Source organism: Seriola dumerili, unplaced genomic scaffold, assembly GCF_002260705.1.
Source record: "Seriola dumerili isolate Sdu_G_001 unplaced genomic scaffold, Sdu_1.0 BDQW01000187.1, whole genome shotgun sequence".
NCBI classification, from domain to species: Eukaryota; Metazoa; Chordata; class Actinopteri; order Carangiformes; family Carangidae; genus Seriola; species Seriola dumerili.
Genome location: NW_019174442.1, coordinates 488,691 through 744,023, shown reverse-complemented (window position 1 = coordinate 744,023; position 255,333 = coordinate 488,691). Strand labels below are relative to the sequence as shown.

Here is a 255,333-nt window from a genome sequence, read left to right as displayed (position 1 = left end):
TCTGCAGCTCCACCATTCATACTGATATGGCTACGGGACTTGCACTGTGATACATTTTTCGTAGTTTTGGTCACACCCACCTCACCAGTCCTTCCTTCTCGGCTGCACCAGGGGAAACCTCATCATGAATGGACTTCTCCGTTTGACATCACTGTTCAACAAGGGCAGACAGACAGACAGAGACACACACACACACACATTATAATGTACACAATGTAAGCAGTCAATTAGCAAGGACAGTAGTTGAAGGTACAAACACACCTGTCACTGAACTTTGTGAACAATGAGTATCGTGCAGAAGTTCACTCATCATGTGCTGCCTCTAGGATAAAATACACACAAACTGAAACACTGAGAATGAGAACCTGGAGGACATTTAAAAAAAAAAAATACAAAGTCTGTTTTTAAAGGTAAATATTACCAAATGAGAACTTAACCAGCTGGTGTTTTCACCATGATGGTCCTCACATGATCATTTTTTTCCCCCGTTTAAGAGTCCAAGTAGTGTAAATTAAATTATTTTAATATATCAAAAGGGTCAGGATCACAGACAACAATGAAAATGTCAATGATAACAATAAAGCCCGAGACTTCACATTGTAGTTTTTTTAAATTTCCAACATATTGTGTCCAAAAAAAAGGATAATGTAGAGGCCTGTACTACTACCCAGGAGGCTTCAAGGTTCAACTCATTCATTCTAATTTTAACTTGAGCTGAGACTAAATTTAAATGAGCCTGTGGGGTTATACATAGGCCAAGCGCTAAATGCTAAGCCAGATTCTATGTCTGCATGCTAAAATGCTCATGGTGACAATGCTAACATGCTGATGTTTAGCAGGTGCCATGTTTATAGGCTACTGTATGTTCACCCTCTTAGTGTAGCATAGCATGCTAACATTTTCTAATTGGAGCTTGGATTAATAAAAATGTTGACATGCTTGTGGCGCTAGGACTCGTCCTCAGGAGCCCATGAATGTTTGTAACTAACTTCACAACATGACTTCATCAAATAGTTGGAGTAAAGTGGTTGCCCAAGCAACTGACCTAGCCTTAGATTAAAGAACTATTTAAATAATACCATAAAAAAAACAGAATTAAAAATAAGGCTGCGTTCAACAAGTCAATGCACATCGACTGCACACAGAGGATGTCAGTCATCCTTCTTTCTTTCTCCCATGCTTCATATATTATTAATGCAGGACAATATGCAGATATATGAAAAGCTGCCATGCATAAAAAAGACAGGGAAATTCAGCCCATTTTCATGAACACACATACACACAAAGGAAGTAAAAGCAGAAGTTGCGGCAAAAGTGGGGGAGATTTCCCTGCAGCTTGTTTCATTTAGCTCTTGATGCCTTGCTCAAGGAGACATGGGCTATCAATAGAGGGGAAAGGGTGTCCTTTTCATGTCTCTGCATATGCTTGGAAGTGCCAGCCTCTGACAGTAAATCGTCCTCACTCAAGTGTCAGTGGGATGGATATTACGACTTCCTTGTACAGAAACTAAGTTCTGTATTTATTAACCAAATGGCCCGAGACGAACCCTGCCCAGATTCTGTGTAAATGCTAAGTGAGATATTTCCTGTCAGGATTTACATAATTTCTCTCTAAGTGCAAATTGTGTGGAAACAGTATCTGATCTAACCGCTGCTTGTGGGGTTGACCTGGTGCAGAGAAGTGGACGTTAGAGGAGAGGGAAGTACAGATGTGGTGTCACATCGGGAACTCCTCCTATGACAGATGTTTCAATAAGTTTGTCCAAAAAAAAAACGCCCCAAGTGTTGAAAGCAGGACTAAGTGTGTAAGGGTGTCATGTCAGCTCATATTACCTAAATCACAATTAACAGGATAAGAAAGCAGAAAGAAATATATTTATTTCCCGCTTAATCTTTCTAATTTTGTTGTAGTGTATTACTTCTTCAGGTTGGTACTGGTTGAACATATGTAACCAGTGATGAAGGATCACAGTACATTCAAAAGGTAATTTCTTTACCAGAAAATTCATTTGTCCACAGCTTTGTACGACTGACTTGTTTTCATTCTTCTGTGGTTTTCCGTCACGTTGTGGCCACATTTCAAATTCAAACTGTAGTATCAGTTACTCATACAGAAATTTAACCAGTTGACTGAATGAGTGGAACTGTGTGGGACTTGTATGAAGGAGAGGACATCTGTAAAATGTTGAGCCTCTGTGGTCTCAGCTCTTATGATGTGCTGAAAATTTCAAAGGATACAAAGAAAAATAACTTCAGCTTCAAAATGACCAGAAAGAGACAAAAACAACCACAGTCAACTACAAAGAGATGGAAAAACGCCACAGAGACGCAGAAAATGACTATGAAGAGGCACAAAATGACCACAGAGACAAAAAATGACTACAAAGAGACGAAAAACAACTACAAAGAGACACAAAATTGCCATAGAGACACAAAACAACCACAAAGAGATGAAAAACGACCAAAGACACACCAAACGACTCTCAACAAGTTGTGTCATTTGTAGTTGTTTTGTTGTCCTTTCAGTCTGGGGGTCCTATATGGGAGGGGAAGCTGGGCCCATATTCTCATAATCTGTCAGTTTTGATGACTTGGTGGTCAAACAAGTCCAGCTGCCCTCGATCCAACTTCTCTTGGATGTTGGTGTTCAACAGTCAGGCTTTGGTTTTATAAGGAATCAAAGTGTTATTTGGTTAATTGCTTAATGAAGGGGTTAAAACAAAATTGCACGTCAGTACTTTGCACGTCAGTCTGTACAGTCAAGACGTGAGGAAAAAGCCACGGGGTCGGACGGTATGTTTACTGCGACACACTTAGATTGTCTTAATGTGGAAGCAAACACAACAGGACATTTTCTTGGAGGCAGCGCTCTTTTTCCCCCACAGGCTCAATACAGACAGACCATCACTACAAACACTGGACTCAGTCAAGGCTGTCTGTTTCACAACACATGCCTCTGAGCTGTCTGGAGAAAAAACACCCACATTATTACGCAATCTTACATTGTGTTGGTTGTTTAAATCTGATCCACAGAGACTTACAATAAATCCAGCTGCAGAAATGTTACACATCGCAGTATAATTGATTCAGTATTGTGATTATCTATTGGACGGAGGCCTTACGGATTGGAATATTCAGGGACAGACCCCCCCCCCCGGGAGCTGATGAAGGGACAAACTGCCTAACCTTGACAGCTGCTACGACGAGATAGCTTTTTAGCTTTTGGCAAGAGTGGAGGTTCCCTTTAACATGCTACGTATTTTCACTTTATGCCTTTTGTTTTGTTTGTTTTTTGAGCGTCACGGTCACAACAGGGTTTAGGCAGAAATATAATGTTTTTGTTATGATTCCAGCAAAAAACAAAAAAAAACAAAAGAGTGGACACGCTAACATGTTGTCATGTCATTGTAGCATTTACCTCAAGGCACAGCTGAAGCTGACAGGAAATTTGAGACTGGTTTTTAAAGAGTCCTGCGATGAGACTTGTCCCGAGAGGAACTACAGAATCAGTTGTTTTAGCAAATGCCCCAAAACGACATGAACTCCAGTCGGGATGAAATGATTACTCAGGGAGTTTTATTGATAAAATCTTTCTCAATCTGCATTTTTGCTGAACTTGTGTTCTTGACCCAAGAAGTAATTCAAGCCCACATTTAGCCACAAGTACAGTCCTAATACCCATGAGCTATAATGCATCACCATTTCATGGAGTCCTGTCCGTGTTTGGGTCTAGACAACAAAAGCTTTGTGGTTTTGGTTAAATATAGATAAATGTGTCTGAAATCACTGAAGTTGGGATAGGTCAAGTCAGCATTTTGCTGACTTGAAGACACATTTGACAAGGCCTCATCTCCTTCTGCCTTTGTGGGAAAGCATCAGCATCATCTTCAGTGAGTCACGTCAGTATCAAACGTGTTATCTGCTGGTATTTTTAATTTAGAAAGCAACCACAAAGAAATGAAGACCAGATAAAGTCAGTTTCAGTTAAGTTTCACTTTCATTCTCTTATACTTTGCCCCTCTTTGACTTATTTTTAAATTTACATCCACAGTTTCAACCAGGTTTCTAAACAAGCGAATGCTACTCCGTGTTTGAGAGGGGAAAGTGAGAGATAAGCCTGGACACATGTTTCATGAACAAGCATGTGAATCCACAGATAACCTGCATCTTGTAATGAGCCGCAGTTACTAAATTACTTTCAGAGATCAGAACATGGTTTCAGACTAAGCATCTGTTTGTCGGCACAAAGCATTACTGAGCCGGAAAAATCTGCAATTCATCTTTTCTTCATTCTCTTTTTTTTTTTTTGCTATTCCCATCATTGAGCCATTTAACTTAAGACCCACTGTATCCCTGGAGCATCAGAACAGCAGGGATACAAGTAGCTCATACAAGTTCAGAAAAGAAGAGCAGTCCTTTAAAAGGCAGTCGGTGGAGACTTCAGGACTATTAAAACCTTTGATCATCTTAAAGACACCCACAGGCTGTCCCAGTTCCTGTTGGCCCTGGACTCTCAGTTCATGTGACATTTGCCTGGAATGTTTGTTGAGACACGTTGACTGAGACGGCACGTGTTTCCGAGAAACCACACACACACACACACACACACATCGCCATCATCAGCTAAACACACAGCCAGATGCTGAACGACCTGGTTGTCCTACAGATTACACTGTGATACTGGATATCAAACATGAAACATGATACTGCCTGGGTGGCATGTTGGCATAGTGAGGAGGGAGGTCATTGAAGGTGGCTGGGGTCCTGATAATAGGATTTAATCTACTCCCACGTTTAATGAAGACAGTGTACAAGTAAACCTTGCCTGTATTAATTTATTTGACATGAATGCTTCGTTTAGATTTGGAGATATAATTATTGAGTTTGTAGATATAAGTATTGTGTGTATTATTATTCATTAGTATTTACATGTCCTATATTCTGGAGCATTAAAGCTGCATTTAATAATTTCAAAGCAGCAGGACAAGCTGAAAAAACATTGACAACAATGGCAATTATCATATGTTAAGGTGAATTTGTGAGTAAAGCACAAAGCAACATTATTTATCATTTATTATTCATCACTCTCCTGAGGGAAGTATCTGACACTCTCAACAGCTGCATGGCCAGAAACGAGGCAGATGAGAGCGGAGTTTGTGGGACATTAAAAAAAAAACAAAACAAAAGGATGCTAAAACGCTCCAAAGAGCTGAAGAGTGATAATTCTCTGTGGATTCATTTCTGCAAATGACACCCTTACACATTACATGTTGTCATTTGATCCATTGTTTAATATAAACATATTGATGAGTGCAGCTTTAAATGTTTGAATGGAATTGCAGTATTTCAGTAGCAAAACGAGACTCCCATTGAAGATGAATGGCTCCCGTGTCTTGCAGAAGCAGCAGGACTTATAGAGAGGATGTGATTCATTTTTGAAAGAACTGAACCTCCTTCCTCTACAATAGCAGATTTGACTCAGAAGTCTGTCAGTCACCTCAGCACTAAAGCTGTAATGATGTGATGTTAAAATACTACACGTGACATCTTTAAAATTTTGTCAGAATGTTCTCGTGTACTTACAATGCTGAAACCATTAGTCAATTAATCAAGTGGTTGACTGGCAGTAAATTAAAATGCCTATCATTCAATGGCTCCAGCTTCTGAAATGTGAGGATTTGCTGATGTTCGCAATTTTATATCATTGCAAAGTGATTACTTTTTGATTTTGAGCTGTCAGTCGGACAAAACAAGCAAACTGAAGGAGTCTGCTGGGACCTTGGGAACTTCCTTGGTGCATTTTTATAACATTACCCAGAATTGAGGGCAGAAAGGAAAAATTTTGATCAGATTTACCAATAAGGAAAATGTAAAGTATTTCTTTGCAACATTATATAGTCACAAAGTTTGGAAAATAACATCCTTACGTATTACTTCTTAAGAGTTTAACATGGCACCATAACAAACAACCCCTGAGCTATCATCAGATTTAGATTTAAGTGTTGCTAAATCCTGTTTGGTATGTGGCATCACCTTTTTACTCCCGAGCTCCACCCACTTCAAACCAGTAAGAAAAGCACAAATGCAGAATGTTCTCACATGAAACATTCAAAACTGTTAAAACTTTGACAGAAAATAATCCTGACCCTCTGGAATCACGTTACTCATAGCAAGAGGCTGATTGAGAGAACAGACGCCAGGTGCTTCAAATTCTTAAGTCACCATTTTTATTTTTGACGCGTACAATGTGGGTGCACAACGTCCCTGGAGAGACAGGGATGCACACGCCAGTTGTCTCATACAAATTGATTAAATAGAGTGAGTCGTACAGTTATGAGAAACATCTGTGTTTAGGTGGACACAAAAACCACGTCAAGTATCCACCCAACCAACTCTGTGTGTGATGATTAAGACCAGGAAATATGTCAGAAAGACATAGCAGAAATATCCACACAGGTCTAAAAGCGTCTTTTCATCTATGAGGAGCATGTGAGTCATGTCTGGATGCTATATTTGGGCCTTTTCAAGGTTATAATGCTGAAAACTGTTTAGAGGTTTGTTTTAATACTTTTTTCAGCAGATGCAAGATGCTGTTTAAATGTGGGTGGACCAGGCGATTCAGAGCTTAACAGATGCTTCAAATCCTGCGTTTTGTCCGCCCAAACCAGGGGAATTAGCCGCGGTATGAGGAAGAGTAGACTTAAAACAGATAGAATGGACACTTGTTGGTCCTTTATTATATCTTCCTTTGGTGCTAATGAGTGATCACCATTGACAAAAACCATTTTCTGGAAATGCATCGCCCTTTGCAGGCAGTAAATGATTGTGAGGAGCTGAAGTGTTTACTCTACTCATGTGTCAGGTGAATGAACCCTTAGAGAAAAAAGATTTCATCTCTCTGCATACAAAAAGCCTAACTAAATACAAACATGTTTTTCCATGTGAAGAGTTAGAGCAGAGTGCGAGGAGCTGCTCTGTGTGTTGCAGCTCTGTGCAGAGGGTGTGGGCCACTTGTTTGTTCGGATGTTTTCCATTTTCTCTGGAATGTTCTCAGAGCTGTTGGTTAAAAATGATCTGAACACACACATGCACATCCTCCCACACACTAACTTCGTAACATGAGGGTTTTTATAATTAGTTGGGCATCAGACTCCAAGACTTTTCAACAGCTTAAAAGGTTGAGACAGAGGCTTTCAAAGTCTGCCACTGGGATTCACAGACAGTGAGACAGTCTTTCTGAGCCTCAGTGACGTTAAAATAAATACAGATAGTGCAACATGAAAGGAAGACACTCCTTTTATTATTCTTTGTTTTACTTCTATTTGGTAGACGAGCTCCAAGTTCTGGAACTACAGTTCCCATAATTTAGGAAAGGTTAAGTATAATGTTGCCGTGGAGTCAGTCAGTTAGCATACATTCAGGTCACAGAGGTAATTAATGGTTTCTCTAAAAGATAATTAACCTACGATGTTTGAAAAACCCAGAGGGTCGTTTAGAAACTCACTGAGGTTTGTGAAAATATCCTCAGAACAGCAAAGACTCTTCTAACCATTGGGATGAAAAGATATTTCACCAGCTGAATTATGATAAAAGACTTTTAATCTGTTTCCCAAGTTTGGATCTTATGACCCATCCAGATGGCTGACAGGCTGTCGGTCATCTGCTAGTAAATGTGGCACAAACTGGGGTTAGGTTACAACCTGAGCCCTGTTGTTTTTTCTTGTATTTGTTTACACTTTGGCAAACTGGCACCATTAAAAGTGTGTTGAATTAGCTAAATGCAGTTAATCTACTGATATACAAAAACAATAACTCAGGTGAATTGTGGAGTTCTTATGGTGCCTTTTTTATTATGTGATAACTTTGCAAAGTGAATCCAAAAACATGCAGTGTCACTGCCGCAAGCGGCCAAAGTAGATTGACAAGTTGAGTTTGGTTAAAGCTCAAAATCTAAAATATTCCACCATTTTACTTACTTACGTTTTCTTCTCTACAGATACTTGCTGAGTCATACCAGCCAATATAAGAACAAGGCCAAACTATATCACAATTTGTTGTGTGTTGACCAACATTTTGTGTTTTATTTAATCAATGACCTCATTGGTTGGTTCTTTATTTTGTTATTTCAAAATAGATCTTTTTCAACTCCACCACGGACCCCACCCCCCACCCCACGCCACCCCACCCCACTAACACACACAAACACAGAGACACACTTCACAGTTTGAAAACCTTTGAGCCAAGGTCTAGAAATCTTGTGGGGCAGATAGGCATCAACTCAGCAACGGGCAATTAGATTTTGGTAAGATCTGGGATTTCCAGCAACAGATAGTTTTGGGCATTTATACTATCGTCATGCACTAGTAGGAAAGTCCCACAGTCCTGGGTTTTCAAAGTTGTTGGCTTAACACGACCTACATGTGTAACTGTATGAGAAAATCCAACGGCATCACTAAACTGTCAATGTTCTCAAGAAAACCCCCCGACACAGTGGACAAGGTCTGACTTCATTAGTATTGTCTATTTATGTGATCACTGGCTGTGTGTTGGTGTTAACCACTACTGACTTTGTTTCTCTGACTTTAAATTTTAGTTTGACCACTAAGAGTACCGTTTGTTTATGTTCTCTTACAATGTTCTACGCGGCCCGTAGGTAGTATTTTTGAGTGGGCTACCTTTACTATTACTGTGTGTGACCTGTTTTTGTGTTTGATCTGCATCTTTTTGTGGACATTTTGTGTCTTTTAGCTGAGCTCTATGACTTTCAAGCAAGAAATGTAAACCATTACACAATTTACAGAGGCTCTGGCTCCAACCTCAGGCCCCTGGTTCTGTCAGGCACAGGTGCAGGGGCGTGAGAGGTCAGAGGTCAGGATTTGCCTTGATGCCATCACTTTTGGCAAATTGGTCAAAGATTAGCACTCTTGTTCAAATACTGGCAAAAATATCTGTTCTGATATCGTTATAACCAGTATGTCATAAAAACCTGGCAGATAGAAACAAAATATGGGCTGTCGAAATTTGACGCCATTAACCTATAATATTTCAATTCTGTTTTCAGCTCAGTCCTTGGTTTCCGTGGCAACATCAAGTCCATTTTATTATTTCATTTGGCAAAATATAGTTAAAACTAATTTGTTTATCGTCTTCATTGAATATTTTGATTTTAATTTTCTCCCATGGATTTCATTCTTTATTATACAGAGTCTGTTCTTTGTTATAACACTTTATAACCCTAAATAAGATTAAACATCTTGATCAGAGGCCACAGGAGATGGTCACTGCTCCAGAGTTGTTATACAGAATCACAGAACAAATTAAAGGCATCATTTGGTTTATTTAACTTGTCAAGTGTAAGACACAAAAACAGTCAATGTTTTCTAAGTGCAAAAGTTGAATTTATTCAGTCTTATCTGCGCTGGACATTACTTTATTACAAAAACACCACTGGAAGATTATGGGATTCCTTTCATGTGGGGAACCGCCCAAAGTAAACCCACAGCCCGTTTTGATGTTCGACTCAATTCAAAAGATCTACATGCTGGCACCACCACAGTGAGATCTGTGTTAAACAATTAAAGACACAATGGACAATGAGCCAATGAGAGAATACAGCAGAACAAAAAATAGAGTTCAGTTCTCTTAGTGGTTTAATGAGCAGCAAGACCTCAGCTGGTCTTTGTCAAACGTAAAAATAACACCCAGGAAAAACGCAGGCCTAGATTGTCACATTTTGTCCCACTTGCCGAACACACACCTGAAGGACTCACAGGTAGAAATCCGCTATCTGTCCTACCTGTGCTCGCAGTGGGTACGTAAGGCTATGAGCTGCTTCTCTGAGACGTTACCATCCAGCTGAGTAGCTCTGAGCATCAGGGTCAAGATACTTGCAGAGGGAAGCCCGGCAGTGTCTGTGGTCTGGATGCAGAGTCCAGCAGGACCGGTACCAGCCTCAGAAGGTCTCTGAGAGGGATGCCGAAGTGTCTGCTACGTGACAACAAATCCCCGAGTGAGCTGCAGCCTGTAGAGAGAGAGAGAGAGAGAGCACAGAGCTTCAGACGAGTTCAACATCAGTCACAAAAGTGATTTTATCCTGTGGTTTGCAGTTGTTGTTAGGGTTTGGGTAAGAGACTCAAATATAATTTGATGAAGATAAATCCAGTGGTGGAAGAAACACTCAAATGCTTTAATTAAAATAAAATGCTGATATGCATTAGATTTTACAAGCTCATAATGTGTTTTTATATAACCTCTTAATCTGAAAAGAAATGTGTGACTATAGCTGTCAGATAAATGTAGTTCTGTAAAAACTACAATATTTCCCTCTGAAATGTGAAGAAAAAGTATAAAGTAGAACAGACTTCAGTAGTTGAGTAAATGTCCAGAGGTACTTTCCACCAGTGTCTATAGCAGTGTGTTTTTGAAGCTGCATGATGGAGTTAAACTCCAGTGTACTGAGCATTTACATGCAAATATACTGTGAGTGTATTCAGGTCCAGTTCAGTGTGAACATGTGTTTGTCTTACCCTCCAGCTGAGTGTGTGTGTTCCTGAGGCAGGGGATCGAGCGGTACACCAGGAAGCAGGCCAGCGTGATGGACTGGGTGTCCTTAGGGAGGGCCTCGCCCCTCATGTAGGACCTCAAAACTGAGCCGGTGTCTAGAGGAGAAGACACACACAAAAGCTTACAGGTGTGTTTATTTACAGTAGGGTGTTTTGTGTTACAGGTTACCTTCAGCTGTCATAAAAATAAATGTTTTACTTTGAAAAGGCAACAAATCCAAATCAAATGTTCTGTATCCAAGACAAATTTAAAACATTCAAGACACAGAAATTGTTTCTGATTTAACATAATAAGAACTAGAGAGCAAGAAACAAAAGGAAAAATTTGAAAGAAATATGCTTTGTTATTTATTTTATGTTTCATTTCAGCTCAGTGTGACAGTTTCTACTGCGTTTGCTGTCGCTTACAGTGGCGTTTCTCTCCTCTCCTCAGCTGTCTGTTTCACCATGTTTGTCTTAGCCCCTCCCCCCACACACACACACACACACACACACGGCAGAGATGCTAAGCGCAATAAAAACTTTCCAACAAGTGTTATAAATCCCTCTAAAACCAAATACAGACATTCTGCGACCACAAACAACTGAAAGTCAAGCCAAAATATCAGCATTTATTTTAACACACAATCTGGCTGCAGCGGTGAGGATGCTAGCGGCTTTGGGAAGCTAGTCCTGGTCAGAGCACGGGCATCTCACCTGCTGTTTCAGTTACAAAGCTGCATTTTTTTTGAATGAAACTTGCCCAAACAGGGAACAGAACAAACTGCCTTATATGGCAGTTGTAGGGCTGTTGATTATCCCAACGCTGAAATCTCATGAACAGGTGACACTCATCAGGCTGAAACAAGCTATAATGAACAAGTTTGTCTAGTTAAGAGTTAGTGACACTTAATCCGACTTGAGCTTGAAAATCAGTGAGAACTGACTTCTGACAAAGTCAAGGGGCACGGAGAGCAGAGGAGTAGAAACAAGAATCATAAAAACATAACAAGGATACAGATGTAGACACATATTTCAATCATGGGTGAGCTCCACAGAACAGTAACATTCCTGATGCTTGAGGTCAAGTTAGTTTGGTTTTTCTTTGAAACGTCTGCCAGAGCCGAGAGGCTTCATGAAACATGAAAGTGAGGGATCATTTCAACTGTTTACATGATCACAGTCTCGTCCAACTACTTCACCTGTTTCCCACGCCTCTCAGTGTGCCTTTAATACTGTAAATATGTGCGTGTGCGTGTGCATGTACAAATGATGGAATGTGTGTTTGTTTGAGTGTATACACAGCCTGTTTAACTTCTAAACTATGACATTAGTGTGCTACACCCAGTGCAGGGAAACAAGCTGAAACACATCCAGCCTGTGAAATACTCGAGCGGTGACACTGCTGCTCAACGGAGCCAACACTGGAATCCAAGCACAGTGTCAAAGAATGTTAAGCCACTTCTACGTGACACTTTTTGCGTTGCCATTTTGGACGGGTCTCTATTTTAAAACAGATGATGTAAAACAATAAACAAAATAAACAGCATCTCCTTGCCGCCGTAGCCCCAATATCAAAAACATATATTTATCAATACGTCATGCACACTGATGTCTTATAACTGGCTGGATTTAGTCGTATCATGTTTTGTTCAAACTAGGCCGGCAAATAATAATCTTTCAATCATTTACTTGGTCTATAGAATATGGGAAAGTAATAAAAAAAAATGTCTATTGCAATTCCAAAAGCACAATATGTGAATTAATTGAATTTTTGTCGCCTCTCTACTTTCAAGGTTCTCAAGTTGAAATCTCCTTACTTAACTTTTATCAACATCTATGCTTGAAAATGTTCACATCGCAACTGTTGATGGAGTGTCTGATATTTTTACTGGAAAACTGACACAAACTACTGTTAGATTATCATTAAAGTAATTTCAGCACCATCCATCCATCCATCCTCTCCTCACCTTTGAGCCAGCTGTCCAGTGCTACATCCACCATGTTCTTCATGACGGGCAGAAACTCTGAGGTGAGCAGGGTGTCATGGCGATTAGCGGCACCCCGCAGCACCCTGTTGTCCCACAACTCCACCACCAGGCGCAGCTGCCACAGGGGGAAGGTCTGCAGCAGGTCACCCCGACGGAGAGCACCAACCACCTGAGAGACACACACGAAGACATGGGTTCATACCAGATATTTCAAACCCCCATGAACAGATTTCTATTACATCTGATTGTCAAATGGACCATTGACAAAGAAAAGCACGTTAAGATTTTGGTGGTGATTCAGACCTGGGATTCCTGCCAACGGAACATTATTTTTTGTTTTCTTTCCTTTCTTTAATAATTAGCTTATTACCTTCATTTTTGTGGTTTGTTGTGTTGTTCAGTGTGTTAGTCATGTAATATCTGTATTTCACAAGAAAAAGTTAAGTGTAAGCAGGTCTGCAAAACGTTAAAGTTAAGCAGAGAAACATCATGTTCACAGATCTGGTATAGCACCAAGTAATACTAAAGCTAAAGCTAACCTAAAGCTAGGGCTGCAACAAGTTATTTTCATTTAAAATCGATTAATCCTTTCGTAAATAAGATGTCAGAAGACGTTTTAAAAAAAAAAAAAAAAAAAAAAAAAAAAAAAAAAGGCCTTTATAATTTCCCACAGCCCAATGTGACATTTTCAAATGTTTTGTCTAGATTTTCAGTTCACCATCATGTGTAACAAAGAAAGAATCAAATCCTCACATTTGTGAAGCTGGAACCAGCAAATATTTTCTGTGTGTGTGTGTGTGTGTGTGTGTGTGTGTGTGTGTGTCACCTGCTCGATAGCGATATATGTGGGCAGCATCTCTGGACACTCTTGCGTCACACATTCATACAGCATGGATGAGAACAACACCAGAGTATCCTCCCTCTGAAAAAAACACAACAGAGTGTGTGAGTAAGTGTGAGTGTGGATTAACTGAATAAAAACACAAACATAAATTCTTTGTAAAATAACAGAATTCCCTACAACATGTAGATATATCCGTGACACCAGAAACTCAAATGCTCTCCTTCTTAATCCAAGCTTATTTAGGTTTATTAAGCAGCTACAGCATTTCATTATTTTAGTTAATTTATTCAACAATTATTATTATTATTATAACAATTATTATTTTTCTCTCCGTGTCTTGGTGGGTTACAGTTTTTTTAAGTTCTTGATTATGATCAGTTTTCCAGATTCATGTCTGGTTGTATTTTGCATAAATATGCAGTACTGATGATGGTGAAATCTGGAAACAGTTTGCACTTCTCCGTTTGAGCTCAAATCATAGTGTTAGTCAGAGGCAGACCTTTTGATAAATTTGCATTCAAACACCCCGATTAATTTTTCTCCCCATTTGTGCGTGAGAGATCCTATTTGATGTTGTTTTTTTGCATTTAAGCACAAACACTCCCTGTGTTTCCTACACACAGAATTAATGACTTTCAAATGACTTGAAGGTCGTGCACATGAACCTGAAGCAATGGAACAGGGTCAAAAAAAAAAAAAAAAAAAAAAAAAAAAAAAGGAAATCGTCAAACCTCTACACTGTGGAGAGCCTCGTTTATTACTCCTCACAAAATCGGACTTACTGTAAGTGATTTATTTTTCCTCATAATGCGAAGCACTAATCTGGACACAGCCAGAGCTAAGGCGTAGTGACATATTTAGAAGCTGTAAAAACTAAATTTAATATTTTCAATGCCACCTATTCTTTTTCACAAGCCTTTAAGGACTAGGAGAAATACGAAGTCGGATAGGATGCAGCCAGTACATTCAGGTCTACACATGGAGCTATTTCACGCCAAATTAACAAAACCAGACAGCAAAAAATCTTGCAATTACCTGCCAGGAATAACAATGTCCTAATTGTAAATACAAAGAATGTTTTTACATTTAATAAACAAGGAGAGGGAGGAGAAGCAGGAAAGGCAGAGCTGGTGTGATAATAACAGATAAACAGCAAAGAAATCTCGTCCTGTTGTCGTTAAATTCGATTACAGAAGGTTACGCTGCACAATGACTTAATTTCCTTCCATTTCACTGTGCGAGCTGAAACCAGCGACCCAACCAATTAACCTGAAGCTGTGATGAAGCAGCCTCTTCACTCACAAAATAGGAGTCAAGTGATTAACAAGCAGAAGCAGCACTGGTCATGGCAATCTATACAATCTCACTCTTAAAATTACCCAGTGTATGACACGTGCTTTACATATAAGTTGCTTCTGTTTAAAGCTGAGGGAATCTGCCACGTCGCAGCACAACAACCTCAAGTGCCTGCTTTTTTTCCTCCCATGAAATCTTGTTTGCAAATCTGGTTTTGGCATAGACTGTATACATGATGGTCTCTTGTTGAGTCTACCACTTTGGTGTGGACATTAAATTTTGCACAGACATTCTGGGTTGCTGACTGATGAGTCCTGATGACTGTGGTGACCGCTTGACTTTTCATTAAGCCAAAGTAATGACATTCCCATCAGCCTCAGCTGTACTTTGTGTTTAGTGTTAATTATCAAATGTTGGCAAAACGATAAACTAAGATGTCGAACATGATAAACATGACAACTCCCTTCGTTAGCATCCTGACGTTAACATTTAGCTCAAGTACAGCCTCACAGAGACTTTACCACAGGTGGACTCCAGTCGAGGTGTCAAAATAACTTAAAGATGATCAAGAGAAATGGGTCAAAGAGTCTGAATACATATATCTGTGATATTTCACTTTTTCCAATTCTGTTTGTGCTTTGTCATTATGGGCTATTGACTGTAGATTGATGACTTTTTTTGTTTTATTATTTTAGCAAACAGCTGCAAAATAAAATAATGTGAAAAAAATTGAAATGTGCTGTAAGTGTTTACAAAGTGCTGATTTACACATCACTAACTTGAAAAAGGTTTCACCACACACACACACTAGTTTTTACTTATGAGAATAACATGAATATAATAGTTAGTTGCAGCCGTGCTAAAAACAAAACCTTTTACCAGTGACGTGACAATATTTAGCTAAATGCACCAAACTGACCAAACTATAGCTGTTAGCACCTGTTTACATCAAAAAATGGAATATGGAATGTGATCAATATACCTTATTAATTATTTTAACTGGGTAGATTTAAATTACATTTCATCAAAATAACATAGTGTGCCTCAAATAACACTGGTTAGGTTAGTGTAGTAGGAAATTTTCATCATTCCTCATTCAACTGTAGGAACAACACTATTAACTCACACATATTTCTCTCTGTACACATATAAAAATAAAAGAAAGTAATACCCTCTGTTTACATAGTTGCTTTTGATTAGAACACACCAGACATTTCCTAACAACTGATTCACACAGTACTAAAGTGTTCACTCACTAAGACCTTACTTAAAATTGATTATGTAAATCATTAGTTTGAAACAAGCTAACACTTACTAAGAACTAACAAAGTATTACAGTAGTACACAACAACTTGGGGATAGATTGACCTGGTGCAAGCCAATCTTGGCGTGTTTGAACCAAGCATATTATATGTTGTTTACATTATCTTAAAAATAAACACTTACAGTTAATATTTTTTAGGATAGGATGGTGAAAGTAACAGTATAATACATTTCTTTAGTCTCTCAGGATGTTAAAAATGGCTGCAAGGATGTGGAATCAAGGAGCCCACATCTATTTCTATGTGTTAAAAACTCACGTATTTCATTCCTTCCGATGTTTTGCAGAAGAACTCGGCAAAGGAGACCAAGACGGGCTCAGAGGTGAACGTAGAGATGGCCTCAGGCTGCGAAAAACACATGAGGAAACTGTAAAATTATTTTGATTAACCAACATGTAAAGGAAGTATAGAGAAACAGGGAAGGATAAAAAGGATAGTCGAGGCAGAGTAAGAGGAAAGTAAGAAGAAAAGAGGGTCAGAGGGGTGAATGGGACAGAAGGGCAGAAGGAGAAGTGATCAAGAGAAGGAAGAAAGGAGGGAATGATGAATGCACAAGAAGAAAAAGATGAAGGGGAAGGACAGTAATGTGTGTTTTGTGGACCTGGAGGTGTATTGACAGCACACACTAAGGCCATCAGGAAACCAGTAATAGTCTGTCAACCACACAGCTGCCTGCTGAACCTGTAGTGACAACCTGCCACGACTGGACACAGCCAGCCACAGGGGAGGAGGTCAATTCAATTCCACTCTTTTCTATTTATAGTCTGTTGTTGGTGCAGAGTCATCTCTTAAAACGCATTGGTCTGTTTTCAAAGTCAATTATCAAAAGGAAAAGTACTCTATAAGTGATAAAAAAACATTGTGATTTTGGGTCTATTTTGTCAGTATATCAAGATATTTCCAGCAGCTGCAATGGAGTTTGACAGCAGGAAATGTTCCAGTGATTCAAGTGATCCACAGTAAATGTGAAGTTCTGGGCAATTAACAATCAAAGTGTGAAATCCATGGAAGAAAAAGCACAGACACAAACTTCTAGATGCAAAAAAGACCCACCGGAGGGCTCAACCACACACATATACTGTAGATGGTCATAAATCATATATCCCACCACTAACTTACTGCCTGTTTTCTGCGGTTGATAGAAGTCACTTTGGCAGATGTGGGAAATCACTAACAGAGGTACTTGAAGCAGGTTTTGGGAAGCTGGGTTTACCGCAGGGACTTCATCTTAACTGAATGACTGAACATTATAAATCTATAAAACCATCTTGCATCTGTGGGGCGACAGAATCTGATTAGCTACTGAGAGCTAAGGCAAACTTTCCTCAGGCTTCTTAAAAGATGTGTGCAGACTAAACACTAAGCACATGTTAGAGCCAGCTTGTTTAGATGCTAACTCAAAGGAAAAATGTCAACAGATGCAAATAGCAGAGTTTTGATGTGGTGGAAATTGTTGTGATCTCTGTCTGTGTGGCTTGACCAAAGTATTTGCACTTATCCTGTGCAGCATGACATCATGAATATACAGAGACAAGAGTGAAAACAAGATGGTAAATTTGAGCATAAAACTGCTGTTCTCCACACAGGAGACAACCTGTAAGGTAAGGTCCAGCTGGGCAGTAATAAGTGGGCTAGTTCCGCAGCTTTGCTTTTTTGTATTATAAACAAGTATTATAGAAGAAGGTAAACAGTGAATTACAGTAATCCGAGGAAATACAAATGCAACAATGAGTCGATTAATTGATTAATAGATTAGAACCAGACACTGTCCTATCCAGACCTGGACCTATAACTTATAAATTGAGTGTTTATATTTTAAGTGGCGCAGCTTTTCTAGCCTTTACGGCACTGGTTTAGTGGCCCAGGAAACAATTACTGCAACTCGAGTGACTCTCGCCTTGCAGGTTGTAGTGGCATATAGAGTCTCCTGTGTGGTGTGTGACAACTTTTTTTTTCCCCTCTTACTTTCCTCCTTTTTACCACCGTCTCAGTTTGTTCTTTAAGTATCATTACTTCACCACAGAAACTCTCAGTAGTGTGGGTGGATACTTCGGCTGTTTGTAGTAAATAAACACAGCCTGCAAATAAAAAAAAAAAAGGAGGAAGTGAATGGCCAAGCTCTCCAGATCGATCCCTCAGCTCTATAGAAACTAAATGGAACTCAAGTGACGAATGTTGGTTGTACTGGGTATGTGTGACATCTCCATGTGTTTACCTTGAAGGCTCGCACTCCGGAGTTGCGGTGGTTGACGGAGGAGGCCAGCAGGCTCTTCCAGCCCTGGGGGTCATCTTTGTAGGGCAGCTGGCCGGCCCGTAGTTTTACATACAACACCCCATCTCTTGACAGGATGGACCTGAGGGAGATAGAGAGAGAAATTGTCCTTTAAATCAGTTGATCAAATCGATGCATGAATCAATGCATGAGATCAGATTCCACTAATCCATCTGTCACTTTCACACACTTGTTTAGTGGTTTCATTTGATTGATTACCTTTGAACCTTCGGCTTCAGTTTCAAAGAGATGCAAAGACGCTCTCCATACTTACTTCAGATGCTGCGTTTCTTTGCTGAGGTCTATGGACAGTTCCCAGTAGCGTGGCCCCTTCACCTTTACCTGCAACAAATAAATAAACACAAATCAAAAAATAAAAAAGGATGAGGACGACTTCACTGCAAATAGTTTGGGTGGCATGAGGAATTATGCACATCACACATCGTTAGTAGAGAGGGTGCTACTCATTCCACACTGGACGATCTAGTTTCCATTGGGCTACAAAGTGTTTTCAGGCTTTACCCGTTTGAGATGGTGCAGCTCAGGAAGCATGGTGGGAGCCATCAGTTCTACTGTCGTCTCATCGTACCACTTGGTCTCCTGAAACAAGAGGAAAATATGTCATCAAAACATACACAACAACAAAGGCTCATACATACGCAGTTCCACACTCTCGCAGATAGTTAAATCTAACAATGGAGGCCTTAAAATTGATCAGCAAGAATTCAACACACAGCCTATGTAAAAGGGGCTAATAAACTTGCATCCTGGAATTAATCAGGAGAAGTCTAGAGGAATGAATTCTGCACAGGATGCAGGCGATAGTGAGATAATTAGTAGTGTTCAGATATGAGCTGTAAAAGAACAAATCCCTTTCAGTAAGAGAATATATTACTACAGAGAGGCTCCTGAGTCATCTCAACTGAGTAGGAGAGGCTGTAGACTTATTTGTATTCAGGTAAAGGAAGTTAATATTTGACAGAGAGTACATGGCTGTGCAGTGCATAGGAGCAGGAGTCATCTTCAAGTGTACACATAGCTGCTTATTGTTCATGTAGCATTAAAACAGGTTTTTGTAGTGATACACAACAGTCAATAATTGAACCTCAAAATATAATATAGAATAATATATAAATTTAGATAAATATATATATAAATATGCACGAATGTTTGAATTCCTCTCACAGAGTCACATAATGAGTAACTGACAGTCAGTGTCAATCTGAGTTTTCTGCTGTGAATTAAATTAAAGTGAGGAATGCCATCGGAGGTGGTCCTCACTGTGGATAACAACCTCCATCTTTAACCTTCAACCATCCTTCACCTGCAGAAATACTGAAATATCGAGACTCCCCCGAAGCCAAAGCACCCAAAGCAGTCACAAATAAATTTTGACATTTCATTACAATCTGCGCAGCATACAGCACCATCTGTCCTTAGACCCTCAAATGGCAAAAGAAAATCTCCCCCACAAATTGTCTTTAGTGGGGAAAAACAGAAGAAACCCCAGGGAGGGCAACAGAGGAGGGATCCCTCTTCCAGGGCAGACAGACACACACTAGATGTCATGTGTCAATAGATGTTAAACAACTTCATATTCATACTATGAGTTCCTCACATTCAGAATTGGAACCTGTCATTGGCTGGTGCAGTTTAAGCGCCCTTCATTTTCACAGGAAACTGAGCTGCTGCTCATCCACTTCACATATTTTCCAGATGATCTGGGATTTAAATTCACAAATTTTCAATCACAAGTTCTCTTGCTTCAATAAAACTCAACCACAAACAATACGACAACCAATGTAACTGGGACTCAGAGCTGCAGAAAAACTGGAGAACAAAGTGAGATCTCTATAAGCGCCACATCTAAACCAAGCAGTAACAAAAACTCAGAGGGAGATTGAGAAATTACTGCTCATATAATTCAGGAGCTATTTACTGCATCTGTAAAGACACAGCTATGGTATTGCAACAAAGACTGTTGAATGTACATGTCTGAAAAACTGGGGCACTCCAAATAGACTCAGAGAAAATAATAGCTGAGTAAATATGGGACAGCGGAAAAACATCTACAGTTATTTTCATCTAAGCATCTAATTTTCTGGTTAAAAATTATAATGGAAGGTTATTGTTTTTTGTTTTTAAGACGATAAACCTTTCAGTTTATGCCTATTTCCTGCTTCACATGGAAATGGACGTGACAGAGCACATGATCCATATGACATAACTGTAGCTAAAATGAATGGACACACTGTAGTCTTGTGCACAGTCATGCGACACCGGATGTCTGTACCACAGTGGCTTCTCTCCAGGACTGGCTGATCAAAGACAAACCAGAACCAGTGGCTGGTTTCACATTTTGTTTTTTTGGATTTGGAAAGCTACAGTTGTGCAGAGTAATCCCAAAAAGGTTTCTCTGATTTACACCAATTTTGAATATTTGGCCGAGATCTGGCCTGTCAGGTGGTAGTCATTTCCTGCATTGCCTTCTGCAAAGTCAACATTTCCTTGGCACGTGTTTTGCATTATGTACCTCTGCTGAAATTGTGCAAAGTTGATATAATCTAGACCCGTCAAAACCTCAATCTGACCTACAATTATGCTGGTAAAAGCATTTTATATAGCCTTAGTGAACTGAAGCTAGGCAGCTTCCTGTCCTGCAAGATGGAAGAGTCCACTTATTTCTAGGGGTGTATTGAGAAGCTACTATCTGCATCTGTTTATGTCACGAAAATATCTGTACTTGTATCTTTAATTGGATCTATAGCCTGTTTAATTTTCTGCATTTAATTGTTTTCCACTGCGATTTATGCTTCTTATACATTCATGTAGCTGGAAACAAAACCAACAATATTTCAATCATGTACATGTATTAATCAGATAATAAAATATGATTTGCATACAGAGTCAGAATATGCGTTTCTTTAAACACTGTAGGTTGTGTATATAATTGGAGAGGCTCCAGTTAATGTTTGTGGTTTTAAAAAAGAGTTTATGAAAAAAAAAAAGTGAAAGCTATTGACAAGCTGGAAAAGCTTGCATGCACTTTTAACATGTTCCATGACAGTTTCCAGGAGGGACGGGGTGAATATTACAGCAAAAATTCATGTGTTTTTAAGATCTTTTCAGGATGCACTTTTATGCATATAAAATATATATATATTTGTTTACAATCCTACTCACAACCTAGAGAAGTCATATTTCACCATCATTAATAAAGAGCATTCCAAGTTCAATAAATGCACACAAGCATTTTATTGTACCAGAAACACTAAGTGAAGCCAATTACGTCCTTCAGAATCTAAAATAAATTATTTGAAATACATATATATATATATAGAGCTCCCTCTGACTGGAACCACTGGAAATGTTTGACAGGTTTTAATTTATGCAGTTTTATTCCTGTTGATTTGATCTTATTCATTTTATAGTTTTTACTTCCTCTGTGCTCATGTTCTTTTGGTCTTGTTTGGTTTCGTTTCCTTTTGTAAAGCACTTCGTAGCATGGTTGAGAAAAGTACTATAGAAATAAAGTTCATTATTATTAGTATTACTGTATCAAACATCAAATAATTACTAATCAAAACAGTTTCAAACTAAACTGAAATATACTTGGTCTAATGTAAACATTTAGATTTTCATCTCTTTCTAGGGAATATAACAGTGTGGCCTTATTTAATAATTGCATTAATAATTATTTAATATTTGTTTTCTATCATATTTATGTTGTTATTTTTCTTCTCTCTTTTAGAACTGTTAATGTCTAGATTTTGTCCCATGTATATTTGTGTGTATTTACAGACCCCAGGACAGCCAGCACTTCAGTGCATTAATTAGATGCCACTAATGTAGTTGTTTTTACAGTGGTAGGAAGTTACATTGGTTTGTTACAATTTCTATGTTTGGAACTAATTAAAAAAAAGAAAAAAAAGAAAAAAAAGAAAGTTCATTCATGAACCATGTTCATCTGATAGGAAACAGAGAACTGGCCTTGACTGAGGGGCGTGAGCAGGTTGCAGAAAGTACACGTCAAATGTTGTAGTGGAGGAAGCGGCCCAGCTGACAGCAGTACCACTGACAAAAAGAAGAATGTGGTGGTTTGGTGGGCAGGAGTTTTTTTTTTTTTTTTTTCCTGAAATGAACTGACACTAGCACATTCATGTTCATGTTAGTTAGAGAGAGAGAGAGAAAGAGAGAGAGAGAGAGAGAGAGAGAGAGAGAGAGAGAGAGAGAGCGTTTCAAGAGGAAGTGTAGAGATGGACGATTTTACAAGTGTGACAGAGAGCGAGCGAGAGAGAGAGAGGGAGGAACTTCACAGTTATGGAACAGAACATTCTTTACAAATTGCATTTACGGACATAAAGCTAATGCTAATGCTACGTTTCAGTCTATAATATTAAAGATTTTGAGCTTGTGATTTTGGATGTTGTCTGACCTCCATGATCAGTCATGGTGAAGCAATGACACATTCTGTGGGTGGGAAAAACCACTAAACAATATTCAATGATTATTGTCCTGGCTGCTTTACATCTGACTTCTTTGACTCCAGTGGGAGCGCTTCCTTCATTCACAGGTTTGTGGCTACCTGTGTCAGCCAGGTCAACCTTGATGACCTCACCTTGTAGGTGACCTCTAAGAGGGCGTAGCAGGGCTTCAGTGAGTCCACGTCCACGGGGACCAGCAGGCGTGGCTCAGCAGCCAGCACGGCCAGGTGCCGCAGGGCCTGCAGGTGGTAGCTGCAGCAACAAGGGCAACATCAACAAAAAAGGCTTCTGATTTACTTCTCCTGTATGATGGAAGCTCCTCTTTTACCAAACATGATGAATTTATAAATAAGTGTACTTATAATGTCAATTTCATTTATTGATTTAACTTCAAATTATGTTTTTGTTAAGGGTCATCTACAACTACAAATAGGTGAGGTGTGTCACCTCGCATTAAAGAAGCCATGATCCACACTAAGGTCTTCTCACCATAGAAGTTTCTATGGAGCAGTAGGGAGTTTTAATGTCCCATGATGTTGTGAACGTGGTTTAAAAAGTTTCTACACTGACCTAAATTCAGTCTAAATTTTTCAGAAATGAGATTTCAAAAATGTGTCCTGATGCAGTGTTTTGTGTCTAAGACCATGTACAGCATCTACCTCTGTGTGTGTGTGTGTGTGTGTGTGTGTGTATTTATGAGCAACAATCAATTATTAATTGCAAATTAATTAGTGTGTGTCAGTCTCACCGGTTGTCAGTACTGTGAGCAGGGAAGTGTGGGTACAGGGCACACAGCAGCGCAGCGATGGCTGAATTGGAGGTGCTCAGGGTGTACCTAACATGAGACATTAAACAAAATCATGATCATTCTTTCTTCTCTCTCTTTTTTGATCTCTTTCACACACACTTAAACTTACCCAACTTTCCACAAGCAACAGTAGTTTTGCATTAAAATTGTTGTAACAGTTCAAATCAAAAAAATACCGACCAACTGACACATAACACAGTGACGGCTGAGTAAAGAGTGAGTGGGACAGGAGAATAAAAATAACAAAATGACAGTGTTCACGATGACAATAAATGCTTTCTCATCCCGCACTTACAACACAACACAAGCTGCGGTCAATATTGCAATACTGCTCGAAATTAAACACTTTTTTATAAACCCTCTGTTCTCTGTTAACGAAACCAGGTGTGTGCTGTAATCTAGTGAACGTCATCACAGGCCACAACAGAGCCTATTAAACATAATAGTTGGCAGTTAAGTGCGCACTTTGACTAATGGAGTCATTATAATAAAGTTGGGTCAGGCAATAAAGGCTGCTCGCACATGGACGGGTACTTGTGAGAGCACTTATTAACGGTCAACTGAGGTAAATTATGTTGCTCTTCACTGAAATGACTGCTTGGGTCATGTTTAGCATGTTTAAAAACCTCAACTTCACTGAACATGACATTCTTTTACCACAAGTTTACAATTAAAAAAGACCTCAAATAGAGACTCGCAGTCAGTAAAGATGATGAAAAACAGGCGATCCTTGGGGGCAAATCTTGGCCAAATTCACTGGAATCGCGCGATGAATTCCAACGACTGACAAATGGAGATGGTTAACTGACAACTTTGATGTTGGGAAGAGTGAAATATTAATCAAATAGCAAATACTGCTGCCATCACTACATTGGTACTTTATTGTTATCCAATAACTAGCGAAATGTTGAGATTGAATACACCAGTTGTTTCAAAATTGTTTAAGGATGAGGGAGAGAATCGGTATCAAAGAGAGGGTTACAAGGGTGACTAAAACTAAGTAAAACTAAGTAAATTGACAGAAAATTAATGTGATAATCAATTGATTTTCATTTATCAAGCAAACATATTGAAGCTTTCTTAGTACCAGCTTCTTAAATTCTAAGAATTTGTTGCTTTTCGTTGCCTTGTGTCGTATGAAACCGACTCTGAATCTTTGAAATTCGGACCATCAGCATGACAAAACAGACGTTACCTTGCGCTCTTGGTGAAATGTGCAACTTTACAACTGAAGTTCAAACTGACAAACGGTAACACCAGTGACAGAAACTTCCTGCTCTGAGGGTTCGGTGCACTGCTGCTACAAAAACAGGACGATGGAGTCCTGAGTCACCTTCCTTTTATGCTAGACTTGAGATTAGCAACTTCTGATGAATCAACTTCCAGTGTGTGCAGCAAAAGAAAATAAAATAAATAAAAACATCTGTTTTATTCTTTTCAGTCCTTGAGCGGAAAATCTGTCCTCTACATTTGACCCACACTAACTATTTTACGAGCAGGGAGCCGTATCCAGCTCTGAAGCCAGTGTCTTGGTCAAGGACAGTGGCAGGAATAATTCATAATACCTGCACCACGTATTCCTAACTTGATTTGGGAGGAAACCAGAGCACTCACAGGAAACCCATGCAAACACGAGAAGAACATGTAAACCTGAACAATGAAAAGTGTCTGCCAGCTATAGCAGCCATTAGTCCGAATGCTATGTGTGACTTTAGGTGGAAGAACTTAAGTTTCACTTCAGTTTCCTGCTAAAAAAAAACTGAATAAATGGGAAGAGAAACTAACTAAGCAAACAGAAAGAGAGGCAGGACGGAAGGGTTAGATGAGGGAATGTCGCCATGCGACAGAGATTATCAGTAAAGAGGAAAAACAAAGGTGAGAAAATTTATGAGAAAAATACACAACAGCAATACAGCGATGAGGAAATGTGTGGAAAGCAATGTGCGATACGCATAGTCATGTAAATAGAAGAATGTGTTAGAGCGACTGAATGACCAACGAGCAGAGGGAGCCACTGAGGGAAATAAAACAATGGCATGGCATAACTGTGCTCTCCAGCGTCACCTTTACCCTCTGCAGACCCGCGTTTAACACACTCACAGTAACACACCACAATGCATGACATTCAAAACTGAGGCCCTGCAGTTGCGTGGGCTTACAGCTGGCAGGCTGAAAATAAAACTCAACCCAAATAAAATCAAAAGGTTCATCTGATTGTGGCTGTAGGTGGAGAAACATTTGCAACATGTAATGAGAGAGCGCGAGCAGTTGTTTCCCTTGCAAATATACAGGCCAAGGTCAGTGGTTGGAGGAACCTGGTTTGGGTGTGTTCGTGCGAGTGCGTGTGTATGTGTGTGTAAATGTCATTCATTATGCTCAACGCAGCACTCAAAACAGACTTGTGTGTTATTTGTGTGGCTAACCCATGCACTGTGTGTGCGTATGTAGTGTACCTGGTCCTTCCCAGAAAGAGAAGTCCCAAATCTGGTGGGTGTGTTCTGGTATGTGTGTGTTTTTGATTTGTTGTCACACAGCAATTCAGGTGCCACATGACAGGCTACACCTAGAATATAATGAACTTCAGTGTCCTCATTCAGTCATTAGCGTCGATCCAAAGTATATGTGTGTGACAACATTAAAATATTTGATCAATTCCAGTGATGTTTGCATGTAATTTGGTGACTGAAACCAGGGAGTCAGATTCACAGAGACAGTTTGATGCTCAGTGCTTTGCTCAAAGGCTCCTCAGAGATCATTTGTGATAGGTTTTAAAACAATGATCACTTTCTAACTTTCTAACTTCTCTTCCTGTCCATGTTCTGCATTTGATCTTACATACACACAAAATGCTAAGGGTGGAAAACTGTCCTGCAACAGTCAACAATCCTCCAGCAGTTGGGTGCAGTTGACAAAACATACTGTATTGCTTAAATGAGTAGTTACACTCAGTGTTTCACCCCGTTTCCGCCTACAGCACAATTTAGAAAAGTGCTGGTTCAGCCTGGTGAAGGAGCGAGGAAGGCTTGTAATGATGGGGGTGTGTCTTTGAATCAAACATCTGTCGATCTGACGCAGTGCTGGACATGAATCATTGTGGACTTTAAGAGATCCAGGAAGACCACACATCCCCCTCGGCACATAAACGGTGAGGAGTTTGAGAATGTCAACGACATCAAATTCCTGGGAATCCATACAACAAAACATCTCATGGTCCAGACTCCCTTCAGCACCTGGTGAAGAAAGTTCAACTGAGGCTTTTCCTCCTCAGAAAACTCAAAAAACAGGCCAAACCTTACTCTCAGCTCCTGGTACACTTTTACAGAGGCACCATTGAGAGTATCCTCTGCCACTGTGCCACAGTGTGGTATGTCAGCTGCACTGCCGAGAACCTGAGGGTCCAGGTGGTAAAAATGGTACAGAGGATCATGGGATCTGTGGACACAGTGAATGCTAGCCGTCTACACAAGACGGACTGTAACTTCAGTCGAGTCTCACCCACCCAGGTCACAGTCTGTTTGTCCCCTTGCCATCAGGGAAGAGATATAGAGCCATCAAAGCCCGATCTAACAAACTGAACAACAGCTTCTTCCCTAGAGCTTTAGCCTCCATCATATTTATTTATTATACACAAATAGAAAACACTACTTCTATGCTTTATTCTGCAATACCTTTATGCTACACTGTTTGCACTCTCACTGTCATATACATAGAGGTTGCTACCTCTTTGTAATTATCTTGTCTATCTTGTCTATCTTATCTACTGCTGGTCTCTGACAGTAACCAAACATCATTTCTTTGTATACAAATAAAGTCTGTTATGGTTTATGGATTAATATAGATAATTATGAAGTATGCATACAAACATGTTGGGGAATCAGCAATTTTGTAACTAAATGTATAACAGTTCACTGATCACTGATTAATTAAAAGCATGTCAAATGTCAACATGTGCGTGGGTATAGCTCACCTGCCCCCTCCCAGGAAGAGCAGGCCCAGTGCCATGTGATGAGCCATGTGGAAGCCGTAGTTCATCTCGCCGCCAGTTCGCTTGTGGAAGAAGCGACAGAGCTGCAGCACCTTCAGGTTCCCGGTGCCGGACATCACCATGGACATAGCCAGCAGGATCATCGACAGACCGGTCTGCAGATTGTAATAACCTGTCTGCTGGGGGAGCCAGCACACATGTTGACAGACATGAAAGAACGAGAGAACAAAGGGGAAATATTAGAAATCATTATCGTCAAATGAATTTCTCAAAGTAGAAGTTCGTGAAAACATCACAGCACTTTCCATAACTGTGACAAAGTCCAAATTTAAACATATAAAAACACTTACAACAGCAGCTGTACCAGTGAAGGACATGATCTTCATGAATGTCCTGGCAAACTCGTAGAGGCAGTCAAAGGCATCGGAGTTGGCAGAGCCAGCGAAGCGTAAGCCCAGTGCCATACAGGCCCCGGCTGTAATGTAGTCTTGAGCTTGGCTGAGAGACACATATATCATGACATGATCAGTCATGGTGGAGGGACAACCACAGAGGGCAGTGATATAAATTTAATTCCCTGAGGAGCTACAATATTCAAAGTTTAAAGTAAAGAAATTTAAATGCCAGTTTTTGTCTTAAATACTCACGCCATTGTCTCCATGTTGATGTCCTCTGAAGGGTCAAAAGTCCCCCTCATGATCTGAAAACAAAATAAATGTAGAAAACAAAGTAAGTGGTCACGTTTCAGCAGCAACAGTCTTATTGATGCTTCACTTACATGCTGTATTGAAAACAGTTGTATCATTTACTGTAAAAGACACAGTCACCTAGAATAAAATTATTTTTACCAGTGTTGGTAATGAAGTTCTCTTTTGGATTACGGATCAATTTTACAAAAGGTTTGGTTACTAGCATTTCATTTTGATAGATTTTTTAAGCAACAGCTTTTACATTTCTCCAATAATATTACGTAACTCTTAAAGAGACTCCCATGTTTACAGAGGAGACAAATATGCCCGGCATGTCGTTACTTCATCAGCGGAACCATTTCCTGGCAACAAACCAAAGAAGCTCAACAATCTTTACAGAAGACTAACTGGAGCAGTATGAGGATCACTGCCTCTCTCCTCTGTGATGGCTGTAAATGAAGAGGAAAGTTGTTTCTCCATAAGATCTGTGTTTTTTTATTATCATAGCTTGTGTGTCAGTTCCTAAGTAAACCATACGGAGGTGTTTTTCACACCACACTATCGCCAGAGCAGTGTCAAACAAACATTCTTCAGGGGATTTTCTGCTTACAAAGTAGCTCTTGTCTTGTTTATCCAGGGTGGCCTGTTTCTTCTTTGTGTGCATCAGGGAACAGCTACTAGACCGTGAGTGCAAAGCTTCCCTGAAGTGAGTATAGCTGGTGTAACCATTATGTTACAACAACCATCACAGACAAAGTAACAAAATCAGTGCATCTTCTGACACAAATCAGCCACTGCAATCGACTAAATGACCCAACCAAAAGGTAAACCTGCCTCCCTCCACAGATATGGACCAAACCTCACAGCTGGGAAGTCTTTCCAAATCATTATTGACTTGTTACCAGGTCTGCTACATCATAGCTCCAAATATGTCCGCTCAGTAATGCTGTGTATGTGCATATGTGTGCAATTTCTCACCTGGGGTATGTTACTCTTGACCCACTCGGTATTAGGGAGGATTTCATCCCACATGATAATACACCGAGCAAGAGTCTGTGAGGGCAGAGAGGCAAGAAGAAAAAGGAGGGGGGGGGGCACATTAAGAGGAAGGTGAAAAAAATTATCTGTCACACACACACACACACACACACAGCTAGCGCCCCACTAACCCTCAGCAGCAGAAACTCTGGCTTGATGAAATCCAGCAAGAACCAAGTGTCTGGAGGTTTCAGCCAATCAGCAATCGACCTAGGGGACAGAATCGCAAAAAGAGACAAGGAGGTGTTAATACCCTCTTTCAACGCCCGCTGAACCAATAGACAGCCGGCATCAGATGAGCCCTGAAAAAGACGGGAACTTCTTGACCAATAGTAGAAAGCCACGAGATGGAGAAGTCTTACTCTTCTGTAGAATAATGTGACAACTGGAGTCACTGAGGGATGAGATTTTTCACTAGGCAGGTTACGATGCTCTGCTCGATGATATAGAAAGCACCACACTTATTTATATAAATTCATATAAACTAGACACAAGGGTTAACACAGTAATGGTGGAAAATTCTATGGTTGTTGTAAACTTTCTTATTCATAAATGTTGTGTTCTGTATTTGCATAATGTACTGTACATTCTAACATCATTTTTTAATTGTTTTGTCTAAAAATAAAACATCCATCACATCAAGGGTTAGCAATTATGTTCGACTGTGGGCCAGTTTTCTATTCTTTGTGTTGCCTTACAAGCTTGTTAACCACATTAAATGAACAGTAGCTTGTTTCATTTGTGGTGAAATGAAAGTAGTTTTATTTTTATCAGCACACCATGTCTATTAGACTGTGATCTATTTGTGTGCGAGTGGCAAATCATCAATCATCATTAAATATTATGAGGTTTCATTTATTTGGATTAACACAAGCCTTGTATTTTCATTTGTTGCCTCCAGTAGAGTTGTGAAAAATAAGGCAAATTTTTTTTTATGCAAACTATAAAAAAGGGAAAATATTCAGCTTTTGTTGTGGAGACAGATTCAGCCCAAGGGCAACAATTTACCTGCTACTGTAATAGACTGTTTAAACCTTTTACTGTGGGGTGGTGGGAACAATAATCAGTACATGTGAACATTATGACATATATACATGGCAAATGAAAGAGAAAAGTGTCAAATACCAACACATGGAAAGAATAAGGAGCCATTAATATTATCTATAAAATTAGTTCTTTGTTCAGTTCTATGCTTGAAAAGATGGGTGGACTGATCAGCTGTTCGTCTCGTCTCACCTGTTGTTGGTCTTGAGGTAAATCATGGCGAGGGCCAGCGTGGCCCCTGGACACGTCACATCCACATTGATTGTATCACCTTCCTGGAACGACCATTGATAATGTTTGAAGAAAACTTAAGCTGTTGGTTAAATTAAATGCTATAACAACAGTGTTATGACTCATTTACTTAGCCGTGGAGGAGCTCGGAAGATTCATAAATAATTATTAAGCTGTGAAATGCAACTGCAGTTATATAGGTGTAGAGTTTTCAGTATTATATGAGTACAATGAAATAACGCTGTTGAACATTTGAGAAAAAAAATAGAAAAAGAAAAGGATTTGTCAATCTACCTTGATTTGGTAGCTGGGGGACTTGTGTCTCTCCCGGTTGGCCCCGGCCTGAGCTCTGCGGTGGCCCCCAACCATGTACTGATACAACTGCTCAGGAACATTCAGATCTGTCATCCCAATCAGGTTACTGCCATGCTGCAAGAACAGAGAGGAAGAACAGAGGGGAAGGAGAGAGGATGGTGATGAAGAAAATGGGAGGAAGAATGGAGATATGAGGCAGGATGGGAAGAGAGAAAATGATGAGACAAAAGTGGGAAGAGATAGGAGAAGAATCAAAGGTGAGTTAATTCACAACATATTTACATGCAGCCTCTCTTACAGGAGGTAGCACGTGACTTTACAGTCAAGAAAAATCCAACTTAAAGACTTCCGTTACTGTTAAAAAACAACTACAGGTCTTTCTAGTGGAAGGATATTGTGGATCACTCTTCTTATTGAGGAAACCTGACCGAATCCTTTTCTGCCATTTAAAGTCATTGTCGTTGACCTGTTTTGGGCTTAATTTTTGGCTTCTGTTCTTAAATATCAATATCAAACATCGGGTTTTGTGAGAAAGCAAAGGTTTATCGATAAACAAATATACAGGAAGAAATCCAGAGGACAGTGGCGCTACCACAGCAAAAAAACGAAGTATTTAAAGTTCAAGTTCATGTCACACCCTGTGACCAACAATTTCCATGAAAACAATCTGATTCATTCTGATATGAGCCCCACCCACCTGCAACTTTCAGCAGGTTAAAACAACAGCAACACAACAACATTTGTTTGACAAGCAGAGTGTTTTTATGTGTGGTGACTTACCCCCAGACAGACCATGCCCAGGGCTAGTCCAGCAGCTAGTGAATAGGACTCTCTGTCTGTACAGTACTCCATCTCCGGACCGGGGGGTCGACCTAAGAGACACACACAGACAATCACAATTTTAGCAACTATCCGTGACGACAAACGCACTCAAAGCGAGATCAAAGGTCGAGAGGGGAGCACCATGGTACAGAGGCTCAACCACTTCCACCTGAATGCAAATAAAGGATATATTTTAGAGTTTGACTGTTTATAGTACAAAGACAGTGCAGAAAATACAAGGTAAAGGAAAGTTTTTGTCAACTTTTACCAATGTTTCAAACTGCAATCGACAATTATTTTCATTATCTATTAATCTGACCATTATTTTCCCCGATCAATCGATTAGTTGGTCTATAAAATATCAGAAAAAAGTGAAAAATGCTATATTTGCCACAGTCCAATGAGATGCATTAAAATTTTATTCAACCAACCAGAAACGACAGATATTCATTTTACTCATATCTGAGAAACAGGAAAAACAATCTTGAGAAGGTGGGAGCAGTTTGGTATTTTTGCTTGAAAAGTGACTGAAATGACTGAATATGAAAACAGATTCTTGCAAATTGACTAATCAGTGCAGCTCTATGTGTGCTGATGCGGCATTGTGTCAACTAAAAATCATGTGTGGATCTTTAATTGAAAGTTTGAGTTTACTTATATAAACTATAAAACTTATAGTCAATCCGGGTCTTGTTTGAAAAAGTGTCATCCTTCTGTCTTTCATGCACACACACACACACACACACACCTACACACAGACACACACACCTACCTATCTCAGACAACAGGACTTCAGCATTGTGTCTGTGTCCCGTTCCCTGGTACACCAGCCCGATGCCAATTACAGCAGCAACCTGCAGAACAGACCGAGAGAATCAAATGCTTTTTTTTCTCCCCCCTTTTGTTTTTTTTTTCTGTAAACACACGTGCATTCTTGTAGATATTTGTGACAGTTTACAGTTGTCTATATCAAGAAAGCTAAAATTAGCAAAAGTGAGTCCAAAAGTCCAAAGTGCTTTACTGAGAGAAATAAAAAAATGCAATCCACAAATTAAAACAAGATACAAGAGTAGCAAATATTAAAATTTAATTAAATATTGACAGTATACACACTCACTCATACCTGAACATTGTGTGGTACGTCCAGCTCAGTGGAGGTGGGTGGGAGCAGGGCAGGGATGTGTATACTAAGCAGGCGGGTAATTGACATGTCCATGGTGCCCAGTTTGGCTGAAGACACACCCAGTAGGAGCCCAATACTGGTCATCTCATGGCCCTGACAGAGTGGAGGGGACAGAGAAAAGACAAAGAGAGACAGCCGAACAGTCGTCAGCAATAAATACGAATGACAATAATAACTTCCTGTCAAAATACACACACAATACAGTCAGTGGAAATTTTGACAGCTGAGATCTGAGGGATTTCTTTCTTCACAACAGCGTTTTCCTCAAAGAGTGGTCATTTTTTAATAAAATGTAGACATCAATTTAAATCAGACCATGCAGCACAATGTGTGTCCCTGTGGACTAGATACCTGCTGCAGCAGAACAAATGACTTCCAATGTAATCAGCTCTAACTGTAACTCTGGTGTCTGAGGAGACCAATCAGCTTCCACACCGGCTCCCCATGACCGACAGCCTTCATTAGACCCCTGTGGATCACCTGTGTGTATGTGTGTGTGTTTAGTAACTACAAAGGCAGACCATGTTCTACTTACGTGTTACAACACAAACACTCTGGAATAGGTCATAAATAATTTGACATTTTGAGTGTGAAGTGAAACACGGGACATTTTTGCTCATTTTGAAGAGGATAGTCAGAGATCAATCACTATGTTTAAGACCGTAACTGATTGTCAGGTTAATCAGTTAAAGATGCCAATGAACCAACGGCATCATCAAACACTCAGCAAATGAGTTAATGCCTCCATCAGGAAACTTTAAAACCCATAGTTTTCATCAACGCAAACCTGACAATTTATTATAGAACACTGAAAAAAAAAAATCAAGGAAAATATCAAATAACAAAATTTTGAATTTGAAGAAATCACCTCCCAGTGTGACTAGTTTCATTTCTCTAGTGGCTTAGCTGACAATAGATTTTAAAAGACATAAATAATTTTTTTTTTTTTTGTTTCCAAGACTGAGTGAACAGCACCACTCAGATGAAAAAAAGAATTACACTGGCTGAGTTTGTCTTTGTAAAAGGCTGCAGCAACAAAACGAACACACTGGGATGCTTAAAAGACAAGGGAAGCACACACACATACACACATATGTATATGCAAACACACATCCTCTCTAAAACCACAACCATACAGAATTCTGATGAACTGATCCAAAGTATGTCAGTGTAATTTCTCTTTTACAGCGAGAATAGAAACCAACAGAAAACCACCAGCTACAAACAGGCTTCACTGTCAACCACGTTCATCACGTTCATTCAGACTGGAGGCTGTCAGTTACACACAACTGTCTATCAAGTTCTACTGTGCAACTACATAATGTTTGATGCAGTATTATTTGGACTATAAATCAGTGTGTGTTACACTGAGCTGTTAATATCTCTCTCCGAACGGTACTTGTGTATTAACTGTAATCAATGAATGAGCGATTGAAGATTTTAATTGCACATGGTTATTTCACATAGAAGTAATGGCTCTTCATTTCAACTAAAATATAATAATAACGAAACAAAAAATATGTATCATTGGTGAAATTTATACTGTAAAATGTGAGATGAGCTAGTTAAGGGCTTTGATGTATCACTCCACACACCGGAACATTAAGTCCTTATCTATAGCACTGTGCAAAAGGACATTTTGACCAATTTCAGCATCAGATACATACAATAACTTTTATGGTCATTAGTAAATAAAGCCATCTTGTGCCTTACAAAAACAATTTTTTTTAAGCTGGAACGAAAGAAGAAAGGAAAACAAATTTAAGATCAAATGAGTATTTTGGACCCAAAGTTTAAACCTTTTTTTCCTGCAGCTTATCGAAGGGATCTGGGTTTAGACAGTCAAATCTTAATTCAGCCACTTTGAACTTTAAAATCTATATGAGAACACTCTCACATCTCATTTATAGAGAAATGACTGGTATAGAAAGCTCACCCGTCTTTATGAACTGCTGCTCGTACCTTGAATCAAAATGGGAACTGAAAATGAATCAATCTCGAACCCACTGTGGACACTCTATGTGGATTTGGTGCAAGGGTTCCTCATTATCTTCAACCACATCTTTACACTGACTTTTTAATTGAGCAGAAATAAGGTTTGGCTTGCAGCATCCTGTTGTTTTTCTCACCTGAAAGTGGGAAGGACTCATCTCGTTTCAAAGTTCTCAGAGGGCAGAGTTTCGTTTTGACTGGCTGCCTGGCTCTGATGCGAGTTTACATCTCTCATTTACAGTCATCTAGAGAAAAAATGTGTGTTTGTAGGGGTGTGTGTGCTTGAGTGTGTGTGCATGTTAATGAGAATAGATGGGAGGTACCTTTGCGTAAACTGTATTTAAGTTCATTTTTGTTTTACCTACAGTGGGTCTGTTTATACCACAGTAAGAAACAGTAATTTAGAGCACCGCCTACAGTAAACTGAGCATTAAGGTAGCTGACACAGGTCTGCCACCCGGGGTTATAAATAAAATGTGTGTATTTGCTTTTTTTGTGCTGTGAAACTCAAGGTGTGAAACCTTGAAACGCTTTTCTGTACAGGTGTGTGTACCTTGGTGAGGTAGTCATGTATGTTGAGCGTGGCCAGCTTGGTGAGGTGTCCATTGAGGCCCAAGGCCATAAGGAAGCCTGCATACTCATTAGCCAGCTCAGGGCTCTTTGGCTTGTTGTAGGCAATCCAGGCTGAGTCCACCTTAACAAACAAAGAGAGAGTTTATTTGTACAAGAATAAGCAAGGTGTGTTTATGAAGTTTACAATCCAAGCTCAAACAACTGCCACCAGAGTTTCTATGAGTTTGTCTGAGTATTTATGAGTATTATTTAAAGTTTTAAGAGATCATGAATGTCCTGAATATATTTCATGTTAATTATTTTTTCTTGTATACAAGTAGAAATTTCAGCTTCGTGGAGACATTGGAGGACATGTTACAGCTTCAACAAAAGCAAAAAAGTCCAACAGGGCAGACTGAGGAAGTGAGTAATCAGAACTAAACTAAACACAAGGCCTGATGATGAGGTCACACACAGGAAGACTGACCTGTGAAGCTGGGGCTATTTTCAGTCCAGCAGCTACTCCATTATGGAAGCTCGGCCAGCCAGTCATATTAGGAGGAACATCAATATTTCCACTGTTCAGATCAACCATAGTGTTCCTAGGAGGGGCGCGGCCTGGAGTAGAACAAGAGAAATAAAGAGTAAAATCTAGAAATAAAGAAGTACACAAACTCTGAACATAAATAATACTTTTTTTCTGTTAAAAGAAACCAAAGTTCTCAGAATATATACATATATACATATACGCAGCCTTCGTATCAGACATTATAACATCACATTCAAAAAATGTTTCATGGGAAATGCCTTTGTTTCAAACAGTAAGGTTTTATCTCTCATGTATCCAAGGTCCTTTTTTGTTTTCTTTTGTTGTGTTACATGTGATTGTTGTAAATTAATGATGTGTGACCTCATGCAACTATATGACACTTATCTTGCATTGCCATTTTGGACAGGTCTCTATTGTAAAAGTCCTGGTTGAACAAATAAAATACAACTTAGGGGGAATATATAAACTTCATTGCACTGCGTGAACTACAAAACTCACTGTGCTTGTATTCTTATTAGGTTATCACCTCCCTAATATAACTTGAGCTACCCTGGGAATTCATCAAAATGTTCTCAGTCTTCCTGTCTGGAAAAACAGTCAGCCAATGCATAGACACAGGTGAGCATGTTCCCATTTCAACATTATCACATTACCCGTCAGGTTGAGTTTGGGGACAGGTAAAGGTTCAGTCGGTACAGGGTGATAGGAGAAGAGAGTGAAGAGACCTCGGCCAACTGGTAGAGCCATGGTCCTTTGACACAACTGCAGGAGTCTGGGGGATTTAAAAAAAAAAAAAGAGTGCAGGGGATTAAAACTAAGGAAAAATTACAGACTCTGAGTCAGAAAGAAATATGTAATTTATATAAATCCTGGATTACAGCAGCCAGAGACAAAGGGAGGTCAGAGCATGAGACAAACAAAGGAAAACAGTGAAAATAGAAAAGTCAGCAGAAGAACATTGTTGAGAAACACAGAGCGATTTGAAACAGTACAAAAGAAAAAAAAAAAATCTCAAAAGAATGAGAAGAAAGGCACCAGTGGACAGAAAAACACATTCTGTTTATATCCCATGAAACCGCAGTGTTGCTGTCCATGTGCATCTCTGTTCTGAGACCAGAGACAGTCAGGACACACATACATTACACTCACTTGTTCTCCTTCTCCTCTATGTACTCGTGGTCTGAAACCTCCGGTAGCTGGACAACACTGACTCGGACGGGTCTGGAACTCTGCAGGAGCCTTCTGACCTCCTGGACCCTCAGATCCTGACTCCAGATCAGCCCTGTGACCTGGAGAGGAGAGAGGGCATGAAAACCATAAATTCAAACAGCTTCAATTAATGGCTGCGTCTCAAGTTATAAATGGAGGCATGGTTTACCTGAAAGAGCCTTTAAAAAAAAAACAATCAGACTGTATTTATAACAGGCAACATCCTGGTATTAACAGCTAGACTTCTCTAGATCAGTGATTTCCAACCAGAGGTACTTGTACACCAGCGGGTACTGCAGTTGCCATGGTGTAGCTAATATGCTAATATGAAAAAGAACAGAAATAAACACCTGAACTGTAGTTTTGTGTGTAGTATTAACAGTTAGCTAAACTAAGTAACGGCGGATGAAATGGACAACTGAAACATTATATTGTTAGCTAAAAGTAACGGATAAATAGTTGACATATAAGACATAAGTAAATAAGTATAAGTCCTGAAAGCCACTTCTCTGGATAACTAACAAAGGTAAGAGAACATGATCTATTGAGTGGAGACAGACTAATATGGCAAAAGAAGAGGTTTACTGAGTCTGTTACCTCTTGAATTATGTCCGACATCCCGTCTTCCTCCTCATCTGCTTCTGTGGTCGCTTGAGGCTCCAAGGACAGACCTGAACTGACAGACTAGAGAGACACACACACAAACACATATTGATACACATATTTACATACACACAACAATAGCTCTACACCTTTAGACAAAACTGTGGACAGTTTTCAGTGACTCATATTTCATCTCAACAACCTCTCTGATTTTAAGATTTACTCCAAAGATGAATGTGTATTCATTTGAGGGGAAACAATGGGAGGATAAATCTACAATGAATTTGGCACTTTTTTGAATCTTGCGAGGACTGGGCTGAGCTGCAAGCCCTCTGCAAATTGCACAAATCCCTGCAATATATCTTACATTGCGTTCACAAATGTTATAATTGCAAACACCTGGGGGATAAAGGTTTGGACAGAAATCCTTCACCAGGGCGGAGCAATACAAGGTCAGTTGCAATAAAATATCATGATATCGTCCATGATAAGATTTATAGTTTTATAGACAGCTGAGATGAAACAGTGTCTCCTAATCTAACTCTTAATGAAAAGTAAAAAAAAGGCTCTGGTTTTTAATTTATTTCACACTCACAGCTTTGCTCTTGGCCAGGGTCATCTTGTGGGCTTGTTTGGTCAAATCCTGTCTCCCAATCAGCATACAGACCTCCTCAGACCAATCAGAACACGGCTGCTCCCGGCAGCGGTAGATGGCCTCCCGGATGGGCAAAGCCACGCCAAACGGGACTGACTCCAGGTCCTTCAGGGTGAAACCTAAACCAATGAAATGAGAGTGATGAGTATTTGCACAAGATGCTGTGGCTTAATTTACAGGCTGCCTCATCTGAGCTTACCAACAAACTCACCATAACAGGTAACAAAGCTTCTTATTTCAAGAAATTTTAGTTTTGTTCAATGAGGCACTTAAGCCTTTAAAACCACTGTTTTTGTTTTGTATGGAAATGCTTTACACTACTCTTAAATCATTGTTGTATACTTTAAATCCTGTAAAGAGGATGAGGCTTCAGCAAACCTTCTATTGTATAGAAAAGACCTGCTTGTCTTACCTTCTGAGGTGAGCCAGACCACCAGCTGCTCAGCCAGACTCTCACTGGAAAACTTGACCTTCACACTGCTCTGTCTAAAATATATACACATTAACATTAGTAAGATAAATTATTCCTGATTTAATGTAATATAAGGCAAAAAAAAGGAATATATATGGAATAATCAGAAGTAAATGTAGAACTTTAACACCTTTTTATAAATAACTTCTCAATTCTATTTCAACGTGCTCAAGCATACTGCCTCAAAACTTATTTTTCTGCAATTTGATTTTTGAGTTATTAAAAGGTTGCATGCTCCTTTTTTCGTTTTTCTTTTCTTTTCTTTTTTTAATTACCAAGCATAAAAAAAAATTTCAAGGCTGTGATTTATAGCCATTTTACTATGAATTTCAAAACTCTTATTGTACGTAACTACGTTTAGCTGAATTACCTTCTGTAGTGCGGTTCGCTGTCACAGGACCTCTGGCCTGGGAGAGATGAGGATGAGAGAGAGAAAAGGGAGTGACAGAGGGCAACAGCAGACCAAAGAGGTCAACAGGTTCAATAATAAGCTCTCTTAATGCTCATCTTATTGAACTCTCGACTGTATTCCAGCATTTTCAAAGCTACCCACTGATTGGTCGTTACAATTTGTCACCAAACAGAATGGGTGGTAAAATCTAGAGGTTAAATGAAGGTGACATTTTGTTCCTGATGAGTGGAGGACTGTGTTTATGTGGGATGACATCTGTTGTTGTTTGGTTTTGTTCCAAAGTACCAACATAGAGCTAGAAAAAAAAAATAAATAAATTGCTCTGGATGCTCTAAGACCACCCACAAAGTTAAAATCCAATTCTGAGTCAGTGGGGGAAAAGGCTGATCCAAGACCTGCAGCGACTGCTGTCACCTCAGAGATTTTTGTCCAAGCAAAAACAAATAGCAGAAATCAGGTGACACACAAACCTGCGTCACACGTCTTTCTTTCTGTGTTACTGGTCCCTGAAGCAGAGAACTATGCGACTGGCAGGTAATAAGAGCTTGTCAATAAATGTTCACACACACACACACACACACACACACAAAGGGTTCAGTCAGAAACACACACACACACACAGTCCCAGGATACAAAGAGGAGTAAAATGATCTTTGAAGCTGGTCACAAAACACACATGCACAAACAGACCTGCAGAGAGCTTGACCAGGTACTTTGACACGTCTGTTGACGTAGCATTTTCATCTCCAGCGATGTACAGAGCGTAACTCTGAGAAACAAGAGGAACACACAAACAAACACAAAGAGGAAAGATAAGAAGAAGGAATCATTTGTAAAGAGTCAAAACCTCGAATTCTTAACATGAAGGTTTTTGGAACTCAAATATCCGGTGAATGAAAAAAACCTTTAAGATTATACGTCACCACAGTTTCAGCTCTTGTGTGAACTGCGATGATCTAATGTGATCAATACTCTTGTATAATGCAGGTTGAACACTAAATAAGCAGGGTCTCTTCTGTTTTTTTCTGTCTATACTTTGGAGATGATGAAATCAAGACACATTGGTGCAATGAAAAAGTGGAATCTGAAGAATGGGACTGAAGATACTGGCTGCAAGGAAGAAAATGTTTAAGGGTATGTGTCTGTATAGTGTTTTTTTTCCAGAGCAAGAGCTTCTTTCTTTCAACTGTTCCCAAAGCAGTGAGATCACATGTAGCTGCATGTGGCCACCTGGAGAAAGGTGCTGCACAAAGGATCTATTTTTCTGAGCACTCCGCCTTTTTTGTGCGGCCGTGCTCCGGGTGCTTCTAGTTGAAAATCTCAGAATTTATAGAGAAAGGCGCTAGTGTTGTCAGTGTAGCTCCCTTTCAGGCAACCAATCAGATGGGGCGGGAAATGGAGAAGAAGCTCGTTCTGGAAAAGCTGTATGACATGTGAGACTGAAACTATCACAACAAAGACAGAGGAGCCCATGTGTGGGAGCAGATCGGCCGGACAGCGAGTGTTGTGCTTTTATCACTGTACCATTAACAATGTCAAACAAATAGTAATAAAAAGCAAAGTGGCAATGCTAGTCTATCATACATACATCATAGATGTGGTGGTGATAAGTTGTGAAGATATTGTTGTCATAGAAACAAAACCCACATGCAGCGCTGGGATGAAGCATTCCCAAGTGCCCTTCCCAACACTCCTCAGCCAGAGAAAAACACTATATGGACACACGCACTAACTCAGGCATTTAGAATTAAAGCAAGGCGAACCACAGGGTTAGCTCATAAGCCATTTCTACTATAATAGCATTACTCTTCTACTGCAGACCCTGGCAAATATTACATCCATCACACTATAAACCTGCAAAGTGTATGAGGGTCAAAACAAAGTCTAGATCCAAGAGTAACCAAAAGCATGCACAAACAGCACACGTTCACACAGAAGAGAGTAAAAAGGCTGTAGAGGCCCCGTCTGTTTGTTTCAGGCTGTCCAGTACTCCGCCTTCAAGAACAGTGTTGTTGATATGAAGGCAGCATTATCCAACTGCAAGCTGCAGTGTCTGCAGGGTCAGACCTGCTGGCCAGTGCAACCTGCGCCACCTATAGGCAAAACGATTTACAGCAACAGCAACTGCAAATACAGATACTGATGCCGTCCCTCCACACGGACTAATGCCTGTCTCTGGTGCTGACTATTTTAAGTGTAATTTTAGGTGCTGTTGTAATCATTTACATACCTGATTTATGGTAGAAGAAGCTGCTTTTAAATTAGTCTAATCCAACATACAGTTTCACAAAAACAGAGACCAACTTATTTTAAGCCTAAAAAGCGTAAAATGTTAGTCGCCTTTCCCCTAGTTAGCCTTGGTTTCCATGGTAACATCCTGTAGAGTTGCAATTTGGGAAGCAGATTAAAAAAATTTTATCATGCCATTGACCAAAACATCACTGGTCAATTGACAATAAATTCACATTCACCTCTGTGCCTGGAGTATTTGTCACTACACATACACAAACTGGGGCCAAGTCGTCACCTCCGTCATCATATTTGAGGAGACAGTAGGAGGTGAGAAATAAGAATTGTTTTCAAGTGTCCTTCCTTCATTTATAAACAAAAGGTTGAGTCCATCAGCCCCGCACACACACATGAATGTGCACTACTCTAACCACACCATGACGTACTTGCTCTTTATGTTCAGAAAAAGAATCACAGACATGCTGCACAAACAGATTATCTGACCATGTCTCAATCAAAGCTGAACTCTTTACCCTCACTATCTATCTCATACAAACACACACACACACACACACACACACACACATACACACAGCAGAAAGCCTGGGAGCAGGTGGAAAATTGACTTTACAAAGACCAACACAAACTCTTAAACGTTAAGAGGCAGACATCAGCACGACCCCCTAAATACTGCATCAATTCTGACAAATCAAATCTGCTCTTACAAAAATCATCATCGCTACTGTGAAATTTTTAATTTAACCTTTCAATTACAGCTGAAATTCCCCACTCTTTGTGTCTTGTAAAATTATTAAAATACATTGATTGATTGACGTGCCGGTTTAAAGATGTTTGTGTGTTATGGGTGAAGTGGAAAGTAAGTCCTGTTTTCTTTTGTTTTGTACAAATTACCATGATTTAAAAACAGCTAATTTTCCATGAAATTGCTTGATAAAACCCTGATATATTCTGGTGTAATCTGGTGTGATCAAATCTGTGTTTAAATTTACGTGAGATTTTGTCTCAAAAACCTGGAAAAGAAGGCAAGATGGACAATGTCATTAAGATTTACTATATAGATGATTTCAGTCTGCCTCTACTGTTTACAAGTAGATGAAGCATAAATACCAGCAACAAATGACAGAATATAACCCAGTTTTAGGAACTTCAGTATCATAATTTTGATAATTTTCCCCTTGAATATCAAGATAATCTGTTCCAGTTTGTGCGTTTGCACATTTGAAGGGTTTGGTTGGTCAAGATTAAGTGACAGAAACAACAATAGCAAATTCACAAGAGTGACTTTAGTTCAAGTGCTTAATCTTAGAAAACAAAGAGGTGCTTTGGTCGTACCAGAACCAGCAGCCTGGTCCTCTGACAGATGCCGGGCAGGTAAGGGATGGGCGGGACCTCTTCTCCTCTCAGACAGCTACTGAGCCAGCTGAACACACAGGGAGGCTCTGCCCTCAGGAAGGAGGGACGCTGCATCTGTCCAATCAGAGCTGACGATGGACACGTGAGGATGAGGGAGAAAAAGATGAGAGGGTGAGGGGATGGAGAAGGACAAAAGGAGAGGAGAGCGATGACAGAGTGTGTAAGGAACACAGAAGTTGGGGTGGAAGTGAAAACAAAGAAAGATGGAGGAAGGAAAACGATACGGATTTTGAAGAAAGAGAGTGAGGGAGGAAAGAAGGAAGCAAAGGAGGAAGGAGATGACAGAGGGAGACAGTAAATTATATAAATAAATAAAGTTGAAACTGTTGATTCAGCTTAAAGGATGAGGCTGGTGATATTCTGTATTTTTGACAGGTGTAGATAAGAAAGTGGTTACAGGTGGAACTTCACCAGTACTGACTGATTACGTTTTAGGTGCCTGTCCTGTTGCGTCCACTTGTCCACAACTTGTGTATATTCACTGTTTAAGAGTTGTAGTGCAAGAAATCCTGGACGTACAAAGGAACCCTAGAGCCGGCCTTTATCAGCAGCAGACCATCCAGCCTTATCTGTGCCACTACAACATGTCTTGTCTGTTTCCTGACTTGATGCAATTATTAAACTATTAAACAGGTCTTACCCTGGTCTATGAGGCAGCTCTCAGTGAAGCCACTAATTAATGAAGGGTAGTCTCTCCAGTACAGATCCACGTATTCATCCAGCTGGAGGTCTCTGCAAATAAAAACAAAACAATATATATTATTATTCCTCTACAGCAATGACTCCATGTACATGAACACATCACATTCTGAAACCTGGAGGACCTTGAATCAAATCTAAAAATGGCTCTACATTCTCAAAGAGCATCTATGGCATTTAACTTGGTTTTGAGCAGCAATTACACACATACCCAGAGTAATTAACAGCTGTGAGTCATTAGCACTCTGCTTATGTCAGATAATCAATAGCTTTTAATCCTGGTACCAAGCCCCGACTTCCACACAATCTTCAGATGTGTGTGTATGTATGTGAAATAGTTCATGTGTGTACAGTTATTCAACTGTGTAAAACTGATGCAGGACCTCACATGTATTCCTGTAAAACTAATTGTCAACCTAAATCTTGTATCCCTACTGCATTCAGCCTCCTCAATTCCCTTTTATACTTTTGTATGATCCAGTTACGTTGTGTTTCTTTATATACACATATACACATATTTATGGTTATTTGTTTATTTATTTATGTATTTCTTACCAATTCAACATATTGTTTTAAAGCTTGTAGCTTTTGATTGTTTTGTGATTAACAGAATTTTTCTGGCCTTTTACTATTGCATATCTATTGATCTGAGTGGCAAGCTGCTGCATACAAGTGCAATGACAGGGACAAATAGTTTTATTGCAACTGAATTGAATGTAAAAAAAAAAAAAAAAAAAAGTCATAATATTCAGTTTTCTTGTAACTATTTCTATAACCTTCCCTGTACAAGGAATTTTATGACAGGAAATATACTTTTGTTACAAGCAAAGCAATGGGACACTATATGTGGAGGCTGCATTTTGTGGTGGTCACATCACTGTATATTTGCATGAGAACCTGATATTCTCTGTGTATAGTTTTATATTACTGCTTTGAAATCTGTTACATGAGATTTATTTTTCAAAAACTGTAATAATAGGATGTCTGGCAAGAATTAAAACCAGTTTCTTTCAAAAATATTTTGAGATAAAAAAGGTTTAAAAAATGTAATCACTCCCAAACAATATCTAATAATACATTCAGGATCACCATAAAGTCTGATAAAGCAGACAGAGTGTAATAAATTGCACCATACTTCACAACAGCCCACATACTAACCAACACAGGCCAATTACTCTGTAGAGCGCTTCACTCTCCCACTCCACCTATTCTGTTAATGTCATTGCCACCAATCACAGCGGTCACTTGACAACCTGTTCAAGTTTATTTCTAAATACACACCACTAAAGAGCCTTGATTACAAACAAGCTTTCCACTGAAAACAATGAACCATCTGTTCACCTTTTCTTCTCATGGTAAGAGTTCAACGTAGTTGGTGGTTGGGAAAAGTAGACCAGGTTTTCTTTGTTGTGATAAATGTCACAGGTCTCTTCTCTGTTTTGTAACCTTTATGTATTAAAGCAACAGTTCTTGCTTTTTTTTGCCATTTCATATTCATTCAGTGTTATGTGAGCATCCCTTTAATCCCATTATCAATTTGTACAGCACAGTACAAACACTGCACTTGCCATAAGCTATTTACTTTCCTCCAAGCAGCTAAAACACACACACAAACACACAGAGCAGCGGTTACCTGGCCAGCTGCTGCAGCAGGCAGACCAGTGACGAGGCTCTTGCTCTCTGCAGCTCGTCCAGCTGCAGCTCCTGATAGAGCAGATGGAGAACGTAGAAAAGTGCAGGAATGTGGGGGAAAAGAGGAGCTGAGCTGTCCAACTTCAGAGATGAACTGGCGGGAGACGACACCTATGACAAAGGAAGAAAAGATGATGAAGGGAATACAAGGCAAAGATCAGTGTACAGAAGTAGTGATGGGAGATACTGTCTCTGTATGATGTAGCGGTAAATTTGTAAATTACTTTTTCTATATCGATTATTTAGACCTGTGATTTCCAACCTTTTTGTATGATGTACCCCCACAGCTCTGTCAGATGAGCTCCAGTACCCCATTATCATTGTATTGATTTTAAACTGGATCATATTTTCCTCCGCTGATGTAAAATGTAGGTTCAGTCTTGTTTACAGCAGTTTTGGTTGTTTTACTGATCACTATTGATTTCCACTCCACACCGTCACTTACTAACTAGTTCCCACACACTGCAACTTGCAGAAGGTGATGTTCTACTGACACAGATTGGTGGATAAATATACTAAAGATTAGCCTCACAGCAATTTGTAACCGTATTTGATGCATTACATTTTTTTGTATTTTATAAACACAAACGCGTGGATATATACACTCAGTTTTGTTACCTACCTACCTAAAATGAATGCAGTCTGATACAACAGTGTAGCAATAAAACCTACTTTCAAGAAGGTTATAATGTTCTAATTTTGTTCAAATTGTTTAACAGAGGGGTTGATTCAACTAGGATACATTTAGTCTTTTGACTTTCATTCATATAAAAGGGGTTGGACAAAATAACAGAAACACCTGTCAGCATGACAAACCACCAGGAGGCAAGATAATTACTCTATGCAACAACATGAGGAGGGGGAGGAGATAAGGAGGAGGAAGGGTGGATGAAAACATGCATCAAGAAAGATGCAGCTGAAACTACACAACATCAAGTCTTACCAAACAAATTGCATCATATCCATCATGAGCTAACCAAACTTTGCAGAACAAACAAATCAAATCAAACCAAACAACATGCACCAAACAGCTCCGCCCAGACTGAGATACATACAGAAGACAGGCCCTCAGTTTCTGTGGTGAGAGTATTGTTGGAGCCACTGGAGTCCAATGGACCGCAGGCAGGTTGGAAATTCATCTGACGGTGGTAATGAGACCCCAACAAGTAGTCCCAGTCCTACAGAGAGAGGAGTTAAAAGCCAGCATGAAGGTGAGTTAGCTCTCTCACCAGTTTCAGAACATGCAGACATTTCAAAGAATCTTATACACTGTATGTATTGTAGCGTAAGTTCAAGGGTGAACCATGTGGAACACAGAGCTCAGAGGTCATGGGCTGACAGAGTCAACAGTGTGCTTTTAACTGACTCATGCAGACGCATACACAGAGAGCACAGCCTGAGCCTCCAGCCGATTGTCTGTGTTCTCATCAGAGAAAAACATGACATGTCAAATGTCAAACAGAGATACCACCTCGCGGATGTATGCCTCCGCCAACAAGCACAGATGCAGGAAATAAGTTCACAATCTCTCCCCCCCTTAATTACAGCGCTGAATAATAGCCAGAAGTGTTTTTGCGGAACATAATGATGTCACAGTGAAGTTGACCTTTGACCATTTGGATATAAAATGTCATCACTTCATAATTTTTTCCCTCTCAGACATTTGCGTTTAATTGTGCCATAATCAAACACAAACACGCCAAATAAGGTGTTTTGTGAGGTCACCGTGACCTTTGACCACCAAGTTCTAAGCAGGTCATCCTTGATGGTGAAGTCCAAGCAAATGTTTTTGCCAAATCTGAAGATATTCCCTCAAGGCATCACTGAGATATCGCATTCATGAGAATAGGACATACAGACGGACAGATAACCTGAAAGCATAATGCCTCCGGCCCCGACTGTCGCTGTCATGGAGACATGAAAAGAGCGAATATGTGTGTGTGTTTAGGACTTTAAGAAAGACTACAGGTTATTTTCTCTGTTATGTCACTGCTATTTCAGAAACACCCTTAAAGTCTTATTATAGTACTTTATTATTATTCATTTATTTTCTCACCCACAGGAAATTACAGAGAGCAAAATGATTTCTCTAACTGACTTTCCATGCCACATGAAAATGGCTGCTAGATTTGTCTCTGTTTATTTAAATTTTTTTATTCAATAGCTTTGTTAAATGTTTCAGGCTCTCTTCTAACGTCAGGGAACTCCTTTAGCCACAAAATGTGTTAATATTTCTTCAAAACCTAGAAACTTTCTGACGAGCTGAAAAATGTGTTACAGTAGTTGAGATATTGACAAATGAAGGAATGAAGAAAAGCTTTACTTTTCAAGGTGGTGCACAGTCCAGTCTTTCCCACAAAGGTGTAATATCCTTTAGAGATTTCAAATCTACAAGTAAACATCAAAGTAGTGCTAATTGTGCCACAAACATCACAACAGATCATACTTCAGTCACACACCTCATCAGAGCCTCCATCAGAGGGACGAGCCTTCTTGGCTGCAATCACTGGAGAGAGAGGCACTTCAAAATGCAGCTGCGGAAAGGGGGGGGGGGCACAGAGGGCAAGGTCACGACACGTGAATTAGTGATCAAAGCTAAAACAAGGTTTTACAGGTTTCGAACACAAAAGACTTCTACAGATGACTTACGTTTCTTGTCCAAGTCAGGCGCTCAGTGTTGTAACCCATCAGTGTCATGAAACAGGTGACAAACAGGTTCCACTCTGCATGGGCACTGGGACCCCCAGGGGCGTTGTAGATGTTATACCACTTCACCAAAACCTGCATGATAACATGAACAGTTTTCAAAATAGAATTTTTTACTTGACTTGAAAATTAAATGCAAAAAGAGTTTCTCAATTACCACAAACATTATATGTATTATAACAGCAAATATATCAATTTAGATGTATGTCATTTTAAATAAAACAAGAACATAATAATTCAGGCCTGGTATAATGGTTACTTTACATAGCAGACTGAACATCTGGCTGCACTGTACCACTGGTTCTCTTAGTCTCTCTGCACACCGTAACATGTTCAATATGTGCAGGTCACTTAGAAAACAACTATGCCTGCATGGTATTACTGACATATGATAGAGAATGGCCAAGCCAGCATCAGTTTGTCCGCAGGTGTCTAAAGAAGTATTCATTCAGCCTGATGTGGTGTCTTTTTGCACTGTTTCCAGAATTAACCATCAATTCCACAAACCTTCATGGCAGCTTCCTTGGGCAGAATTAAACGAATGGCCTGAAGGCATTTCCTCACTGAAATGAATTCAAGGAGAACAGGAATAGAAAAGGTGACAATGGAGAAATACAAGAAATTTAAAAAGGCAGTGGGAAAGGACGTAGATATTGGGGGGAAAAAAACAAGTGTTAATGGTTTTGTTGAAGTCCCAAGTTCTTATTCCTATTACTTTAAAAAGGAACATTATGGGATTCTGATGGACCAGGGCTTTGTAAGAGAAGAGGATGAACAGCACTTGAAAAATAAAACTTAATTCAGTTTAAACAGCCTCTTCTACTTAAGATCGGAAAACAAAAGAGGAAATTGAAAAAGAACCACCACTATGACAGTAATTAGTGTTACTGTTTCTCCTAACAACTCTGACCAATCAGATTCCTAATCAACGTCACCAGGCTATCTTAATTGGACATCCAGAGAGGGAAAGGTCAGGGAAGAGGAGGATAAATGCCATTTCATTAGAGTGAGAAAGCCTCGTCTGTAGGATCGATTACTAAATAATGGGGAGCAATGCATGGCAAAGACACAAAGGCAGGTACACACAAAGCAGACAGTCGCATTCACACAGGAAGGCTTTAAAAAGATAAATAATTTTTTGTTTTTAAAAAAGGTGAGCTTTAACAAAAGCTGGATGTGATTAAGAAACTTAATTCATTCATTCAAAGTTCATAGTCAGAGCAGATGTTGATATTTGAACTGATCCAGGGACCCATTAGAGGGTAAACAACCCAAAAGAAAAGATGTAGCAGGTGACCTCTTTAATTGGTTAGAAAGTAAAATTTGGCAGTGTCATGTATATTAATTATTAAGTACTTGGTCATTAACTAGTTTTTGCATTTAAGTCCCAGCAGCTGCAGTAGCATAATTTTAAAGTTTTCCATTTAACCAGCTGGATGAACTTTTCTACCACCAACAAACAATCAAAAGCAGGTATCTGTTACATGACAGAATGTCTGGCATGGAAAAACTAAACTTTACAGAATTATAGTCTGGGTCAAAAGAAGCTTCACTGGCAGATACCGTAACAAGAATGATGATGTGGTACACCGCATGCAGAGGTTCCCATGCATTACCCACATTATAATATTTCCCATGTGAGTAGCTCCTTACATTCCACTCTTATTCTCCCAGTAGTTAATTATTTACATGTCTTAAAGGGTTAATTTTAAACCTATTAAAAGGCAACACATTGAAACTTCTCTGATGTAGTGGTTTAATCATTATCAGTGGTGTGTGTGTGTGTGTGTGTGTGCGTGTGTGTCTGCCTTGTAATGGCATCCTCAATACATCAAGATTATACGTCACTGCGTAACAACATAGGGCAGCTCTCAAACCTAATTTCCAGGACTTAACTGCTCTGACTCAGCCCTGTGTGTGTGTGTGTGTGTGTGTGTGTGTGTGTGTGTGTGTGTGTGTGTGTGGTCTCATTTAAAAAAAGTACACATTTTAACAACAGAAAGCATTACTGACCAACAGCAGTGACGCAATGTCGCAATATGAATGGTCTCTGTATATTTCTGGATCCATCTTACAGGTGTGTGCGTGTGTCTGCGTGTTATGTTCGTGTACTTGTATGGCTACAGTACAAACGTTTGTGTGTGTGTGTGTGTGTGTGTGTGTGTGTGTGTGTGTGTGTGTGTGTGCGTGTTTCTCACCCAGCTCTGAGGTAGCAATCTCTGGGATAGAGATCCTCAGCATTGTGCCACTATTTAGTTCCTAGACAGAGAAAGAGATTGTACATAAATTTAATTTATACAGTTCAGTTCAGTTTCATATCAGTGCAATATAACTGGATCAACGACAATAAGCAGAGCTGAGTGCTGAGAGTCTCTTTGACAATACATTATCTACGGTAAATCCTATACTATAAATCTAGAATCAGCCGACAGGAGCAGACATTTTGATTTGTCATAGGATGAAAAGCACATGTGTTACTAATGACATTAACCCTGGCCTTGTTCTACTGACAAAAAGTAATAAAAAAAAAATCTAGCATATCTGGAAAAAGGCAGTTGGCATACTCAACATGAAATTTGCATGAAATGGGGTTTTACACTATAGACTTGACACAAAAATGTTCCACATCTAAAACCTGAATTATCACAATTTATAACGTACTGCAGCTAAAAGAATCGCATCCGAATTTCTGAGCACTGAAGTCTGGTATACACCTGCAAACATTTACAGGTTTTGCAACATGTCACCTCACAATAAACATCCTAGAGAAATTTCTGAATAACATTTTTAACTGAAGGAGCAGCTCTCGTTTTTTTAAGATTCCAAATAATTATTATTTAAATTATTTTAGAATAGTTGATTTATAGAGGAAGACCCGAACACGACATCTTGTTACTTTAATGTCATATTTCCTCCAGTTCGGTCGGCCCCGTTCTCGTCATCATTTCATTGCACAGCTGAACCGATTAGAGAACCACTGATGAGTAAATAAACCTTTGATCTGACAACACACAGAGTAGCCTGCGCTTTGACAAATCCAGTGAGCGATATTAACAACCAGTGTCCAGACTGACTCATCCATTTCTAGTATGATTTTCCTTTTAATTTCTGCAGTGTGTATCAGAACAGCAGCTCCCTAAAATCACACTACATCTTGTCCATAAGGACAAGTGTGGGATCAACCAGCAAACTTTAATGAGTGCTGACACATAACTACTATCAACTGAAAACTTCCAGACTTCACTTCAATCAGCAATTAAAACCACTGCAGATATAAAACAAAGCATAATTCAATGATTGATCAAAATCATAGTTATTATGTTATTCTGGTGGACAGCTTTGAGCGAAATCTGTCAACATTAAGTCCAGTTAAGTCAGAAAGAAATTGGAAGAAAACAAGAAGTTTTCTGATATACAGTAGCACAAACCTTTTGACTAAAGGTCACAAGCCATTTGATTTGTCTTCTTGAAAAAAAACACACACACACACACACACACACACACACACACACACACACACACACACACACACGGACACACCCCTACCAGAGTGACCCTGTTGCAGACGGGGTCCCGCAAGGCATGGATGTAGGGCATGGCTTGTTGGAAGCTGTAATCTTCCAAAAATGACGCTTCATGGTGTTTAATGTTTGGACCCCTCAGCTCACACACCGGTGAAGGCATCACAGCCTGGAGGACAGAGGAGAAGGAGGAGAGATAAAGCAAAGGTATAATGTGTCTGAGAGGTTATTTCCTTCAAGCAGCAGAATGGAATAATTATAAAACAGGAAACCAAATCAGGCCTCCATGTTTACTGTGACAGATTATCTTTCTCTGTGGAAATTGTTTCTCAGACAACAGCAAGAAGGGAAACTGATATTTTCAACAATGAAAAGTGTGTGCAGTGTGCAGATAATATGAGGCATAATGCACAGAGGGAAAGATAACCTGAAAAAATACATTATTACAAAAAATACCAAAATCTAATTATTAAATCTATCTATGTGAACAATATGAACAATATGTTTTCAACACATAGCAGTACCTCATCCAGTCTTGGAAGGTATCTACTACCAGTGTTAGCTGGCGTGCTAATGTTTTCCGCCTGCATGCTGACGTGAGGGAGGTGGTTGGTCAGGCTGAAGGTGGGCGACAGGAGTCCGGGGACAAACACCTTACTGACCTAGAGGAACAGCAAGAAAGCGATCGTATGACTTCAACACCCAGTAATAACACTTTTACAACCAGAAACCTCCATTAATTGTTGTTGTATCAACAGGTTGGAGTCCGTCCTCACCCTGGTGACTCCTGTGTAGAGAACCAGACTGCCACAGGCCTCCAGAACCAGCATGGCATCTATATTCTGAGGACCAAAGTTTAGAAACATGTTGAGGGCTGTTAATGACAGTTATTTTCATTACTGGTTAATCTCCCTATTATTTTCTCAATTAGTTGATTAATCATTTGGTCTATAAAGTGTGGGAAAAATCAAGTCAACATATCTAAATCGCTTGTTTTGTCTGACCACCAGCCCAAAACCCAAAGATTTTCAGCAAGGTTCATTCACATTTTTGGCAAATTGATTTCCAGGACTTTAAGACCAGTTTTCGTGACGTAACATTCTGTGATTTCTCCGTATGAATGAAAAGTACATATAATAAATGAACCTACTTGATCTACATTCAATTAGGGCTGAAGCTGAACGATATGCAAAACAAATCATACTGTGATTATTTTGGCAGATATATTGTGATATGCCATTTCAGTTTGAGTGGCCATTTTCATTTTCACAAAAAAAAAAAAAAAAAAATCTAAATATGATGATGATGATGGGATTTTTTCTGGGTATTTGACATCTGGAGAATATGATTTTTAGGTTGGTGCATCTCGCAGCACCACAACGCTTTTGGTACTAACAATGCGACAAAAAAAAAAAAAAATTGCAGCTCCTGCGATTTGGATATTGCACTTGTCCATATTGCGATTTCGATTAATTGTGCTGCCCTAATTTTAACCTATATTTTCTGTGTTTCACAGCAATTCTCATAGATCTTCATTAATGAATCTAACGATGATGATGTTCAACTCCTCTGAGGCAGAGACTTAGCTCAGCTAAAAATACACACACTGGTTTCTGTAGGTAATGGGAACAACTAAAGACCTAATTATATCTTATGGAAGTCATAAACATCCGCTTGCATTAAAGAGGATACAGTAAGGCCTCCTACATAATGTTCATGACTTCCCACACTACAATTTGACGTTAAATAAATATGCTGATGCTACAGCCCAGACCAGCAATACAGCCAACTATAAAGATATCACAAATACACAGACAGAATGAAAGCAGAGGAGTCTGTTTGTAAACGTTCAGAGCTGCATTGTTTTCTGAATCAGGCCCCACATACTGAATATTTCTATTATCATTTATCACAGTTTGCAGTGGCGGCAGCGTCAAAGAAACAGAAATACCACACTAACAACTATTTGCAGGGATATGAGATGATCATTAGTCTCATATCAACACTTTCATTTGTGTTTTTTTTCAAATGAAGCACCAACTTTTGCCATCAATAAAACCTCAATGACCGTCGCTGTTTATTCTTCTTCTTCTTCTTAATAATTTACTTACTGAATAAAGTAGATGACTGTGTGGTTATTGATTAGGAAACTTAAGTGTTACTATCCTTCAGTTCAATGTACCTGCAGAGGTTCTGCATCTTTAGCATTGATGGATGTGACAGAGGCGAAGATGAGCTGAGATGTGTCGTTGCTCTCAATAAACTTCACACATCTGTAGAGACAATGAAAAAGACGTTAAAATAGTGACCATCGGATTTTGCAATGACGTCTCTATTTGTAATTTAAGTGGTTTGTCCAGTGTTGTACGTATTTTAGCGATCATTGTTTCCATAAGTATTGTTCAGTAGCTGTTCAACCGCTCTGCAGAACCTTAGATTTAAATAACTTTTTCAGACTTCTTTTTATGGGCACCTTGATTCCATAATATTTAGCATGTGCATGCTAGTGTCTATTTCAAAAAGGCATTGTGTAAGAATACACTGTGTATGTTTGGTGACCTGAGCTGTTGATGAGACTCCACCAGGAAACAGAGGTAGCGGTTTTCACAGACGTCAGAGGTCAGGAATACTTTAGACGCTTGGCTGCTCATCTCCCTACAAATGCAAACAAGTGAAGATTCATGTGTAAAAACAAGAGGAAAAAAAAAAAACAATACAATAAAAATATTTCTTTAAAAAACTAAGGATTCGGAAATTATCTTTTGAGCTACAACAAGATCAAGAGCTTCGATGATGATGTGATAGAAATTAGGAGTACATAATTACAAATGTACTAAGATTAAATTAAAAGTGCAAAATTTTAAAGAAAATTATCTTACATAACACAACAGGGGATTTCTGAAAACAACGTAGGCTTACATTACTGAACTTGCCAGAACACAAAGTTGAAATCACATTAAAATAAAAAACTATCAATTATTCACTCTCAATAATTGCCCATCACTCATATAAATGTATCATGGGCCAATACACACTCTGCATCTGTTTTCAGTAAGGTCCAGTCCTGGTTATTACCTGTGACAGCCAGCGGTGACCGTCTCACTCCACAGCTGCTCCATGCAGAGGTCGGGTACGATGGGTTCCATCTCTGGCACCAGCATCGTCTCATTGACCGTGCTGTTAGGGGAGGGTAACAAGCCATGGTGTCCCCTGGAGGACGGGCTGTGGAAAGACGTGTTGAAACGAGCCGCACCTGAAAAGGATGGAGCCGCCATGCCCGGGGAGTGGGCGCGGCTGAGATAGAAGGGATGGCACAAGAGAGAATAGTGTACAGTAGAGTTTTTGACCACTAGTGGTGTTGAGGAGCAATGTTTCAATGAGCAGATATTAAACAGGTGGTAGGTAGGTGCATTTCTAACAACTGCAGGAGGAGATGAAGCAAATGTGTGCAGCTGGCAAAAGACTGAACAAAGTAGATTTACAAAATTACTCTGAATTCTGCATCCTTGCTGATCTTACCAGTTGTGCTAGTAAGGACTTATTTAGCTTTTATATGTAATGTCATTATTCTTCATCAGGCTTGAAAGTTCAGTTAGCAGCTGGATCTGCATCTTCAACTGTCCACTGGTCTCACATACTGCACATGTTCTCTCAATTGTTTCTTTTTTAAAAAATGTGTCTCTTCACTTTGAAATCAAACTCACCTGAGAGCAGCCATGTTGGATATACTAGGGGAATGAACACGGGAGTGTATTCCTGGTGAGGACGTCATGATCCTGCTCTGGTGGCTGTGCAGAGCGCTGTAGTGGAGAGGAGAGCCGGTGCCAACAGGACAGCTAGAAGCAGAAAACCAAGGTCATGGGTCAGACAACAGCCAGGGGGCCACAGAGGGTCAATATTAGCAACAAATCAAACCATAATTGCAGCTCTATGCGTATACACTTTCATTACCTTGTTCCAGTACCAGAAGCGAGCCCGGCTGGCCCACTCCCACCAGGGGAGTCCAGGCGGGAGATATTACGGAGGTGAGAGGTCAGGAAGCCTGAAGCTATCAGACCCAGCGGTGTGCCGACTGGCTCCGCTGGACACCGCAGGACTGTAGAACGCTCCTGATGGAGGTAAGAGTTTAGGGACAGGTAGACTGTGTGTGTGTGTGTGTGTGTGTGTGTGATCACTTACATCATGTGTGACCTTGCGCAGGGCCCAGACAGAGTGTATTCCCTGTACAGTGTCATACGAGACAACTATAGAGGGCTGACAGCAGCTGAAAACTATCTTCATGGTGGAGTCAGACGCATACTGCACACGGGAGCCTTCAAAAAGGCCTGGAAAACACACACACATAGATTACTCATTCGTGGGGAAAGAGACGGAAAGCATTTGTAATTGTGTGCGTGTCAAACCTGAGGGCTTACAGACTACTGGTGCAATCTCGTCTAGAGGATGCAGCATGCTGAACAATGTGGGCAGAGGTTCCCTGTAGGAGAAAAAGAGCTCAGTGCCTCAGTAAACAACCAGATCACAATGGTGTGTGCATACATGAGTGTGTGACTACAAGGCTGTCTTTAATGTAGACACACGTGATCAAATTTTGAGCTTAGATCTGTTTGCCTGCATCTTTGCCATGTGTGTTGGCGTGCAGAGTAAGTGCGTACCTGGGGGGGGCGAGTTGTGCGTCAGCTGCTGTGTTTTTTCGTTCCAACAAAAGTCCAAACTTGGTCGCCCAGACATCTGAGACCTGGAGGAGACGATAGGTTGGACAAGAGAGACACATTTATTACATATTATTGCATAATTATGACGGCAATCATCTTTAATCTTTCAATTTTATTTAATAAATTAACACTAAAAACATCCAGCATATATGTAAATGAGACACAGCTAGAAAATTTGCATGTCAAACAATATGACTATGACTCTTCTGCCTTTTCTAAAATGGATAATCATTTAGGAATTCAGTCCTTCATAAACAGGAAATGTAGCCAACATCAACAGAAGTGGTTGTTGATGCTCCAACTTCACTATTTCGTGGCCCCAGAAAGCAGCAGCATCATGCAAGTTAAAACACGTTTAATATGCAGAAACCCTTTAACATCATGTACATAATCTGCATATATCACCAACATGTTCATTAAAACTGGGTGGCCAGTGGTGAGTTACACCAAAGGAAACCAAAGAGAGGAGAGGAGAAAGGTTAATGATTCCGGGAAGCTGAAACCTAACAGATGCTTTCTGAGTTTCTCTCCTCGTCTTGACTCATATCCTGTGAAATAAAAGGTTACCAGTTTCCCTCACCTGGAAGGGTAGTGGTGAGATGAAATCTTTCCCGGTCACAGTGTGAACATTGACACAGCTACTCTGGAGGATACATACTGTTTGCTCCACTTCTTCCTCTGCAAAACAACATTAAAGACAGTGCATTTTCTTTATGAAACGCAACAGAACTAAAACATAAATCAAAAGATAACTCGAAACAATATTTGCTTTTGAAATCTTTAATAATACTGTACCATCTTTCTTGTTCTGAGGAACAGCAAAGTTACACCATAAGGCCTGTGAACAATAAAAGACTGCTTAAAATGTTTTGCCCGAAAAAGACCGCATGATATGACACAAGAAAACAATTCTTATTATGCTCACTCAGATCCATCTTCAGACACTAGAATGGCATTGGATTTAGCTTGAATCTGAAAACAGGGTTCAGTAACTGACCTGCTGCACTGGGCTGTCGACAGTGAAGGCCTTGTATACATTGGAGGCTTGGGTCCGACTGCCCTGGCTCCAAATGACCACATTTCCTGCTGTGTAGAGCTCCTCTTCGAACTCTACATCCTCCTCCTTGACTCCCATGCAGCCTTTCCTAAGCTGCCAGCATTCCTGCCAATCAAAAACATCCATTGGTCAGCACAACAAGGAGTGAAATCAAAAATACACCAGTGATGCAACAAAGTTTGGTACTAAATGACTCAATTTGTGCAAAGCTGGACAAATATTTTAAGGCAATAACACATCTAATAGAGAACTAAATCAAGTTCAATTTTACTTTTTTGTAATATCTATTTGTTTCTTTATGCACTACAATTGCTTTTATCCTCTTTGGACAGAAGTGCTTGTATAGCTGGAATATTTGTATCATTATGTAAAAGCCATGCAATCTCACCCTCTCTCTCTCCTGCAGACTGACTTCCTGCAGGGACCCCACCAGGCCGGCGGCACCATCTGACGACCAGAGCTCTGAGGCAGGCTGGAGCTCTCTGAGTTGCAGGTTGAAGGCATTTGGATGGTTCCTGCAGTGCTCGCGGCCAAACGGGACAAACGACTGCAAATCCCCTGCGGCGATCATCGTGGCTGTCTCTTCATACACGACTTCCGACATGAGTTACAGATATCAGCATTATTTCTGGGAAGAATAAGGAAAAAAAGTTTGCAAATAAGTGAGTTTTTTTTCCATTCACTGGTCACAACACAATCTGATGAGTTTAATGTATTCTACCAGACATTTCACTGTTGTGCATGTAGATGAGATCATTTAGAGTGCGACAGGAGAGCAAAGAGGAGGACAGAAAAGAGGTAGGACTCTTGAGACATAACTATACCAAGCCGGATCTATCTTAACATATTCAAACTTTACTAGATGGGAATAATATGTGTGGCCCTGAGCCAAGCTACAACAAAAAGAATCAGAGGAGAGTAAAACTGAAACTTTTAAAAGAAGCTCAATTTAAATGTCAGAGAGGAGTGAAGGGGTGATCCCCTTCAAAACAAACAAATGTAGAAGTGAAGAAATTAGTTGCTCAACAGAAAATTAATCAGTTACTATTTTGATGCTCAGTTAATAGTTCTGATTCAAGATTCTCCAATGTGATTAATGGCTGTGAAGGACAGAAAATAATTGGCAGATTAACTGGTAATGAGAATAGCTGCTACTTACAGCCTTATACACATGCATTTAAACTTTAAACATTTTGAGCAGTTGTTGTCTGAATAATTTCTCTACTTCCATAACACTAGGTTAGCCAGCATGAAACAGCCCCACACCAGGCAATAAATTAGCTGCATTCCTCACATTGCATGACATTGTTAGAACCGTCAGAAGCCACGGTACAAAACCACATGTAATTCACTAAACAACAATTTGCAGTATTGATATTATTTCTATCAACTTTTACGTGCTATTGTTGACTCTGCTAGCAACTACATGCTAGCAGATCCTCAACTTTAAGATCAGGCTAAAACAAAGCTCAGCATTTGACAGTGAATATGACGCTGTGGGTAAAATAAATAAAGATGTTGACAGTTGTTATGTGTTTGGCAGGTTAGCATTGGCATGCTAACGCTATATACGCATTGAGTACCGTTGATTTCTCCGGCACGATTAGCACGCAAGCTAACGTTAGCGTCAGCTAGCTTTGAATTTGAGACAATTTGGCCGCTAACCTGATAATAAGGAATAGTCTGGCTCTTGTCGCGGAGTCCTTGTCTTTCCTTTGTAGGTGCCTCCACCGGCGGCAACATATAAACAACTCGGACCAGCAGCCAAACTGCGGATTTGGCTACAGCAGGTTTTCAAAAGAGCGCGGACATCTTTGCTGTCCCGACACCCTTTTTGTTCACGAGTCAGCCAATCAGCGGCGAGGAGCAGGGCAGGACAGAGCTGATTGGCTGCCTTTCATCTAGATGCTCCACAGTCACTCTTTCCTTACTCCCCATATCTCTTCTGCTCCACCTCCCTCATCTTCTCCTGCCAGGGGTGGAGGAAAGAATTTGTTTATTAGATCGGACACTGCGCATGTTCAGAGGAATACATCATCTTAGTCACATTTGTATACTTTAAATGAATGATTTAGTTTTGGCAACAATATTATATTCTGGCTATGGTCTGAGGTCACTGCACCTAAAAATAATATGTTATATTATATAAACTCACCAAACACTTTATTAGGAACACCATATTAATGCTGGGTGGGGCCTCCCCTTGCTTTTAGAACAGCCTCAGTTCTTGGCTTGGATTACGCAGGATGTTGGAAACAAACAACTAAACACATGAAATCATGGGATTTGCCTTTAAATCATATAAATCTATTCGATTACAGTTAATTAAATGTATTAATCTAAACCTCTTGTAACAGTATTTTGAATTCCATAATATTAAGGTAATTTTAAATAAATTATGATGACATGATTATAAGAAGAGGCCTGAATACAAAGACCATATAAATTTCAAACAGTGATGTTTACTTGACTTTCACTTGATAATATGGTTAAATGTGGATGATATTAATAAATGTTGTAGAGAGAATCACTGTCAACCCAATTAAGAATAAATAGGCTGATATTTATATGGGGAAGTGATGAGTAATTACCAGCATCTCTTTGAAGTCACACCAAGATTCAGACTCAGACAACAATTATTTAAGTATTTTACATTCTATTTTTATATTAGATCATTATTTTTAGTTATCACTGTATCTTTATAATGTGATATGTACTAAGTTATTTGAAGAAGCAAGTTAAAAACAATATAATGTTTAGATCAACACTGTGATTAGCAAGTAGAATAAAATGTTATAATAATAATAATGTATATCCTATGCTACAAGGTAAAATCAAATCCATCCAAAATAAAATCAGGTTATCTACTATATAATGGGAGCATCTGATGTAGAATAAAGTTTGACATTGTTGACAGACTGCATACTGTACTGAATCATGTAACTCCTGCATCTAAGAAATCAAATTCAGAAAAAGGTGGTCATGAAAAATTATATCTGAAGGGTAAATCGGGAGTCTGGGTAGTGCAGGTGTTGATGGATATGATGGATGTCGCACAACGACACAGTATGATCTGACCGAGTTAGCTCTCCCTCACAATATCAGTGGAGCTCCCTGGGTGATGTGTGTGTGTCAGAGAGAGAAAGAGAGAGTGAGAATGCTGAAGACAGAAAACACAAATGGGGAAAGTGTGTGTTCACAGGTATGAGTCAAACAGATAAAACAAATTATTGTAATAATTTTTCTGGATTCATTATTCCCTCTCTGACTCACACGTGTTCCTCTATCCTTTGTTTTGTATTGCTGTATCTTAAAATCAATTCAGTGATTGGAGGTGAATTCAAACAGATGTTTAAAAATGATTTTGGGGGAAAAAGCAACTGCCTTTAAAACATTTCTATCAGTTTAAGCTGTGATCTCTACAAATTGTTTTCCTAGCTTCAGATCTACCAAGATGACTGAATGAATTATTTGGGATTAACATGATTTCCATCACAGACCCAGTGGCCTAATGGATAAGGTATCAGCCTCCGGAGCTGGGGATTGTGGGTTCGAGTCCCACCTGGGTCGGTTACAATTCTTAAACTCATTATACAGAACTTTAGAAATATCTCAGATTTAAAAATGTCACACTAAGAATCTATACTGTTGCCATCAGTCTTTCTCAGTACACGTATACAGCACATCCATGAGAAAAACTGGACAAACTCTTAATATATCAGGAAATAAACTTTAGAGTACTCTAACTCAACAACCATACAACCACGACAGACATCATCCTCACTTAGCTGCAGCAGGTTGGGTGTTTGAGGTGAGGTCATCCTGCCATAACAAGTGCTCAGATTTCATTACTGCAGGGCTGCTAAAGCATCCAGAGCAACAACTGTCTGTGGTGACGCACTGCAGCCGACTGGGAAGGGACAGTGATAGAGTCACATTCTGGAGGTAGCGGTCTTACTTAGAGAGAAATGGCTTAAAGAGAACAGCGAAAGAAAAACCTGCACAGAGACGATGCCCGCATGGTGACTTTAATCATTTGCAATGTTTCGGTCCATGTCTGACCTTGCTCAGGCACAAAGTTTACAAATGTATCACCCTGTAACCCTGCACGATCTAGTGTAATTCAATACTTAAACAACACATCCTACCTTTCTGAAGAGACCAACTGCAAGGTCATTTTTAAGTAATTAGTGGTTATGTTATGTTATGTTATGTTTTTTAAAAGGAAATGTTTGATACATATGTATACATAGTACATTGCTGTGATTACACACTACTTTCCCTAGATAGATAGATAGATAGATAGATAGATAGATAGATAGATAGATAGATAGATAGATAGATAGATGCATGAATGGCGATTTCCCAAACATGGAAAGTAATGTAATCTGATTGGTCCCCATGAGCACCAGGCCGGTAAAACATGGATAGGGTTTTGCTAGTTAATGAGACCTAATGATGGAAATGTGAGTGTGTGTATGTATGAGTGTGTGTTGTGCTAATTAAAGTCTCTAGATGGCATTGCTGTACGTAATGTCTACCATGGGGCTCAATCCAGGCCAAATGTATTTATGTATTTAGTTAATTTAGGATGCAATGAAGATCTCTGGTGGTCTAATTGATCTGTACAGGAGGCCATACACCAAAAACAAGGCCTCCATTAAAGGAACCTCCAGGGAGCCAGGCTCCGGCTCTGATGATTTCTGTGGAGTGTGTGTGTGTGTGTGTGTGTGTGTGTGTGTATGTGAGATAAAGAGAAAAAACTGGAAGTAGTATAAAAGATGAGTCTCTGTTTGTGTTGTTACTGTGTTTGTTTGAAATTAAATACCGAACATTGACAGAGCAAGTCTCTTGACCCGTAGAAAACTGAATCTGGTCCAGGATTATGTGCAAGGATTAGTTATCATGAAGACCACAAAGTGACATTCACTTGCCTGCATGACATAGGAGCTGGAAGACTGGTGACGCATGCAGTGACTACCTAACAGGGGCTAGTTTGTGAACTGCTGTAGCTGGTGAACTAACTGTTCCCTGCTTCCAAAGCTTCTCTCTTACTTCCCCTGCAATCTTTCTTTTCCCAATTCCACCATTTCATTCAATAAAAACTTATTGACAAGGGGAAGTAAAGCTAACAAGCTTGCTAACGTCATCAACTAAGCGCTTTAGCGCAGCTCGGTTGTTAATGGGACAATAACTTCACACAGTTTATTAAAACCATTTTTTTTACCATTGATTGATTTTCATAACTGTCTGCAAATAATTATTTTCTTTTGAGTAGCAGTTTTTACTCCAACACAACGGGTTAAACAGAAGTGAACAGCTAACAAGCTATGATGGCTGTTTGCGAAAGACAACCAAAGTTGAACTCTATGTGAAACATCTGCGCTGGTGCTGATTCATTTAACCGATTTAGAGGACCACGATGTAGGATGTAGGATTTAGTGACGTCTGGCAGTGAGGTTGCAGATTGCAACCAGCTCAACGCCCCTCCCCTCACCCCTCCCTCTCCAAGTGTGTAAGAGCATCTATGATGGCCTTCAGCATACGTAAAAACATGAAAAGCCCTGTCTAGAGCCAGTGTTTGGTTCGTCCGTTCTGGGCTACGGAAGAAAGATGGCTGTGCAACATGGGGGGCTACTTGCAAGAAGACCTGCTCCCTATTTAGATAAGTGCTCATTATAAGCTAATGAAAGTAAGAACGATTCATAGTTTATACACTAATGAAAACATAATTATGAATATTATACTCCCTTTCTACTAATAGTTCCCTCTAAATCCTACACACTGGTCTTAAATCCCACTGTGTCTAGGCCTTACCTCCCTGTAAAATCCCCAACTGATGCTTTTCTTGTCTCTTCTGTAAAACATCAACAAGATACAAACTGCTACAAAATTCATTCTTGAGCTTGGAAACAGCAGATGACAAAACAATCTCACCTCAGAATCCATTAGCTGCTCTTGTAAAAACCTGTAACTTGTTAGTTAAGTCAAAAGGAGCTGTAAACAGTTTGAGCTTGATTTCACTTGTTAACAATCTGCTACAAAAAATGTTACACAACCAAAGCAACTAATCCAGGCTATGTATAAGGTGTGGCTACAAGCTTCACCACCCTGGAATAAGTCAGTATAACAGGAGGTTTTCATCTTCTCCCCATTCTGGTGGTATTTATTGAACGCAGCATGATGTTAGTCACTTAGCTTCAAACGGAGCCTGGTTGGCTGTTTCCGACTGTCAGTTTTAGTTACCTACCTTTAAACCTAACAGTTATTACTTGCCCAAACTAAAATTGTGAAAATGGCACGTATGCCCAGGAAATGCTATTACCCAGTTCATCAGCCAGGAATGATGTGCACAACATGATTTGTGTGGAAAACCTGTCATTTGCATTACAACATTAATACTGCTCATTTCCTAAATTTCATCCGTCAGTGCTGACCTATTGTCTCCATTTTCAGCTCTGAATGCAGCCTGTCTCCTGCTGCAGTAAACCAGGTTTAGCCATCAGGGGAGTTTAGCTGTAATTTATCAGACTAATCTCCTCTGGCTGTAGAAGGCAATCCATCACCAAAACCAGCTGGGTCCACACCGAGCCAGGAAAAGAAGAGTCTTCCCTCATGGGAGACGGAAACCTGTTTGACACCGGCACCTATGACGACATTTCAGATGAGTGTGAAGGCCTGTCATTTGTCTGTAGAAGGATGTCTTAATACTGTCACCTCTGCACAAACACCATTAGTATGATGGTCGGGAGTTACTCACGCTGCAACGCACAGTGATGCATATTCTATATTTGTCTCTTAAGCGTGATTACCTCCATCACTCGCTCACAGTCCCTTAACATCTCCAAAGTGTTAGTGGTCAGCATAACTTGAACATGGTTCACAGTACACGCATCAGCATGCAAATTTAACATACAATATGTTTAATATGCATATACAGTAGTAAGCATTCACACATTTTATGTCAGCGTGGGACAGGTGAGGCAGGGAAATGTCGCACTTAAGATGAAAAACGTAATTTATTGCTGTTTTGTGCCGATGAATGTCTCTATCTCTAATGGACAGTGATAATAGTTTTGTCATGTTTTTAAATGATGTATTTACATTTTAAATGGAAGATTTTCCATTTCTTCTCATGAACTAGAGCATGAACATGAATCCCATGCTTGTCTATCACTGTGTATTGTGATGTCCCAACATTTTTCTGTGAATAAAATACTAAAGTTAGTGGAGGCAGCTTTAGGAGTGCTATGTGCTCTCTGGGTGCCATTTAATTGAAAGCATAGTTTTGAGCTGCAGCTTTCTCTGTAATACTATTTTTGTGGTCTTGTGTGCATTCTGGCATGTGACATGTTATCTCAGTCTATCACATCTTAATTTCTATTTATAGGAGATTGATAGCAGCTCTTTCAAAGAGACTCAAAGTGAATAACATTAACTATGTTTATTGTAATTTCAAAATCTGTAATTGTTACAATTTTTTACCACTTGTGCAAAAGGAAAATCCGAGGCCAGTATTTCCTTCTGTAGGAGACAAGCTGCTTCTTAACCAAATAGACGTGCAGCAGTTAAGCTGAGCAGTAATTTTATTATTCAACATAACATTAAACTGCCAGCAAAGTCAATGTTTCAAAGATTTTATCTAACTCTGGCAGGAATAAAAGAAGAAATAAAAATCTAACAAAATGTGAGTATTTCCTCTCTGATGGTAACAGCTGCCAATTTGCTGCTCTCATGGCCAGTTTTCATATCTTGTAGTTAAACTGTCCTTTTAGAAAACAAATGAATGAAACATTTAGAGTTATATGTTCTTCATTTGTGCCCTCTTTGTAAGTTTGCACGACTGTATGTTAGCTCAACTTGAAAGAAATGCCAGATTGGTTTACATTTTCTTTTCAATCATATGTAGATTTGTACGATCATCATCGTTTGTCTTTCACCTCTCTCTGTCTGTCTTTCGGTCACTCTGTTGTCTTATCTCGTCCCTGGTTTCTGCCTTTCATAGTCTCTCTTTCACACCCTTTCTCTCATCATCTTTTTCTATTTTATCCCAGTATCTGTATTCCATCTCTCCACCTGCCACACACGCACTCACATAAGAGGGATAAGAGCGACAGAGAGCGAGGGAGAGAGAGTGCCCAGTGAGTCTCGTCAGGCTGCCAGCAGTAATCTGCCATCACAGTCGTCACTCTGTGCTTTGTTAATTGGATAATGTGGTGCAGAGGAGGCACTCAGCAAGCCAGGGGATTCCCTCATCACGCAGGCTGCTGGGAGAGTCGTGATGCAAAGTGTCTCATTATGAAGACCACAACTCACCATTTGGACCTAAAAGTAGATTCCACTGGTGATTTCTCTAGTGACCTTAAACAAAAATGATAAATCAGAAATAGAAGTAGGTACAACAGTAGTACTAATTGGTGTTGTGGTAGTGGAGGAAGTTTGAATTATTGCAGAAGTAGTACAGGTGGTGGGCCTTCTGGTAGAAGCGGTGAAGAGCTTTGTAGAAAACATCTTACAAGAAGTATCAAGTGGAACTACTAAAAGAGTATTGGTAGTAGTAATAGAAGAACGAATGTTACTGGTCGTATAAGTAGCAGTAGCAGCATTATCAATGGTAGTAAGATTAGTAAAAATACTGACACCTGTAGTAGAGGCAGCATTGCTGACTTGTAAAACTAGCAGCATCATGATTGTAGTAATAGTTATAGCGATTGGGTAATAGTTGTGTTACTGTATCAACCAATGTTAGGAGTGTTTGTGACAGCGACAGAATTATGTTCTTGTAGTATTATTAGTACCTGTAGTAGCAGTAGCTGATAACAGCATTACTGTAATACACAGAAGCAGTAGTATTACAGTTACTAACTGGATGACCAGCGGCGTGTGATTAAATCCCTGCCCCATATTCCAAAATGTATTTTTCTTGAATCATATTACCACAAATGAATTTGATGCAATGTCAAGCCAGGTAGTATTCCACCATAGGAGTATATAGGCTTGTGTTTGATATCTGGGGCCTTAGGCAAAGTGTAGTTACTCTGCCATCTACCATGTGCTGTGTGCACTCTATGTGATGGGCACTCACAGGTGACTTAGTGCGTACACAATGCAGAGAAAGCAGAGGGAATGGGGCATTAGTGGCAGGCTAAGGCTCAGTGTTTGCCCCCTAATCCAGTCATGATTAGCTGGTTATAGAAGTATAACCTTGTTCAGTAACAGTGCGCTGTAAATCATTTACTGGTTGAACTTAAAAGGGTACGTTCCCCTGCTGCCTTAAAATGTAAGTTAACGTAACAGGTTGAATAATTTACTTCAAAGGTTGGAAAATGAAAAAATGAAAACCCAACCGAGTTAAGGGAACTGAACTGTGAAAGTGAGTTCAATAATCTATTGAATCAACTGTTGTTTAATCGCACTGACGAACATCACAAACAGATTTGCTTTCTGTTCATGGTTCATAATGTTTTCATTATCATGAAAATAACCAACCATGACCTTCTGTGTTTTAACATGTGTTAAAGACACACAGCGAGTTTCCATCGTCTTCAAATTACAGAAGAAGAGTCTCTGGGTCTCTGGAGAGTTTTAACTCTGATACAATGCATGAAGTCTGATAATATGTTGATCATGTTTGAAATCGTTTAACATAATTTAATTAGCTGACTGAACTCCCTGCAATAAAGTATATTCACTCATTTCATTCAGAGTTAGAAGCACTCTTAGTTCTGAAGTAATCTGAAAATAAAAACTGGATTTTTTCAACCTGTGAAAAATAATGAAATTAATAAAACTTACATAATTTACATATATTAGGTTCATGAGGACAGATCAGTTGATTCCATTAAATTCTTGTATCATGTCTTACAGCAGAAGTATCACCGGTGACAGTATGTGTAGTAGTAGACGTGGATGCGATATTAGAAGTAACAGTGGGAGAAGTAGCAGTTGTTGCAGTAGAAATTAAGTAGACTCAGTAGTATTAGAGGCGGGATCAGGGGTCGTCAAAATAATAAGAAAGTAATAAGAATAAAGATTATATATTCGTTGTCTTCAATCGTCTGTGTCGTACAGAGGTGAGGCGGCCTGTTATTCGTCTATAGGAACGTTTTTTCTTTCCTGTACATTCCATCAACATCAACATAATAATGCTGATGTTTCCTCCATCAGCTTCCTCTTCCTGCAGGGATCTGTCTCCAATCACTGCTGTCAATTAGACCTGCTCCTTCTCCCATGGACCTCTGTAATCTACTTTCTCTCTGGACTGATCACATTAAGGTTCCAATGGTGCCATCATGGTTGAGAAGAGGGAGGAGGAGGAGGAGGAGGAGGTGGAGGAGGAGGAGGAGGAGGAGGTGGGGGGTCGGGGGGTGGTCATCTGCTGACTGGGAGGAGATATCAACGACCCGCGAAGGCCAGACACTCTGTTGTCATGATGTAGAGGTAAATGAAATTTGTGATCATCCTCAGGTACGCAACCACAAGTGCAAGCAAAAATGAATCATATCTTCCAGAAGATGCTGGCTCACACTTTGTTTTCATGTATCTCATCATAAATCTCACATTACTTTAAGACATTTTACAGAATGGTTTTCATTGCTGCGAGCACAAAATTTAATTCATCTCCTTTTTTTTTTTTTGTGATTTGAGTGACCTGACCCTTTAAAGTTGATCGCCAGTGATAAGCACAGAGTGTGAAATCATATTGTCCCAGTACATTAATATTTCTGTAATACAATACTGAATATTCTGTGTTGCATTTTAAGTCTCTCAGGTAAAGGTCAAACCAGGTTTAAAAATGAATAATGAATGAATCTGAAATAAACAAAACATTAAACTCTTACCATTAATACAGAGCAACATTATCGTTCATGTTTAGTCATGTACTGTCCACCTGATGAATGTTATTCCTTTTGGCTCTGTTTTAGTCTCCTCTGGAGTTAAGGAAGCTGCAGATTTGATGATAATTTTCTGCTGATTCATTATTGCCAACAAATTTTACATTACACATAGTAATTTGATTTATTTTAAATATAGAAATATTGATTAGAGCAGCTTTAATACATAGAATCAATAATATGAGCAGAATAAACAGAACCAAAACCTCTTATTTTGCCCAGCAAAAGCAAATGTGAAACCGTTTGCTTTAAATGTCAGATATAATCCAGAAGTGTCATCTTTCTTTGCAGATATGAAGTTGATGATGACATTTATAAATTTGACTTTATAAATTCTTCATTTAAAGGCCTAATGTGTTTCAGAGTGAACAGGTTTTTTCTTTAGCCCAAAGCTTTATGATGTGTACAACCTGTCACAGCCTCTATCCATAGACCCTTGATTCATCTATGGAAAAAGTTCACAAAAATGCCATTAAAGGTGTAATATTTAACATTTCTGCATTAAAATGTGTAAAAAAATATGTTAACAGAGAAACAAGCTGAGCAAACATTAGCGGCAGCTCAGCTCACAGCCCCTCTGACATGTCTTGTGCCCGTTGGGAAAAGCTGACAGCAATGGTGATGAAGACAACAACTCCCATGATCCCACCGTACGTCAAACTTCCAGATGTCACCAAACTCCCTCTTTTTTCAAGTTTTGATTGAAAGACCGCCAGCTGCAGAGGATTACATACTGTCCGTGTAAGGGGACAAAAAACCTCAAGAGAGCAACAGGGGAGAGGTACACGTCATGATAGTATACCATCAGCAGGATTACAACATGGAGAATTAAGCTGCCACATTAATCAGAGTATAACATATAATATGAAGTAATTACAAGTGATAAGCTAAAAGTGTTTCAATGTTAAAGTTTATGGAGTGACGAATGTAAATCAATCAAGATGTCACGAAACTTCCAGGTGCCACAGAAAGCTGGTACCACAAACAATCCTCTGCACCATGATCACCTGGCACACACACACACACACACACACACACACATCTTTTGTACCACAAGCAATTTTTATTACCACGGTTGCACGTGTCTTTGTGGGTTGGCGTGCATTCAGGTTAAAATACCTACCAGGAAAACAAAAACAAACCCACACACAGACACACAAACACACACACACACACACACACACACACACACACACACACACACACACACACACACACACACACTGAGGAAGAAGACAAAAGATGTTAAGGGAAAACTGAAATCCTGAGTTTGTTGCATCACAGGTGTCAAAGTTATATCACAGTTCCAATATTACATATCAATAAAATATTCTTCATCAGTTTAGAAATATATCAACAAAAGTCATATCACTTGAAACCTCATACAATTAACTATTTAATCTATTACAGCTATTGCTTGTATTTATGTTTACATGTCCATGGCTACTTTAACGTGATTCAAATTCAAATGAATAATTTAAAGACAGTAACTGTTTATCCTTTTAATTAAACATTGCTATAACCTCTTTCATTTTAGTTTTCTCACTGTTTTTCTCTTCATCTCTTTGCTCTGTCACCTCTGCAGTCTCTCCTCTGCTCATGTCATGTCTAAGCCAATCATGTTTTTGTCACCAGTGATACCGGCTAAATTGTTCACACTCATTTAGATGGATGGATGGATGGATGGATGGATGGATGGATGGATGGATGGATGGATGGATGGATGGATGGTATATGGATGGATGGATGGATGGATGGATGGAGCACCGGCCGACGTCACGGCTAATTCATGTGCCATTCCGGCAAAGCAGATCAGACTCATCAGGGACACTGTGGGTGGATTCAGAAACACTTCAGCCCTGCGTGGTGTTAAAAGCCCAGAACAACCTGAAATAGAAAACAGTGGCAGTATCTTGCAAACACCCTCTAAAATGTTATTGTATTTATTTAAAGTGGTAATCTGCAAGATCCTTGTGTTTTTATTCAGTCTTCAGCACCATCTGTGGTGCTCAGCCTTCACTGCTGTGGAGGTAAACAAATGGCAGCAGCAGGATTTTAATAACATTGTCATGGAATTAAGTATTTGTGTCATGGCAGGACAATGCATGAGATAAAAAAAAGGAAATGTTTAAGGCATCAAATTATGCTTGGAAACATCTTTTTCAGTCCGATACCTTGCATAAAACACAGTATATATTCTTTATGACAAGAATCAGGATGATTCAAACTGCGGTCCTATAATACTCAATGACTTTCCAGAAAACCTCTCGTGAAAAAGAGTTGTATTCTATGTCCACTGTGTTTGATAACTCAAGGTCAATCAAAATCAAACCTTAACAAAAACGTAACTTAAGACAGTGGTGATTTTAATATCACAGGCTGGACTGTTTTACTTTAATTCTTTACGATTTGTACTATGTGCCATACAACTGATATTTTGTGTTTCAGATGTATTTCTAACTGATTACTGCACATTTTCACACTCACTGATAAACAGCCTACTGATGTTTTGCTGACAACTTATCTCCTGTCAAGTGTCGACTGGACAGATCTCTAACAGATGTGGGCTGAAAGAAAGACACAGTGGTGTTACATTTTCACTGTTCAATTTACTCTGATGAGGAAATGGAAAGCATTTTGACAGTGAACTCATTAGAAGAAGAGGACCTGACTGTATTGACTTCTCAGAATTAATACATTTCCCAAATGACACATCTGACGTTTTTTAAAAAGTTTATTTTAAAATGATTTTGGTAGTACGGTACGACAGTGTATGATATTGTAAGATATGCTTTGAGCAGAGCACAGTTCTCAGACATTGTACTGTAAATTAAATATTTTACATACCGGGAATTGAATGAAAGGAGAACAACGTAAAACTCAGAGACACTGAAAAGGTGATTCTTAGGGAAAAAGTCAGGTCGAACCTTTCCAGCTCATATTTTATAGATTTACCCACAGTGCAAATGTCAGTATATGTGACTCTGACAGTGTAAACATCAACACAGGTGCCTATATGCCAGTTTTTCTTCCACAATTCACAATCACTGCTATGCTGAGGCTTTTGCTTTATAATCCATTTTACCAGTTCAATGAAAACAAAAGCTTGTTATACAATGGAAATATCAAATATTATGAAAAACATTTTGCACAAACTACGTTAAAGCTGAGTAATTGCAAAGCTTCAAAACCCATTCACTAACTTGTCTGTGTTTCTTTATATCCATCACCGGCCTTGTGAACAGTATTTACTTTAATAAAATAAATAAATAAGGGATAAAATATTTCTTAAGGTTAATTACCTTTACTTCATGGAACAAAAGTAACCTAAGGGTGCCTAAAACCTTGGTACATGTAAGGGGAAACTGGCATGGATATTTATTTCATATATAGATATGAATATTTTCTTTCTAAAATCCCTCTGATGCTGTTTGAAAGGATAAAGCTGCTCTAATATTATGTCATTTTAGTGCTGGTTTGTGCAGATTTGACCTATACCCTCTTCTTCTTCTCTCTTTTTTTCTTTCTTCTTCTTCTATCTTGTATAACAGATCTGCAGAAAACTTTGACATTAACCTCAAGACTCACATCTTCTCACTTTAGATTTCCTGTCCAATTTCTTATTTCTCCCTTCCTGCCTCCCTGAAGCAGCTGACCTGCATTGCGATGGGAGAGGAGGGAAAATGATCAGATGAGTCAACGGCATCAGCTCTGGCATATAAGTTAGTTATTCCTACGATTAATTGGAAGAAAATGAAAAAAAAACTCCACACTAATTTCACCATAGGTCTGTTTGGTTCCGACCGATGACGGAAGCAGAAACCTACTGACGTCTCAGGCCCCTGATTGAATGTCCCCTCCTGCTCCATGAGAAACATCCAGGTGTATAAAACGGGAGCAGAGCTGAAGGCGAGCAGAAAGACACAGCCGTATCAACCGAGTGGACATACAGCGCCGGCTTAAGACCAGGACCTTGGAGAGCGCAGCGGAAAGAACCAAACGCAGACAACTTTCTCTAGAGTACATGTAAGATTTCATATTTATATAGATATTATTTTAGAGTTACTATGAGACAGTGCGTCCTCGGTGGTCTCCGTTTTTTGGTCATTTTAAACTTGTGTTTTTGGTCTTTTTGCGCGCTCCAGCCAGGGTTTGGATAAATCTTTCCAAGTGCGTGTTGTTGAGTTTTACATCGTATAAATTGTTCTTTGTAATTTAAGCAGCGGCTCCACGCAGTGAATTTGGTTTGTGGTTTGTGGCGGCAACAGAATTACAGCGTCTCCGCGATGTGATCTGATGTTTAATCATCACTACTCTCTGCGTAATTACGCATGGGAGTCCGCTAGTTTATTTTTTTTTGCCTCTGTCAAAATCACGATTAATCGCAGTCCTTCATGGCTAAAACTTTATGTTTTGTTCCTTGACACATGACAAATGGTAAGCGAGGAGTCGGAGAACTGAATTGGTTAAAAACTAAAATGATCAGAGGAGATTTTTAGATTTCGTTTCGTCCACTTTTTTGTGAAAAGCATTTATAGCATTTATATACGTTAAATTTGTTTGTGTTGACAGAGCTGCAGTGTCCAGGGGGTGTGATAAAATATTTAGTCGTGGACAGTGCCCGGGGTGTGCGTAATTACGCATTGGATTCCAGTTATTTTCTTTGGTCAAAAATCAATATCAGATGTTTTCACTAAGATCAGTTAAAACGGCTCCTCGTGGATAAACTATTCTTCTTTTGCTGTAAGCTATTAACTACTTGTTAGATCTGACTGTTGCGCATAATTCAAGATAAACTAAACTTACGGGGTAATGAAGAGAGGATAGTGCACGATGTTTTCGTCGGTGGACTGGTTGGAAACGAACTGGTGCGCTCATTTTCTCGTTTCCATCCTCAGGTGTAAAGCGATGTTACAACGGACCGGCCCCCAGCTGCTTCTCTTAATAGCCCTGTGCAGTGTGTTGTACTCCCGGACTCTGAGTCTGCCATACACATCCATGAGGTGAGAGGAAACCTATGTTCTTTCCAACTAAAACACCTTGTGGATGAATTAGAATTAATTTTTAGGCACGTTGTCTTCACTAATGTCAGAGATAATTTCAGATATTGGCACTATGTTGTTGATGCCAAAGTAGATAACATGCATGACTCAGAAAGACTATTGTTTCCAGGTGAACAGAGAAAAACAAGGTGAATCACTTGCACTTGCTTTAATATATCTGTATATATTTAAAATAATTCATAATGAGCCTGTAAACAGAGGAATACATTCTGATCTTGGCTGATATCTGCCTCATATGACATCATCTGTCTTCTCACAGGGCTTATACACGCTGGGATGTAACTCTTGAAGGGTTATGCTTCACACATGTCGGTACATATGAGGAGTGAAACCAGAAATCATTTTGATGGCACATATGCTGACTGTACATTTCTCTTTTGAATCAGTATAATGGCTGCTGTAGTTTTAGAGAGAAATCAAAAGGAAAACCTTCGCACTGGTCGCTTAGTTTAAACCATTATAACCAGTACAGCCTCAGAACTGGAGCTGGTGCTTGTCCATTTTGCATATGTTGATATTTTAATGTGTTTCGACTTTAATGAAACTGTCCTTTAATGCTGTGCAGACCGACGAGACACGCAGACGGTCTGTTCACCAGCGGATACAGCAAACTCCTGGGACAGCTATCAGCGCGGAGGTACCTGGAGTCTCTGATCGGAAAGCGGGTCAGGTAGGTGACCTTCCCGCCCGGAGCGCACCGGAGAGCGGAGAGCTGCAGGCAGGCAGGCAGGCAGGCACTGGGAGGCAGGCCACTGGGAGGCAAGGCAGGCACTGGGAGGCAGGCACTGGGAGGCAGGCAGGCACTGGGAGGCAGGCAGGCAGGCAGGCAGGCAGGCAGGCAGGCAGGCACTGGGAGGCTGAATTTCGCTTTTGAATCGCGAGTGAAAGGAAAACCTAGAGTTGGATTTATTTATTGGCTGATTTGTCATAATCACAATTAAAATCGTGAAATCTGAGACCAAAGGATTTCTAAAAGCTGGTTTCAGGTGTATAAAACTTTAAATTCACTTTTCTGAATGTTGAATCCACAAGGAATTCGCTATAGTAGATTCATTTTTATAAGGCAAAATTCACAATTATTAAAGAATAAAAGTAAATCTGAGAACAAAATGTCTGTAGATTGTCTGTGTCACAGCCACAGTGAACGTGGAGCCTTTTTCTTGTAATGGACAGTTAGGAAAAGCTAGAAAATAAGTGTAAATGTAAATGGATGTAGAAGTCTTAAGTTCTTAAGTTCCAGAAGTATGTCACCCTGTCACCTAGCAAAAACACTGAACAATTTTTAAATGTGTGCTTTAGTTATGAAAGAAAACACTTGTGCACCCGTTACTCTTTCAAGGGTTTTCAGCTGTTAAGTTGAAGTCAGCATGTTTGAGCTTGAAAAACAGCCCAAAAGATGAATGAAGTTCTCAACAAAAGCAAATATCAGAAAGTTTTATTTCCTAACTTTCATCAATGGTATTTGTGTATTCCTTTAGTCGTGTGAATCAAGTGAAACACAAATTGTATGAAAGTTTTTCATATTCCTTGTTAAAACCACATTTTGTAACTTTAAGTTTAAAGATGAGACTTCATCATGTTTGACTGTATCATGTAGAGGAGTGAACTTTTTTCTTTAATGTTTGCTGTTGGACAGAGAGGACCTACTGACATTTACAATGAAAGGGCCCGTGCTGCTTGATGATGCATTTTGTAATCGACTAAACATTTTTAAAGGTTAATTCATGCCATTACTGTGTCATTACATGTTTGTTATACAGCCAGGAGGGACTCACACAAACACACAAAGAAAAGACACCATGAATCACAGATCCTGAGCTGCACTGACTTTGTATTGACCCCCGCTGGCCTCTGAACTGTGGTGATGCTCTGATACATTCATTCTTCTCTTTGTTTCTTTCATGATCTCTCTTGTGTCTAGTGATGAGCTGATGGACGAGCCAGTGAAGCGTCACTCAGACGCCATCTTTACAGACAATTACAGCCGGTTCCGCAAACAGATGGCCGTCAAGAAATACCTGAACTCAGTCTTAACAGGAAAGAGAAGGTAGGAATCAGTCCTGCACCGTCTCCACCTCAGTTTCATTCTCTACCATAATCTGACTGTGGAGGTGAATAAGATCATGACTCACTGAAAATAGCTCCACCTTAGATAAATGTAAAAATGTAAGAAAACAGCTCAGGCATCATTTCACATGGCTGATTATTCCATACCTTTTGCCTCTAACCTGAATGTCTTGAGCTCAATGTTCTCATTTAAAAGAGGTTAAGTCTTTCAATGTAATTCTGTAGAGCTACTGATCTCCGATGAACCAGTATGTACAGTAGCAGCCTTTACTTTGACTTTACCACTCAAATTTGATGGTGGCTGTTTCCTGAGAATCTAATGATCCCCACGGTTGGAAACTAGATTAACAAACAAATTACGAGTTAAAATGATAACAAGAACGTTGTGCACAGCTTTTTAAAAATGGCAGAGTAGATCTACTTTTGGCCTACCTCTACGCTCAAATGGATGAACTGGATGAACAGTTTTAATGGATAAATGACAAACGACAAATGACAAAGCTAAATCAGCTGACTGGTATGCTGGAATCTCACCCCTGGCTTTATAAAGCTCAACCAGTTCAGCTGATCTTAAAACGGTCTCCTTAACCACAAATTGTATTTATTAAGATTATCTCTTTCCAGGCAGATACTAAAGCACAAATTGGCTTGCTTTATCATTTCTGTGATCTTTTCCCTGGTTGTGCCTTTCAAAAATTTGTATAAATATAATGTTATGGAACAAAAAAGTATTCATATGTATTCATATGCACACAGCCTAGAAGATCCTGGAACCAGCGGCCCAGAGGAGTCCAGGGACGAACCCAACACTTTCCAGGAGAGCTATGATGATATCAACGTAGATCACCTCCTAAACAACTTTCAGCTGGTAGGTGCTGACACGCACACTTATGCACAAATGTTTGTACTGTTAGAAGTGTGGTCCTCATTGACATATTGACATACACCATAACCTTAACCTAATAGTAACATTAAGTCTTAAGTCTTCTTCAGAGAATTGAGGACCAGCGGAAATACCCTCACTTTTAAGAAATGTCCTCATTTTTAAGATCTAAAACTCAAATAAATTTTTCCTCACAAAAACAGAAACTCAATTCTAAATGAGTTAATTTGAGAATGGGAATACTGTATTTTACTATCTCAGAACCAGCAGGATTGTCAGTTGTACTAGATCAATAACACCTCTTCTTCTCTGTCCACTTTCTCTCCTGTTTTTTTCTGCAGCCACTTTGAGGAGGGGCCTGTGCTCGAGTGAATACCTCAACTCATCCTCATGAAACCGCCCATTCCAAAAACACCACTACTATACGACAGTATTAATCCAAAGGACAATCAAAGTCAAATGAACCAACAATGATGTGTTCTCCAATATGGTTATCTATCTATCCATCCACACAGTACATGTTTACACTGTATATATACAGTATATATACACAATACTAATCACTAAAGATTCTGGCCCAAAGACTCTGTGGACCGCACTGAGCAACATGCGTGTCCACATGAGGTTTGGTCAATCAGCATTTGAAGATGGCAACTGGTAAAAGTAAATATAAGCAGAAGTAGCACATTTACTTTCTTTCTAAAATCAATGTTGTTCCATTAACTTTCAATGAAAACAAATGAAAAAGTTTTATAAGGAAATCTGTCCCATCAACTTTTAGTTACAAATTTGACCCGTTGAATATAAACAGAACAGCATTTACTTCCAATAGTGCACCATTCCCATTAATTTTCAGTGGATCTAAGGTAACTTTACTAACTAACTATAAACTGTCAATGGAAATATTTCCCCAAAAAATAACCTTCAAAGGAACAAATGTTACATTTTTGTGACTTTTTAATTTTACTTTAAGTTGAACATTTGACCTGTTGAGCTTTAATAGAAAAGCCATTACTGTCAATAGAAAAGACGTCCCATTTATTTTCAGTGGGTATTATCAATTATCAGTATTTCAAAACAATGGAGCACTTTTCCAATTAATCTTACATGAATGCTAGCACCATTAGCTTTCAGTGGAATCACTGCTTTGGGGCCAGTTGTACTACTTAACCTGAACCATGGCCCCATTTACTTTTAATAAGACAACACTTGTATAAATTGGAAAGTTTGTCAGATATTGTTTCAAGAACAAACTTTTAATAGAACCATTTTGCAATCACCTTGGCTTTGCCCAATTAATGAAACTTTCAATGGAGCACTTAAAATTAATCTTCATTAGCGTTCAGTCTAATAACTGCTTTGTAGAAATTTCAGCGCAATATTTGTCAAATTATTTTCAAGGAAACTGTAGTTCTTTTAATTTTTGATGGAAATATTTCCCTGAAATTTATCCCATTAACTTTCAGTTTAACATTTGACCCGTTGAACGTCAATGGAACAACATTTGTTTTTATTCATTAATTTTATTTTCAGTGTATCTAGTGAAGCATTTGTCCAGTTAATTTAAATGGAACATCTGTGATTGCATTCTGATGAATTTTCACCGACCAATAGTTCCATCAACTTCCATTACAGAACTCCAGCACTATTGGCTTTCAGTAGAATCAGTGCTTTATAAAAAAAATTGTATTATCCCATCTACCTTTAGTAGAACAATAGATGCATTTAATTACAATGGAACTATTGATTTATTGCACTATTACACATGGGGCAATAATTTGGGTCAAGTTTCAACAGAACATTTGTTACATTAAATTCAATTTAACCATTGTCCCATTAATTTTCAATGGTGCAATCATGATCTAAGTGCTGACTGAGTTGTATTAGAGAATCCAAATGTGGTCATTTGATAATAAAACCATAATACAAGAGAAAAAGGAAGGGGAACACATTTTGAATGGACACAGATGCATATAATCACTTTATACTATTCAATATGTAGAGCAAAGAAGTTATAACTGTGCATAGACCTGCCTTTAGCGCATATAGTGATGTATACCACTCACCAAATAAAAGATGTTGGTTTATTTTTCAAAGCTGAGTTGTTTTGTCTGGCTGATTGTTTGACAATTTAAGTTTTAAGACATAAGTTTGATCAGTTTGGGTTTTTGATAGATAATACATGCAGAGCTTAAGCTGCTAATGGCTGACCTTTTGTGCTTCTGATGGTTTCTACTGCTAAAATTTGCCCAAAAATTTACAGTATTTGATATTTTCCCTAAAATGTCATTCTTATTTCGGTGAAAAGCAGCACGTAGACCATTATGTGACTGGAAGCCTAATGATTTGAAATTTTGTGGGTGTTCAGTAACTCTTTTAACCACCAATTGCAATGTATGTCATTTTTTTTAATTCACCTATATTTAACTGTTTTAAAACAAAAACTGCTGTCCCAGGGCAGCTGATCAGACCGCCTGTAAAATAAAAAAGCCTTGGATGTGATCGTATAGATGGATGTGACAACATGTTGACATATTTGAGTGCAAAGCAACAAGCGACCTTCTCTTCTTCCCCATGGGTGCTGGCTGACTGACATGAAGTTCAGTGACACTGACATAAAAACACTGGGTACACACTGAGCAAATTTCTTTTACCTTAAAAAGCCTCTTTCTTTCCTTGTTGAACCAGAAACAGATTTAAGTGCCACCTCTTGCTAACTGTCTCAGTACTGGGAGAAGCGTGTTTGAGATTGTTGCTTGAATATTTTATTTGGAAGGGACTATAATACCACACAATACATAACACAAACAGTCACAGTTGACAAAATGTCAATATCTTTTACAAAATGTCCTATTTAATCTTATGATGACAAAAAGTAAACATTCTATTGAAAAATGTTGTAAAGGAAAAGTGTTACCAATGGCCATTTATGGCTCAGATCTCTTTTATGACAGTTTCCTCATTTGTTGAACTGTTGGATGCTATGTAATGCTGTTTTCCAATTCAGAAACATGATGACTAAACGTTTTTTTTTTTTGTGATTAGCTGGTCTCAGCAAAAAAAGTTCAGAATTCTCTTCTACCGCATTTTTTTATTCACTTTCATTCACTTTTCCTCAATTCCTCCAAAATAGTCTATGTGACAGTAGACACATAATCATAGGGGAGAATTCAAAAAACAATGGACAGGAAACCTGGTTGGACATAATGTACATCCTGGGGATTGGAAATAATCTTTGGGTAACATCAGTAGAAGATATGGGTAATAAGTTTAGCCAACTGAAAGTAATACACAGACGACATCAGACACCATAGCAATTATGTAAATGGAAATTAATACCAGTAGACTCCTGCTGGAGATGTGAACAGAAAGGTACCTTCTTTCTACATATACTTTTGATATGTTCAGCACTTAAAAGATGGTGGAACAATATCCAAAAGATCATTTTTGAAGTCCTAAACAAGAAGTTTTAAATAATTGCAAAATTATTCTGGGTTCCACACTGAACTTCAGGTCTTCGACTTAATTTTATAGGTGTGTTTAGTTTTGATAGATCTATTTAGTGAAGTGATCCTTGTCTGTCTTTGTTCAGTGAGCAGCAGGACACAAAAAGAAGGAATGTCTGACACTGGGTGGGCAACACAAAAACTTCAGCACCATGGACAGCGACACTGTCAGTACTTGGGTATTGGCTTTGTACAAAGTTTTGTACTTTCTTTTCTGTTTTAAGATATTTTCTTCTTTTAAATGTCTGCCTCAGCTACCTGCTTAAAAGTCTTTTTATAATAAAGAATTTCTGAAACACATCCAGAGCACAGACCAGTGGTGATAATGTTTCGATCTCGATTCCTCCTCACTCAGCTCAGGCAGGTGTGGAGATACCACAGCTACTGTCAAACATGCTGGCCTTAAAGGGAAGCTAAAATCAACTGGTAGGTGGAGAGGGAGTAGTTTGCACCAAGACTACAATACTCCAAGTGTTTGCTACCAAAAACAAAAATTAACAGGTTAGTTTGCGGCATACTTCTTCAGGTTGTCATTTCCACGGATGAAGTCTGGAGGGAGCTTTCATTTTTCTCCCTCCAGATGTTCAAGTACAGAAAAATGCATGTACTATGGCAGAAATTTGGTTTGGTAATGGTTAGGATAAGGCAACTTATCAAAATTGTTTAAAGTTAAGGTTAGCCCTGATTTAGATTTGAAAGAAACTAGAAATGAAAAAAGGTTATTGTCCCAGATGAAGGGTAAGTCTGGTATCTCCTATTGTTGTTCATTATCAACAAATCCCAGTAAGCAGCTTGGTGCACAGTAATTCACTTGGTGATCCAAAGGGTCTTACAGAGATGAGCTACAATAGTAGTTCAAAAATGTTTTAAAATGATTTAAATCCATAGGCTTCATGAGAATGGATGGACGGAGGGGTGAATGGACAGACTACCCGAAGACATAATGCGTTATATGCCTTAGACTATATGACAACCACAGTAACTAATTTCCCAGAGGTCTCAGACTTTTGGATCCCACTTTATATTGAATTAAAATGTTTTAAGAAAGATCATTTTAAAAAATTGTTTAAAAAACAATTGCAGCCAGTGTAACTGTCTTCTAGATTTAGTTATTGACCAATTTAGCTAATCATGCATATAACAATGACAGGTTCTAAAACAAATCTACAGAGACTATTATAAACTACATTGAGGGGGCGATCGTCTATAGTTTATATATAACTATATTATAGCCTCCAGAATCAATGTACTATTACGCCTTCAATTCCTATTCATCCAGCTTTCACAGTTTTAGATGGTTGTGAGGTTGTTAAAGGCCTGAAAGTAGGAATACTTTTACTCGTGTTGTCATGCTTCACACCATTAGCAGACTTCTCAGTCAACCAGCTGTATTTCCACAGCTTTGCTCAGTAATGGCTCCCACGCTAAGAGGTGACAGGTGATGATAGAAGCTCAAGTGCAAGTTTGTGTCTGCTCTGTTCATCACAGTTTTGGCTATACAACAACTCAGCCGAAGTAAGTGGACTAATCTAATTATCATTGTTTATTTATTATTAACTGTTTTTATTATTATTATTATTATCAACAATAAACGCTAAAGCTAATGGACACATGAATTTCCTCTAAGGGATAAATAAAGTATCTATCTATCTGTCTATCTATCTATCTATCTATCTATCTATTGAAAGGGGTTTCTCATTTTCTCTCTTTAGCTTTGTGGCAGTCCTGCAAACCCGAAGCCATGGGTCTCATCTCAGGATGATTTAACCTTACTGAACCCTACAAGCCTCAATGCAAAGTTTAGGTCATAATCAGTGACATTTCTGTAAATGTCTTTTTGCTGCTCCCTGACCTGAGAGTGTCACTGCAGTGACAAAGTAGTGATTCATCCCATCTGCAGTGCATCAACACTTTTCCATTTGCACCTCAAATGCAAACAAACAAACAACAAAGCTTTAAGCTTAATATGAAGTGTCTTATATTTCTTCAGGTTGTCATTTCCACTGATGAAGTTGAGAAAGAACTTATATTCTTCTCTCTCCAGATGCTGGAGAGAGAGTTGAAGGAAAGTGACTTAGAGTTGAAGGAAACTAAAAATGAACTAGAATTACTGCCTGGGGGTTGTGTGCCTCTGCCAACCAGCAAAGTTGCAGGAAATATGGTCACAGTCTCCCCTTCCAGAGTTACAGTGTTGAATAATGGCTTGAAGTGTAATTTATGGCCAAAAACATGTCCTGTGAGGTCACAGTGACCTTGACCTTTTCCCACCAAATTCGTTGGACTCCTGTCCCGAAAGTAGACATACTCTCAGCAGGGGCATTGGCTGGACTGTTTACTATCAGCGGCTGAGCCCAGATTCTGCTCCATCACAAAAATGTACTTTTTTTTAAAGTTATTTTTTGCCTTTATTCAGATGGGGACAGTGACAGAGGGACATGAAAGTTGGGGAGAGAGCCAGGATGACATGCAGTAACAGGCCATGGGTCGGATTCAAACCCATGGCTGCTGCGGTAAGGACTGAGCCTAAGTGGCAGGCGCTCTACCAGTTAAGCCACCAGGGCACCCCTAAAAAAAAAAAACATACTCCTAAACAGATGTTTTTATGCATGTTTTATTCATGTTTTTCTGCGTTTGAGGGGCCACACATTGCTTAAAAGAATTTGAAAATTAATTAGAATTTAGATTTAGAGTCAATGTTTATTTCCTTGTTTAATCTGATATCTCTCTTGAGTGAGACAACTTGTTTTTTCCTGTAAACCTTCTCTGATTGGTCTTGCCTCTATTTCTTGAAGACAAAATACAACTCTCTGACGTTCAGTTACGTAGTGACTAACCGCTCAAAGAAAAATCTTATGGGCTACAGCCCCTACTGCCCCGAGGCCAAGCAACGCCCACGGTTTTCACCCATGTTGTCATGCTGCACACCATTAGCAGACTTCTCAACCAGCTGTATTTCCACAGCACTGCTGCGTAATGGCTCCCACCCTAAGAGGTGACAAGTGATGAAAGAAGTTCAAGCGCAAATGAACGGTTTGTTTCTTCTCTGTTCATCACAGTTTAATGCCATTAAAAAGCGTTTCTCATTTTCTCTCTGTTATAGCTCTGTAGCTGTCCAGCAAACCCAGAGAGCATCATGAGCGTCATCTCAGGATGATTTAACCTCACTGAACCCTACGTGCTCCAATGCAAACTATGGGTTATAATCAGTGACATTTCTGTAAATGTCTTTTTTGCTGCTTCCTGACCAGTAGTGATTCATCCTACAGATGTAAATAGGCTGCTCATACTGTATATAGTGCTTTTTTAGTCTTATCAACCACTCAACACATGACAAGCCACATTCACCCATTCACTCACACATTCATACATCGCATTTTCTCACACACACCCACACACCAATGTTACATCGGAGGCAACTTGGGGTTCAGTATCTTGCCCAAGAACACTGACCTTCCGATTATTGGACAACCCACTCGACCTCTTGAGCCACAGCTGTCCAAGATGTAGACGTGTTGATGTTGCCACCTGCTAGGAAAGATAAGAATAGCTGTTGTCATTTTAACATTAACCCCACCTGCAGGCAACAAGTGTTACTGCTGCAGCTTTTTCTTTTTTGTATAGCTGCTAATTTGATGATTTTGTTTATTTATTTACCTTGTTAAACATCTGTAAACAAAGCTTAAAGCTAAATATGAAGCTTTGTTATTGTCCATCAGACAACAAGGCCTAATTGTAAATCTTCTGGAGAAATCAGAGGTCAACAGCAGATATGCATGTTTCATAAACACTTTAGTGTAGTTGTAGTTCAAATGTGCAGTATCAAAGACCCTGGTCATCCAATTATTTTCTTTTCTTTTGCCCTCTTTTTCATATTTCTGAAATGAATTATAGATGTGATTTTAACTCCTTATACTACTTCCTGGTTGAGTAATGCTTATTTCCTAGCTTTACTATCCTCAGGCATTTTTGCAACAAAGTCACAAAATTAAACAAACAAACGGAAAACAACATTTCTATACTGTCTCCTTCAAAACATCTCACTCTTTCTGTTGTGACTCAGCTTGTTTATAAGCATCAAAATTGCAGCAAATATTTGACTCATAAATGTCATAAGCAATGATCTGCAGGGCCGTACCCAGATCAGGCAATCTCACAATCAGAAGTAAATGTGTCACTCTGGGTGGATGAAAGACTGAAAGGACTTTGCCGATTCAAAATTAGCTTCCTTTATTGTGATAGAGAGACAGGAAGGTTGGGGAGAGAGAGGGGATAACATGCAGCAAAGGGCCGCGGGTTGGATTCAAACCCACGGCCACTGTGGTTAGGACTAAACCTATGTGGTATGCGCTCCACCTGGTGAGTCACTGGGGCGCCCTGCTCCTATCAATTTCAACCAGATGGCTTGATTTCATGTGTGGCAAAAGACTAAGATTCTACAGCCACGCTAGAGGCTTAGTGAGGCTGTATTTGGGGACAGTGATGCAAGTGTTTGAAAAAGTATTAGGACCCTTCATTTAAGTAAATGTGCTAATACCGCAATGTAAGAACACACCAAAGGTCAAGCACTGAAAACTTTGCGTAAGTAAAAGTATGTAAGTATAATCAGAAAAATTAATTTAAAGTATTAAATTACTCAACAATACTAAACAATCCTATTAATGTTGCACTATTAGGCCTATGTACAAAATCATTAGATTGTCATTAATGGTACATTAATATATTACTGTACCCAGACCTCCAAGTGAAAGCTTCACATTGCTTGTTTTGTCCAAACCTCAAACCCTGTCAGTCATCCTGTGTGTATATTTTGTAACTTATGCTCCAGTGTCTACAGTAAATTTTGTATGTTCACCTTTGTTTAAACACATCCAATAGCCTGCACATTAACAGTGTTTGCTCATGTTGTGCTTGTGATTTTATGCGCGTTCATATGTGCGTGTTTTCGTGTAAGCACATTGAATTGAGTGAGGCGGATTTGTCATCATTAAAAAAAAAAAACTCTGGTCAGTGCGTTTCTGTGTAAGCATTGTGGTACATACAATTCTGTGTGTGTCTGTGTGTCTCCAGGACATGTGTGATTACTGCCTGTTTTGTGGCTTCATTCATTAACTCTCATCACTGCTGATCTTAATGGATCAAACGGAGTAAAAATGGACAGAGAGAGAGGGCTGCAACCTTTTAACACCAAGCACTGTGTGTATGTGTGTGTGTGTGTGTGTGTGTGTGTGTGTGTGTGTGTGTGTGTGTGTGTGTGTGTGTGAAGGCTGAGCTCAGCTGAAGACACATATACATGTACAGGTATGACTCAGAAAGCGCTCACTGAACCTCTTCAGGTGATATTTCCATTTTCTTATATTTCCATGCATCACTAATCAATAATACAAAAATTAGTAAACAAAGCTGTTACAAGTGCAGATTCTGACTATTCTGTCTGCCACAAATTGGGGCTGGGCTGAGCTAAACCCTCAGTGTTTCAAGATCCTAACAACACCTCTGCAATAAAGCTTAAATAAAGCCTTGACATATGTTTTGTACATTTTTTGTTTTTTTTAAATTAAAAGCATGAAGTTACCAGCCAGACTTCATTTTTCCCCTCCTCATTCTCAGTCTGAAGACTCACTTCCTGCTTGCTTCTCATTTCCCTGGCGGCGATCTACTGACAGCTTCATTTCAGGGCTTTTACAGTTCAACTTTGGTGACATACGGCCGATTGACATGTGGAAGTCACTGTGCATCAAGATCATCAACCTGAAAAACACACACACACAGATGCAGCTCACATGGTCCGGATCTTGCCCTGTCATATTACATAACCCACCCGCCACCCCACCCCCACCCCACCCCCCACCCCTCCTCTATCCTTGGGCTGAAATGTGCTATTTATGCGAAAAAGCAGAAAAAGAGTGAACTTCAAAGGATGAGCAGATAAAATGCTAAGAATAGTGACAGAAAAGAGTCCAGGGGACAGGATGATGAGAAGAACACAGACATGGATTTGCCTCGCTTTCAAGAGAAAATACTAAACAATTAAATTAAAACTCCTTTTCTTGCCTTCCATTAACATTATAAGTGAGTGGATATTCTGTGTTTTTGTGACATAATATATTATACAAAATGTTGACCTGCAGCAAGTTGCTCTAAATGCCCTAACAACATAGGAGGCTACAGCTACAATGTTGTGTTTGAGTCCCCATGATGCACCAGTTTATTCACACACACACACACACACACACACACACACACACACACAACACACACAACACACACACACACACACACACACACACACACACACACACACACACACACACACACACACACACACACACACACACACACACAGATGTGGAAGCCAGCTCTAATGACTTTTACAATTAGCAGCAGGTCTGACTGTGTTGGGCTTGTGTCTCGGTGCAGCAGCCGATCAATAAATCTGCCAGATAAATGATCCTGAGTCGCTGAGGGAGCGAAAGGCCACAGCACAGATTAATAGGCAGCGGCCACCACAGCGACATCAGCACCCCTGACGTTTTACAAAATAATCCATTTAGTTCCATCATCATGACATTTTCTTACAAGTGTACAGCTGCTTCTCTCTGTGTTGAAAGAAAGGCCTGGTAGATGCTGGATTTCTGAGGCTGACACCTACATCAACATTTGAGAGGCTAAAAAAAATCTGATAACTATATTGCTGCTGCTAAAGGTCCCTTAAAGACAAATATTAGGTAATACAGTATTTTATTGAGAGCTCTGACAAGCAACATGATATGTCGTGGTACAACTACAAATAGCAATTTGAGTGCTTTCTGAAAAACTAGTAGGGTTTTATCACGTCACAGGACATCCCACTGAAATAACTCTGCGTGCAAGAGCTGACACATGAATGAAAGCTGACTGATGTTTACATGTGTCATCACAACAAAACTCTGAGCAACTCAGCTATAAGAGAGAGAGAGACAAATGGGTCATCCTGCAAATGTCAGAGGTAACCATCTAATGTCAGTGATGCTATTCTCAGCTTCATAAGTGATGATGATTGATTCAGGCAAACTTTTTTTTTTTAAGGGAAAACTGGCAGACTGGCATTTTTATCCTTGGAGGAATTTTCCAAAAGCTGGTGAGTGTTTGTTTTGAAAGTCTGACTCTCAGCAATGAAAAAATGCAAAAGGTATTTTTCTTCTCTCAAATCAAACTGATATTAAACTGACCACAGCTCAGTTTTTGTCAGACCTGTCACAACAGCTCACAAGGCATTATGAAGCATTAGAAGTAAAAGAAAAGAACACTGAGTGCACGACAGCTACTGTACGAAGAAAGATGAAAAACTTTTAAGTTTTAATACCTCATCAGTGACTGACAGCATGCTAAATTTAATGTAATTTTCAGACTTTTGTGCCACAATTTACTGCAAGAAAAGTTTCTCTTCGTCTCTAATAATCTTCCTACGAAACATGAACACTGTTGCAGCTTTTTCTTCCACCTCCCTGAAGTTGGGGGGTTCACAAGGGACAATTTCCTGACAGTAGCAGGAGCAAATCTGTCTTCAATTCATTCTGTGCTGCATGTCTTTCCTGTGTTGGAAGGGTTAGGCTTCACCCCTCTCCTTCCTGCTGAAGAAGTTTTAGATTAATCCTCTCTGACACTAAACATATCAAATGTGCAGTATGAATCCTGCATTTTCCAGCCTCTGTAACCTTTCCTCCTCAGAGTCTGGACTTAATGTGGAAGCACAGGTGAAACGCAGGAACCTTTTTTTAAGAATTCACATTTCTTATTCCTGATCCCCAGAACAGATGGGTGAATATTTGTGAACATGCAGCACTCTCCTCTAAACTTAGTAACCAAAAGGGAGAACCTTAAAATGTGCAATGTCATCCCAGTTTACTCTGTAACAATGAATGGGGCTCTGGTGCTGTGAGGCCATAAAATGTTTGTGTAATTTTTCACACTAAAATTAATGTTTCAAATTTTAGGATTTATATCCAGTTCATAATCTGGATGAGACCCATTGGGGTTGTACACTACCCAGCTACTCTGTCTCCATGAGAACGTGAATACTGTAATACTGTTGTGTAAACGTGTCCTTTAATAAAAGAGCAGTCAAGTAATCCATTTCTATCCTGCATCTAAGGGGAGGGTTGGCATGGGGAGAATAGCAAGAAATTAACAAAAAAATTGCTTCCACTAGGTGGCACACCAACCACTAATCAACATAAAAAGACTAAAGACAGGTGGAGGCAAAATGCATAACGGTGGTCAACAATGCAGCTCAGGCTGAAGTTGTCTCTTTGCTGCAGACTGTGCTTGGTAGGGATCGAAAATAAATTAATTTGAAAATGTACTACTTTGGTTCTAAGGCGGCCGCCTGTCCCTGTGATCTGGAGCAGTGTCCGGCCCACTCCCCTAACAGCTTGCTGGCTGAGCGCATGGTCCACTGGAGACAAGCTAGCCGCCTCCCCCGAGCATTAGCATTAGCTTGCAGCTAACTTGCTGGCATTGTACATTGATGAATGATTAAAACGATTTCAATAGAAGACTGCCAAATAAAATTTTTTTAAAAAAAAGTAATTAAATGCACATTTACAGTGATGTTTTTTTCATATAGTGTATGTTTGCATGAAAATTATTATTTTTGAAGAAACATTTATATATTAACTTTTTAAAAGTATGACAGAGAGTCTAACTTCTCAACATTGACAATGTTATTATTCATGTTTATATTTATCTCTATTTATGTCATCTCTGACTGGATATTTAATATAACGTTGTATATTTTTATGCGACTCACCAAAACAAAAATGACAATAAGTGAATAAATAGGATGTCATAAAAATAAAAACAGGTTGTGAGATACAAAACAAGAGAGCCAAAGTCCCAATGATGCAGAGATGAGGAGCTCCACAGGGAGGGAACAATGCTGCCCTCTAGTGAAATAATTCAGGAAGTGACCAGAGCTGAAATCTAAGAAACATTATAACACATATCGATATTTGCAGTAGTAAATAACATTTACTACTACAACTATAACTTAAGTTTCCTTTTAAGTTGAAATGGTTAGCACCCAACATATTTTATAGGCTCTTTATGTTCGGTGTGCAATAATCCTAAATTGTAAGGTAACTAGTAACTGTAGCTGGCAGATAAATGTAGTGCAGTAATACAATATTTCTCTCTGAAATGGAGTGCAAGTATCATGAAATGAAATTACTTGAGTGATTGGCATTTTATAAACTCGTTCTATATCAACAAGGCAACTTTAAAGTTGTTTTGACCAACCAACAGCCCAAAAGCCAAAATGGCAGGTTCCTTAACCTTAACCTATAATGAGAAAACAAAAAGAGAAGTTGTAACTAGGTCAGCTTTAGAATTGACTGATTCTCAATAGATTATTCAACAAACTAATCACCTAAGAAAATTAGTGAAGATATTCATAATTTCTTATGGTCAAATAAAACTCATATCAAACTCAATTTTCACCATGTCACACGTCAAACCGAAGCTGAGTCTGCACGCAGTTCTGCGATAAATGAACCACAAAAACAGGTTACGTTTTATGAAACATCTATTTACAGTTAACACACATCAGTGAATCTGAACATTTAAAGACCCTTTGAAGATCAACGTTTATACAAAAAAACAAACAAAAAAAAAATTGTATACAAAACCACTTAAAAATGACAATATATAGTTACATTAATTTCATTTTAAAACATAATAAAAATTGTACGATTTAAAGCTTATGAGTCTGACTTCTTTGGCATCAAATATGTTGTCGCTGAGAGACGACAACAGATTTAGCCAGATGACACTTTCTGGTTGATTGTCCAAGTTGTGTTTTTAACAAGTGCTTCAGTCAGTTGAGTTCTACATGTAACACCAAGTCTTATTGCCACAGTGCGCACATAGAAGCCACTTCCAGACTGCTCCGGTAAAATTTTCCCACATTGTCCGAGCTACTGGAAACGCTGCCAGTGCAGAGAAAGATGACCCACCCAGTTAAAACAGTCAGTGATTAAAACCCCCATCACAGGCGCCTGACGTTCCTCTTGCTGCGAGTGCTACCTGGTATGATTGAGGTCGTCTTGGAGGCGGAGTGGGCTCTTGGCAGCACTGTTCGGCAGGGGATGGAGCCGTGGAAGGCCTCTTGGCAGTGGGTGCAGAAGTCGAATTGACAGTTGAGCCGTGTGCATGTAGCCCTCTGAGTCTCGGCTGAATGAGTTGCGGGTGAGCCGCAACGCTTGCAGGAACGCAGAGACTGGTGCTGCTTCAGTCTGTTGGCGGCCTGGACAGAAGAACAAAAACACATGTTTGTTAAAGGTGAAATCTAAAGAACATAATGTACATTAGTACATTTTTCGAAGCTTAAAATCCATTGTATGCTCAAGCATCATTTTCACTGTGTGACAACCCTAATACACTTTGCAATTATGTCAATTAATGGATCAATAGAAAACTAATTAGCAACAATTTTCAAGTTGTCATTTTCAAGTAAAAACTCCTTTAAGTTCGATGGTTTCTGATTCTCAGTGTAAGAATCTGCTACAGTTACTTGTGTTACATTATAGTAAAATTAATATATTTGGGTTTTGGACGTGGTTTGGGTTTTAGAGTTTGTGGATAGACATGTTTCACCATTTCCCAACGTTTTTAGGACCAAATAATTAATGGAGAAAATAACTGACTATAACTAAATTGATAATGAAAACAAATCAGTAGATGCAGGCCTTCATACCCAAACACTCACCTGCATAAATTCATTGAAGCGTGTACATTGGGAATTGGTTGTACTGCTCTTTTGAGAGGGAGCAGTCTGTCTATTGACCCTGCAGCTCCGTGAGGATGAGGAGGAAGAGGATGATTGAGTGCTTGATGAGGCCAGGGTCTGCATGCAGGACAGCACCACCCTGGACACAGCCACATCTCTTGTCAGACCACAATCCCTTTGTCTCAAAGAGCTACTTGATTCCTAAAAAACAAACAAACAAAAACAAATTATAGCATGAAAAACACTGAATAAGTTTCAGCTACACATTTAGTATTTCAAAACTTTTTAACAAAGTATGCCAACACATACACCGACACTTAACACATCGTTTTTTCTCCTATTCGTCACATTCATTTGAAGTAGTTAAGTGGCAAACTTTCATTCTTTCTTAAAAAAAAAAAAAAAAAAAGTTTCCCATATTAGCCAAATCTGGGATATGTAGATATTAAGGAATTCAAGAATTCCTCATCTTGGGATTTTCCACATGGGGAACACAAGTGGAGATAAAACCAAAAGTCAAACCTCAAGTTAAACAGACATAGAAAGGTGTGGTTGAATTGGGTTTAAGGGTTTTTGAAGCTAAAGGCAACATATTGTGTTTATTCAGTGGTGTAGTCCCCAGTATTGTTTCAGAACATGGTGTGTGGTTTCAGCTATGAGCCAAGGCATGTAGAGAACAGAGGCTGTACACTTCCTGTGTGTGTGTAACCCCATCGATGACCAGAGGCACCAAAATGCCCAAATTCTTGTTCAAATTATCTTATTTCTTAGATGCGATTACTGGTGTGGGTTTGTGTGCGTTTCCTCACCCTGAGAGCATCCTCAGCTTGCCGACACCTGTTCAGAGCTGTGGTATCCTCACAGATGATCTTCCTCCACGTCTTGCTCACTTTCTTACAGCTGTGAGTTGAGAAAAGGTGAACATGTGATGAATGTGGACGAGAAAAACATGGTAACTATGAAGAGGAAATAATTCTTGTCAGTTTCTCTAAAGTACTAAATTTCCTTTGAATAGCTCACAGGCCATGCCTTCATCTGAGCGCACATAGACACACAAAAAACTACTTGTTCCCTTAAAAAGATACTTATTAGTTTTACTGTTTACATCAGCTGCTAATTGTGTTTGGTTTTAAGCAGACTGATAAAAACAACTTTCCCCCTTTAACACCCTTGAAACAATCAAAATTGCATGTTGGCCATCACTTATGAATATGAACCCTCTTTCCACACAGTGAAGCATGTGGTAGTTTACCTAATGAGGTCCATGTCTCCCAGCAGAGCCAGGATGTTGGTCAGGATGCTTCTCATGTTCCTGGACAGCAGAGATGTTAACACGTCGACGTACTCCTGACCCATATGGCCTCCGATCACCCGATCCAAAATATAATCCTCTGCCACCTTTGAGACTATGCTCCAGTCATACCTAAGACATAGGAAAACAGCTGTAAGTTAACTGTAAAATGTTCAGTAGACAATTAAGTCTTTTTGTTTAACTGAAACAAAGAATCAAACTTTCAAACCATTTATAGTTTTGATATTGTCAAGATATCCCATAAACGGAAAGATATGGTCATATGATAATATAATCCTACCTTTTATTCTTCTGATAGCTCTTGGCAAGCTCTTCGCACACAGCCCGCTGGAACTTCAGTATAGGCAGGTTGGGGTCATTGTGATGGTCGGAGGGGGTGGATGCCGCTATTCTCCTCGTGGGACGAGGAGTGGAAGCTGCCACCAGAGACATTGGACAGCTAGAGTTTGTCCTCCCCTGACATTTGGAGGGAGAATTATTTGGTGATATTGTCTTTTCTTGATGTGCAGCAGAAGGCAGTAGGGTTGCTTTGAGTTTTCCCTGGATGTGGTCATCCTCCTCATTCCCGTGATCAAAAATCTGACTGTTGTGCAGAGACAGATAGCCACTGTCCTCAAACGCTTCATCCGCAGTCCTGTCAAGTTCTCTGTTGGTGCTGTTTTCCTTGTTGTGGACTTGTCTGGTGTCGTTGTTGAGAGAGAACAACACTGTGGTCACACTGGCAGGTGGACACTGAGGTTTAATGGGAATGGGCTCTTTCACTGGTGAAGCTTTGATGTGAAGCACCTTGGACTGCGCAGCAGCCATATTAGCAGAGCTTTTCTCCATGTTGTTGGCCCTGGCAGCCTCGTAGCTAGGACATTTCATTGTGGCTTTCTTAGAGTGAAACATACACACTGTGCAGTATGTAGATTCCTGGATAAATGAGACACATCAGGAGATTATGTTAAATTTTACATGCTGAATGTGATTGTCAAGATGGCTTCTCTCATGCAAGCTAACTTAGCAACATCCAACATCAAAGTTATCTATTAAGTTGCCAGACACGAATAAAGGAATAACATATGTCTATATCGCTATTAAACTATTAAGATAACAAGTGGATATAGTTAGAAACTCTACCGCCAAACATTTTACAAAACAAATGGTTGATTTTGGCGCGATGTAGATTTGGCGGAAAAGTAGCAAGAGTGACGTGAATATAATCAGACAGGAGACAAACGTTATTAAATGCATGTTGGTGTTTTCTAAACAAAATTCATCTTATGATATAACTTAATGCTTACTAACGGGTAAATGTTCTGTACCAGATAACATCACTTAGTAACCTCCATTTGCGCGAGTACAGTGGGTGTATGTCAAGTAGTTCGTAAGTTACTTTATCAGCTCGTGTGCACCCGCATTACTCAAACTATCAATACTAATTATACTCTGCAATTAAGCACCGTTTCTGTTCGAATAGTTAGCAGACATTTAATTCCCCTAGCTTTTCGATGGACCTAACTAACCTTAACCTAGCATGTAACGTTACTCCGGAAAGCTAATGTTGCTGACAGACAATCATTACACATGTAGCATCTTAACATCAACACTTCGGACGGTGGGAGATATGAAGTGAAGCCTCCTACCTCACGTTTGTATTTATTGTTATCCAAAGAAGATTCTTGCTTCCCTCCTTTTGCCCGCTGAGCTGACCGACGAGTGAGAGCCGCTCCACCTAGGTTAAATGCTTCTCAACTGAAAGTCCGCCAGTCGTTGTTCCTTATTTGAAATCCGTGCGCAAAGGGCGCAAACCAATCACAGCGAAGCGGGTGTCCGTCCATTTAAAATATTAACCAATGGGAGTTGTGATTTTAAGAAGTAATAATGACGTCAGCGCGCAGTCGACGTACACTACTGATTTTTCCGCTTCTCGTTTTTTCCCACCCAAGAGAATGAGAATAGCCGCGCCAATCTGTCACAGTAGTTATAGCCTATGTAAACTAGGTTATATCTACAGTGCTGAAGTATCGGGAGTTACCAAACCTCAGCCGAATTGAATATTAGGCTACATTATTGTAAAAACAAGAATAATGTAGAGGTAATGCACAGGAATCAATCAAAAATGAAAATAATCTTTATATAGATTAATATTGGTAAGGGAGTTCATGGTAAATGTACATAATCGTTTTCATATGTGAAATACCCTTTCACAACCTTTCAATAGCCACTGTATATGTATGATACAGTTTCAAATAATGCGCACTTTTCACTGTTTATTAGATTTATGTTCCTTTATATCGTTGCAAATATTTTAGTCACATCACACTGTTAAGCAGAAACTACAATCCAAATAAGGCCGAATCAGACCTATTAGTCTACCAGTAAGGGGTAATTTTGCAAGGCAAACACAAAACAGACTGGAAGAGAGCTAAAATCTCCATCGTAATTCTGTCAGGAATCCCACTGTTAAACAAAAAAGAAAAAGCTAAAAAGACTGGTCATTCACAGGACAGTTTAGTTCACACCCCTGCCTGGAATGTGTGAAGTGGCTCTTTCATTGAAACCAAGCAGGGAGCAGTTGGGGGATGTAGTTGTCTAGTTAAGTTTAGTTTACATTAGTGTGTTTCACTGTTAACTTTTCACTTTAATCGTATGTTTTTTAGTGTGCATTATAGGCAAAGACACAGGGTGCAGAAATGCTCACACAAGGCAGAACCAAACTTTACTGGGGTGCTGTTGTATGTTGATGTTGAATGTAGAACTTAAGGGTAGATGAGAAAACTATTTAGGCAGGGGGAGAGAGTGAAGCTTGTTGGTGGGTGGCAGATCCTGAGCCCTGACGCTCAACATCTTTGCATACTGAATTACATAATGCTAACTAAATGATGATCCCAGTGTCAACCCTATTTTTAATTCAATGTGCAATTTACAAGTCCACACAGTCATTACCATTACTATTATTACTATTATTATTATTATTATTATTAATATTGTTATCATTCACTAAGTCTTGGTGTACTTTTATTTTCGTTGCAGAGTGGCGTAATCATGGTGGAGTCGTCTTAAACCTGCTGTAAATTTGTCTGCAGAAGAAGAAGTTTTACCAACTGCGCATGCGTGGAACATTCAACATGTCTGCACCCTTCAACAAGGTGGTAAAGGAGCAATATTTTTATAAACAAACCTTGACAGTCACCTGCTAGATTGTCTTTAGACATTTTATGACTGGAAACAGGTTCGTAATACCCGTATCGATGTTTCCGATGAGAGTAAAAACCTAAGGGAGCGATTCAACCGTTTGTTATTTGACTGAAAGATAGACATATTAAGTAGCTAGTAAAGTGTCAGCGAGTCATATGAGGATGTTTGTGCCGCTTTACAGTCAATATTCCTACCAAATCTACTTATAACATGGCTTACAGGAGAGCTGTAACCCTCCTTCCAACAGGAAAGGATGGTATCTTTAGTAAGTTGATACCTCTTTTTCAAAAATCATCAAATGCCATCAGCCAAACTGTTAGATTTCATAATCACTGTGAAAGAACTACAAGGACTCTCCACACCAGTGCACAGTTGCTGGTGACCAAGTTACTGTCAGTGGATGAGCTTTTTGCCAGGCGCTCTATGCAGGAGTATCTAAAGAAGATTGAGACAGACTACAGCGAATGTTTGAGAGTAGTAAACAGCGGTGCGATGGAGGAGCAGCGCAGTGAGGACGAGCTGAGGACCAAGAGGAGCCAGGTGTCCCTGCTGGCTCCTCTCATCCAGAGCATCAGAGAGCTGGACACCAAACTCAAAGAGATCGCTGAGACCGAGATGCTCCTGAAAGGTGAGACTGCTCTGCTGATGTCACATAGGGGCAATAAATAGATTGAATAATGGTCTTTGGTGTCAGTTTTCATCGATCTGTAAAATAATTAACAATTATTATACATAAATATTTTTACAGTATTTCTGCTAGAAAAATGACTGAAATGATTAATAGATTATTGAAATAGTTGCCAATTATTTTTCCACAGATCAATCAGTTGATTAAACAACTCATTGTTTCAGGTCCACATATCACACAACCCTTGTTTACTGTATATTTTTGTTTCTCCTCAAAGATGAAGACCCAGCCCTGCGAGAACTGGCGGAGTTGGAGAGAGAAGGCTGTTTGCAAGATATTCAAGCTCTTAGACAAAAGGTAGAACTGTGACATTTCAGTTTTGCGACAAACTTGTGCCGTATAAATAAACACCAGAACTAATGTTAAACCATCAGCTAACTGAAGATGTTTCTATTTGCTGTTTTGTTTTTGTTCCTTACTGTCAAATCAAACTGCTTCACCAATCAGATCATGGATCTGTTGATCCCTGAGGAGGAGGCTGATCTGAGTGACCTCATCCTAGAGGTCACTGCCGGTGTTGGGGGTCAGGAGGCCATGCTGTTCACTGCTGAGGTCTGGAATTTCTTATGTTCTTGTTAAGACAATGCACTTTTTAAAAAATAATACTTGACCAAGAAAGTAGCAGCACATTTATTTAGAGAAAGAACAATAAATACATTTTATAATAAGATGGGTACAAAAAAAATTTGATACCCATGTAATTGCAACAATTGTCCCTGTCATTTTACATCAGGACAACAGTAGAAACTTTAGAATGGATAAAGACAGGGACATAGAGGCAGGGCTCATAATGATGATATAAAACACCCACAACATTTTCTGTGTATTTACCTGATGACTCGTTCTGTCTCTTCTCCTCTGAAGGTGTTTGACATGTACCAGGGCTTCGCTCAGCATCACGGCTGGTCCTTTGACATCCTGGAGCACATGACCAGTGAGATAGGTCAGTGCACACAAACTCTAGTGAGGTTTTTTTTGGGAAGCGTCAGCCAAAGAGCTTTTGTCTTTCAACTAGTTACTGAAGTAGGACTGATTAATCTGCTAAGTATTTTCGTGTCTAGTATAAAACATCAGAAAAAAATGACAGTTTCCAGAGTCATCAAAGGTCTTATTTTATCCAACAATAGTCCATAACCCATAACCATTTTCAATTTAAAATAATGTTAAGACAAAAAAGCAGCAAATCATCTAATTTGAGAAGCTGAGACCATCAAATATTTTTGTTGAAATATGACATTAACAATTAAGATTATGATGTTATGTGCTGGTTATTTTTCTATCAATTAATAATTGTAGCAGCTCTAGGCTGAAAGTAGGGATGAGATAGGAGGATCATAGTATGTCAACAAAAAAAGGAAAACCCTGCTGTTTTACATTTTTACTGTACAGCCAATATTGCAGTAACTGACTCCAAACACAAGGGGGCGTCTGTGCTACGCCACAGATGTGAAGAGATCACTGAAGTGGAAGATTTCTTGGAGGAAAGTTTAAATGTTTTCATTAAAAATATGTTTTAAAACAAAAAACTAAATTCTAGAAATGAATAAGTGTGAAAACATTCCCCCTTTTTCACAAGAGCATTTGAATTAACTACATCTCATTGCCACCAGCTTGCAGTCGGACTGTACAGAATCACCTGCTATAAACTATTGACTAGCACTATAGTATTGGTACTTATTGCTCACCTTCCACCAGGTGGACTACGTCACGCCTCGGCCAGTATCAGCGGCCCTCAGAGCTACAAGAGAATGAAGTTTGAGGGTGGAGTTCATCGAGTGCAGAGGGTTCCCAAGACTGAAAAACAGAGCCGCATGCACACCAGCACCATGACTGTGGCTATACTGCCCCAACCCACTGAGGTGCAGTTTACATGAGGGATTGATGGATGGATGACACAAACATAGTGAACAACCCAGTTTCCCACAGGAATCATTGCAGATCAAATAGAATAAATATTTTGGAGAGCATCTTGATTTCTTGATATCAAGCATTTCCTGTTGAAATTGGATGTGGGATGGAATTGTTGACTAATGTGATATCACATAGGTGGGAAAAGTTAGTTTGTTGTGATGGGAGGAATGAAGTCAAAGCACTTTTCAGCCATACAAAAATGCAAGTATCGTAGTTTTGGCATTTACAGCTTAATCTGTGTGTATTATTAAAAGCACAGAACATTTATTTTTATTTATTTTAGCATGACTTAATAAATGTTTTCCTCATATGCTTTAATTTAGTGCCCGTTATAGCTGATTCTTCATTTCCCATTTGTTGTTTAACACTGTTTTACCAATGCATGTAGGATGATAAGTAGTTCTGTTCTTCTGCTCATCTGCTGTTAATTTAGACATAAGTACATTTTTAGTATTTGTGTCTTCCTTTCAGATCTCTTTCACAATAAACCCAAAGGACCTGAAGATAGAAACAAAGAGGGCAAGTGGAGCTGGAGGTCAAAGTGTCAACACCACAGACAGTGCAGTCAGAATAGTCCATCTGCCTTCAGGTAAAAACTGCATACACCTTGTGTTGCAATAGATAGGAACATACTTCACAGTTTTGCTTATGAAGCACAACGAGAGTGCACGTCAATGGGATGTCCACATAAGAATCGTACCTTGTGTGTTTGTTAGGTGTGGTTGCAGAGTGCCAGCAGGAACGGTCCCAGCTGAAGAACAAGGAGAAAGCCATGACGGCTCTGAGAGCAAAACTGTACAGCATGAAGCTGGAGGAGGAGACCAGCAAACGCTACAACCAACGTAAAATACAGGTGAGACACACTGAGACCCATATAATGTATCTACAGATGATATGACAAGTGATGCTGTCTCTCTGAAATGTTATAATAACAATAATAGGATGTTGAATTTCATTAGTTACTGTTACAATAAAATTAGATAAAATTTAATTAATCAGCCAAACAAGTAACACAGAAAAAAAGGTCCACGTCTGAATGTTCAAGTAATTTTCTGTCTTCTTTGCTAAAAAGAGCTAATAATGCAAAATAAAGGACAGCAAAATAAAAAGGACACATGCCAGATAAAGGTAGAACATAAACAATGTCAAAAACCGAGTGAGCGAAGGAACGTCATTTTTATGTTTTACCTCCTTTATCTCCTTCTTCTTTCTCCTCCTCCAGATTGGCACCAGAGGCAGATCAGAGAAGATCCGGACGTACAACTTTGCCCAGGACCGTATAACAGACCACCGGATCGGCATGACAGTCCATGACGTCAAGAGCTTCCTGCTGGGAGAGGATCTGCTGGACGACATGAACACCTCGCTGCAGGAGTTCTCCAACCAGGAGACGCTCATGGAACTGCTGGGAGAAGATGACCAGGAGGGTTCATGAGGAAGATGCATTTTGCGGGAAGCTTACAGTATTTCAGCAGAGTGCTGAACACAGGAATATAAGTCACTGCTATTCTGCTTCAAATTCTGCAGTGAAGACTGTAAGGAAAAGGACCATGATGGCGCCTAAGTCTTAATGCTTCTGCCCATTCAAATATGATTTTCATTACTGATGTCTACACGGATGGAGATACAGGACTCCTTTTTTGTGAACCATTCGCACATCCAGGATCGAAGAGTAATGTCAGCGGAAACATATAAGTGCCCAATAAAATTAATTATGTGAGTGACTGTAGTGTTGTATTTGAACATGAGCAGTAAAAATAATGACTGAGAGTAATAAGAGTTTCTAGCCCCCATTGGTTGAATGTAACCAAGTACATTTACCTGAGTATTGTACTTAAATACAATTTTAGGTATGTATAATTTACTTGAGGATCATTTCAGTGTAAAAATAAACATCACAGAGTTCTCTGTTGGTTATACTATGTAATGGAGACTAAATGACCTTTAACATCACTGTGGGATTTCTGATTTGACATTTCATTAATGTCAGTGTATATCTGCGATAAGTTAATGGCAGTATATAAGCCCTGCCAATTTATTGGTGTAGCTGTAGTGGTGACCTTCAAATATGAGGCATTGCTATTAAATTACCCAAAAGATTATAGAACAGTTCAAATTAGCTACACATTAGCCACAACATAAAAATTCTGCATATGTGCTAATGCATTAGTAATAATAATCCAATAATATATAATATGGTAAAACTGACAGGAGCCAGTCCGGTCACTTTTCCTTTTGCTGTGAATATGTCTTTAATTAAGTAGGATTTTGTATACATTCCTCTTTCTACTCTTACATTGTAGTATAGGTACTTTTACTGAAGTAAGATATCTGAGTTCTTCTTTCATCCATGTGGGCTACATTTAATCAGCACCAGTTTCTCTCAGATTTAATTACATACGTTTATTTTGAAGAACTACATCACCCATAATGCTCAGAGCACCAGGTTGATTAATCGAGTGTGGGCTCATCGCACCGCTGCACTCGCCCACTCTCACTAACCAATTTTCTCCCAGCAGTCGCATCCTGCCTGCCAGCTCCAGCGCTACCGTTAGCGAGCAAATAAGGGAGTAGCGAGTCATTTTTACTGAGGAAATTACGTGTTAATATCTCGACATTACGCTATTTTGCTGACTAGTTCTTCTGGGAAAATGAAATTACAGTTTTACCGTGACGACACTCCTCCTAGAAGAGAAAATTCACTGTGTAAAGTCAGCTTTTTCACTTCGACCTCAGTAGCTGAACGGCTTTAGCGAGTCGGTTCGTCTTGACAAGCGAGAGGCTCAGCTGTCCGCCGCCGCCGTTGGTGCTTTCTTAGGCGAAGGGGGGCTGGTTTGGACAAAGCCAGTCAGATGTTGGACGGTGAAAAATATCCTCGGCACTCGAACCTTTTTACACCGGGTTGCGAAGCTGCATTGTCAAGCTGATCATCTGTCGTGAAAGTGCTAGCAATAAGGGGAGGAGTAGGGTCTATTTTTAAGAGGGCGAGAGTTTGGATCTCGCACCGAGGGAAGGAGTAGGGGGTGTGCGGAGGAACAAGACCCGCAGAGAAGAAGGGACCTAGGCCGAAAAAGATCTTGATGCCAGTGATGGCAAACGAGCCGATCATCCTAAATGTCTATGATATGGTAAGTAGAAAAGAATGTATAAAAATGGATGTCTTATTACTTATATGCTGCTTTATCCAAGGACTATGGTCCAGTCGTGTTTGACTTAGCCATATCAACAATTCCCGGACGCGACGCCAAACTCCATTATTAAAAAAAGGTGATTTAATGCCTGGTTACTTATCAGCAGTGTTGCAAGGACTGAAGCTCATTTTCAAATGTTCATGAACCACTCTTCAATTCGGTATAAATTCATAACATCAGACTCGGCTGATTTTAATTCAGTTTCACCTTTAAAGAATTGCTCTTTCTCACTTATTTTCCAGGGAAATACACAATGGAATACGGCAGCGAGACGCTGAATTAACTGCAAAAAGTTTTCATGACATGAAATGCTTGTGGAAAGGTTTTTTCACTATTCAGATGATGTTAAAAAACAGAACTTTGTTAGTGTGTTCAGTGCAACTCACTCCATAACAGCATAGCTATAGAAAGACAGTGCTTTCAAATCTGGAAAAGCGGTGCAATAATAACAACATAACTTGAAATAACTGATAACTGACTCAAAAACACACATATAAAAATTGTTTTGTTCTGTAAATATTGAGTTTCCATATAAGGAGTGGAGGAAAATGGTCCTCATTGGCCCCTAAGCTGCTGTTGCCAAAACAGCATAGTGACAGAAGTGAAACATCTACATGGTGACCAAAGAGTTACCATTTCTTTACCTATTTCCTTCTATATTAATTCATGCATGTCAGTCTGCCTTGCTTTTTGGGATTTCAGTTCACTTGGCTCCAAAACAGGAAAAAAAAATGGGACTTGAAACCAAAGTGCTGGTAAACCACAGGTGGATTTGAAAGTAAAGAGACAATTTCACCCAGTAAACACTTCTGTTGGAGAGGAAATACATCAATGTACATATCTTTGTTGCAGCAGAGGTTGAATTTCAGTCACTATGTTGTCACCATGCAGGGCTGAGTCAGTGTAGATGGGGGGCTGGAAATTGACTGATCTGTTGATGAATCATTGATTGATATGGATTCCCTGAGTTGGACAGATTACACCTAAATTGGGAATTGTCTTGTTTGGGGTTATAAAACAGGCAGGGGCAGTGGTTTTGGGATAATGTGCATGTTGGAAAACCAAAACTTGCTATAAATGTTCACTGGGCTTTTGTTCCTCATTGTACATCTGATTTTTTTTTTTTTTTGTCCCTTTTTTCATCCCCTGGTTCTTGTAAAAGTTCAGAAGAGATACCAGAGAGATATTTTTAATCCTGGATCAATACGACGATCCCAATGTTCTAGACACAATTCATTTTCCTGCTCCTCTTTTATTTCTATTTTTAATCTGATTTATCGCTGCTCTGCTCCCTTTTAGCTGATGGTCAATATATCATCGCACGATGTTGCCTGTATTAACACCGAGGGCTACAGGGTCATTAAACAGTCCTTTGAGAATCTGTACAAATGTGTTTTCTCGTAGAAAGAAGGAGGACTGTATCTTTAGTAGCATAACAAACACCATGTGAAATCAGGATTTGGCTGTGATAAGTACTGTTACTCATATTTACTCCCTAATTACTGTATTTGTCCCATCCTATCTCTCTTCCCTACCTTCCTTTCTTCTATCGCTTGTCATTCCTTCTTCCATTTCCTCCCCCTCTCTCTTTCTTCTCTCCTCCCCCATTCTGTCTTTCACTTCCTCTTGTTTTTCACTTGACTTGCTGTCCACATTAGTTTCTTCTCGGTAAAGACTACCGAAGAGCTTTTATCTTTCTGTCTCACTTCCATTCATGTGAATTGCTGCAGGGTTCCTCTGCACACTTTCACATGCATAGGCTTACAGAAGTTACTCATACATATCTAACACACACACACATACGTAACTGCTTTCAGTTCATTGTTTTTTTTCCTAACTGATACTGCATTTATCTTTACTGAGGTTAAGGTGTTTAGTTTGCATATGTGAAGGAGAGAATGAATGTGCACATTTTACTTATTGAAGGAATTTAGTGGTTTGTTCTTGTGCATGCAGATAACACCCATGCATATTTCTGGTGTTTGTATTTTTGTGTGTGCTACTGTGGGAACAAGATTTTGGCTTGTTTGCAGTGGCGCTCATTGAAAACAAAGAGATGATGGCTGCCGTCCATTCATTCATTCCCCTACTTTAAACGCTTCCGCTGTGTATTGATTAGGCCATTCAGTCATGAGTACTGTAGGAAAAGTTACCGAACGACTTATGAGGTCTTGACTGGCTGATTGGCTGCTTAACTCAACTGTACGGCTGGTGGACTGGCTTCACGCTCACCGACTTTCCGTCTGCTTGTGGATTTCATGACTTAGAGAAAAGAAAAGAAAACTGGGTGATGGAACCAAATCCTTTTCATTTTAACGTTTCATCAATTTAGACATACAGATCAGTTCCAGTGAGTGGTGCATGACTAATTTTCTTAGTGAGTAGTTGAGTCACTTTGTGGCTGACTAACAGTTTGTTGACTGACTCACCATTTGCAGGCTGGCAGGCTGATTGATGCTATCTAACTCTTAGTGTGACAATTTTCTTGCAGAGATTTAGGTGAGAAACTTGACGCCACCCTCGTGTCATGTCTGTACATTAATAAGTATATATCTAAATATGTAGCAATTTCTGTTTTTGTACAGATTAAAATAATGAGATACAACGTTTTAATAACTAAGTTTCATATTTTTGAATGTTGATGAGAACCATGCTAGCTGTTTCCACCTACTTCCAGTCATTATGCTAAGCTAAGCTAATCATCTCCTGGCTATAGCTTCATACTTGGTGCATTAACAGTGGTGTCAATCTTCTCATGTAATTCTAAGCTAAAAAGCGAACAACCATATTTCCCAAAATGTTAAACTATTCCTTTAGAGCTGCAACAACAAGTCAATTAATTAACTGAAAGATAATTAATTGGCAAAGACTTTTATATTGATTTGTCATTTTTTAAACAAAAGACCATTGACCATTGGTCAAACAAAACAAGACATGTCATGAGATTATTGTGTTCAATAATACACCTGCAACTTAAAAGCCTTTTCTGACATAAAGAGACTGCTGTGCTGTTTTACAACTAAAAATTAGGGCTGAGTCAATTAATTTAGTCCATAATGTATCAGGGGATAGCAGAAGTTCTTCTTGTTAATATCTTAAAGTAGCTATTATATAATGAATTTGAAAACTTTCACAATCAGGTTAACACAGCATTAGTGACCTTCAGCTTAGTGTTTAGTGTCTGCCCTGCTGCTTAACTGTTAGCTGTTTTCCTAACATCGTTTTTAGCTGAAGCTGTTTTTCCTGTTAAAAAAGAAAAGCTCTGTAAAGCGACTGTACAATACCTGTCCAACAGCAAACAGCAGACAGATACAGTTAGCGGCCAGCTGTGAACACAGTGGAGCATTTAGCAGCTAAAGAGCCAGATGTTTTTCTCTGGAGTTGAGACCAAAAACAGAGCTAGAGGAGAGTAGTTACTGGGCTTATATTATTTAGGTGGCCAAAAGCATAACACCAAATGAAAGTTTGAGTTTCTCTGTGACTGTTGGGTTTGTAAATAAGTGACAGTTTGCTAACAAGTTTATCCATATCACCTTTTGTCAATATTGACAAATTATGTCATTGTTGTTTCTCAGTGCCCTGAGTGGTCAAAAAAACAGGTATGTAGGTAGATATGGGTTTAAGCTCAGGCAGACATCTTCAGAAGTCTTTTTAACAGTCCAAAATCTGAACGTCTGTTTTATGATGCAGCGCTGTTTAATGGTCTGAACAGAGCCTTATTTAATGGTATACTGACCAGCTGGGTGACTGTTTAGGTGACTGGCTGTCTGTACCTACAAGGAAGCCAGGAAACTGTAAAGATCAGATAATTGCTGAGGTCAGGGCGGTGGCGACACACTGCAGGATCCCCACTCCCATCTCAGATGTTCACACCATCTAACAGTGGCAGCGAGGGCTAACTGAAGGGCGGCCTGGCTGTGGGCCGAGGGGCAGCATGGTGCCAGTTTTGTCAGGGTGTGATTCTACTTTTGAGCAAGACCCTGAACATTTACTCAAAAATACTGATGAAATGACTATTTCCCCTTTCCATTTGAGAATCAATAACCTCACGTGACTTTCAGGAATATCTATGCAGACATGAGTACAGACCCCCCCCCCCCCCCCCTTACAATGCCTATTCTGTCAGGTCCTCCCCGCTGTCCCGCTCCCATCTCTGCTAAGTGGATTTCCTGACCAGCTCTGAGTGCTTTAGTACGCTGCTCTAATGAGACAGCATTATCTGCACACCACCTGTCAGCCGGCCAGCCAGCACCGTGGTGCACCACTGTATCTGTGAGAGTATGTGCTAAGACTTTAGGTTCAACAGCGTGTAGCCCAATAGTCAGCAGAGCAGCTTGTGTTACTCTGTGTTGGTGGGGAGTTTTGTTGTGGAGGCTGCTCTGGGTCCGTTAGGGACATGTAGCATCCATGAGCCCAGTTCTTCTTTCGTACCAAGGTAACGCGTGCCAAGACGAAAGTTAGTTAAGAATGAACAATGAAGCAGTGCTAGCTGTGTAGTGTATTGTAGCGAAATGCTCGGAGCCATTGCGTGTCTAATGTCAAAAATCTTGCACAATACAGAAACACAGAAGTTATCTTAAAAACTCAAACAGTACCATAGGTTTGGGTTTGGCAACAACACAGTATATGCAGGGTGTCTCTCTTAAAAAGTCTGAAAAAGCTGATTTCTGTTCCCTAAAAAGACCCAGAATGTATTAAAGTTCATAGACAAAGGTCTTAATATTATTTCTTCATTGCTGTACATAGTAACACGAGCTCTAAATTGTTTTTGTATGTTGTTGCAAACACTGAGTGAGGCTGTTGTGACAGTGGGCAGTAATTATTATTACTGCATGCCAAAGTAACTTTGGAGCTTATGAACTCACAATGAGCAATTATTTTTTAAATTAGATGTCAACTCTGACAGTTTTTTTTAGGTCCAGGTGACATTAACTGTTTATTTATATTGCTCTGAGTTAGTGTTATATTGCTGAAAGGGACTGGCAAAAATGGGATCTAAATTTCAATGACTTGTTGTAAATAATTTTAAGCTTCCTGGTTTTCTGTCATCGCAATAGTTGATGATTATATTTCTGTCAATTTACAATTCAGTGAATGTTAATGAGCACTAGTTGTGACCTTTAACCTAGTTTGGATCTTATTCTGGGTGTGATGTTTACTTGGAACATGAGAACCCTGGTTATTTATGTCCCTATATACATGATACTATCCAGGCTTCTAAATATCTGTGCGCTTGATTTCTCACGTCTCAGCCACTATGTTCTGTATCAACACATGAATCTTGTGTTTACATGCCACTAGAGCTGCAGCGGTTAGTTGATTAATTGGATGGATTTTATGCTTTTCTTTGTAGCTCATTGAATATTTTTTTACTTCAGCCTGTTCAGATGTTACATTAAGCGACTGCAACAGGAAGCTTTCACTATTTTCTGACATTTAAAAGACAAAACAATTGATTGATTAATCAAGGAAATAATCAGCTGATTAATTGATGGTAAAAATAATGGTTAGATGCAGCCCTACATGCAACAGTATCCTCTCTACCGGAGAACTCCAGGTAGCATGTCTAGGTCTCTGAAAATAAGGATATGACATTCACGTGCACAACGGTTAATGTGATATTTTCAAAAACCTGATCATAACCAGGATAGTCACATGCACTCCTTGCTTCCAAAAATATTTCTCTATAGTTGTGAATTTGATCCAAAACATAACCAGACTTGAAAAGTTGTGCAAAGCTCATCCTCTTCACCTCCTCCGGACTGTGAGAGTGTTACAGGGATGATGCTTACCAGTGCATCTTACACCGTCTTTGCCAAAAATAAACAGGAATTTTGTTTCTGGAACAATGGCTCCCCTGATATAGCCAATATGCCGAAAGCAGTGAAATGCCACTCAGTTCACCAACTTCTATATTATTACCACTCTTTTAGTCCATGACTGTAAATCAGCCGTCAGGACATTTTAACTTCATTAAAACATGAATCAAACTTCTGTAGTGCAGTGTCTGAAATGAACTCTTTGCTTCACAAGCTTCGGACAGACTTTAGAAGAGACTATTCATTGCAGGCACAGGATTTACCAGCTTTTGGCTTGTGGCTGACAGCAGTTTCCTTCCCTCAATTTGAGTTTTTTCAGTTTGGTTTCAGTCAACGTGTTTCCGTTACTGTAGCGATGCACATGCTAAAGACATTTCTCTACATCTCCCTGCTAATCGTTCTGCTTAAAACTGTTGGAGATGATAATCCTTTCCGGAGAAAAATTACAGCACAGAAACGCAGCTTGGAGTGAGATGATTAAATATAAAGACATTTAACTGCACCACCTAGTTTATCTCTTTGTCTTTCCCTCCTTCCACTTGTCTGTCTTTAATTCATTCATAAACACACACAACCTCCGTGCTGTGGAGGAGGCAGGTTTTGACGAGCTTTGAAGTAATGACGGCCAAGATAAGATTCTTATTTCACCACTGGGGGTGGGGGGTGGGGGCAGTACTGTAATGAACTGGCTTTCCTGTGTTATTCCTGTGAACAGACAGGGAAGCAATCAGATTTTTCCTACAGTCACTCACTTAACATAAACTTAAAAAAAGCTGATATAAAACACAGCTGGCTGTTATTCCTGGTGCTAAGTGCTTAAGTACTTGCAAGAAATTATGGTAGTTGCTTTGGGGTTGATGTTGGACATTGTAAAACTATTGAAAAGATTTTTGAAGTCCAAATAAGTGGATGTGAAAGGTGTTTTTCCTTGTCTTAAAAAAAGGCCACTCACCGACTCTTGCAGGAGCATTTTTTAAGCAACATATCAACCTAATGTAGGTCAGGAAACAGACACACTCTGCAGTGTGAGACATTGGGCTGAAATGTTGTGCAAGAAAACCATGTTGGCTCAGCAGTCTTATTTTGTCTCTGATGGTAGAGAATCCTCTACATTTATTTATCTAAAGTACTTGGAAATTACATCCGAATCTGAATTAGTCATCACTCTTTTTAAACCCTGTGTCTGAGTATTTTACAGTACTAAGAACAGAAATGCAATTATCCAGGAAATAAAGTCTGTGTTCATCTTTTTTATCCCTTACCCCACTGAAGAGGATCAGAATTTATTATTTTAACATTTACCTACTTTAATTTCAAACTATATTTAATTGTTTGCCTGACAATGATCAGAAGTGTTCAGTGTAGGGTTATGTTCCTGGTGTAAACCAAGGGTACTACATATAGTATAAACATATAATACAAATAAAAACCTAAAGTAAAATGCATAATGTACAGTATACACCAACGTAAATAACAACTGTACAGTGTATTGAAACAAAAATGGTCACATGAAGTGAGGCGAGTTTGTAAAGTGTGTTTTATGATGCAACATAGTCACACGAGCTCACCCTTCCTTTGAAGTTCTCATGAAACAGCATTGTTACTTCCTTAATGTATTTTCTGTTGAAACAGATCACTGGGGATTGGGAAAAAATGTTTGATAACTTTATTGGTTGGATGTTTCAGTCATACCCACAAGTGCAGCATGAGGTCACCACTGAAGAAGAAATTTCCAGGTTGTTCAAGGCATTTCATGAGACGTTTGCTTTATTTATACAAAAGAAGTTCTGATGTCAGGTGTGGACAGAGGGGGGAAATAGCAGCATGTGAAAATCATTTTTTTAGATTTATGATTGTCTTCCCTTGGCTTTTATTTGTTCATATACAACTTTGAGAGACTCAAAACTTCAAAATCAATAATCCATCACAGCAACCTCCCTTTTGTTGTGATTGTTGGTAAAAAATGTATTCATACAGTCAGCTCCCTTTACTGCTCCTCCTGGATTGCATCACAATTTGCATCTCATGTTTCTGCAGAGGTCAGAGAGGTGACACTTCTCTCCAGCATGACTTACTGTCACTACAACATTAAGTTGGATACCTACCAGTTTAGTATTATCTACAACAAGCAGATAAGAGCTGTAAAGTCACAGCACCCTGAACAATGATACTGAAATGAAAAAAAATGCTGAGGAAATAAACATTTCCTTCCTTAACTCACTCATCATTCCTGGTCTGTGTCAAATGTAATCCAAACAGCTAGAGGCCAGAACAGTGTCCACATTACTTTTATCACCACAGCTTGTGTTTTAACTGTTATGCTGTGCAGAGGGAACACTGCAGTGCAATGCAGATACGTGGTGAACACTGCCGGCTTTGCCGCCACTAGTTGTGTTACATACTGTTTTTGCATAACAGTAGAAAGGAACTAACAGTAGAAAGGAACTATGAGAATAGTTTTTAAAATAGCTTTCTGTTGTTATCAGGCTGCTAAATATGTTTTGCATTGTAAATGTAAATGGTGTTTGAATATCAAGAACAGTCTGAATGTGCATGATAACCACGCCACCTGATCAGCTTTGTATTTAAATGGCCTGATCAAAATCATATTCTGGCGTGCAGAGGCTGAGTGGCATGAAAATGTGATTGACTCGTCACTACTAATACTTCACTGTTGCTGAAAAGATTAGTCAATTAACTGATGAATCGATCAGTTGAGGATTAAATGCCAATAAAATTGATAATCATTCACTCTTTAAAGTCATTTTAGAACCAAAAATATCAAATTATTTTTTATTATTCATTAATCTGCTGATAATTTTATTTATTTATTGCTTTGGTCACTAGAATGTTATAAATTAGTGAAAAATGCCATCACAGTTTCCTAATGCCCAACTTGATGTTGTCAAATGTCTTGTTTTGTGTGACCAACAGCCTGAAACCCAAAGACATTCACTTTACTGTCCCATAAATCAGAGAAAAGCAGCAAATCTTCACAACTGAGAAGCTGAAACTTTGTCATGTTTGATATTTCTGCTTGAAAAATGTGAGAAATTGATTCTGTGTGAAGTGAATTTGAGTCAAAAATCAAACTCCTTCCTGGAGTCAAATCTGAACATAGGAACATGATGCACATACTTCAGTGACATACACTTTCCGGGGATGTTGTTATGTCTGATTTCCATTGCATAAAACATCCATAAATCTACTCAGAATCCGTACAAAAAAAACGATCCTTAAAACTCCTTGTCTGAGAATCAGCACTTTGTTTTCTTCAGTATCATAATGATCCAGTGATGTACAGTATGTCTCTACATCCATGGGTACTTTACAAACAGGAACTGCAAAGAGCTAATTCAGCATACTTTTCCAATTAATGGAATTGATGGACCAATTAATCATTTAAGGTCTACTTGCTGGTTCCAGCTTCCCAAATGTTATAATTTGCTGCTGTCCTCTATTTTATATCATTGTAAATAGTTCATCTTTGGTAACTGGTGGCAATGGTGGACACTAGGTCCACTGCTTTGATCCTGACTTAAATATCTCAACATTTACATTTACTATCTAGCCTCAGGTCAAAAGGTCCAAATTTTTGTTTAATTTGTCCAATACTTTGGGTTATGACTAAATACGTGCAATATTAGATTATCCGCAGCCTCAGAGATACTTTGTTTAGTGCTAATTATCAAATGTTAGCAGGCTAACATTCAAAATGAAGACAAGGTAAACATCGTACCCATTCCCAACATGGAGCATTAAGATTCCTAAATTGAATTATCCGAAGCTGTGTGCAGCTTGTGTATGAATCCACATTATATACTGTTTGAATAAGTGATTTTGGTAACTGAACTGAAGATGTAAGCTAATATATTATAGATATACTTTATTATTTAGAGTCATTATTCAGCATCTTAAAATGTCAAATCAAGCTCTAAACCATGTTCTTCTCCTCCATCCTCTGTTATAGAAGATCTTTTTCACACAAACGAACTCTGCCTAGCAACAGTCTGCCCAATCATCTTGTAGTCACAGGATGTTCGGCAGACACTCTGCTGAAAAGATAGACAGACATGTCAGAGATCAGTGCTGCTGCAGTTATTGATTCTGTGTGCCCTTTCTTGTGTTTGTATGTGGGCTTGTCTTATTGTGTGTGTGTGTGTGTGTGTGTGTGTGTGTAAGAGATCTTGTGTAAACATTTTCAGCCAGCTGCAATCATGGTCGAGTGTCGGGAAGACCGTGGCTGTCACTATAGTGTAGTATACTATCACATAGGCAGTTGAGGTTAATTTGCTTTTGTTGGCTTCTTCTTCTCCTTCTGATGTATCATGTGTGTATTTTTCCATTTTTGTGACTCCGCTCTGCTGAATTATGAAGTTTTTTAGTAAATGACAATGAAAACATCAAAGCGCAACACAACAGCGACTCATTCAGTAATAAAGTTTGCTTGGAACACACGCAGCCAGTTTTGGCACAGCAAGCCATCATGGGATTTAAAGTGTGATCCAAACAGGGATGTTGCCTCTTGAGCGACCATCTGTGATTACACCAATCGCAGTGATCTACTTGTTTGCAAGAGTTACATACAAAATAATTTACATTTTATTTGTGCTGTGAACTGCTTAAGAGTTGGTTTCTATCCTTCTTGATTGTGTATAAAAATGATTGAGCTGTGTTTAAAATTATGTAATCTTCCACTGTTCAGTGTATAGAGAATCGCTCTGTGAAATAATTTGAATCCAGCAACAAATGAGAGCTGAAATGATTTGTTGATTAAACAATAGATATAAAAATAACCTGCAACTCTTTTGATAATGAATTGTTTCAAGCAAAAATAGTGAATCAGTGCCAAATATTCTCTGATTCCAGCTTTTCAAGTGAAAGGATTTCCTGCTTTTCTTTGTTGTATATCTTTGTTAGCTAAATGTTTTTGCGTATTTGGACTTTTGGTCAAACAGAACAAGACATTTGAAGACGTCATGTTCAGCTCTGCAAAGTTCTTATTGGCTTTTTTTGACAATTTTTTTTGAAGCTTCGTTGATCCAAGAAATAATCGGTAGATTCATCAATGAAGACCATAATGGATACTTGCAGCCCAAGTTAATAATAAGAAATGGCAGTTTGTCAACAGAGAGAACTGAGTTTGTTTCACAATGTTAAATCTGTAAGTATATGTAGTTTATACATGTAACACTCTACATTTTGTTCACAGTACAGATGCAGTTATGCAGGAATAAGTTATATATCATCTTATATGTTGACATTCAAAATGTCTCGTCTGTGTTGGTTGAAACAGGCACAGCTGCAGATGCAGATGCAGATCTGAATTTATACAAAGACATTTTTTACTTTTCGGTCTTTGTCTTCTTCTCATTTTGTGTCCGTTTCTGTCTCTTTCTGTCTTCAGTACTGGATCAATGAGTTCACCAGCTCTCTGGGCATCGGGGTGTTTCACTCAGGGATTGAGATCTATGGAAGAGGTAAGATTACACAGACACATGACACCGCACATATCAGGTCAACTGCCCGAGGATGGGGGTTCAGAAAGGATTCAGGATATAATACATACATCACTGTGTTCTCTTCCAAGCATGTCTGGTTGAAACTTAGATATTTGTCAAAGACAAGACTTTTTGTATAAAAACAACATGTACTCAGATGTGTGTTTTCATGTTGTGTGTGTTTAGAGTTTGCCTATGGCGGACACCCGTACCCATTCTCAGGGATCTTTGAGATTACACCAGGTGATGCAACCGAACTCGGCGAGACCTTTAAGTTTAAGTAAGTATGGGATATTAAGTGTTTTTATACACGTGTTTTCTGATGTGGAGGGTTGTTGTTGTTGTTGGGGGCGGAGAAGAAGAGATTTAACCGCTTCTGTGTTGTTCAGGCGTTTCACTGTCGACAGAGGTGTTTTAAGGTTTAGACAGTTTAATGCTGACACAGTCTAAGTCACAGTTTACAAGTGAGTTTGTCAGGTACTTGGCTCAGCAGTCAGTGAACGTGCAAGAGAGTCTGTCATTCAGTCCACCACTGAACTCGTCAGTCCGTGTCCGGACATGCACTTAAGTAACTGCCGTACTGCCTTCTCTGCTGAGGTTGTTTTGTTAGCATCATCAAAACACGAAACCCTGTTTTCCATAATGAGCGCAGAAGATCAGGTCATTTCTGCTGTAGAACACCGATGTCTTAGTTTGTGTTTGCATGAACCAGTTTCTTTATGGTTTTTTTTTTTTTCACATGTGCATGAGAGACTGAACATCTATCTGTCCTCTCTTCTCCAACACACACACACACACACACACACACACACACACACACACTCACACAACCGAAAACATGACTTATAAAATGAAAATAAAATGCAGGAAGCAGCATGTGTTGTGTCACTAATACATTTAATATAAGAAAGAAATAACATTACTGACCTGTTGCAGGTATCATGGACTTACAGTAAAAAGGTTACTACAGTGCATTTAATAGTGTTCTCTGATTACCTGAATGACCTGGTTTGTCATAGTAACTTAATGCAGGTAAACGTACTGAGTAATCTAGTCAGTAACGAACTGATGGATTCACTCTGACAGGTAAATCATCCCGTCTGTAGATTAATTCAACATCAACATTTGATGAAGACTTTGACGCAGTCACCATCAGTTTTTATTAGTGTTAGAGTCAGGAGTTCCCTACTGAACTGAACAGGACCGATCCGTCAAATGATCATTGTCCAACAGTCAGCCAGACAGTCCCGGCCTTTTCTGTGTGTCCAGTCAACCAGTCAGTCAGTGAGCTGGTATCTTCTTGTAATGAGGGCTACTGCTGGTTATTGCTGCTACAGGAAGGAGAGATAAAACAAAAATGCATGAGTGGGGGACACAGAGAGAACAGCATGTGACAAACATTTTTTGGATTTCACACTCGATTTGCTCATGGTTTGTGGCAGCTGAACAGAAACAGTGAGAGAAAACAGAAGAGACTGAGCAGAACAAAGGTGGAATTTTATCTTGTAACTGGGAACAGGAAAAGAGGGAAACATGATGCAGCTCTGTGGTGATTTTAAAGGCTTGTGGCTTATATTAACGGTTATTTTCATTATCGATGAATCTGATGATTATTTTCTCGATATAATTGATCATTTATTTTGTGTTTAAAACATCTGAAAATTGTGTATGTAATTTCCCAGAGACCAAGGGAAGATCTTCAGATGTTGTGTTTTGTTTGTCAACAGTCAAGAACCCAAAGATATTGAGTTTACCATCATGTACAATAAAGAAAAGCATCAGATAATCACATCTGAGAAGCTGGAAACAATAAATATCTGTCTTAGAAAATGACTAAAACAATTCTCCGATTATCAAAAAAGTTGCCAGTTCATTTTGTGAAAAGAACAAAAAAAAAAGGCGTTGAGCAGGAAATAAGTTAATTGAGGTCAACTGCAGAAATGAAGGTGCTTTTAAATGTGACAGTCAGTTCAGGGCCATTTTGTCAGATTTTTACTGCAGATGAATTCAAGTCTGTTGCGGTGGAGAGACAGGAGGTTCCCAGTCAGCTCAATACGTTAGGATGCCCAGAATCATCCGAGGTTGTGTGTGTGTGTGTGTGTGTGTGTGTGTGTCTGTGTCTGTGTGTCTCGCTACCCAGAGCAACTGTGCTGCTGTATTACTTCTGCTCTAGTTGATCTGCCCTGTGGCTTTAGACACACTCTGCCTGACACACACACACACACACACACACACACACACACACAGGCACACTTTCTGTCTCCATGCAGGCCAGTAGACCATAAGTATGGATCATCTGGGACAAATGCCGACATATCATCCAGGGCAGTGTCTCGCTGCCAAATGAATCCAGTTCTCTCACCCAGGCTGAAATCCATCATATTGTTCTGATACCAGTGCAAAACATTGGATCAAGATATTATTTCCTTTAAACCTGAAAGACACTAAGCAGGTAAATCCAGGTGAAAAGCTGCTTATTAAAAAGATCTGGTAATTCCATTTTAACTTATTATATAATAATATATATGATAATATTTATTCAGGATGTTATTACATGACAAGTAATGATATTTTAACCTCAGTTCAGACACTTGTCAGACTCACAGTCACAGATAGGTAAACCGGAGACTCACAGTGCAGCTGGGGAAGGAGTAGAAATTTATAAACGGCTACATTTTCAGCAAAACTTTCAACATTCACATTATTTATTCCAGCACTTCCATACACCCTTTCTCTACCATCCCCCTGTTTTAAATGACCTGTATGACAATGTCTGGACTACTCATCAGTTTTGTTAAGTACGAGAAAATTAGTGAATAATTCTCAAACATCCCACATGAGAACCAATCCGTTTGTAAGAGTCGTTCTTCCATGAGACTCGTTGGTTGTGCAAAAATAGGTTGAAACAAAATGTCCTGAAGTCATTCTTGATGTGTCATCAGTAAGTAATAAAATGAAGTAACACCTGCCTCCACACCCTTTTCCTGCTCGTCTCTGTAGAGAAGCCATAGTCCTGGGCAGCACGGACTTCACAGAGGAGGATGTGGAGCGGATCGTGGAGGAAATGGGGAAGGAGTACAAAGGCAACGCCTACCACCTCATGCACAAGAACTGCAACCACTTCTCCTCAGCACTGTCAGAGGTAGGTGTAGGTCCAGAACATCCCCCCCCCCCGTCATGCTCAGTTAAATTCCATTAAAGTGGAACCGTCACTACATCTTGGTTTAGTCTCTCCTGTCTGAGTGTGACTAGCTCTCTCTGTGTGTGTGTGTGTGTGTGTGTGTGTGAGAGAGTACTTTCAATCGGCTTATCCTGGTGTGACTAATGAGCAGGGAGTCTTACAGTTAGCATCTAGCACTGAGATGGGGATTAGGACACACTGATACAAGCCCAGACATGCAGAGCCAGCTGGAAAACATACACACTTCTAATAGACACACACACACACACACACAGATGTACAGTATATACCACATGTAAGGATACTCTCGAAGGGGAAATGCGCAGTTTAAAATTGTGATATTCACACATACATGGACAAAAACATGCATCACATGAATGCAATACACAGAGGAATATAGAGACACACACAGCACACCAGAGGGAGGCAGCTCTGCCCTCAGGATTTGATTCTCATGTTTACTGTAACCTCATTAGTATGGGAGGTCGACTTAAAGAGAGAAAGAGGCGAAAACGATTGGACACGTAGATGGTTCATTGCAGCTTTGAAAGATCAAGCATCAAGAGCGATGTCACTGCACAGGAAACAAGTCTTAAAAGGTCCCAAAAGTCCAAAAAAAAAAATTATTCTCAGTTTAAATAAACGATTGTAAGAAAGTAAGAACATCTTTGTGGTTTGTAAAAGTAAGTTGCAGTAATCGGACATGAAGTGGGCTTCCAGATTTATTATAAATTTTAATCAAATTCGAGAAAATCAGCAAAAGAAAATCGATCCACTACTGTTATGGTTTTTGTTTTGTGGTATTTAAATAGCATCAAGTTTTGTTTGATGCTGATATTTTTCTATGATGTCATTAGCTATTATGTTTCTTAAGTGCTGCAATCAATATTTTTACATTAAAATTGATCAAAAAACTGGGAGAATTATCACCCGACTCTACATTTCCCCTCAGCTCTACAGAGCGTTTTAACATGCTTGAGCTCATAGCTTTTTTTGGTTTTATAGCCCATAACCTTTTGATTCACTCTCACTGCTCTCAGAACCCCATTGCTCACTACATGATCAACAATAAACTGCAAATGGACAAGGTTAGCGACCCACTGGTGAACATAGTGGAGCAGCTACAGAGATAAATATTTCTCTCAGGAGAACAGAGTTAAAAGGAGAATGAATATTGGACTCATCATTTATCAGATGGAAAGAAACACGAATACAAAACGAAAGCTAATTCAAGTTACAGAGCAGCAGACACGAAGCTAAAGTTGCTCTGTATCTGCTGGATGTGAAGGGGAAAAAAAAGCCACCGCGTTCCAACATGTTCACTGTGTCTGCAAGGCGAGTTTTATTTGCACGTTTCAACAACCTGGCAATTCAAAGTACTTTACATAAAATATCAAAGGCATTAAGACAAGATGTAAAAGAAATACAAGAGAAACATTTCAGTTATTTGGGCAAAATACATTTAATTTTGATGATTTTCTTTTCTTTCTTTTTTCGAGGTGAAAAGAAGTAAATACAACCCCTGCAGAAACATATGTTCAGAAATTAGCCTTTCTTCACATGTTAATGCATTGTTAGTTTTTATTCAAGCTTTTCTCGTCTCGTCTCGTCTCGTCGTATCCCGCTTATCCGGATCCGGATCGCGGGGGCAGCAGCCTCAGCAAAGAGGTCCAGACGGCCCTCTCCCCAGCCACTTCCACCAGTTCCTCCGGGAGAATCCTGAGGCGTTCCAAGGCCAGCCGAGAGATATAATCCCTTTTCTGTTCTTGACTTTTTCACCCTGTCTTGCTGCTGATCACTTTTAGGCTGCCTTACATTCACACAGCTTGTTCAGGATCTCTATGATATTTAGTAGAATCCATTTTTTTCTGGTTAATGTTTTTGCTGAGCCGCTGGCTGACATGCAACCTCAAAGCAGAATATTTCCACCCACATGCTTAACAGTTGACAGTCTCTATTTTTTTAAGTTCATCAAATAGAAAATAACAGTTGCATTAACATTTGAAGAAGCACATTTTTAGCTGTTTGCTGCAGGGGTTGTTTTCACATCTTCTTCAAAATATGTCATCTGAGCAGGGACCCAACCTTTGAATACAAATAGTAACACAAAATAGAACAACATTTAGCCCCATAACATAATAACATTGCCAGTAATGCTTTAGTGTCATATGTGTTGCATCTCATTGCACTGCCCCCAAGTGGCCAAAAAAAAGAATGAATGCGGGTTTAAGGAGGTCTGCATGGAGGAAGGGTTTAAAAAGATCTTTATGCCTCGTTTTTTCTCTTGTGTTATCTTTTTCTCGCCTCCTCTCTTTATCTTCTCTTGCCTCCTAGTACTGGTTATTTTTATCCAGAGTCATATTCGGGTGTCTCCTATAAAAAGCCGGCTGATCTGCCATGAACAGCTCATGTTGGTGATGTGAAAGCTTGTTTTGTGAGTATAAAGGGGTATTTTCAAAAACGCCTCACCGCAGTGTGAATTCTGCAGCTGAAGCTTATTTTTATTTCACCACACACCACACCAGGTGATTTTTTTTAATTTATGGATTAATTAGAGCTCTCTGTGGTGGATTTAGACTTCCTCCTTGTAGTGGAGGCTGTGCTCATCTGTGAGGTCATCTGTGAAGTCATGATACAGAGCATTCACACCGATTTCTTCTTGTCACAGCAAACTCATCTCTGATATAAACATAGGATACAATCTAGTATCATCTGTTGGCTGCATATGACGTGACACGACATGCAAAATCAACTGCTTTGCAAGACATTTTTGTGGTTAAAAGCAATTCCACTGTCGCTTTCTCACACCCATCTTAAAATAACAGCAGCTTTGGTAGTGTGTGATATGAGTACACTTAAGCCCTTTGACTGGGAAACACTGAGTTTCTTGTCTCAGAAAGTCGTAATGGCGCTGACAGAGCTAAGTGATGATAATAAGCCCTCACATTAACAGTGTTAGTCTGTTATGGGAAGGAGGTGAGAGAGAAATGCAATCCAAGCCTCCAGCCCATGTACGAGCAGTTGGTTAGTTACAGTACATGGATAAATTGCTACAATAGAGGCATGTTATGGCATCTCGCTGGGTTGCCATGGTGTTTTGGGATTTTTTTTTGTTTGTTTGTTTTTTTAGGACGCAGAAAGTCAGGAAATATAACAGAATTTCCTTGAAATGTCAGAAGTTTTTCACTTCACAAGAGAATAGCAGGATGTATTTTCAAGTTACGCGTCCATTGTTTCAGATTTTTTTTTCTTCCACAGCAACCTCAGCTAAACTTGGAAAAGACTCTGATTTCCCTCTCAGATTTCTTCTGACGTTAACAAACCAGGGAGAAGTACAGAGTATTTGTAGATCATGGAAGCATTTTGGTTTTAGTGAGCAAAGGAAACAGAAGATTTACATGGAATTCACATTGAAATCAACATTAATTATAAGAATGAACTGTTAGGAGGAAGAAATACTGCCCTTAATCTTGGGGAATTGTTGATGTTTTACTTTGTGTTTTCAGTTAATCTGATGGGGGAAAAAAAAAAAAAATGGCCAATACAAATTTCCAGCGTCCAAAGTGACCTCTTCAAAATGCTTTCCCTCTTTCTCCGTCCTCAGATCCTGTGTGGCAGGGAGATCCCTCGCTGGGTCAACCGCCTGGCCTACTTCAGCTCCTGCGTGCCATTCCTCCAGAGCTGCCTGCCCAAAGAGTGGCTGACCCCGGCTGCCTTACAGTCCAGCGTCAGCCAGGAGCTCCACGGAGGAGGGGAGCTGGAGGAGGCCGAGGACGCCGCCGCCACAGCCTCCCTGGCCTCCATGTCGCCGTGCTCGCCCTCATCCTCCTCCAGCCCCTCCTCCTTGCCTCGTCATTCCCGCCACCAGCCCCGGCGGTAGAAGGTGGAAAGTCTGCTGGGAAACTTATGGCTGGACTTGCGGTCAGGAAACAGAATAGCTGCGGCAGCTGATGAGTCCAGCTACCGCCAAATGTCCTGTCAGACTGTCCTTGAGCAAGGGACTGAACTGCGACCCGCTCTGGTTAAGAATGTCAGCCAAATCCCTGCAGTGATCCGGAGCAGTGGAACGGTTTCTCCTCGCAGGAAGAAGGAGATCTCGCCGCTGACAAAGGCATGTTCCATCAGCGAACATTGCTGACAGAACACAACATCCCATCCAAAATCCAAACTATCTCCCCTCTAGTCTCTTTCATTATTTTACCAGCCAAATCACAACGCAGAATGGAAGCAGAGCCGTTTGTTTTCCTGCCACAGTGTTTCATAATTTAGGAACGTTCACCAGCCGCGTCCAGACTTTAGCAGCAGTTATAATTGTGGATTGTGCTAATCTCCACCTTGTTGTAGTGGAAACCAGAGCGAGGGGATGGTGTGAAAGAAGTGCAGGTTCGGCTCACTGACTGCAAGCTACAAGATTTATTTTTTTTTTAAAAATGTTTTGAGTGTCGTTGGATCTTAGTCTGGAGAAAATGCTTAAAAATGGACGCCACACCCGTGTTTATACGAAGTAAAAAGTTAATACATCATCTTAAAACCTAAATCAGCTCACATATGCATTGTAATTCAGACTGAGATCAAAACGTGGAGTCAGTGCGCAAATATCTTCACGCCTATATGTGATGTGCGTTTAATTACAGTCTTAAGTTATCTGCAGTCTGAATAAACTTCGGATCATTATCATGTTTTTAATCGCCGGTATAATTTGACTGCGGCTGAAAAACGTTTCCACTGCAGTCAGCTGGAGCTAAGATGTTTTGAATATTTGGCTGGTAAACTTTTGAAAGCAGCACACGGATTTTGGACTCGAAACACTTTGCCTCGAAATGCTGTGTGTGCATCAGGACCTCAGCCTTTTGTTCTTCTTTTACAATCTTGTTACTATAATCAGCCTAATTTTCCTCAAACGCCACACAGACACAAATAAACTGATCCCTAACGCACCCCGAATGGGTTCAGTTCCAGGTAATCTTTGCTTCCCAAGTCCCTCGCTTCTTCTTTGTCCCTTTTTGTCAGGTATCTGTAGCAGCTCTTAAAATCCTACCTGTCCATCATGGAATAACCACACCTGATACGATATAACTGAACTGGATGAAGCAGATTTTTAAAAATGTATCAGCCTGTAAAGTAATAATTACAAAATGGCAGCAGCTATTTCTTCACCGATATTATAATCTTGTTATTTTTTAAATTTAAGAATTGGGTTGCAGGGCAGGCAATGACTTAGAGGTCAGTGTAAACTTTTTGTTACCAAGAAGGCTCTGGGTTTAAATCCCAGCGTACAATAGAGTGAATTCTTTCTTAGTAGCAACTGCCAAGGTGCCTTTGAGCAAGGTACTTAACCTACAAGTGTCCCAGCAGCCACCAGTAAGACTGTGGTTGTACTGGACTGCTCCCAGTTCTCAGTGTGTTCATCTTTGTAACCGTGAAGCAAAATGTTTCGTCTTCACCTGAGCAAGTCAAGTAAACGTTGATGGACTCCATGTCGGTTTGTAATCAACACAAACATCTGTGGCGGAAGGGGAACTGAGGAAGAGTGTGTCTTAAATGTTAACCCGCTCTGACTGACCTGTGATCAGCCGTGCACCCCTGACAGTCAGACTCCTCACATCTGTGTCTACTTAGGGATGACGCACGTCGGTGTTTAATCTGGAGCATCGCAAGCACATTTTAAGTTTCATTTCAAAAGATTTATACTTTTATTTTATTTTGGGGGAAAAAGTGATTAAACTTATAATGTACTATCATTTTAATCATCTTGAACAACGGTTGAGCGTAATTTTACAGGAAGATGCTGCTTCTCCAAATGATGAGCACCTCATTTAAAACTCTATATATGCTGTTAGCAACACCACGTATGCTGCATAATGTGTATTGTCCCAAACAACAGCCATGGATGTGTTGAAAACATATTTCTCAGTTGATTTCACTTGTTTTGCTGGAAGTCTGAGGACTGGACTACAAGCAGGAAAACATGTTTGTTTGTTTGTTTGTTTGTTTTTTTAAATCCTTTATTGTATTTCTATGATATATGGACTCTGGCCTTTTTGTCTGTTTTGTTTATGTTTGATAAACTCAGGACTCCAAAAGGCTTTGTAACATAATCCTTTAAACTTTTTTATTCCACATTTTATGTTTGCATTGTTGTTGCTTTTTCTAATGCAGTAGTCACTCCATAGAGCTTTTGAAGAACGCACTGTGGCGGTGCAGTTTTATACTCGTCTCTTTGATAAAGGAAAAAAATGAGCTTTTGTTTACAACCTGGATGTTTATATGTGAGTCTGTGCTGCTCTTTGTTTTCCTGTCTGTGCATGAATGTGTGAGTGTGTGTGCACACTCGTATTATAAATAGTTAGTATCAACAACAAGCTGCCAACTGGGCCACATACATTTCCATATCTCTCACACACACACACACACACACACACACACACACAGATGATCTGCAAAAGGGATCCATCTTCACAAATGCAGCGGATGTTTCCAAGGTATTTTTTCAAAAACACTGCTGCATCTTTAAGAGATGGGATTTCTCTACACGTGTAACTTTTTGTTCTCGATCCTAAATTTCGGATATTTTCAGTGACATTATTTTGGTGCAGTGACAGAAGCAGTGTTAAAGCAGGACCCACTGTAAAACAATGACATTTCTCACAAAACCAGCATCCTTATCTGACTATGGAGTGAAAGGATTCAACTCAACAACTGTGTTATGAACTTAATTTAAATGTTACTTTTTTTGTAAATCTGAGTAAGAAAACATAAAACTTTATTTTTAATGCACTGACACAGACTGACACACACACTTCTACTGCTGTCAGCCTTCTGCCGGCTGGTATTTGTACTGTTACTTGTCTGTGCTTCAACACACAGACGCTGAGGTTTCCCCTTAACCTTCATAGCTTCTGATAGTTTATCCATCGTCTGTTGACAAGTACAGAATATCTCACCAAAACACACCAGCTGATACTGGATTTACCAACATATGTAGCCTTTCATTTCAAAAGGCTGAGGATGAAAAAGTTCCAATCGCAACATTAAACGTCACAAATCACCATCACTGAGGCCAAAGATCGCTACAGCGACACCAATCCTTGCTCTCTCTTTTTCTTAACAGCCATTTAATCATCACAACTTCTTTAATGAATGTCTCGTTTTGGAATGAAACGATCGTTCTTTGAGAAAATGGATATTTGCACCACATGTGTGAGCTATGAATGTAAATTGGGAAACCTCAGTCATTCAAACCCCAGAAGAAAAAAAAACTGACTTCAACTGTTTGAGTGAATTTTCACAGAGACTTCAATGGAGCCAAACAGATTTGTACCGTGTCGGAAAGTTATTAAAGAGGCGTATACAATCTGTGACTTTGATTCTGTGTCATTACTGTTTTAGTTTATCGGTTATTCTAGTTAAAGTCTACTTTAATATGGAAACTAATGAAAATTTGGTTAGAGCTTACTCAAGCCAGTAAAATACAGTTCATCATGTCTGTCTCTGGTGAATCTGAGTCAGCCACTGGGTGGAGACAAACACCCATCAACGACACAGCTACAGACGTGAGGGAAATCTGTGTCATTGTCAGTGACCAGCAGCTTTTTAAATCGACCTGCAGGTCTCAAAGGGGACATTTTGACAAGGTTTTGTGAGTAGTGATCATGATTATCAGCTCATCTGGCTGTAATTTTTGTCAGATCATGAAGCTCATACAGTGAAATGTGAATTGATAGATGTTTGCGTCAAAATCCCCTGCATTGACACATGACTTCTGTGGTGCCTGTCATGTGAGAACCTTAAAAAAGGAAGAAAGTCGAAGCTGATGCAAAATGAGATAAAACAACATGGATATCTGGATCAATTTATTGTACATTCTCTAGTATGCTCTTTACAAAAACAGGCTTCCTGGGAATATGTTTCACTTGTGATGGAGGACTGTAGGAATTATGCAGGTACTGTGCAGGACAATGAATTGTCCATTACATATATGAAAACACATTGGAGGTGAGCAATAAGCACATAAATTCATGTACTGTACTATAAGAAGATAAAAGTTACACGTTTTGTGCTTTTTAAACATCAAGACAGTTAAATTGAACATTCAAAGAAACATATCAATTAATGGAAAAGTGAATAAAATACATTGAATTCATCAAATTAAGTGCTAATTGTGCATTGCTGATACATGACTTTCAGCAGTACTAACCACTGACGTACAAAAGTATACATGGCATCCTGCAGCAGCTGCCACACATTCAAACAACAACTACAAAATAATGAGTTTGATGGGAATTCAGAGGCAGAGCCGTACGCAGAGATCTTCCCTCTCAGACGACTAGTGCTGTCGGGGAACAAACTTGAGTTTTACCGGTTTGATCGGCTGGAACTTCCAGTCAAACTCTAGAGGAATCTAGAGGAAGAAAGGAAAGTAAAATCAGGGACATGACAGCAGAGGAGTATGACCGTATGTGAATAAGTGCGTTGCTCTAATTCTTACCACGGTGTCTTTGCATGTTTCCAGAGTGTAACGCTGCAGGAGACAGACAACGACCATTTTCATGGTGAGGAGAGCGTAGCGCATCCCAATGCAGTTACGAGGACCGAGCCCAAACGGCATGTACACGTACGGGTTCACCTCCTCCCCGCTGTCTTTACTGAACCTGCGCGAGCGCACACACACGCACGCACACACACACACACACACACACACACACACACACACACACACACACACACACACACACACACACCAGATTAACTCAAAGTCTAAGTCACGACTGAGAGAGAGTGCATGTTCATGATACTCTGCAGAATTATTTAATTTTGTGTTTTAAAAAAGGTGCTAGCAACAGGGCTGCAAAATACTGCAATTTTAACTAAAAATATATATATTTTTTTTTTATGTATTGCAATATCTAGCCACCAGTTTAGTGGATCTTCACTGTGAGGCTTGGTGTAGCTGCAGATGTCTAATAAACACTGTTCTGTTATGTTTTGCCTGATCAGTTTGCACATTTGGCTGAAGGGCCGTCTCTCCCGGCTGCTCCTGAAGTTCTCATACTCACTTCAGTACACTCTGGGGTTCAGCTGACTCAGCCTTGCTTGGGCTGTTCTGGCCAGTAGCTTATGGAGGCTAATGGAGGATGGATATTACTGTGTAATTGTCATCACTGATTCAGTCTGCTTACTTATTGTGACACTGCTTTTTAGCATTTACCATTATCCCGTGATGTTGCTTGTGGCCAGTACTGTTTACATCTAGTCAGCTGCTGTTCCCAAGGTCAAGAATGAACTTATGAACTTTTGAGTGGCCAGTTAAAATCACAACTGTTCAACTCCAGCTGTTGAAAATCTATTCAAGAACAACGTGCCAGATTTGAGTAATTGTATTTTCTCGTGGAGGGAGAAAAGGTTCTCTCTCCTGGATTCATTAATGTCAAAAGTAAAAGCTTAGCACATTTACCTCTCTGGTCTGAAAAGCTCAGGTGAGCTCCAATAGCGTGGGTCCTTGTGTAATGTGCACACAGGAACCACAACCAGGGTTTTTTCAGGAATGGTGACGCCCTGGACCTGGACAGTTTTTTTGCAAACCCTTTCAAGCCGAGGTGCAGTGGGGATCAAACGCAGTGACTCATTAATAACCTGGTCCAGGTAATGCAGGTTGAGCAGATCCTTGTATGAAACTGGAGCCTAGAAAAGGTGAAGAAGGTGAAGGAGACATCAAACACAAAAATAAACAGATAAAGTTTGGAACAAAAGGTAACGCCTTAATTTGCGGGTCCCATATTTCCAGCTAACTTCCTAGAAACTTTCTTGGGAGCAGTTTATTAATTACGAGGATATTTTGTATGTTTTCTAATTATAAATGGGCCTGCTCATTATATTCAAGTTTTTGGGCAAAGAAATTAGGAACTTATGTAGTAGGTGAGTAAAAACAGTTAATAAACATCCATCAGAGTTTCCTAGAAAGCTCAACAGAAAAATCTTAATTCTTGGTTAAACAGAAAATTCACCGAGTCATTTTATTTTAAAATGTTCAGTCTGTGGAAATTAGGTAGAAATACGTCTCTTTTATTCATCTGATGAACAGAAAACACAAAACTAAGGAATTTCTAATGCAGCTGAAAACTACTGGTGAACATTCAACCACTATGAAACATCAACATCATTTAAATGAATATTTACAGATTCAAAAGCAGATCTATGACGTATGGCAGCTCAAAGTCATGACGAATCAAAATTAAGATTCTTTTTTTTTGTCTTTTTGGGAAACTCAGATATTTTGGCATCAGCTGATGAACTATTCTTCACCTACCTACTTCACAAATTCAGTCTTTTCTTAAAACCTCCAATATAGCTAATGAGTGGGTGTTTAATAACTTAATATCCATTTGCCTCATAATTATTATAATTAGTACCAAACTGTGTATAAAATATCCTAGTAATTAGCGGCTAAATACCAACTGAGCTTTTAGAAACAATGAGGAAACTTTCCAGGAAATTAAATGAAAAATTAGGGACATGTAAAATAAAGCAATATAATATACGGTGAATGTGTTACTGTACATCTTTCGGGAGGCTGGTGTCAATTTCCTTCTGCAAGGTCTCCAACGCCTCTGGGTTGGTGGCCAGATTGTAAAAGATGTAAGTGAGAGTGACACTGGTGGTCTCATAGCCTCCGAAGATGAAGATGAAGGCCTGGGAGAGGATCTCGTGATCAGTCAAACCTACAACAAAATAAGGTGAACAAATGAAAATATAGAAAACCAATGTTTTAAATCTTATTCAAAGCTCCTGTACTACAGGTGTTATTAGTGGCTGTTTTTGTAGATTATTATTCACTCAACTGAAGAGTAGTTTAGAAGATAGTTTAGACATGAAAATTTCATCTGACAGATTATCATCAAAATGATAAATGGAGCTGTAACTATTTTCATTATCACTTAATCTGACAATTATTTTCTCTATTAATTGATTAGTCGTTTGGTCGACAAAATGTAAGAAAGGTGAAAAATACCCGTCATAATTTAATAAAGCTGAAGGCGACGTCTTGAAATCAGATTTGAAATTTGTCGAAAACAATAAGATCTTCAGTTAACGACATAAAATAGAGAAAAGCGATCTTTGTGCTGTTTGTTGCATTTTTTATTTAGAATTTTTTGGAAATTGTATTTTGATGCTTTGGCTATGTTGTTTTTCTCAAACTGTCAAGCCAATAAAGGACCTTGGAGTTGAATTTAAGCAGCACATTTGAGGAGACAGGAGTATAAGAACATGACTTCAGCTCTAATTACTGGTAGATTGTGGTGTAATTATTTTTAACCATTTGATTTCAGCTACAGGGATGTTTGGGGGAAAAAAACCACTGAAGCTCATCTAGATGTGAGATTGTTGCAGCCTCTCGTACCTCCAGACTTCTAATATAAAACTGACAACACATATGATCAGGGTGGCATTATACAATACAAGGAAAAAACACATGCGTTATAAACATGGAACAACTTTGTGTGGAATACCATCTATCTTCAGTTATCTTGTGGTCTAGTGAAGAAGAATCACTTTATGAAGGTGAAGAACAATTTGAATGTAAACTGAGAACAGAGTGCTGATGAAGTGTTACCTCGACTTATCGCCTTGGTGAAAACGTACCTTTACTCGGCTGTTCACGTTCACTCTTTATGTCTGTCTCTGGTATCTCGCTCTGAATCATCACCTGCAGGAAGTCTGCCCGACTCTACATCAGCACAGAGAACAGTCAGCATCGACAGAAACAACATTTCTACGAAACATATCAATGTGGGTGGTATTAGGTTAATTTGAACAAGAGAGAACATAAGGAGAAAGTTGTGAGGGTTTAAAGGAATAGTTCAACATTTGCTTATTCACTTTCATGCTGAGACTTAAGATGAGAAGATTGATTGCCACAGGAGGTTAGCTTAGCCTAGCATAAAGCCTGCACACAGCTAGCCTGGCTCTGTTCTACAGCTCACTAATTTAAATGTTATAACTTGTTTGTTTAATCCGTGCTAAGTGTCAAAATGGTTTTTACAAGAGGTTTATATGTTCGAATATTTCTTATCTGATGTTATCTTAACGTTAAATACTACAGAGGCACAATTTTAGGGGCAGTCTATGAAGAAAACCCAGACGTCATTTGATACCCACTCACCTAAGACCTCCTATTTCACGTGACAAATTATTTTATGTTTTGATTCTTTGTGTGTGTAGTCTAAGAATCAGCAATCACTTTTTAAACCCACTTGTTAAAGGTAATTTGAAGAAGAATTATTTTAATTTGTTATATTGTGTTATAATACTCCTTTCTTCTCCTAATCCTAATTCTTTAGCTCAATACACAGCAGTTTCAAACTCATTCTAGACTAATTTTTGACTTCATCAACTGGTAGCATTACAAAATAATAAGGAAAGTCTGGGTTCATAGCTTCAGAGGTGCTGGCATAATGGGCAGATTATGGGCAGAGCCAGGCTAGCAGTTTCCCCATGTTTCCAATCTTTATACTAAGATAAGCTATCTAGCTCCTGGCTGTAGCTTCATATTTAACAGACAGACATTAGAGTGGTATCACAATACAGCATATTTCCCAAAAGTATCAAGCTAATTCTCTGCAATGTCTTTTTTTTCCACTTGGTTCAGATTAAATGCTTACAGAGTCCTCTGCACAATGCTGGTCTTTAAATCTTTTGATGATGTTGTAGAAAATTTCCACACTGGCTCTGGGCATCATTTCAATATTCAGGAGTTTTACCAGACGGGCACCAAAGGGAAACAACACTGAAAAGAGACCAAAGGCCTGTTAACTAGAATTTACATACAAATGATACCAAGTTGCTCATTATGATGAAATGATCTCTGAAAGGAGGACATACTTATTAAAAAGAGCGGCCAAAATCTTAAATTGAGAACCTTCTTGAGATGCACAACAAGGGGGTCATCTGGATCGCTGATGGAGTTGGCCTCAACACCGAAAGACGCGCTAGTCACGGTGTCTAAACTGTAAGGCCCCAAAAATCTACGGCAGAAAAAAGGAGAGGTGGTTGTCTTTTAAGATCTAACATGGATTAAGTATTACCATGCGTATTCATTTCGTGACAAACAATATGAGGATATGCTGCAGTATAACAGATTAACAACATACTGTTTGATGTCAATGGGCTCATCCAAATTCTGCTGTCCAAGTTTCTCAACGAGTCGGTCTGCGTAGCGAGCAACGATGGGAAAAACCTTGACAAAAAATAAGAGTTTTGTAATGTTCAGTGGAGAAAGAAGTACTTTTCTTTTCCTCGGGTGAAATTGTCAATAGCACAATGTACAAATACTCCACTACGAGTGAAAGTCAATTCAAAATCATTAGTATCATCAGCAAAATGAACTTAAAGAATCAAAAAATGCTCCTGTGACTTGATTTATTCTCATATATTATAATACATAAATATATAAATGTGCATGCAGCAGGTCGAGGTGGAGCAACTTTTAACTACTTTATATACAGTTTGGTAGTTTAGTCTAGTGGATCCCAACACAGGGTTTGTGCCCGGGGGGGGGGTCATGAGATGATTAATGGTGCAGGAAAGAAGGAAAAACAAATTTCTATTAATTTTTTGGACTCTTCTCAAATCTTTGCTATTATTTGTGAAACATTGGATACTTCTGCCTCTTTGCGCGTCAAATTATTATTTAAATGAAACAGTTTTAGAGGTTTAAAAGTAAATGTTTCAAAAAGGCTGGGACGCCCCGGTTTAATCATGCACAGTGTATTTTAGTGTTTACGCTTATCATATTCTGTTTTAGGTAAAATCTCCATCTGCACTGTAACTAGTTACTTCAGCTGTCATAAATGTAGTGTAGAGTATAAAGTAGCAGGAAATGGAAATAAGTTTCTCAAAATTGAAATTAAATACAGTATTTGAGTTAAGGTAGCTAGTTACTTTCCACTGCTGGCAATGTTGATACTGTGTTGTGTATATTTATTTCTATCACTGCCAACTTCTCTCAGTGTGTCTAAACAGACATGGAAATACATGTAGATACACTGTAGACACATGTAAATACATGTATGTAGACATTTACTGCAGACGGAGGTGAATGTATTTGTTTGGCTGCACTAGGTCACAGGAAGCAGCAAACAGAAGGGGGTCAGTGAGCTTAGATGTGGTACCAACCTGTTTCAGCCGTCCACTGGTGAAGCACGGAGATAAAGTGCTGCGAATTCTTTTCCACTTTTCATCTTTAACTGATGTGATTGCATCTTCCAGAGGTCCTGCCATTGGATTATCCTGTGAACATGAGGACAATAAAGAGGAAACTACACTGACTGTTTAGATTCTTGTACAGAAGATTTATATAGACCATGTTTTCTGCTCTAATAATACAACTTCTAATTCCACCAGTGTTTCTTTCTGTCTTGAAAATGTGACCACACATTCAACTAACACAAGGATATAAGAGTAAATGAAGTAATTAAATATAAATCAGTATAAAATAGATTAAAAAAAATATCCACATCAATACACCTAAAATACAACAAAAACAGACAGAAGTAAAATTTAATTCACAACCTGTCACCGTACTCCCGGCCTGTTCAGGCTCCCCTGAACAAAGCCCCTTATTGATAGCAAATTAGCTAATAAGTTAAATCTGATTGATTGATATTCTCATCCCTGTTTATTAACTATACAACTACAGCCAGCTACCAGTTCGCACAAGACCAGAAACAGTTTGGCTTTCTCCAGCGAAACAAAACTTCAGTACTAACATGTCATGTCTCATGACAAAATCAAAACAAGTTGCAACACACACAGCTCTAAGAAGTGTGTCAAGAGTGTTTCCTATTATTTTTCCACTGGCCTCAGCAGATGTGTGTGGGGCCTGGCGTGATCTTCTGAAGGATATTATTTCAAATCCCGACTGCCTGACTGGAATAAAACATGCTTAGCTCCCTTTTCTTTACTTAAGCTTCAGAAAAACATATTTGGGATATGACCTTTAAAATTATGAAATACTCCTTAGCCTGATAGGGTGAGTAAAACATAACTGATCTAACCACATTACCAAGTCATTTCAGATGTTTCATCATGCCTCAACCTCTGCGTTCCAGAGTTGCATAATTGGAGAAACACCAAACACATTTTTTACTTTATTAAAACATGACTGCAAATGTTTGTGTCACAGGACATAATATCCTGAATTTTAAAATCCTCTATAACATGCACCAAGATGAGTCTCTCACCCTGCGGTTGGTAAACACAGAGTAGCACTCCTTCACCATCACATTTTTGATGATCTCAGGGTCTGCCACCATTAAAATTGGTTGCCGTCCATCAAATAACCTGCACAAAAACACAACAACATATATGTATGAGCTGTTGAGTAAACATGAACATTTTACAAAGCATCCATGTCAGCTCAAAGAGAGAATTAAATGTATATTGATCTAAATTTTAACAAAGGAAAATCTCTATGGTTCAGTGGCAGGATAATAACAGCAGGTTATCTTTTTCTTTTTTTTTCAATCATGTACAATACCCTGATAATGATAATATTCAGTCATAATTTCAAAAGGTGCGTTATGAAATGGCCATTTACTGAGAATAAAGATATATTCCAATGCCAGGAATGTTACCTGGAATGTGGCCATAACTCCAAACAAACAGATACAACTAGTAACTGTGAGCCCGTTTTATGTCTAAATACTTCAAGTATACAGTATGTCATCCAGTGGTGGAAAGTAATTACTACATTTATGCAAGTACTGTGCTTATGTTAACTTTTGAGGTACTTGTATTTTACTTCCATGCTTCCATTTTCTGCTGCATTATACTTGCTCTCCATTTCAGAGGCAAATAATCTACTTTTTAGCGTATGACATTTATTTGATATTAACATTTACTATTTCACATTAAAGTTATGCATTTCTAACTTTTTTTGGCCTCATAAAAAAAACATTGTCCACTTGTCTCCACCAGAAGAGAGATTTCCCTTCTAAATGTATCAAATGGTTTAACTGAGATGACTATTTAAAAAGTAAAACTTTGCATAACAAATTTCTATTGCTTAACTTTGCTTTATCTTCTTTCCTGTCCCATTTTCATGACCCTTCAGATTTATCTGTTGACCCTTGGGGGAGGATGCATTGGAACTTTTTCAACTGCAGAGGCTATCTGTAGGAGTAGGCCTTGAAAGACGAAGCAACAACTCACCCCCAGACATCTCCGTACTTGGCTTGGCACTCACGGTCAAAATTATCAATCCCCTACAAGACATTTCAGATAAATGTTTTAAAAAGTGTTAGAAGGTCAAAGGGCCACAGAGCTTCTAACAGTTACACTCATAATGTGCAGCGATAGGTCAGGCAATGAGCGCCAGGTAGGTTAATGAAGCTTCTGAATTATGTTTCTGTATATAAAGTGCATTTTATTGTCATCATGCTCACATGATAAACATCCTCATCTCTACTTTTCAGTCATCAAATCAATCAACTCCTTACATAGCAGTCTTTAAGATTTGTATTTACCTTTCTAAAGTGAAGAAGTGTTCCAAGAAAAGGCAAAGGCCTTGGTCCAGGTATTCCCAGCTTTTTGAAAAATCCAAAGGGCCAAATGCTGTACCTAAATTATATAAAAAGAAAGAGGCATATCTGTTACAAGAACAGGGATCAATATTTCAACAGTTTAAGGAAGAACTGTCACAGTCAATTAAGACAAAACTGACCAGCTAGCACAACTCTGACAAATTCACAGACTACTCACAGAAATAACAGCGTGACAAAGAGAGCCAGCAAAGTCCAGGTGGTTGGTGACAACAACGCAAAGACAGACATTTCGACTCTTCCGAGGGAGAACTGGAGACAAACTGCGTGAGAAATAAGGAAGTGGGTTGTAATAACAACAAGTGAACTTTAACTACACAGAAGTGGGAGGAGCCCAGAGTCTGGAGCGCCAATGAAGTCAATATGACAAACACAAAAGCGACTTTTTGGGGCTGGATGGGGCTGCAGGTATCGAGGGCTTCTGCTTAAGAGCAATGTTGTTGTTTAGTATAGTGAATCAGAAAACCAAACACTCGGTCTTGATTGATTACTCAGCCAATCACTCATGAACTCCACTGTTTACACCGATTTACGTGCATTAGAAAATAGAAACTACTTCATTCGCCAGATCCCGTCTGTTCCATTTATAGGACACCCCTCCTTTTTATTAATCATATAATTTCAGAATACTTAACTTATTTCTTAATTAGTTTGATTGAGAAAAAAAGGAGAAAAAAGAGCGAATGGATTTGAACGCGTCTGAGCCTTATCCTGCACCGTAGATAACCCGGATGTACAACTGCCGACCTCACCGGTGCTGCTCACATTTCCACAGTTTAGTGTTCTTAAACTGTGCAGTTCTACACGTTTTTTCATCCTGTCGTTGGAAAGTGAAGTTACATTTGTCATAGTAAGACGGCGAGGTAAGGAACAAGTATGTAGTATCATTTTATATGAGTATAAACAGAATAAAACGATGTCCTCTTTGAGCTGCCCTTGATCTGTAACGTTAGGCTAAAGCTAAGTTAGCTTCACACAGCACCATGCATACACACATTTTTATCACTAAGTAATTCTCGGTTATACTTCACGTGAGTGAATGAAAAACGGAGAGTGGACGATATAATGTCGACTGGCTGTTCCGTTCAACTCATTGATCAGTTTGAAGCTGTAGTTCTCGGTGCCGTTGACTTGTGTTCTCTTACCAATACTTGATAATAATAACCTGCGCCCCTTACTATTTTCATGATTAATCAAATCAGTTCAAAGGCTCATATGCAGAAATAAATAAGTTATCAGTGGGATGAAATTCTTTAAAAAATTTCCTGTCTCTCTATCCTGACGCCAGCAATTATTGTATAATAGAAACTTAGAACTTAAAAAGTATAAACAAATGAAATAGAGCTGAGTGGAACAGCAGAGTCGAGTGTTAAATGTCTGTGGGTTCATCACCTCGAGCAACGTCTGTCTCCTCCTTATAGTCGTGTGATTCCTTGTTAATAAAAAATATTGATTATTGCTGGTATACACAGTTTTTACTGTTACACTTTTGACTTTTTGTACAGTAACCCACCTAACCCCGGGGAGATAAAGTTGTTGATGTGATGTCATTGTCATGCACTGCTGTAAAATTGTCACAATCCATGACTCAACACCGTGCCAGAGGTAACCAATCAGTAACTTATTCAATGCCAGATATTCAGTTCAGTTCAGTTTTATTAGTCATACGGAGGGTCAGCAGTGCAATAAAATGTGTTGGACGAGAAAACAGGTCAGCTCAGCAGTAAGAGCACCAGTATGATAAAAAATATTAAATAAAGATGGGATTCATTCTCTATATAGGTTTGTAATTTGTCTAATGCAGCTTATCTGACTTGCTGCAAAAACAATTCCCACAACAGAGCAGAATATGACACACAGATTAACAAATGAGTCAAACTCCTCTCTGGTTGAAGTGAACAAATGAAAATGTTATGTAAGTGTTTACTATATGGCCAAGGCCAAATGATAATTTTTTACAGAGGTAAAACTCTTGATGATATTTATGATTTAATTGTGGTTTCGAATTACATCAGGCTGAATGATTGGCTTTACCTCTTTAATGTACTTTGTTTTTTTCATGACCTGAAGGTTTCTTAAAACCACTCCACTCCAACAATAATAGACTGTGATTCATCACCATTGTTGTTCCTCTTCTGTTTCTTTTGTTTTACACGTTCGTTGCACCTTTATTACGATAATAGTGCAGCCCCAGTTTATTTCTGTGAGATGTTTTAGCTTCTGGTCGCATATTTATCCAGCCTTGACTGCTTAATCCGATCCCTGTGGCCTTAGGGGTTTATGCCACATTCACGTCATATAGTTTAAACCATAATTAGGTGCAGCCGAGTGGGGAAAAACCATTCACGTCTGCCTTTAATTTGTAATTCTGACTGCTGCTGGCAGTTACATCAAATACAATTCAATATGAAAACTAATACAATCTATTCAGCTCATTTTACAGGTGTTTGAATCTGGTGTCACTTGGTAAAAAACTGCTGAAAAGTAGCTAGTTAAGGTCATTTCATCAGGTTTGATTACAATGTTAGCACTTGGGGTAACCACCTTGGAATAATCTGTGAGCATCGGTATAACAGGTGTTTTTCCTGTTTTCCCATTGTGTTACCATGAACAACAAATTCTAAATCTCTTTTTTTCCTTTCATTTCCACACTTTAAAAAGGCAGAAAATGTCCCAAAATATAAAATAGGAACTTTAGCCCGCAAAACTGTGAGGCTTTTACATTTGATAGGGGGGATTCGCCTCTCACACAAGATCAACGACAGAGGTCAGTGACATTAAAATGTTTAAGAAGAATAAAGCGGTATAATTACAATTTGTGGAATATTGTCTGAGTTTATGCTGACAAACCTGCCCAAATTATTTCTTTCGCTCACCTCTTTTTGCCACAGTGTGTGGAAATTACATCTGACCACATTGCTAGTCTGCCTACACCTTTATTAATATGTGGACTGTACACATTTAACCTGAGCAGAGGTCCAGTCAGTCAGTAAACATAAAACAATGAGTAGATGTTCTGGCTCTTTAATAGGGCTTTTTCATGTAATATGTTTGTCACGGTAGGAAAAGCAGGAGTGTAAGGTCGTGGCTTACTGAGTCACTTAATAGAATCATTAATGTTTTTAGTAACACCTCTGCTTTTTCTACTATGACAAGTCAAAAGTTCATCAGTTAAAAATAACTATTATACTGTGCTGTTGTTATAGTGATATAATTTGTTCACAATAGCTGTATTAAAAACCTATTTCTGTTCTCATCTTGTTGCCTCTGTTTTGCATTTTCAGAAAGAATTAGCCACCATGTTCCTCACCCTCACCCTGCTGCGGAAAGGCATCTCTGGGAAGCAGTGGATCGGAAAGTATCGGCGTCCACGAGAGATCACATGGCAGATGAACCGCAATACGCTGAAGCGTCTGGAGCGCGAGGCTGAGAACGAGTACTGGATCAGCCGCCCGTACATGACTCCGGAGCAGGAGTACTGCCACGCTGCAGAACGCAGGGCCCAGAACTGGCTCAAGATCAAGGAGACCAAATTTGCCAATTTTCCCCAACACAAGCACGTGACGGATCACCTGAGTCATCTCAAAATCAGCAAGACGTGGTCGAGTTAATGTGAGCAGTGAACATGCAAAGACTGTCCTAATAACAGGACAATATAACATATTGATGTGTGCTGTTTTGGTATTATCCTAAAGCGGACTCTGTATATTAGCTGAAAAGCTACCATGTAAAGTTGTCACCCAAGTCCATGATAGCCTATTTAAACTTCGTTTTTCCCCATAAACCAAATCTGTAAACTGTCTGTTTGTGGTTTTCTATCACACAAACTGAATCTGCACTGCAACAGGACAGTTTCTCCACATTCAATGCAGCTCCTTCAGATAATCAGCTCTACACCTGACTGAGGGATTTTTTTCCCCCAGCTTATTAACAGAAACACTTTTAAGTTAATAAAATCAGGCTCCACACTGGTTATAAAATCTGTATAACTATATAAACTGCTGAAGTGTATTCCATGAGGCAAAGGTTAGAGGAATTGTATCAATTGTTTTGGGAGGTTGGGGCATATTGATGGAATTTTACAAAGGGTTAATTTCACTGTAAAACACCATAATGCATTCTGCCGTTTTACATTTCGTGTATTAAAAGGCTGAGACTGTCAGTCAGCCTGAACACTGTACAGCTGAAATTAGTGTTTAATCCTTTTTGAGCCTTTGAAGTAAGAAAAACCAGAAGGAATACATTTCCAGGGAAATGGTCTCACTCCCTTCGTGGATTCTGTTTGACCCTGCTGTAATTTAGTAATGTTTTTCAGTATTGAAAAATAGGCTGTGCTGTCATTATAAAACCTGTTAGTCAGTGGCTAGATTACAGAGAATCTGGGGCTCTCTGGTGACTCAGTGATGGGCTTTGTGCAGGAGTTTGACCCTCTATGAAACCTCAGTTTGCAGCTGCAGTCTGGTGACATGCAAGATACTTTACTGATGTTATTGCCATCATATAAGCTTTTATCATCAACAATAATGCAGATCTAAAGGAAGAGCCAGTGGGGAATCATTATCATAGCCTCCTACACCTGCTTTTCATAACCTTTTAAGGGTCCTATGAAGACAATTTATATTACTATAGCAGTGTTTTAATATATTGTCATTCATGAACTGTTCATACTGCAGCCTCCATTTGCAGGTGTCCGCAGGAAGGAACTTGTAACTGTTGACAAATCATAAATATTATAATGGGGGGGGGGGGGTCTAACCAGAGATTATTGAAGGAACTGATGTGGTGTGGTTTCCTCTTCTTTCCATCGTGTGCACTAGGTGGAAAGACAACAGCATGGTTCAGCTATTTCCAACCTTTTCAACTGGTTTGGCATAAAACAAGGATATTCAGTGCTTCTCTGCAGCACACAGAGATCTGCTGGTTTCCATAGCAGCCATCAATGTGATTTACACCTGAGACTACAGGTGAAACCAAACTGAGAGGAGAGACAAGCAGCAGTCCTCTGGGCTCCAGAGAAACCACAGGTGTGAGGAAACCTTTCATGACATTTTTTTTTTTTTTTTTTTTTTATTTTTTTTTTTTTTTTTTTTTTTTAAAATTTTTTTTTTTTTTTTTTTTTTTAACTTAGTCTGTTTTTGTACTGTCTGTTCCATTTTGATGGGGATGTTTTCACCAGAAGCATTATTTGAGCTCAGTGTTAGTATGAGCACTGCAGGGTCCAAAATAATTGAACAGGATTAATGAGCTGGTGGGAAATTTCTGTCTTTGAAAGGGCTGATTCTACTGCAGGAATCAAAGGGAAAAAATCCACATGGCGCAGTATTACTGCTCCTTTGGGACACCCATCTCAAGAACCTGACTGTAAGAGATTAATCCTCAAAAAACGAACTAACCACAAGCCTCCTGGGTCAACTGCAGGAAGCTTTCCCTCCTCTCAGTTTGGTAACATACTTTAACACAGTTCACTGTTTTAGGCATTGTAAGAAAAGTGAGGATGCTTTCAAAAATAACCATTTATCAAACAAGCAAGCTCAGACATCCGAAATGTGAGAAGGGGCCCCAGCTGTTTTCTTTGTCAAGGGTCTTTAATTTAATCTTTGAAGTTCCCTTTGGAAATGTAATGGAGTAGCAGTGGTGGAACAAGTCAAATCTTAATAGCAGTACCACATTGCAGAAATACTCTAATAGAAAAGTAAAGTCAAGCGTTTAAAATTTTACTATATGACTTTTAAAGCAAATGTGCAAAAAATATTAGCACTAAAAAAGAAGTATAAAAGAGATACTTGCAAAAACTTGAATCTGCAAAGCAGGTAAAGTTATCAAATAAAAATATAGTGGCGTAAAAGTATGAAATAGTAGAAAAGGAAATTACTCAAATAAAATACCTCAATTTCTTCTTACCTAAATAAAGTACTTGAGTAACCAACGCACTGAATTGTCAGAGCACACGTCATTCTGTCCAGCAGATGGAGCTCCAGGTCCTGGCAGTGATGACTGTGGAGGAGCAGGGGAGCAGAACCACGGCCCCTCCTGTGCGCTGCGCCCAGGCGTTGTTTTCCTCTGCTGGACGATGAGATGAGGTGCGTAAAGAGGCGCCAACGCACCGCACCGCACCGCACCGGGTTGAGGAGGCAGCTAATGAGCAGACCAGACAGACAGCCCCTGTCCAAGAGATCCACGCAGCGTCTCAGAGCCGCGGAGACCATGAAGACGAACGGCAGACTGAGGAGTAAAGATTCACCTGCAGACTGAGTGAAGAGGCAGGATGGCGGGGGGTCGGAGGGGACTTGTGGCCCCTCAGAATACTTTTTTGGAGAATATTGTGAGACGGTCGAACGGTAAGGAGGAGGGTCCATATGCTATACCGATTTAGGATTTAAACATTATATCAAAACCCAGCCTGTTGTAGAAACTAGGCACGTTATAAACTAGGCACATAATTACTATAACAGCCTGTCTAATCAAACCTGTCAACCAATTAACGAAATTAACAAATGAACGAGGCTAATTGATGATAGAAAGTTTTTTTCCCCCATTGAGCTACGAGCAAGAAAAAAAAAAGCTGCAGTGTTAAAACATCTGGTTTTAGAATCTCACGATTAATGTAAATCACATTAAATGAATTAGTATGTTAATTCTTTTGTGACAAAGCTGTTCTGAATTGGGACTACATGCAGGAGTGTGAAAAAGGCAGCAGCCAGGTTATGACAATCATTAAATGTACTACTGATTACATAACACTACTGGAAGTCTTAATTCAAAAATGATATGAACTAGAAATGTCTAGCCTGGATACTGATTTCTTTATGCGAACGCAATTAAAGTATAAGTATAGTATTAACTCATTTCCATAAACATGTAAACGTGCAGAGCTGTGTCAGAGATCAGTACGATCTCCTGTGAAAGCGCACTAATGCCTCCCATATTGTTCACCACGATTCCCCTCTAAGCTACAGATAGGCTTGAAATTAAATAATTAAACTTTGGTTGCTAAAGTCTTTTAGAGCCTCATATTAACCAACAGAATCTGGATCAATGCTGTAGGCTATTAGAAACCTCAGGCTCTGCCCAATTAAGACTGCTGCATAGGCTACATTTCTTTTTGCATTTTTAATTTTGTGGATAAAAATGTCACTGAAACATTAAGACCTAAAAAACTTAAAAATGGAAATCAAAATATATGAAATAGTACAGTAGGAGAGATTAAGTTCCTCCTCTAAAATATAGATTTGTCAAAAAAAAAAGTCTGGTCTATAACTTCTGTTACTAGCCAATTAGTGCACAGTATGCTGTCAAGATGTGAAAACAATTAACTACATATGAAAGCTGAAACTCATCAAACTCTGATAGAAGTCTTATAGTATTCTTGGACACGGGTGTCAGTAACCCTCTGGCTTTTCTGGAGTATTAGATCCAATAGGAAGTGACAAGACAGACTGGGGAGTTATGACACCAGACAGCTAGCTGTGAAACAGAACCAGCGGGGTTGTGTGCATGCCTGTCACCAGCCACATTTGGGGACACCAGTTAATTGGCTTGAGGCACAATGACTTCTTTTTTGAATGGGGGTTGGTTGAAGTAAGGTTTGGGTGTTTTTTCTATCATTTATGGTCAGTGCCCCCAGAAGTATGCCAAACCAACCTGTGTATGTGTATGTAGGCCTACTTCTAAGGCCTCCCTGTCAGTTGCGCCCCTGTTGCACATATCTACGTTAAAATTTGTTATGACAGAAAGGAACAACTTGTTCAGAAAGGGTGCACGCATCTCTCCAGAACAAGGTTTTCTTTAGATGAACAGTGTGATATTTGGCTCCTTAAGGTGTTGCTATATGTTTTTTAAAAAATCACAAAAAAAATCCACCCTTTAAAAACAGAAGGACAGGCACATGTCTTATCCATGCGTGTTTTTCTTACGACCTTGGGCAGTCCATGGATTAGCAAATAGTAAATCTAGAAACAAAAGAGCCTAGACTATAATCTGCAGGATGCCACTGAGAAACAGTGGAGTGACATGTGAGAGACACAGTGGTGGGTGGGCGTTCATAAACAATGACACACTCCTTTTATGTAACTTCCAGTCATTCATTAAATATACAGCCCTGTGCTACAATTTAATGAGTATTTCAGATTTTCATGTTCATGTCCAGTAGTTCACCACGTAAATATAACTCTTTAAATACAAGGAATAACGTGCAGAAGTCTGCTTTTAAGTAACATACTTTTTCTCATCTGCTTTAAAACCTCAGCAGACATTTTCACTTGTCGTGGCAGGTAAAGCACAGGTGAGACTAATCACATCCTAATTAAGTCTCTTACCAGTGAGGCAGCGTGCACATTAGCAGGGACCTAGAGGTGGAACGTCTGAAAGAAATTAAGCTAGCATGTAAAATATGGATGTTTTCAGGTGAGTTCTTGGCCATATACTTATTTTTTTCAGAGGGTCGCAAAAATTAAGCAAGGTATATCCTAAGAAGCTATACTCTAAAGTTTATTCAACCGTTCAAGTGTTGAGCGGTGAGGAGCAGCGAGGAAATGCAGGAGGCTAAAGCGCAGCTAATCTTGCTAGTGAAGAGACTGCTAGCATGAAAAACATACAGTATATTTTAAAATATATTTTTAAAAGCTTAGTTAAACTCTTCAACCTGCAATACCATTTTTTTGGCTACTTGGGAGCAATAGAAACTGCACAACATTGACTTATTACAGCTTATATTTATATGGCTAACTGGTTAGCAATTCCTTTTAACACGTTCAGCTGATATACAGTATAGCTACATAATTATGTTTGTATGACAGACAGTGATTGAGAGCAGTGAGAGTGAACCAAAATAGTAAAGTTGTACCCTTTTTCCACCGAAATCATCGAGTATACACGGGTTTTTTTAAACACTAAAAGCCGACTCAACCCTTGTCCACTGCCAGTCGAGTTGGCCTTTCAGTTTGCACTGAGGACACACACAGCTGCAAGGAGTGAATGCGGATTGAATCCTTTTCAGCCCCTTTTCCACTGGTCAAAAAACCCGCTAAGACCCTATTAACATCGGGCTTTTGCCGGCAATGGAAAAGGGTTCAATCGGCGTTCACACTCGGGTCAAATGACTGCAGTAGACACGGGTATTTATCGGCTCCGATCGGCATTGATGTAAACACAACACCCAGGTGAACCCGCTGCTTTTCGCTTCTTTTCCTGCTCTGACGTCTTTCAGGGCACAGACACTGTTAGAACACACCTGTCACCTGTCCAGCACGGTGCAGTTAAACCGGAAGCACCGCGGCTACAGTGCACGGGGATGAAAGAGTGAGCTACAACCTAGAAAGTTAACAAAAAAAACAAACAAAACAAAACACAATCACTGATCGAAGTGTTTCATTACAGAGGCTCCGTTACAGACGTGACAGATCCCTTTTACTCACTCACGCTTTCCCCCGGCGACAGTGTGTGCGTTCTCTAATTGCACGTGATGACGTCACTCCTTGCCGTTGTGTTGCCCTCGGTGCAAACTGAGACAAACCCGGTAATTTTGGTGGAAAAAGGGTATTCCATTGCCGGCAAGAGCCCGATGTTAACGGGTCTTAGCGGGTTTTTTGACCAGTGGAAAAGGGGCTTTAGGGGTTTAGACAGCTAAACAACATTTCTCTCAGAAGTTGGTACAGAAAAAAAAGTAACCCGAATATTGGATTTAAATTCATTGGATGGACGGAAACAAGACTGTATGCTAAGCTGCTCCAAGTCTGCAAGCAAGTGAGTAAGCAAGTGTATACTAACATGTTAGCTGCAACAAATAAGGCCATGTTTGTCCTTTTAAATAAAGTTTTGAGGTACTTTTTGTAGTAAACTAGTAAAAACTATTTTTTTCCATTTTCTGCTACTTTTTATACTTTGACTCCACTTTTCAGAGGAAGATATTATCTTTTTACTTGACTACTTTTATGTGGCTGATGTAGTTATTAGTTACATTGCACATAGAGAATTTAGCTTTAAAGAATAGGATGATCTTAACTTCCAGATGTCTTTATTTCTCTTCTAAAGCTCAGAAATGGTTTCATTTGAATAATTGTTTGAGACTGAAAGAAGAAAGTATCCAATATAACACAGATTGAAGAAAAGTCCAAAAATGAATTGAAATTTCTGTAGCAACACTTTGTTCTTTTTCTAATTTAACTTCTGGACCAAACTCTATGTAAAATAGTTAAAAGGGGTCACTTTTTTTCCAGAATTAGTTATTTTACCTTTCTTCTTATTGATGCTTTCGTACTTTCACTTAAGCAGGATCTTTGAATGCAGAACTTTCACTTAGTGGTGGAATATTTTTAACCTGTGCCATCTGTGTTTTTGACCTTTTATTGGCTGAAAATTGCAGATGCACCTATAATTTGCTTAAGTGTACAGTAAGAGCAGCACCTTATGTAAATGTCATATGATTCTGTACAATTAACTTTCATCCTGGGGACCTAAACCAGTGCATAGTATTAACCTTCAGCCTGATGACTTGATGAATCAGACAATAGTAGCTGTACAGATTTCTGTAAATTTATTTTAATATTTTAATCCTGTAGCAACCATTCACGTCAGAGCAACACAGTGAGGATTGCTGATTTCGCAGCAGTGTTATAACCACCTCTGTCTCTCTTTTGGTTGACACGTCCCATTTTTTGTGTCTCACATTCAACAGATGTTTCTCACTGTAATCTGTTAACCTTCTTTTCTTTTCAAAAATTTCAGTTTGGACACTGTCACATAGACAGACAGGTACTATAAAGTTTAGTTTGGCGTGCTGCTTATGTATCTATCTCTTTGTAATGTATCACTAAATGTTCTATACCAAATGCTGTTAATTTACAAAGCACCTAACTCAGTAGACATGTTGAGATTTTTATTAAAATACAGTAGTAAATGAACAAATCCAGGGCTAATAACAATCATAGAGGTTTGGACTTTAATTACAAGATTAACATCCATGTGATCATTGTAAAATAACACGTTGGCATGGAACATCTCATGCATCATATTCTGTCAATGTTCTCATGCTTTAAATTGTCATTTTTATTTTGTGTTTGTGTTCATATGTTGTATTAATTGGTATTTCTGTGTGTTTTGTACTAAGTGTTTTTAACTCCTCCTGCTCTTCCACCCCTGTGTTGTCACATTGCTGTAATGTGTTTGCGTAGAAGGGTGGCTTGCTTTGAGATTTGACATATGGATTTTTTTGTTTGTTTGCTTTATCCCCAATTAACATAATTTCTCCTGTCCAATTTAAAACCATTACATCTGCTAAATTTTGCCTTTTTCCAAAGTTATAGATTTGAGATTGTTTTACTTTATGCATTTTAATTATGTCAAAAATAATCCAGAAAAATAAAATAATCAATAAATGTCAAATGTTAGTATGGTGAAATCATAGTTTTTGATCCCCGCTTTGGAACAAAACCTTGCCTTTTGCTTCCTTTTTTCTGGTTCCAGTTGCCAACTGGCAAAATTCATCCACATTGTTACGCATTAATTTTTTATTTTCTTTTAATATAAAATGTCAAGTCACAACATGCAATTAATGAAGTATTGCATAATTGTCTTTTAAATTATGGTTATGGTATTTGTAAATATTGTGAATTTGATCTATCTATCTTTAACCAACAAACATAATGTGTATAGCCATTTTTAAGCCAGGCAAAATTGTATTTATTTTTCTATGGCAATACTTCACAGTTCAGTCATTTGCATGTTGTATTCATCATTCTTGATTCAAACGCCAGCTGTTTAAAATGAAAAATACCAGCATTATCCTTCAATTTCATGTGAGGACCATTTTGGCTTTAAGTAATGACACTGAGTCACAGTGTGTGAATGTTAAATACAAAATAGCTGAGGTTTAGAAAAAAGATGAAAGCAAAACGGACCATTAAAATGTACGTACAACTCGGTGTTTATTTATTAACATTATAACCAAACATAAGTTTTGCTTTGAGGCCTTGCTAACATTTGAATTTAAGTAAATTATGCCATATGAGAATTAATGTACATGACATTTAAAAAATCGATGACAGCTGGTATTAATATTTGTAGACTGCATTTACCAGTAAGGAATACTTAATAATAAAACACAACCACTGTTTTTTCCCCAAACACCTCTGAAACGGCTAACAAAGCCTGTTACATACTCTGTGTAAGCAGCACACACAAAGCCAATATAAACTTTTCTTTTTAAAAGTAACAACGATTGACTATAATACAAAAACATCAAAAGTCAAGGAAGAAGATATTTAGATGCTTTTTACATAAGCAAAGTGTTTGGGTTACATTTGTGTATACGCACCCTGTGTGGAGTGTGTAATGGGCTGTAGACCATCATGGACACTAATGAAAATCTTTTAAGTGTGTGTTAGCTCTTAAAAGCAGGGTTAGTCAATCTTTAATGATGGGGAAAACATTACAAGGTAAATACACATTTTTCAAACAAGAAACATTTAAAAGAAAACTTAGAATAAAGGGACATAAAATTACATTCCAGGTTTTGTAGCCATAGTGTTGGGATAACAGCCATCATTTTATCCCTGAAAATTTAAAGACCTGCCCAGTACTGGCCCAGTATAACTGCTGAAGCATTTTAATGCTAAATGTTTTCTCTCTTCCCCATAAATTTGTGTTGTCCACAAACAGTGTTATTGAAGGTGACATTTTTCTCTTTCTCTGAACATCAGTGCTTGCTATATTACTATACTATTACTATACTTTTTGTTCTGCATACTTTTGTTTTAACATTTGCCTTGTTGTTGTGGCCTTTCATTCTTTGAATGATTTACTACTCTGAAATTAAAGTTCAGTTGCAGTTCCACCAAATCCTTGACTTTGATTCATATTAGATATATGAGCCCTTAACTTTTCTGAACCCAAACTAAAGTACTTTGATATTGATGTTTTTAACTGTAACTTCTCAAGTTATTTGCCCTTTTCTTTCTTTCCCGTTGACTTTTAAACAGATACCAACTTTGTGCTGGGAAATGCTCAGATAGTGGACTGGCCCATCGTCTACAGCAACGATGGTTTCTGCAAGTTGTCGGGGTATCACAGAGCAGAGGTGATGCAGAAAAGCAGCACCTGCAGGTAGGTGTGTCTTGGTATAGATGTGTTACAATCTTCAAATGCTAAAATATATATTCACATGTGAAATAAGTTTTGTAATTTACACAAGTTTCGTAATTGAGTAGGATCCATAAGGAGAAGACATATCAAACATATTTTTTTTGTTTAATTTCTCCATATTACAAGCTAAATTTGAAGATGTACCAATTAGTTATGATTTTGGCAAAAATCTTGAATTTCTTTTGACAGATAGTTTGTCGTATTAGACAAACAAGATTAACCAGTGACATTGCAAGAAGTTGTTACAGCTACAGCTGTCTTGCTAATCTGGATGAGTTTGGCTGGCAAAGCCAAAAATAATCACAATGCTGCTGCTGATACACTACAGTCAGAGAGGATGCATTTCTTTACATGGTTTGTTTTCATGCTGTAAGTGGCTGCAGTAAACACTTGTGTGGCGCTCTCACTTACATCTTTTGTATCATATAGACATGGACTTTTGCATTGCTTATAAGTACTTTGAAAGGTTTGTATCTAAAAATACAATGAGTTAATTTTAGTTGTGCTAGAGTGGGAGCCATTTTCATATCTATTTGTTTATTTGTATTCACACCTCCTACCACCAAGCAGAGCATCATTGTTTTGAGGTAAGTGATAAAGAGGCTTATAAGGAGGGTAATGTAATCAGGTTCAGGTGCATACAGTTTTTGATTGTTTCCCATGCAGGTGCCATATATTAAGTGAAATGGAAACAGCGGACAACGCTGCGAAGATTTCAAACGTGCGGTTTTTGCAGATTTGATTGTTTTGCACAATTCCTTATTAACTAGCAGGATGAGAGGACTATTTTTAAAGCAAATAGTGTGATTAGCTTAATATCAATGTGTGTACGGAATTTTATCCCAGTCCAATAATTGATAGATTTCACTCATTAACATAAAGTCAAGGGATCACCAAAGTCATCAGGATTCATTCTTCTGTACAAGATTCCATGGCGACCCAGCCAATAGTTGTTGAGATATTCTAGTCTGGACCAAAATGGTTGACCAACCAACTACATGGCTAAAAGGCTGAGCTATGAGGAACCACCAAGCTTTTGTTTTTTAGGTCTTTATTTCAAACCTCAAATACAGTCATTAGCTTTGGGTATTGACCTTAATGATGAAAGTATGGATACAGTTGAGGCCCCTTCACATGGTTGCTGTACTCACGGTCAGTAGTAACGGTATGAAGAGCTCAGTTTTCTGGTTCCCAGGGGGCTCTTCTTTATATTGGACCTTACTGAGAGGAGACCATGCATCTCCCCCTTTCCTTGAGCAGAGGAAGTTCATATCACATCTGCTATGTTGAAGTGAATGAGAATAATGCTGATGCTATTCCCATAGTTAAAAAAAAAAAGTCCAGTACATGTTGTTTTTTTTTTCTTTTCTTTTGCAAAGCCAGAAACCAGATAACTAAGAGACAAAACTGTGATGTAATCAGGTTGTAAAAACTGAAACTGCTTCCATATCACTGACTGTAACAATAAAACTGTGGACATAGTCTCCCCAGGGCACTCTCTCCAAAACTGTTCACATAAAGGAACAAAAATCTGTTCTTCAAATGAGTAGTATCCCTATTTGAGTGAACAATTTTAGGATTTAATTGTGCTAGTAATAAACATGTCAGAAAGCAGTATATTAATAGGATCACATAGAAACAGTTGGTGCTGCCAGATTTGAAACCGTGGGAGATTTCGTCTGTTGTGGGCGCTGGTGTTTGTCACAGCCAGCACTGCGGCTATTACTGATTTAGACCCTCAGGTCCCTAAACATAAGCTTCAGAACATTTGCCAATACAAATATTGAACTGTGTGTGTGTGATGATTTGTTTGAGGTTTATTTTTAGGTTGCTAGATAGTGGATTCTTGTGTTTGTCAGAGGAAGGAAAATACACCTACAATCTTCAAATTGTCTTTGGTATGTTTGTATACAAGTAAAGTTCATATGCAGTCTGTTTTACATGTATAAATAGCACCATAAATCTCAAAATTACTTCCAATAAAATATTAAATAAGAATCAGATTCTGAAGCCAATGTTTCACCAATACCGTTTAACTTCATTGATCTGTTTGCTCTCTGCTGTTGAAAGTGACTGTCATTCAGGGATCTCAGTTACAGTCAAGTCAAGTCATGTATCGTTTTTCTCTGTGCAGTTCGAAGTTGAACTTTCATGAACTCCAACGGCAGCGGCACAGAGCTGTGTGCGTTCACAGGAGCTGCGCCGCCCTTCCTTCTCCTTGCTGCTGCCATTGACCTTTTTATGACTTATTCACGTCATGGCGAAAAAACAACTTTTGCGAACACTGTTGTGCATGTGGTGTCTTGTGATGTTGCAGTGGAGCAGAGGGTGTGCTGAACTTTTTGTAGGCGTAGCCAATTTCTGCTTGATGGAAAAACTTATTTAGCCAGCACCTCATAAATAGATAACAGCGCTGTCCATATGAGTACTCCATATGAACTAAACAAAAAGTGTGATTGTGACACAATGTGTGAGACAGCCATAGCAGAGAGCAAGAAAAGTGAAACATCAAAGCAAATTTCATGCCGGCAGCTTAAAATGATTACGTGACATTTTGTACTTGATGTTCACAATCCAGTCATTTACTACATCCCATATGGAACAAGCTGCGTAACACTGAGTATATTTGATGTATCGCCCACCCCTAATTAGACCTATATAGTCATGTTGGGAGACAATTAAAATAGGTGTTATGTGTAATATTTACAAAAATATACAGTTTGTTCCATCTTTCAGTATCGCATCATGAGATTGTCGATGTTTGTATTGTTTGTTTTTTTTTTTTTTTTTTCACTTAGTTCAACTTTCATTTAGTAAGTGCAGCCCAGGTCAAAGTTTGAAAAAATAAATAAAAATTTTGGCACCTCAGAGTGGCACAAAGGTGTGCACAACCTTTGCAACACACCACATACACTATAATGAAGAGGCGCAGACAAAGGCTGTTTTTCCACTATAATGCAAATATGCCATTGCATTGAAAACAGAGGTAGCAGCGGCAAACCCACGCTGTCTGAAAACACCTTTTGGATTTAGACTGTTGTGTTAGCAGCGTGTTAGCCTCATACAGCTAGCACAGTGGCTAGCTTTAAAGTGAAGATGGAAAAACTAAATTAACAAAGAAGAAAGAATAGCGCTGGAATAAAGAGTATCTACAGATAATCCTCCAACAAGGACACCTGGGAAGCAAATAAAAAAAAAAAAAACTTTATTTTTTCTTCATCACAGATCTGACATGATATAACCAGTGGTTGCTATAGCGACAGAAAATAACTGCTGGTGGCATGACAGTGATACTGGGGGAAAAAAAAGAAAAATAGAAAAACACCTGAAATTCTCCACAATGTCTAATATTGAAACTGAAATAGGAAATGAAAGTTGGTACAGATATTCATGTTCCCCTGAAGATGAATATGTGATCCCACAACTTCATCACCATCATCAGGTCAAAATTGACTGTCAGTTCCTCCCCAAAACCTTTTCATTTGTTAACATGCATTTAAATGCAACCTTTATCTCTTTACATTTGGTGTTTCAGCATTTTATTTTTGCAAGTTTTTTCCTCATTTTCTTTGCTTTGTTTGTGAACCATGTCTTGCAGGACCAGCCACATATGGATTAATTCTGTCAAAACATCTTCATGAGCCTCATAATGAGGCCATAAAACATTCATGGAGTGTGGATGTTTCATGTTTTTGAGGATGACTCACCTCAAAACGTATATAATCATTTCCCCCGAGTGTTTAAGTCTAATAACTAAACCTCTTATGTTGTTATGTAGATGTTCATGGTTCAAAGATGTTATTTCCATCTCAGTTGCTCTTACTTTGTTCTGTCTCTCTTCAATTATGTATATATTTTTTCTACACTGGATCCTGTAAACATACAGTGACAAACCTGTGGGAATTTTCATGCATGACAAGCAAGTCATTTGAGGAATCGTTTTCAAGTATTTTTCTTTGAAGAAAATAAAATTCCTCCTGGCTCAGAGAGAGAGAGAGAAGAAGAAGGGAGAGGACATTCATCAGTAATATTACATCAAGCACTGGTCTGAAAAAGTCTCTGCAGCGTCAGAATGTAGTCTCATTAAATTTAGCCTTCCTTCTGTATTTCATAACAAACTAAGTTATATTTAGATCATGCTGGAACACGCTGCTACTGAGGGTGGCAGTAACAAGCAAAGTGAGATGAATGTCTCTGCAGCGTGGTTAAATGTGCTCATGGTTGCTTGACCCATCTCCAGGTTTAATTTGTTTTTGAGAGGTACTTTGCATTTGGTCAATTAGACACCAGGCTGCATTTATCTTTTTTATGCTTTCAGGGTACATTTCAATGAATTTTAATCTTCTGCTGCTCTATATTTAATGGAGCCTAATTCTGCACTGTACCTCTCTAGAGGTCTCTAAGTAGCAGTCAGTAATTGGTCTCCACAGTTTAGGTGTAACTCTTGATAGATGGCATTATTTTGTTGTCTTTATTTTAGAAAATATACATTAATATTTAAGAGGTTGATGTCCGGTATGATGATATAAAAAGGTGCTGTCAAAGGTGTCAGAGAACAGAACAAAATACCACAATCAAATGAGGCAATACAACTAATTCATTAAAATATTCACGTCTGAGCCTTCCTCAGCACTTTTTGGTGCAAGACTGAAGAAAAGTGTTAAATATTCAAATTGTTATTTCCCTTTTGTGTTTTCCAGCTTCATGTACGGGGAGCTGACAGACAAGGACACAACGGAAAAAGTGCGACTAACATTCGAGAATTATGAGATGAACTCGTTTGAAATACTGATGTATAAGAAAAACAGTAAGTTGCAACCCCATAAGTAAGGAAAATGTGCTGTTCCACTCTCTTGTCATGCAAATGTATTCAGCGCCTCTGCAACATACAGAGCCGAGTTCAAAGGCAGCCCAGAACATTTCTACCTCTGTAGAAATGTGCTAATTGGTTGAGAGCCAGACCAGAGAAACCTTCTCCAGAAAAATGTGATGCTGTGTTTGTTTCCACTCACAGGTGTAACCTTCCCCTTGCTTGCAGGTGCTACAGGAAAACATGGAAAGTTTTGGAAGTCCAAAACATTTCAGTTTCACTTTGCACCATGCAATTAAGATTTCTGTCATATGTACACTCAATGTGATTCTCTCTAAAAATAAGCAGATGTTGCAGCTAAATGTGTTGTTCTTTTTCTATTTCAGGGACGCCTGTTTGGTTTTTTGTGAAGATTGCTCCCATTCGAAATGAACAAGAGAAAGTGGTCCTGTTTCTCTGCACGTTCAGTGACATAACGGCCTTTAAACAGCCCATTGAAGATGATTCTTCCAAAGGTTAGAGTTAACAAATTTAATTTGTTCAATTCACACCCTCTATCAAAAAAAGAAGACTTTCTGAAAGTTAATTCTACTTCAGATTGATTAAAAATAGGAACAATATACTTACATCCAAGCTTGTGCATCAAATGGCTCCATAAAATCAATTTTCATTTTTTTCACATTTAATGGCAGATGTGTGCGATCTAAAACTTTTATACAAAGATTATCAGATGAGAGAGGCAGAGGTAAAGTTAATCTGCCAGTGATCACCATTCAACCTTGTGCATTGTGCATCTGCTTTGGCAAGCACCCACTCAGTCAAATACGCACCCCATCATGATGGTTATAGGCTCACAACACAAACATTGGACTGTAAAACTGTTGAAGACAGCCAAAATAGAACATGAATTAGTGCAAGAGAGCGAGTACAAACAAGCAATAGTGACAAAAAACAGCATGGGGAATTGAGATTGCAGGAGGGCTTTAGCATCAACAGGTAGCATCAAGCCTTGGACCCTCTCTTACAAGAGGCGTGGCCTGCGGGCAACAATAACGAGCATGGATTTGGGCTGCCTGGATAGAGAGGAGCTATAATTAGTCCTATGAAGACAAAAAATGCAGTAGCCCAAATTAGTCAGGTTGAGACTATTTTCTCTATGTTCACCAGCTAGTCTCTAACTTTGCCATTTGGTGCTCAGTGGACAGCCTACAGGTTTTTTTTATTTTTATTTTTCTTTAGGGATTTTTTTGCTGAAATCGGTGAAAGTGAATCAAAACACTGAAGTGGGACAGAAAACAAAAACAATATAAAGCTCCATAGAGCTGAAATAAAACTCCTGCTTTAAATTGCCTAAATAAACCTCAAACAATAGCAGCAGCAGATCAGAAAACCGACATACTATATGAGGACATTTTGAAACAGCTTGGTACCATTTTCTAATAAGGCAATCCAAGTTCTAACTTGACTCTACAGTTCCAAGGGGATTTTACACACCGAAGCCTGTTTTCAGGTCATGCAGATTGATGATGCATATGTGGAAAAAGTTGTGTAAAGCCTTTTGTGTCTTCAGACGGAGCTGCACCAAGTCTGATTGATTGCCTCAAATGAGTCGCTTGTCAGTTGGGTCTGAAGACTAGAAGCTTGAAAATGAAAGTCTGATCTGATCTCTGCTTGAGGCTAGCACCCGAATCTCTGACCAAAGTGTCGAGTTGCATTGTGGGTAAAGCAGACGAAAGGGTTTGACGAGAGAGAAGAAAGCATGCAATAAAAAATGCGATATCGCTTGTTCTCCTGCAAGGGTTTTAATCTTTTGGTATGGTACAGTAGTGCAATGCTAAATCAGTCAAGTGCTCTTTTAATTAAGTGGTTAGTTAACCTTTGGAAAATCTTTATGGATCAGTAATATAATCATATAAGTAAAAGGTCTTCAATTCACCAGAGATATGAATTTAATTCAGCAGGAAGATTAATTAAGAGCTAGATAAAAAGATGACAAAATGTAGTAATGTTTACACTGATTACAGTTGTGATTAATACACAGTTAAATGCACCAAAAGTAGGATGAGCATCCCTAAAGAACCCCAGGATCCATGTTAAATGACAGTTTGACCTGTCACTAGGCCCTGCAGAGGGTGTCAGGCTGTGCTGTCGTTAATCTCCTGGATCCCATAACAGGATCAATTTATAAAGTGGGCCACATTGTGTCCGGGATCATCAAGGTGTTTTTTCAGCATGAGAACATTTTCCAGACAAAATGAGTCAGATATCAAATTATCCAAACACAAGCCTGAGACTTTTTGAAGGTGTTGATGTCCTACATGCCCAGGCAATACTCTTGGTGTGAGTCTGGAAAAACATGCTGTGCCCCCCAAAAATACACAGACCCAGTAAACATCTTGAAAATCGAAATGTTAACGATTGTGCATACTGTATGTTTTTATGATCCTCAGGTTGGGGAAAGTTCGCCCGACTGACTCGAGCTCTAACAAGCAGTAGAGGAGTCTTACAACAACTGCAGCCCACAGTTCACAAAGGAGAGAACGTCCACAAGCACTCGCGTTTAGCTGAGGTACGGAGGATACAACTGATTTTGTTTCACCGATTTTTATTCAGTAAAAGTTCAAATGTGTCACATTGTGGATAAATGATTGTCAATTATGGAAACTGTCACTTTGCTATGGGAAGCCATTTCCCCCAGAGAATGCACTATATAAATGTTATGTGTAGCTAACGTAAAACACAAGTACTCTAGAGAACAAACTTTAGACGTTGAGGAATTGTGAACAGAGGTCAGGTCAGCCTCTAAGACTTAACACAGCACTTTTTATGAGCAGGTGATTTCTAGCCACCGTCAGGACGACATAAATTAAACTCCAAGCTACAGTATTTTTGGCCTCATGCTGCATGTATTTCTTTATGTCTGAGTTTTCTGTGATAAATTGTTCGGCAGGTACTGCAGCTTGGCTCAGATCTCCTGCCTCAGTACAAGCAGGAGACCCCCAAAACCCCTCCTCACATCATCCTGCACTACTGCCTCTTCAAGACCACATGGGACTGGGTCATCCTCATCCTCACCTTCTACACGGCCATCATGGTGCCCTACAACGTCTCCTTTAAGACAAAGCAGAACAACGTGACGTGGCTGGTAGTGGACAGCATCGTGGACGTCATCTTCTTGGTGGACATTGTTTTAAACTTCCACACCACATTCGTTGGACCCGCTGGCGAGGTCATCTCAGACCCCAAGCTGATCCGAATGAACTACCTGAAGACCTGGTTTGTTATCGACCTGCTGTCCTGCCTGCCGTACGACGTCATCAACGCCTTCGAGAACGTAGATGAGGTGAGTCAGGCGGTTCTGTGTGTTTGCCAGCGCATTGCTGGAACGATCAGTTGATCGAAAGTAAATTAATCAGCGGCTATTTTGGTAAATCTATTAATCATTGTGAGTCATCATGCTGAACATGCCAGTTACAGCTTCTCAAATGTAAGTGTTTGTTGTTTCTCTTTGTCTTAGGTGATTGTAAATTTGTTGGTTGCATGAAACAAGCAATTTGAACATGTCAGTTTTAGTTCTGGGAAATCATGTCAGGCATTTTTCTGACATTTTATAGACACAACAATTCATTGAAAAAAAGATTATTTGATGATTAAAAATCATCATATACGTAATCTTTTAAACAAAAATGTCAAACATTGCCTGGTTCATAAAATAAGAGGATAGATGGAGATCTTACATGAAAATAGTCATTAGTCGCAGCCCTAATTACACATTCATGACGTTTTCAAAGGATTTGTCTCGTCATAGATAGGGAATCATTTCTGACACCACTCACCAGTTGTCAGTGAGTGAACAGGCAGAAATATAAAGAATACGTAATGAAGGTATTATTGGTTAATAAGTGATTATCAGATTTATTCGACTCTCAAATATTAGTATTGACCTCGAAAGGCCAGTAATGTTTTGGCAAATAGTGGTTGGTTTTTATCATTATAGTAAGAAATAGTTTTTATCTTATAATAAATTGGAAAAATTGTTCTTGTGCTCTAGAGGTGATTTTTAAGCTGACTGACAGGTTATTAGGTTTCCATGCAGGCACCGACCACATTTACTAACCACTGTAGCCTGCATCAGATCCTGTTCACTGGTTGTTGCTTTGTATAGTGACAGTGAAAACATGAATACGCTGCAGCATAATGTTTGTGTTTGTGAACGTATACATGTTCAGCCATAACGAGGAGTGTTTGCTAGAGTGCTATCGCAGGATCTTGAGATAATTGGCACATTTTAATTGGGGAACGCACGTTACATTATTAAACTGAGGCACCCTTCAGTGCTTTGCTGTGTCTCTGATGCCCTGAAACCATTTACACCTTATGAGAGCTGACAAAAAGCCCAAATCATGGGAAAACATGTGCTGTGATTCAAACTGAGATGGTTATTTTACCAAACAAGCATTTTGACTTTTAACTGTTTCACCATCTACTTACTGTATATATGTGACTAAATGAAGACTGTGTGCTGGAGTTTGAAGGTTCACTGTATCTCTTTGGCCAGTCCTCTATTTTCTTGTACACATGGAAGAAAATGTGTTATTTGTTGTTCAGTTATGACATAGTATTGCTAACCTGCATTTATTTAATTGATGGAAACAAATAAGTTTACAGAATGCTTACATGTTGAATTAGATCCAGTTGATGCTTACTTTATATCTCTAGCTGTATCTGATTGAAAGTGTCTTCACAGTGCAACCACAGCTTCTCAATCTGATCCAAATGTTCCCGTAGATCAGTTTTTTTAGTTCACACACGCACACACACACACGCACACATTGATTAAATGGAGCCTCAGGGTCCTGCACTTGCCGGTTTTCATTATATCAATGCGTCATTCTGTGTGTGCCTGTGTGTGCTTAAATGTGACACGTCTCATGATGTGTGTGTTGTTGTGACGACGTGGCTGCGTAAAATGCTGTGATAGCATTTAACGGTGCAGTCTGTCACACAGCGAGCAGCACAGTGTACGTCGGCTCTCAGGGGCTGTCTGGTAGCACGTACAGTACGAGGTAATATGAAATGCTGTGATAATGCTTTAAAAAGGAGGCTTGTTGGTGGAGAACGAGCACTGAGTTGTATTTGCAGGTCCAGCATTTTGGCCCTTTCTAGTCTTTCAATGTTTCAGCATCCGAAATGCTGACAAGTTCAAGTGGCCGGAGCAGAAACAGTCAGAAGTCAGCAGAAGGGAAAAACAACAACCTTCTGTTATTTGATCTTTTTTAGTAAACCCAAGAATTCATTTTCCAACCAAATATTGCCTGTATAACTTGTGTGTTTTGTTAAAAGCACATGAAAGAGCCTCAGGCTGTAAAGTGCATTGGTGATGAATACATTTCCGTTCTCATTAAACATGCAAATCAGATTTTTCTTAAAAGTGTGAAACATGCATTGTTTTTACGCTCATGTTGACCAGCTTACAGTCTTGTGATACCACCACCCCTTGATTAGTGGAATAGTTTAAAACAAGCAGCAATGTTAATTTAATGTGCAACATTGTGCATGACGCAAACAAAACTGCTCTGTAGTGCAACTAGACATCAAAACTCCACAGGTTACATATAACCAAGAAAGTAATTGGCAGATTAATCAAAAATGAAAGTCATTGTTTGTTAGAGCCCTTGAAATTATCCCACAGTGCGACATGATGTAAACGCGTTAATGCACTTTAATGTGCTTTACAACTCACTGACAAACTAATAAGATGGAACAGACAATTTGAGACTAATGCAAACAAGAAATAAAAATTGTAAAATCAATAAAATAGATTCAAATTGATTTTAAAGTCTGTTAGATAGAAAGAAGACGAAGGTTTTAAGTTGGTGTAAATGTTGTGTAGCTACAATTAGCAATCAATAACTTGACAGCTGAGTATCATCCACAGACAGGAAAACAAGGTAAATATTTCCCATTGTAATGAAAGGTGAGTGAAAGTGATGCTTGCAGCTTTGTAACTTAACAGAGATCAATTAATAAAAAAAAAGAAGAAAAGAATCAACAATAGTGAAAATACTGCTTTGCTACAGCCATACACTTCATAGTACAGCTTCATACTTTTGCTTTATATTTACTGTGAAGTTCAAGTGTACAAGTGCCTGTGATAAGGTTACAGACGCATTGGCTGTAAACTGACATCAAAGCTGTGACCGTCCACTTCCAGCATCATCTTCCAGCGCGTCTCTGCAACAACTCACTGACTCCAATTTGCTCCAAATTGCTTTGAGGCGATCCATGGCAAGGGTAAATGAGAGCTAGTAAACAATTGGCCATGTTATTAAACCGGCAGCAAAACATCTTGCTGCTGCAGCTACAGACCTTAACGACTGACATGAATAACTCTGATGGCTGTTTTCCCGCCAACAGGTTTCCAAATGGGGAAGGAATGATCATTAACGAGGAGCGGCTGTCAGTTATTCTTGGCACTATTAAAAGCGCACCTTGTCACCTTGAGACTGACTGAAACTCGTAGTCACTGTCATTTCAGTTTCTAATGACCGACAACCCAAAACAAACACAAATGAACCACTTCATGTCGCTGTCCAAGTGAAACCTTACAAATTAGAGGAGCTTTATAGTGCACGCTTTGGTCACACTGCACATGCTGCACAAACACAAAGTTGTTCTTCAGTTCAGTTACTTTTTATTTTAAAACCTTTTTATTAAATATTGATTTTCTCATGTGTTTATTCATCGCTTACTACTGATCAAGTATCTTCTCTCTTACTTGTGCTTCGTTTTTGTTTTTTCTTCTTTTTCATCCCTCCGTTCTGTTTGCATGGCCCCCCCCTTCCTCTTCTGCCTGTGTTCATGCATGGGACGTGATGGGAAGAATTGGAACCACCGAGCTGTCACTCAAGTAGGCTTCAGTTTGATCAGAATATGATAATGAACAGTTTTGTGTTTTATTTTACTTGTAGACACACATGCACCCTTGACAAACATGTTATATAAAACCTCCATCAGCCGCACATTTCCTGTGACATTTATTCTCGCACCAGCGTTTCAGACGTAGTGCTCGATGAGAGTACGGCAACAGAAGCATCGGTGCATTAAAGAAATGTCACAGAACGTTAAGATTTGTGCTGCTTGTTTTTTCTTTTTTCCTGCTAAAGCTTTTCATTTCCAGGAGACAGCAACTATCAGATTGTCTACTACATGTGTTCTACTAGCATCATTAAAGCTGCATTAGAGCGGATTCAGTCAGCAGTAACATGTCATTTGTGATTAATTGATTGCAGCAGTGTGACAGTTAAAATTTCTAAATATGAATCCCAGCCTTGAAAATATGTTTTTAATAGAGAGATTCCTGAACACAGTGTGGCAAATATTATCAGTGCCACCTGTTTTCTTTAGACATCTTTGACAGCATCTTATCTTGATTTTCACATTTGGCTAACTATTCCAAATGGGGTGTCAGAAGTTGGAATTTATGCCTTTTCTTTATGATGTTTTAATATTGTAACCCATTTTAGGACACATAGGCTTACGAGTCTTGAATAGTTAGCACAACTCCGGAAAGACTTGAAGACCAGTAAAATGATTACAAAGAGCTTAACAATAAAAACCAACAGAGTAAACAGTAAAAATGCTGCATTAATTAGATTAGATGGAAGAAGAATTTAAAGTACTATAGAGGGTTAAAAGTTCCTTAAAATACATGAATATCTTCCTTCCAAAATCAGAGGTACCTGTAGTAATTAGTAATTTCCTTAACTTAATGTGCACAGAAATGAGAGAAATTAAATAGTGATTGAACCTTGTTGTGAGTGTTTTGTAACTAACTGAATGTTGTGTAATACCTACCAAGACAGGTGTGTAGATACAAAGTCTTAAATAAGAAGGCATTAATCTGACAATATGAAAACAAGTTTGTGGGAATTTACTATATATATTTTTTTTTTTTTTTCCCCAATTGAGCGTAAATGAATAAATTAAGTTATTTCTTTTTAAATATATCAAGTAATTAAGCAACTTTTTTTTCTTTTTTTTTTTTACATAATAATGATCCTTCATTAAATGAAAAATTCAGCAATTTGAGGAATACGTTTATTTGCTGTCTTGTCAAGAGTGAGATAAGAATATCAAAACTACTCTCATGTCTATGCGACTCAAGGATTGATTAACGTAATTTAGAAATTAAGATCTTACTATTATTTCTGTTTGTGTCCGAAATCATGAACTGATTTAGAGCTTTAGACGTGTTGGAAATGCTGGATAGTTGTTTTCCCCTGTTTCCCAGTCATGCTAAGCTAAGCTAATCGCCTGCTGGCTCTTGCTGCATACTGAATGCACAGATGTGAGAGGCATCAATCTCCTCATCTCATTAAAGTGAATAAACGAGGTTGTCTGGTGGCTTATAAGACACATAGCCTAGCACTAATGTGATCGCAATTTTTGATTCAGCCTAGCTTAGCGTAAAGATGGATAACACCCTTCTTAGTGTTAGTGTGTGCCGTTGTGTTAGTTGAAGAGGTAGAGGTGCTGGTAACTGCACTTAGAACTTTGAAGAACTGGGCTAACTGTTTCCCTCTGTTTCCAGTCTTTATGCTAAGCTAAGCTAATACTCTTGGCTCTAGCTTCATATTAAGCAAACAGGCACGAGAGTCTCTAATTCTGAGCAAGAAGCCATATTTCCTAAAATGTCGAACTATCCTTTTTAATACCTCTTTTATATCTATTTACTGGTGAACTTTTCGCACAATTTGTGTTTGAAGAGTTTGCAGCAGAATTCAAAAGCACGATTCCACTGATAATTGAATTGTGTTGGAGCTCAAATCTGTAAAGTGATTTTAGAGAAGCTGAGGAGTCTAGCAGGCAGCTAGATCAGATCAAGTGACAGCAAGCGTTGCAGTTGTACTCGCATTGCAGACCACAGCACATTAGAAAAATCAATAACTCTTCCAGCGCACTCGCACAGAATACCACCAACACCGAAGTGCAAAGCAGACGGATGGGATTGCAACTGTCTGTTTGAATCAGAGTGGGTGTTTCAATATAAATAAGATGACTAGACATTTAGCTGCTGGTTATGTAACCGCTCGAAGTTGTAAAGTTTCATCACATTGTACAGGAATGTTTTTAAAATCAAGTCAGTATAATGTTAACACTTTGAATCTTGTGTTTTTACTCACCTTGTATGCATATTCTGTTTTTACAAGACAGATTCTTACACTTATGTATTGATTCTTTAAAATGCTTTCAAGTATTTGCTTTTCTTTCATGGCTTTCTTTCTGATATATCATTGATTTGAATAGTTGATGTGGAAGTCAGATTCTGAGCAAACACAGGAGTAAATCACTTGATCATACTTCATATTCACACTGGGTTTAAATGCTACTTTTATGCGATAAAAAAGATTATTTTGACTTTTAATTAGCATACCATATACTGAGCTTTGCTGACTGCTTTCAGGTGTTTTACTTTAAATCACAAACTTAAAGCAAAACTTCAGGTATTTTTAACTTTTAAAAAATAAATATTGTTTCTGATGTCTGCCTCTCTTTCCATCTTTCTCCTCTCGTTTTAATTATAGGGGATCAGCAGTCTGTTCAGCTCACTTAAGGTGGTCCGGCTCCTCCGTCTGGGTCGGGTTGCCCGTAAACTGGATCACTACATAGAGTACGGGGCAGCTGTACTGGTCCTGCTGGTGTGTGTTTTTGGTCTGGCTGCCCACTGGCTGGCCTGCATTTGGTATGTTCATGATATTTATTGTTTATTAATTATTACCTTTCACGTACGAACCCTTGTTAAAATGTCGAATATTCTCCCCCTAGTTCCACCACTTTGCCATAGCTGCAATTTGAGTGTATTTTATTATATTCAGAATATGTATCCCTATCAGGATTTCTCATTTTCAGTCATAAAGAGAATAAAAAACAGACAAACGTGACAATTTGATTTGGAGTGACAATACTTGTGAATATAAATTACATAACACATTCTGCTAGACTGCTATGTACTGTGATACATGAATAGCAGAGCCAGGTAATATAATGAGGCTGTTGATTAAGCTAATTAATGCATTAATTAGCAGTTATTTTTTGTCAACATGCTTGTTTTCATGCATTCAAACTGTATGTTTTTCATACCATAAAGTCAGAAAGAGTTATAGTGGTTTCAAGAGAATAGTTTATTCCTCATTAATATGCAGAAATATGGAGCACGGGTCTCCAAAGTCTAATCAGATCAGCTACTCTACAGGGGGCAAGTGTGGTAGAAGCATTAAGTTTCCATCATGTGTTGTGCTTGATTTATTATGTTTATGAGAATGTCGAAAACACGCACATGCAGACACATTGTGTTGCAGATGCCATCATGACAACTTAATGTCCTGCATACAGAAAATATGTTTGACAGATGATGAAGAACACCAATTTTTCCTTTGCAAATAACCACTTATACACATCATAATCACACACTTGTTTTCTTTTTTTTGGTTCAGACTGGGAGTCAGGACCCCTGCAGAGGCTCTAACCAGTATCATAAACACTGTACAGTGGCCCAGGCAGTATAATCAAAGTTGAATGAACGACGCTGGTGTTGCTTCAAAACCACACTTGTGTGCCAGTAAAAATAGCTCCTGCATTGCTTCCCTCAGTATGGTTTCTGTGGTTGCCATGGTCACACGCCGAGTCATGGCGTCCAGATGAGAAAAGTTGAACCATCATCAGCTCAGACAATAACAGCAAATAACCATTTCCGCTCCTGACAGAAGCAGCCTCCCTTTCTCCTTGCCACTGCCAGGGTGTTTACATCAGAAACAATGGAAGTGGATGTCGTATTAAATAATCACCAGGGTAATAATGAGAAAATATAAATTCTGTTATACAGAATTGTTTATTTTTAAGTTCTTATTTTTGCTTTTCTCTTGTGTAGTTTTACCTCCGCGGGCTTCAAAAAATTATTCAAACTAGAAAAATTCTTACAGCTGAGACATAAATCCTGTGAGGGGTCACAAGAAAAGAAGGTTGGACTAATGCATTACACAGCAGATATAAGCATTTCCTTTTCAATGTTCACAGCATCAACACAGACTCAAAAATAGAAGCAGAAGCAACACTTTTTTCTGCATCATGAGATTCACTGGATTTATATTCTGATTGATTTTTTTTTTTTTTTTTCATCTCCAAAGTTTTTCTCCAAGTAGCAAGCTAACTCTGAGGTTTAATGAATAACTCATCGTTTACACAAACAATTTAGAAGAAAAGAAAAAAACAAAACAAAAACAGACTGAGCTTTCCTCTAGTGCTACTGGCAAGAAAGACTCTTCACATATCCTATGAAAACAGTTACCACTGTACCAGAATTTGTTCATGGTTCCTGGAGGATCCTCGAGTTTTTCTTGTCACCATGAGGTTTACATTTGTAGTTTTGAGTGAAATGTCTGAAAAACTATTGGATAAATTCCCATTTTCATCTAATGCCATCCTCAGGACAGTTTTTCATTCTGTCCAGTACTTTGTTTTAAAACCAAATTCTTGCAAAACTAATGATATCCCACTCAGTCGATGTAGCATTTAGCTTGACGTACCGCTGTGCCGAAGTAAAGCATAAAAGTTGCTAACATTATTTAAACTTACAAGAGAAGAGAAGTCTAGTGGTCTAGTAGTGTGAAATGCAATGCCTAATACGCAACTGCTTATTTACACTCCAGGTACAGCATCGGTGATTACGAAGTTATTGATGAAGAAACCAACATTGTGCGCATGGACAGCTGGCTCTACATCCTCGCTGAGACGGTGGGCACACCGTACCGCTTCAACGCCAGCGGCTCAGGGAAGTGGGAGGGCGGGCCGAACAAGGACTCTGTCTATATCACCTCCTTGTACTTCACCATGACCAGCCTGACGAGCATCGGCTTTGGAAACATCGCCCCAACGACAGACGGAGAGAAAATCTTTGCTGTGGCCATGATGATGATTGGATGTGAGTGAAGGCATTTTCCTTCTCTCTAATGTAACAGACACATGAGAAGTTTAACTATGCTCTTTAAAACCGCAGTCCACTGAGGTGAATAAATGAATTATGGATAGAGCCATCGAAGTCCAGAAAATGGAACTTTACAGATGATTACCTGAGCAATATTTAATATTTATGGGATATAAACTAGACTTTTCAATTAAAAGAAACATGTTGAGAAATCAGCTTTAAGCTAAAGCTAGCTGTGACTGAACTCCAGAACTCAATTTACCTTGGTTTTGTAGTTTTCCAAATTTTACATGCTGCTGGTTTATTGTTGTTTTTGTTTTATTGTCAAAAATCACACATTTCTATCACAAAATATTTTTATATGGTAAAATAGAGGTCAGAAGGCCAGTTTTGACCAAATATGTGGTTACTGCGTTCTGGCTTTTTAGGGCAGTGTACAGAACAAACCAGATTGATGCAGCATATAAATGTCTGTGACACTCATACAATGTGAAATCAGGAAAGCTCTAAGTCTCAACTTCTATATTTTATAGCTTTCACTAGTTTCTTTTTCAGTGGCATTGGCACTATTGTCAACTCATCTTAATACAGTGACATACACGGTACAGTAAGCTGTGCATATACCTATACCTCAGTCTGATATGTGGTATGCTGAATTATTCAGATTTTTTTGGAACTCCTGTGGCTTATTGGCAGCTTTTAGGTCTGTAAGTGTATATTTCTGGTACAGTGAAGCATGAGTCATAAATCAGAACAACAGAACAGCCATTTAATACACTAATATCTGAGCACGATTGGTGAAAATGACATGAACAGTATGAACAATGTCCATCTATTTGTCACATATTGTGGTTAACCAACATACAGAACTAGCCAGTTTTGCTGTTGACATAAATAACAATGGCTGACCCTCACTAACAAACGTCAAGTCTAAAAAAGGAGGCAGATTTCCACAGCATGCCCTCCTCTCTACATCTCAATATTAAACATTTATAAGGTATCTTCTGCATCTGTATCTCATAATACAGTGTACAGCGCTTTGCCATTATGCGTGTCTGCACGTGGAGAGCAACACCTCGGAGCAATAACTGACAATGCCAGATCAATTTAGCACAGCGCTCCCCCTGCAATCACTCCTCACCTCTGTTGTACTTTTTTCAGCCACAATCTCAACCCAGAGACGAGAGGATGATTGTCGCCCCCTCTCTCCTCTCTACCTTTTGGCTGTTCAGGTTTATGAATACGCTCTCGGGGGAACTGGCAAAAGTCATATGCAGACTTGGGTCTGTTTTTAAATTTCTCATTGTGAGATACAAATCAGCTTAAAGCGTAAATATCTAAAAACCAGACAGCCTCAAGAGGATTCAGTTGTAGATGCAATCTACTGTAGTCCATGACTGTTCTCTATGAAATATGGATGCCCTGATACTGTTCTATTTTTACCATCAGCACTGGATCGGTGCTGGCAGTAGAAGATCACAGTGTGACGAGGGATTGGGGGGGTGGCATGGGGGGAAGGGGGGCACTATACATATGTCCTGTTTCTATAGCAACGGTTGGCCTGGGGCTTCAGTTTCTGACAACTGTCTGTTAACTACTTCCAAACAAGCCAGCTGTTGGATGCCAAGCAACGCTGCAACGAAGTTGTGCACGTCAGCAACTAAAGAGCAATGTTGGGGACTGAGGCTCCGTTCCACAGGGACCGATTGAGTTTCCTTTGTTGCAGCATTTTCTGCTTATCAGAGGAGTGACGGTTACCATCTGCGCTCAAGCTTGAAGTAGCAACCATCCCTAAACTTCGGCAACTTCAAAAGGAGGCGATTGTCAAATCATCTCAGATGTAATAAGCTCAGACCTTTTTTAAAAATCATTCTCGATCTGTTAACTCGCTGATCTTGATGCCTGCAAATGTGCAGCACTGAGAGCACGCAACAAACAAGAACATATTCTTTGAGCTTAGGTGATAAAGAAAATCATGCGATACTGCAACGCTTGATAACATAGTAGTACAGTGAGTGATGGTGATGAAAGGATGAAAGTTGTGGTTATCTTCGCCCTTGGGGAGTTTTGAGCGCATTTTAATTAGTATTATTCCCTGTGCAGTTTTTCCGCAGTTTGATTCAAGATTGCGCGCCATGAAATAAACAAACACACACAAACGCATGCAGAGGTTACTGTCATCATCTGAGGATAATTGAAATGTGTGGCTGGCATGTTTCCTCTCCATCCCTTCTAGCAGGGCTAATTAGGGCTCCATTGCCAAGAGAACACTACTCACACAGAGCAGACATCTGATGGCTTTGATCCACACACGCGCCAGCTGTTGCACCAGTTCAAACACCCAACCACCTCAGAGATGCGCTTTCTTTTCCTTTTCTTTAATTCTTATATCACAAGACAAGTTAAGACAAAATATCCTTATTTAGTACGGTTATAACTGCATAGGAATGAACATTTATATACACACACACACACACACACACACACACACACACACACACACACACACACACACACACGCACCCAATAAAGAGCTGTAATTACAGTTTTTCCCATTTGGCAAGGATTTTGTTTATTGTATTTGGAGGCAATGATGAGTAGTAACTGTTTATTTCCCATGTGATTGATTTAAAGCACTCACCTTATAAAACAATATTAAGTCTTACGGCACTTGGCCGAATGTCTAATGTAGTAAAGACCACCAGTCTCATAAGGCAACATTTGGAGATTTATTTTGCCCTTGTAAAACCAGCTTGGGACATTTATTTCCTTCAGAACTCAGATTTTGGAAATTATGCTGTCTCTTTAAATCCAGTTTTTATGTCATGTTTTGAAGAGTATTTTTTCTTTGTAATGCCAGATTTTGAAATTTCTCTTTTTTAAACCAACCATGGTAAATTATGTGTTTTTTGTGTTTTATATCCTCAAACCAGGCATTAGAAATATTTATTTCCTTGAAAATCTTGATTTGGAGATTTTCATGTACTTGCAGAGACAGCTTTGGAGATTTTAATGTTTATTTAACATTTACTGCAGCGGACTCACTGGACTCACAAGTATTTAATAAATCTTTCAAAACCCAAATGATGATTTGATAAACAAATACGTGATAAATTTAACACAAATCATCTACCATGGTGGTGTTGAGCCAAACACTGAATCCCTACAACAATTACCATGACCAGAGCATGACAAGTAACTATAAATTGGTTTGTATATATATCGTATCAACCGCAAACAGCAGCAAACCACCTCACTCAGTGTTCACACAATCTTTTTTTGATGCTTCAGATATTTTGACTTTACTAAATTAAGCTTCCTTCTTTCCATCCTCTCCATATTTACCCAGCCCTGCTTTACGCCACCATCTTTGGTAATGTTACAACGATCTTCCAGCAGATGTACGCCAACACAAATCGTTACCATGAGATGCTTAACAGCGTTCGAGACTTCCTCAAGCTCTACCAGGTTCCCAAGGGCTTGAGTGAAAGAGTTATGGACTACATTGCCTCCACCTGGTCCATGTCACGGGGTATAGACACTGAAAAGGTACGTCAGACTGTCATCTTCAGTGGCTCCTCTGTAGCGTGTCACCACAATCCAGATGAGATACACTTAGATGATAAAATACGTTCATCTAAGTCACCTACAAAAACATAACCTCCTGTAAAACCACAATGTGTTGTTTTTACTCTTTGGTATTTGTATGGATTAAACAATCCAGCTATGAAGTGTTAGAGTGCTGGTAGGTGGGGTTTTGTTACCTTTGGCTAGCTGTTTTCAGATATTATACTAAGCTAACCAACTGTACTTTTGTATTTGACAGATGAGAAAATTAATATTAATTAATTAAAATTAATACCACTTTTATTCCTAACAATAGGAATTATAAGCATAATTCCAAAAATGTCCTAATAGTCCCACAATAGACACAGCACTTGTAATTTTTGGCTGGAGCACAAGAGTCGGGCGCGAATTGCACCATTGGTCAGCCAAATACCGCTTGACTGAGTGATGAGGTTACACAATTGGTCGACTGGCTGAGTGTTGGAGTTTCCCCGTCGTTCATTGCCATCTCAGACGCCTTTTAGCAACTTTTTTTCTTTTCAAAAAAGCAAGTAGCAACAAATCTAGCGACTTTTGGACAAACCTTAGCTACTTTCCATTGAAAAGATTCGTCAGTGTTGTATCTAGCCAAAATCACAGCACAGCCGTTGTTGTCTTTGTCAAATTATGGTCAAATTCAACATAATTTGTGTCATATGAATAGAATTATATTGTATATAATAGCAGTCAGTTTTTTTATTGTTTTGTATTGTTTGTTGGTGTTTTTTTTTTTTTGTTTTTTTTTTTGTATTTTTTGTGCTCCCTGAACGTCACCATATACAGAAGTCAAATTTATAATTCATCTGTTGTCAAAAGCAGACAGTGGTATGGCATTTATGGCAATGAACAGTTAACACCAGCCATTCTACTGTTAATGAATTCACATGGTGCTAAAATGATTTGAATGTGTGGAATTTAAGCATTTAAAGCTGGAAGCAGATTTATTGAACTGGTGCCGCTTCGGTTGATTTGAAGCCAGAAAGCATTCATATCACTGCACCTCATTTAAATCCACCTGTTCAAAATCCAAGTTATAGTTATAACCTCTGATAAGGCAAGGATTTCGTCACTAGGAAAACTTGTGCATTCATGGTTTATCTGCAATCAAAAGGTGATATTTACCGTGTCCACTTTATTTAGCTCGCACTGCATCTATATATCGTTTATTTGTCTGGCGTCAGGCCACACTAAAGGGTCTAAAAATGGCACATAATCCCTCTCTGCTTGACATTCATCTTCAAAGAGATTTGTTTTAAAGGCAGAGCCATCCAACGGCCTGGCATCCTGTTGATTAGGTGTACTTGAACAACAGGCTGCCACTCAGTGATACTCAGCAGAGAGGCGGCTGGACACTCACCTGGTTGCAGCTGCCATGTGACCCTCATGTGAAGGTCCACCAAAAAACAATTCATAGTGGACAGATTCAGTCCGTCTGATAGATAAATCAGTGAAATATTATGTCTTAGTGAAATATTTCCCAAAGCTACTGGAAAAGAAAGAAGCTCCAAATCTATATATAATTATTTTTTGGAGACTTTATATGTGTATAATTTTGAAATTAAACAAAATATAACACATGTCTATAAATATATATTTCAGCTGGACTGCATCTTGAGCAGCCGCTGATGATATTGAATAAAAATGAATAAATAAATGAATAATTAAAAGCCTAAATTAAAAACACATTAAAAAGTATTTCAGGTCCTTGTATGTACTGGAAAAAAGACAAATATCAGACATTACCATAATGATATTGAAAAGCTTCAGTGAAGATTGTTTTTTCAAAATTCTATATTTTATTGCAGGCCAAGATATTTTTTAAATCTCTAAATACCCCCTGTACAGTACAGTACCTTCTCAGCACCATAGAACAAGTTAGAACAAGTGAGCAACTTGCTGGAGCATTTAGCAGCTAAAGCTCCAGATATTTCCCTTAGGAGTTGGTAGAAACTATAAACAAAGCTAAAAGAGAGTGAATGTTTGACTTACATTCAGGAGGTGGATAGAAACACGACTCCATATGAATGACAAAAGTTTCTCCATAACTCGTGGATGTGAAAATAAGCTGTTTGCTATCAAGCATATCAGAATTGTTTTGCCTTCTAGATAGACGACATATTCAATGTATTCTATCGACAAACAGGAGCACAGGGCCCGTTACCCTCTGGTCAGGAGCTTTACACCAAATTAATCACATCTGTTTAACCCTCTGCAGACCACCGGATACCTTCCACCTTCATTGAAGAGTGACGATGAATGACTCCACGTGTACCTTAACACATAAAACCATGTTTACATATGTAAACGTTCATTGTTGGCGCTGTCTATAGGAACAATAGAGTCGGCCCCTTGCACATCAATAATCGCCTATATGTACGTCACACATTGTGAAAGATGGCAAGCTGTGGATGTCGTGGTCCAACATGTAGTCATGGCAACAATTTATGACTCAGCGATCACCTAATGTAAGAAAGTGACCATCTTAAAAGACAAAAAAAGGCTGCCCACCGGCTCTTAAGTATAATTCAGTAGAAATCATTCAGCCTCTCTTTGATCCACAGCTCCTCTCTCTACTCTTGTTTCCAGGTGTTGCAGATTTGTCCAAAAGACATGAGAGCAGATATTTGTGTTCATCTCAACCGGAAGGTTTTTAAAGAGCACCCAGCCTTCCGGCTGGCCAGTGATGGGTGTCTCCGAGCTCTGGCCATGGAGTTTCAGACCATCCACTGTGCTCCTGGTGACCTGATCTACCACGCTGGTGAAAGTGTGGACAGCCTCTGTTTCGTGGTGTCAGGATCACTGGAGGTCATTCAGGATGATGAGGTGGTGGCCATTTTAGGTGAGTTGAGTGCTTTGATTCAAAATCCGTATTAACTTACACTCATTCCAGGTATGGTTGTTTTCTTTGAACATGTCAAGAGTTTAAACCTGAATCTCAGAAAGTACAGTATGTGCTTTAATGAGGACTTTAATTTCCTTTTTTTTCCCCCAAATACGTTCGGCCCAAATAAGTTTTCTGCTCTTGTTTAATAAATATCTTAATTTTTTTTTTTTTTTTTTTACATAGTTGTTTTTCTGTGTCCTGAAGCCGAGACCCACATTTATGAAACCTGACAATTACACTAAACTATTCCATAAACAGTCAACCCTAGGAATAAATAAGTTTTTCATGTGAGGGGGAAAAAAAAACATTTATCCATTGACTTACTTCTTCTTACAGCTAATTTTATTTGTGTGAAATCCGTTGCATCTATAGCAATAATTGTGCAGAATTAACAGAACAACAATATGTTTATTATAAACAAACTGAATGAATAAATATGCATGAAATAACAGGAAATTTCTTTTTTGCTTCCATCTCAGCCAAACTATAGCAGGAAAGAAATCAGTGTGAAATTTTTTGATCAAAAAGTTTTTATTTTTGAGGTCAGGAGTGAAGGATTTCACCAAATCATTTTGACATAATTGAAGAATATGACCACTTATGTTTATTTCATGAATGACCCAGTCAAGGCGTCTCATTCTTCCCAACTGTTGAAGGACCTTTCTCCAGATCTGCTCAGCTTTTTCAGAATATAAAGTTATGGATTTCTTAAGCTTTTAAAGAAATGTGACAGACCAAAAGATTTAAGATGCAGATGTGCTGCTATAGTATCTTCTTTTTATATATATTTATTATTGGGATGACAGGAGAGTCAGTCAAACTGGCCTCCAGCACTGTTCTAACAAAATGGTTTTGCATCACAGTAACAAAAATATTTTTGTCGGAGGACTTACCTAAACTCTTCCCTTTCTCTTTCTGTATAGCAGCACTTTACAAACTGTTTCTGACTGCAGTGAAAGCTGAGCTGTTTGGGGATTGTTTTCTGCTGATTCAGGAGCTGAGGATTTGTACAAGAGTCTTCACAGATACACAATCCTCTCAGTAACATTTTGAACACAGTCTGGTCTTTTCAACTTGTGTTCAATCCGATAAAAGAAACAATTCCCATTTCAGAATGGCTCACATATTTTGAACAATGGTCTGTAAAGCTTCCTTCTTCAGTATTAAGTATATCACCTTCATTACACAAAAACCTGATTAATCTTATGATTATGTCAAATAATATGTCAAATGTCCAAAGTGATGTCTTCAGATTGCTTGTTTTGTCCAACCAGCATTTCAACATGACATTTCATTAACTGTCTCATATAGAAAGCAGCAAGTCCTTACATAAGCTGGGACCAGCAAATATTTGGCACTTTCGCTTTACAAATGACTAAAGGGTTAATTGATTATCACTAGTTGCCAGTTAAATTTCTTGTAGCATTTAGCAGTTAAAGCTGCAGATATTTCCTTCAGGAGTAGGTAGAAACCAAAAATATAGGACTTAAATTTGGCAGCTGGATAGGAACACGACTCCAAATGATTTCCTAAAATATTTACTCCCTTGGTGAGTATGAGGCATCACATGGTCAGGGCTGATTCTATGCTCAGATCCATTCGGATATATGGATATATATTAGAGTATGATAGATACCCAAGACCCGTGGCGATAAATGAGACCCTACCCAACCTGACTAGACTAAGTATAATTGTTCTCTCTCTATGAAATACTCTGAACTACTACTCTGTAGAAACCCACACTTGATGAATATCGTGGAAGAGTAAACCAGACCATTTGTTAATATCATGACTTTTCCAATGTTTATGAACCCAGTTACTCCTCTCTAGCACCTCAAGGTGATATTATTTATCAAGAAAAAACAAATCTTTTTGCTTGCTTACGCTGGCCTGGTTAAATCCCAGCAGCATTTCTCTTTTTAAAACCACACACTTATTAATTTGCCAAATGATTGATTTTAGTGAATAATGGATGGCATCCTCAAGCAGGCCCAATGACACCATCTTGGCTGTTTTTCATCAATAACCTGCGAACGGTTCCTCTTTGCAACAATCAGTAATACTGTCAGGCTAATACCATTGACCTGGATGGAGACTATAATGGAGATTGAAGTGAGTTACAAGTTACTTCTATAAATCAAATTCTCATGAGATGAATTACCCTGTAGAACAGAAACAACATATAAAGGACACCTGCAAGCAAGATTAAACACCTTGTCTCATCTAGTAGAAGAACACTGAGCTCAAAAAGGCTCAAAGTGCTCATAAAGGGCCATTATTAAAGCCATTCATTACAATTCACAAGGCCTTTATTAAACATGCCTTATTAGAAATGGATACCAAATTAACACAACACATTAACACATTTCTCTCTGTCTTAACCTTGAAGAGCAAATGTTTTGGAAGTCTTACCTGGTCTAACTTGTCCTCTCCCTGCAGGTAAGGGAGATGTATTTGGGGATGTTTTCTGGAAAGAGGTGACTCTGGCTCAAGCCTGTGCAAACGTCCGAGCTCTGACCTACTGTGACCTCCACGTCATTAAACGCGACGCTCTGCAGAAGGTGCTGGAGTTCTACACGGCATTTTCCAACCACTTCTCTAGAAATCTGCTGCTCACTTACAACCTGCGAAAAAGGGTGAGTGACTCTTCAAATTGCCCCAAGAAAGAACAAGTTCACCCACACGCTTCACTTCCCTTGTTTCCACAACAGCTGCTTGTAGAGCTTGTTAAAAGGTGTTAACTCTGTTCTTCAAATGTAGGCACTGTATATGTAGGTGTGTATGTGTAAGGGGGGAAAAAAAATAAAATATTTAGATATTTGTTTTAACATTTGTTTTGCGCCTACAGCATATATACGATTTTGTGCATTGTCCAGCCCAATAGACAAATAAGACACTACAGTTCAACAGCACCACAAACTGCAGCCTTCAAAATGACCATGAGGCTGAATCAACATCTCTCGAAAGCTAAAACCAAACATTATAATCTTCACGAAGGTGGGATTTATTGCAAAACTGTGGGTTGAGACTACTTTAGTTATAGTTAGGACCACAGTTTCTCATTTAATGCTACACAAACAAGTTTTCCTCACAACAGCAGGGCACGGTGAAGTTTGGCTACCTTGTTGAGGAGTTGTACGTGTTCAGCCTGCCACCTTGAAAACTGAACTGCTGTCAAGAAATGCCAAAATCGACTATATTCTTGTTTTGTAGACACATTTCTGACGGATGTTTGCAGTTGCCGCTAACCTCAGTGACAAATACATCGTGTTTCCTGTGGCCATGTTTTTCCAGATTAATGATTTTAATGTCTAATTTTTAATGTTAAATTGTTTAATTTGAATGTGAAGCTACAGCAGGAAATATTCATTTTTGCATTAGAGGTAACTTACAATAAAACGTTAGGAAAGTGAACGGTAAACAATGAAGTTAATGATGAGATAAAACTACAATCAGTAATGCAGGGTTGCATGTATTCATTGTTTCCTTTGACTCCCTCTGACGGTGCCACTGACAATGAATATGACTATACACAGAGATAATTACTCAGTGTTAATACAATGAATGGCTACTGTTAGAAAATGTACAGCATAATAAGAACAAGAATTTAAACTTTCCCTTCTCTACATTGTTTATCCGCTTCTCAAAATATGTTTAATTGGATTTCAAATCCTTTTGACTTGATACTCTTTCTCTGGCCAGACCATTATTTTTAATAAGAGCTTAAACTTTAAGAGGAAGTTCTGGATCCTGTTTTTAAATTGGTGCGTCATAATTGCTTTGGTGTTTTTGCACTGTGCCTCCCAGAGATCACATGTTGGGCAAGTGCAGACTGCTTTTCACAGTTTTGACAGGTAAAGATTTTTCCTTCTCTGTTTAGCCACAGCAGCTGTCACTGGTCATGTTAGACATATTGCGAAATACACTCAGTCACTTTCTTGCTGAGAGTTAGATTGATACCCACTCTTAGGTCTGTTTGGTCAATATTAAGCTATAGCCAAGAGACAGTTAGCTTAGCTTAGCACAAAGCCTGAAGCAGGGTGAATCAGCTGAACTGACTCTGTCCAGAAGTTAAAAAAACATCCATCCCAAAAATGCAGTACTTGGTAACCAAGTTACCTAACCACCTCTATACTTTGTGACAAAGAAATGTAGCTTATGATGAACTAATAAACTTTTTTTTTTCCTGTGTGTATGTATTTATCTGTTTTGTTTCACTCTTTGTGTAGGATCTTGAATGCAGGACTTTGACTTGCAGCTGAGTACTACTTCCACCACGCCAAACTAATCCTCTAACTACCCAGTTTTTCCTCCTTTTTCATTCCCAGCTGTGGTTGCTGTGAACAGAAACATTAAAGAATTACTTTGCAAAATGTTCATTTGCTAGACTTAATAACACAAATGTAGATTTACAGTATCAGGATTTTTCAAAAGGACAGGTAGTTGACAACACTAGAGCCAGAGCTCAGACATGTCACACTCGTAAACAACATGTACTACGCTTAATACAAAAGCACAGTTCCATTAAACAGTCACCATATATTAAAGCCACTCGCACAATCACTCAGACATGAATGGCTGTGATGAACAACACAGGTGTAGCTACCAATCACTACTTCATTCATAATAAGATCAGCCTGTCCAAGAGAGTGCATGTGAGATTGAATTGCCTGCATATGAAAAGGCAATCTCATCTACTGCTTGAAACTCACAAGTCACCAGGGTCCCATACTTCCTGAATGTGTACAGCAGGGAAATCCAGAGATGGCCTGAATAAAGAGCCAAACGCTGCCTTCAAATGGAGCTCCTGAGGTTTTGTTTTTGTCTTGAGAAATCCAGCACATGATATGTAAGGCATTCAAGTGGTTTAAGATGTGAGAACAGTGTTGCCATGAGATTGAGAAGAAAAATAGGTTGTCTTACCTTTTTATGATGAATGATTTAAGTGTATTGCATTTCAGCATCCAGTCCAGGAACGAGAAAATGATTTAAAAATGTGAACACGATGCCTGAAGACTCGGACATAAGTTTAAGTTAAATTGTGTTTTAGATCATGTCAGATGTTACTTGGTACACTGTTACTAGGGTCACTGTTCTGTTTCTACAATGTTTGAAGTAGTTTACAGTTTGCTGTGAATGAAAGAATGCAGTAAAGTTATGTGCATGGTTCGTATTTTCCTTCCAGTAGATGGACACCTGGTTATGTTTTAAAATCAGGGAGCAAATTGGAAAGATGGAATCATCCATACAGTTCAGGACTGATCAAGACAGGAAGTGATTATTAGAAGAACGGTTATTTCATACTTGACATTATATTTATAAAAACATTATGTAGCCTAAAATGGTAGTAAGTTGCAGGCTACTAGCCCATCGTCAAGGACAAACAATTTATATCAATGAAATAGCCTCACAACACCATCACTGTATAATTTGGAGGATTAATGAAACAATGTTAAACATGATGGTTGCTATTCTCAATACTTACAAGGCATCTTCGAAGTCTAACAATGAAGTAGCCTACAAACAACTTGGATGACTTCCAGTGCCACATGTTTATTTTACACACAGGTTCTAGTGGCAGCTGTTCTCGTAGCACTACAAGAATGAATAATCATAACTTCAAAAGCAGATCATGTTAACCTACATTATCTAAATCAACAACTGTTGTAATGCAAACACTGTGCTCTGGACTCTGGACAAAAGCCTGATGTTCAGACGTTGTCCTGTGTACAGAGAAAACCCATTTACTATAGACTTCTTTATGCTAAGCTAACTAGCTTCTGGCTCCAACTTCATATTTTAAATACGCACCTGAGAGTGGTGTTGATCTTCTCATCAAACTCTCCGAAAGAAATCGAATTACAGATTCCTTAAAATGCAAACATTTACTGACAAGTTAACTTTGAGTACTGGCTCAAAAATGAAGCAGTGATTATAACAATCTCAACTCAGCTTTTTCCAGAGCTTTCAACCATATCATAGTCTTCATTATTGGATGTACTTTGCTCAGTTGTTACAGATATGTATGGAAATGCAAGTTAAGTATCACAAAGTCTTGAAGACAGTGTGAGGCAGCAAAAAGCTCCAGAAAAATCTAATAAGTGGACCTTGAGTTGGAAGTGTTTGTCAAACTATTTCAGAGGTAGTAGAAGAGCGAACAGATCAGTTATTTTGTTAGCATTGGATTTGTTTTTCAAGAGAGAGGACAAAGTTTTAGACACTCTGCTGCACACAAACATCAAAATACAGAAGGAAAACTGCAAATGCTTAAAAACACAGTTGTCTATTAGCAGCTGTGTGGTAAGCTAACAGTGTGTCTTCACCGACTGAAGCCAGAGGCGTGATGTGAACTTTCCCTCTGTGTCGTGGGAATAGCCTCTTTAAGGTGACATTTACAAAGCACACGCATTTTGAAACATCGTCAGTCTTCCTCACACAAACTGTACATCAGACACACCTGTTCTCTAATGGAAGATGATTTTTGATCAAGTTTTGTACTGTTACTTGTCAAACTGATATTTTTGATCATTCAACTCTTACTAATGGTTTTTATGATGGTGCTTTAATCACGAGAACTTTAAATTCTCTTGTAGATCGTCTTCCGAAAGATCAGTGATGTGAAACGTGAGGAAGAGGAGCGACAGAGGCGTAAAAATGAAGCCCCTCTGAACTTGCCACCTGATCACCCAGTTCGAAAACTCTTCCAGCGCTTTCGGCAGCAGAAGGAGGCCCGTATGGCAACCGAGAAACCAGAACTAGATGAACACGATATCGAGAAAGGCCCCGTGTACGTGGACGTCCCAATGGCTAACACAGCCATTACAACTACCAGCATCGTCACAGTAACAGAAAGCCCAGCAACACCCTCATCTTCAACACCTTCATCTTCAACACCCGCCAAATGTGCTCCGTCAGACAAGGCAAAGCTGCAGGTGCCGTCTTCCATTTCTCTGGTAGGATGCCGGCCTGCTGAACCGGTTAAAGTCAAAGGCTGGGGTCGCTTCAAGGAGTCCATGGCCAAAGCTGACAACTGGAACAAAGTGTCTAAAGCCGAGTCCATGGAGACTTTACCTGAACGGACCAAGGTGCACGAATCACAGATATCTCTAAAGAAGACAGACTCTTGTGACAGCGGTATCACCAAAAGTGACCTACGTCTGGACAAAGTGGGTGACTTCCGCACGACACCCCAGGACCGCAGTCCTGTCCAGCCTCCGGAGACCAGGCACGCCTTCTACCCCATCCCAGAGCAAACGCTTCAGGCCTCGCTTCAGGAGCTCAAGCTGGAGCTGAAGGACGACCTCAAGAACCTGAACGTTCGAATGTCCAGCCTGGAGGCGCAACTCACAGAAGCACTCAAAATCCTCCGAGCGAGAAAATCAAGTGCTGGCTCTCCGCAGCATCTTTTTGACATTTCTAGACCTGCTTCGCCGGAAATGGACAAAGAGGACATCTTCTCTTGAAGGATGGAAAAATCATCAGGCAACAGTTAACTGTGAACTCAGCTGGAATCCAGTAATATCCAGATTACTTGGGTTGCTGAGGCTGCACTGGGCGCACCATTTAGATTAGGCAACAGTGCTGCGGTCTTCAAGACGCACCAGCCGTTATCGTAGGGGTGTACCTGTCGGTTAACCCGGGAACGTTGTGTTGAGAAATTTAAGGTCATAGCCCAGATTTTGGTGTCATAACACTGAAAATCCGAAGGTTACATAAAAACTGACAGCTATATGTTTGTACATAAGTTTGATTTATTTTTCCATTGCACTATAATGGGAAAATAGCTAGAGAGGTTTGATTTTATCTCAAGTTCAAAATCTGCTCAGATTTTGAGCTTCAACAGAGGAACGTGGTTGTATCCCTTCGGGAAGGCTCCAGTAGAAACAGCATGATCCACTGGTTTGTTAGTGAATCATTTGTATGAGCTTCTTTGCATGTCACATAAAACAGACATGTGCCTCAAATTGCAGATGGTGCATATTTGATTAATTGAGGCAGCACGTTGAGTCATTTTCATTATTTCACAGTGACGGTGAAAAAGGACAGTCTTTGCAAATGTTGAAACAGTGTCAGTAATTTCCTCCAGCAATTGATGAACTCTCTTATTATATCATCTGCCACAATCATTATGAATTATACAACAGATAACTCTGGCTAAGCAATCTGATTTTCTAAATCATCTTTCAGCAGAGTTTATAATTTCCATAAACCATAGATAGATGTGCTTGAGGAAAAATGAAATGCAATGTTAAATAGTGTGGCAGCAGTAATCAAGTTGTCCATCTTTCCTAATATCTAGTATTTGTTATTCTCATATATAAACACTACAGCCACATACTTGATACATATATGTATGTTGTATGACAGTCATACTCGGCACCAACTGATGCATGGCTGTGCCCCCCTTACTTATTTTAAAACTGACATGAACATAGTAAGGAATGCTTTTTTGCATAATATTTCTGAAATAAAATTTAATGTAAAATAAAACAGGCTGTCATAAAATGACAGAGGCTTGTTTCTGGAAACAAACCTAAATATATGTGGACTGATTAACTGGAATCTGTTTTGGAGATGATTTTTGCTTCTAATGGCCACATTTTTACACCAGTTTGCATGCATGATTTAATGTCTGTCTGTCCTCATGTTCACTTGAGAGAAAAAATTCCCCCATGACCACATGATACAAGCTGACTATTAATAAGGGGCAAAGATCAAAAATGTCTTTTTGGCACACATGTTCACACTAAGTGTTTACAATGCAGGCAGTTTCTTTCAGGACTCTGATTTCTTTATTTGAGGCCAATATTTGGAGGCAATAACAACTTTGTTTTGGTCTCCACAAACTTGCACACGTTCCCTAAATGTTTCTTTCAGCTGGGAGACAACCATCACCATCTGGGTGCTACTGCTTTGGTCTGTAACTAACAATGTTTTCATCATCTATTAATCTGCAGATTATTTTCTTAGGCTATCGAATGTAGTGAAAAAACAGCAACTTCACAGAAGTTCAAACTTCTCAGTGCCCAAGGTGACGTCCTCAAATTGTTTAATTGGTGAGACCACCAGTAGAAAAACCCAAAGAGATTTTATTTACCATCATATATGACGAATAAAAGCTGCGAATCCTCACGTATGGAGCGTCGCACCAGCAAGTGTTGCTGCTGATTAATTTTCTTTCCATCAATTAATCAATTAATTGTTGCTGCTGCTGCTGAAAAAATAATTTACAGAAAATGTGCACAATTTCATGTATTTTCATCTAACTAATGTTAATTACACAAGAATGTATAAAAACAAAATTAAGATGAGATTTTTTTTTTTACCTTTTTTTTAATGCATTACAATACACCAGACCTGTGCAGAATAATCGAATCAAAATAACTCATAAATGTTCAAAAACTAATAGACAATGTTTTTTAATGTATGTCACGTATGTCGTGACATTGACATTTTAATTTAATTAGACATTTTAACTCAGTTTCAGTTTCACCACAAAACACGTACAAAATAAAGAAAATAGATGTTTAAAATTCTTTTAAATGAGGATTGTCTCAGATGTTATGCCTAAAAATTACTAATGAATACCAAAATTATATACTATTTTACCTGCCAAATTACATTGAAAACCACAATAAATCTCTGTAAACGAATGTGATATCATTGTATTGTTAAAGTGGCAACTAAAATTGTTCGTTCATTCATTACACAACCCTAATCCATAGAAAATGCATCAAACTCTTATGTAAAGCAGAACCTTGAGTTCTGTTATCAAGCAATAATAATAATAATACATATTTAGCTGTTACAAAAAGTAACAAAAGTCTAGTAACCATTAAATATGACTCATTTTCAACTGTTTTTGCAGTTTTACAGATTAATGGGTTTATGCTCATTGCTGATAAGGAAGTGCAGAATATATTAATTGCAATCAGTAGTCTGATTTTAACAGTAGTTATACTAGTGTTTCTAAAACAAATAATTTTTAACTGTGCACAGAACTCAGAAGCACCTCTGGTAGAAACAGGAGCTTTGCTGCTTCTTGCTTCAGTCTATCTTTAGTATACAGTATAAGTATTCTTTTTTACATGGCAAAAACCAATAACCACTATTCTTTATTATTTATTATTCATATGGATAATTTATTTCCCCAGCATGTCTTCTTTCTTATCGAGACAAAAGACAAGCTGAGAGAGAAAAGACTTTTTTTTTTTTTTTTTTCTCCAGCACATTCCCTAGCTTACATTTCCATCAAAAATTCAACCTACTAAAAATAAATGGGCATGTCATCACAGAAGTGAGAACTCCTTTGGGTTACAGCCAGTGTTTGACAGTCTTTATGGGTCTGCTAAAATCACGTTGCTCTGACTCCATCACAGAATTCCTAAATCTGCTGCTCACACACACGTGAGGCGTTCAGAAATCAAAGGGAGGGAAGAAAGAGGCCTGACATTAACACAGGGATTTAGTCACCAAAGTGAAAGAGAGGATCTACAAATTATGTAACGGCAGTCTTTAATCTCAGCTACCAAATCAATCTTCAAATGTTTGACAGCTTTAAAGCTGCAAACAAATTTGGTACAAAGTTCTTACATTATTATTACATGATCGCTCTTTTCCAGTTACGACCGACTGACAAGGCACAAAGTCTTAGCTGTGATAAAAGCGCTGTAAAAAATAATATCCCATAAGTGATAATGTTTTACGGTTAATATAACGTTATCCAAAAGACACTGTGGAGATTTAATTTCTGTAACTGTGGTTTTGGGTTTCCACAATTAAACTAATAAAACACTTGCACTCATGACAGGACGATCTGAACCAAATTCCTTCCCAGCACCGAAGGAAACATCCAGTAATATCACTGAGGTAAAACGTTTAATGTTGTATTTGCAGCTGTGCTTGGCATTAGAAGATTGTCAAATACCCACACTGTTTTTTTTTTTTTTTTTTAAATTAAGTATCACAGTATATATTAATGCCTGATGTACAAACAAAAGAAATTAAAAATATTAAATTTAGATTTTATTTATTTATATTTAGACTCTAGATTTGCTGACATAGCCGGAGTCACAACAGTCGCGTAGTTTAAGATTGTTGTAGCTCAAGGCGGCTCATATAGAAGCTATAATTTATGTTTGTTTAACTTAAACTAACCTTATTGTGCACGTTGTAACAACCAAGAATTGGTGTTGAATCCCTAAAATCAAAGCATTGGCATAAAGACTAGAAGCAACAGCTACAGTAGCTTGGCTCTTTTCAAAGTTCAGTGCTTACCAGCTCATCTAAACCTCATCAGTTAATTAATTTACCTATCTATAATCTTTTTTTGCTCCAATTGTACAAAATTAAACATGTACAAACAAGTTCTGGTCTTAAAGGGAGTTATGTGCCAGTAAGATAGCAGGCTAGTCATTTCCCCTGCTCCCAGTCTTTATGCTAAACTTCCAAGGGCAATAAATTTGCCTTACTCAGAAATGTTTTTGATTTCGTCTGCATGCAGACTGCTGTGGATTGTGATCTTTAATCTGTAATATTACAGATCACAGCTCTAGATTAAACTTTACATCACATTATGGTGGAGGTCAAAGGTGTAAATCTTTGAATGTTACACAACAGTTTAACCACAACTGTTTATTTAAACAAGTTAAATACATTTTTAAAGGAGCTATTTGTAAGTTTTGCCATTGCTACATTGCTAACATTAGCATTAATGGCTGTTTACTTAGCAGTCAAGCATTTTGAGTTCAGCATCAAACTTCATTCCTTTCCTCACCAAGAGCTCTCTCCTTGTTTCTATGACGTATTTTCTTCTACTGAAGTTAGCTTGCAAACCAGCTGGCCCCGGCACGCCATGTCACTTTCCAATAGCGGCTCACCCGTAGCCTCCAGTCTGCCCTGAAGATGTAGAGCTGCTCAGAGAGTATCAACCTCTCGTGTCATAAAGACATTAATGGCAGAAGCTCTTGTCAAGTAACAAAAACAGTAACAATCACCACCACCCGCTCCCAGCAAGAAACCACATTCGGCAGCAGAGAAAACTTACAAATAGCCTCTTTAATAATACCAACAACACAACATAATGAAGTGCTGACTGTCATTCTTGTTTTTCATTATTTATGTGATTCAATCATTCTAATCCCAGACAGAAAATATTTATTTTGTTGAACAGATTATTGTTGCATTGACAAAAAGGGTTTTCTTTGACGTTACTTTTGGGGGAATATTTTCATTTTATCCACAAACTGTTTCAATTCACCAATGACACAGATGAATGACCAGTAATATTTGTACTTTCATTTTCAAATTGGTCTTTTGTGTAAGAGGTTCTGTATTATTTCACTTTGCAAATGTACTATTTTTCTTTGTTTCTTTATATTTTACTTTATCCAACAGGAACAGAAGCAGATTATATTCATAATAATCAATAAAAAAAAAAAAAAAGATCAAATCTGTTCCAGCTAAAAATCAGATTTTGTGTCCAATAAGAAAGATGGAGCAGATGGAGGGTATTTTCACTTACGCCTCTTTCAGGAGGCTAAATGTTTTACAAGCACCATAAATATGCGGCACTAAAACGGGACGTAGGTGCACTTTAAAATTCAGAAACAAGATCCTTGAGAGCAGTGTGTAGTTCTGTGCTGTTGCATTTATAAACAGAAGTCATAAAAGTGACATGTGACATATGGAAGAGTGAGAAGGACCTTTACAGTACTGCACTACCATTTCATTTATATTATTACAGTCATCACCTTTGATTGCTACTGAGAAGCATGCAGCACTGTGCCTTCATCATTTTGCCCCATACCTACAGGAAAGCAGTGTTAAATATCCAAATTACTCTCACTTCTTTGATTTGAACACAGAACTATTTTTGTGGTCAGCTCTACAAAGCTGCCTGGTTATAAATCCCTGCACACAAACATATGTGTATATATATATATACATACATATGCACAGATTATATTGCAATGTTTAGATTCTTAAGAGAGAGAAGAGTTTGGACTCTGTGTTTAAGGTTTCATGTAATATGCACATGCCTCCATGTTCACACGTCATGTGATGAGAAATGTAACTATTTCAAGCACAATGGGAACTTTGTTATGAACTGTGACATACTGTGCTATTCATAATAAATATTTTATACATACTGTACCCTGTCTGTTCTCTATAGGCGCCGTGCAGCATCCGTTCTGACCTGTGAGAATTGTCAGTCTTTGCGTGTTAGCTCCTCCGCCGGTGATGAGGGCACTTCGAGAAAGTGTTTGTCAGCAGGTGTTTTCTCCTGCTGATCATCTTACGTCAGATAAACCTCACAGTTTTATGCTCATTTAAGAGGATTCCTCGCTGACCCCCACTCACATTGATCCTCCTTAATGCCACAGATGTGATAATCCCAAGAACAGTAATCAGCTAATGGAAACAGAACCGAAGGCTCCAGATTACACAGTACTTATATTGTTTCCTGACAAAATACCTTGTATTATACGACTATTTATTCACCACTCATCAACATATGAACTACAGACCTGTACAGATAAGATGGATTACTGATTGATAAACTTAATTTATAAACCTAGGGAACAATCGATTGTTGCTGCAGGACATTAAAGAGAGAACTAGAGGCAACATGAGTTTTATATCGATGATGAATTTCAGTGATTACACTCCTGACAAGTTCAAATCCACTCATTCTTAAACTAATCTTCTTGGACACCTCAAGCTGATTTCCTTATTGTGCACTGTGAATATTAAGAGGATCAAATTGTTCTTGCAACATCACACTTTCTAAGCTCAAAAGACACAAAAAAGCACGGATAAGCTTTTTAAAGCAGCTTTATGCTAATTCCCAGAACAGTTTACCTTTTAAAACTGCTGACAAACTAGTGAACCCTTACACAGTAAATTATTCAAGGCAGATGCCAGCACTTTCAAGAATGTATCTCCAATAACTAAACTGAGAGAAACTAAACTGTTACTCATTGGTCAAACTTTTTGAAGTTTAAAGATTTTTTCTCCAATTACATCAATTCATCAAACCGATCATCCCAGTCCTTGTATCAACAGACAGCATCAACCAGATGATCTTAAATAGTGATTATTGTCATGATAGTTTAAGCCGCTGTTTATTTTCTTTATAAAATGTTAAAATACAGCGAATGTCCATCACAATTTTCCAGATTCTTGTTTTGTCCAACAAACCTAAAGATGTTCAGTTTACGACAAAGTACAGAAACTCCTCACATTTCACCAGAGAAGGTTCAACAGTTTTACTTAATGAGTAATTATTTATTCATTTTATGTCAATTGACTAATTGGTTATTCTTTTACTAAAGCTAGTTTTATGTAAAAACCTCAGCCTTCATTGACCATGAACTTTCACATTGAACTCCGACCTCCATAGTGTGGTGATTTTCATGTTGTTGGGATATGATGATGCTTTCCAACAAACGTCTTCTACCTCCAGAAAATTCCAGTGATATTCTATATTTTACTTGTCAACAACAAATCCAATGAAAAGAAAAAAAAAAAAACTGAATCAACAAAACAGCAAATTGAAACTACAAATTCAATACTGTCTATGTATCCAGAGCCTGATGCATCTAATTCCTCTGTGCCATAAAGATCCACTATTAAAAACTGAGCCACATTGTCACACTGGCAAACAGTCTCATTCATTAGTATGAACATGGGCACTGTGGTTTAACTTTTTACACTGTCCTGCTGCTGTAAATACTCACCACTAGAACATTTATGTATTAATTCGCTGCACAAAATAGTCCTCAAGAAAAGCGTTATTTACTCTTACACTGTTTTAGGAAATAACATAAACTATATATTTTTGACCCATTTTTAAAGATTTACATTTTAAGTTTGCAAATGGATTTGAGGCTGAGAGTGTGGGGGAAGTCAGAAATCATTTAGACACAGACCAACACATTGTTGATTTCGGTTTGTTAATGGGATTTGTTGAAGAATAAAGAACAGCATCAGACACCGGACTACTCCAAGAACTCCTTCGAACTTCTCTGCTAAAATAAGTCTTTCTGTAATACTTTCTGAAAAGTTTACAGTGTTTTTTGGAGGAGTTTTACGAGTTGATTTAAGATAGGTTGAAGGAGTTTCTCAATCAGTGGGGGAGCAGTTTAACTGCTTCATCATATCCAAAAACACTGCACAGCTGAATGTCCATATTTTGCTGACATGCATGTAGCAGGCACAGACTGTATATGGTTTCAGCAGGGACACTGAGGCTCATTGCATCACGACCAGCATCTATTATAAAATGGATGGAGAAATGGATTTTTGTAATCATGTAACTAGACATACAAAGTTTTAATCCAAACACGACAACTGGTTCTGAATTTGGTTGACGTTTTGAAGGTACAAGGTGATACATAACAACACATAAAAAAGTAAACCATATTGTTTTTGTTCTTGCTTTCCTCTACATTCCAGTGTAACTTTGTCGACTTGAAAGCTAGTGTGTAGTCGCTCTACAGCTTTTTAGCAATGCATCTACTAATACTAGTGTCATTCTACAGGGAAATAATGACATTGATCAGGTTCCTGCTGCTCTAATCAGTCTTCTGTCTATTGACAACCTCTGAATACGCACCTGTTTTTGTGGCGAGCTAAGGGAGGATAGTAAATGTGAAATTAGCATTTCTCCAGCTTTCTGCACCGCTGAGCAATACCTTATCAGTCATATAACCGTGACAGATTCAAGGTCCATATTTTCCTTTACAGTTTCTTAGAATAACAGTGATTCACTGCAGCTTAATGGGTAGAAAACATGCCAAGGCAGAATATGACTTATATAGCAACTGCCCTTATTTTATAGCATCACTTTCATTCTATTACAGTTAATGTGCACTTAAATTTTCCATGGTGTATATAAAAATCTCTCCTTGGAAAGAATCAACACTGATCCTTTAAGTCTTAGCGTGCAGACAGATTTTGCCCGGTTCCTGCAGGTCGTGGAAAGTGGCTGCTCAGCTGCACTTCAGCCGGGTTAGGACAGGTTCAGTGGCCATGAGCCAGACTCGCCACAGAGACGCGGGGTGGTGGAAACGAGGCAGTGGACTCAGCAGGTTGTTCTGGTTGTCCGGCAGCACAGATTCTCACTCTGTTAATAAAGTCAAGGTGACTCATGGCGGGCGAGAAGTCCTCTCTAGTCCAATCTGTGCAAAGCAGTAGAGGAAGGCCAGCATAGGTGGGGCCGTGGTCGACCAGCCTGAAATGAAAAGAAAACTGATATACTCATCTGTAACAGGGAATATTCAGATTTACAGAAAGGTTCCTATGTTATGTACCGAGACTTGCATTCTTTTAAAAGCTCTAAAGAGACAGAGAGTAATAGTTTGGTCAGTTCTCTCTGCTGTACTGTGTTGTGTTACGGTTATTTTCTTTTTCTATTTATAGCTGCTTCTTAGAGGGTCGAGCCGGCAGGTAAGGACAGCTGTCTGCACCTCCTCCCCAACTGGCGTGGCTCCAGATTATCTCAGTAACCCGCACCTGCACCCACAATGCTCTTCAATGGTCTATTCTTTTCTATTCATGTCAAAATCTAATTCACATACACACATGCTGCTTTATGCACAGCTGTACTGTCAGTTTCCTGTCTGCAGAAGAGAAAGGTGACGTGTGTTAAGGCTTGCAAAGCCATATTTTGATGATAAATATTTTTATGGTATGTTGAAGTGAAGTGAAGTGAAGTTTTGTGCGGTTTGGAAATAAGCATTATTTTATTGTTCGCGTTTGCCTTTAAAAACAGCCTTGATGATGTTTCCAGTCCATGCGAGGTAATTGTTAATCACATAAGACATGTGAATCATTTTCAAGCACACTTTTTGAATATTATGTAAATGAATCATTCAAAGCATTTTACCCTGCGTGCACCATGAGCAAGCCTGCAGTCGTACCAAGACGTCCCAGTGTTTTGTCTTTGCAGGTATGTACATTTCATTAACACCCTCAGTGTGAAACATATTTCCTAAACAGTCATCCAACCGTTGCAGAAGACAAGCAAACACCACTAGCCAAATGTTATTAAGAGGCAAAGCTACTAATTACTAAGCCTTGGTAAAGAGCTGGAGAGTGGAAGATCTTAAAACCTATTTCCTCCAGTTGCCTGTTACTATGGCTCTAATCAAACAGTGCTGTAATTACACCAGTTTCTTTTGCCACTTGATTAGCAGAGTGTGTCTAGTTCAAATGAGGTGAAAAAGGCCACTGGCAGAGAGGCAGCTCAAGACTAAATATAAAGCTGATTAGTGATCAGAAGGACTGCCCCGCTCAGTAAAGTAGAGACTGACAACTTGTAGGTTTAGCTCTGATATTGTTAGACGGGCAGAAACTAGGAACAACTCGTGGGTTTTACAGAATAATACAGCGAGACTGAGCTTTATTTCAGCCTTGCTAGTGGCATCGCTCGAGGAATGGCAGCGTCTTTCTGATGGTCCAGAAATATCTCAATATTGGATGGACTGGCATGAAATCTGCTGAAGGTAGTCACGGTACCCAGAGAATGAATCCTACCAACACTGGTGATCCCCAGACTTTTGATTGTTTGGTCTAAAAAACATCAGAAAATAATGAAAAATGAAGATAAGAATTTCCCAGAGCCCGAGATGATGTCTTCAAGTAACTTTTTCCATTTGAGCAATAACGAAAACCAGAAGATATTTAGTTTACTGTAACTTTACACTAGAGTAAACGGAAAGTCGTCTCACAGGAGAAGCTGCAACAATAAAATATTTGGATTTTGATTAAAAATGGACATAATTCATTGATTATCAAAATACTTAACGATCACTGTCAACTAATTAATTCATTAATCATTTCACTTTCTCAGTGCCGACTAATATAAAGTAGAAGTACTGATTGATGACATAGTTTGGAGACGAGGAGTTTTAAGTGACTTATTCATTTGAACCATAACCATTTCATTTTCATTGCAGCCATTATAATTTAATGGGATGATTAATATTATTGAACTAATATGAAGCACTGTGTCTACTGGTATGTTACATTCTCAGGACCATGACTTCAGAGTGATCAGTGGCCACTTACACTTACATTCTCAATATACATATACAGCTATAGACACACAGTGTGATGAGGAATTTGTTTTTCAGCAGAGGTCAGAGTGCAATTACGCTACTGCTTGCACTTGTAAAAATCCCAGACAGGCTGATTTAGAAGCATTGATTTCATGTTAATGAAGCAAACCGCAACTCCCCCCTCGGTGATTTATTACGCAGACATCACAGACATAAGTAATGGCTTCAGGCATTTCTGGTGGATCCATTATACCTCAATTTAAAGTACAAAAACACAATTACTCAGTGGAAGCGACAACATTATGAAGTTGGGTATTCAAAGGTCTATTTAAAATCATGCATTGCCAAGTTTTATCTTTATTTTTAGAACTTTAATGGTCCGAATGAATCGCCGTAAAAGCAAACTGAGATTCCCTGTTAGTTTCTAGTTCTTACTTTGAATAATTCACAACAGAAATGTTTTTTTTTCAAGCACGCTGTTCTTATTTTTAGGTTTCTGTTAACTTATTTACACCCGGGCTACAGTATTGTGTGTGTGAAAGGGGTCAGGAGTGCTAGAGGAAGCATAGTATTTCGCACCATTTGCTGTGAGCCTGCCAGGCTTCCCACAAATGATCACTGTCACAATAAAGCCTAACTGGTGACTAGAATATGACCTTCGTCAGGCAGCAGATGTTTGATGAACCCACTGTGCTCTACCTGCCCGGCAGAAAACAGCTCACAGACAAAGTTAGCGCCTAGCAGGTGACCACAGTTGAGCATTTAGCAGCTAAAGAGCCGGATAATTCCCTCAGGATTTGGTGAGACAGAGAAAGAGACACAGGGAAAGTGAATTATGTGCCAGAAACACAACTTCAAATAAAAGCTAAAGTTGCCCTGTCTCAGCTCAGTGGTAAATAGGCAACTGTTTGTTAACATGTAACACTAGTACCTAGTACTAGTGACTTTATAAGATGTCAGTGTTGTGTTTACAGCTTGTAAACACAACAGCTTGTTCTGCTGCCTCTAAGTGGCAAAAACTCAATTACTGGTGCTTTAAAAATGAGTAAACCATGCATTCTAATTCAGCATGAATTAACAGTGCTTATTAATAAATTATATGAGTTATATGATGTTGTATCAACACCAGGCTGAGCTCTCAGCGCTGACTCTGCAGCAAAGTGAAGCTCAGACTGCTTATCATGTGTGGACAGGCTTGTGGAGAGCCTGCCATCTTGCTTTAGGTACCAAATGAGGCAAATAAAGACACAGGGAGCAAAACAGGGACTGGCACAACCATGAAGCAGATGTTTCTCTATTTGGGAGAGTTTGCCCAAACAGATGCTGAAAATGCCCCAGTAATGACCGCTGCCTCACTCATCCACTGAAAATACTGCTAAATATACAGACCTACTGAACGGCAGCATTTTTAATCACTGCATTATATTTTATTTATGATTTTATTTTCAGCCTATGTGAGCCGCCCCCTCTGTTGCTTTGGACATACTATGTTTAGCTGGAGGGAGCATCTGTGATGTCCTACAGTTCAGCATAATGTCTAATGCTCCACGCATTTATAAATGCCAGCTGAAAATAAAGCAAAAATAAAAAGCACACACAAATTCCTATTGAGTGAGTGCTGAGGACGGCAATTTACCTTGAATGAAGACACGCTTCCAGAAGATTCTGCCAACATGTATCCCCCCAAGAAACACAAGATTAGAGAGGATGAGCATGGCAGTGGAGAAGGCAGAGAGAAAGGCGATGGAACGCCTTTTCATCGCCGGAGAGAAATTCTGCTCCTGGGAAATCAGTAAATAAATAAGTAAATTGCAGGAGGACCACTAGAGATTTTCATTGTAAATCGGAAAACACAAAGAACACCAAAGCACCTGGCTTTAATGAACTGTGTGACCATAAACTAGGTGGATTACACAGTACGCCATTAGATTTGATTTCTATTTTAAGAACACAAACCTTCTCGCCAAGGCTAGAGGCCAAAAAAGCAAAAGCAGCCTGAATGAATCTATTGTTAATGTATTGGAAACAGACTCTTCACTGTGACAATTAGATGTAGGGATGGGAATCCAGAGCCGGTTCCAGTAAAGAACCTGTTCCAAAATGTCCAAACTATTGGAATTGTTTGTCTTATCTTAGCTTATCAATTCCTGTTATCGATGCCACACAGAAAATTGATCAGGAATCAAAAAAATTGGACCAATAAGCAGAATCCATAATGGCATTGGTATCAATAAAATCTTATTAATTCCCATCCCTAATTAGATGTGACAGAATCCTCGGGGCATTCTCTTATTAAATCAGATTATGTGACCCCATCATGTCGGCACATCTTAACCGAACATCCAGTCAATAGAATAACCAGGGAATTTGATCCATATACAGTTTTGCTTGGATTTCAAACTTACAACAGTGGAGTGAATCAAGGGTGAAGCAAAGAGAGACTTCACTCCGTTTTCCACCAGAACTCCCGCCCAGTTCATCAGGGCCCAGTACTGTAAGTAGTCATGGCCGCCGTGCCACAGACAGACGAATCCGAACGCAAGGCCAGTGGATAACAACTTGTAATGAGGGCCGTGTCGTGAACCTCCCAACGGCACATAGATGTATCTGAAACACGAGCACAGACATAGTAAAAAAAAAAAAGGACTTCAATGCTGTTAGAAATAATAAATAAAGTCTTACACTTGTTTAAAGGAGATTATAACCTGTCCAAGTCAAAGAAAAGCAGTGAAAGAAAATGACAGACAGGCAATATAGTGAATTATTCGTCTTTAGCAGGACAGGGATATATCGCAGCCACTGAATAGTGCAGATGTAAAACAAAAGAGGAGAGAAAATGGCACCACAATGCACCAATGAATTGCAAAGAACACCTGTCACAGAAATGATCATGTCATATTCATTGATTTTTAATCAAGTAAACGTTGCTCTGACGTCCAATGTAAAAAAATAGACAGATTGAGGACCGACAGTTAAATGAAAGTAAATATCAACCACATAACTCACGCATGTGAATTTACAGTGGTTTAAATGAGATTACATCATACGCGGTATAAAGCTGTATATTCAACTAGCCCACTTGATGTGAATAATATCCCTCCAATCAGTAAAGAGTCTGGCACATGTCGTGAAGAGAAATGGTCTCAGATACTGTGAGAACCTCGTCTGTCCCAGAGGGGCCGACAGTCTCAACATGCTACATCAGTCCAACGCACGTAGAAACAAACATCACATTCTATCTGGTGTTGCTGAGCTGGGAACTAATTATCTCAGCCACCCTGTGGCTAATCAATGTTCCTGAAAGATGAGCCAGCATTTTCTGAGCCTTAAATAGAGTGGCCAGCTTGGCCATATTGGAAGATGAAAGTGGGTGCAAAAGCAGATGGAGAGGTACCAGTGTTAGAGCCAGAGCAAACTGAATACCTAAACATGCGGAGTATCTATCCATCTGGTCAAATTATTTAAATGTAAACGGGTTTAAAACAGATGTCAATCAAAATATGATCATTTTGAGATATACATTAATACCTGAATAACGTGTATAACAATGTGTTGTGTAATGCCTGACTACTGCGAGCTGATGGTGGATGGAACAACAACAGCCTTTACAGAGTGACAATAGGAATTAGAAAGTCCGGCAACTTTTATTGTTGTTTCCTGAGCTCTCATACAGATACACAGTTTACATGATCTTTCTTGCTTTAAGTCCAATTGGAGCCAAATTTGAATGATGACCTCTACCCAAGCCAGTCCATGCCCCCACTTACTTACTTAAAACTAGTGTATCCCAGGATTTGGGATCAAACACTCCTTCTCATACACAGCTGCAATAACATCATTAAAAAAAACACTGAGAGCTCTTTTGTTGGCCAGTAACTGTATATGTGTGTGAAACAGAGAACCTGAGACACACGGCGGTGTACAGGAAGGGGAAAGCGTAGTGGAATGGCAAAGAATGAGCCACTTAGCTGCCCAGGGAGACAGGGTGTCAGTGAATCATGTGGAGCACATCATTTAACACCTACGCACTCATCTAGCCCTCTTCAGACAACTTCAACAGAATTTCAGAACTGCATTAAAACCTCTTTAAAAGCACTTTCACAAGAAGGAACGTCGGGGCATTATGTCATGGGTATCATTTTGCATCTGCAGTAGGATAATTGCAAGCGATGCCATTAAGCAGGAGAAAACAATTTCCAATGAACACAGATTAAAATAGAAAGTTGCATTTGCAATTTAAATTCTAGGATCTTGAGCAAATTAATTGGAGCCACTGCCTGCTATGCTGTATTTCATTTTAAACTCATCTTTAACATTTGAAAAGCAGATGCACATGTATAACATCAAACGTGACAAAACAGAAGAAAACAACCAGACAACACAAATATTAATTAGCAAACAATAACCAAGACAAGGGAACATTTTCGCAGAATATCTCTGACAACCGTGCAACTCTAGCGTTGCCTTAATGTAGCAACTTGCATCTACCAAGCGGACCATAAACTCTCAATAGGCTGCATTCAGCCAAGTGTGCATCATTAGCAGACGAGCTAATAGTGTGCGCTGTCCAAACTACAAGTGAGCAAACACATAATGCTCCCATTACATATGCACATATTAAACAAGACGGCATTTCTCCGGGGTGCAGGAACAGTAACACAACAGAGGAACTATTCACCAACAACATGCAACCTCATAATCATGAGAAAGCCTACATGCAAATGCAGCATCCTTGTCCATTGTGATGACACACACTGGCAGGCAGCTGGAGAATGGCACCTTTTTTTCTTTTTTTTTAAGATATTCAACTGACAAGTTCAATACCCCACAGGAAATGAGCTCTTCGCAGTAAGTGTGCAATAAATAACAGATACAGTATGATTAAACACACACTGTTCCAAATATTAGAAATATAAGATAAGATAGATAGGTATCATTTGATTTTTATTAAATGACATTTCACACTTTTAGTGCACATTAACATCTGAATTAGTCTGTCCACCGCTCATGAAGTGCCTCTTACCTGATGAGCCATCGATACAGCCCCTCATCAAAGTGCCTGAGAGTGAACAAAAAAATAAAGAATATTTGAGTCACAAATTTACATAATAATGTAGCACTAACACCTGAGCACTGGGCTTCATATAAACTGAGGCATGTGCAGTCTGTATGATGCATGTGTGTTTGTGTGCTCGCGCTCTGTCATTAAGAAGATTAGAAAAGGCGTTTTTCTTTTTTTATTTGCTCTGTCTGTCTATAAACTGGAGCTGTTTACTCAGTGATGTCGGTGGACAGCTTTATGCATTCCATCAATGTTGTCAACATTGGCCAGCTCAGCACACACAGGCTGGGTTGGAGTGCGTCAGTGTCAGCACATTGATGGCCGAGCTAGGCTACAGGCGATGCATTTTTACAGCAAAACCAAAAACACAGACCTACATCTCAACTTTATGTTATGCTCAGTATGAAGGCAGCATTTTCTCACTGTTATTTACATCGAGGAAGAGAGTGACACTGCTAATTTTACGGTTTTATTGTATATTATGAGGTTTGCATTTAATTGCATGTTTGTTCTGTTTAAACCTTGTTCAGACCCTCAGTTGTCAGTTTATTAGGTACATCGAGCTAAAATTAATGCAGCTTAACACAACACTCCTGCTATAAATCCTCCCTTTATGAAGGTTTTAATGTTCAGTTTGTATTGAAACTGTTTTAGAGAGATGTTAATTCAACTTTATGTTAGTGTTAGTATATTTGCCTCGCTTTACTTTAATTACTTTATTGCCTTATGCCTGCCCTTTGTAAAGCACTTTGTACATTCTGATTTTGATCAGGGCCATATAAATAAACTTTATTATCACTATCATTTTTGAGGCTACAGTTTGTGCTGCTGTGCAACTGTATTGCATTATACAGAGAGGCATTTCTCTTATTTAGCCTCCCCTTATTGATATAAATGAAGTGGACAGAATAATAGAAACACCTGTCAGTATAATGCAACTAGTTCAACGACACCACAACCTGCAGTCTCCAAAATGATCATTCAGTTGAATCAAGGCAGTTTAAACACAAACTGAACATTACAACCCTCATGAATGTAGGATTTATTGCAGGACTGTTGTATTACACTACATTATTGTGGGCTAAGTGCAGCTAATAAACTGGCAACTGAGTGTATGTTACAGCATATTTTGCAGCATATTTGTCCAGAAGTGGTTTGCATCCTGGAGGACCTTTAGCCTTTTTTTTTTTTTTTTTTAAATATGAAGTCTTACTGATTAAGGTGCTTTATCCCTGTGTAACAAACACTGCAACGAGTGTGTTCATTAATATGAGCAATTGTGACCCCTTCAGCATAAACCAGGCATAGTCCTTTCCTTTGCTTTGTAACAAAAGTGTTGAACGGGGTTAATAAATGAACCAGTTATAATGACATTTAATTTCATAATGTCCAATTTTTTGTGGAGGACAGAAATAACTCATTACTGAACTGAACCTGAAAAACAAAGTATCTTTCCTGTTTGGTGTAATTACTGGACTGCATAATATACTCATAAACTGGAAACTGTCAGATCACATTTAAAACTGACACACAGTTGTAACTTGCATTTTAGTTTTTGGTGATTTTTAAAATGCAGATGTGTTTGATTTTGTTTCATGAATTATATTTAGGACAGCTGCTACAAACCTGTTTTTATTTAGAGAGGAAAAAGGGAAAAGATTTGGTCTGCAAATACAGAATCAGTCCTAGTGAACAAACCATTTATCGTCTGAAAGAATGATATAATATTCCTGGTGCTGAGGTGACCTATTGTTCTGATTGCCAGTAATAATAGAAGATGAGACAATTCACTGTGCCCAGTCTGAATCTGATTGCCAAAGCACAGTGTGCACTCACAGCACTTCACATTACATGTACCTTTTCCTCAAGGATAGCAGGGATGCTAGCTTTACCAGTACCTGGAGTGTTGAGGAATTCTGGCCGCGAGACCAGTATAGTACTGTATTTATGTCAGTGGTGTTAACTGGCGTGGGTTCCGGTATATGATCTTACCTCCACATCCCTGTGAAACTGTACATGATGCTGACACAAGAAGGAAGCTTTGGGGGAACTAGTTTATCCACAGTAGCCAACATGGAGGGAAGGCCAAAGAGTACCAGGTACTTCACATAGAAGAACTGGACCAGGGCCAGGGCCAGACCGCCTGTGAAGCAGGGAGAAGGTTTTCCAACAAATATAGGACTCCAAGTGAAAGGGAGCATGTCAAATACAAACAAAATCACACATCAGAAAAACTGGATTATGACTCGTGAGCAATGACTGAGTCAGTAATCAGCATATCTGATGGGAGTTTTAGAACCAACTAAATCCCGTGGGGGTAAAATGTTTTGAAATTCTGCATCTTGAAAACATGTTGAGTGTGTCTGAGTGGCAGGGGAACATTAAATCTGAAATTATTCTGTGAATTAAAGCCAAAAATACATCTAGTGTAAAGACTTACCCAAGGCCCAAGGAGGAAGAATCTCTAAATAGGTCTCATTGGACTGGATGGAGTGCATGTACATTACATGGATCATGTATTCTGCAATGCACCACCACAGTATGATCCGTCCTGATCTGAGCACCAAGTAACTAAAAGCAGAATGGTCCCTGTCACTCTCCTCAGCAGACCTGCGCATCTGCAGGTGGAGAAAGTGAGCATGTTGTTAACGGGTCCTGGATGTATCACCACTACCAAAAGACCAAATAATGAACATGCACAATGAACATGTATATATCAAATCCAAAGATGGGTGTGAAAATGTTCACAAAGTGATGTGGAAGTGATCAGACATCAGACCAAATATAAGGTAGCTTTTTAGAAAATGTGACCTGAGAGATGACCTGCAGCAATCACCCTCCAGAATAAAAACAAAACAAGCTAATTTTCTTTTTTGCCAAAGTCTCTATTTCAGGAGTAACATCCGATGGCTCTTTTACCTGCTCAATGTAGTCTTTGTACGTGATAATGGGTCCATTGTAGAAAAAAGGATGATAGAAGGTGTATGAAAACAACCAGCAGAGCTGCACAAGTCCACCATGTTCAGTTGGGCACCAGCAATGCTCCAGACTGAAGCTGATGAAGCGTAGACCACAGACAGCAACACTGAAGAGCAGCAGATAGTACTCCTCCTCCGTCTTGTACCAGCCTCTCTGTGAAATACAGTGGGAAGGCCAATTATTTTAAGACATTTCTGGGGACTACTTATATAAATAGTGACAGTTTGACACTAAATTTTGATTCACTTTTAAAATCACTCTTTACCAAATGAGAACATTAGCATTTTCCAAAATACTAATAAACAAATGCTTCAGCTAAATTTTCATGAGGTCAACCTTGGGAATGACATTGCTTTCGAAGCTGTGCTTGAACACAGGAATCAGTTGTATGCAATTGCATGTGTGTAGAGGGGGGTGAGCACAGGAGGGGAAGGGGCGGATTTTAAGAGGCATGCAGAGGTCTGTCAGGTCAATGTCACTTTCTAAATTCAAATTTCTAACTTTTGTGACTGGAGCACAGGTGCCTGGCTGTAACCAGGCTTGACGTGTCAGATAATCTACAGTTAAAGGATGTTTTTAGAGGAGATGATAGACTATCATACAAGAGCCAGTTTCCATAACAATCATCGAAGAAATGAATGGAATTAAGTTCCTAATTGTGTTCATCATTGTGCTGTATTAAATAAACTGCAGTTTAGTTAAATTTAGTTATCACTGCAACAAATGTTTGACTCTGAGAATATGAGCACCGTCTGTCAGCATCTGTCCCACTGCTTCTCACATTTTCACATTCTTGAAAGAAGATACTGAGTTTTTCCTATCTTCTAATCCTCAGGAAAAACTGGAAATAATCTGCTTAACACATATGTTTTCAATAAATTCACTGAACTTGTACAGATATAGAATAATGGAGCTGGACCAATTGGCTTAACATCCCTTCAGTATCTTGCACCCCCTTGTGTTCCTTGTAAATATGACATTTAGTGATGATCAAATAGTGATAGCTGATTGAACAGTGATTCTCAAATTTTTATTATTAAAGGACTTGGGGGTTAATTGACTATGTGAGACATGCTGATCTTAAATTGATAAGAATGGTGGCCTTTATCGTGGAGAATTTTAATTTGGTTTGATAACAGTATTATTGCTTTATATACCTGTTTAGCCTCATTTACATTGAATGATTTTATCAACATAGAAATGTAAAAAAGTAGTTACAGAAATTAACATTTTTTTTCTTGATGTAGTAAAAGTGATTGGTTTTTTGTATTATTTTTGTTTTAGAACCAAATTCACATTCACACACACACCAATAGAGATGCTGGCCTCCATTCATCCTAAATCTTATGGAGTTTTGTGACTCAGGAAAAAACACTGAAAAATATATTCAGCAGATTCAAATTTAAATGGAAGAACAACTTTTTTTTATTTTAATTTGAAACTTTTAAATGCAAGATAAAGATGCCCCTCCGAAACCAGGAACAAGAATAAATGAGGTGATAAACCCACCTGGACCTCTTGAAGTGGTTGGATGTGAAGTGTAGAGAGCAGCAGCAGATTTAAAGCCCAGGACAGAGCAGGTTTGCGCAGTTGGGCCACTGAAAAGGACAGTCCCAGATGTACCAGCAGCACACTCACACCTTTAACCCCCAACACGCTGCTGGCTGCTAAGAGGCCATATATGGTGAGTGCTGGCACCCTAAGCTGTTGGAGGAACATGGAACGTGTTGGATTGAAACATCTCCCTGATAATAGCTACAGTCTTAACAAGTACAGCACTGCAGAAGTTGCTTCCTACCTTGGGATAAAAGATGCTGGTCAATCTTGATATGATGCCATGACCAGTCAGGGTCCAAAGTAAAGATGTCTTCGCCCATTCAGTCCAGAAACTCCACTCAAAGTCTGATGGGTCCTGACAAAGACAACTAACTTTAACGGTGTGATTAAGCCCTAGTTTTTTTAAAAACTGAAACTAAATTGAAGCAAGCTTTTTAAAACTTTTTAGTTTCTGTGACACAAAATCTCTCATATTAGGACTGGACTTAACACAAACTTAATTCAGAACTTACCCTTTTAAAACCCTTAAGAAGGCCTTTTTCCAACTGCAATCCTCTTTCTAGTCCCACTTCATGTTCTGAGGTACAAAAAGGAATTAACTTCAGTTTTCTTACAACATTTCACCTCAATTCACTTAACCAATATATTGATATATATCCGTCCATCTACCTTACCTTTGGAGAACCTGTGCAGTTGGTAGAAAGAGTAGAGATGTGAGCCAAAGGACAGCACCCAATACGCAAGGATCTCTGTCCATGGCAGGGGTGCCAACTGGGCCTTTGATCTAGATGTCATCAGGTTAAATCACTGTGCTATAGTGGACCTGAAATAGAGTGATTGAGAAACATACAGTAGTTTGATTCTTTTTCAATTCACATGAACTGCTAAATGGTGCACAGCTGTTGAACTTCAAAATTATCTGCAAAAGAAATGCTAAGATGTGTAAAACTGTACTAATTTATAGACCAAGATCATACTAACCTTTAATGAAATTGAAGAACAATTTATGCTAATTTATCAATTAGTTATTTATTTATGGTATTGTTCGTTTTCTGTTTCAGTATATGTGATCTAATTTGTGATAGTTTAATGATTTTATTATTTCTTTTGCCGTGTGTGACTTGCCTTGTTGTTTATAAACGTATTTTCTCAATGAAGCACAAAAAACATATTTCACAGCCTCAAATTCAGAGAGCTAAATATGTTTTAAGTTGGTCTTTTAAAACATGTTTTGCTTTACTTGAAAAACAACGGAAACTTGTTGAGACTTGTTAATATTATTTTCACTGTACTTACTTAGTACCCAAACGAGAACGTTTTAAACCGTTATCAAATAGAAATCACTGCCGTTGCTAGGTAAGATAGTTTTTTTTGCCAGGTAACACTGCTGGTTCCCAGACGTTGCAGAATATGACGTCGCCCGACCGTCATAACCGCCCCTGCTTTCAGGTTGGAAAAAAAAAAAAGTATTTCCAGGTTGGGCAGTTTTCTTTAATTGGTTAAATTTCTCTTTAATTGGTTGGGTAATAATTGATTCAGACAGGTTGTTATGATTTGTGATAATTTTGAACCATTCAGACGGTTTCCACGTACGAGAGGTTAGTCTAAATTCCAGGGGTTTAAACTGTAACGTGAGTCAACATTAGCTGTTGTGTGAGGTGAAAGGACGATCAACAGTTGCAGCAGCAGTGGTGGCAATTCAGGTAGGCTGCTTTACGAACCCCTAGCGCCCGTTTTCAGCAATTTCTGTGAAACATTGTAGTCTTAGCTCAGTTAAATACGAACACACAAACATAATACACCTATTTTTAGATTAATTGGATTTACACTTTCCGGGGATATCATTATGTTATCGCAAAAGAAACGTTCATAAACCCGTGTAGCATCATAGATAAAAAGGCGCACCCTATAACTCCAGAACTTGGCTGTGAATCATCATGTTTTGAGGTTTTCTTCCGTATCAAAGTAATTCGTTGATAGTTGTCAGTACAGCCAATAGTATGTAGCAATCGCGAACATCTAACGGTGAATTCGGCTGACTTAGTTTCCAAAAATGTAAAGAAATATAGGTTAAAACGAGGCGATTGGGTTGGTTCTACAGTCAAATTGGGTTACTTTTTGTCAGTCGAATATGGCAACACTGCGAGACAAACGGGTAAAGTAAAGACCAAATTCGGTAACGTTACTTGGCATCCTCTTGGCATTTGAGATTATGATGAGACCACTTAAACCAAGTATACGTGTGTGTACACATTTTCGTGCTCATTTGGCCATTTGTTTTATTCCCATTTTGCTGAGTTACATGAAAACGTAAGCTATCCTCGTGGAATGACAGTTAGCTAACGTTAGCTAAGCAAGCTAATCATTGAAACAAGTTTGCAGTGTTACCTAATAATACTGGGCTGGTGTTCATTGCGTCGCTGTAAATTGTAGACTGCACTGTCTGACAGTGCTTAGACCGTAGGAATATACCGCTAGTACACACTCCTGTTTCCCACCTACTGAATTCTCCTTCTTTAACCCTGTTCCATTCTGGCAAATCACTTTTTCTCAGAGCATGACCGCCCCCATCTGTGCCGGAGTGGCTCGTCAGCTTATGCCAGGAAAACCTACTGTATTTGCTGTAGGTTTTAGCCTTATACTGTAGCCTATATAATATAATCTTCATATACAATCAGTGGTTTTTGCCTGAGGTGAAAAGTAATAAGTCATATAGTCAAGTTATAACACTCCTACCTCTCAGCCTAATGTGTATTTTTACTTTTGAGTTTCTTAAGTACATTTTGCTGTTAATGCTTTTGTGCTTTTCTAAAATTATGCATGCATTTTTAAAATATGGTCATGCTATTTTTACTTAAGTAAAAGATCTCAATACTTCCTCCACCACTGGTTTTAGCCTGCATCTTTGATATGATCTGACAAAGGAAAACCAGTAATAACAGTAAGATGAAAATAAGAGATATTTCTCATGGAACTTCATACCCTGATATAATAACTGAAAATATGATTGATGACACAGTAGCAAAGTTGAGTTGACATTGGCCCTGTTGGTCAACACTATAAGATTGCTGGTATTTGTGTGCAAATATAGAAAACCTGGGAAAACAAACAAACACAGGAAATTTAATTGGTAAGGATTTTCACACACACAAAATGATTTCCCCTGACATTTTAATCACTCTACTAGAGGACTGTTACAATTTAAATGGTTAACTGTGGATAAACTGTTGGTTAGTGAATCAACCACTGACTCTATGCATGCATCCTGAATTAGACAAGTTTGTAGCGTTTTCATAGCTCAACAAAAGATCGGAGATTCTTAACAACAAAAAAGGCACTAGGAAATAACAAATATGGTAATAAGTTGACATGAAGACAGTTTGTTCAACAGTAATTGGCATAAATCAATCCTTCATACATGATTCATTCTTTCCTCATTGACAAAATCTGCAACTTCTCACAAAAACAACAACTTTTCTGACAAATTAAAGGAGTGTTTAGACTCCACTTATGAACTTAACAAATGAAATGTTTGATGTTTCATATTCTCGTAACATCTAAACTTTTTTCTTTGCCTTACAACCAAATACAGAGCAAGAACATGACCACATTTCATGTATGATTTCAGTTATCCACACAGAGATTCAAATTCATCAGTACAACAGTTAATTGTAAGCTCATCTATGGTTTCTGTGCATGCTAGTGTGTATGCATGCATTCATGCTTGCGTGTGTGTATGTGCACAGTGAGTGGGTGAGTGATCACAGTATGAATATTTTTTCACAGCTCGTCGGTCTCTCCATCGAAGGGCACAGCATCATTCTCCATATGGATACTGCTGGGCTCACTGCTGCCCACCCAGCCAATAGGAGTGCGGTTGAAGGAAGGCCGGCAGCCGATCTCATGCTGGTATACCACTGCTGGTTCAGGCTCCTCTTTGGTCGGCTCGTTTTCTGGCAGCTGGAATTTCAGGAACTGGCTGGCCTTCTCGAAGCCACCAAAGGGCATGGCAGTCCTAGCAAAGCAAGGTAAGAGGATTATTAAAGCCCCTTTTTGTCACAAAGCTCCTACAAAGTCAGATCCTTAGGGAAGTACCTGTTGAAGGATCTGTATTTGGGCAGATCCTTGTGCTCAGTGGGACCAGGCATTGCTGTTTTCAGAGTGGCAACCAGACCCGCATCACCCTTCATGGCCTTCTCCCATGGCGATATGTATGTCTTCACATGAATAAGCTTCTTAGATGCGTCATCTGTTCCACCTCCTGTAAGTGCAACATGCACCGCGGGAGCATATGATATGATGTTTGTGGAAAAACATTTTGAGAAAAACATTTGTTTAATTTATTTATGTATTTTTTTTGGCTGAGAGTTATACAAGATACCACTTATATAATACCACTCTCATGTCTGTGCACTAAATATGTAGTTTGAGCCGGCAGCTATTTAGCTTAGCTCAGAACATTTACTGGAAACATGGGGAAGCAGTTAGCTTGGCTCTGTCCAAAAGTAAAAAAAAAATCTTCTTTAAAGTCCACAAATTAGTACATTATATCTCTAACACACTGTTACAGGGGTTATGTGCTTGACTATTTCTTGACGGGGTGCATAGCTTCTTGGTGTCTGCAGGTTGCCTGACCACCTCACAGAGACGACAATCTTTATGTCTGTACAATATGTTTAATATTTTGTGTGTTTATTTATTTTATCATCAATCCTTTCTTGTGAATGTGTATTTAAATCCTTTGTGAAGAAAGAGGCACCGTGCCATAAAACAGAATCCCCCTAAAAATGACCAAAAAAGTGATACCAACCTTTTAGTGGAGACCACCCACTGGCTCCTTCATCTTTCCCATGATCACCTCCACCCAGTCCTCCTGCACCTCCTGCTCCTCCTGCTCCTCCTGCACCTGCACCTGCACCTGCACCTGCACCTTTGCTTCCAGGCTTTGGAGGAGGCACAGGGGCTCCTCCTCCAGTGTGTAGCCCTATGAAATTCAGTCCACCCTGCTTGCTAACAAAATGCCCACCAAGGTTTATCATCTGACTGCCCATCTGACCTCCCAGAGAAGGAACAAACTGCTGGAGGTTGTCCTGAAAGAAATGTGATCAAAATAACCAACCATACATCAAACAGTACATTCATTTGTATCTGCTGATTAAATTTGTTTCTTCTTCTTGATGTTATATCTGACATTGCTGAGTACTCTGAGCCCTTTTTGTCTTAACCTGCTTCCAGATAATTAAAAAAACGTAATCTTGCTTGTTTGATTGATCAGTAATAATCTATGACCAAGAGTTTAACCATAATTGGTCCAGGTGACTTGAAATGTAAAAGACCAAAGACATCCATTTACAGATGTCCTAGTGCTATATTTCTTTCAAATGGTTTTAATATGAATGAAAATTAGATTATAAGGTGACAAAAATAAAATGTTTCTTCAAATATTGCCATATTTCTCCAAGTTTCAAGGTTGGTTGAAGGTTCTTTGTGGCATTTTTTGGTGCATTATGCATATTGTACCATTTGAGAATAATTTACTTGAAATTACAGAGAGTGATTGAATTTTGTTTTGTTTTTCTCCATTAACTAGGCTCTCACCATTGACTCACTGCTGAAGATGTCAGGATTATTCTCATAGATGAACTTCTCCACTCTCTTCTGCCTCATCTTGAACATCTTGGAGCCTCGGTTCTTCATCAGGGAAAGCTCCTCCAGCATGATGTCTTTGGGAGTCCTGATCTTTGTTCCCAGGTCGAACTCAGATGCCTCCGGCTCCGACTCATACTCTAGGTAAGGGACACCCAAACAAATGGGCTAAGCATTTGAAAATGTGATAACAAAATTTTACTCAGAGGTGTAGAAAGTTTAACTCTTTCATATTTGATGAACTTTCACAAGGTAAATTGACCAGGGAGATGATCATTCACTGACATGCTTAATCATTTCTGTTGAAAAGATTTGTCTTCATAAACAAAAATGCTTTGTTTGTCCTTGTAGCAGGATTATGATTCTCAGTAGTAACATGCCAATGTGAAAAACTAGGACAAGAATCACAAAAAACTTCAATCAATCAGCAACCAATCTTGTCTGATGATGGGTTGTTATGATATTGACATAACTGTAATCAGAACATTCACTAAAGGATAGGTTTAACCTGCTTGTTTAAACACACCTTCAGTATTCCCTCATTCTCTCTGTCTATGCATTTACTTTCCTCTTTCCTCTGAAACATTTAAAATAATGTTACAAAAGTTTAGCACTTCATAACCATTTTAAACACCATCACATTTAGTGACTGTAAAAGAAACCTGTATAATATCCTGATATTCTGTTGTTTTGTGTTATGTTTTATACTTATTTTTCAATTGTACTGCAGACATAACTGTGTTTATTCTGTAAGATTTGTACCCGCCTACAGTAACTATCACCTATCAGCCAGTCATTTACATAAACTTTGTTTATATGACAGAACTGTACTGAGCAAGGTATCCCAGCCATATTGAAATTTGATTCCACATTCATGTCAGCCTTACCATCCTGAGCGATATGTGATAGGTCAGTTATGATCTTGGAGGGCTTTTTCCGCTTGTTTACGGGGGCAGGTGTTCCCAGAGGCATGTCTGGAAGGCCAGGAGAGAATATTGTGTAAGCAGTAACAATTTTGGATTGCAAACATACAGAGGAAAAAACCCAGGGATAGAAGTAATGAAAGTGAACCTCTTTCTTTCAAGAGACAAAAACAAAGTAATGTAAGAGTTGTTTTTCTTTGTTGTTAAGTGACACATTTTGAATGTCCAGTACAAAATTAGACTAAAGCAAGAAGAGGAATTAAAAGAAAAAAGAAAAAAAGTAAAGCAAATAGTGTTTTCAATGCAGCAACTTGAAGAAGTTGTGCTTGCTGTCTTGAGTTATATAATATAATTCACATAACATTGGCCATTTGAAGGAATATTTATTGATAGTAATATAACTCTAAATCTGCATAGCCTCAGGTTCAGACTAAAATTCAAATACACCAAAAGGATTGTTTTTGTTTTAGTTTCAACCAGCTCCTCAAGATCACTCTTCTCCTTCAACACTTACAGCCATCAACAACCCCTGAAAGTGAATCCACAGGACCTGAATGTAACGGACAGGCAGCACGAGCCCTGCTCATTTTTCAAGTTCAAGGAGGGATGTCAGTGCCCTCAGATTCCCCACATTCTCCAGTGAAACAGATGTCTGCCTCAAAGGAAATGTATAGCTTAATGCATGTTTCTGTTTTGTTTGGGGTTACAAGAGACTGAGTCAACATAAACAGAAGCATGCTGTAGTTTAGGCAGAAATGGATGATCAATGCACCCTGATGCTATTCTACTGCAGTAGAAGTGAAGGTCTCAAGATCATAAAATAGCATTTGGCATTATTCATATCATCTGATCATATTCCCCAATCTGCAGCCTGCATGGGAACATGTTGGCGGGGGAATCTGGGAGTAATACTTTGCTCTGTCTCATCTTTCAAGATATGAATCACTGTTGAAGCATATTCGCATTAATAACCATTTTTTTCTTATAACCTCCCTAGTGTGGGATATGCATCTGGGTCTTACATTATCTCATTTTCTTATGTCACACTGTTTTTTACCTTTCTACATGCATATCAGCACCTTCAGCTCTCAGTAGTTTCTTTAATTCCCAATCAAGTAGCAAAACATCACATCTCATCTACTGGCTGTAACTCAACCCACTGCAGCTATTTTTAAAAGCCATTTCCAGCCAAGACATTTTAGCGACATGTAATGGCGTCATTCGACTATCAAATGGGCTTGAGACAACCCTTAAGGACACAATACACACCTCCAGAAAACAATTCTGAGTGTATGTTTGAACTGCTCTCAAAACATGAATGAGGTCTGAGTAGTTGTAGATGTTAACAAGGAGGGTTTTGGACACTGCTTTAATTCCCTTAAATAATTACAGGCTTAGGGACCACTTGTGCTCAGATTTAACACCCCCATGTCAGGGTTTAGTAACACCATATAAAATCTCTGTAACGCCCACAGAGAGGGATGGTCAGCACATTTACTCATTCCTTTGGTCATTTTAAGACGTACCAAGAAAATCTAAAAGCAGTAAAGTGACTCCCAGAGCCATTTGTTGGGAGAATCAAAAGCATTTTCACCAAAAGCAATAATCTGTTTTTCTGAGTTGTTGAGGTCTTCTTCTGTAATTTTTTCCGCTCCACAACTCAGAGAAATTATGGTTGGGAATATGTTGCACGTCTTTATTCCCGCTTTTTTGTAGGAGCCAGACTTAAAATCCAAACTGTTGGTTGATTAGTAGAACAAAGCACATCGATGGGATGCAGATCCACTCACCGGGTTTTTGTTGTAATCCTGGTAGGAGAAAGAGACCTATAAATACCAAACAGAGAAGAGGAGACCCAGGGTTCAATTCTGGTGATCTCAATCACAAGTTTACAAATCCCTCAGTGCCTCTGACCCTACGTATGGCTGGACCCAGGTCCTGAGAAGTGCAAAAGCCACCCTACACTCAGATGGCAGATCTTCCAGAGGGTTGAGGGTGTGGGTGGCAGCAGTGTTGGTGTCAAGAAGGGAGGAGGAGGTGGTGGTTTAGCTTAGGGGTATGAATAGGGATGGGGGGGGGGAGTCTCTGTTGGCCAGCTGAAAATGCTGATGGTGATATTAAGGGAACAAAATCATTCTCACAGATGGGTCAGAAGCCTATATTTAGTAGCAAAGAACGTGGAGAACAGAACTCAGCTATAAGATAACCTCAGAGGACTCTGGGGTGTGTTTGGGGTACACAGACAGACTGATAGAGAGGGAGAGAAGAGTATATACAAGTGGACAGTGCAAGTTTAAGGTTAAGTATATGTGCGTATATTAGGGCCAAGTTTGTGTTTCAAAGTGAGGGTTAGCTCCTTTACTCCCTACATTACTCTAACGTGACACTAGATTGTCACATTTTCAGTTCCTCTGGATCATCATGTGGATGTCATGATGGACATGTGGAGACAGAGCTGTCAGATACTCTATCTTTGTCTGGCTAAAACAGCTTGTGCAAACACTACTGTAGCATCCAAAGACTAATACCAATTAAAGACAGTACATGTTTTATCATTCTGCTATGCTTTGTAGTTTTCTTCATTTTGGGAGTATTGTAGTATGAATGCATGAAAACAATTTTAATTTTATTTTAAGAAAAAATTACCTTAAAGTGCAATAAAAACATCTGACATCCACAGCCATCATAAAGTGTGCTCACTCCAATTGAGACATTTCACTCAAAACCACAAATATGTAAAAGTGAGGGAATCACCAAAGTCTTTCAAATTCATCACCTCAGAACCCCGGATGTCTGAACAAAATCTCATCATTAAAACCCACAAAGTCCTAGAGTCCTTAATATTCTACGTGGTAGCTATCTTTTCTATAACACTAAATTATTCTGTATATTTTTATAAATGAAAAATAATGATCACAAAAGTATGCATATCACGTCTTTCATTAGGGCTTATTAGTGTTAATATCTCATCTTGTCTTACCATATACTGCTGAAATGTCATGTCTGTGCAGCTTTAGTTGTGTTTTTGAGCGTGTTTTCCTTACCAATTTAAGTGTAGTTGTTTTATTTAAATGCAATACTGAACTTGCTGATCTATAGTATATGTGTGGATCTGTATAACTCATTTAGTTTTGTAGATACAAAAGTGGTACATTTTTTAGCCTGGAATGTGGGCAATTGTCCAACAACAGTGCTTTTGTTTATCATAAGTGGGTCTTTTCTATTTGGCTTAGTTCTGCTTTATTTTAAGCATGCTCTTGTCTAGTCTCCTCTTGGAATACCAGGTCTTGACCCCTTGTCAGTAATTTTAGAGCCATCTCCAAATTGCTATTTAATCCAAAGTCTAGAGAAAGTTTTCTTTCATCTGCTGTATGATCACTTCAATACAGTCAACTGCAATTGATGATTATTATGATTATTTGTAATTTTTTGTTTTTGTTTTTGACACACCTCCACATATCTCTGGGGTAATTAATTCTTTGACAAATAGAGTGCTGACTAAATTTTAGAATATAAAGAGAAAGAGGACATAAGGAATGATGGTACATCAAGAGAAGTGATGATTTAGAACAACTGATGAATTATCTGGTTATATTAGTTTTGTAGAAAAGATTATATGATTTTATATACAAGAACCAGGGAAAATACTGTACATGGTATTTTCAATACATCTTCAAATAGAAACTTTCCAGAAGCTGAGAGGGCAGTTTTATTATTTTTTATTTGATCTTTATTAAGCAGTTAAATTAAGAGCAATATTTTACCAAGAGTAGCAGCTTGGCAAAATGTCATTTTCACTATGAATAGTCTTCTGTTTGGATATTAACAGTCCTATATTTAGGCACCCTGTGAGTGTGGAGGTTTGAGACAAAATGCACGCAGTCAGGGACGAGTCCAACGCAGACTCCACAGCACCCCTCAGTGGCAAATGTTTGTGTTGACAAGAAAAACCTGGCTCCTATAGCTCCGCAAGGTCTAACTCAGTATATCAGTCTATCCCAATTATGTCAAGTTCAACACTTTTCCAGAAAATAATTCTTAATTTCAATGTGGGTGCAGTGAAAATGTAAACTCTTATGCTTATGGTCACTTAGCCACTGATAGATACTGTGGTCTGTCAGTGAACAGGAGAGTCTCTCTATCTACCATGCCACCTCCCTGTGACTCAGTGGATGAGTAGGAATCTATAAAAAGACAATTTGTGATTGTTGAAACTCCTAAACAAGATCCTGAGAATGCATTTTCTCTGTTTTCTCTGCAGCTTAAGTAGACGATTTGGTGGTGATGTGATAGAAATGTGGTTATACTCAAGTTTTCTGCGGTCGAATTGGCCTGGATCTCAACCCATTTTGATACAAAGGTGAGTGAGGAATCTGGCTTCCTTCCCATTCTGCGCAATCTCTTCCTCTCTCTGTCTCTCTGTCTCTCTGTCTCTCTCTCTCTCTCTCTCTCTCTCTCTCTCTCTCTCTATCTATCTATCTATCCGTCTCTCTCTTTCTCTACTTTAAAAAAAATCCCTTTTGACCTAATGGCAAAGCCTGGAATTTCTTGCATTCATTTGCATTACTTGTATATTGATAGTTTGTTGCTCCTTTTACCACTAGAAGTTATCTCAACTTCTTGTAATGCTCTTCCTCCAATCTTCTCCTTATAATTTTATCAATTAATGTCTGAATATTGTGATTGTATCTGTATCTTAACTGCTGAAAATGCCTAACACATGACACTGACAACCCTGATGTATCAAATAGACACAATAGCCTCTTCATTATGAAATGCTCTTTAAATATTCTGTAATTTGTGTCTGGTGCATGTGTGCGTGTGTGCGTGTGTGTGTGTGTTTGTCCTATAAAAACAGGCTATAAAGCATTTTCCTCCTTTGAGGGTAGAGTTAAGCATATTTTTTATTAAAATACATGCAGGTAATGTACATGAAAAGAAAAGAGCAGGTTCACACAAACAACAACAGGTGGCAGTGTAAAGTCAGAGATGTCAGACAACTGGAGAGCAATCTAATTTTATTCCTCTAGAAATGTCTTGTCTCCTAATCAGTATAAACTTCTACTCAGCATTAATAACAAACATTTTCACACTTATTTAACGCATCTACATTCAGAAATATATATTTATCATATTTTACACCTCAACATAACTATATCCACAACCTAGTTTTTATGTAGCCATAATATTGTGAAAACAAGAAAAACCTGTAAGAGAAATTTTATTTTGAAAATGGTAAAAAATAACAAAAGTATCTCCCCAAGAATTCCATAACTGAAAGCAACATATTCATTTCTTTGTTTCTTACCTGTATCCATTAACATACTCAGTCTTTCATTGTATATAGCCATTAAATATGTTTACCTTTTCCTTATTCCATTGTGACACCAGCTAAACATATAAGCTTCTTTCTATCAGCTTCTTTTTTTAGCTTTTCCAGTAAACTTCAGGTGCCACACTTTCTTGGCCATTATCCTTTCATTTCTGTTGGCTGTGGGATCAGCTCAATCTGAAATCTCAGTTTTACTACATCTGATAATGACTCTTTCTGTGAAATGGGCTGTGATCTAAAATGTTCCAAGTGAAATCCCATTCAGTAACCTGGCCTTCCTGTATCCGGCTCATACCCCCCTCCACAGCCACTCATTCCTTGAACCCTTTTACAAATGCTGGTGCCACTTGATTTGTCAACTTCCCCTTGCACCCCTTCAGATTAAATCACAATTAAACAAAACAAAATACACATTCCTTCATCTGTGTTATTTGTTTAATAAAAGTTAAAGAATTTACATATATCTGCAAAGATCACACTGATACTAAGGAGGCTCTGGTGTGCCTAAGGGGCAATTGGAAGCTGTGATATCCAGTGACAAGTGTACATTCAGTGACAGCCCGGGTACTCTTGAATGTGACCCATGCTAAAAAGATTTCTCTCTGGCTATAGTGAGCAGAGATATTTGGCACAACCTCACTAACACTTCGCAAGAGTGAACCATGTCTTCACATGTAGTTCCACAATACAATTTTCAACTGGTCATGCATCATCTTAACCCCTGGAGACTAGGTCATCATAGGCTTCTTCTTGATAATGATACAGAGTGGGTAAAAAACATTTTGTGCACATCATTTAGTAGTACAAGTATCTGAATAACAGAATACATGTTCAGAGATAAAAGGCTTTATCCACCTCCACCTGTCAACATGATTTAATCCTACGGTCAGAACCGCAACTATTCATTTTCAATATCTTCACTTCAAGTTTCAAAGAAAAATTCAGTACAGGCTCTGTTTAGATGGTGTTTCTGCTAAATTAGTAGAAAGAGATCTCCAGTAGCCTTACACAAACCTCCCCCAGGACAGGCATATGGTGGACTATACAGCATACACTATGTGCTAATATATTCCCTATCATAATTATTATTATTTATTATCATTATTATTATTATTATTGTCACTCGGCTTAACATGTGAATAAATGTGTTGGTAGCAAAATAAATGTGATAAGCAGCATTTTGAACAGCAAGTAGACATTTATGTATCTATTACCATTATCCAAGTTCTAACACTTTTTTAAAAACTTGACCGATTTCTAGATTTTAATGTCATACTGAATCATGACATTGCCTTATGTTTACAGCTGAATTTGCAGCTTAAATTACTTCAATGCAGGGCTTAATCAGTTAATTTCTTAGAGAATTGCCCATCACAACTTCCCAAACCTAAGGTGATAAACTCAAAATGCTTGTTTTCTGTTCGGCCAACCACCCAAAGCCCAAAGATTTTCCATTTACAATAATCTTAGAAAAGCAGAAAATTGTCACATTTGAGAGGTTGAAGCCAGTGAATATTTGACTTTTTTGCTGAACAACGATCCAATTAACAAAATTGTTGATTAGTATTTTGTCAATAATCAACTAGTCATGTCTGCACTAAATTAATATTACATGAAGATGTCCAAGGGTGGTAGTGACTGAGTCACTGCTGTTCACATTGCCCCTGGCCTCCAGACACGGGGCTGGATGCCTCCCTTGGTGGCAACAAAACGTGGTTTAGGTGCCTGAACTGCATTGGATTTGACTGGGGGCAAAGATGAAAGGATACTGAGCTCTGGAGCACTCTGGAACTGCTTGGCTGTCTGGAGGCCAGTAGTGTAGGATACTGGAGTGTAAGGGGTAGGGACTGCAGGGGGCACTGGGTTTGGAATAGGGGTGGCAGAGAATTTTGGGAGGCTGGGCAGTCCAGCTGGTTGGGAGGGAGGTGAAACTGGGGTTGGGGCACTGACTACTGCTGGTGTTAGGAGAGGGGCCGGGCAGGGAGTGAAATGGACAGGAGGTGGGGAGGTCATGGAGTGAGTCAAACGTTCTCCAAGGGTTGTGGCTGAGCGAGGTGCAATGACTTTGGGAGCCAAAGTGGGAGCTGACATGGGTGTTGGTGTGGAGAATCGCTTGATCTCATAGACACGGGCTGTTTTGAGGGGGACCTGTTTAGGCGGGGTTAATGAACTTCCCACCATTGTTGCTGAGTAATGACCCTGCTGATGCCTCTGGGCCTGGTAAGAAGGCATGGCTGATAGATTAGTAGCACTTCCCCCATAGTTGAACATGGCAGAGTTGAGCTGGTAGGGCTGCCTTCTCATGAAATCCAGAGCTTTGATGCCCTCTCTTTGGGAGCCTCCACTGCCCCTACTGTCTGGCTTGCTTGCATCTCTCTGAGGCCCTGTAGGGATTGAGGGAGCCAGTAGTGGATTGTACCCAATGGGTGGAGGGGCACGAACATTCGGGGAGTATTTCCACTGAGAGGGAAGGGAAGGATTGAGGGAAGAGTCAAGGGGCTGGGCTGCATTATGCAAAGCCATTTCTTGCTGGTATGGGGTCTCAGATGGGGTGTCCACTACATACATACCCATGCGGCTCTGCCTGCGGGCAAACAGCTGGGCCCCCTTACCCCCTGCTTGAATAATCTGTGGGACTTCGTGGATGACACGAGGCTTGGGTGCCACTGGAGGAGGCACCCTCCCCATGCCAGCCTCACCACTCCTCTCTTCCTCTGCAACATCATAGTTAGCCTCAGCGGGTGGTTGGCCATATTTGTATCGGGTGGACCTGTCATCCAGATTCTGCACCATAGACAGTAGCTCAGGATTGGGGGAGTTCTTTTTGACATCTGGCACATTGAACATAGATTTGACTTTGCCACTACGCCGTCGAGCCTCGAGCAAGATTCCTGTGCGACCTGTTGGACCAGGAACAGGGGTTGGAGCTACAGCTTCTGGCTGGGAGACCACTGACACTTGAGCTACAGGTGCCATGGAAAATTGTGGTTGAGGCGGGTGAGAAACTGGCACTTGAAGTGGAGACACTGGGGCAACTGGGTCAGCTGAACCAGGAATTTGGGATACAGGAGGAACAGGGACTTGAACCATTGGTGCTTGTGGAGATGGTATGGATGACATAGACACTGGGGGCACAGTTGCAAATGGAGCCTGATGAACAGTAGTTATTGATGATGCTGGCTGTATTGTTTCTACAGAGGTAGAGATTGCTGGAGGATGAAAGGTAACTGGAGCTTCTGGTGTCGGAGCCAAGGGGCCTTGAGGTATAGTGGATGGTGGGGAGAGGACTAATGGAGGACCAGGGGGTAAGTGTGATGTTACTGATGTAGCATTAATGGCTTGTTCAGAGGCAGTGGAGAAAGGTGGTGGCAAAACAGCTGCTGAGGCAGGACGCTGGGTCGTTTTTGTGACGGATGGTCGGAACGTTACAGGGGCAGTTGCAGCTCGGATGCTGATGAAGCCAGGAGTGAAAGGACGTGCCGTTCTGTTTAGAACATTACTAGCAGGTAGCTCAGGTAATGGTGTTTCAGCTGATGGTGCAGGACTGGTCAGAATAGTCACTGAAGCAGTGGCTGGTTTGGGTGCCACAGGTGGAGGTGACATCACCATGCTAGCTGTGCTAACTGCAGAGTAGGATAGATCCCCATTAGACACCCCATGGGTACCAACAGCAACTAGACCTGGACCCTGGGAGAGTTCTTGCTGTAGCGTTGTAGGCCCAGGTGGCATAATCTGCTGTGGTTGGAGGTTTGGTTGCATCTGTGGTTGTATTTCTGCATGCATCTGGTACAACTGAGCCTGCTCTTGGACTTGAGACTGTGGATGAGCCTGTGGCTGTGCTGCCTCCACCTTTTTGGCATGCTCAGCAGCTCTCTTTCTTTGCTGCTCAAACAATTGGGCACCCTTGCCTGTAGTGTCACTCAACCCTGGACTTGGAGCGTCCTCTGCCCCATCCCCACGACCTTCACTTCCTGCAGTTGCCCTCTTCTCCAGCATATCCAAGTAGTCACTATCCCAAGTTGGGTCAGGAACTGCTGAGAAGCCATCTTCATCAAACTCTGACTCGCTTCCAGGGAATACCCCATCCTCCTCTTGTGAGTCCCGACACGTGTCCTCATCCACACTACCAAAGCTGGTGAGGGTGTACTTCTTAGAGCGCTGCCGCCTCTTCTTGAACATCAGTACCCCCTTGGAGTGAGGGTTGGGAGCATCAGTCAGCAGGGATGCAATTGTTCGACACTTGCTTTTGGCTTCCTTTACATTCTTGTCTTGCACTGTGTCTCCTCTGTTCAGTTCTGCAGGGTATGAAAGCCATAGCTATTAGGAATAATTGCACAATAGTACAACATAGTCTGAATTTAGAGATTTAACCTTTAAACCAAGAAATAACTCTGACAAAAGCATCTAAACCTGTCCTGACCACCATGCCTTCAACAGACATCTATCTCTTAACTCGCCGCAGGAGTACTTCCGGGAAAATTCCAGGCAAGTCTTCAGCTTCTCACATTAGCTGGGGTGAAGGATAAATTTGCACATTATTAGGCTTATGTACTCTGACATCTAAATTAACTGAAAATATTTGCAAGCTAGTGGAAAGTTGCATATTCTAGGTGACTGGAAGGAGAACATCAAAGGGCGGCCCGAACATATCCTTTAACTTGTTATGGTATTAAGGAGATTATCATAGGCAGCCTAATTCTGTTACCCAAATATGCACTGCCACGTGAAGAGAGTTCTCAATTTGTCTACGACAGGGTTTCTAAGTAGGACTTTAGAATGTTAAACCTGCACTCAGTGATGGCAAGGGGGATTTACAAGAGTAAATTTATTTAAGTTCTTAAAACAGCCTGTTGACTTCAAATAGCCCAGCTCTTTGCTTTTCATGGGCCTATTAAGGATGATTGGCTGGATGACAAGTCGTAGGAAAGAAGGCTTGGTCAGTGTCAGTGCTCTCTATCTGTTGCATAACTGTATCATTGCAATTTTTGACCTCTCTTCAAAGTTTGTGAAACAAGAGGACATAACTGGTTGATATTTCAGCTGCAGTAACTAGAAATTATACATTATGACATATGGTAAACACTGTGAAAGATCAGCTTCCTATTTGTGACGATTTAGATCTTCAACTGCAAGTTCAAGTGACTGTTCCCTGTTATATCTGTGACTTACCATCTTTTAAACACATCTATTTATATTGGTGCCTTTTCCAGAAACATAACAGCACATTTGTCACAGTTGAAAGTCAACCCTTGTCATATTTAATGTTGCAAAACATATCACGCTTTTGTGCTTTCATAAATATTTGATAAAATACCAAGACAAAAACACAATGAGAGAAACAGTCAAAGAGATAGAATAGAGAAGGAAAGAGGGGCAGTGAAAAAGAGAGTATCCCTGCTTTGCTACTTGATACCTAAAAGCAGCTGTGGATGCTTTTCAGTGCTCCCAGACTGATCACTGGGGGTTTCACACACGTAGCTTAGGTTGAAACCCGCTCACACTGGACTTGGTTTGTTTAGATGTGGTGGTTGACTATTGGATTAAGTGACTTAAATGATTAAATGATTAAATTACTTTTACACAGTGGCTTTCTTCATTAAGACTCACATCAAGATTAAGACAGACCTACTCAAACACCATTCATATTGGTACTCTAATAAATGTTGGTATCAGCTCATATTTTTAGCCATCAATGGGCATAAAAAGGTATTGAGATATTTCAAATTATGCCTCATCTTATCTGTACATATTGTAGATATGCATTTTAAATACGTTATTAAATAGGGATGGGTTTATTACAAAATTAAGTTTACTGTTTGCTGATAGTTATCTGTTTGACCTATAGAGTTTGCAAAAGTTCTGTGACTCTTGAACCAACCAATGATATTTATCAGGTGTGTGGAGGACCCGTGCGAAGCACAGGTCCATGAGATTGTATTTCCTCATCTGTACTTACTGGCTTGCTTGGCTTTTTCCATGTAGGTTGTTGTAAGCTCCTCGTCGATGGGTTTATTCACAGGACCCACCATGGGCACAAGCTGGCTGCGGGAGCCCAGCATCAAGGCCTCCTTTGCCCTCTCAGGGGATACCAGTGGCACATTGGCTGGCTCTAGAAAGCCACTGTCCTCCTCTTGCCCCCCATCCCGTGGCCCCTGGTCATCTGCTGAGGAGATGATGGAGGAGGTCTCAGTGGATGTCTGGGAGGACCACATTCCTGGACCAGGAGGCTGATATATCACCTCCCTCCTTGCCACCCCCGGTAGCCCCCCTCCTCCATCTCCGTCTCCCCCACGTGCATCCAACAAAGAGGGGTAAACGTGTGCATCTGGAGCACTGTCATAGCCACTCATCTCTGATGTTTCCCCGCCCTCAGGGGAGGCTCGTCCTGTCGGTTTCCCAGGGTTAGAGTTGCTGGGGCTGCGGCGTTTCTGTCGGCGCTGCCTCTCATAGCCCGCCACGTCTGCATCACTGTCAGTCTCACCGTAGTAAGCCTCGCTACCAGGTGGAGATGTCAAGCCACTGGTTATAGAGGAGCGGCTACGGTGGACCTCACGGACAGGTGCATGGTGGGAATGGGCGGGTGACATGGCACGCAGAGCAGCACGGTACTCTTTGTCTATACGGGGAGATGGGGCACGGGTCACAAGCACCACAGACTGAAAACCAGCAGGCGCCCTGCAAACAAGTTTGAAGAGGGTTTAATGAAGGACTTGGATGTGATATTGGAATCTAATTTCCTAAATCTGGATTCTGACTGTTCTTGTAGTAAGTAGGATCTCAGCACAAGCAGCAGGAAATGTTGTTTCCAATATATTTTGTTTCGTTTTGGAAATATAATATTCAGTAGGCCTTGTATCAAACATATACACATTGTAGATAGTGCATGTTTTGTGTCAGAGTTGAGTCTCTCACTAAATATATATTTTTCCGGGTTGGTTTATCATTAGTAATAGTATGATTTTTTTGTTCTTCTGACCTTTTGACCCGGATGTGCAATATCCCAGAGGAGCTGTCGATGAGGTTCATGGCTTGGGCATGGGATAGCGTTCCACATGGCTGTTCGTTGATGGAGACCAGCTCATCAGCCTCCCGCAGCCCAGCCCTGCATGCTTTACTGCGTTTACGCACCTAAACAAGGAAAGGAAGGCAAAATTTTAAAAGTTCACATGGATGACAAGTTACATAAACGTTGAGTTGTGATTGGCTGTATCAAAAAATATTATCAATATCAAGCTAATCTGTTTAGGTTTTAGGCTTTCTAGTCTTTTGGGAAAGTCCAAGACAACTTTCAAGTCAAGTCTCAAGGCTTTGAAGTCAAGCTCAGGCCAAAGGGACAAAGTGTCTTTCACATCTGAATGCTAACAATTATAGGCAAGGGGATATTTACATTTCCCTGTTACATGATAATAGTGTTTATTATACTACCAGGACCAAAACCCTTGATGATACTGTATTCATATTCTGTATAGTCAATTCTGAATGAAATTGAATGAAATTACATCAAGTCTCTAGTCTACAGCTCTGATATGAAAAGCGAGGATATGGAAGATATTAGATACAAATATTAACACTTTTACAGTCTTTGTCCCCAGCTATTTTATTATTTCCCCTTAGAATTGCATGTTTGGCTTTTTGCAACCACAGGAATAAAAAAAACCTGGCAGAGCTGTGCTTCTGTCTTGTCTTGGTTTGTGATTGTGACTGACAGAGAGCAGATTTTGTCCTGACAGCTTGATCTTGCTGCGGACACATGCCACATATTGCAGCTCAAGTAGGGCACTTGTGCACACTTTAACAGGGAAATGCCAGCCAGCAGCCATCTTCATTTGGTGCTTTGCTATTTGCGCCTGAGGTCAGTCAGGACTGGCGTTATGCCCACCCTGAATTTCCTCAGATTTATGTTAGCCATGTCAACAAGTCCCATAAAAAATTCAAAGCAGATCTTTGAAAAGACAGCAGTGTTGATTGCTCTCTATGAGGGCACTGCTGTGTATTGAATGAGTATTGTATGTTGGATTTCAGAGATAAGGAAGTGTTGCTTTGGTTGGCCTAATTAGCTTTATTTCCAGCTATTCTGGTTTGCCTGTAATGAAATCCCACTTCCCCATTTAGCTAAGCCTTTCAAAGTGGCCTGTGCCTGCTAGTATATCAGTTATTCAATCAGTCAGTCACCTTGTGGTAGCAAGTCATAACAGTTATAATACCCTTACATGCCCGCGCACACACACATACAGCACATGGACTGATACAAAAATACACATAAACTCTTATAAATAAACACACACAAGGCACAAACCCAGCACTGACACACCGGCTCTTTCAGTGAAGCCCTGAACGGGTCCACCTGTTAGGGACAGTACAGTTTGAGACCTGACAAGATTACGCCTTCCTGCTCTCAGGGGTGAAGGAGCGCGCTGTTTTGGATGGTCAGACAGAAACAGCTGTCCAACACCGTGAAGGTGATTCGGTGTCCTGTGGCTCTCTTGTGTACATACCACTACATTCTGCATAAGTCAACTACAAGTAGGATTAACATTTTAAAGAACCAGCATTCATTTGATGCTAAATGCCGTTCTGTGAATATGGCAGTTGTCTCAGATATATAATCTAGAGTTACATGATCCATAGCACACTTTCTGATAAACAAACAAAGCAAAGGTTAAGCTTCTTCAATTACACTGACCAACCAGAGGGACAATCATTATAAACTCCATGTTATGTGAGCATCCCCTACAAAACAAAAGTTTTCAAAGGCTGAATTTTTTGGAACTGTTTTGGGAAAGCTATTTTAAGATATTTAGTGGAAGATTTATTTGAAAATCACTGCAGAATTGGTTGACCAAAGCGAGCTGTTTTCTTCCTCCTGATCATTCATGCACAATTCATGTTGTCCCTGAACAGGAACAATGACGAGTACAACAGAGGTTTAACTATCAGAATTCGCTTTGCATGTGAACCTACAAGAAAGATTTATATCTTCTTCTATAATCAGCAGCATACTGACTAGTGCATGTACAAAAATAGTGTATGAGGTAAATTTTTGAGTGCTGCGCTGAAACGCACACCTTGGCTGACCCTATGACCTGCTGCTTCTCGATCAAAAATAGCCAGCTGGAAAAGTAGTTCCGCCCAGTCAACGATTATTGCAAGTGTCTGTGGGTATATATGTATGTATGTTTGTGTGATGTGTGTAGATGTATGCATGCATAATCTGTATGCAGGTGTTCTAAAACAGGAATAATCATATCCAGAAATAAATTCACTCTGTATAAAAATCTAATAAGAGAGAAAGTTGGCCCAAGTCTCCTTGAACAGAAAAAACAAGGTGGGCAGAGCGAAGTCACAGATGGTGATGGCATAGAACTGATTGGATACAAACAGCAAAGGATCAATATTAACTCTTTTTTAATATTTACTTCTATTTTGGTTTTTTTTTTGGGGGGGGGGGGGTTTCTTTCAAATCATTTCAGCTTTATCTCTCAGGTGCTATTTTTTTCTCCTTGCAAGCCTAATAAATCCTTTTATCCGGTGTATAGGCCCTATTCCACTTTGGCTTACATATTAATTTAGGAGATCAAGATTCAAATCTGGACTGTTTCAGTGGTGCCAAATGTAGACACCTCTTTCTTGTCCATGAAGAATTTGCTCTAGTGGAGTAAAATGAGCTTCAAGCCTCCATATGAGAGTTGTAGGGTTAAATGTTTCCATTAAACAATGAATATTTCTTACAGGGAACTTTATTTAAGAGAGTAGTATGTAATTCTCACAAAGCAATATTATTTTGAGCATTTCACACCAATGTGACTTGGGTCTTGCCTGAACCACAGTGATTTCAACCACTGAACTAAATCCAGACTTTCATCACATTCATTGCTCACCTGTGTGTTTTCTACTATTGCAACTGTGTTTCCAAATAAATCTCAGGTTACCTTCCAGCTTAAACATGACCTAGCATAGCTGCAGTGATTTCTTACTGAAATGATGACATAGTGGAAACATGCTAGTTGAATAGCACAAAATCAGATCATGGTCATGTGTGAATAGTGTGCAGTATCCGTAAGCCCCTCCACAATAAAGACGCAGTCTATAAAGCAATGACCTCAGTTTACCAAAAATCTCTCTCAAATTGCTCAGAGCACTACTGAAGAATAGTGTCTGTAAGTGGCACAAAGTCAAAGTTATTTCTTAAGTTGTTTGTCAGATTTTATGGTCAATGTTACTCTAGTTTCAGCAGCATTCATTAGCAGATATGCAACAGGGTTGCCCCACATTCCCAGCTGAACTTGAAGTTTAAAGTTCACCCAATCAATCATCAGAGTGCTTCTGCATTAAGACCGTTCTCAAACAAGATGATGATTCATATTCAGGTCCCAAACCAACCACCATGGTAGCCAATATTCCATTTCAACTTTCCTTCAACTTTCCATTTCCTTAAATCTCCTCCTAATATATCTCAGCTGATATTTCACTTCTCTTAAGCGAGACTGTTGAATCTAACGCAAAATTCTACTTTCCGCGTTCAGCTCAGCAAATCACAAACTGACTGCTTCTGTCCAACCTGCTGAGTGACCCGTCTTACCTTCGCCACTTGGAGTGGCTTCTGATGTTCCACACCTCCCTGGAGACGAAACCCCCATGGCGCTCCACCGGACAATGTAATTATCACTTCCTCCGCAACCATTGTTCTTCTCTGTCAGTCTTTTTTTTTCTAAGCTTTTCTTCGTATTCTTGATTATTTTCCACTCCTCTTTGGTTTTTATATTTTGTCTGGGGGGCCCTCAGTGCATTGGCCCCATGGTCAGCGGTCAGGGCCCCCTCAGAGAGCTCTGACCTACTCTTTGCCTGCCACACTGTCTGGGTGCTGACTTCTCTCTGAGTCCAGCTCCAAGGCCGACGCTCACACCTGAACACACACACATGCACACACACACACTTCTGTACACCCACCCATACCCAGAGTGGGCCAACTATCATAGCCAAAGGAGGGAGAGAGGGAGAAGGGGAGAGAAATATGATGGGACGGGGGTCTGTGTCTGCTTACACTGAGGAATGCCTGCCCCAAATGAGTGAGGGGAGGGTCCAATGCAACACTTGTCCTGTCACTCAGACCTATGCCACTGGGTTGCTGATAGCCCCTCCAAAAATAGGACACCACCATCACCAACTCCGCTGCTTTGCCTGCTTCTCTGCAGACCAAGGGAAAGTTAACATTCAGAACATCCAAATGGCACTATTTCATTTCTGGCTTTACAGCACTGAGGTCATTAGTAACCTTTAGTAGGGTCACAGGCACACTCTCAGGACTGAGACTTTCCATGATAGGACATTCCAGTCATGATTAGTTACATTCAGATATCCTTTGATTTGCATGATGTAGACAATGAGTAGATTGATTTTGGTGCTGGTTAGGTTTAAACTGCTGAGGCTGCTGTGTGTCGTGTCAGGTCATCTCCATCTCGAGACATTCTAGGCTGTCATCACAGAGCCTTTAGGATAAATCCAAGCTCTGGATGAACAGACTGCATAGCTACATTGAAATATGTCCTAAGTTACAAATCCAAAGTGTTGACTGAATGAAAATTACTTTGAAACACAGAAAGGACCCATGCTTGATTGTATAAAAATGATATAAAGTGTCGACTTGGCACATTGAAACACCAGGAAAACATGCACATGTCAACTGTTTCTAGTTATCTAGACTTTGCTGATGAAAAATCACAGGGACATTATAATATCTGTCTTTGTAGGCCTGCCCTTTGTAGACATGCTAGGACCCAGCTAGTCCTGGATACTGTGGAGAGTCTGAAGAAAGACATTTAATACACAAACAAATCTACAGGCCAAACCAGTGGCATCGGTCGACATCAAACAGGAAGTTCACCCCAAAGAGCACGAGGTAAGAGGAATGACATATGCTTCAGTTTGATTTAATATGAGGTTATAAAATTTGAATGAGTAATATATTATGAGTAACAGTAATATATTGTAGATATAAATGATTTACAAACATGTATGATATAATACCAAAATTTTAAATTAGGACATTTTGTTGTGTCCCAAATTACCAAACCATGTTCTCAGAGCTGATGAGAAACCACAATGCGCATGTTGTGTGCATTTTCTGCAGACAACACCGACATTCTGCTGCCAGCAGACAGGTCTCCAGAAGCTTCTGTTTGTTGCAGTGTTTCTCAAAGGCATGGAAAAATGCAGCAACACCTCAGAATGCCCAGGCAGGGTGTAGGGGCAGTGAGATCTATCCTCTGGACCCAACTCGCATTGACAGGTCTCTGTTCACTCCAAGCCTGACTACTGATGGAGAAGAAAGTCTAGAGATTGACAACACTGTGACTGCAGAGAGGGAGAATGCTGTGAATGAGATGGTGACCCCTCAGCTGGACATCTCTCTGGCACTCAACCTGGACGTGCCAGCAGCAGTTGATCTAGATGTGTTTGCCACTTTCGACCCCACGGTGGCTCCTTCCACATCTACCCAGACTGCTGATATGATGCATGCCGATCCCAGCAACACAGTTGAGGTGAGGACGACCAGTTTTGATGATCTCATCACACTGCATACCCACAATCGCTCCTCCACCAGCAAGCCAAAAAGACCTAAGCCTCCTGCACCATTTCAAAAAAGAAATCAATGATCGGTTGATGATGTTGGTGAATTGATACATTGATTAATTTATATCTATTTTAATGCTGTTGGCTGATGAACTGATGAAAATATGACTCAATAGCCTAGCCTATAGGGCCTAACCCTACCTGTTAATATAATAATCCATTTAGCTATCATAAGACATCGTAACAGGCTAATAGAGTATCAGGTAACATTAGATATTTTTTAATTGTTAACAAGACAGAAGTATAGCTGAATTCACCCATACATGTGTTAATTTAAACTTAAAGCTCCCTCTAGTCTTGATCTAATGAAATCACTGAAAAAGTAGACCTAACAACTATCAGGCAAACTCAAACAACGCAATCTCCATTGCACACAGTCCCAGTGAGCATAAGTTTCCTTTGGGGCATTCACAGGCCTTTAAACCTGTTGATAGAGGCTGGATGATCCCCTTGCTAGTAAGGCAACACTGCTATTATCAATGTTGCAGGAGGTTACCAATGATAGCTGCTCCCTTTGGCAGCCTAGCTCTGCAGCTGTCTCCAGACCTCAGGATAGTAACCAAGATCAGTCCTGGGTCAGACACTCAAAAAAATGTCTCCCTCTCTTCCTGGAGACATTATCAGATCAAATAGTACACCATAGTTAAAACAAGTCCTCAACCACACACATACAACTGATCCAGTTTATATCAGATATCTGTACTGAAACAGGGAAAGTGAACTATTAGCTACATATCATGAACCATGTAGTTGTAGATCAGTTGTGCCAACCACTCCCCCTAGTGGTTAAAAGTAGGCTAGTTGTTGGCCCTGTGGAGCTGATTCTTCTCTGTTTACTGCTCAATAACGTTACTATTTTAGAGGAAAATTATTTTTATGGCTGAAAATAGCTAACATTATATTTGACTGATTTTAAAGTATTCTTCTTGTATTTTATTTTGAATGTTTCACTTTACACAGTAGGATGCACTTCATCCACCCTGCATGTCACTACATGCGCAGACCCTTTAATTAAAGTATTTTAGGAGATGCAGAAACCAGTTTGGACCAGTGTTTTAGCCATTCTAAAATATTAGGGTTATCTAAACAGTGAAAAGCTTACTAGAGTCAAGTGCTTTACAGCTGTCCCAGTATTGTTGGGAGAGACTTGAAAGACCCTGTGACTTTGTTAGCAGTCAGATAATTTCCAAGTAATCTTCACACAAACGCTGCGAGAGGAGTGAGAAATCTAAGAATAGAAAAAAGACATTTGTGATGTTCTGTGACAAACTTGTTCAGCTATACCAGCACAATGTGCTCTTTGCCGCTAGTGACTGTTTACTTGTCAAACTGAACAAAGACACTGCACTGCAGAAAGATGGGTTCAGTGGGCAGGCCCGCGAGGAGTCAGGGAGAAGTCACTCTGCCCAGGGCAGAAGTTGGATGTCTTTCAAGAAAAGTAAAAAGGTCAAAATCCATATGCAGCAGCATGGCTGCAGTGTTTTTCCTTTCTGCTGTGGCTCCATATGTTTTTATTCCATATGCTTTCTATTGTGACGTGGAAACAGAATGACTTGGCGATTGTTGCTTTAACTCAGGAAATAGAGGAAGCTGAGTGTTTTTTTCCTGCGGACATGGGTGAACTGTTAAGTGAGGCAACAGCTTCGTCCCTCTCATGTTCCCCCTGTTAATTAGTTTGTGTCTGCCTATCTCTCCTTTCAAGGGTTTCTCTCTCACTGTGTCATAGTTTGTCTTATTTTCCCCTCTTTTTCAACCATTTTACTGTGAAGAGCTTTAGACATTTTCGCTGTTCTCTCTTTGTCTCTCCTTTTTCTGTTTAATGACATCTCTGTTGGACAAATTGCCTTCCCAAGAAGACTTTGACAGACAGATTTGTAGAGTAGCAGCAGGCGGAGACCCAGTGCCCTTTAACTGAGGGTTCTGTGCCAGCATGGCCGACACTGCCAACCAGCCACTGCCAGCCCTGCCCCCCCTCCCACCAGCTTGGATGAGGTGAAAATGAGACTGCCATACAAAGAAACATGATGTAAACTGAGCTTTCTAAAAAGGGCAGTACACAAAGTGAACAGTGTTTAAATTTACAACATTTTAAACCTTCTAGTTTCATTTCTATGCAGGGAAATGCATGAAATATAACCTGTACAAACTGAAATTGTATTTGTAGAAGAAGCTAATTTGCACAGAGATAAAATATAGTACTCGACACCATACTGTACCTTTTTTGGGAAACACATTTTATATGACCCTTGAGAGTCTAACATTTTTAAAATGTCAAGTAAAAAGGTTGCTTTCCCCATCTAAGGAGGAATAATTCTGACATTTGATAATATATAATTAATAAGATTAAATTATTTTTTTCTAAGGTCCATCATTTGCAAGATTTCTTCTGGGGATTAATGATGTTATTTAAGCAGACTTTTGTTCAGAATCTAGCTTTATGTATGAATAATGTGTTTTGATTCTTCATTACACTGTCATGCCATTACCAGGATGCCTTTTTCTTTACTTTATGAGATGTGTGTCAACAAAAAGTTACCACTCTAATTTCAACCACTTGGATTTTCCTTCACACTGACAGACTCTCTCGTTCTGTGCCACCAGCCCGTTTCCCGCTCATACGCTGAACTCCTGACCCCGGTTTGTGACAGACTGTGCTGCATCTCTCCCAGGACTCCCACTGTCCTGGGGGGGATGAGTCCTGTGTCATCTTCTTCATGACACAGAGGCGGCATGGTGCCAGGTGACCCCTCATAACCTCTGTGTGCTGTCAGCAGTGAGTCAGAGACACATACACACACGCAAACTCACACCAAACAATGGTGCAGACCATCTGTCTGAAAATACGTTATACAACAGGTAACTCTAATCGATCTCTGATTGGTCAGTGACAAAACCAGACTGATAGTTCCCTTCACGGGTTACTGGGCTGTTTATTTTCTTGTGTTTGTTTAAGTGTACTTACATTCATATGAACTCATTCATACTCTACCACTCACTTTCAGGCTGTATAATCTGGAAACTAACCACTGCATAAACGAACAGTCATCCTTTATCAGTATTTGTGTATAAATGTTCTCAGTGACCCTTATCCTTCTTATCCAGTCCACTAAACTCATATTCAATTGTACAGTATCACTAAATACTCACTGATGAGGAAGAGTCTTTTCTTGAATCGATTATTTTGGAAAAGCCTAGTGGCCATCAGATCAGACAATGGTCGTATTTGGCAACATCAGTGTGTTGATTTGTGTGTAATTGTGTTTGTGGACAGGGCATTCTTGAAAAACACAGGACACGCCATCTTTGAGTGTTAGCATGCTAACATTTACCAATAAACACTAACTGTATAGTACAGCTTAGGCTGATAGGAATATCATTAGTTTTAATCATAAATCAAAGTATTGTGCTACAGTAAATGAAAAGTGGTGGGCCAACATTTATTAAAAATGCATCCTGTGGGGAGCATGAATGCCTGAATCAAATGTCATGGCAGTCCATGCAATAGTTGTAAAGACATGTCACTAAAAACCAAACATTATAATCTGTTTGTTTAAAATTAGATAACATGACATAAACAATTAACAGGGATAATAATTTGGCAGTTTCCCCTTTGAATGTACTATATATTTCTTCCTCTCTGATACTAATTAGTAGAATCACCATCTATAATGTTTGGATGGAAAGTAAATGTGCATGTTTGTGGGCCTCCATGCCATATTTTTGAGAAGAATGGCCCCTTACTGTTCCTCCTATATCAACTATGCTATCGATCTGCATGCATTATTCCTTTAATCCTCACGGTGGCACTCTTCACTGACAGTACCAACACAGTACACGCACACATACACACACTGAGCTTGTGTAATCCCTTTCATTTTTGATGAGTCAAAGCTAGCACTCACTCTCCTCGGGGGAAATGTCTGATAGGATGGAACAGCCAGGCCAAGGAGGTACTGTAAAGAGGAGGAGGAGGAGGAGGAGGAGGAAGAGGAAAAGTTTACCCAAAGTTTGTGAATTTGACATAAGGCCACTACCATCCTCAGTGTGGGAGGTTTGTTTGATGTGATGAGACTGAGTGCCCCCCCCACCCACACACCCTCTCAGCCTCATCTTGTCAATCCATCACTGAGTAAAGTGAGGAGAATAGGGAGTGGATTGAGTTTCTGCCGGCTGGAAGATGATCCTCGAGTATTTCAGGAGCAGCAGAGGCAGAGTCTCTGTCAGTGTCACCTTCAGGGCCGGTGGGAGTGACGATCTTTGTTCGATGTCTCAGAGCCCACGTCTGCCAGTTGTACTGATGTATTGAAGAGAGACAGACCAAACCTTAGATTGCATCGTCTGTGTGAGTCAAATTAATTTTCAAAACAAGTATAATGTATGTATATATGTATGAAGCTGGATGCTAAATGTACTTTGAAGGAATGCCTTTTTCCTCAATTTGGTGACAGCATGTTTTGATAAGAAATTATTACACACACACATGCACACACACACAGTGTTAGCTTTTAGTACTTATTCCAGTTGGTCCGTTGGTCAGTTGGTCCCCCACTTTGGTCCAGACTTGAATTTTGTTCAGGCATTTATCGTCCTCAGAGGATGAAGCCTACACACTTTGATGATCCCTTGACCACCATGAGGTTGACACTGTACTGATATATCTCCCCAACCAACTGTATGGATGGCCATTAAATTTGGTAAAAATGATGCCCATACATTGGACCCTCGAGACTTCAGTGATCCCTGACCTTTCCCTTTGCGCCACCAGCTGTTTGATAGCTTGGTTTGATAGTTTGGTAGCTTTTGCTAACTGAGCTATTTACACACCCAACATTTGAAGGGCAACATTAGCATCCATCTGAAGTCATGTTTTTGGCCAGCAGGTTTATGTTAGTCCAATAGTCATGCTCCTTTTAGCTCTAGTTTGGTCTCAAATAACTCCTGAGGGAAATATCTGGATGTTTATCTTCTAAATTCTCACCTAAAAACCAAAATAGGGAGGGGTTGTTTGCTAGGGTAAAGCAAAACGAGAATTACCTTAAAAATGCTTGTTTAGTGTTTTCAAATATTAGTGCAGACTTTAAGCTAGCTACTGTTATCGTTTAGCTAATTGGTAACTAAAACTGCGTAGCATGTGTTGGGCATAATGTCAGAGAAGTGTTGGCTGATTTTTATGTTATTTAGATTAACCACACTCCTATTATAACTTCATAAAGTTACCTTTATTGAACCTTGTCTTGCAGCACGCGTCAAACCAGCAGGAGGGGGCCTTTTTCACTGTTTTCTCTTGTCTACAGAGATAAAACCATTTGTTGCAAAAAATAATGTTAAAATTCAACCTACGACTGTGCCAAGGTTTCCAGTAACAGCTGGTAAAACTTCTCAGTTTAACCTTTTTATTAAAAAATGTTACCTGTTGTTGTTGTTCAGAGCCGTCAGCATACAAAGTTACCAGGTGCAGCTTTAGATAAAATCTTTTAGAAAGCCAGCCGGCCCAGAAAGCCAGGCTTGTGTTTTGAGTTAAGCAGGAATCCATAAGTATCAATGAGATCATTTCCCATCAGCCAGTACCGATCACCATCTACTGTACCATGAATACATCTGTGCATATGGTGGACTATTTGAAATACCAAAAAAAAAATCTCAGACGAGGGCTTTTTAATATAAAAATAAAAGTAGGGCTTTTTATTTTTATGTTGAATGATAGGCTTGAAAATGAATGTAATTTTAAGACACAAAGACATACACACACACACACACACACACACACACACACTTTAACTCTAGCTCAACAGAGTGAGTCACTTATTCGTCGTCATGAATAAATCACACCCACTGTTTCCCTCTTCTACTCTGCACCACTGCCTTTTCCAAAACACACACACATATACACACACACACACACACAGATTACTGTACAAATACACACTGGGCTGTAAGTTGCATTCTTTGCCCTACACAGACAATGTCCAATTTCCCCTTTGCACAGCATGTGCTTTTACATTGCTTTTTAAATGTTTATTTTAATTTCACTATGTAAATTTTTCTTTGCTTTTGTTTTACTTTTAAAATAAGGTTTTCATTGTTGTGGGCCTTTGACCTCTGCAGACACCACAGAACATCCAAAAGAAAACAAGAGAACACAGAGTTTTTGCTAATATCATCTTTTTGTGTCCCCTATACAGGCAGTTGAGGAAAGAGCACAATCCCTCGCTCTCTGTATTCCTCAAGAAGACATTTGTCACTTTCCATTTTTACAGCCTCCCTCCATGTCCTCCCCCCTCTTAGCAGTAAAACGGAGTTCATGTCGCCCTGCATTTCCCTGAGGCAAACTGATGGCTACACCCAGAGACCCAGACGTACATACACAGCAAGACAAAGTGACTGCTCCTTTTATGCCACTTTGTTTATGTTGTATTCTCTCATCTTAGACAGTGAAGCTTTCTTTTTCTCACATGCACATTATTGCTTTCTGTCTCACAGTTATGCATCTTTTTCCTTTCCATCCCCCCCCTCTTGTCACTTTTACTTCTCTTTTTTATTACCTTATATATTCCTTTTCATATGTTTCTATTTCCCACCAATTGTTTCATCTAATCCACCTCAGTTTATCACCCCCCCCCCAACTTGGTTAGCATCATTCTTACCTCATCGTTGTCTTTCCCTCTCCCACCATAGATCTCAATCTCTCCAGCATTTGCCTCACTCTCACTGTGGGCAAAAAGCCTGTGAAATTTCCCACAGGGTGAGACAACATGAGTTTCCTTCTACAACCTAGGAAATGGACTCGTATCTGAGGCATTGATTTCCTCTCAGCATTATGGGAAGGAGACAGCAGTGAGGTGAAGGCTAAGAGCCCTGTGGTCGATACGCATTCTCATCACAACACAGGATGTTCCTCCGTAGTTGGATTGGTTTCACTGTCCCAGCACGGGCGGTAATTGTCATCGGGTGACTCTATTAATTGAGCAGTATCATGCAATAAAAATAAAAAATGACAGGGATTATTTGATTTTCATTAGGGATTTACAGTATACTTATGCAGTACGGGAAATCAGTGGAAATATTAGCTGTAGCAATCGTAATAGCACTTTAATAGGAGTGGCAGTCAGAGAGAATAGCAGTCATTACAGCGTTAGTGACAGTAATTGTAATAACAGTGGTCATATCAGCGATAGTAGTAATACAGATTGATTCATTACAGATTGGCTTTAAACCGTTGCTTCTGCTACAGTAAGTTACAATTTACATGGCTTCTTATTACCTTTCGTGGTTTCTAGCTACTTTCACTCTCCAAGTTTTGATAGATTTCCTCTGCCACCTGAATACAATGGAGGTCAAAGGAACATTTGTTTCTGTTGAAGAAATAGTCCCTATGAAAACAGCTACAGTGAGGACTGTGGATCTTCCAGAGCAGCACATTTTCTGTTGGAGCCCTCATAGGAAACAAACACAATGAGCCAAGTTAAATTTTTTTTTGAAAAAATATTATTTCTGTTGCAAATCAAAAATTTTTACACACAAAAGACGGGGAATTTTGAGAGCAGCACAGGTCTCTTAGTGTTTCATTTGGTGCATGCATTTGCACGAGCATCACCTGTTGAACTTTTTCTTGCCAAAACTCGGCCCGTTTTTTCTTTCTGTATAAATCTTGCTAACGTCAATCATGATGACCTTGCTGCTATCAAAGCACTCCTGTTTCTTTATTGTTTTCTAGTGTGTGTGTGTGTGTGTGTGTGTGTGTGTGTGTGTGTGTGTGTGTGTGTGTATGTGTATGTGTATTTGAGTTGCTCAGATCTTCCCAGCCACTGTATGAGGCGCCTGGAAGTACCTAGGAATGTAGCAAGGTACTGCAAAGAGGGAAGCCTCTCTCAGTCTCTCTCTGTCTCTCACACACACACATACACCCCTTTTCTAATGTCTTGCCCATCTTAGAGACAGCAGTTTTTCTCCACCCACCACAGCAGCTGGCACCAGCTCAGCCCCATCTCACAAAACCAAGAATAATCCCCAGAAAAAGATGACAACTCAGACTTAATGGACAGATAAGGCTTTTGGACGAGCTCCTCAGATGCACAGATCTGCCCATTTTTCTGCAGGAGTGGTCCGGCCTGAGATTTATTGACTGCAGACATAGCAGAACAGAAAATACAGACTTCTGTAGATATTAGCTACAGAGGTTTTTCTGGAGATGACGGGAAGAATCTGCTCGGAGTGTTTCCTGGTGATTGCCTTGACCTTGCTCAGCGGCCTTGGCTGCCTGAGTGAAGTATTGTCTTCAAATGAAGGCGTCGGCGTCGAAGAGGTGGAAGGGCCCAGACCTCCTCACCTTATCTTTATCATGGTGGATGACCAGGGTTACGGAGACATTGGCTACCACGGCTCAGACATCCGCACTCCTGTGTTGGACCAGCTGGCAGCAGAGGGGGTCAAACTTGAAAATTATTATGTCCAGCCTATCTGCTCACCCTCTCGCAGTCAACTCATGACAGGGCGGTGAGTAATTTCCTCATCATTACATCATTATTCTGATGGGATAATCATTCAGTTACTGCAGCAGTTCTCATATAATGTAATTATGCATAATAAAGATAGGCTTTTTGTCTTTTGGTAACATGAAGAGTGTTGGGGTAACATCCATCCAAGGCCAGAAAAGAAATAAAATTATACTGTTGTTCCTCCTGTAATGCTAAGATCAACCACTAGATTATTCATCTTATCTAATCACCGGAACAAAATGTGCTTGTATTTTAAGTTATGGATGGGTAAAAAAAGAAGCAGTAATCAAACAAGCATTATTTTCATTCTAAATCCTGTTTTACTGGAATAAAATCCTGTTTTGAAACTTTTTATCATGATCATGACAGAAGCAGAACGTATCTGTATTATTGACTTTCTGTCTTCTGGCAGAAATTTTGCAGACACAAAGTTGGTAAAATGAAAAACTCAAATTAGAGCTCAAAATAATTCTTTAAAATCACTGAACATTTTGGCTCGATGATGAGTAATACTGTGAGAGCAACCAAGGGTGCAATATTTCTTAAACCATCTGTGAAAATTCCAGTTATTGTGTTGTTATGTAGATCTTATCAAGACACGTCTTTTTTCACTTCTCTTCTCACACTCTCCCGATCGTGCCAGCTACCAAATTCACACTGGACTCCAGCATTCAATCATCCGACCACGTCAGCCCCTCTGCCTCCCCCCTCACATTCCCACCCTACCAGAGCGTCTGGTTGAGGCGGGATACGCCACCCACATGGTGGGTAAATGGCACCTGGGCTTCTGCAGGACAAGCTGCCTCCCCACAGGGCGTGGCTTTCAGAGTTTCCTGGGCACATTGACTGGCAGTGGAGACCACTTCTCCTATCAGAGCTGTGATGGGGCTGAAGCCTGTGGGTTTGACCTGCATGACGGAGATAGGCCTGCCTGGGAGATGACCGGCAACTACTCCACTTTGCTTTACATAGACAGGTGAGGATAAATTAAATTGAACAGATTCATATATTAAGAGAAACAAACTTAAAAGTCTTTTAAAAACCTTTCAATGTTCCCTCTGTCCAACCAGAGTGAAGCAGATCCTGAGGAGCCACGATCCCCATAAACCCCTCTTCCTGTACGTGTCCCTTCAGGCCGCACACACACCCTTGCAGGTACCAGATAACTTTCTGCACCACTATGATTCCCAGGGCAATCGTCTCAGGCGCCACTACGCAGCCATGCTGAGCTGCCTGGATAACGGGGTTGGAGAAGTGGTTCAGGAACTGAAGACTAGTGGGCTCTATCAAAACTCAGTACTGATCTACTCAGCTGATAACGGTGGGCAGCCGCTCTCTGGAGGGAGTAACTGGCCGCTGAGAGGTGGCAAGGGGACCTACTGGGAAGGGGGCATCCGGGCTGTAGGCTTTGTCCACAGTCCCCTCCTGAAGAAGAAGAGCGTAGTCAGCAGAGCACTGATCCATGTGTCTGACTGGTATCCCACATTATTGGGGCTGGCCGGGGCCCTGGAGTCCCACCGTGGCCTTGACGGTCACAATGTGTGGGGCACTATCAGTGAGGGCCTACCCTGTCCTCGTACTGAAATCCTTTTCAACATTGACCCAGTCTCCAGGAAGCCCGGAGAGCCATATCACAAGGCGTTGGTACTCAACGGGTTTGGGATCTGGGACACAGCTGTGAGGGCTGCGATAAGGGCTGGAGACTGGAAGCTACTGACAGGAAATGTAGGGGACGGGGACTGGATACCACCACAGGCTCTTCCCGTTGGTCCAGAACGGTGGCAGAAACTCGAGAAGCGGCGCAATGAGCTGGGGAAGTCAGTTTGGCTGTTTAACGTCACCTCCGACCCCTACGAGAGGTCAGACCTGGCTGAAGCTCGTCCAGAGGTAGTAAAACATCTGCTGACCAGGCTGGCGGAGTACAACCAGACAGCTGTGACGGCCAGGAATCCACCTGATGACCCTATGGCTGACCCTGAGCTCCATGGTGGGGTGTGGGGCCCCTGGCTCGGCTTGGATGGACAAGAGGAGAATAGTGTAGAGGTGGATGGCAGGAAAGAAAAGATGATGAAGATTAAGCACTGCAAACTATGCAAATTAAAAGCCCTTTTCAAGAAGGTGGGTTCACGTCTAGAGAGGAACACACTGTTCTACTAGATATGTCATCTGGCAACATTAACTGGACTGAAAGGTGTCAGTATGCTTCAAATAAACTAGGTTGTGTCATCTGAACACATCTGAAGGCAAGTCTTAATACCTGTTAGGAATGATCACACTCAAAGGCGGAGCTGAATACTTTTTTATCAAAGAGAGGTGAGATGCAATGTATTATTCAGATGGGTATGCAGTTTGAAGACAGTCTCTCCTAAAAGGTATTCATAGTGTTGCCCTTTATTTTACACATAAAAAGTGACACAAGTAATTGTGTGAATTAGTTGTGTGAAGAATGAAAGAAGAGAGCTAGAGAGAGAAGTTCAAATTATTCTTACTTTCTCACCTCCAGACATCTGGTCATGCGTGAAGTTGGCATGTTTGTCGTATCATTGGTTTAAAACTTTTTGGGGATAGGAGGTTCCAGACACTGTTCAATGATCTGAAAAGGACTTTACTTAAAGCATACTGACACCTGAACCATGAGGAAGTGGAAGGGAAAGAGAGATGGAGGCAAAGTAAAATACAGACCAGCGGATGACCGAGCAGGTCAGATAGACAAGATAGACCCACAATCAAATCCTGAAGGTCGGCAGATAAACAGGCAGCCTGATAGACAAAGCAGACAGCGCTGTGCGGCCGGCTGAGCGAGCTGACTCATTCACTGTCCTGCGGCCAAACTGCAGCAGGGTGACTTTGGTCCATCGTTGGCCTGCATAGGGAGCAATGTGTGTGTCATCACGCATGTTTGCCTGTGTTCGTGAATGGTTTGATTAATACAGATAGAGATAGAGTGCGCACATGTGGAAGTGAGGCCTGAAGAGAGGGGAAGAGGAAGAAAGTCACGGAGGGTGACCTCTCCGTGTCTCCTGTCCTAATCATCCTAGAGGACTCTTAAAGGATGACATAAAGACACCCACGGCGGTTGTGTTTGTCAAATGTCACCGTGTTCTTTTGTTCTTAAGGGTTATATAGAGTCACTTCTGCTCATACTGTGGCTCACTCCTCTGCCTTTGAAAGACCTCTGACTACCACACAGTGTCCAGTCCCTGCAGCAGTGACTAACCAACAAAAGCTCAGTAGCTGTAGCAGTAGGTCTTTTCTGGACTGATGGTATCGAATGTAAACTTATCTACTGTGTTGTAAAATGGAATCTGATTGAAAGGATCTAAATAAAATCATAAATGCAAAAACTCAGTGGTAACATCTTATGACTGCACAACATCTGTACAGAAAAGTCATGGACCAAACCTGTTGGCATCAGCTTTATTTTACAGGTCTGGAATTTAATTTTTAAGTTGTTTCTCAGAAAAAACCATGTAATTTGCTGCTGATTATAGGGACATAGAGTGTTTAATTGGTACATTTGCACCTAATTAATTTAAAATAATTGCTGGTGTAACTGAAATACATGCAAAAGAAGGGAAATTTGTCTACAGGCATACACGCATACAGTTCAACATATGTTGAGATAACATTTCCAATAATAAATGAAAAAGAAATTAACATTTACATGAGCTTCACTTTTCTTGTATGTAAATTCCAATTTTCCCTATAATTAATACCAAATCACACCAGTCAGTAATTTCTTAGTAAAGCCTTACACCGACACCACTCTCTGTCTTTATGATGGATCTTTTTCCAAAGGATATTTTTCACAGCCGTTCCATATAATGATGGGGTACTTGTTATGCTACACCTGTAAAATACAAAAATGTACCTCTGTATTACATTCAACCACAACGTCTTTAAAACCCTCACATTTTTGGATTATCTACGAATGGCAACGACAGTATGGTTACAGTAAGGGGAAGACTGTGGTTATGGCAGATAAAATATGGTAAAGGAATAGTTGTGGTCTTTTGTAGCTCCAGAGGGAGCTGCACGAAAATCTGATATAAATAACTCAAGTGATGTCACTGGAGAGAAGGACACACTACTTCCTGAGCTGGCGCTGAACATTGGCAAAAGACCTAAAGCATGAGGTGCAGCACCATCTAGTATGGATGTAATTCCTGGGGATACTGTGCCTGGGAAGAATTAGTTTGGGCTCATGCTGTCTGATTAGGTGTGATGCTGATGTAACTTGATAGGAACGGATCAGTGAACAGCTTCAGCATTGTTGAGTGTGGATGTAGAAGTCTTTTAGTGTCACACAGTAGCAAAAAGACAGTAGATTTCTCCCCAGTGGCCTGATAATGAATATTCAACTGTCTTCCTTCACCATTTCTTCCCCTTCTGGTCAACTCTCACGTTTGCCTCCTCCTCTTCCTCCTCCTCCTCCTCCTCCTCCTCCTCCCTCTCTGTCACCCTCTCTCCCTCCAGTTATCCCTCAGCTCCTTGCTCATTCCCTCTGCAAAACCACCCCCCTCTCCCTCGTCTTTCTTTCTCATTTTGTTCCTCATCCCACTCACTTGTTTGTGCTCATTTGAAAGATCGAGTTAGAAGTATTAGCCGTGTTTTGCTCAGAGCTCTGTGGTGTACAGTGGAATCAAAAGAGTGGAGGAGGGAAGAGAGAGTTCCCCAGGGGCTGCAGGGGGCTGTCATGTCTGAAGTGCTTGTAGATCAGATTAAAATGTCTTGTTTAGTGAAAAAGCGTCAGTGCATACATAACACACGTCAGCTAGTTATAGTGAGGATAAAATGAAACTTGGAAAATCCTCATGTTTACAGGATGAGGCTGCAGGTATTCTATATTTTGTTAACAAATCCCATTAAAAGGCCAAAATCAATAATGCTTTACTTTGTCATAATAATTTTTGACTTCCTTACGCTGTCTGTGTCTCCACTCGTTTCTACTGAAGATATAAATCTTAAAACATGGGTCACAAATAGTATAGTTTTCAAAAAAAGGTTAAATAATTTCCTACACCACCTGGGCACTGTAGCTTTTAGCTTTTATTAATGTAGGATTCAATAGCCATTCACAAAGAGATGTTTAGCAAAGACTCTGAGTCTGCAAGGACGTGTGTACCTGAGTGCATTGGTGCAAGATAACAGCTTAAGTATTATTAATGAGTACGGTGCATACAGTAGGAAGTGGACAAAACAGACACATGACATCAGAAGCTGCTGCCGATTTACTGACTCCCAATTACAAATGCAGCAACTCAAGTGTCTCATGAATCATGTACACTTAGTTCAGGTTGGAGGATTTGTTGACTTGAGTTTTTTTCCAGCTGTCTTTTAGGAAGGGAAACTTTTTTCTGGCAGATTTTATTAGAAAGCCCTGGGAGGGGAGACAAAGGCCTTGTTTGTAATGCAATGTTATATGTATAATAAGCAGCTGTTTCACCACTGGTGTCTTATAACTCCATGAGGTGTGTCCATATGACACAAGTGAATCAGTATAAACTGTTCTTGTGTGTTTTTTCCCCGATGGTAACAAGCTAAATGCTCTCAGAGCAGGGGCGTCCCTCTCTATCCTCAACAATCTCTTGAAGACTCATCTTTTCCAAGAGCACTCCTTCTCCTAACACCTTTAACACCATGACATGCCTAACCAGCACTTACAATGCACTTTCGGTGCACTTCTTTACTTGATCTCCTTGCACTTATTAAACAGATGTAGTACTTACACGAAGCTCTCTGCATTGAGCTTTAGTTTTGTCCCATGCTTGTGTGAGTGTGAGAAATGAGTAAATGTAATATAAATGTAATTTGGTCAAGTCTGTCAAATAGCTGTGAGGCTTCAGCCCTTCCAATTAGTTTAATCCATGGATATCTGTCAGAGTTGAGGCCTTTTAACTATAAAATTCCCCCCTTTTGTTGCTGTTTGTTTACTACAGCTCAACAGGGAAATGCAAAGAGGCAATTTTATACTAAAAAGACATAACTTTGGAAGATATCCACTTGATTTGATCAACTTAGGGACCTTAGTGAAACTTTAGATAAACCTTTGAATTCATTTGTGAACAGAACAAGAACTGAACTTTGTCCCTCCATCTCTCAGATTGAAATCTTTCTTTGGTCTGTATGAACAGGGGGCGTTATCACAGTGAGACATAACATTCTGGCAACTGAAAAGGGGAAACGCAAGGCTATAAATACACAGGGAGCTAATTAACTAATGAGACATAGGTGTAACAGAAAAATGGCGGGAAAAAACACCCACAAAGAACAGAAGTGAAATCAAAACAGAAACATAGGGAACGTAATTTCAAAGTAAAACAGGAAGTTCACATGAAGGGTCAGATCGTGACAGTTTCAACATTTATATGGGCACCTGACTATTGTTTTAAGACACACAGCTGTAGACTCTTATCTTGTAAATGAAGTAGTTGCAATAGAGAAAGAAAAAAAAAAATACAGAGCAGCCAGTCAGAGACTCGTTCTTTCGTTTTGCTAAATCAAAATATTTTCTGTGACCAGTCTTTATGAGAAATACTGGAAATCTAACAACCAGGGGCTTTTTTATTCTCAACGAATATCCATCTGCACAGTTCATGGCTTGTACGACATCCCTCCAAGGAGCATTGAAGCTGAAGGCACTTTGTTCACCTCTGGTATACGTGCAGGCACAAAGAAAACCTCACACCATCCAAACTAGACTCCCGTGATGAAATTAGATGAGACTGCTTCGGGTTAACAGTAGCAATGTTGCTCAGACACCTTCAGAGTCTCATACATGTGAGGAACTGGTGAAGACAATGGTTAGATGCCCACACATCTGATTCCCAGTACACTGCGATGGCCCGCAGAAATAAGGCACCGTCAGATGATATAAATCACGGAGGAGGTGTCACACAAACACACACACATGAACACACAGTGCTATCCAGTATGTGGGAGGGAGCTGTCATATCCACTGTTGGATAATCATCTGAAGGTAAGGCTAACTTCACATCTGAAGATTCTTTGGTGAAGTCGTGATGTTAAACACAATAGGCTCATGACACTGTTTCAAATATAACTTTTTTTATTTTCTTGTGATGGACACTGTTCTGTTCTACCAACTGTTCCACACTGAAAGTGAATACAGCACTTTCTCAACGCTCACTCAGTGAGACAGAGGGGTATCAACGACTCGATGGGGACACATTCACCAGAGTCTCTTGCACCGTAAATTGCAGCCCATTAAGCACTGAAATAGCCCTGATGTACTATTAAATGCTTACTTGGGACAATGTGACAATTTAGTTATTGACAAAAAAAGATAAGAGATCTACTCTAATGTGCTGTATATGACAGACTGTTCCCAGAAGAAACTTTTAAGGTTAAAACCTGAAAAAAGATTTACTGAATGGGATCCAATGAGCTGTCTCAGTGCAGCTCAGCAGCAGATAGGAAGGGTTGACCCCCTGGGTGTTTGTGCTAAGGAATGACAGTGGTCACAGCACACACACACACACACACACTCACATTAAAAGTCTTGTGATGTTACTGTTCAGCATGAGGCAGGAGGGGCTCTTCAAAGATACGCAGAGCAGCCATGAGTCAAGTTGAAAACGTTCTTGTTGAATGAGTCACTCCCCTTTGGCTCCACAGCACTGCTGTTACTGTATCATCACTACAAGGAGGTTTAGCTTTTGGAGCATATTGCACATCGTAGGACTACTTTAAATACCCCACCCTGTCATGCTATGTACTGCAGGAGTGTGTGTCATTTTGTTTATTGTCATTTTTTCCCCTACTTTGTATCTATTTCATTTATATTAAGCTTTACAAAGTCAGAGTTGGCTTTCCATAGTATGTGAATGAAAACTACAAGAGTGAGGGGTCCCTCCATATATGATAAGGATCTTGCATTTTTGGTATTCACATCAAACAATACAAGTTAGATGGGGAGTATATCTACACCTTTCCTAGTGACCAATATGGTCTAGCTGGAGGGAGTAATATGAGCTGTTTTCTTTAATTTGTATTTGGACAGTCAATCTAAAAAGTTAAGAGTGTAAGACTGGCTCTATGGTGGGGGATGGTCTTCTTAACCATCTGATTCCCGCTGATGATGAGTATGCTCAAGTTATGGTGTGAAGTATGACATTAAATTTAACTCTAAACAGAGTGTTGTCATGATTGTTAAAACCAGGGAGGATCAGAAGCAAATTTTTCCTTCATTATTTATGGCAGAGCAAGAGCTAAATGTAGTGAACAAAGTAAGATATTTGGGTCACATCATCAAGACTGATCTTTACAAGGACGACGATGTGCAGCGCCAGTGTTGCAAACTGTATGCACAAGCCATTTCGCTCCCATTTCTATCAATACAGCAGGTACTGGAGTAGTGCAAAATGCCACACTACATATTTTCACGGCTTCATCTTATAATATATCAATATCCAGTTTTGGCCAAACATGCCAGAGCAATCTACTATCTACCTCCAGCTTTAGATGAAATCCTCAAATTTAGTTTCATACCATCAGTAGTAATGCAGCAGTACAGATGCTTTAGATGCACATTCTAATACCTAATATCTACCATATAAATTCTACTTACCTTAAATAAAGCATTACAGTTTTATTTCACAACACGAGCCACGAAATGCTGTTTCAAATACTGTCTCCACACAGGCAGGAGTTATGAGCTGGTGAAATAACACTGAATCCACCATATTTTTTTGTGAAAAAGTAATCAAACTTAAAAAAAATGAGTCTAAGAATGATGGAAATCAGCCTACAACTGTTTGATAGAAGGCAAAATCCCCCGTAGTTGCCAAAAATCACAAGATTCAAGGAAAAATATCCACATGTCTCACTCCCCAACTGGCTGGTCTATCACACCACTGGTTGCAAAGGGTTGCATGATAGCGCATAGAGGTGGCGACTCGAGATGATTAACAGTAGGGCCAAAAGAAAAACGTTTTAACTGGTTTTAATACCAGTTACAATTGCCCTACTCAAACGACACAATCAGGTTAGAATGGAAACCACTTTGCTCAGAACTCTTGGGGAAATGCAACTTGCGACAAAGGTTTGCAAGTAGATACTTCTTTGTTTTAAGGGGTCACGAGCCTGACATGTTGGAAACTGCTGCTCTACACTCAACTGTTACCACCCACCCTTCAAACCTGCCACTGTACAGCCTGTTCAAGACTCATCTGACAGGCACATCATAGAGAAACACAGCAATTCAGCAATTACCACGACGGTACCTCTGCACCCTCGCTAATTAGGCTTTCATATCAGAGCGGCTCCCTGTAATTATGGCAGAAACTGGTTGCACTGCTCCTGTGCTCACTGCAAACACTCATTAATCGCCAGCAATGCTCTCTAAACACCGTTCCAGATATTCACTCACAGTTCAGTGGCATGGCAGAGAGGAAAAGAAGAGACAGGAAATTCACATGTTTGCATTTACACATACTGAGCATTTAAAATACACCGTACTGCATTATTTAGCACAGAGAGAGAAATATTACATTTATTAAACAAGCCTCCCACTGTTTATTTTATCAAGAAAATTCTTGTCGACCTTTCAGTACTACAGTCTGTAGTACTGGCAACAGGAAGCAGAAAATGGAAGTGTTTTAAAGGCAATGAATGTATTGAGTAAAGGGTGGCAAGGTTACATACTTCAACAGACAAGCAGGCAGAAATTGCAGGAAGACAATAGCTACATAGCAGAATTAATGATTTGGCAAACGAAAGGCCAAACAGCTTTCTATTTATAGTAGGGAGCTAATGACTGAACCGAGAACAGCTGTGGAGGAAGGTGGCTAGTCATCAGATGACTGGCAGTGGTGAGAAAACTTCACGGGGTGACTTGTGGACAGAGTGGCACGACTGGCAGTCCACATACCACAGCTCGCAAACGCTTTTTGTGGCTATCTACGAGTCTTTCTACTCTTGACTTAAGAATTTTTAGCCACTCTTCCTTCAGATCACTTCAGGTTCTTTCAGGCTGTCTTGTATCCAGAATTTGCCCCTCCAAACACACCTTTGATGATTGTTGCCCAAAGAGCTTGATTCATCCACCCACAGCACTTATTCCCAAAATGACTGGTTTATCCAGGTGTTGCTTTGCAGACTTCAGACTTTTGTGGTGAGGTTGCAGGTAAGGTTTCCCTCTGATGACTCCTCCATGTAGACCCTGTTTGTGCATCAGCACTGCACAGTGGAACAGTGCACCACCACTCCTGGGTCAGCTAAACCTTCCTGCAGCTCCTTTGCAATCATCTATGAAATCTGCTGAAGACCATGTGATCTGACCAAGAGCTCCAGAACCGCGACTACATTGATCTTGTGGTGAGGTTGTTTTCTCAACTGCTGTTTCTAAGGTCAAGAATGAACTTTATAATTATGAGCAATAAAACTTTTTTTTGGTTTGTTGGTAACATAAGCTTGTCATGGTAACCTTACTGTGTAGCTGTGATCACTCACAAACACATACTTAAACACAGTGCCAAGAGGATATGTTAATACCCTTCATGAGATATTAATGAAAGCTCAAATAAACATTTACAGTACAGGTCATTACACAACACATAGTTCTCTGTCTCTTATACAGTAATTCTCCAGCTTACAGCTAAAATAAGACAACTGAGGACAAAGTGCGGGTATTATACGCACAATTCAGAATAAAATAAAGGATGTGTAATAAAACAGCAACATAAATGATACTGCACTTACTGCACATGGGATAAGTTAAAAACTTAAATCTGTTGCATCTAAATTTTGGAAACCTGCATCTCTGTATCCTGAGCTTTCTGCACGATAGAGGAAGCTGATGCGGCTCACCAATGATTTTCGCTGCCTTGACAATGTTTCCAAGGTGACTGCTGTTCCATACGTTTAAATTCCCACACCAGCAAATCAGCGAGAAGGTAAGGACTGATCGGTAAAATAAGATAGCCAGGTGTCTTAAAAACATCTAACCTCCATAAAAATGTACATTGTACGTTGCCTCAGTGTTCACATCAAATCTGAATTATGGAGCATGTGGCAAAGTGAAAAAAGAGTGAAAACACTGTGAACAGAGCGATGGTGATGATGATGATGATGATGATGATGGTGATGATGATCATGGTATTCCTGATGAGGCGGGTAGAGGTGGTGTTACAAGATACCCGTGAAGGCATGTGCATTTAGCTGTGAAGGTGATAGCCTATATGCAAATGCACTGTCACAGTCAAACAGCTTTAAGAGTGACGCTAACACAGTGTGATGTCACAGTGACTGGATATTATAGGTGAGTCGTAAAGAAAAGAAAGCGTGTGCAAGGTCTTTAATGTGTATTTAAACATAGGTCAATCTCTGAAGGACAAATGTTAAATCCTGTCCCTTCAAGTCTTAAAATAGCCTCCGACAAATGTCACATTTCATGAATAAATCTGCTGTCTCTCTGCTTCAAGACAAAATGTCATCACCAGCGACAAGTTCAGAAACACAAAGTTAATGCCAACCACCGGAGAGGCTTCTGTGCGAAGAACTGCTGCAGCAATTATTTTTATCATCAATTGTAATCTCCTGATTATTTTTTTCAATTAATGATTTTATCAGCAAATGACAGCAAAGATATTCAGTTCACAATCATGAGTGACAAAGAAAAAGCTTCAAATCCTCAGATGTGAGAAGTTAGAAACAGCAAATATTTGACATTTTTGCTTAATGACTAAAATTGTTATTCAATCATCAAAATAGTAGATGATTATCTTTTTGTTGACTAATCCATGAATGGTCAAACTGTTGCAGCTCTAAAAAAAACTGCAAGACTAAAGAAAAGTTCAGACGAAATGTACAGAATTATTTTGATAGGATGAGTTTTTTATTATCAACTGCAGGTGCCTGTTAAACAAGAAGATTTTAATAAGATTTTCATTGCTGAATATAATTTATAACGTGGTTTAAAGTAGGTAGGAAAACAAACAGCAGAAGGTGCGATTCATTATTGTCTCCTGATGCTACATTTAGAGGAGTTCCTATTTTTTTGGGAGGCCCAGTTATGAAATAAAAACCATAACACTGTGGGCATGCAGCTCATTGCTTTGTGCCAATATTAAAATATTGCGGCATCACATCCCACTACATGGCTTGGTCCATCAAGGATGCTGCTCTTATCAGCTGTTCTGGTGTCAGCTTTACCTTTGAGAGCATGGAGTGGAGATGTAAGGCAAAGATGGGGAAACTGAATCTGGATCTGTAGCTCTTGGCACAGCAGAAAAGATCTCGCGTGGCTTGCATCCCACCTCTACCTCTATTGCCAGAGAGGAGAAAATAGAAAGAGGACTCACTCTGCCCACTATTTCTGGTTTCAAAAAACATAAACACAGGCAAGGGTCACCTCCTGCTTTACATTTGTATGTTTGATGTTTTCTCAGGTGGGCTTTGATTGGCTTTTATTCATCCTATTTTCATGTCCAATTAATCAGCTACAGTCTACTGCCTCAAAAATTACAATACAGTCCAATGAAATATTGTAACAAATACTGAACTACTTTGGTTTCACAAAGGTATTATGAACTTAGGAACTTCACCATGTAACCTTAAGGATGTGGGCATTTACCAGGCAGGGAGGGTTTTACAGTCTAATGCTATTGGGTTGCATTATGGGAATTGTAGGATCCGGTGTTTTTGGATTAAAGTTCTTGGCTTCAAGTGCTTCAGCTTGGATGGCGACATTGTTTTTATTGTCTCTCTTATGAGGGCTCCATGTATTGAAAGAGAAAAACTATTTCCTTTAAAATGATTTCAAATAAAAGACATGATAAAAGTAAAGTATGAAATAAAGAAATATAGCTACAAAATTTCACAAGAGGTCTTACATTGCATTAGATGATAAACACCCACTTTTGCAAAACAGTTTTCATTTTTATTTCTTTTTATATTCAGTTCAGACTGAAATATTTCAACTATGGATTGCCTTGAAATTTTGTACAGATGTCCATGTTTTCCAGAGGATGAACCATATAAGGACTTTGGTGAACCCCTAACTGTTTCTGTAGTGCCACCAGCAGGTCAAAGGTTTCACACTGACCCCTATTGACCCTCACTGTATGTCATTTGCAAATTCACCGATACCATGTGATCAAATGCAAGTATTTGCTGGTTTTGCAATTTTCTGTGACAGTAAACTCAATATGTTTGATTCTTTTGACAACTGTTCACACAAATGAACTATTTTCTGATGTTTTATACACTTAACCGGTTTGATTATTGATAATGAAAATAATCGTTGATTGATACTTCCATACTACCTTGCCCAAGGTTTTCAGAGTGCTGATTTCTTGACAACAAGAGTGGAAGTTTCCAGCCGTGTTACAACAACTTTACAATAAATCAGCAAAATATAAAATATATAATACATAGATTTTGACACAGGGTTTCTCTATAACACAATGCCACAATATGGATCTTGTAGCTATCGCGTAGATGATTTTGTACTAATTTCTGACAAATTTTTGATGAATCAAATTATGTAGACCTAATTGATATGGAGTTAACCTGAGGCTTTTGGGGCCTCTGGACAGATGTGCTCTTTTGCCTCACCTTGCTTTATGTAAATTTTTCTGATGACACTTCCACACTTTGACCTAAGTATTACCTTTGAATGCTTAGCTTAAATCATCTAAATACTTTTTATGCTACTGCCAGTTTAATTCTTCATTTGCTTTTATTCATTTCATTTTATTCATTTATTAAAAAAAACAAACAAACAAAACAAAAAAAAACACAGGGTGACACATCTTCTCAATAGAGGATCTTTGTTACTACAGCTCGGCTCCCCCTCCGCCCCCCCTCCTCTCTCTCCCCTCCCACTCCCTGCTCTGCACTCTGAGCTCGAGCCTCTCTTCCCCCTCTCTGTCTTCACGAGTTCTCCTCCCGAAACCTGCGCGAGGCGTCCACTGAAAGCGCGAGACGATTCCCCCCTCTCCCCTTCACTTCAGTCAACATGGCTACAGTTGTAACCTCGACCAGATTCACAGACGAATATCAGCTGTACGAGGAACTCGGAAAGTAAGCGACCGTCACCACCACCGCCGCCGCCGCCGCCGCTCTTGTTGCATTCAGTCCGTGTGTATGTGTGTGTGTTTGCACGTTTCTCTCCTCTCTGCTGCTGCTGCTGCTGCTGCTGCTCGTGCTGCCATTGTGCGCGTTTACTTCAGTGTTGACAAGGCAGGAGAGGGGCTGTCAAAAAACAGGGAAGGGTAGGGGAACCTCCTGAGCAACAATAAGCTGTAGGCAGGTTCACGTTAGCGCCACAGAGGCTCGTGTTTAATCCTGAATGTTGTTTTCAGAGGTGTATCGCAGCGCTGTGGCGCCTCGGTTTGTGACCCAAAAGGTGTGAGGCACTCGCTCATTGGACCAACTTGTTTGTCAATTTATCTGCAGGCAGCACGCGTCGAAAACTCCTTTGCATTTACCCGTTGCCTAGTGGCATCTCCAGGCTCCTTGTTCAGTCATTCAGCTCTGTTGTGCATTTCTGAGCAGACTGCAGGGCTACTGTATATGTCAAGCCAAAAAAAAAGAAAAAAAGATGAAGACAAGGCTTTGCTGCAAACAAGACTGTGGGGGTTGCTCATTTTGGTTATGCACCACCACTGTATATTCAGGATTTAAACACCAAAGGACCCACAGGTTACAGTGCATATCCTCTCTACAAAGCCACTCTAACATCTAATCTCTCCCTGTGGCTAATAGAGCTGCTCCATCCACCAATACAGCTCAATTTCAAGGAGGCATCTGAGCAAAAAAAAAAAAATTGACACAGTTAAATGTTAATTCACCCTTTCAGTTGCTTAATTCTCCTGTAACCCTACTCACGTTTCTCCCTGTGAGCTAATGACTGAGTCCTGTCACAATGAAACAAGCCCTCTCCCTCCCCTGTCACGCACTAGCAGCCAGGACCTCTTCTCACATCTCATACACAGTATATCAGACTGTTTTAATTATGCATGTGACTTCCTTTCCCTTCTCTTCAGGTGTGTGTGATTCATGCGTGCCCTTAGTGTGGGACAAGTTCAGCGCACAAACACGCACTTTGCCCCCCCCCCCCCTTGTGTCACACAGATGTGCATGTGATGGAGAGCTTTTGTTACGTTTGAAGTGCTGTCACTGATCTGTTGTCTGGGTTATCGATTTCTTCCTGCTCCAGGGGTGCCTTCTCCGTCGTCCGCCGATGCGTCAAGAAGTCCACCGGCCAGGAGTATGCTGCTAAAATCATAAACACAAAAAAGCTCTCTGCCAGAGGTAAGTGCAGCAGATATCCATTGTGTGGCTCAGCGTTCCAGTCAAGGAGTAACATGAATTTATGCAAACTGAAAGCTGACAAGAGTAAGCTGCTGTCCACGCTGCTGTAGCTGCTCAGTGAAGTCAGTTCAGCTGCAGGCTTGTTAGTTTATTTCCTTAAGAGCAGCGAGCCAGGCGCTCTGTCCCATCCTTGTCAGCGGAGATTCCTGAAAAGCTGGAGGGCACTTGGCAGAGCTTTGCTGCTGCGGTTTGAGTTGTGCAGTGAGGTTCAGTGGGCTTTGGCAGTTGTCTGCAACCATTTTTGGTTTGTTATGGTTACTGTCGGTCTCTCGCAAAGGACTGTGTGTGCACCACCTTGACCTTTTAGTCTAAAATATTCTCTGGTATTTCAGCAGCTTGAAGGACGAGAGCTCTGGTTTACAGCAACTTATTTTCATAGTTTTTGGCCATAGTTTGCGTTGGTTATGGTAACGTTGTACTCACACTGTTGAAATCTGGGAACATAACAACATTGCTTAAGAGAAGTCAAACAGCACGGAACAGAAGTCAGATGATCAGACAAACCTACGGACCGACTGCACACAGTTTTCCTCAAAGTCACACAGCTAAGCCTCCATTTTTCTGAACAATAAATGTCTGACCTTTGTTTAAAACTGCAGCTCTTTTATTTAACACTTACTGCTGTTTTGGAGGTATTTCAGTGTTATGTTATTCTGGATTTATAGTAATCCTAATGCAGAGGAATAAAACTGAAAGTAAAACTTTAATTGTGGTTTAGGTCGTACAAATCGAGCTCGTGGATATGACGTCTCTCTGGCTGACATCTTTTGTTGTATTAAGATATATAATCACAACATGAACAAAGATGCTTAGTTCTGTGACTCAAATGCAGTTTTAAGCAGCTATTATTTATGCAGGTTTAAGTTTTGCTGTGCAGTGAGGCATTGTTGCCAATTAAGGCTGTCACTTTTTAATAAAAATTGGGCTTGACTGAATTCAAATTGACATGTAATTTATCCAAATTAATTTGAACGCAGCCTGTCTAGCCTCTCCTATAACGCAAGGATGTTGATAGAGGGTGATGACAAGAACATTTGATACAAAGCTGTATAATTCCCAGCTTGTAGCTTGCTGTTGTTAGCCTGCTGGACTAGTGGTGGAAAGTAACTAAGTACGTTTACTCAAGTACTTAAGTACAGATTTGAGATACTTGTGCTTTATTATTTCATTTATTTATTGTTATTTTAAAGGGATCATGTACAGCTTTCAACATCAACGTCTCCATGTGATGTGCTGTGCCAGATTGTAGCTTCAAGTTAATTTGCGTCTGCCGTCCCTTGGCAGGTCGGATCAGAAAAAACATAGTAAAATCACAGATGTATGCTTGTCAAGTAAAAGCCAGTCAGGAGGACCGTAGGATATCAGTCAGTGAGTACAGAGCTGCTCACTGACTCTACTTCCACTCGACTATATTTCACAAGTAAATGTACTTTTTATGCCACTGCATTTATTATATTATGTAATATTTCATGGTGGCAGCTTCTCAAATGTCCTCATTATTATTTTAATAATGTTTACTTGTTTTTAATAAATTTGAGATTTAGACTGTGAAGTGTCACTTTGGGTCATTGTCGTAGGATTTTTCTCTATTTTTCTGAATTTTTACAAACCAATCAATCAATCAATCAATCAATCGATTGCTTGCACATTAATACATCAGCAAACATGAGCCATTCATATAATATATAATAGTATAACACTCACAGGGGGTACTGCATTGAGTACTTTTACTTTTAATACTTCAAGTACTTTTTGCTGAATATACTTTCCTAATAATAACATAGATATTTTTTCCCATGTTTGAGTGGTAGTTGGAATTTTGAGTCCTATCCAGTCCTGTTACTGAAATTTCATGCGCTTTTACTTTTATGCTTGATCTCCAAAGAAAGTGGTTTAGCTAATCTGGATAAACCTGATTATCCAGCTGCTCATGTGTCTTGACCTGTCGGACTTTGCTGTAGTGATGATGACGTGTCCCCACATCTCAGTTCTTAGTTTGGCGAGTAGGATGTTTTTGTAACTGTTAGAAAAGAAAGCAGAAAAAATAAAGACCCAAGTTGTATTAACCTTGATTTACCCTTTAAATCAGTGTGTTCTGCCAGCCTGTGTGTGTGTGTGTGTGTGTGTGTTCACATGCAGCAACACATGTTGAAATGCCACCACCTGTGCCTCAGTATTTGTGGCAGATTTGTTGTCATTGTCATTAGTCTGCCTGTTGCTCTGTGCATGTGTCACAGTATTTCTTCTGCCATGTAGCTGAATCCAAGCGTTTTTCTCCGTTGACTGTTCCGATTGTCACATGTGTTGGTGTTTGCGTATGTATTTCATCGATCACTCGCTGTATGGCTTGGTGCTTTGGCGTGTGAGTCTGCTGCAGACTCTGTGTGTGCTGCATGTCTGTCCAAGTAAGCGTCAGACCAGGCCACCAAAGGTTGAGAGTGATGATGTGAGCTGCAGATCAGGGCCAGTCCTGGACTGACTGGGCTGCTCTTTTCCCAGGGGATGCAGACTGAGTTTCTCTCTCTCTCTCTCTCTCTCTCTCTCTCTCTCTCTCTCTCTCTCTCTCTCTCTCTCTCTCAAACACCCCCACCCTTTTCATTTTCCTTCCTTTTTGTGTTATTTTCCCCTGTCTCCCGTCCCCTCCCTCCCATCTCTGTAAACAAAAGACTGATTTGAGCAAAGATCTTAAAAACCCTTCTCACCAGGCGATTTGATCTTGTGTGTGTGTGTGTTGTGTGGAGGGCTGTGTTGGCAATGGTCTGGAGCTAGTAACCCAGCAACAGCAGGGGTGAAACTCTTCATCCCAGAGGCTGTCTGGCAGAGAGACCGCTTTCTGTGTGTGTGTGTGTGTGTGTGTGTGTCTCTCTCTGAGTCGTGGTGACAAATATCACACACACAAACACATATGTGACTGCTCTTTTCTCACTTAAAGCACAAACACAGTTACACACATTTTTCTCTCACCTACTAAATGGTTCTCACACTTAACTGTATGTAAGGCTTGATAGTTTCACATTGCGAAATACACAGACACACACACACACACACACACATACAGACACACACACACATTAGTCTCTCCTCCAGTGCGCAGTGCCCTTAATCAGAGCTGAACTGCTCTGGCACTGCCAGTGTGTTTTTCACAAACGCAAGAAGCATGTTCTCCCTGCCTCAACCACACACACACACACACACACACACACACACACACACACACACACCAAGCTTACAGAGCTGAACGAAAGGCAAGGAGAAATATGTCACAGGGACAGGCATCCTTTTTGTTCAAGAATAATTCTGCTTTATTACAACTGAGGCCATTGTATCTTAAGGTCATGTTAACAATCTACTCACTAAGTTAATTGCTGAGATCTGGGACTGCAGCAACACTGCTCAGAAGTCAGACAAGTTAAGAGAGTCAAAGCCCTAGGCTAGCCAGATGGATGTGAGGAGGAAAACAGAGGCCAACGATGCAGTTATACCCCAAGTGTCTGTTGTACACATCCATCACAGTTTACAGACTTAGTGCTTCAGCTTTGACCTGTTATACTTTCTATAGTTTTGCATGTACGCAGTTTTCTTAGTCCACAGTATTAACCTCCATTTCATTGAACAAACAATTGATCTTTTAATCAGTTGCAGTGATATTGCGGTGTTCCCTGACCTCAGCAATTAAAGTACAACGTTATCACGCCTGATTGAATTGACAGCTAAAAACACACCCAAATAATCCCAATTTACAGCCAAGAGAACACAACCGTAATCAGAAACATGTCTTCATTCACCGTAACAGCCATGTAGATCATCTTGTCTCCATGCACACACTAATATGAATACATCAAGGGTGCCAGCACACGTATAGTTCTGCAGCTAAGCTGTAGGAGGTCTTTACAGTGGTGTGTTGGCAAATCCACACACGCTATTCATGTTTAGTCTGATCTCTGCTTGTGTGTTCCTTGTTAGTGTTTGCAAACACGGAACGTACATGATATCAGCTTTGGTGGTTTGATGTCTGGGGAACTTTGGAGTATTGCTTGTACTTATGAGGTGTGTGTGTGTGTGTGTGTGTGTGTGTGTGTGTGTGTGTGTGTGTGTGTGTGTGTGTGTGTGTGTGTGTGTGTGTGTGTGTGTGTGTGTGTGTGTGTGTGTGTGTGTGTGAGAGAGAACAGGGCTTAATCCCCTGTTCTCTCTGGCTCAGGGAGGGCACATTGGCTGGCGGTGAGGTCAGTGATTATGGCTGGGTCGTGTGGCGTCACATGCATGCGCACAGCCGCTCAGACAGATACTCACACATTCACACGTGGTCTGTCACTTCACTGACATTCACACACGTCTGCGTCGAGACAGACGCACATCCGTCAGACACATTGTGTTTAGTTATCTTTGTATTATATGCATTTCTTTGGCTAAGAGTAATATTTTCAACTTTAATATTAAAAGTCAGTTCAGTTTATGAATTCTTGAAAAAATATTCCCCAAAAAATTTCATTAAAGGGCTGTTTTAAACAAACATAGGGTGCAAAGAAAGATTAAGGCCTGAAAACACTTAAAACATGTCCACAGTCAGCAGTCGGTTAGCTTAGTTTAGCTACACAGTCACAGTAGTTTAGCTACACAGTCACAGTAACAAAATACACCTACCAGCACCTCTAAAGGTCATTATTTGTAATTAAGATATTATATCTTGTATATTTATGGACAGATCTATTTTTATTGAGAGAACAGAGCAAGTTTATTCAATTTAATATCGTCATATACTTGGCACAGCAGAGTGTTAAATTACAGCTTGCAAGAAGGGCATTCAGAGGTACACCTTTACATTGTTTAAATATCAGGTAGGGATTTTATATTTAATAGTGGACTGTGAAAAGGAATCGCAGTTAATCACTTTTTTTTTTAACAGTGCATTTACTTACTTGTGTAAATTTTCCTCCCAAAACCGAAAACAGATACTGTAAGCCACAAATACTGTAATACTGTATTTCACAAGATAAGCCGCTTTGACTGTAGCATCAGTTTACAGAACTAGATAACGACAATTTATGTTAGCCCGAGGCAGCAGAGACTACCTGATAAAAATCGTGGGAAGCAGAAGTTAAGAAGGGAAGTGTGCTCATAAGCTGGTGTTGCTTTTACTTCAGTGGTGAAGGACTTCCAAAAGCTTTCTGTGCTCACTGATGAGAAGGGGAGATAGTGTGGTCTCCTCTCTGTGGCTTCTGTACATCCCGAAGTCAGTGGTTAGATTTTAAAAAATACAATAAAAGGAAGATTAGAAGATATTTTCATATCTCTTTTCTGACATACGGTTCAGTACAGTAGCTCATTTCATTTTGTAAAAACCGAACCGTGCATATCTACACATATATAAGGAAGTCAGCATTTGCTTTTGCACGCTCAGCTTTCGTCTGCTTTCCATTTATGGAGCTCACTGTCTTCTGCTTTTACACTGTCCACTGATAATGTTGCAGTAAATTTACAAAAGCCCCTCTCAGACATGCACCCTTTACTTTAATCTAATGGCAGTTAAACATGTCGGTCTCATATATAAATAAACTACTGAATCACTTTTATATAAAAGTCCCAACAGCAATTTTACCGGCTCGGATCTAGTAACATGTTCATAGCACTTCTAACACGGCAGACATCTGAACTAAAGGCTGTCATGTTAATGTAAAGGCTACAGCACCACAAGGTGAAACATGCAGAGAGAGGGTGAGAAATACTTGTTTTTTATCTTCTAAAATCACTATAGTAAATGTGTTATCTAAGCTTTCATCTCTCATGTATAAAGAAAATAAAACCAGTTTGATAAACAAGCAAAAAGAGATTCTTCTCAGATTCTATCTCAGATTCTATCTCATCTGGCCTCGGAAAACTTCCTGATCTCGCAGGAGGAGCCGGAAAATGTTGCTGGGGAGAGGGACGTCTCGACTACATTGCTTAACCTGCTGCTGCCGCAACAGTTTCAACTTAACATCTTGGCTGTGTGCACTTGCATCACATGATATTATTAAACAAGGAGAAGAACTTGGTCTCTAATAATGTTAAGTCATGAAATTGATGTGGAAATGTATTACGCTCATAGTGGTTAAGTGGTTAATTAATTGAGACTGACAGAAAAATACATTTTAAAATCCATCATTTCCAACTGTTAGATTCTACTATAGAACAGTATACATGAAGCAATTTTATGTATTAATACGTGTTAGTGTAAATGAAATATAAAGCATATTGTTGGGGTAGTAAATATGTTCAGCACTCGGTTACATAGGGCTGAAATTCACCTGATAATTGGTGATTGCAAAACAGGTATATCAGCTTCGACAGATAATGGAAAAACCTGATGTGCCATCACTGATTGGGGGGTGTGGCCTGAGGTTCAACACGCTTCAGAGTTTTATCAAGAGCAGTTCTGCAGCAGTTGGCGTTATTAGGGTTATAAAATTTAAAATTCGGACATACGAATGTTTTGTCTCGGGCAAAATCAAACTTATTAAAACTGTGTGAGGCTGGTAACCTGCTCAAAAGCTCTGGATTTTTCAGAATCATTAATCAAGTGCTGAAAAGCAGCAACAAAAAAACAAATGTGTCTCAGATACAGTCACAACGGTGGCTATTGTAACTACTGTTTCCACTCACAAAGGTCAGGGAAGTGTACAGTTACAAGTTTTATATTGGAAAATTAATTGTATTTGTATTATAAGTAAATGTATTTTTTCAGGTTTGTTGGCACTTTGCAGACATTTACTATTTTCTACATTAAACTATCAATTCAGTTGTAATGAATGGATTACCAGGACACAGAGACACAAAATGACTACAAATGGCCGGGGGTCCATTTTCTCATAGTCCTCCCATGCTTCTTGTCTTTATTCAAATGACACCATATGAATAAGAGCAGGTGTGTACCTGCTCAGTTGGTTTTTGGTTTCAGTGGCAGGGTCCTGTTAGTTGTTAGCTCACTGAAGCTGTGAGTGACAGTTATTAGTCCTTAGTGGTGCCATAATTGGTACTATCCTAAAAAAGAGCAAGGGACTGTGTTGAGGGAGGCGTGTTGCTACAAGTGCTTGTAAGATGATGAAATACAACCTAGGGAGGCCGCCTTTATGCATACATCCATGCATAACGCTGCACAGGAGTTTATAGGACCACAAGACAGGTTTTACAACTCAGAACAGTCACTGTTATACTCTGTCCCACAGTTATGAGGAGAACAGTAGAGTGGGGTCAATAACTTTATGGAGTATTTACTAGGAGTATGTACCTGCCTGTGTTTGATTCTTTAATGGGATCCATTTCCACATGACACTGTGTTTCATCGCTGCAAAAGTCGAGCCTGGTTCAACTGACTTGCTGGAGCCATTTTCATCAACTTGTTGATCTTGCCGAGGAAGATATTTAATAAGGAAAACCAGCAAATATTCACTTTTGAAATGCTGGATTTATTTTTTATAATTGATTAATTAATTAAAAATTACTTTAGTGATTAATCAATTATCAAAATTATTGGCAGTAAACTTTCTTTCGAATGACAATTGAGGAAGCGACTAATTGTTTCAGCTTTAGATCCATTTGTAGTGGTAACTCAAGTTTTAGATTGCCTTTGTGTTTGGTTTTAGACAAGGTGGCACTCTTAAGCTATGTACCCATCCACTGCTCAGTCTGTAACATGGCAAGTGTTATTGTTGATAGCATTACTTACAGTCTTAACCATAGTCCGATCGTCCCATCACTGTCACTCTGTGAAATTGATCACCGATATCATCGTCCACCAGCACAACCCAATAGCTTAAAGGTTTGGTGATTAATCACCCAAAAAAAATCAGTTGACTGTTTTGGTAATAGGTTCATGGTTTCAACCTTTTTTCAAGCAAAAAATGCCAAAAATTCTTTGGTTACAGCTTCTTAGATTCGCTGCTTCCCTCAGCAGTTAATTGAATGTCATACGTTTGCTTTTATCATATCATACCAAATGAACAAAGGTTTTTTATGTTGAACCTCACTTTGATTATTTTGCATGCATGCATGTGTCTATGTGATATATATTTTAAAGTTCAGCTATATCAGCCAACCTTAATAAGAGCTGTATTTGTTATCAGTTGTTTCTATTGTCAGTGGCCTGCTCTGTGTGAGTGCACAGAAAAAGGACAGTAAATGCAAGCTCTGTAGTTTTGAGCGGCAACACTTGATTTTAGGGTCACTCCACACCCAGAGGGTGACACTAACACCTTGTCTACACTGGAGTGAGTTGCACGCTAATGGAGCAGCAGCTTCGGGATGCGTTCAGGCACTGTACTGAATGTAGGTCACGCACATTTTGGCAGCGCTCGGAGCCGGGTTGCGTTTACCTGATTGTGTGTCTTTTTCCATCAGAGAAAGATGACTGAAAAATGGAACACCAAAAGGAAAAAGTCAGATCTATCTTGACAGTGTATCATCTTATTTTTAGTCACAATTATGTGTCACGTATTGTGTCGAACTGTAAAGTGAGAGTATTTTTACACTGTTATTAGGTAAGGCCCACACATGTCAGAGAGAGAGAGAGAGAGAGAGAGAGAGAGAAGGAGAGAGGGGGAGGCTGGCGGCACTCGTCCCACTGTTGAATTATTGAGGTGCAAGGCTGCTCTGCTCTCACATGAGCATGGACAAGAGCTGAGGAGTGGACCCTCACACTCCTTTTCTTTGCTTCCTTTCTTGGTCTGATTTTCTTTCATGTGTTTCTCCCTCAGCGGCCATTGCCTTCCTCTTTTCTCTTTGTTTCTTTTGCCACCTCTTCCTCCCTCTCTCTAGTCATTTCCTCCCCTCTCCCCTCTCTCCACAAGGCTGCCGCATCGCAGGCCATTCAGGCAGACGACGACGACGTGTGGTGTGGATGTGTGTGTGTGTGTGTGTGTTGTGCTGTGTGTGTGTGTGTGTGTGTTGTGTGTGTGTGTGTGTGTGTGTGTGTGTGTGTGTGTGTGTGTGTGTGTGTGTGTGTGTGTGTGTGTGTGTTCAGGCTTTTGGTGGGCTTGTAGTGCACTCGCTGGAGGCTGATTGGCGAAGGGCAGATAAACGTAGCAGCACTGCGCGGTGAATGTTTAATGGGACCAACTGTGAATATTTGATGAGGGGGAGAGAGTGAGAGTCATATATGGAAAGAGAAAGATGTAGATATGGAAAAGGAGCGTTAGACGGTCAGGGTTATATGGTCTAAAACAGAACTAGAGCATTGTAACACATGCGTGGTGTCAGTCTTCCCACAGCATGCAAACGTTCTTATCAGCGCTTTGATACTGAGTGTGTGTGTGTGTGTGTGTGTGTGTGTGTGTGTGTGTGTGTACTGAGGTTCAGTGTGTTTTTCAAAGACTCTCCTCCTGTCATATTCATCTTGTCCTCTTTTTCTCTCTCATCTGTTCATCATTATCCCCCCTGTCCGAAGCATATGGCATCATGTGGAAGCCAAGTTGAATAAAATTTTCATTTGCCATATAGTGCTGGAGAAGGACGGAGGATGCTCTTTGAGATTGGTACTTTTGAGGGGATTGATTTATCACTATAAGCTGAATATTCAAGTTAGCAGAGCTGCAACTAACAATATGAAATATACCAAAAATAGCAACAGTAAGGCTGCAGTTAGCAATGTTTTCATCATCTATTATTCTATTATTTTCTCAACTGTTTGTTTCGTCCGTAGAATGAAAGACTGTCCAGAACCTTAACATATTCAATGTAATATCACATATGGCAAAAGAAAAATACAGATAGTGTTTTTTAATTTTGCCTTTTTTTTTTACAGTGGCCCGGAGAGGTTCGTTCACTGCAACTTAAGAAAACCTACAAATAGACAACAAACAAGAAATTCAGAAAACGTGCATGCATATAGCACAGACAACAACCAAAGTGTTTCCAGGGGACACAAAAAAGAGAAGAACCAACCTGTTTTTGTCCAATCAACAGTCTAAATCACAAATGTGTTAGTTTCACAATGACATAAAGTAGAGAAAAGTATCAGTCAGGGCTGCACAATTAATCGAAATATAATAACAATCGCAAAAGTGCAATATTCAAATAGCAGGAGCTGCAAAAAATCGCAGGAGCTTCAATCTTTTTGATGAAGGTGAAACGTGTCTCAACATTGTTGTGCATTGTTAGCACCATAAGTGTTGCGGTGCTACAGAGATGCCTCAGCCTACAAATCATATTCTCCAGACGTAAAGGAAGATGCTACAAGCCCCAACAAAAATCATGTCGTCATTTAAACATTTTTTTTGTGAAAATCAAATGCAAGAACGACCATTCCAACCGAAAACGCATATTTCGATATCTGCCAAAATAATCGCAATATGATTTCTTTTGCACATCGTGCAGCCCTAGTATCAATCCTTACATTTGAGAAGCTGGAAGTAGTGATTGGCATTTCTGCTTGATAAATAGCTAATGAATGTGCGTACCACGCACAGGTGGAGGGACCTTAACCGTTTGTATGTTTCAAAAGTCATAGAGAGACAATGTGGAGGTGATACAAAGTGACCACAAAGAGATGCACAATTTCAGTCTGGTGGTCTACCTTTATTCAGATTTTTCATAGACCTGATAATTCATCGACTAAATAATGGAATTTTCAGGAGATTAATTGAAGATTTAAATAATAATTATTTTCAGCCCTACTGTGTTCGTGTCCATTCTGCCTGTGCTCTTCACTCCAGGGAAACTAGTGAGTGTGTTTCGAAGGGAAGTCTGTCTGCCAACACTTCATTGGATTACATTACATTAGAGAATCTTACGGCGTGTGCGTGCGTGTGTATGCGCTTACTTGTCAGTTGTTGTAACATCAATGTGTGTGAGTCATGGAGGAGGTCTTGTTTGTATGTCCCTCTTCTGAAAGTGGCAGCATAATTGTGTTCATGTATAACAACTGAAGAAAGCCATTGCTCGAAAGCTTTCGTTACATAATGACTATACGCACAGTGTGGAGCGTGC

General features: G+C 39.4%; 13 protein-coding genes and 1 non-coding gene across 40 annotated transcripts in view; 8 read left to right on the top strand and 6 right to left on the bottom strand.

The window, feature by feature from the left end:
• Window positions 1–9,333: 9,333 nt before the first annotated feature.
• On the bottom strand, window positions 9,334–59,151 carry anapc1 (anaphase promoting complex subunit 1). Its single transcript, XM_022752936.1, has 53 exons — window positions 59,029–59,151; window positions 57,752–57,991; window positions 57,304–57,468; window positions 57,102–57,144; window positions 56,887–56,984; window positions 56,247–56,329; window positions 56,007–56,068; window positions 55,771–55,916; window positions 55,543–55,700; window positions 55,296–55,427; window positions 54,667–54,885; window positions 54,151–54,246; window positions 53,774–53,864; window positions 52,368–52,433; window positions 52,116–52,253; window positions 51,617–51,760; window positions 50,269–50,329; window positions 48,578–48,633; window positions 48,014–48,145; window positions 47,824–47,898; window positions 46,420–46,542; window positions 45,306–45,475; window positions 43,614–43,705; window positions 42,893–43,041; window positions 40,001–40,079; window positions 39,269–39,305; window positions 38,839–38,912; window positions 38,367–38,545; window positions 37,766–37,852; window positions 37,109–37,248; window positions 36,613–36,731; window positions 35,897–36,027; window positions 35,411–35,551; window positions 32,806–32,958; window positions 32,455–32,536; window positions 31,641–31,732; window positions 30,840–30,974; window positions 30,507–30,589; window positions 29,402–29,480; window positions 29,211–29,285; window positions 28,191–28,243; window positions 27,894–28,041; window positions 27,526–27,722; window positions 23,499–23,585; window positions 22,885–23,002; window positions 18,789–18,866; window positions 18,541–18,608; window positions 18,210–18,348; window positions 16,253–16,339; window positions 13,359–13,454; window positions 12,512–12,701; window positions 10,527–10,658; window positions 9,334–10,021 (listed from the first exon to the last, which is right to left on the bottom strand). Exons 2-53 carry the CDS (start codon window positions 57,965–57,967, stop codon window positions 9,879–9,881), a joined length of 5,937 nt encoding a protein of 1,978 aa, XP_022608657.1. The 5' UTR covers window positions 57,968–57,991; window positions 59,029–59,151; the 3' UTR covers window positions 9,334–9,878.
• Window positions 59,152–60,860: 1,709 nt separating this feature from the next.
• Window positions 60,861–60,933, top strand: trnar-ccg. Its single transcript has one exon. It is a non-coding gene; the product is annotated as a tRNA-Arg (tRNA).
• Window positions 60,934–72,201: 11,268 nt separating this feature from the next.
• Window positions 72,202–76,645, top strand: vip (vasoactive intestinal peptide). Its single transcript, XM_022752959.1, has 6 exons — window positions 72,202–72,284; window positions 73,157–73,261; window positions 73,887–73,991; window positions 75,243–75,368; window positions 76,145–76,256; window positions 76,613–76,645. Coding segments are annotated over exons 1-6 (459 nt in total). The 5' UTR covers window positions 72,202–72,282; the 3' UTR covers window positions 76,622–76,645.
• Window positions 76,646–89,376: 12,731 nt separating this feature from the next.
• On the bottom strand, window positions 89,377–93,560 carry fbxo5 (F-box protein 5). Its single transcript, XM_022752972.1, has 6 exons — window positions 93,483–93,560; window positions 92,135–92,769; window positions 91,795–91,965; window positions 91,352–91,442; window positions 90,522–90,743; window positions 89,377–90,059 (listed from the first exon to the last, which is right to left on the bottom strand). The coding sequence occupies exons 2-6, from the start codon at window positions 92,743–92,745 to the stop codon at window positions 89,802–89,804; spliced, it is 1,353 nt and encodes a 450-aa protein (XP_022608693.1). The 5' UTR covers window positions 92,746–92,769; window positions 93,483–93,560; the 3' UTR covers window positions 89,377–89,801.
• Window positions 93,561–94,969: 1,409 nt separating this feature from the next.
• mtrf1l (mitochondrial translational release factor 1 like) lies at window positions 94,970–99,524 on the top strand. The gene is made up of 8 exons (XM_022752952.1): window positions 94,970–95,665; window positions 95,943–96,022; window positions 96,173–96,277; window positions 96,590–96,668; window positions 97,421–97,584; window positions 98,108–98,225; window positions 98,353–98,489; window positions 98,859–99,524. The coding sequence occupies exons 1-8, from the start codon at window positions 95,248–95,250 to the stop codon at window positions 99,069–99,071; spliced, it is 1,314 nt and encodes a 437-aa protein (XP_022608673.1). The 5' UTR covers window positions 94,970–95,247; the 3' UTR covers window positions 99,072–99,524.
• Window positions 99,525–100,168: 644 nt separating this feature from the next.
• On the top strand, window positions 100,169–122,669 carry LOC111227465 (desumoylating isopeptidase 2). Of its 2 annotated transcripts, XM_022752977.1 has the most exons (6): window positions 100,169–100,764; window positions 111,679–111,810; window positions 112,054–112,126; window positions 112,334–112,427; window positions 115,148–115,289; window positions 118,933–122,669. In XM_022752977.1, the coding sequence occupies exons 2-6, from the start codon at window positions 111,760–111,762 to the stop codon at window positions 119,206–119,208; spliced, it is 636 nt and encodes a 211-aa protein (XP_022608698.1). In that variant the 5' UTR covers window positions 100,169–100,764; window positions 111,679–111,759; the 3' UTR covers window positions 119,209–122,669. The 2 variants fall into 2 exon arrangements, with proteins under 2 accessions (XP_022608698.1, XP_022608699.1); XM_022752978.1 differs by lacking the exon at window positions 111,679–111,810.
• A 495-nt stretch (window positions 122,670–123,164) lies between these two features.
• Window positions 123,165–132,216, bottom strand: LOC111227399 (cytochrome P450 3A30-like). The gene is made up of 13 exons (XM_022752847.1): window positions 132,087–132,216; window positions 131,852–131,945; window positions 131,538–131,590; window positions 130,568–130,667; window positions 129,501–129,614; window positions 128,477–128,562; window positions 128,208–128,350; window positions 127,988–128,112; window positions 126,969–127,053; window positions 125,886–126,046; window positions 124,783–125,009; window positions 123,817–123,979; window positions 123,165–123,729 (listed from the first exon to the last, which is right to left on the bottom strand). Exons 1-13 carry the CDS (start codon window positions 132,155–132,157, stop codon window positions 123,655–123,657), a joined length of 1,497 nt encoding a protein of 498 aa, XP_022608568.1. The 5' UTR covers window positions 132,158–132,216; the 3' UTR covers window positions 123,165–123,654.
• Window positions 132,217–132,658: 442 nt separating this feature from the next.
• On the top strand, window positions 132,659–135,728 carry mrpl57 (mitochondrial ribosomal protein L57). 3 transcript variants are annotated; one of them, XM_022752971.1, is made up of 3 exons: window positions 132,659–132,789; window positions 134,588–134,693; window positions 135,211–135,728. In XM_022752971.1, the coding sequence occupies exon 3, from the start codon at window positions 135,226–135,228 to the stop codon at window positions 135,535–135,537; it is 312 nt and encodes a 103-aa protein (XP_022608692.1). In that variant the 5' UTR covers window positions 132,659–132,789; window positions 134,588–134,693; window positions 135,211–135,225; the 3' UTR covers window positions 135,538–135,728. The 3 variants fall into 3 exon arrangements, with proteins under 3 accessions (XP_022608692.1, XP_022608690.1, XP_022608691.1); XM_022752969.1 differs by lacking the exon at window positions 134,588–134,693; XM_022752970.1 differs by lacking the exon at window positions 134,588–134,693 and having other exon boundaries at window positions 132,659–132,800.
• Window positions 135,729–138,191: 2,463 nt separating this feature from the next.
• On the top strand, window positions 138,192–175,809 carry kcnh1 (potassium voltage-gated channel subfamily H member 1). The gene is made up of 12 exons (XM_022752889.1): window positions 138,192–138,264; window positions 144,901–145,024; window positions 149,764–149,870; window positions 150,260–150,388; window positions 152,324–152,442; window positions 152,824–153,216; window positions 159,461–159,618; window positions 161,582–161,853; window positions 165,206–165,405; window positions 168,049–168,301; window positions 170,786–170,982; window positions 174,940–175,809. Exons 1-12 carry the CDS (start codon window positions 138,192–138,194, stop codon window positions 175,807–175,809), a joined length of 2,895 nt encoding a protein of 964 aa, XP_022608610.1.
• A 7,858-nt stretch (window positions 175,810–183,667) lies between these two features.
• hhat (hedgehog acyltransferase) lies at window positions 183,668–198,493 on the bottom strand. The gene is made up of 12 exons (XM_022752960.1): window positions 198,398–198,493; window positions 196,684–196,832; window positions 196,522–196,586; window positions 196,251–196,364; window positions 195,962–196,156; window positions 194,393–194,605; window positions 193,914–194,091; window positions 193,466–193,616; window positions 191,435–191,470; window positions 188,817–189,018; window positions 188,048–188,192; window positions 183,668–184,583 (listed from the first exon to the last, which is right to left on the bottom strand). The coding sequence occupies exons 2-12, from the start codon at window positions 196,802–196,804 to the stop codon at window positions 184,498–184,500; spliced, it is 1,506 nt and encodes a 501-aa protein (XP_022608681.1). The 5' UTR covers window positions 196,805–196,832; window positions 198,398–198,493; the 3' UTR covers window positions 183,668–184,497.
• Window positions 198,494–199,209: 716 nt separating this feature from the next.
• myoz1 (myozenin 1) lies at window positions 199,210–204,621 on the bottom strand. The gene is made up of 6 exons (XM_022752973.1): window positions 204,369–204,621; window positions 202,543–202,629; window positions 201,608–201,795; window positions 200,820–201,099; window positions 200,105–200,270; window positions 199,210–200,024 (listed from the first exon to the last, which is right to left on the bottom strand). Exons 2-6 carry the CDS (start codon window positions 202,625–202,627, stop codon window positions 199,790–199,792), a joined length of 954 nt encoding a protein of 317 aa, XP_022608694.1. The 5' UTR covers window positions 202,628–202,629; window positions 204,369–204,621; the 3' UTR covers window positions 199,210–199,789.
• Window positions 204,622–208,327: 3,706 nt separating this feature from the next.
• On the bottom strand, window positions 208,328–218,792 carry LOC111227426 (synaptopodin 2-like protein). Its single transcript, XM_022752890.1, has 4 exons — window positions 218,490–218,792; window positions 214,887–215,038; window positions 213,867–214,585; window positions 208,328–212,205 (listed from the first exon to the last, which is right to left on the bottom strand). The coding sequence occupies exons 1-4, from the start codon at window positions 218,589–218,591 to the stop codon at window positions 209,564–209,566; spliced, it is 3,615 nt and encodes a 1,204-aa protein (XP_022608611.1). The 5' UTR covers window positions 218,592–218,792; the 3' UTR covers window positions 208,328–209,563.
• Window positions 218,793–228,728: 9,936 nt separating this feature from the next.
• LOC111227404 (arylsulfatase I-like) lies at window positions 228,729–231,192 on the top strand. The gene is made up of 3 exons (XM_022752854.1): window positions 228,729–229,033; window positions 229,679–230,011; window positions 230,106–231,192. Exons 1-3 carry the CDS (start codon window positions 228,729–228,731, stop codon window positions 231,190–231,192), a joined length of 1,725 nt encoding a protein of 574 aa, XP_022608575.1.
• Window positions 231,193–242,913: 11,721 nt separating this feature from the next.
• Window positions 242,914–255,333, top strand: part of LOC111227433 (calcium/calmodulin-dependent protein kinase type II subunit gamma) — a 62,037-nt gene continuing 49,617 nt past the window's right edge. For all 24 annotated transcript variants that reach the window (XM_022752927.1, XM_022752925.1, XM_022752913.1 and 21 more), the window contains exons 1-2: window positions 242,914–243,081; window positions 244,220–244,314. In XM_022752927.1, the coding sequence (XP_022608648.1) occupies window positions 243,017–243,081; window positions 244,220–244,314 (160 nt within the window). In that variant the 5' untranslated portion in view covers window positions 242,914–243,016. The remainder of the gene's footprint in view (window positions 243,082–244,219; window positions 244,315–255,333) is intronic.

Coding starts and splice junctions, on each gene's coding strand:
- mrpl57 (XM_022752969.1), top strand. CDS start 135,226: ATGTTCCTCACCCTCACCCTGCTGCGGAAAGGCATCTCTGGGAAGCAG.
- LOC111227404 (XM_022752854.1), top strand. CDS start 228,729: ATGACGGGAAGAATCTGCTCGGAGTGTTTCCTGGTGATTGCCTTGACC. Junction 229,034..229,678: donor AGTCAACTCATGACAGGGCG/GTGAGTAATTTC, acceptor CGATCGTGCCAG/CTACCAAATTCACACTGGAC. Junction 230,012..230,105: donor ACTTTGCTTTACATAGACAG/GTGAGGATAAAT, acceptor CTGTCCAACCAG/AGTGAAGCAGATCCTGAGGA.
- mtrf1l (XM_022752952.1), top strand. CDS start 95,248: ATGGCTTACAGGAGAGCTGTAACCCTCCTTCCAACAGGAAAGGATGGT. Junction 95,666..95,942: donor GACCGAGATGCTCCTGAAAG/GTGAGACTGCTC, acceptor TTCTCCTCAAAG/ATGAAGACCCAGCCCTGCGA. Junction 96,023..96,172: donor TTCAAGCTCTTAGACAAAAG/GTAGAACTGTGA, acceptor TTCACCAATCAG/ATCATGGATCTGTTGATCCC.
- vip (XM_022752959.1), top strand. Junction 73,262..73,886: donor CTGCCATACACATCCATGAG/GTGAGAGGAAAC, acceptor AATGCTGTGCAG/ACCGACGAGACACGCAGACG. Junction 75,369..76,144: donor GTCTTAACAGGAAAGAGAAG/GTAGGAATCAGT, acceptor ATATGCACACAG/CCTAGAAGATCCTGGAACCA.
- LOC111227426 (XM_022752890.1), bottom strand. CDS start 218,591: ATGGTTGCGGAGGAAGTGATAATTACATTGTCCGGTGGAGCGCCATGG. Junction 215,039..218,489: donor AGCCACTCCAAGTGGCGAAG/GTAAGACGGGTC, acceptor TTCCTTGTTTAG/GTGCGTAAACGCAGTAAAGC. Junction 212,206..213,866: donor GGAAAAAGCCAAGCAAGCCA/GTAAGTACAGAT, acceptor CATACCCTGCAG/AACTGAACAGAGGAGACACA.
- anapc1 (XM_022752936.1), bottom strand. CDS start 57,967: ATGTCGGAAGTCGTGTATGAAGAGACAGCCACGATGATCGCCGCAGGG. Junction 43,706..45,305: donor CTGCTGCAGCAGCTGGCCAG/GTAACCGCTGCT, acceptor TTTTATTTGCAG/AGACCTCCAGCTGGATGAAT. Junction 10,659..12,511: donor ACTGGACAGCTGGCTCAAAG/GTGAGGAGAGGA, acceptor CTTCTCCTCTAG/ACACCGGCTCAGTTTTGAGG.
- hhat (XM_022752960.1), bottom strand. CDS start 196,804: ATGACATCTAGATCAAAGGCCCAGTTGGCACCCCTGCCATGGACAGAG. Junction 188,193..188,816: donor CCTTGATTCACTCCACTGTT/GTAAGTTTGAAA, acceptor CTGATTTCCCAG/GAGCAGAATTTCTCTCCGGC. Junction 184,584..188,047: donor GAAGCGTGTCTTCATTCAAG/GTAAATTGCCGT, acceptor TTTTCATTTCAG/GCTGGTCGACCACGGCCCCA.
- LOC111227465 (XM_022752977.1), top strand. CDS start 111,760: ATGGCAGTTTGTCAACAGAGAGAACTGAGTTTGTTTCACAATGTTAAA. Junction 112,127..112,333: donor GATTGAGATCTATGGAAGAG/GTAAGATTACAC, acceptor GTGTGTGTTTAG/AGTTTGCCTATGGCGGACAC. Junction 115,290..118,932: donor TCTCCTCAGCACTGTCAGAG/GTAGGTGTAGGT, acceptor CTCCGTCCTCAG/ATCCTGTGTGGCAGGGAGAT.
- kcnh1 (XM_022752889.1), top strand. CDS start 138,192: ATGGCGGGGGGTCGGAGGGGACTTGTGGCCCCTCAGAATACTTTTTTG. Junction 145,025..149,763: donor CAGAAAAGCAGCACCTGCAG/GTAGGTGTGTCT, acceptor TGTGTTTTCCAG/CTTCATGTACGGGGAGCTGA. Junction 161,854..165,205: donor GGCCATGATGATGATTGGAT/GTGAGTGAAGGC, acceptor ATATTTACCCAG/CCCTGCTTTACGCCACCATC.
- fbxo5 (XM_022752972.1), bottom strand. CDS start 92,745: ATGTTTCACTCTAAGAAAGCCACAATGAAATGTCCTAGCTACGAGGCT. Junction 90,744..91,351: donor AAGCTGAGGATGCTCTCAGG/GTGAGGAAACGC, acceptor TTTGTTTTTTAG/GAATCAAGTAGCTCTTTGAG. Junction 90,060..90,521: donor GCTTCAATGAATTTATGCAG/GTGAGTGTTTGG, acceptor TCTTCTGTCCAG/GCCGCCAACAGACTGAAGCA.
- myoz1 (XM_022752973.1), bottom strand. CDS start 202,627: ATGCCTCTGGGAACACCTGCCCCCGTAAACAAGCGGAAAAAGCCCTCC. Junction 201,100..201,607: donor TCTTCAGCAGTGAGTCAATG/GTGAGAGCCTAG, acceptor CATTTCTTTCAG/GACAACCTCCAGCAGTTTGT. Junction 200,025..200,104: donor AAATACAGATCCTTCAACAG/GTACTTCCCTAA, acceptor TTGCTTTGCTAG/GACTGCCATGCCCTTTGGTG.
- LOC111227399 (XM_022752847.1), bottom strand. CDS start 132,157: ATGTCTGTCTTTGCGTTGTTGTCACCAACCACCTGGACTTTGCTGGCT. Junction 130,668..131,537: donor AAGTACGGAGATGTCTGGGG/GTGAGTTGTTGC, acceptor GTTTTTGTGCAG/GTTATTTGATGGACGGCAAC. Junction 128,563..129,500: donor CCAGTGGACGGCTGAAACAG/GTTGGTACCACA, acceptor TTTTTTGTCAAG/GTTTTTCCCATCGTTGCTCG.